The sequence below is a fragment of the Agelaius tricolor genome, unplaced genomic scaffold (assembly GCF_023055355.1).
Source record: "Agelaius tricolor isolate 1412-34295 unplaced genomic scaffold, bAgeTri1.0.p SCAF_6, whole genome shotgun sequence".
Classification (NCBI taxonomy): Eukaryota; Metazoa; Chordata; class Aves; order Passeriformes; family Icteridae; genus Agelaius; species Agelaius tricolor.
In genome coordinates, this window is record NW_027269266.1 from 34,953,490 (window position 1) to 35,223,288 (window position 269,799).

Here is a 269,799-nt window from a genome sequence, read left to right on the forward strand (position 1 = left end):
AGAAAGAATATTTGTTATTTTTATCCTGGGAAGTAACATTTCAGTTTAATAATGCACTAAGATTTCTTTTTAAAATATCTATGTAGATGTGATCAAAGTAGGGACTAAATATTTAGGTACATATATGCTGTGTGCTAAGGGTGGACAGGGATGAAAACAACCACTGAGAACTGCTCTACCACTGAGGTATGGAAAGAGATATCAGTGTTCTACTGAAGTAGCCAGAGGGATTAATTTCTCCCTTTTGCTTTACAGTGTGTTTTTCAAAGAGATTCCAGGTAGCAAGTTTTGGGTTGGATTTCTCTCATTTGAATCAAACACTAAGCTTGACAGGGTCAGGATGGAGGAAAAAAACCCACCACTTTGCTTGGCTGCTGAAGTTTAAAAAAAATCCGGTATTTTCAAAATAACAGTGAAGTTTACTTTTTTACCTTAGCAATAAAATTAGGAAACAGAATATTTATTTTCACACTGCACCTGTTTCTGAACACCTTCCAGTCATGAGCAATATGATTCCTATCAGACCACGTGCCACTACTGATATTTTATCTCCCTAGAATGACAAATGCACATAGACTTTTCCCACACATACGTATGGTATTTTAGGTGTGCCAAAGCTGTCCTGCATGTTTTTAGTAGTAAAGGGAAAGTTGAAGGCTGATAAGCCTTTAACACAAGTAAACAACAGCAGTTTTATGTTTGTTATTTGGATCTACAAAGCCCCATTTTACAGTTTTCAATGTGCTCCAGCACAAGTGTCATTTTTGTTCTTGCTTCTACCCCCGCTAATTCCTATTGAGCCTAATTAACCACTGCTGCCAGGGTAAGCACTTCTTCTGTACATATTTCATAAACTTTTCTTGGATTTAAATGCATTTTTAATACTTCACAACCTCTCGGTTCTATATTGTACACATTCCAGAAATCTGTCTTTGGTAGTTCCCCCCTTTTCAGGCACATGTTGAGCAACTCTGTTTTGGCAAACCATTTTGACCCTCTGCCAAAACACAGGCACAAGAATGGCAGAAGTGTGGTTTGTCCTGGGACCTGCAGCCACAGGTGGCCAGGTCTTGGTGGAGTGACATTTTGCAAAGACCTGCTGGCATGTACTTCTAGGGAGAAGACAGAGCAACTTTGTCTTTGCCACCTCAATGATGCATTGCTTCTGGGCCTGTTTCTCCTACCTCAACCATGTATGATGGACACTTTTGGAGCTGGCATGTGAGATGTGGAGTGAGAAGGTACCACTGTTCTTCAGAACACGGTACACTGCTCTTCAGAACATACAAATGAGTGCTTGGACCTGTGCTAATGGCTCCCATGGAAACGGGATTTGCTCCTCACCACAGTCTGGGCTCACGACCACATAACTTGTATCAGACAAGTATGGACTCAAGCATGAGGTTGGACTCATGCTTGAAATTATTCCTGAAGTAGCCATAATAACCACTCCACTGGTAGGGCTGAGTTTGCAACAGCTACTTTGTGCCCTGGAAATGTGAACACGGTTTGCAGTACGTTTCCTTAGTTGGTAGGATTTGTAAGTACACATCCTGAGGTAGCCTTTCCAAGAATAGAGTCTCTACACTGAAAGAATAATAATTAATTTTACAGGAGACAAAAGTTCACAATGAATGAAGTATCAGGGCTTAAAAAAAATTTACTAAATCTAACAGTCTGCCAAAATGCTCCTAGACTAATTATTAAGCTTGTATCATTCTTCATGGTACTCATTAATCTATATTGAAAACATGGGCCACAAATTTGAGCTCACCACAAGTCAGTAACCTGTTACCTTTTGTTTTCATTATCATCTGCTGTTTTTCTATGCACACAAAAAAATTCTAATCTGAATGTCCAAGTATTTCATAAGTACTTAGATGAGTAACACTCTTGTTCCAAGAAAAACATAGTCTAATATGGAACAAAGCACAAGTAATTAAGAGGAACAAAAAGGAGATTATAGATAACATAAATGGGATCCGACTGCTTTCCTATGATATTTTTGCTTCATTCTGGAGTTGTCAGATACTAAATGATAAATAAAATCTGTTATTTCCAACTGCTGCACAAACATGCCAATTGCAGTTTTCTGGGCTTTACTGTTGGACCTGCCTTTGTAATAATGATTAAAGGGGTCAGTTTTCAAGTAAGTAGTTTTGTTGTTAATTTGGAAAGTATTTTACAATAGTGAATAAATGCAGAATTAAAATTTGGAAATGCTGGAGAAGCTGGAATTGGAGGATTCAAGACCAACACCAATAGTGGAGTAGGAAATGTGTGCCAGTGTGCTTGCATAGTACAAGAAATATTGTGAGACAGGAAAAAAATGTGGGTTGCAGAGGAGAAAGACTTGTAAGGGAATATTTTAGGTAAAGACAAAATAGAAGTAACTAAAGGTTAATGTAGTGTATTAGGCTTCATTGGGCAGTAGGAAATGACAGAGAAATATGGCAGAGAACTCCCATACTGCCTGTGAGAGGCTGGCAGAGAGAGCTCAATTAATTGTGTGCTGTTTTGAGGGTGAAAGTTTAGGTATTCTAGGGACAGGGCTCCAATGGGACTTCACTGCTAATTCGAAGATTAGGCTTGTTCCTGAGAGTTCAAGGCTCCAGTTTCTGATACTTACACAGACAGACACACAGTTATCTGACACATTATCATTCACAGTTTAAACTGTTTTATTTTTCTATAAGCTTCTAATTTATCTCAAAAAAAAAAAAAAAAAGAGAAAAGATCTTATTATGCCTGTTTCTTTTCTCATTCTCAGCTTTCCAAAACATGCAACCGCAATTTTACATAGTATCCTGTAAAGATCAAAAGCGAGCCCTGTTGGATCCTACTTCACTTAAACACTTGTACTATGTACAGCTGTTGTGAACAGATTGATGCACAACAGACCTTTCTGAGCTATCAGACTTCACCAATTAATACATTTGTATAATTTGACCTGTCATTAGTAACTCGTGGGAGGTGTAACAGCAAAGCACAGGATCGGTTTTTGTTATTGCTCCCATTACTCCCACTTAAAGTCAAGCCATTTCTTTTTGTATGACTCCCTCATCCTTCATGTAGCAAAGAGGAGGAGGAAGACAGCTCCCTGTCTAAACTCCTGGCGCTGGATGAAGCTGGTAGGAAGGATGTTTAGAAGGCCCAGGTGACGCTGAACTGTCCCCTGCCTGCCTTGCCCTGTCACACTGAGCGCAGTGCGGGCAGGGGCCGCCAGGGGGCGGCCGTGCCACGCCAGTCACAGCGCGGGAGCGCTCCGTGCCCAATCCCGGCTGCAGCCGTCTTGGGGATGCTCGGAGGGAGCCGAGAGGGGGAAAAGCGCTGAAACAACACCCACAGAAGTGTTATAATAAGAATCCCCGTGTGGTTGTTTTTTTTCTGGACCCCGTCAACCCTGCTTAAACCAGAAGTGCTGTGACAAATTATCTGAGAAAATATTTTAGGTGTGTGCAATAGGAATTTATTAGTTGCGAGGTGCAATTTGTAACCCAGGATTTCTGAGTGAGATACTTGCATATCACAGAATCACAGAATAATGAGGAAGAGACCTCTAATATCATCGAGTCCAACCTATGCCCTAACACCTCAACCGTACTATAGCAACAAGTGCCGTGTCCATTTTTTTTTAAACACATCCAGAGACGGTGATTCTACCACCTCCCTGGGAAGAGCATTCCAGTACTTTATTATTCTTTTGGTGAAAATTTTTTTCTTAATATATCCAGCCTATACCTTCCCTGACATAGCTTGAGACTGTGTCCTCTGTATGTGTTAAGCTTGCTAACAGCCTGTTTCTGTTACTGGCTTGGTTTTGTGCTCACAGTGCGAAATAAAATTTGTCAGTTCCTGATTAATAAATAAGGCTTGTGCAAAGAATGGTACAGCAGAACTGTTTAAAACACCTTTTGCTCTGATTTAAAAATCAACACTGCTGTACCTTTGAAGAGAGTTAACCGTATGCCTGAAGTGGGTCAAAATATTTCTTAAAGTGCTGGAATGCTGTTTCTAGAGGTTGAGCCCAAATATGAATTTCTGGTTTGGGCTCATTCTTTTTGTTTGTAGGATATGTGAAAGGCCATGCTAAGTAAAACGTAAGGTAGGTGGATGTGAAAGAAAATAAAACAGTGAAGGAATTATTAAATTGCCATCTAAAAAATCCTCTGAGTTCTCCTTCAAACGAGGTTATGAATGAAGAATTCAAAGTATCAATATTAGAGAAATATTCTGTCTCTGAAGAGCAACAGTATTGAAAATCTTCTTTTAAGACCTAGAAAAAATTTTATGGAGTATTTCAGTGTTCAAAATACCTAATTCTGCCAGGAAAAACATCTAACACTAGATAAATCTAAAATTTTCACATTTGAAATGTAATTGGTTTTGAGATAATGAGGCAAAGCATTAAAGCTTTGAGTTTTTCCCACAGAAGATCAGATTCCAGAGGCTTTCCTGGAAATGGTTTGTAATGGCCATTGGAAGTAAACGCACCAATTAATTGTCATAATTGCTGTCAATTTCACTAATTAGGATTGTGAGATTAAGCTTCTTACTAGATTTCTTCTCTCAGTCTTCAATCTGACAGTCAATAGTCAGAATTCTTCCACTTGTAATCTCAAAAAATTCACTCCTTGGGTTAACATAATGATGTGGTTTGACACTGACCAAATGCCAGGCACCCAGGAAAGCCATTCACTCCCTCCCCTCTGCAGCTGGACAGAGGAGAGAAAACTTAGCAAAGGTTCATGAGTTGAGATAAGAGCCAGGAGTGATCATTCATCAAATACCATCACAGGCAAACCAGGTTCAACTTAGAGATAGGAAATTCATTTTCTTTTATTACTAACAAAATAAGAGCAAGATAATGAGAAGTGAAACAAGCCCTTAAAAATACCTTTGGCCCCCACCCCTGTAGCACCTCCTGCCCTTCCTTCTCCACTGACCTTGGTGTTTGCAGAGTTGTTCTCACTCCGCTCTTCTCTAGTCACAATTGAAACTGCACCACAACTTTTTTTTTATTTCTTCTCAAATCTTTTATCACAGAGGCATTACCACCATTTATAATTGGTGTGGCCTTGGCCAGCAGCCTGTCCATCTTTGGAGCCACCAGCAATTTCCTCTCCTGTACATGGAAGAAGCTTCTAGCAGCTTCTCACAGGAGCCACCCTGTAGCCTCCCCACTGCCAAAAACCAGGCCATGCAAAACCAGTACACAAAATTACCCACAAAAGTGAGTGAAGCACAGGAGGCCTGTGCTGAGTTTTTGAATGGTCACATTCACATTCATAGTGCCTTTTGGGCCAGCTCTTGCTGTCACACAGCAGAGTGGTGAAGTTGTTTCACTGAACATTTCTTTCATACAGTGTTTTCCTGTAGGTCCCTTCTGGTCCCTTTATGCATGTGCTGATAATGGCATTTTCTTGATAATATCATCAGAAGTCACATTTTTTAGTAGATTCTGAGGAAACATGTATGGCCAGCCTCACCCCACACCAAAATGAGCAGGCTATGTCTGAGGAAGAGAAGGAACTATGCAACTGTTCCCTCTTGATCTCTGAAGGCTAAAGTAATTCTGTAAAGATCTAGAAATATAAAGTTTAATTACTGCAATTACACACCCGAAACAAAAAGTTCTCTAAATGACCTAGGGGATTGGGGGTTTGGTGGGTAGATGATTAGATGCTAGACTAATCATGGTCATGTCTTGGCTCCTTAGAGAGCTAGTAATTTCAAAGTGAGTGACTCCCTGTTTGTTGTTGCATTTACAAATTGTGGTATGCTTAGGCATTGCAGTACAGCTTGATCCTTATACAATTGGCTGCATGCATTTGAAACTTGTGTGATTGCCTGGTGATTAATGTATGAAGATGTGATTAATAGATGGAAGATTATGACATATCTTTAATATGCTGCTTTTATATTATGTAGGAGATAAGACATGGTTTAGATTTCCTGAACCAAGCTGTTGGATGGCTAGGAAACACCTGGTATTACAGCCAGGCTGTAATTTGGTGCTTTCTTCCCCTAAAAGAGGCTTTGTCGTCTTCTTTTAAGGTCTTGATTAATCACACAGAACAAGCTGGTTATGTTAATATATGGTACATTAATAAAACTTCATCCTGTTGTATCTCATAAGTTAGTTTGTGCAGTGAGTGGTAGGACTTCTAGATGGATTAAAGCCATTCTTGCAAGACCCATTATTTGTTGGCTGTGGTATTTTAATTCAAATAAAAAAAGTTGTCTGATCTGTTACAGAGGTGGCACAAACCTAGTTCAAAATTAGTTGAGAGTAGTGGCAAAGTACTTTCCTGCTGGCCTTAAGGTGTGCAGGAAACCCAAAATGGTCTCAACACCCTAGGAAAATCTATTATTTCATTCTCTAGCCTCTAAATCAGTATGTTTTTGTGTTATAAACCATCATCTCTGGAAAATGCAAATGCTGCACTGAGGAGTTGCATGCAGAACTACAAATGGAAGTGGAGGGTGTCTGCACTATTTTTGTTCTCTTTCAATACTTCTCTCTTGTGTAAAAAATATAAAGCATTTGTCCAATTACTGTGGCTCTTTCCTGAATTGGTGACATGTAATTAAAGTGTGATTGAAATGTCTGTTTCATTTCAATTTGTGAGCAGAGGATAACTGTAAGAAACTGCACTGTGCACTGCCTCTGGCAGCAGAGGTGGCTTCAGGAGTCTGTGTCACCAGACCTTGTGCTGACACAGATTTTGGCAGGGCTACAATATAACCTGAATCAGAGGAAACATACAGGCTGGAAAAGGAACTTGATTCTTGAAGTTTACTCTGAATCTAGAAGAATTTGCTGATTTCATTCATTGAGCAGCTATTAAACAAATTCTACTGCCAAAAGTAAGGAGGCAGAAACTCTTCCAGAGAAGTTAGGAGCACCAAGGAGGGAACTTTTTAAGCTGGTTATGTTTGCTTTAGGCTGCTTTTCTGTTTGTTTTTTTGTTGGTTGTAGTAGTAATGAATTTTTGTCTTAGATTATATGAGAGAAGGCAAAGACTTACAGAACACTCTGCAGGTAGGAACATTGGAAACATTCATGTACATTTATAGATACGTTGCTAGCCAGGTTTGAAGCTTAAAATGGTATTCCTCAAATAAATTCTGCCTGTGCTGAGTAGATAGAATACTTTTATTTCTTACATACTTTTCCCTTTTTTCCCCCAAACTGTAACAACCTCTTAGATATCAAAGCAAGAATCAGCGACTTGCCCACTGAGCAAACAATCCAGAGCTTTTGAGCCAAAGACTTACTCTGCTATCTTCAGTGAACTGGAATAAGAGAACAAACTTGGCAGGCAAAAACTAAATTTATGTCACAAAGTAATGCTACTTTCCATAAGTATAATCTTACCTTTTGAGTGCATGTGCTCTTTCAATAAACTGTAAAGAACTCTCCTCCCCCAGCAGTAGAGCACCAATTTTTGCATGATAAGCAGGTTGTGAAGCTCTTTTCTGCAAACTGGACTTGTGCATCAGAATCATGAAACATTAGTCATTTTTGCTTCCAGGTTACCTTATGTCATTAGGAAACTGGTTTCTCTTCTTTTTAATTCAGGCTGTTTAGCAGTAGGTGGCATCCTACTTTAAGATTAGAGTGAACTGTAGACTTCCTAGCATGTGTTGTCACTCAGTCTAGAAAGTTCTTAGAATTTCTTTTCTATTTCTACTCCTGTGCAGTATTACCAAGGGAAGACTTTTTTTGACTTAAAGTAAACAGGAATGTGTATGAGTTCTGATGTGAGTACTATATACTGGAAGCTGGCTTGTACCATGCAGTGAAAGTCCTAGTTTAAATTGAATTTGGAATTTGTTTTGCAAGACTTGAAGCAGACCTTTTTAAATCAGGAGAGATGAGCAAAATCAAATTATTAAAGGCTTTTATGAGAAGCTGGATTGGTTTCAGCTTTCTCTGATGCTCATTGTGTTCTGTCTGCAGTACCAGTGGGAAGTGAAAATAATTAATCCTGAAAATTAGATTGAATGGCTGTTCAAAGCAATAAAAGGAAGGAAATTAATTGCTAGTATTGATACACTATCCTTAAGTCATCTCACTCAATATCACAAAGTGTCAGATTATGTGCTTAGGCAGAAACTAGGGAAAAATATAACTCAGATGTGTTTAATGGAAAAAATCTAAAACAAAGTTTTGAAAGGAAAAGAGTCAGTGATGGCTCTAAGTGATAATGCAGAAGGAAATTAGGGATGGTGAGAGTCTTGGGAGGTGGATGACAGGGAAATCAATCAGTAACTGAAGCTGGTTTCGCGAGATCTTAATATGCTTCACCAGAATCCCCGTGACTTGGATTAGCTATTCTCTTTTCAGACTCAAAAAAGGTTGTTAGAGCTGCTTTAGCAGCCTCCAAAAAGGGTTCTAAGTTCCTTTTCCTTCCTCTCAGTCCCTTTCCCCTGCCCTGAGGATTTTGTGTATAGAAATACACTTTCAGTACAATTTAAGTATAGATTGCTGAGGTATCCCTGAGAGCATTCTTTGAAATACCAGTGCTCACTCAAGTTTGCATGGGAACTGCCAGGAGTAGGTAACATTTGACACTCAGTGTCCCAAACTGGGTGAGGTACCTCTTTTATTTTAGTATGTATTTATTTATGTGGATTTTGGCCAGCACAGATTTACCTAACAGCTGCTCATTCTCTTTCTAATATGATAATTGTATCATGTTGAAAAGGAAGAATACTCAGTGGTTAAATGTTTTTGTGTATCTGGCCCTTGTGATGCAAATAAGCAGCTTTTGTAATATTCAAAATCACATGGGTGCTCAACAAAAAAATATTTCATTTATTGTCTAATCTTTTCTCTTTAAGCTGATCACTTAGATTTTGCATAAGAGAGCAGCTCTGTTTTAATAAGTGGTAAAAGATTTAAACCTTGTTAAATGTTCCATGAAAATGTACAAAGACATTAAAAGGTGTTTAAACGTTAGTTTGATATGAATTGTGGATTTAACTTCATTATAATAACTCATTTGCTTAACATCATTCATGTACTTATGTAACCACCTGAATGTGGGCTGTGGAGAGACAGGTTTATAAAAGAATTTTTATGGCATACACTTTCATCTCAGTATTTATATTTCTGAAAGAAAAATGTCACAGCAATATGATAGGTCTTGGGCCAATGCACCTTGGGTATTGCTGTCTGTAGAGTCTGCTTCATTACTGATGTATTTGTGAAATATACCACTTGCCCATTTAATAATAAACAATAACACTGAGTTACATGCAGTCCTGTATTGCAGATAAAGCCTTGCTAATGTTAAAAACAGTGTTTGGTAGATGAGAATGGTACTCCTCAAATAAAATAATATCTTCCTGTTTATGTTTAGCTCTTACTAATTTACCATCCATAATCTAATTACAAAATAGGCAAATAGTTAGAAATGGGATATAAGAATTTCAGCATGTGTAGGCTGTTTAAAAAGTGAGAATAGTAATGAAGAAAACATAGAATAAATTGCTGTGGGACAACACATGTGCAAAGCATATAAGGGAGAAGACCCCCTCCCCCAGTTTTAGTGACAATTTTTTTGTTTAGACCATAGCTGGAAATATTGTGTTTATCTTTTTCCAATTTCAAATGTTACATAACAGCTATTGAAACACTTTCTTAAGGTTTTTAAGGAAAGAGAATGGATTGTTGACTTAACAAAATCTAAGTGAAACTGCTAAAAAAGATCCTTCTTTGATAAAAGTAATTCTGTGTATATCTAAAACTTAGTTTTTAGAGCCACATCAAATACAGACAAGTGAATTAACCAATAATGTCTGGGTATTATTTCAATTTCTAGGGTTGTTTTTTTTTAAATGTTCATCTGATCTGGGTCCATGACACCTGCAGTGAGCAATAGATCCGGTGGGGACTCACAAAGTGTGTATGTTTATAGTGTTTAGAGCCAAGGACTGGAAGCTGTGCTGTATCTCCAGTGCCATCAGTATAATTACACCAGCAGAGACCTAGGCTTTCTGTCTATTCAGGAGCTTTAAAACATATAAATAATCAGGTCATGCTGTGGCTGGAGGCAAACATTGACCACAGTCCTGGAAAAATGCATGTTGAGAGTTTAATACTTGAGTATGCTTATCTTACAAAATACACTGCAGCAAGTGCTAAGGGTATTTCACTAAATAGAGCTTAATGTTAAGCATATTACCAGTCCTATATTAGTATATGTTTTAAGTGTTTTGCTGGATTAGCTCTGGAGAACATTAAGCTTGTGCTTACAGTACTAGAGCATTGATTCAAAGTTCTTTTTCAGAAAAGTAAGTACAGAAAAAAAGCATGTACTTGCTTGAGTACAAGTTGTATTCAAAATATTTGTAGCAGTTGTGTATATTGCTGAATTGAAGTGGGCAAAAAATGCTCAAACAAGCTCCTTTCCTGTAATTCAACCTGTGGTCAGTAAAAATATGAATTTGAACAAATTTCTGCTAGTTATAATATTCATAGTAGCATATTGCCCAACTAAACTATAGAAATGGAGGCACATATAGCTGTGAAAATAATATCCAACCTCTTCTACCACAATTTTATAACCCAAAGCCACATGAATGATGGAATTGGTTATCAATCAGCAGGTTGATAGCTTGTTTTTTCACGTGAGGAAGCACCTGGTCCAAATTAATATTTCAAAGCACATTTTTAAAGTTAATTCTTTCCAGAATATTTCACATGCTTCTTATATGCTCATTAAGATTACTTCATGTGGTAAGGCTGCTCTTTTGTAGTGATGTGACTACACTGGAGGATGAGGGCCCAGATCACACATGAGGCAAGGGCCAGACTTCCAAAGTGTTCGGGGTCTGACTGCATCCTCCTTCAGCAGCTGCTGCTGCATGGCTGAAGAGGTTCCTGCCCCTACTCACTCATCTCTGCTCTCTGCTGACGTGTCCAGCACTGCCTGGGAGGGTGGTCCTTGGAGCAGCCTGCCTCACTCAGATTTATCAAAATAGGCTGGATAAGCAAAGGTGAGGGAATGATTATAGGGAGATATTAAGACTGGGGAGAAGGAGAATGGGAGTCCTGATGGCTATAAATAATTTGCTTCGTGCACAGTGAAGGAGAAAGTGAAAACTTCTCATGCCTCCATTGGAACTTACAGAAAAAACCAAGTGATCCTCAGGAGGCAAAATTACACAAAACAAATAAACATTTTTGTAAATCCTCTACCTTCCCAACCTTCCTCTTTAATCACCTAAAAACCTTTAAAAATTTGATCTTGTTAGTACCTTGAACTCAATGTTTTACCTGACCTTAACTGAAGTTTGAACAGGCTGAAGCTGATCCATGCCCTTTACTTTAGTCAATATGATATTGCAATCTCAACTGAGATATAAGATTCTCTACTGTAATTCTTGTAATTCTCACCTATTAGTCACAAGATGCTGTAGTAAAGATACAAATATTCCAAAGATAAACAAAAAGTAAATTACAAAAGTTATTTCATGTCTTCTTCAGAGTAAGAAAATGTGGTAATACTTAATGTGAAATGCAATGGTTGTCCATGTTATGGTTTAAAGAATGTGAAAATCCAGATGCAGTCTTGCATTTTGTGCTATTTTAGGTAGGATAAGAGGCCCAAATATTAGAGGTGTTAGAATAAGCTTTTACTATGTGAAATTGGATGAGATGAATTTTTAAGAGAAGGATATCAATATTTAGCAGCTGTGACAAATGTAGAATATTCATTCCAAAGTCTGGAAGTGTACTCAAATATGCAAATATTCGAAATTTGGAAGACACATTCAGAGTTTTGAAATTAAATGTTTGTGAAGAACAACAGGATTAGTCAAAAGTTATTAAAATAAATCTGAGAACCACAGCATCAATTCATAACCTTTGCGTGTCTTGTCAAAGAGGAGAGAATCCATTCCAAAGGCAGGTTGGCAGTAATTAAGTGACAACTTAGACTTTGCATTGTTTTTCTCAGTTTTGTACAAGAAAAATACCAAATGAAAATGCTAGAATAAGGCAATAGGATTCTCCTTTTACTTATCTGATAACCTACTATGGCATTTTGATTGCCAAATGCTTTTTTTTCTTGTTTACCAAATATTATTTCAGTTATATCACTACAATCCTTGTATTTTTCAGCAGGCATTTTCATTGACTGTTTGCTTATTATTTATTATAATAATTCCTTTTGTCTTGTAACTGAAACCTCTTAAACCCTGGTTTCTGCAATGGTTATGATCACATTTCAGTTCTTTACAATTTGTTCAAGTGTTTATTCTGCACATAGTTTATAATAAAATATTTTTAAAAAGCTAGATGTTTTGACAATTAGGGAAAAAATAGAATAGCGCTTATCTCAACTGCTAAAAGAATATAACAAACTAAAACTACTGTGAGTGATGATTCTCTGCCCAGGGCAGTAAACTCTAGAATGTTCCAGCTGTAAATTTATCTTTCTAACCATTTACAGAGCATAGATAATGTCTGTTTCTTTACTGGTCTAGTAAATATCCGACCTACATTTCTAATGAAAAAAACAAGCTGTTTAGATTTCAGGAGCCTAGAAGTTTATTTGGCATGTATATTTTAGTAATGTTGAATTTAATTGGGAAAAATGTAAGCTAATACCAATGAGATAACACCAAAAACTGCACCTACATGTTTACCTGTGTATATATATCATCAAGAAAAATTGGATAGCAGTTCCCTTAATTATCCATGTTCATCTTCTGTCAGATGATCAGGTAGTGGAGATATACATGAAGTCCATAATGTTCATATATTTCTTACTTCACTTGACTAAGCTTGTGATGCTTATTTTTGTGAGGCTTTTGATTGTTGTTTCCTGTGAATAACCTGGTAGAACAACTTAAGTAGAAAAAATTAGACCAAAAGGTGGTAAAACTAATTCTGTCCAAATCTTGAATTCCCAACTGAATGTTTCAGCTCACCTTGAATTTGATTCCACATTATTTGATCCCACTAAATCACTAAATAGAATAATTCCCACCTCTGCTGTTTGACACTAGATCAAATACTTGAACATGATCACAAGTTTATGTTCCTTAATATGAAACAAATTAATTTAAGCCTTAATCTGAGGAGGTTTTTAGTAAAAGCAGCATAATAAGATGCTGTTTCTTGGAAAATAAATGTGCTTCAGAATAACACCTGGGAAACCTTTTCCATGGCAGTGAAATCTCAAAACAATACTTAGAATGTGCCCATGGATTTTATATTGTTCAGTTATTATGAGCTTGGAAGAAGCTGTGAGCTTTTTTCTGGACCATGGCTACATTATCTACTTTAGTGTTTTAATTTGAGCTCTTCATGGGACAAAAAGTGCTGACACAAATTCTGTACTGAGCTTTAAACTGCACTGTAACAGCAAATGCCATCCTAGATAAAAGATTAGTCTTGAAAATTGTACCAAGAATATACCAACTAGTCTATGCAAAAAGGATAAGGATATTAATTCAACCTGACTAGGGAGCAGATTATACTATAAATAGGACTCTGAGGCTGCAACTAATGCAAGGCTGGTAATTTCCTACAAAATCCATTGCATGTATATGTGCCCTAATCCTGTAATATGATCCTCAGTCTAATCCTTACACCTACCTATTATGTCACACTAATTTTCCTGTGCAGAGAGCTCTGCACACCTGAGGCTTTACTTGCTTGGATTCATTGTGGGATCAGAGAACTGCTTGTAGAAGGAACATATAAAAGTATAAGGAATATTTTATGTAGAAGGTAAGCTAACAGAGGATTGACACATCTGAAATCCCAAATTCTTTGAAATATTGAAAAAAATTGGGATAGATCAAAATCTAAATAAAAACAAGAACTCTTCAGGTTCAAAGTGTCGTGCAGACTATTTTCCAGTGCATTTTGGAGCTGACTGAAGTTCAAGATTCATTTCTTCAGACAAAGTCCAAAAATAACCTGTTTCTGCCCCGTTGGAGGTTTGCTGGAAGAAGAGCACACAAAAACTAGATGGATGCAGCATAAAACTCCCCTTAATCCTGATTTCCACATTCTCACAACTGTTTCAGTTATAGGCAAAAATGCTGTACTTTTTTTTCCTTTTCTTTCTTTTTTTTCCCCTGATCTTTGCATGATTAAGCATTGCTTGAATCTTCCTATTAATTCTTAGACCTGGTGTGCTGCCCACTCTTCTCTCCCTTGATTTCATCTCCTCCTACTTAAACCCTGTTTTGCCTGTTGTCACAAGTGTGGCACAACAGATTTAGTCCAAAGCTCAATCCTGTGCCAAACACAGTAAGTTTTACCTATTAGACATTTCCTTAACTGCCTACTTCCATAGGATTTCTTTTCCAATTCCTTGCCTTAGTCACTGAGGTTCTTTTTCTCTGAACAGTAAAACTTCTTTCCTGCAGTCTTCTTTCTCTCTCTCCGTCCTTTTGCAGTGCTCCTCTTTGCAAATATCTAACTCAAAGTACACTTTCAGGGAAGATGCATTCATGAAAATCTCTCCAAAATAAGGGAGTAAGATATATGTTTTTCTTATAAGGGTGAAAACAGGGTAGTTTTTATGATTTATCTATGAAGATTTGGAGTATCTTCTAGGTAGAGAAACATTACTTTTGGCTACTGAAGTATCTACTGGTTCTCCTGTTTAAATGGCCTCATGAGAAGGACAATTAATGAAACTCTTATTAAGATGGAAAAGAAGCTGATGAGTTGGAGAAGATTAAAAAGCAAATCAATCAGCATTAAGGCTGATCTGTTACAGCCTTGATGGATCAAGTTAGACTCCTGTTCCTTAATTACTTGCTGTTTAACTGTTGTCTTCTGAAGAACTTGTTATGTAGAAGTAAGATTTACTGAAAAACAAAGGGTTGTGGAGGATTTCTTGTGTTTCAGGGGTTTTCAATTTATTTTCAAACAGTGATGCAATTGACTTAAGGAGAAGAAAATTCAGTTATCACTGTTATAATCGAAAAGTCATGTAACCTGAACTGTAGCTAACAAGGGTTTTATCTAAAATCCGTGGGAAATGGTGCTTTTCTTCTATTTCTGAAAAGATGTATGTGTTGCAGTATCTTAACCAATTTTACCTAGTCTAGTTGATGCAAGGATTCTTGAAAAAGCTCTAACCCACTTCAAATATTTTTTTAATCAGTACTCTATAGTAATGTGCCCCCTATTGACGGAGTGACAAAATTATCCTTTGTCTCTTAAAAAAGAAAAAAGCCCAGAAGTTTCTCTCCTCAATTAGGTAAAATGACACCTCATAGCACCTTGGGAACTTCACCTAAAACTTAAGGATAGCCAATTGGACAGAAGCCAAAAAGTCCTGCCTAAACAATTTACTAGAAAAGGAAGAGAACAAGAGGAAATATTCACTTTTGTGAGGTGATTTATCAGGAGCAAGAACCTCTTGCCCTGGCTCGATTTTTCTCTGTAAAGAGCTTTGTTATTTTGCCTTCTATTAAAACTTTTCTGTTTCCAACACTGCCATAGAAGCCATCCTGCTGATTTTATGCCATCTGAGGTGGCTGAGCTATATTGGGTGTGATATAAATCTCCAAAAGCTTATAAGACCTGGCTCAAGGAGACCCTTATATCAGTACTCCTTTTTTTATCTTGTCCCTCTCACTCTTTCTCCAATTAGGATAAGGTATTATTACATTCAGTGGTCTGACAAATTTATTATGGCTTCAACTAACTCTTGGCAAAGCAATTGATCTTGTTGAGTCTGTACTTATACTAATAAATCATCTTGGGGTTTTTTAAGTGCATTTACATTTTATGGACAGGCATTTTGGAACTATGGGAATATATTTTAGTGTTAAACACATTTTTCTCTAACAATTTGGGAATTTTCTTAAGCTACTGCTCATGATATTTTAATGATACATTAAATACACTTTTTTGTCTCTGTGATCATTGTATTTACTATCTTCTATGGCAAAGATTGAACAACTCAAGATACCCTTAAAGTACATGTCAATTAAGGTCACTCTACTGTATATATTGAAGTAGAAAGTACATTTGAACTGCCATAAGTATTGGTCCTGAATTATTTCTCTGTAAAAGAGTGCTAAAAGAATTAAGTTCTCATCATCCAGTTATTGTTGAGATATTATGAAAGGTACTGAAAAGTATGCTGATTATACTTATGTAATGGGGAGAACTTCCATTTTCTCTGTTGGGAGCTTTCTGAAGAAAAATTTAACATCTGACTTCAAGTTATCGCTGTTGACTTCTGCAAAGCTTGCCAATTGCACCTTAGAGAAAATGTGCTGTTACTGTTAACACCCAAACAAGCCATATAATTGAGTGGTATTCATATTTACTATCAAAATCCCTAAGTATCAGAGCATTTTCACCTGTTTCTCTCTAGGAGGATGTTTTTGGTAGATAAATTAGATGTCAGGTCTAATTTATATATTAATATAAAGGTCTATTTAAAGTACATACATCATAGCACTAATTTCTGTGTCTTTATGATATGAAGTGATTAAAAATCCTTGTACATTATAAGCTTGGAATTTTTCAATGTTTTTAACTTGTTTTAGACATAAATCTTATATTTTAATATTCGATTTCCACTTTTTAAAATGCAGTAAAATCTAAGAGAAAAGAAGGAATAAGACCTACTAATGCCACCCAGGCTTTTTATTAATGAATCCTCTGTCAAGGCAATTGCACTGATAAATCTGAAGATGACATCTAGTGAAGTACTACTCTGCTTCCTTTTGAGTGTTCTGTATCTTGGTAGTCTTTCGTGACTTGCAGTGATTTATAACAAGCAATGTTGCTCTCACTTCCTGCTCTCTTGTCATTTCATGGATGGTCACAAAATCCTCATTCACATCAGCACCACAACAGTGCTGGGGACCAGCATAGCTGTACTGCTTAATTATTTTAGCATCATCTGTGGTGCTCTGCAGATCAGAAAAATTAATAAAGTCAAACCAGCTGGCGTGTCTCAGCCTCCTCTTTATTGCTCTGGTACAAGTCAGGAAAAATATGGCTGAGTCATGTGAGTTATTTTGGTGATGTTGAAGAAGCTTAAGAACAATATAAATTGTGCTCAAAAAATACTGGGGAAGGAACAGAAGAAATTATTTTAGACTGATCTGGTTTAAGGATTTTAAAATAGGTGTACTTATGAAGGGATTCATGTCTTTGGAGTTTCTTTTCAATAATGGTATTTAGAAGGTGATCATGAAATTAAGATAGCTATTTCCCAGTGTTCAGGGGATCTCTGTGTGGAAGCATGGTAGCACAATTTCTAATTAACTTGGAGGGATCTGTGGGAGGAATCACTTTTTACACCTGCATGTAGGAAGGTGATGTTTAAGGTTTAAGAGAAAATCCCATATCTAGAGCTGTGCTTGTGATTATTCTGTATTCAAAGCATCCTTCAGTGTCTCTTGTACAATCAGTATAACCTCTTAAACTTTTGGACTGAGTTCTCCTTTGTTTTCTCTGAGCACAATCTTGCCTTGCAAATAATTCTGGTTCTGTACTCTTTGAATCCAAGCAGATAAATGGTAATGGATTGCATTTTATAATGAAATTATTTTAAACTCCAGGTCATAAAAAAGTGAAGTTCTGATATAACTATAAAGAATATTGTCAACAGCTATTTTGCTATTCAGTAAGTGAATTAATTCCTTTTTAAAAGAGAGAATTTGGAAGAAAATTAATACTCCTTATTAACAGGTGAACTGAATTGGCCACATTTTTTGAGATGTGGAATAATCTATAACATCCTTTAACATCAGCATTGTTTCTAATGCCACAGTGAGAGTGAAAGGCTTATAATGTCTTTGATACCCAGGAAATACAAAATAAGCCATTACAATGCCTCAGTCTCTTCTGAATCTAACTTTCTTTTTATCTTTATTTTACTGCAACAATTTTAAGAAGAAAATTGTGTTCCTATTTAGTTAACTATAAGGTTCATCACCAGAATTGTAGTGTGGCTATTTTGTTTTATTTTTTATTTAATATTAGTAGTATTATTTTTGAGGGCTTTAGCTTTAGTTTGCTGGGGGATTTGGTTTGTTTTCTGGTGAAAACCAAACTCCACTGAAAACAGATATTGTTTATTCAGCTTTAGATGCTAATTTTGTGCATAGCTCCTTTATGCAGTACTTTTTTCCAATAAACAATGAGGTTTTTCCCACATGATGGTGCTCAATTAATGTTAGAGCAATTGAGTGTCTTCTTAATTCCTTGTTGTTTGAAATGTGGTTCAATAACTTCCTGAATGCTATCCAATCTCTTCAATAACAACTGCTAGTTTGTTTCTAGCTTTATCAGAGGTTTTTGTGAAATTTTGTTGTTTTGTGAACATTAACCATATTCACATGATCCTTGGAGATGAAAATTATGATTCTGCTTTTATAGACATGAAAGTGGAAAACAAATTTTATAGTCTTATTAATTTTGAGATCTGATTCACCATTTTTTTGGTTTAACAACAGAGCTACCTTTAGATCCTAATTTTCTGATTTGTAGAGAACAAGAGACATCATTTTGTCTCATTGTAAATCTAATGGACACACAAAACCTGGGTCTGTGAATGTATGAAGAGCTTTCCAACCGTACAAAACACAAATCAGTATTGTATAAATCATTCACCAACTTAGTTGAGCAATATGTATAATGGAATTAAACCTTATCCATGATTACCTATATATTTCAAAAGAAAACAAAAGCATAAATTGCAGCCTAATAGGATGGTGATATCAGTATAATCAGAACCTTGTGCATCTACCACAGTGCTTTTTCAGTACTTTAGTGAATGGCATGACTCTGAACATCAGGTTTGCATCCTTTAACACCAGTACTAAAAAGAAACAAGGCTTTTGCCAAAAGGTTTCATGGGTGTCTGCCAGGAGCAGAGGAAAAGGGAGCTTTAAATCTTTAACATCATTCAAAGCACCACAACGTATAGATTCTCCTGTTTGCTTGCAACTTCATCCAGTTTGTAGGAACTCAGTCTCCTCCTGAGCCAGAGGTGTTGACTTTGCATTTAAACTTCAACCCAAACTGTCCCTTTTTTGTCAGAGTTTTAATTATGCAGCTCTATTCTTGAAAAGTTCTCTTGTTGTTTTATGCACAACAAAAGGAAGGGGCCAGCATTTCTTGAAGTGCAACAATCATTTATCAGGATAATGTTCCTAACACGCACTACTTCAGACTAAATTAGCCTGTTCTTTGCAAATGAACAGCAGGTTGCCATTCTTTGACATTTTCTAGTATTTTCAGGACTTTTTATCATTTCTTTGTTTTCCACTGGATGCCAGGGTTAACAAACAAATAAGTGGGTGGCAGTTTCAAGCACAAAAGTAAGCTGCAGGCAGTCCTTGTTAATTTGATTTTCACTATCTGCTTTCATTTGCATAATTGTAGCAGGTAAGTTGAGGTCATATGGTTATGCCAGGGAAGCAACTCCTGACTTCTTGCTTCATGAGGTAATTCATGATAATCTGGAATATTAATAACAAGATTTGGCAAAAGTTCTGTTGGTCAAATCATAAATGAAGAAAAGTTATGAGCAAAAATGCTACAAAATGCTGCTCCTTACTTATATTTTGTGCAAAACTCTGCCCATGCCCACATTTCTGGGTAATAGGCAATAATATAAATTATACCATGCCTCACAATGTAATGTGTTATGTTGAGTGCCTAAGTAGCTGTGGATAAGTAGGGGGAAATGTAATGCTGAGATTTTCTTTTTATTCTGTTGAGTAATTTGAAGTGGCAAACCTTATTTTCTTAGACAGTCCTTCTAGTCCAAACTCTAAGCTCCTGAGTAAACTTCATTTGCAATCTCTGGATGCTAATGGCATCCTGAAGAGTAGCAGCAGTGCTATCAGTACTTAATTTCTCAGCTTTGGTACTGTTTATCTGTAACTCTTATTTTCATATATTTTTACACATTTATCCTTTTGAATTCAGCAAAATGCTCCGCAGTGAAAAAGAAAGGAATATGGGGAGGGGGCTAATTATGTAAATTGGATATAGACTTATACACAAAAAATCAAAGTTAGATTCCAACTCTTGCTTACCTGTCCTTGCCAGCAAAAATAAGTATTTTATTCCAGATATTCCAGATATTAGAAATTGATACAGCAAAATTGAAAGCTGGTTTCTCAAAACAAGATAAAAATCACCCAGGTTTTTATTTTAATTTTCCTTAAACATATATATATACACACACATATATATATAATATATATGTCTGTGACTATTCAGATTACCTTAGCTTTCCATTTAAAGTTTAAAAATAATTTTCCAAATAATTTTCCAAATAATTTTTGACTGCAAACTTTCAGCTCCTCCTTTTACCTCCCTTTTACATATGTTCAGCTCTTGTCTGCTTTTCTTAACTATTTCTTCTTTGCTTACCAAAATTTCAGCCTGTTAAATTTGTCTGCTCTGAGCAACTTTAAGAGTTTACCATGTTTTTTAGTAAGCTCTCTGAAATACCACTTTGTATTAAGGAGGATTACTCTTATAAGTAAAAGTCTCTAGAATTTGATAAATACAAGTGCAAAATAGGATACTGCACTTCAATGTCTCATCTTTTGTAGTAAATTATTTTTGTAATATATTTTATTAGCTCTACTTCAAAGGCATTTGGGTGGTTGCTTTGTGATACACAGAACACAAACACAAAATTTTTAGGAGCTTAATTGTTACTAGCTGTTTATAGTATGTAGCCATTTCCACAAGCAATTTATAACAGTATGGCATGATTGTGAGCACTTGTGAAGAACAGCAAACTTCCTCTTTCCTGAAGTTCTCAGAGATGAAGAGGTTTTCAGCAGTATTTGGTATCCTTCCCTCTTGTAGATCAGCAGAATTTCCCTGTTGGTAAAGCTTTCACTTCCATTGCTATCACATCCCTCTGGCTAGTGGTGAATTTCAATAGCTAATCTGTGTTCACCCCTATCAACATGGAATATGCCATGTAACTCCTCTGGCACCTAACCATCCTTTCTGAGCTGTGTGTTTGCATAACTGTTTGGCATTCTTTGTCCAAGTTAAGTCCTTTATTAAAGGACCTTTATAAGCCAAGTTAAGGCTTTATTAAACATTTTTTGTCTCATGATTAAGAGGTTTCCAGGAGCTCTCAATAAAGCTCTAAACTTACTGAAGCTGTTATGTCATACAGCCCTCAAAACGCTATGATTACAGCTCAGACTTGGTGTGGCCATTTATGGCCTTGCAGACTTATAAGGCAATAACTTGACTCCCCTTGTACCTTTTGCCATTTGTGATGACCAAAATTGAAAAATACATTTATATGTTTAAATGTATATGTGGGTTTGCTTCTCCTGACTGCCTGTACTAGGACTAAGAATGCATTCCTTTCTCTTTCATGGCATCCCTACTTAAATGGTGTTTGATCAGGCCATGGAAAAAAATGCAAACTGAAACACAATTGCAGCACCACAGGCTACAACATAGGCAAGCCTTTTGTCAGGTTTCAAAGCTTTGGATTTATCTTAACAACCTCTTTTGCTGAGCACTTTGGCAGAAGTGAAAATCTGATCATGCTTTTCAGAGTTTTCCAGGTATTGAAATAGGATTTTCTTTATTTCACTAGTGAGTACGTGTACCATCAAACCCAATTAGCCAGAGAGGCCAAATGGAAAATTATAAATAGAAATTAATTTTGTGACTCTGCTTATATTGAACTGGAAGATATGAGAATGATAATGAAAATTAAAAATTGCTGGTATTAAAAATTGTATACTTTAGGGCAAGGCTGCTGCTTATATACTTTAAGGACAAGGCTGATATGAATTTGAAGATTATCAGGTAGCAAGAAACTGATAGTACTTTGAGATCTTGAAGATTTCAAAGTACTGTACAGGCAGTCTCTCAGTTCATGTGCTACTTCTGAAAACTGATCTGGCAGCTCTATATCAACTAGTTTGTGAAAGGCTGCTAGTACAAGGGCAAATAGACAGATTCATGATATCAGCAAAATACTGCTGCATTCTCCAGAGCCAAGATGAGGTTACCATGGGTAGGCTTTATATTGTGCTAGACACCCTGTGTATCAGCATTTTCTGAGGTTCTGGGGGGGTTTTGTGTTTCTTATCTGTTGTAAACAAAGACCATTTTTTCTCTTTTGTAACCTCTCTGTGCTGCTTATACTAAAAAGTGGGAATGAAAGTCTTCTAACCATGTGGAGAAAGAGAGAATCCTAAATAAACAGGAATAGCAAAAAATACTAATAGCAGTATTGTAAAATAGCAAGAACCCAACAGGCTTCCTCTGCACAGTGACTTGGTAGATTAGGGAGTGTACTCCCACTTCTTTTCTCTAGGGTCTTTTAATCCTGAAAGAACATGGGGAAGTTTTTCCATTGCTGCTACAGTAAGTGAAATGACTGTACTATGGAGAGTTGACTGGCAGCATTTAAAGAGCCATGGTACCAGTCTGAGCAGGTTACTCATCTGAATGTGGAATGCCACTTCTTTCTTACTATTGTTCCATATTTATTTATTGGAATTTACACAATAGACCTTCTGGGCTAGGATATGTATTAATTCTCTCTTTGGCTAGCAGAAAAAAAATATTTCAGGAATTTTTCAGGGAAGAATGTTATACAATAACAATCGCAGAAAAATGCCTATTCCTTAAATGAAATAGCCTAACCATGCAAATAATGTCTGGGGCCACACAACTGGTGGAGAATTATCCATGTCCCAGTCTCACTCTCCAGTAAGCATCTCCAGAAGCATTTGCTATCTATCAAGGGTGTTTCTTGTAGCAAAGTAAGAGCCTGTGCTTTACCCTACGATATTGTTACTCATAAAACAGGCTCCCTGCGAGCTGAGATGCCGGCGATCCTTCTCAGGTGCTGGAGCCGAAACGTGTCTGAGGCTGCCGGGGGCGGAGGAGGCTCCGTAGTCCCCGGGGGCCGCCGGTCCCTGCGCTGCCCCGCCCCACCCGGCTCCGCTACAGGTGGATAAAGGTGGCTCTTCCCCGGCTCCCGGCTCTCCTCCAGCCCGTCCTTCCTCACGGCGGCTCTCCCCAGGCGCCCCCCTCCCCCTCGCCTTGGGAGGGGTGCGGGGAGGGGGCGCGGGCGCTGCCGGCCGGGGGCGCGGCCCCGCACCTGTGCGCGGTCCCGGGGCGGGAGCGCCGTGCGAGGCCGGGGCTGACGAGCGGGGGGCTCCCGGCGCCGGAGGCGGCGCGGCGGCATCCCCATCCTCCTTCTCCTCCCTATCCCTCCGCCTCCTCCCTCCCTACCTTCCCCCGGGCGCCCTCTGCACTTTCTTCTCGAGCCACCCTCGGAGACAAACTTTGATGGGGAACCTCGCACCGCGCTGGAAAAATGCCGGTTATGAAGGGATTATTGGCACCCCAGAACACCTTCCTCGACACCATCGCCACCCGGTTTGACGGCACACGTGAGTCCGGGCTGGGGCTCCGGACTGCCGGAGAAGGGGATGCACGGGGGGCATTGCGCGCACGGTGGGAGCTTCCTCTTCCCTCCGCCCCCCGGGGGTTCCCTGGTACCAGAAGCCGGCAATGAGGAAGGCGAGGCGAGGGAGCTCCCAACCTCTCTCTCCTGCCTGGCTTCTCCACAGCTTTGCAGGCGAGGAGGGCGCCAGGTCCCCTCCGCCTTCCATGCCCTGCGCGGGGGCTCGGAGGGGCTGAAGCCCGGCTCCCTGCGGGAAAGTTGCGCGCTGCACTGGGGCTTCCCCGGGCAGCCGAGAGACCGCCCGGGAAAGGCACGCTCAGAGCCTGGGCAGGGCTTTGCTAGGAGGGTTGAGGAATCTATTTTGTTAAGTACCCCCAGCCTTGAGGGGGTTCGAAATGTCCCCAAAAGCTGAATTTCTGCGAGTCGAGCTCAGCAGTGGCAGCAGCTGTTGCAGGGCGTTGTGGAGACAGGCGGGCGGGCGGGCGGGGACCGAGGGCCCCCAGGCGGCGGTGGCAGCGGTGGCGGCCCGGCTGCAGGACCACGGACAGGTCCCGGCCCGGGAGGGGCCCGGCCCGGCTCGGCTCCGCTCCTCCCGCGCCTGGCAGCTCCCCCGGCCGGGCGCTGCCTTCGCCGGCACGGCTGGCGTGCTCCCCCTCCGGCCCTGCGGGGGGACCCGCCCGTATCCTGACTTTTCTTTCTGCTTTAACGGGGCTCGCGCATAATAAAAGGAGCAGGGAGATAGCGGATTTGGGCGAAAATGGACTGCCTTCCCTTTAATTCCCTTTTAAGAAATCTAGACATCAACAGTGGAGAATAAACAAACTCGGATTTGAGTTGCTGTTAGCTGTTTCTTGACTGAAAACATTGCTATCTAATTGGTTTGGTATCTTCTTGATTATTGGCATTCCCTCTATGGTTCAATTACTGCGTGATTAAGACAGCTGAAGTGTGATTACTGAATCAGCAAGTTGTAAAACGTCAAGAAAATGATGCAGTTACAGAGATCAATTGCAGAGAAGCACAGAACTGCATTATAACTGCTCTGCTAGTCTGAGGATACACAGATAATTATGATCCAGGGTTGTGTGTAACTGATACTTCACTATAAAGCAATCTCTTGTAAGACTACTTAGATGTACCTTTAAATTCCTTTGACTACAGAGCTCAAAGACTTTTCCCCCCATCCTCCAACCCTTTATTTCTACAAAGTGTATGGGTATTATTTACTGCATATTGGAGCATGTGGCTCTTATTAGAGTTTTGTTGCTGATACTGCCATTTGCCAGAGAAGCAATCCTTCCCCTCTTTGTGCTCAGGACCCTCCCCCTTCACAATGGTTTCCTTTCAAAGGATGGAGCACACAGCCTGTGAGCTGTACACACAAACACTTCACATATTCTATACTGTTCTTCAAAGATTCAATTTAGCAAGCAACCTTAGTGACGACATCCAGGTCTCTATTTAATAAAAACACCAGAAAAATGTCTAATCCCCATCTTCTCAGTGACACCAACAGGCGAGTGTGGCAGAAAGCTCTTTTCTTAGCTGGATTCTACACCCATATTGAGCTCCTTTTTAAGACAATAATTTTGGTGACTTTCATAAAGTGAAGGACTGACCTTTTCTTAAACAAAAAACAGACCCCAGCATCTTACATTGAAATTTAATGCTAACAACTCATCTGCTTTTTTCCTGGGATATAATTGAAAAAGAATGTAATTAGGTGTTTAAGTTCACCAGAGAGTACAGCACATTATCTATTTATTAGAGTCATTGAAATATTTCTTTTTAGTTAGCTTTCCAGAATCTGGTTTAAATATTAAACAGGTGTGTTCTAGAAGTTGTCATTGTATGATTATTGGCATGTGAAATATTCCAGGGCGTCCATACAGAAAGATGTTCTATGTACTATGTGGTTTTACACCTCGAAAAACTTTGCAGGAAGATACTACTCTATGGAAAACTGCTGGCATGTCTCTTAAAATACAGAATAATGTAACATCTCCTTTAGAGCATTAAAATGATGAATCAGCTTCATGTCATCTGAAGCAAAGTTTCAGAAATAGAAATTATTTCAGTTCAGAAACAGCTCACCTGCTTTGTTGCTTTGGAAGTGCCAAATTAAAATATAAAATTAATTCATCTTTAACTGGCCAAAAAAAATTCAAATAAAAAAGCACAATTTTTCAAAACATGTGTACATATCTGAAAATCAAGTAGAAAAATTAAAACCAATTTATTTTTCATTTAAATTACCTGTGTGGCTGGTATTCCTGAGCTTGCTCAGGTGGCTAAAGCTAGAAGTAGTACCCATGGCTAATCCTTGTAGGAATCAGTCCCATGCCTTACTAGTTTTATGGGTGATACAGTCTGTGCAAAGAGTAGGATTGATACATGACACTGAACCTGAGGTTATGTTTCACAAACTTTGACCTCCCACATGCTGATATTTAAATGTTAAAATACTGTCTCATGTCCAATGTCTTTTTTTTCTTTTTTTTTTTTTTTTTTTTTTGCTGTTGGTCTAATACAGTCTGTAGTTAACAGACCTCTTTTCAGTTTAAGCCTCTGGGAAGGATATATTATGTTGTCATCAGTGATAGACTAATCCACCAATGCATCTTTAATCCAGAAGAGGGATAATTCTAATTCCGGGCAAAAGTGCAAGAAGGGATTCCAGATAATATTAGAAAATATGCTTTGGTTTGCACAGAATTTTCAAAATTTCATTGACAGATCTTTTTCAACTATACTACTGCAGTGTCTTATGTCTAAAAATTTCACTATGAAATACTGCATATCTCAAAAAAATGTATAAAACAAATTCTTGGCAGGTGCTTCAGCTGCTCAGAATCCTCCCAGTAGATTTTTTTTTCCAGTATGTTACACATCAGTTTTCTTTACATATAAAACCAATAATATGTGCTAAAGAAAGCAATTAGATAAATTTTGGGGTTACTATTAGCTGTGCAGGAGATTGCAGAAATCTCCTGCAAATTTCCCATTACCTGTGTTGCGCATGTGGAAGAGCAGCATTAAAGGTTTGCTTCTCTGGATTTCCATGGCAGAGCTCTTGGCTCTGCCTGTGTGCTGTTATACAGACACCTTCTTCCAACTCAAAAATATCTTTTGTGGTCCTGACACCTTAATTTAATGGTTTCTCACAATGTTTTCCTCTCTATCCAAAATATAAACACTAAGTCATCCAAAGACTTTTTACCCTCTCTGTTAACAATGTGTTTATTGCCTATGTGGAAAACAAACATAAGCATTTCAAATGAGTGGTGTGGGGTTTAGGGGGTTTTGTTGGTTTAGTTTTGTTTTGCTTTTGATATTTTCGAGATAAAATAACATTTTAAAGTGTGAAAATGTAAGCCTATAATTAATCCCACCACGAAATATTATGAAACTGAATGTCTGAAGTGAGTTATTACACTTCAAGCTTTTGAATGGAAAATTTGCATATTGTTGCTTCTTAACCCTATTTAGATTAGACAAAGCATTCAGAAATAGTTAGGAAATTATGTTCTATTGTTTCCATATATATATATATATACACACATACATAAATATTCTTCATGCACTATTTATTTATTTTAATAGATTAAATACACACCAAAGTGGTGGTTTCTGGAAATTTGTGAGACTTTCTCAGGGAGTAAAGTTAACAGAGATTCAGCAAATAGCCTTATTAATTTGTATTTAAAAAAGAACAACAATTTTGTGTACGGTTATACTATGAAATGACAGCTGAAGTTCTATAATTATCTCCTGTCTGTCATATGTGATCAGATTCCAAATTAAGTGTGTACTTCACATTCTTATTGACAATTTAACACTATCCAACCTGAAGATCAAGCTGAGTAAACTTCTTCTTGCTCGGTGTCAATGGTGATAATTTGTTAATTCTCTATTTGCTGAACAACTTCTACACTCAAATATATTTTCCAATTAAAGTCGTGCTTAAGTACTAACAAAAGGATCTTTGCACCTAAACAGCAATTTTCATAACTGTTTGGTTTTTTTTCCTTCCTGAAAAATGGAATCAGTTTTCTGATTGTTTTAGTTACCCTTGAGGTATGATTGAAAAGCATCTGACGAGAACCTACAGTTTTAAGCACACCAAAAGTGATGTCAGCACACTTCTGCTGGCACTGTGGGTAGAATCAGGTTGTCTCTTTTACATCATTGTCAGTTGGTAGAGAGTTGAAAGCCTTTGTATGCAGTGATCTTTCCAGATTGCAGGGTCAGATTCCTCCCCCACTCTTTCCCAGCTACCCCCAGCACTTGCCTTCCTGTCTCACAAACAAACTGGTGATGTCTGCTAAGTTGAACCAGTGAACTAACACTTTCTGCAACTTTGTTGTCAAATTCTCTCTCATTCAGGGTGAATCCTGTCCTCTCTACACCAGTCAATGTGCTGCTTAATAGTATCACAAAAACTTCAAAAGCAGAAAAGTGCTTAAAGTGCTTCTTGGCTGCCTGGGGGTTCTCCCTCAAAAACGGGCTCAAGGAATTGCAGCAGTGTCAGATGTAGGGAAGCAACAATTGAGTTTCCAGGGGGAGGAAGCTTTTCATCAGGCTCCAGGATCAGAATGTTCCACCTGACAAAGACAAAATATGCTCCAATTACACACTGGGAGCAGAGTGGCTGCAAAGCTGCCCAGCAGAAAAGTCCCTTGGGGTGCTGGATGACAGCTGGCTGAACATGAGCCAGCGTGTGCCCAGGTGGCCAAGAAGGCCACTGACATCCTGGCCTGTATTAGGAATTGTGGGGCCAGGAGGACCAGGGCAGTGATCATAGACCATACATGGCACTGGTGAGGCTGTACCTTAAACACAGTGTCCAGTTCTGGGCCCCTCAGTTCAGGAAGGACATTGGGGTGCTGGGGTGGGTATGGAGCAGGACAATGAAGCTGGTGAAGGGTCTGGAGAGAATGTCCTATGAGGAGCAGCTGAGGGAGCTGGGGTTGTTTAGCCAGGAGGAAAGGAGGCTCAGGGAGACCTTATCACTGTCTACAACTGCCTAAAAGGAGGCTGTAGCCAGATGGGGATGGGTCTCTTCTCCCAGGCAACCAGTGATGGGATGAGAGGACACAGTCTCAAGCTGTCCTAGGGGAAGCTTAGGTTGCACTTTAGAAAGAAATTTATCACTATCCCTGCATGTGTAAGGAAAGCCTGGATATGGCACTTGGTGTAAACGTGGTGGTGTTCAGTCCTAGGTTGGACTTGATGATCTCAGAGGTATTTTCCAACTGAGTTGATTCTGAGATTCTGTAAAATCCTGTGACCAAGGAAGGGTGACTCAAACTGTGATAAGCACTGATCAAATTCAAAGAGACTTCAAAGCAGTGACAGTGGAAAATCTGGTGGTCTGTCAAACTGTCCTTCTGAAGGAATAAGAGCAGGGAAGCTGGTCAAATTCTTTGTCATAGAGATGGGGTGAGCTGGCCAGAGGGAAATTTCCAAAGATACTTCTATTCTTGCTCCTATGTTAATGCAGAATTGTTTAGTGCTTTTACTCATATCCTTGAATAAGTAAATAATGTGGTGTTGTGAATTAATTGTTTGTCACTGGAAAAATATACAGTCAACACTGGAAAGAATATTGCCTGTTGTCAGCTCAGAGCCTCAAAAAAGCAGACCTTGCCTCTCTTGACTTTTCTCTGAAAGATGTGACCAGCACTTCACCTTCCTGTAGCTCCATTACTAAAAAAGGCAAATATGATTTTTAATATAAACCAGGGATTGGATGCTGGAACCTGTTTTGTATAGTTGCTCTTTGCTGGAAGTAACCAAGCGGCTAGATTAGGCAGCTAACTGGAAGATCTTTTCCTCTTCTTTTGGCACAAGTTTTGGGGGTGTAGAACTTCATAATTTGAGGTCAGTTTATCTGTTTTTCTTCACTTTCAGCAGTTAGAGTAACTTCTGATTCTAGCTTGAGCTAAAATTGGACCTGAAATATGGAAGGGTTTCAAGGCATCTTAAGACCATGTTTTGCTTAATTTTTCAGTTCTAGTCCCAAGGATCTGATTCAAGAAAACAAAAATGTATTCAGGCATTATTTTTAATGTGCAATCACTTTAAAACCATGAAAAATGGTCATTACTGTATATTTTATTCAGAGTCGATGTTATTGCTAGAAAAAATACTGATATATTCAAATTCCTGGGTGATGTTCTCTTATTTTTTGCTAGACAGAAATAGGGCAGGATAACAATTCTGTAGTTACTCCATTCAGAGGCTATATAATTCAGTAATCACACTGATCTTAGATTAGTATTATAAATATAAAGTTGGACTAATAGCACACATCATTACTTCAGAAATAAACCCTGTATTTGAATTCAAGGCAAGCATTTGAGATTTAAGAGTGAAAACATGCATTAAATAAGGGGTATTTTCTTCCTGAGTAACAAAAGAATATTATCTTCTATATTGTTTTTGGGTAGAAACCTGATTCACAGTGCAGTGATCAAATCAAATCTGTATATTTGAAGTTACATATATTTGAATGAACGTGTACTTTGTGTGAGTGGAAGAAATATTTTAGTGTTTCTAAACCATAGAAGATTATCTGGATTCCCACTGGAGAGTTTCTGTAAATGTCCCTTTATTCCCTTCCCCAGACATATATTACTTTTTTCTCGGTCTACGCATTTCAATGAATAAATAGATTTATCCTGGAAACAGATTTCTCTTATTGTTATCATTACATTTGTACATTCAACTTCTATTTTATCAATTTTTTATTTTGTTTGTGCAGGTAGCAATTCTATATGCATTCCCAGTTGTTTTTGGATGTAAAAGAAAGGTGCTCAGAGTATTTTTCAGGGCTCTAAAGAGTAGAAATGCAACAAAAACACTGCCTCAAGCACATGTAGGGGTGTAAACAAATAGATGTACATGAATATATTAAAATAAATCAGGCAAGATAGGGGTTTACAGAGCATTCACTGCTCCTAGTACTAGTCTGAGGAAATGAATTTTTGGAAGGAAAACAAGGTACATATATTACACGTGCTGTAGCCTGGAAAAGGTTAACAAAGACAGTTGCTACAGCAGTTTTGCATCATCACAAGCAAGCTCATCTTACCTTGTGTTAAAGTGACTAAAAGAAAAAGCAGGTAAGGAATAACCTGCTCACAGAATAATTTTGTTTCTTGCCCACTCAATCTAAAAATAAATAAATAAGAAATATGGAAAAAAGAAAGGATGGCAAGGGAAGAGAGTGGGGGTGGGGGTAGGGGACGCACAGCAAGATAAAGAAACAAACACAACATTCTCAAATCTCAGAGAGGAGAGAGATTTCCTTAACAGCAAAAAAAAAAAAAAAAAAAAGTCTTCTTTTGGGCTTTATCTTGCCAAGAGTTTCTGGCTCCTTCTGTTTTCTGGGACTGATAGTAGTATTCAAAGACTTTGGAACAGGTGCTGTTCTTAAAATACAAGCGCATTCAACGTTGAACTTGACATTAAATATCATCTGAGCATCCCTAAAGCTTAATGCTGGCTGTCAATCATTTCAGGGACAGCTGAAGACAATTGTGTTATGGAGAAATATGTTGTCTTCTCTGTTGATCTTTTGAAGAGAAAACAGCTTCCAGTATGCCAGCACTCAATTAGCTTCCTCCTCAGGCCTTACTTCTGATGACTAGGAGTCTAGGATTATTTTGTTTTTTTCTCTTTTTTAAACCTATGGAAATGAAGAAGAATTCATTCTGAGCTGAAAAGACCTGAAATTCATTGTTATAGCTTTTTTTGGTGGCCTTTTCTTTTTGCCTTCCATCTCACTCAATAGTTAGTTATGATATGTGACTAGGCATCTTATTGCAAAAAAATGAATGAGAGTTCTGAGCTGGTCCTTGTGTTATTTATTTGATGTTTAGAATGAGAAAATTTGCTTTGGAATCAATTAGCTTGATTTTTTTTTTCCCCCTCTAAATGTCAGATAACTCCTGGACAAGTGATGAGTGTGTTTTTGCATAAGTTCTGCCTTTTCTTACATTTTTAGTTAGGAATTTCTCACAATCTAGTTTAGGAATTTACACTGATAGGAAAAACAATAGAGAAACTATATTGTTTTAGAGGAAAATTTTTTTTCTGCAAAAGTAATCTTCTTTGTGGAAGATCAAAAGGACTCTTTGGAGAGTAAAAAACCTTCAAAATAATCATCACAGTGTATCATTGACCAGCTGTTTTCTCTACTTTTTTGTGTGTTTTTTAATGGTTGAAATCAAAATACATGGTATTTTAATCCACATCTTTCTTTTTACTGTATGAATTATGTTTGTGAGATGATAAGACATTGACTGCATTTATTAAACTGGATTGTCTCTTTACTGTGTTAAAAGATCTTGAGGTTTGGAATTTGGACTTAACATTTTATTTTTTTCACTTCCAGAACAGTGGGAAGAAGAATGCACCTCATAAAACATGTAGTTACAGAATTATATGTTAGTGATTTAAATAATTAAAAGTTCAATGTAGAAAAGAATAGGTAATAAATATTAATGAAAGGTCTTGAGCTACGCATTTGCCAAGATTAAGGAAAATTAACAGGATCACTGATTTACAGAGGAATATATATAGCTATAAGTTGTGTCTGCTTTAGTGCTGTAATAATTGGGTGACAGCATGGGAGGAAAAGGTGAGAGAATAGTGCAGTTATGCACTATATTTTGGGGGCCTTTCAAGGTCTTACTGTATATTAGTCTTTGTGATTTTTAAAGCATGGTTTTAATGGCCCTCTTTGAAGCAGAACTATGGCTATGTTATCTTCTTAGTCATGCTCAAGAGTTGCTTCTGCACTGGAAACAGAAACCAGGATGCATTAGAAATCCTGCCTGTCTTTGCTACCTCTTTGCATGTTTACAGGAATAATTGTATTGGTTGTTGGTTTGTTTGGGATTTTTTTTAGTTGATGTGTATGAGATGTTTAGATTCGCCAGGAGAGTGACTCTGCTGACATGCCTTGCAGAGAGCATGCACCTGAGAGTGGTTAGAGCAAGGCATGGTCCATGGATCTGCTGCCTGGTCTTCCTGCCTGGAATTAGGCAGGTGATGCTCTTCCATTGTACTGCACTGAGCACTTTCCCTAAGGAAAGGGGGTTGGGAGGCTTGGCCACCCACATCAGTCATGTGAATTCACTACAGTGCAGTGTGGGACCACAGACACGATTCCTCCTTTACACACTTACAGGTTAAAGCATACTTCCGGATTTTATTCTGATAGGGTGGATATTTGCATCCAACTATTTTCAATTCCCTGTAAAATCTTGCTATTTTCCTGTCTGAATCAGCGATTTTTGTTTTCTTCAAATTCATTAGCAATTACAGTTAATTATTAATTAACAAATTTTTGTACCTGTAGAGAGTAGCCATAAGTGATGTCTGAATTTTGAAAAAGCAGTCTCTTATCCTTTAAGAACCTTTACAAACCCAAGATTATAAGCAACCTTAAACACAAAATTGATTATTTTTTTAAAAAGTTTACTTACAGAATGAACTGCAGTGGTGATTGAATTTTAGAGGTAAGGGATAGTCCTGGGTGGTAAAGTGTACAAGTGATGTTTGACCAAGAAAGGAAAAAGGAGGGAGCAGCTGTGAAGAAACAGAGATGGATTGACTGATGGGTTTGCTGAGTGAGCAGCAGGCATTGCTCTGGATGAACCAAATGCTTCCCCACGCTGCTGATCGATCCCTGCAGCAGAGGCACTGATCAACAGTCAGGATGGACAGGGGAAATTGCTGCAGACACTTAAACACATCAGGCATGAGTCTTATATAAATAAGACAGGCAGGTGTGGAACTGTGTTTGTACTGCTGTGAGCAGGATCCAGATGGGGATTTGGGATTTTGGTTCCAATTACAACTCAGTGCTAATCATCAAATTAGATAGTGGGAGCAGTAACTCTTGGAGAAATGCAGAGGCTTTGCTGCCTGCATACAGTTGGAGCTATCTGAATTGCAGTTTTCCCCCCTGCTTTTGTTCTGATCAAATAAGACAGTTATGCATCAAAAATGTGCTTCCTTTTGATGCCAACAGTGTCTTCAGAAAAGCAATTATCTATCTGGACATTTCAACACTTAGTATTTCAAATAAGCTTATAAATAGAGAAACATATAGGATGATGACAAACTGCTTTAATTACAGAAGAAATCATTCTTCAGATAGGATAAACACTTCATTTATTAATGTTTCTGCTGGTATGTGTCTCCTGGGAATGATTGCTTGAACTGTCAGGGGAACTACAGATCTTCTGTTTGTGTCTTTTGTAGTGAATTTTTGTAATGTTGCTAATTTCTGCTGAGTTTTTTTGTGGGTATGCTTTTTAAACATAAACAATCACAACCTGATATTGTATCAATCTCATCTGGAACATATGAAATTACTGAAGCAATAACTTTATATAAATAGGTGTGATCACTCAAAGAAAAAGGTGGAAATTGAAACAGCCACTTCATGCATCAATAAGTCAGATGTGAAGTACAGGTAAATAGTTCAACTGGCACTCTCACAAGGGATAAACATGAGTGTCTCTTCCAGGGAAGCAGCAGACTAAGTTCAGGGAAATAGAAGTCATTTAATAAATAAATAATCTGGAATTATAGTAATTATTTTGCAGTTTCACTTTATTCTTCATTTAAAAACAGGTTTCCCTTTCATGAGTTCATTATAGGCAAGGTCCTCTCACTTCCTCTCACAAGGAAGACAAAGGCCAGGAAGCCCAACAGTAGAAATACTGTGTGACCCACACCATGATGGATGGATCTTAATAAGCTGAGTTTTAGGAGCTGAGTGAAATAATTACAAGTAAAGCTAAGAGGTTAGAATTAATTGGGAGAATATTATTAGGTTTTTCCCCAGCGTGATATGCTTGATATGTCAGTTTATATGAACTGCCATTGAAAATAATGCCTCTAGGTGCTCTATGAAAGGTTATGAGACATCTTCTGCCAACTTTACATATTCTCTGTTATGGTATGACTTTCTAAGAAAAGCAAGAATGAAGAAGAAAGTTTTTTACATTTATAGAATGAAGGCATTGACTTCTAATCTTTTGGATGCTCAAAAGTCTATAAAATTGATTGTATTTAATTAAGATGTACATAACTATTTATTCAATGAACTATTTTTCTAAAGCAAAGTTAATGAGAAAGAGTCCTTGTTTCTTAGTTTGATAGTAGCTGTTTTTCTAGCTATTAAATTTTGACATATTGCTGTGCTGAGAACAGTGATTTTATTTCATCTGTTTTAATGCTTAGAGTATTGTAGCAGTTTGCACAGCACTTGAATGTTTTGGTGTTCATTTATCATGGCTAATTCATGGCTTCCAGGGAGGCTCTGTGAATGGCACAATAAACTAAATGTAATAACAGAAGAGTTTTCTCCTGAAAGCAGGTGCTTCCTGATAGGTTTTTCAGGCTTGGCAAGCAAAGTTTGTGGCAGCAAAATAATGCAGTGATTGTTCTAATAGTTTGGCTGTCCAAAAAAATTGAATCCTTCCTTTTTGACAGACCAGTATATTCTTTGGCACATAATACAATGCCATCTTGGGCCACATGATGCAGAATATCTCTGGGGCTGGTGATGAAAATTTGGATATGTCTTTCAGCCAGGCTCAGTCTAGCTGCAGGGCTTGCTGTTCTACTGCAGGGAAGCACCAATACTTTTCTTGTTCTGGGAACCTATTTTCCAGATAAGTCCTTGAATAACAAATCAAGTATCAGAGCTGGCATCTACATAAACAGTGTGGACCCCTGACAGGAAAGGGTCCAAATTACAGCACTGTCTGATGTTCCACAGGCCTGTCTGCTGGGATTGTGAGGCAAGAGTCAAGAGCTGTTCTCTGTATTATCAAGAAAGTAAAATAGTCCCCAGAAATAAATCAAATTTTTGACAAAAATTTAATTTCTTTCTGGTAGCACTGCTGCTCCATACTGAGGGATATGTTTGTACACTTGTTAAATCCTCAATAGCTCCTACACGAATTTTATACTTGCACTTAAAATCAAACATGTGGTGTAATAACAGAAAACAAAACATATTTCTGAAGGCAAAAAAAAAAATCTTCAGTTTTCAGTTTTTAATTATCTGAAATTTTTGATCAGTCCTGAAATTTTATCAAGTTTTAAGCTTTAGAAGTAATTTTCAGTAACCTTTCACATTTTGTTGCTCAAGAAATGTCATGATGACCAAAATAATTTCAAGATCTCTTGTAGCATCTAGGTTTTTCTGTTGTTAAAATATGGTGCTAGAGAACATAATAGCTACAGCAGAAGAGAAATAGAGAAGTAAAAACGTGAAGTCTGTATCTTATTTTCAGAAGTGTAAATTACCATGAGAGTTGCAGATACCAGACTTTCACCACTAAAAACCACCCTTGCACCTTATCTATCCTATTCTTGCCATGAAAGGGACACGTTTCACACTCTTAATCCTTCCAGCATAGTTCCTTTATATGAATGCATTGTTGCACATGAGAAGCATATTTCCATTCCTGTGTTTCCAAAATTACTCTTATAAAATGACATCCTGACAAGACCAGACTAGCCGGAAATGTTAAACTTGGCTTAGACTGTACTGATGACAAACAGGAAGGAGCAAAGCATGGAACTAGATAGTCTAGGCCACAGAAACTCATCTTGCATTAGAAACAGAAAATATCTCGCTTTTTTCTAATCTTATAATGGTCTCAATCACAGACTTTGAAGAAATGAAGAGGATTTTTCATGACAGGAGATTTGTAACAACCTACACTATGATGAAACAGCACGTCTATAAAGAGCAATTCTATCTTTACTTGCAGTGCATATCTTTCAGAACATTAACGCGCAGTCAGCAAGACAAAAACTTTTCATTTAAATGTGGTTTTAAATGTCCAGGAGGAAAGAAATGTTCCTCTAAAAATGTACTCTACTTTCCAAAAAGTTGTTCTAATGACACAGCTTTCACGTTGCTTTCAGACCAAAATCAGAAAGCAAATTGCATAAATGTTTAAAAGGAAAAAAAAGCCTCAAACTAAAAGAGGAACTCAAACAAACTTACATCATTGAAAATGTGGCAATAATAAATTTATGTATTTTAGCACATTGATATATTTTTATTTCAGAACTTAAGGATTGCAATATTGTGTTCTACCACATTTTGTGAAGCATGGAAAACAGAGTGGCTTTTACTGGTATTAACTGCATTTTCTGAGGGACAGCTGAATTTGTTTTCAATTTACTGAAAGTAAAAATAGAACTACTATGAATATTCTAAGGTGTCACAGTATGTTTTCCTGCTTTCTAAATCATCAAGACCAGAATCTCCCAGCACTTCAACCAAGTGCACCTAGCTGCTTCTTCGATGTAGTATCTTTTCCAATTCCTTCCATTCCAGCTGGATACCAGTGACTCAACCTGACTTTCTCCCAAGACAGCTCTCGACCCGGCTCAGATCGGTTGGAAAATTTCTTTTGCAAAGTGTGAGAGAGTTGTCCTGGAAGTGTGGGGACATTTAGTTGCTTCCTCGTTCACCAGGCTAACTGTAAAAGGACTGGGAGGTTTTATTTCCATAAATAATACACAGGTTCCAAACAGTTTTGTGAGGACAGCACAAGCCTAAGTTTTTCTCCATAACTTAAATATATAATCAGTGATGAGAAATGAAAACCTTTAGACCCTAGCCCTGGACTGGTCACCTTTATTATGCAGTGAAAATGGTACCAATTCAAATGGATAGCTGGCAAATTACTTTGGATAATCCTTTTCTCTTTGTTTTTAATTAATAATTTTGTTTCCTAATTTCACAAAGTGCAGAAATTCTATCATTTAATATTTGCTAAAGTATCAGAGATAAAAATCTCTTCAGCTCTTGCAAATATATAAAAGGGGTAAAAAATGAATCTGTGTGCCAAAGAATCCTTGTTTACCCTTGCAGTTGAGCTGCTATATGAATATTCTGTAATCCAGTACAGTCAAGCTGACACTGAAATTTTGTGAAATTGGGGCACGAGTCATTTTTCTCATGGCTGCTTTATAAAACTTATTGTATCTCTTCTTCCCTGATAAATATTGCTGAAAATAGGCCAGGGATTTAGTGTTGAGAAGAGAGGAGATGGGGAGAAAAATCTGAGGTGTACGGGAAACACAGCCACTTAAGTCCTGTTTATTACAAAAAGCAGCAGTACATTAAAACTGCCTTGACAGATTCAGCAAGCATGGGCAATCCATTGCAGTTCAAATATCACCCTTTAGAACACTCTGAAATAGACACCTAACTGATTCTGTATTGAAGCTTTCCAATTTAAGGCTTTTTTGGCTTCAGTAACCTGAAATAAATATGATGCATTAATTCTGAGTCTATTGCTGTGAGGGAGAAAATAAATCAGTTGAAATGCTCAGAAGATAGTAATATATGCTATTTGTCCTTCTTGCTATTTTAGACAGGAGGTTTTTTTTAGCACTGAATACCTCTGAAAGGTATGGTGAATGTGGCACTATTTTTTTTTGCTGAACTGGTTCAAGTTATTTGCAGAATGGAGTACAGGAAGGTGCTTTTCTTTCTTTTGTCTGCAGAGGGAATCTTACATTCCTAATCTTTAGTGCTTCTTGGATGCACTCTAATTAGAGGTCTAAAATAGACTGTATAACTCCCCTTCATAACTGCATAAAACTTACAAGAATCTTGTAATAGCTCCTCTGAAATCTCTCATATCTGGAAATAGTGAAACCAATTATGTTTGAGAGTTGCCTTTTTCTGCTTTTATGGAAGGTTCTTGCATAACACCCTAAGAACACCTCTTAAGAGAACTGATGCAGAAAGTGAAAGAGTGGTCAAAAGCAGAGCCACCTAGTTTCTTGCCTTGCATTTTTTTCCATGCAGATGAACTAATTTCATCAATAGAAATTACTGCCTAAGTGGAATAATTTATTTGCTTGAAACAATTTAGAAATAAATGGCACTTAAATGAATTTTCTAACAACATTCATTTTTACACTGTTTCAGCTAAATCATATATTAGCACACAAAATGAAGCAGCTGGAGATAGTTCTGACACTTGAGAAAATACCCAAATTTGTAGCCATGAATTTAACCCATCTGTGTATGAAGAATATTTTTTTAGATATGCGTGATATTGGTAGCAGTCTTAATATGCACATCGTGTGTTTTCTGATAATTAAACCATTATTTGAACTTAGCTGGTTTTGTTAGTAGAATCAAAATCTGCTTGCTGTTTGTTTGGGTTTTTTTAAATACTGAAATAATCTCTAACGTAATTGCCAATGAATCACACACTGCATAATACTCCAAATCTTTCATGCAGTCTTTTTTGGTTTTCCACATGAAAACAATTTCTTCCTAAAATAACAGCATTATCTGGCATGCAGTGTCTGAACATCATGTACTTACTATGTCCTCTGTTGTTGCATGCAATGGTAAAGATTATATCAGAGCAGTTTCCATATAAACTGAACCATTGATTTATAACTTTTTATGCCATTAAGTACTTCAAAATAGTTTTATCCACTCTTAGGATGAGTTATGAAGTTATGCATTTATAACGCAAAAATCAGCAGAACAGAAATACTTTTAAATATTCCTTCAGATTCGATGATTGTAAAATGCCAGAGCTTTATCATTAACAATGAAAAATAACTCTCCAGTTTGGTTGCCTTGGCCTGCATTCATATTTCCATGTGTAGAAATGGGACAATAAGGAACAAGGTCCCCTGACAGATCTCAAAGTACAGATACAAAATAATTTTATACAAAATCATCCATATCTGATGAGTCAGCATGTTATATATAACTTGCAGTGCATTATTTTTATAAGTGACTTCATTCTTGGAAATATAATTTTCAGAAAAGTCCAAGGAATGAAGTCAATTTTAAACTATAATTTGAAACTTCTGGAGGACCAAATGTTTCAGTGTCTTTATTAGGAACACACTTACTAAATAGATTGCCAGACATAAGAAGGGGACAGGTGGGTCCAGATGGTGTTTTCACCATCTGAAAAGTGTCCTTCTCTCCATTGATTAGAGTACAGAAGTATAGAATAAATGCCTGAAATTTGACAAGACAAAAGGGAGCACCAGTGGTCTTTTTTCACTGTGTTTAAATGGCCACAGTTATGAAGTTCAATCATTGAAGAATACTGATTCTTTTAAATAAATTAATTTAAAATATATATGTTATATATATATTACAGGAAGTTCAAATTGCTGCAGCGATTGAATTCAAAACCAGTTCAGAGATAAAATTTCTTTCTGACAAACCAAGTTAGTATTGATATCTGAACTTAAGTCTACTGGCCATAATTATCATCAATAGTAGGTTACATCTGCAGAGAAATGTATTGAAAGCTGTGTGCCAATTAAAACTGGGAATGCTATTTCACAGAGTTGCTCTGATTTTACTCTAGGTCTGAACTTAATTCTGTTTTTAATGAAGCTAAATTGCAAATTAAAACCCCTGTATAACTCTTGGCTTCCAATGCAGAGGTAAATAGAGTAATGTTGAAGCAGATGAACATGAGAAGCTGCCTACTCTAGGTTAAAAGGAAACACAGGTGGGCCAGGAGTGACTGGGTTGTTGTTTGCCACTTACCTCATGTTAGCTCATAATCCCATAAGCCTTTGGGAGATTACTGTAAAACAGAGCAGTCCTGTAACAATGCTTCTCATAGTCATAATCAGGAAAAAACCTGTTTCCCAGTAAACAGAAGGAGCTCTGTGCACCCACCAAACCATAAGCCTTTTCAGGGTAAGCCCTCTCAGCCTGGAAATACTGGCTGCTTGCCACTGTATGCTCTCCTTCACTGCTCCTCAGGAACTTGCAAGCCCAGACTTCAAAAAGGAAAGAGGGCTGAAAATGTCACTCCACAGATCAGATCATTCCCAGATAGAATATTTTCCATGGGAATGTTATCCTCATCTCTCCTGATACTGCTTGCAGCTGTGCAAGGTGTTTCATTGCATAATGGGAAAATACACAGGCAGTAGGTTCATAGGAAATACTTGATGTCTGTGCTTTGTAACATTATTATTACTTTAACTCAAACTAATACATCATTGCCTGTTGCTTTTTTGTGAAGGCTACGGCGACTTGGTATCGGAGTCTAGCACTGCGATCTCTTCTTTGGGATCTTTCGTGACTAATAACGGACGCTAACACTAATGTGGTGGAAGGTTAAAGGCTTTTATTGAAGGGTCTTGAGGGTATTTATGGACTAAGGGGTTTCTCTACGTCAGACAGGGGTTTGGCTATACATTCTAGGGTTAGTATGGAGTGGAAAGTTACTGGCATCTATAGGTTAGGGGGGCTACCTGTTTGGCTACATTCTAAGGATGATCCTTATCTATGGAGAAGGGGGTAGAAGGATTCCTGTAATTTTCCATCACAGCCCAAAATCTTCCCAACGCCTGTCCCTTACTACCACAATTGCCTCTTGTTAAGGAGTTTGCATTAAAAATGAGGTGTGGTTTGAATAGCTCATAACAGTGGGGTTGGAACTTAAAGGTCCTTTTGAGGACCTTTTGAACCCTAATCATTCTATGATTCTTAGATTAGGTCTCCTATATGTCCTTTAATTTAGATAAAACCTGTATGTGTGACCCCTGTCTGGTATCTGCAGTGTGTTTCACATTTGCTGGATGCATTCCACCAAGCAGAGTGCCCTGCTAATTCCATGCAATCTGTGGGACAGGTAGAATGGCCATGGAGACCCGGTTCATTCCTGGTCTGGAATGGCAGGAAGCATTGCTGACATTGTGCATGATGTCCTATAACAACATGCCAGACCCAGTGAGACCACAGCAATGTGCACAGTAGACTGCATTTCTGCAGTTTCCTGACAGTGATGACCCACATGTTGCATTGGTACTCTGTCCCTCAGTAAAGGCTTTTCCCACTATTTCTGGATTTCCCATGGTCATACTTTCTATCTTGCCCCTTCAGAAGTAAGTTCATGGGAATGTACTGCACAAAAAATATAGGAAACTAAATTCTTTCTTAGTAGGAAGATTGAGCGTGGTATGAGGGCAAATCTGAGGGGAAATTAAGATATCTGATAGTTCTAGAGTCGAGTAGAAAGGTAGCATTTTGGATGATTTAAATTATACCTTCATTCTGGCTCTTGAGGCAGTTATAAGGCTGAGTAAATAACAAAATTCCCTAAATCAATTTTTTTTCTGTCCTTGAAATGAGACTTCATGTACACTTAACTTGCAGGGGAGCTCTGAAGAATATTTAATGCTTTTAAAACATCTTGAAGATGTACAATGATCTGCAAATATTGGCCTTAATTACTAAGAAATTATTCGTTTTCCAAATCCATTAACACTGTTATTATTTTATCTTTGGTTACTGCTCTAAATGAATATCTTTTTTTAAAAAAAAAAGATATCAAATAAACTTAAGAAAGAAAATTATTTTTACTCTGGTCCAACCTAAACCTTCTTTGGGGTGAGTGGCCAATTCCATGAAAGCCCCACCCTGTTTGGCAGAGCAGTAGGGCTGTGCTAAGGTCCAGCTGCTGCTGTGAATTGTCACCCACAGAGCAATACTGGCACTATAATTTTGTGTAACTCCAGCTTAACCAAAACTTTGGGTTTCTCAGTTATGATGCCAGATTTGTTTTAAGAAGATTTATGGTATCTGTGTAGTTTCATCTTCCCCAGATATCATTGCCAAATTAATTGAAACTGAAATACGTTGTAGAAAAGGGTTTCTTTCCATGTTTTTTTCAAAGTTTATATATATTGTGCTATTACTCCTTATCATTTTGTGCCTCAAATACTCTCTTTTTGTTTTCTTGTAATTTTTTTTCAATTGGAGTTACCCATTCTCTCTTAATGTAATGTAATTTTTTTTGAAAACATCACAATAAGAAACAAATTATGAAGGCTTCTCCATTTTTTTCTTTTCGTTTTTTTTCCCTTCAATTTCATTTTAAAGTTATAGTACTTACATTTTCTTCCATTCTATGTGTGAATGCTCCACACCCACTTTCTAGGAGTCAGAGTGATGCACAGATGGGACAGATCAGAGAACTTAATAGCTGGAAGACCAGAGATTCTATTTGTTAAAGACTGCTGAATCTTAAGCCAAAAATTCATATTTATTACTCTTTCAGGGACTTATTGTGGAGAAATTCTACTGTCATGAACCTATTAGAAAGCCTGCTCCTGGAATTTCCACTTTCTTCCTTTCCTTGACTTCCGAAAGTCTCTTCTTTTGGTTTTTTTTTTTTTTTTTTTTGCTTGGTTGTTTTTTTTAACATCTATTTGATACTATTCAGTATATTTTTACATTCTTATAATGCCTTTTTTGCTTTCCCATAGAGACTGGGTGTACATGGGCAGTGGAGAGCGTGATCACAAATCTCCATGGCCCTCATCCCTTCCAGCTCACAGCTGGCTGTCACTCCAGCTGCTGTTCAGTTATCACATCCACTACTTCTTTAGGAGGAACTTAATTGTTCACTGACTAATAAAGAAGTGCACTCAACCCTGCTGGCTCCCAACTTATCATGGGCCAGGATTTAGTCTCTTCTCTTTTTTTGTGCTATATGATTTTTTCCAGGTCCCCTCTTTAACTTTTTGTCTATAAATCACAGGAGTGGTGGCACTTTATCTTCACATATTCTTTAAGATTTCACCAAAAATAGTTTTTGAAACATATAAAAACAAGGTCTTATGTAATCTTAGCAAGAAAAATATCTTCTGAATTGTAAAGTAAATAATTATTTCATGGGGCTAAATTCCAGAAGTTCATACTTATTTAAATCTTAACCTTTAAACCCTAGGAGGAAGGAAAAGTATCTACAGGACACTACAGCTCAGCAATAGCTTACTGTTCAGACTGAAATATTTAAAAAACTCCTATGCCTATGTGCAGCCAAAAAATATATATAATAAATGATGAATGGTGAACCTTAAATCAGATTTTTATTTGAAAGATGATAGGAGAAAATATGTTTTTTTTTTTTAAAAACAACATTATAAGACTTGTTTGTCATCCATTTTTAGTAATAGGTCTTCATATTCTGCACTACAGTTCATGCTGTTTCTTGAACATTTTCATACAGACTTTCAGATCAGGATGTGCCATAAATATCATGGTATAAATAATCTATCATTATACAGACATTTAATAAATAATGTATGACTGTGACAAGAATGAGCAAGCATAACTTCTAAGGCAACCTTTTGCAACGCTGATAAATATATGCAAGAAAAAATTTGTAAAATTTATTCTCAAATTATAACAGCTACACACTGATGTAGTAAGGAGATGAAGTGAATGGTTAATACACAGAAAAAAAAGAGTATTTGCAGACACTGTTAGTTGTGAATACAGATTATAATTTTCTTTTAAGCTACTGCAGTGCTTGGTGAGTATATTACTACACTATTAGTAAATCAAGTAAGGAAAAAAGCTGATATATATCCCACTTCTGAAAATCATGATGTTAAGTAATGGTGCTCTGTGCAATAGTCTATGAAAACTTTTTTGGGTGTATTATCATCAGATAAACATATCAAAATGCAAAAGTATAACCAAAAAATTCTGCTCAACTATTGATTAAAAATGCAACATCATTTTTTCCCCACTGTTATTGATTTATCACAGAAAATAATTTTCTTCTTTGTGTGTGTGAATTTGAATCTGGAGTACTTCTTTGTAATTAACTACTTTGATTTCTTAAGCATATTTTATATGTAGAATTTCTTGATGAAAACCATTCCTTCCCCTGTTATCTCTTCCAGTGATGATATGTTCCATTCACTTCTGAAATTTTGTAGATTGTAGCACTTTTTCCCTGAAAACCCTTTGATAATAGTTTATCTTCATGTTTGCATTTTTGCTTTGAAAAAATACACAATTTAAAACTAGAGGCAGACAAAAAAATATGTGGGCAATTTATTAAAAATGGAGTTGTAAGTTAAGTTTTCCTAAATATAACATATCATCATGTCTTATGGTCTTCCAGCTCCATTAAATGACATGGAGATAACTGATTTTAGTAGAGAACAAGAAATGTTTAAATATGCTGCATTATGGATGCTGTTAAGCAGGCGTGTATTACACTTTTATTTAATCAATTGCAGTTACAAACAAATGATGTCATGTCTAACTTCTGGTATAATACTGAGTAAAACTGTGATCATGGAATACTTTAATGACATGCAGGGCTCCAAATGCTCCAATTGTTTATCACTACAGGATCATTCCTCTTCATTTTTCATGTGTGATTTAGAAGTGGTAGGTGAGATGGGCTTTTGATAAGTGAAGAAGCACTAGGCACCTTCTACTTTCCTGTACAGTCAGATTATCCATTTAGATTAATTATAGTGTAGAAAAAATGCTACAAAGATATTCTGTTTATTAATAGTTTTTAAATGCTGAAAGGAGTAACAAGAACCACCAAAAAGTGAAATTACCCTTCTTAGTGTTTCTAAAATTTGCAGCAAAAAAATACCCAGATGTACATGTGGCTCCTGAATAGAACAGTATTTCTCTACCAGCCAGTGCTGTGTGTGCAAAATCAGGGTGGGGGGGAACACTCATCTGGGATTGATTGCACTGAAAAGCACAGTGAAATCCTACATTTTTAGAAAAAAAAAAGTGGGGCTCTGATTATTTTCTCAGAGGACAAATCCTTTGCCTATGTTCTGTGTCCCAGTGGCTGGTTTTAAATTCTGCTCAGCAATTTGGTTCCTTTGATAAGTGGCCTTGTTATCACACTGACTTCTCTCACAAAGTTGTTTTTCTTTTTGTTCCTTATGCTTTATCATCACACAAAGTATCTACCAGTCCTCTCTGAAGGGAGATTAAGAATAGGTTTCTGTATATATCAGATCCCAAGGGGAAGGAGACATCTTTGGAACAATAAATCACATTCTTTTGCTTAAATTACTTGCCAAAACCCTGATTTAAGAAAGGACTGAAACAGAAACTTGAGAGGAAATGTATGTCCAAATCTAGAGTCTTTATTTTTTTTTTCCTTTTATTTTGTTTTCTTTAGCTTCTGCTTGAGTGGAAAAGGAAGGGTATTACATTAAGTGATAGGCTTTTTTCTTCTGATTGTGACTCAAGCTTATGGTTTACTAGATTATGTCTACTCAGCTTTTTTACATTTGTTTTTTTGAAATGTGGAGCTATATAATATAGGTAATACATCCCTTTATTTCATCAAGAAAATGATAGATATTACTTTTGTGGCCATTAGGTCTCTGTTTCTTATCCCACAAAATAGATGGTCCTCCTAATATACCTGTCTGATCTTTCTTTTTTTTAACTTTTCCATATTATTTAACTCAATAAAATTGGGTGCTTCTCAGTAAGTCAGGGTCAGTTAATCAGACAGATTCTTTGGTCACTATCACAGTTTGATGATTAGGTATTTATTGTGTATGTATATGTAAGTATACATGTACATTTCATAGCTTCATTTTGTATAAAGAAATTTATATGAAATACTAGAAATGAGCCTGTGTAAATAAAAGATTTTTTTTAATTTGGGGAGCCTAATAGAGTCTAAAAACTAAACAAAAAAGAATTTTTGAGCATTTGTGAAAAATCTTCCAGAACTGTAGTGATCTTAAATGCTTTCAAAATATTTTGAACAATTTTTCCCCTTTGAGTCACAGTCTCTGGGATGAAACCAACCACAGAATTCAACCAGTAAGTGATGTTAGCTCAAATTTGTGAAAACGTGGTTCAGGGAGCACTTGTTACTTAACTTACATCACTGTTTGTAATTTAGTTTCCGTTAGTCTTAGTTTCAGTTACAGAACATGTCAGAGCCAGTTTCCTGCTGCATCCTAGGTCTTCTTCTTCTCTGCAGTGTATCTCAGAAATGATGGAATAACATCCCCACAGCAATTACACAAAGTAGTGTTGCCACTTTCTTTAATACTCTCTTATCTATTTTAATACAGTGTAACAGGTGGAAATTGAAGGCAACCTGCCGTCAACACAGCAGCCCGGCATGGTGCTCTAGCATTTCTGTGAGAGCTACATAGATGGTAGACAGATGATAATAAATGCAAGTAATTATATAAAGTTTAAGAATCTCTGTCAAAGGGGAGATAAATCAATAACACAATGGTTGTTTTCTGCTTCAGATTTGTTAAATAGATACGAAACTAAAGAGTCCTAAATGACAAAAGACTCCTCAAACAGGAAAAGATATTATAATTGGTCCATGATGTATGATTATTTGTTTCATTTAGCTGTAAATACAAAGATTTCTTTAGAAAATGAACATGTGTACTTATTAATATATAACTTGGATTAGAATATATTATTGTAAATCTACTTAAAAACCCATATTTAATAGACAGTAATCTGTCACAAATATTCTGATTTGGTATATAAACTTTAGGAGGTGAAAAGCCTGTGAAAACTGACTTTAAAAAATATAATCATGAATAGTGGTCATAAATTTGTATTTTTAAGTAGATTCTAAATGTTGATAAGGATTAATATTATTTTCTTTTCTAGTCTGTCTAATTTTATTTTAATTTTCTTTTTCCTCTGAATATATGAAATTTTCTCTTTTTGGAACAAAGTCTGCTTTAAATTATTTAAATTTGGTTTTTCAGTTTTTTTTTCTTTCATTTCCTTTCCATACAGTTTTGATTTTTGAGTTGTACAATAGCCACTGCAAGTCATTTGCCTCAGCACTCAAACTAGCTCCTTAAAGCTTCTTTATAGAGCTTTCCCTGTCAATATGTGATGAAAGGAACTATCTCAGCACACTGCTGGTTGCAATTTCAGCTTCAACTTGAAGCATGCATGGCATTTCTATAGAAAAGGACAAAACCTTCTCTTCAGGTCAAGTCTGCATTTCATGTACAGTCCCAGCAAGCTAACTCTGCTGGGGAATGGTTTTAAATTAATTCCAGCTTAACTAATAATAACAACAGGGCCAGAGTCTGCAATCATTCCCTTCAGCCATGGTCTAATGATTATTTCACAAACAGCCATGTTGATTTACAATGTTTGTATTCTCTCGGGGGTGATTAGGATCTTCACAGTGCAGCCAGTATAATGGATATTATTAGTGTTCTTGATATGTTTTTGTTCAAAAATCAGCCAACATAGATTAATATAATTTCTGCCTACTTTGTAGAGAGGTGGTGAGGAATACTCAGGAGGAATACATGGCAACTGAAACAAGGGATTGTGGTTTCACCAGGTGAAGACAGAGTCAAAGAGGAAGGCAGAAACTCAGCACTGATCATATAATGACTCTGCTTAGTACCTTATGGCACTAAGAACTCCTTTAATTTCAGTTGGAGCCATTTTCAGGGCAGATATACCTCAAGACAGAAATGATGAGGATGGACAATTGTAGTAAATTGTCTATGTGGGGCCCAGTTTCTACCCATTTCCCAGTAGAATCCTGGACAAAGAAAAGCAGCTGTTTCTCTGTGCTGCTCTTCTTCAGCAGAGGCAGGCAGGTGGTTAGAGAAAAATAGTAAGGAGCAGCTGAAGCCTTGAGAGCTCCTTTCTCTGTCATACATCACCATCTGTAGCTGAGGGGAAAAAAAGAAAAGGGTCAAGTCCTCTTTCTTTCATATTCTCTATTTCCTTCCCTAAATCATAAAGACAAGAGGGGATGGAAACCAGGTTTTATACACTGGAAGGAGCATTTACTAAGTTCTCAGACCTATTGGGTGTAGAAGGAAAAATGCAGAATATGGCCCACTGATTTTTAAGTCTGAGGAAGTAATTAAAGTAAATTTGTTGTGGTTTTCACCCTGCTCTAATTACAACACAGAACACTTCAAATGTAGTTGTTGCCAGATCTTTTTGCATATTCAGTGTAAATTAAAATAATCATCCTGATTATCTGACAAGATCTATGTAAAGTGATCATAAAATAGATGGAATACAGTATTAATTTTCTTACTATAATATGTTGCCTGAAACTGAAATGTTGTGGTCCCAGGAGTGATGTATGGTAAATATTAATCTATGAACTTGATATTACTTTTCCATATCACGCTTGTAAGTCACAGAAAAGTACATAAAATATTTCATTCTGTCTTTTCCAGTTTTAAGCAGAAAGGTTATGAATCTGTGACCTGTCATTATGATCACTAATAACTGAAGACTGTAGTTAAGAAACTGTTTCTGAGGAAAGTAGTCCTAGCATATTGAGCTAAACTTGTAAGAACTTTCTTTAAAGAAAGCTGAAAATGTGAAATGAAAGACATATTGGTTACACATACATTTAAAAAGGATAAATAAGGGAATTACTCATTTTCCCACCAAGTGTTTGGATGTATCATTGCAGAGAAGAATCTGGCTGTAGAATGATATAGTCATCTGAACTCTTCCTATTTAGATTCCACCTGGTATTTAAAAAACTTAGCACTATTTTTTTGCTTGTTTTTTTAACTTGAAGACATGCTCAACATTAAAATAGTATTGCTGAAAATTATTCTATTGGGCAAAACAAAGCTAGTTGTGTCATTTTCAGCTGACTAAAATGCTATGTAAAAAGGGAAAATAATTATTTTACATAATGTAGACATTCTGATGCAGAAACTAACTAAGATTTTTTCCATTGTCTTTATTACCTCCTTTAGCTCCTTCTCCATTTCATCCCAGATTTTTTTTCAGAGAAGTACACAATCTAAATGTAAGGCATGGATTCTTCTATACCTGTCCTAAAATTACTGACTCAAAAAAGGTAGGAATAAGGACTGACATATCTATTATGCTGAACAGCAGACTGTCAGCAATGATGTAGATGCAAAAGATGAAGGAGGAACAATGGAAAAATACATTATGAATTACATGCTTTGGTGAAGCTTTCATGTCAGTTTTATTTTGGTATAACTTAATTATTTTTCAGTGGAACTTGTTTACACAGTATTAGAATAAAATTTATTTTAAAATTCTCTGTGAGTACTGAGTAAAGAGTTTAAATCTGCAAACTGGCTTGTAAGATGTTCATGCAAACGAGATTTTGTGTCTCTAAGTAAACATCTCTACACATATTCTTAGGTTTACAGCATATGCAGCTATGGTTACAAGTATAATGAATGCAAGTACTAGACAAAGCACAGATATTCACAGTTCCATTGAAGAAAATGGGAAATCTGTCTGCTGTTACCAGCAGGATTTAGCCTGTTCAGATTTCATTTAATTTCTTGTTGGCAGTGATATCAGTCTCTGCTTCTCTTCAAATGTTAAACCATGTGCTCCTGGCATAAGTAGGGGAAATGAGCAGCAACTGAAATGGTCATACACCTGCTGGCAAGGAGAGGAAAAAGCTACTGGAAACTGCCTCGGTAAAAGCACAAAACAGCATCACAAGGTGCCTAAAGTAATACCGGTGTGGTGCCTTGAGATTCTGAGATAGGGCACTGGATTTAAAGACTTTCTAAGGTGTTATTCTGATATTTTTTTTAAAACTGCAAGGTTTAAATTTTAGCTGAATTTTAGGAAGTGTTAATAGATAACTGGATTGTGTATAAACGATTTCTGTAGATTTTATTTGGCAGAAATTGCTAAGTTCACATATTTGTCATCTTCCTAAAGCATGCAAGATTAAAGATATAGATAGATAGATAGATAGATCTGTCCATCTCTTCCTTCAACCAACATCATCAGCCAATTCTTGCAGAGCTGCTTCTGAGGCACAAAAACATTACTTAGTTTAGTATGAAAAATATATTGTGCTGTACAAGGAACACTGAACAGATAGATTTGAGTAACTACATCTCCTACCGTGCTATTAGAACCAGTGGAGAGAAAGAATTAAAATTGATTAATGTTTGTTCTTGGGGATAATCTTTCCTAGCAGATGAGATATGAGAGACAGTGAATAGACATGCTAAACATTATTTTTGATGAAACTTGCATCATAGTGTCAGATAACGTGTGTTTGTGACCATGTCTGTCACTAGGAGATCTCATGTTCTGAACACAGCAATGGGCAAGGCTGACATGGGTTTTGTTTACGAGGTCCTTTCAGAAGTCCTGTAGACTCAAGCATTGCCTTTCCAGCTCTACAAGTTTTCATAATCACTCCATTGCAGCTCTTATGCCATGTCTTTTTTGCTTTTGTTTTTCCTTTGGCATTGACTAGTTAGTTTAAAATACAAAATGCTATGCAAACAAGAGACAAAACAATAACTGTACAAAGAATGAAGAGTCTTGCAGATGTAAGTTTTGCTACCAGTCTTTAAAAGGTGTATTTCCAAGATTTTATCCTTACTGTTCCCTCTTTACATATCCATTTTTTAAAATATCTTTGAATTCTAGTGAACCCTTTGAGAAATCTATAATTATAACCTTTCTTATTAACTAGTGTCTTGAAAGATTTAGTATATTGAAAAGGAGGAAAAATCCCTTGAAATATTTTCACATTATACAAAAATGTCTTGGGTTTGACTTGGAGAGTATGCTTTTCTTTGAAAAAAAATTGTGAGTGACTTTAACGGATTACATCATGCAGATGAAATAAAATATTACATGGATTAGAGATGATGGAAGGTTTTCCCCATTGTAAGGAGGAAAAATGTTTAGTAAACAACAGTTTCTGCCTCTCACCTACATGTAATTTAGTGACACATAATAAAGTACTGTCCAGTGAAATATTTGGAAGTGGGGGCTTTGGTCCAATGAAATTTTTAAAGAAAGTTGAAGTGTTGACAGACTGATCAATTTTAGCTGTTGATCAGGAAAATATGCATTTTACATAAAGGCTTGAAACTCCAAACTGCCATGGATGACTGTGATTAAGCAAATGCAAATGGTCTTGGAGAGGTTTGAATAGAAAGACACAAAGCCCAACAGCAACAGATCTACATCACATTTTAAGTGTCAATCCTTTCTCTAACGTCTTTCTGTTAGAATATTTGGAAAAGAAGTGCTGACTTCCTAACAGAAAAGTGAATAGCTTGACCATCCGAGATTACTCTACTTCTGAAAACTCCTGTAGCTGGTGATTCAGCCTGTAACAAATTGGTTATCACAGACAGGGTTAGGCTGTGAACCAAGGGCAATACTCTACCAGCCCAGCTGATTGAATATGCAACTTGCTATAAGCATTTTGTGTTTATTACTCCGTGTTTGTGAGGAAATATATATGGGAGATAAATGTGAGCACAATCCTGATGTATGTGTTTAATATACATGGAGAACAGGATTGAATCGTGCTAACTAAAAGTTCCAGTCCTGTCCCAGTCAGAAAAATGTTCCAGCTCATGAGGGAAGAAATCTGCAGGAAATTGCTGCCTAATTAGATCTTCCATTAATTTGTTCATTCCAGGCAAACCTTTCACTGTTCTTCACTTATTAGTAATGGAATTTTTGACCATATGCAATAGGATTTGGTCTGGGTTTAGGCGAAAGATTTGTAACAAAAATCTCAAGTCGTGTCTCTGAGGTCCTTTCCTTGAAGGTATAAAATGAGATTTCTTCTGAATCCACACCTCTTTCATAAGCAAAAATTCACTAAGGCAAACATTCCATTTAATCTGCTGGTGTCTGTCAAACTCCCACATTTCTTCCTCTGTTACTAGCTGCTTCTTTATAGAGTATGCAAGATTAAATAGACAAAGTTTAAGGTATCTTTTGTAACTGTTTTAAGTAAAACAACTTGGAAATTAAGTAAATACATTAATTAACTGCACAACTAAAGGACTTTTTTTTTCTTCTTTCCACTTTGACTTTTGATGATAGTGATCAGGTGAAAAATAGAATAAGGTAAGGGACTGCAGTATAACTGCTGAGTATTGACTTGTGACTGTACATACATGTGCAAAGATAAGCCTCTGTGTCATGTTGGATAATATCAATTTAGGAGCCGCAGGGAGAGAGAGAATCATTCCCTTTAAGAAAGAGGAATAAGGAGGTTTTATGCAAGTATAGGAATTGGTCTGTCCTTTTGTCAAGAGGGTGAAAATGAAAATATAAGTATGAAAGTCAATGTCAGATTTAACAACTACAAATATCAGAAGCAAAACTTTTGTTTAAAGTAGATGACAAAATCCCTTCTGTCTATACACATGAGATATTAATGTGTCTTACAGTGAACCAAAGAGTAGTTTTGGAAAAATATTGAGTTTGGAATCATTAAGTTAAAATACTCACTGTGACCCTTGTTATAAACTGTGATTTATACGTTTGCTAAATTGCTTTCTCTTTCTAGGTAGTCAACATTTATCAAATTCTTCTTTTCAAAAAAAATTGCATTTCATTTGGATACTTTGAATGAGAGTTTAGAATTTTCATCTTCCATCCTATATCAAACATGTCTTCAAACTATTTAATTTTTTTAAGTATCATAAATACAATGAACTTTTCTGCTCATGTGTCCTTTGTAGCAAGTAAGGATTTGTCATATGTTACATAACATTACATACATAACATTGACCTGTTTTAACATAAGTAGCTATGCAGGCAATTCAATTTATAAATATGAAATTATAATACATTTCAATGAAATATTTCTTTTATGTGCTTGTAAATAACTACACTTACTAGGAGATAATTTGTGACTAGAGAGGCATTTCCAAAGTATAATTATTGTTAGAGTTTTTTCCCCAACTCTTAAATAAAATTACATTGATATTCTGAAATAGGAGACTCAGGAAGCTATGACACAGCTACATCTTCAAATGAGTCTCCAGGACAGAAATACAAGCTGTACATTTCAGCAGTTCAGCAAAATAAAATGGGAAAGAGCTGTTGTGGTAAATACAATCCAAGCATACTCAGAGGGGACTGGCATGCCCTGTGAAATTTGTAGTTGAAGCAATTGGAAGGAAAAAGAAACAATATTATAAAAAGTTGAAATCACCTCTGTTTGTCATCACAAAAAATATTCAGTCATAATTACCAGAACGGAACAGTGGATGCTCTTCCTGTTTTGGTTTGCCAGTTTGGCTGCATTCATCAAAACTGTCTCTAAAAATAATTCAGGAACAGCATAAACAAACTTCAAAAAATAAATCCTCTTCAATGTTATTATGCATTCAGTATTTCATGTAAGTGGTATAACATTTGCTGTTAATAATTCTGTATTTACATGAAATGAGCATACTACGACCCCTCCTTTGTACCTCATGTGCCATAGAGTGGAAAATTCTGCAGGATGCTTCTGAGTTCTTAGCACCTGACAAGTTCCATGTTCAGGTTTTGGCATTAGATTTTAATGCTGCTGCTCTTTTTTCCAGACCATTTTCTGCCAAGGAAATGGAACACAGGTCTGTAGGTACTTGTTTACAGAATCTTATCTACATCTGCTTTCACATAAATTATATAATGACTTCACTGAGTTGAAGGAAATAGAATTATTTTGTTTTTGATTTGTCCCTTTATGTGCACTTACTGTTTTCCTGATTATCTTGTAGTGTTTTGCAGGAAAATACAATGCTGAATAAAATCCTTCACTCATTTAAATCTGAATTTTCTTGAAACATAAGGGTAAGAAGTAAAATGTCTGAGCATATTCATTTGAATGCATTAGAGTTTTTTCTAAGTTACTTTTTCATTATACTTTTTTGACATTTTCCTTTTCAAGATCAAGTCCCTGTGCCTTTAGGGGTTGCTCTGTGGTGCCACATGGGTGCTGCTACTTTTCTGAACATGGCTTGGATCTTGTGGCTACTATCAGAGTTCAGGGGCAAGGAGATTGTTTGGGGAAAGCTACATGCCCACTTCTTTCATAATCAAGCTCACAGTAAATGTCTTAATTTAAAAGGATAGCATATAGTATTGTCTCATTTAAGCTTATGGCCCAATTCCCAGTGGACACATTCAATACAGCATCATCTCAAATACACTTTGAGTTTACTTACCAGGCAAAGAACTGGGAAAAAAAATCAAGTGGTATTAAAAATACCACCTTAAACTTTCTTGTATTTTTCTAGTGATGTTTCATTTTTCATGTGAAATGCATGGTCTCCATATGCATATCACAACTGCCATAGACTGGAGAATTTTACAAGATGCTGCCGAATTTCCAAGATCGTTTACATTGCTACAATTAATTTTCAGTGTGTTATTTATAGTGGGTCTTCCTTATTTTGAAACAATACATGCTAAGAAAATTATGTGAGTCTGCAAATGCAGAGCTATCCCAGACCTGTAAGAGGAAAACAGCACCAGGCAGAGTCATTCTATTGCATCCAGACAGAGGGCAGGAGCTCAAGGCTGGTGTCACCCATAAATGAGTCAGAATGTTACAGCATGATGCTGAGGTACCTGCTCTGTTTTCCTCTCTTGCTGTGGTCCACTTCAGCTTCTGTTGGGTTACTCTTGATCAAGTTCATCAGGGGCAGGTAAGACCCTATATATTCTTGGATTGGGTCTTTTTCTGGTCGTTGAAGGTAGAATACATTTTATTGAGCATCTTAGACTATTTCCTAGAATGTCTCTATTTTTGATGTGCTTGTGGGGAAAAAGAGATAGCAATGCCTTTTTCTATAAGTAATGCATTGGCCTTTCAAGTCAGCAGAAATGATATGAAATTACTACAATGGTGTAAGAACATATTCAAAGTAAACATAAACCAGAAACAGAGCTGAAGATATCAGACATATTCAGAACCTTTTGCAGATAATTAAGGAAGATAACTGATCACATTTTTTGTCTGTTTCACTGGGAGTCGTTTAATTCTGAAGATGGAGCAATCACAATTTAAAAGCCATATGCAACCTTCTCATTTTGAAAGTGCTGTTGTTGTGGTCTTGATGTTAACTAAAGCAGTTTAAAGGATGCTTATGTGAACTTTTCAACACCTGCTGAAAATTAACATCACATAGCTGCAATCTTCCACTTTATGCTCCCTTCAAACACCATTTCTGTTTGGGGATGGAACCTGTAACTATTGGTACTGGCCCTGTTAATATTTGCTTGAGAGTCAAGAGAAAGAAAAGAAAAAGAAAGTCAAGAAAATTTGCCTGCCCAGCAGCAGCCAAAATCTGGCATCTTGCTGTAGACTGCATGTTAAGTAAACAGGAAGAGAATCTCATTCAAACACAAACAGGTGATGATATTCCATAAATGTTTTAGTTGAGAAATTAATTTTTGAAAGCTGTTTGCACTTAGGCTCAGTCATAAACCAGGAAATGCCTTCTCAGTGATTTTCTTTTAAAATTTAAGTTTTTTCTAATCCAGTTGATCTAAAAAATGACATTGTTAAACAACACAGGCTGTAACAAACCTGTGAAAAGGTGCAGCCCGCAATCAGAGGGCTGAGGTAGAAGCTTTCTGTTCAGGTTGTGTATGTGTATTCCTTAGGTTGATGATAAGCTTATGCTTTGTTATATATAACCAGGAAAATAGGAATGGAACATATATGCAGATATGCCTGTAAATCTTAATAATAAGCTTTACATGGATTTTATTTGCTTTAATTTCCTTTTCATTTTTGAACAGTAATATATCTTACGCTGGCATTTCATTTCATTTTAGAGGATCCTTTATAGTCTTTCACTGAAATCATTATTGTTATTGTACTCTTACATTGGAAAAAGAATGGTCAGCAAGTGTGGAATTAATTTCCTCCCTACAAATCTAGACTTATAATGACTTTAAAAGAAGAGTAACTTATAATAATAAGAAGTAAGATTTGAGCTTTTTATTTAATTGCAATCTTTCAGTGTAATATCGTAAGCTACCAGAATTGCTTTGAAATTTTCATGGATGTAAAGTATCATCACTAAGAAAATGTGTACATATCATTAATCCACTGTTTTTTCATTCTCAGTTTATTTCTTTTTGTTCTAGATTTAAAAAATCCAACAAAACCAAACCCAAAACAAATGAACAAAAAACACTTTAAAAAAACCCCTGCCAATATTTTAGTTAGACTGCAAGTTTTACTCTTCATTAGTATTTCAAGATGTAATTTATTTTACTAAAATTCCTGAAAGATGTAATGTTCAGTCATTAGTGAAAAGTGAAAGGTTTCAGAGGATGGTACATCATTTCCTGAGCTAACTGTTTCCAGAGTATGATTGGCCCAAGCTCTCCCTCCTCTTTGGCTTGTAGTTGCAGAGAGTTCCTGCCAGAGAAGACAGGTCTCAATTCAGGATGCTGGTGTATCTCACAAATAGCCATATATGTTAACAGTACTTGAGGACAGAAAAGGAAATGTGTTTCAAGTGTGTTCTCAAAAGCCAATATACTCTCTAGACTGTTGGGAAAGCCAAGATATTGTCAGTGGGCACAACCTGAAGTTTCTTGCATGCTGTAGGTGACAGTGGGAAGCCACAGCACAAACCTAAACTTGTGTTACTAGTGGAACTTGTGATGCTAAACAAACTTAAGGCATATTTTCTTTGTTCTCCTGTCTTCTTTTTGCCATATCTAGCTGTTTGATGTACAGAAGCCCTAAATTCTTTAAAGTCAATATTTGAAATTAGCTTCTTTTCAGAGAATTTGGTCCAGATATATCGCAATGCATAGCAAGCAAGGCCCTATATATATCTAAAATTGAATCCATTGCCTTGTCTGTCAGGCCTCATACTGCCTGTAAGAAAACACTTTATGTAGGACCCGTTCTGCAAACAGTTTTACACAAGGGCACATTCAGAATTTCTGCCCCTATTTATAAACAACATGAATCATACAGGATGACTCATGAGAATAACTGCATGTGGAAGTGTGGGACTGTACTGGGTAAGGTTGGGCTGCTGGTTCTTGGTCAAGAAAAAACCTGACTTGTAGATTATTTGTGTGCTCCCTTGGCAATGTGAGGCTGTGTGCTATGCCAGTGTGGAGTCTCCTGGACAAGAGGAATCAGGTATCCAGGCCAGAAAGGCATTTTCTGCCCAAACATATCAGGAAATTACTATGAACCAGCAAGCTTGACCATGCATATTAGCTGGTGTTTTTCTATAGACTGCATTGAAGGCTTGTTCCAGGACAAAATCACAGGTGACCTGAAGTTAGAGGATGTTTGAACCATTTTTGCATTTATAGTGGAGTAAAGGAATCCTGAAATGTTTGTGCAGGTGTCTTCTGTAAGCAAAAGCAGGCACAATATGGAGTTTAACCTTTCAAAGGATTGAATTTAAATTGTTTTTCAGTTTCAAAAGTTTTTAAACCATTTCACTCTTCTAAAATTTGTAATCCAGATTTTCATAGACCATGGTTTACCTTCTAAAGAGTAGTAGAATGTAATAATAGAAGGGATGTGACCTCTGCTTTTCCATGACTTTTTGGACTGTATTAAATATGCTGCTCCTCTTATCTAAATATCCACCTTAAGTCAAAGCCATCTTCTCCCTTTATAACTAGGGGATAAAAATATACAACTTCAGGGCATGATTCATTTGAAGTCTCTGTTACATCTACATTAAAACAGATGAATGGTGACCAGGAAACACCCATCATCCCTCTAGATGTCTTTACTAGACCAGATGTCTAGTTCAGATTTGAAGTATATCTAGTTAGTGGAGACTCCACCAAGGTTTAAGGAATGGACTTTTTTTTAAAGTACAGTGAATATACACCTTTTCTTTCCTGTGTGTGGCTGTTGTTTCTTTCCTGTATGTGTGTTGTCTAGGTATCTCTGGGGAAAAAAATAGCTTCAAAGACTCTGCTATACAAATGTGTCAGAACATACCGTTCTGTGGGTGGCAAGGGCATGGAATCCTGAAGTCTCTGTTTATAATCCTTATTTCATAATACAAGAATTGCAAAAAATTAATAACAAAACTAATAAATTCTTTAGTATTTGCTGTTTCTGTCTTAGATATTGCAATAGATTTTATGGTGTCAGACCTGTGAAGGAGAAATAGGAGTCTACAATGGCAGCCATGTCACAGGAGGTAATTTAAAAGAAAGATGGCTAAAATTTTCCTTTGTTCCAATTAATAGTACATTTGAAACTATGGTGGTGTCCCTCTTCTTAAAAAGAAGGCAGCTTTTTCTCAGGTACTTTATAAGAAAATCAGTCAGTCTATTAGCATTAGAAAAAAATTCTGGAGAAAGAAGAGTTAGGGTGGCTAAAACCCAAAATGTGTAATCTCCTGGGATATTGGTGACTGTGGTCAGCTCAGTCACTCTCTGACTCAGTGAATGTTATCTTTCATGTGAGGTAGAAAGGACTGAGAGACAGAAATTGAATACGTAATTCAATAATCCAGGTATTTTACAGATTCAACTCATTTGGGATCAAATCCTGCATGCTCAATAAGTCTTCTTAATTTCTGATTACTGGTAAAAAAGAAGGAAGGCAACAAGGAGACAAAGATGCATGCAAATCTCCTTTTCTACTAGGAAGAGGAGGCACCTCATGTTGAACAAAATCTGAATTTCCAGACTACAGCTGAAATTGGTTCTCTGTTCTCAGGGTACTCAGTTCCACAGGGCTGTGAGTTTAAAGTCTTAATCTTGTTGCAAGCTTGCTGAAGTTATAATTGACAAATACTGCTGTAACTCTTCTATGTATGCCTCATGTTGCCACTCAGGTTTATGCTCCTACAGTGTAATAAACTTGAATCACTGTATCTAGAGACCACTTTCAAAGCATGCTTAATAAATGCAGCCCCTCCATAAACATTGCTTTTAAATTGGAACTGGCAGGGTAGAATACATAATAAATGTCTGCTTAGTTGATGGAAATACCCTGATTTCACTCATAGAATGAAATCCAGAACAAATAAATGTTAATTTTAGAGTAGGGGAGTCCTGTTTGCCTGCTACAGCTCTTTATCCATAATGGGAAGTCTGCTCATTTAGAAATATGCTGCCATGTCAGATTCAGTTTATTGATATTTCTGCTTATATCTCTTGTTTCACTTCAGATTATTGTTATATTCCTACATTGCATTCCTACATATGTCTTTAGTGTGTCCAAGGAAGGCAAATAAAGCTAGGGTAGGGTCTGGAGCGCTAGTGAAGGATCTGGACTGAGAGAGCTGAAGTGGTTTAACCTGGAGAAAAGGAAGCTGTGGGGAGACCTTATCACTCTCTACAGCTGCCTGAAAAGAGGTTGTAGCCAGGTGGGGCTTGGCCTCTTCTCCCGGGCAAGAAGTGACAGAACAACGAGAAAGGGACTCCAGTTGCAACAAGGGGGGTTTAGATTGGTTATCAGGAAAAATGTCTTCACCAAAAGGATTGACAAGCATTTGAATGGGCTGCACAGGGAAGGGGTAGAGTTACTATCCCTGGAGGTATTTAAAAGACATGTAGAAGGGGCTCTCAGGAACTTGGTTTTGTGGTGGATTTGGCAGTAATGGGTTAATGGTCAAACTCAGTTTTAGAGCTCTTTTCCAACTGAAACAGTTCTATGATTCTAAGCTTTTATTAGCTGACTTGGAAAATATTGTTAAATAATTGGTAAGTAGTTGTTGCAAGTGACATAATGACTGCTTAATTAATACTTATTTCTGTCTATGCACTTGAAGAAATAGAGTGCACATTTTCAGCTTAAGCCAGCTTCATTTATTCTAGATATTGTGTTTTTAATCTTGAGGCTGAGCACAATGTCTCAGCTTAAAGTAAGTTATAAAGTTCAGTGAGCTTTTCCCAGTCTTGATGCACGTCTTCAAGGTGACAATCTTCTTGCAAGTCAGAGGAGAAGGTTAGTGTTGGCAAGGAAAGCTGCCACATGTCCTCTGTCTGCACCACAGATCTGTTGAGCTATATTAGTGGATTACACAGCTGGCTCTCAGGAAGGTTAACTACCCTTTGCTCTCTGAAATTGTTATATTGCACATTATAACTGGCTGCATGAATAGGTCACAAACAGGTAATTTCCAAGCTCAAAAATAATACACAAAAACTAACTCCCATCTTCAATTTTTCATCTCAGTTGCAGGCAGCACCTTTGCATCCTTTTTCAGTAATCTTCTGACTGGGAATGTGGGACTGGCTGTAGAAATGGCTTATACTGAGCTATAGACATTAGTCAGAAAAACATAAATGAGAAAAATTAGAGAGGCTAAAGGGGAGATACTAGAAATCAGAGAAGTAAAATAAACCTGAGAGGGAAACCAGAAATATAAGTTTATCTCATGTGAAAAAAAAACCAAACCAGAACTATCCCTATTCCCAGTATAATAATTCATATGGATCCAGTGGGATTTTTTGGGGAAGACTGAAACCCATTTTCATATAATTCAGTCTGGGCACTGATTCTCATGCACAAATCTACTATAATTGCTTCTGTGTTTTGATTGGTTTTGAATTTCATGTTTATTCAGTTTTGCTTTAATTCTGGTGAAAGATCAGTTGCTAAAATTGCAAAATAATAATCAGATTTGTAGAGTTAGTATTAAACAACAGATTTGCATAACTCTTTTAATCTCTTTGGAATATCTTTTCTATGAAAAATCTTTTGAACAGTCTATTAACATGCTTTTAGAGAGGTGCCATTGATGCTTTTCTTTTATAGTTTATAAATATTCTAAGTGTATTAACTTATGAAGCAATTAGTCCTTTTGATACTATTGTAATTTCTCTCTTTAAGAGATAAAGGTGAAAAACTTATTGATACATGTTTCAAGCTTGTCACATATTTTCAGATTGACAGCTGAATGCTGTTTGGCACCCTTGTTTTGCAGGGAGAAATAATTTAAAAAATGAACCAACATCAAGCTAAAAATAGCAGGAGAATAAATAATGTAACATCTGTTGTAAAGTGGAACAAAACAGTTTACAAAAGAGAGAATGTGGAAGTTTAGAAACAAATTCTACTTATTGACAGTAAAACATCAAGCTAAAATGATTATTGCCTTAGTTGCTGTTTCACTGGTTCTCTTTTATAAAAATATTGCAATTCAATAAAATTGGTTAATTGCTAGATTGTGATCCTAAAATCATTGTCTCTCCTTCAGTATGCAGAGAAAATATTTTGCACAAAATGCAAATGAATATTATTGAAATCAGAATCTAATTTGCCAGCTGCCAGGGTAAAAGTGCTGGATTCAAATGAAATATCTTTCAAAAGTACTAAAACTTAAGCCAAGTTTCCAGATTTCCATCTCTTCTAGAATAAGATAAATTTATTACTGTTAAATGAGTTGCCCTGGAGATGTACCAGAGTAACTGAGAGCATGGAGGATGTGATTTTAAATATATGTATCTCTGAAGATGAAGATTTGAATGTGAAAAAAACATATATAGATAAAAATGGCATTAATTCCTTCTCATTATGAATTGTTTTTTTTAGGGAAGCAAGGAGAGGAAATTATTCTGCTTATCAGGAAAGGGTTTTTGTTTGGTTCTCCCCTCCCATCTTGCTTCTTACCTTTATATTAAGTAGTAAAGTACATTTCAAGTAGTACACAGAACCATGGAATCATAGGATCATAGTATGGCTTGGGTTGGATGGGGATGTTAAAGTTCATTTAGTTTTAACCCCTTTGTCATGGGTAGGGTCACCTTTCATTAGATCAGGTTGTCAGAGTCCCATCTAACCTGGTCTTGAAGCATATCCAGGAATGAGGCATCTAAAACTTCTCTTAGCAACCTGTTCCAGTTTCTCACCCCCCCCCCATAGTAAAGAATTTCCTTCTAATGGAAACCTACATTCTTCCAGTTTGGAGCCAGTCCCACTTGTCCTGTCACTACATGCCCTTGTAAAAAGTCTCTCTCCATCTTTCTGTGGGCTCCCTACGGGTACTGGAAGGCCACGATTGGGTCACTTTGGATCCTTCTTTTTCTATGCTGAACAATCCAAATTCTTTCAGCCTTTACTTATAGGAGAGGTGTTCCATCTCTCTAATCATCTTGGTAGCCTTCCTCAACGGGTTGATGTCCTTCCTGTGCTGGGGACCCCAGAGCTGGATGCACTACTCCAGGTGGGGTCTCACCAGAGCAGAGGGGGAGAATCACCTGCCTAGCCCTGCTGGCCCAGGATAAAATTGGGTTTCTGGGCTGTAAGTGCACCCTCCTGGGTCATGTCCTCTCATCCAGCAGCACCCCAAGTCCTTCTGGACAGAGCTGCTCTCAATCTCTTCATGGCCCAGCCTGTGTTGGTACTAAGCATCGTCCTGACCCAGAGGCAGTGCCTTGCTCTTGGTCCTGTCAAACCTCCTGTGATTCCCAGGACCCTCTTCTTGAGCCAGTCCAGCTCTCTCTGGATGGCATCCCACTCTTCAGGTATGCCAACTGCAAAGCTTGGTGTCATCAGCAGATTTGCTTTATTCTGCACACTCATGACTCCAAAGAGACATCAAGGGAAACCAAAGAGATTGTACTTGAACAAGCTTTTATCAGGATCCATTCAGCTGAGTATTTTCAGACAGATTCAGAATCTATTAAACAGAGAATAACTATGGGAAGCAAAAGCATAGAATTGAACCTTGAGTTGCTAATATCACATTTACAAGAATAACCTTTCTTAATGTATTTTGTGACAGAAAAACAAGGTGATATGAGACAGCTTTTGCATACATTTGGAATCAAAGTAAAGAAAAAAAAATGAGAGAGAAATAATAATAATGGGGACTTCAGTGCTCTCACAGCTCCTGTAGGAATCTTATGAAGGATTGTAACTACAATTTACATATCCAGTCAATAGAAAGCTTGAGAGTTTCTACTCTAGCTACTACTTTTTAGTTATCGATATGGTGTCTTTGAATTATGATCAATGGTATTTAATTTTGAACAGATTAACAACCCAAAGGAAGAATTAGGTTTAAAACTTCTTAATTTAAAAAGAATTAAAACAAAACAAACAAACAAGAAAAACCACCCAAACCTCAAAACAAACCAACCAAACAAAAAACACAAAACCAAAACCCAGCAACTACAAAACACAGTGGGGTTGTTTTTGGCTAAAGAGTAACTGGATAAAAAGCCCAGTGACTGAAATAGGAGAGTCACATCTGATTTGGGCTCTTCTGCCCAGTAAAATTACCAAAGTATATACACTGGACCTTTGTATCGTGCAAAACATGGTACAGCAGTGACCTAAAGCTAACACCTTTGGATGAGGAAAGCCAGTGTATTATAACAATTCCAACCAAAAGTAAGCATACTCTCTATCAATGACTTTACTGAATCTGAATTTATCTAAATCTGCCACAAGAAAAAGATGTTGTTTAGAGATTTTCACTTTCATAATTTTCGTTATGCAATACCATTGCATGATCTTACAATTCTGTTAACACCATATGCAAACACTTCTCTTTGTCTTGATTCCAAAAAAACAAGCTGTGTGCTGTATTATTCTCTGTCAGCTCTCTTTCCCCAGAAAGTAATCTTGGGAACTTGCAGGATGAATTAAAAAATATTAAGTTTGTGCAACTGGCCTGCAGAAGAAACAATCAGAAGCCATAGAAAGTGTTCAGAGCCACTTGTTTGGCTCTCAGCACCTGAGAAGTTTGACTTGGCTTACTCACCTTGAAATAGGGATCTCAAGAAGAAAGGAAGGAATCATGAGGGGAGCATGTAAGGAAAACTGCAACAGAGAAAGAAGAGGATTTTAAGTACCATGGCATAGGGAAAGGAATTAGGAAGATGCTCTTTTCATAGCAGACTGCTGTTACAAAGTCAGGGGCTAGGAGCTGCATATCCATGTACCTGATGATCCTAGGGTCTTTTCCAATCTAAAAAATCCCATGATTCTTTTATGAATCCCATTAAAGAAACCCAAATTTTTGTTCCACAGCTAATGATTAAGGAATGTCTATAACTCTATTGTGAAAGAAGGCCTCCTTATGACTTTTTTCCCCTTGCAAATATTCCCAAAATTTGAAATCAACTCCAGAAACACAAGTTCAAAGCAGAAAGCTTGCATGCACTTCATTTGCCTTTCAAAACAAACATTGTTTGGGTGAAAGCATCACTGATGGTGCCAGTCAACCATCAGTAATTCTGTGTTCTGAGATGGGGTGCTGAACGCAGTGGAACATCAATGGGGCACATCTGTCTCACAGCTGAGAAACAGGTTTCTTGTGAATTATCATGTTCCTGAAAAGTTTTATAGATTGCATATTAATCTTGTTATGAATGTGGTCTCTGTTTGCTTGTGACTTTGCAGAGACAAAATCCTTTTCCTTTTGGAAATGAAACACCTCCGTTACAAAAATAGGATGTCATGATCAATACAAATCTTGCTTACGTGTCCATGCAACAGAAGTGCTTGGCCAGATATGGATTTTAATTTTTCTCTAAGTTTTTTCTGAAACAACTCATGCTGGGTTTGGAAGTGAAATAAAATAAATGGGCCATTTCTCTTCGAGTTTGGTTTGAGTTACAGAAAGTGAAAACTTACTCTTTAGTTTCAACAGCTGAAGAGGACTGGGTCAATCACCATCTGCTCTCACTTCTTTAGCATAATTCAGAGCAGTACCTGAAAATGTCTGCCATGTCAGTAAGAAATGGAGAAAGTAATAATCAGAAATTAAATGTGCAAATAATTGCATACAAATATATTGAAAAATGTGAATGTCACTGGATTTAATTGAAAATGTTGTAACATGGTATATACTAGTAAAATGAAATCCTTAATGTTGCCTCTTTTTACAAAGGAAGATGTTAAATGTAAATTTCACAGTTTCCTTCACTTCTTGTGGAAGCTGAAATATATACAAAAGATTGTTAGCTTACTCACTTTTCTACTGTGGGCATAAAGCTGATAGAATAATCTGGTTTAGTTGTATCTCTTGAGGGCTTGGATAAGATCAAGGGACTCAAACTCTGAATGAGGCTATTCATTCTTCTCTAGGAAAGCCAAAATGGAAGAGAAAGCTGTTCAGGAAGGACATTAGTTGTTAAATTCTGCAAAGGCAAAGGTCCACGTGACTAGCCTTGTGTTATAACCTTTTAGTACCATATATTGAGAATCCGTGATTCTTAGATTATTGCTTAATTCAAGTTTGAGGCAAATGCTATTTCTGTCCCACTCATTATTTCCTGTCTCCTAAACCTAGTCAGAGACAGATACCATAATAATCAACATAAAGCCCCTTTCCTAGGGATTCAGACCACCCAAAGAAATAGCGATAATTTTGGGAATTGAGGTGGCAGTAGAGGCCAGAACAGGTGGGTAAAGAGATGAGAAACAATTTGACCACTGTTTAAAGCGGAGGGCCTGGATGACCTGAAAGAAACTGCTGAGAGTGCCTTTGGAGAATGAAATTTAGTGTCTGTGTCATGAAATTTGGCCTTCTAAATGCCATTTATACATTACCAATTTGTTCATTCATTAAAATGTGGTGATAAAATGCCAAACTGAAAATCCTTTACTGAAATACCACCAGTGTACTACTTTCCAGAGCTCCAAGTGTGTTTACTTTTCTTGCATGCTGCAAAACTGTTGGTTAATGCATTATTGAGGCTATATCCTGAGAAGAACAAAAGCTTTGGGAAATGGTTTTCTTAATTTTTTTTCTTAATTGATTTTTCCCTGTGTGCTGTTTTATATTTTCATTATCATGGTGCATGAAATAGTAAAAAAATAGCTTATCCTTATTACCTTTGGTTTCTTCTTATTTTTTTTATAAAGCCATCTTTCATAATAAAAATTCATTTACTTGAAACTTTGATTAAATTTTTATTTCATTTTAGTCTTAGTTTAAAATACATGGATGCATTTGAATAATTTTTGAAGTCATGCTTTTACAATGTAGAGATTATATGGACAAGGTATTTTTAAAAGCAAATTTAAATGTTAAGTAAAAGCTAGTTAGTAGTACTTCCAGAGAAATACATAATACACTTCCTGCTTCTGAAGAACCCTTTGAAATATAGTCAATTAGTTGGTGGGCTAGAAACATGGGGAAACACTGCTCTGGAACAGGCCCAAAACTTCATCCTATGACACTATTCCAATTAATTTTGAAGGCTTCTAATCAATCACATATTTTTATATAGTGAAAAATAAACTTGAAGATATTATTGTAAGAAAATACCTCTTATGATGGCTTCAATAATAAGAATATCTTAATTATATCTAAAACTCACTGCTTATGCACTTTTCTCTTTGAAATACCTTTAATGAAATGGAATGAGGAAGTGAAGCCAAGAGGTTAACAATCTGACCCGTGTAGACATCTGTATCCCACAGTGTCCTCTGGAACTGGCAAGCCAATTATGTCACTAACAACTTTCTTCATTTCACCCTCATTTTTTATTCAATTTTTTCCTCTATTTCTAATTTTTCTCTCTCTGTTCCCTTCTTTAGCGTATCTTAATTTCAATTTTGGTTCATGATTAAAGCAGCTTAGAGGACTTTTTAAATTTTTGTGTGGATATGCTCATAAAGCACCCTAGAACATAAGCATCTAACAAAGTGCAAGTAGTTACTAACACTGACAAAGGATAGGGAATACAATGGGAAAAGGGGAAAAGGAAAACCATTCAGAAGCCACCTTGGAAAGCAGTGACAGTATTCATTGAAGAGCTCTGGGCAGTTCTCTAGTGCAGTGGTTGGCAGTGAGGTAGATGATTTTTCACCTGTTGTTTCTCTATTGCTATTCACTTTTATCAGAACCTTGCTTAACCCTCCCTCCCTCCCTCTCTTCACCACTGGTTGTTATCATTAAATGAGGCATTAGTGCCAATTGATGAATTAGCCAGCAGTGATGTGTATTTATTGCTTGTTAAATTTGTGTATACACATTTTACAGGTTAACATTTATTGATACACAGATTAGTATCAATTACTTGCATGTGCGTGGTGTTTCAGCTCTGTCTGATAAACTGATAGCTTGTGAAGTGAGATAAGGAGGCAGTGGGAATGGAGGGGTCATTCTTAAACCAGTGTTGGGTGCATACTGTGAGAGGCCATCACTATTCAGCCTTGCAGGTACAAGGCTGGGAGAAGTGTGGTATAAGAACTTGAGTATGTGGAGAATAAAGGTAAAATACTACTACAGAGGCTGAAAACTGACTCAATAATGCAGGGAGAGGTTACAAAGCATAGTACTGCCAAGGCTACAGTACCAAAGACACCACAAAACATTTGTTTTTCTTTCTGTGTCATGTTTTCTATGCATGTCTGAGGTTATTTGACTTTAAAGGTCATGCTTCATCCCTTTTGTTTGTTATTTTTGACCAAGAGTTGTAGATTTTGTGAAGTTTTACCTGGCGTTTCCATTATTGCTGTTGTAACTTAAGAAAGTTAATTTATGGTGCTTTGCACAGTCTGTATAATACCCTATTTACTTGCATTTACAGATATGGAGTGGTCTGAAATGGAATCATTTTCCTACATCACAATACAATCCACAAGTTCAGTTTCCTACTTCATGCACCTTATTCAATTAGTATTAAAAAAACACACCAAAACTAGCAACTGAAAAATGTACCTTTTTTCTCTTTCCTCAGAGTAATTTCAAATTAAGAAATTAGTTTTACAGTATCTCAGCTACAGATGTTCTTTGACCTTTATTTGCAAGAAGGAAAGACATGGGCACAGTCAGGTGCATTTGCTCAACATTTAGAGCCTGGCTGCATAAATATAGTACAGAAGTGCTCTGATTTCTATCCTGGTTTGATGTTGATGTTACCCACTTCCTGTGCTTTAAGATGAAGCTAAACCTGAAGGATTTTGGTCACCACACCCTCCACATATGATAAATATAAGTCCTTATTCTGAGTAATGCCTTGAAGATATCACTTCCTACCATTCCAATGGAGTTGAACCTCCTGACCCCAATACTGAGGTTGAGTAGGTTAAAGGAAAGGTTTTAAACTACTTTGGTGGTTTGGCCACCTGTTTTGCAAATATCATTTTTGCTGGTGTATATGATGCTGTTGGTTAAATTCTCCAACTGATTTTTAGTCTCTGAATTACTTTTTTTTCTTTCAAAACAGTATTTAGAGCAGCAATAAATTTCCACATTTATAGCATCAGATTGCATAGGAAATGTGGCAGTATAATCATGTTGTAATTTATAGCTTTCTTCTACTTTTGGTGTTTTCAGTAAGTGTAATTTATGGAACCTTATTTCTGTATTTTTAGTATTTTTCTCTGTTTGCTCAGTGCCACTTTTACTTGATGAGATAAAGATATAAATATCTGGCTTTCTACAAATTACTTCCAAACTCTCAGAATGAAAAAGATTATTCTCTCTAACATGAAAACTTTGCAAATAGATAGAAGCACCTGCTGCCATTTGTAAAGATACTTTTCATCACTTTCTTCAGATTGGGCTCCTGAAAAACTAAGCATGACTTTGAACTACCTCCCATAACAACACTGGATTTAGACTGCAGCATTCTTATACCTTTTTCCTGTGGAACACAAAAGTTGTGTTGCTTGTGTCTAGCAGGTATAGCACCAGCAACTGGGTTGTTTTTTTACTTTAATATATTTTGGACCAGTTAGAAGAATTTAATTAAAAACTCTAGTGGAATTTGTATGCTTTGACTGATAGAATTCTCAGAAACATTACCTGGTTCCCTAATGATAATGATTCACTGCAGTACAGTTAATAGGTAACATTTTCCTGGGATTTTGGAGGTTTGGAACTTGCATTAATTATTGAGCACTGGCCTATTGTTCTCCTGAGAGTCTCTTTCTGAAGTAAGGTTTGGGGTTTTTTATGTTTAGGTAGTACTTTGGGGAAAAGAGGTGGGAAGGGGTATTGGTTTTGTTTCATGTCAGAATAAAACTTTTACTTTAGAAATACCAAAGCTGGTTCTGTGATACTTAGTCTCTTTATTTCCTGTGAAAAAGAACTAGAAATAGAACAAAGCAAGCAGACAAAAAAGGTCTAGATTTGGGGAACTATCTTCAGTCCTGTCATTATTTTGGTGTATTTCTTCTCTTATCTGCACTGTTTAGGTGCTTAGGGGTTTAGTTCAGTGGATTTTTTTAATAGAAATCTGTTCCTGTACCTGATTTCTTTCATTGAGACGATACTTAGTCCAAAGTTATTGTTTTCTCCTTCAAAGGTAATCAAAACCCTGACAATTCCACTGTGCATTTGTATATGTACTCCTTTATTGCAAAGCACCAGATGTTTTGTATCTTCAGATCATATTCTTTCATATTAATATTAATACATATCATATTCGCATATATATTCACATATATCATATTCAGATCATATTTCTTCAGCCAAAATCTGGATTTTTTTCCAGAAGACCATCTTATGACAGTGTTCACATCAAGTCTTTCTGGTTCCCCAAGCAGCTTCTTCTTTAACTATTTGTGTATCTTGCATAGATCAGGAGGTTCAAGCTCAGGTAATCCTGATATAAACTATGCCAGTCCTTCAGGAGGTCCATAGAAACTTTATTATAAGAAATAATAGCCCATGTCTACTTCCCACATCTGCTTTTCCATTAAGGTTATTCTACTTGTTTATTCTACAACAAAACTCATCCTTCCACATATTTTTAGCATTTTTCCTCTGGATTTTTTATGAGATCTTAGTTGAGAAATCCTCTACAAGATGATTAGTTTTCCTTTGAATATGATAACTGAATTACATTCTCACCTGTAACCTCCCTCTCATCATTTTCCACCCTCAAAATATTGGTTTTTTACAGATCTTGCTCAAGACAATGTCAGCGATCCCCATATTGAAATTCTTAGGATATTTTTATTCAGAAAGGGTGAGTTTGGGATATACTGTGTAATTCTTTATTATGGCAGATAGTGCAGTATACAACTCTCCCCTCTGGAAATGACATTTCCTGGACACTGGTCATTATTTTACAAACCATTTTTAATATGATTTGTGTCAATTTTTCAGAAGAGCATTCTTGGAATAGGCTTTCTTTTCCAAGGCATTACTTCAGATTAGTGTTCCTACTCTAAGAAAACTGTGTGCACAAATCCTTGCTGTTTAAAGAGAACTCATTTCACTGGAATAGGCACAAGGGAGTCTGCTTTTTCTCCCCATTAAAATTAACTCAAGATTATCCTTTAATTTCAGGGATTGAGAGATTATCATATAAACTACAAAGGTTCAAAACAGTTACTCTTAAAGTTCTGACACCTTAATATTGAAGTACAATATTTATAAGGGAAAATCAATAAGTAAAACTCACCACTAGCTGTCATGAAATTGTCATGGGAGTCATAGGGGATTATAAAAGTGACAATGAAAAGCCCAGAATTTATGTATTAGGGCTAGTATACATGAAAATCAGCTTTGAGCCTCTTTGAGTAACAGCTTCAGGCTAGTGTAGCACTTGTATAAAATGGAAAAAAGTTTCTTATTCAGAGAATATAATAGCAACATGTGGTATCTGAACAGATAGTGGCTTTTGCATTGTCATTTGGGTATCTTGCCTGTGAAAATGAAAGTCATATGCAAAATTGAGGATCCTGCATCACCCTCTGTGGAGCCCAAGTGCTGCATTAGGCAGATGGTGCTGAGGAAGGATGACCACTGTCCCTTCTGCCTTCAATTTAAAACCTAGATGTGGGTCTGGTTTTATTCTGAGGATACATAATTTTGTTCAGATGAGGAACCTTGGTATAAAATGCCCCACTGTCACCAGAGGAGAATTAGTATGGTTATGATTCATGACTCACTGGAGTGTCTCCACAGTGGACAGCTTGGTCTTTTTCTTCCATGGTCAGTTCCAGGGCTGCAAGTGGAATTTTTCCTCCTTCATTCTTGGGAATGGTGGCTGAAAGTTCCCTTTGCTCAGCATGTGGACAGTAAACACCTTCTGGCCATGCATGGTGGAAGCAAATAGAAGGACCATAAAGATTTTCCACTCTCTTTGCACTAATATATCTTTATATTTCTGTTGAAAAAATTTGCTTTATGTCCTTACTGATGACATTCTTTTATATAGGATTTATAGAAGCCACACTTTTTTTAACATGGTCACTTTAAAGGGGAAACAAGTTTCCATGAAATCTCAAAAGTAATTTCAAAACCCTGGCAATTCCGCTGTGTGTTCATATATGTGGTCCTTTACTGCAAAAAGTTCCAGGTACTTTAAGTCTTCCAGACCATATCCACTTCAAGTGATAAGATGAAACTTTCCCAATGACAGGTAAATTGTCCTTGAACTTCACATCATCACATTATAAAGAAATTTAGTTTCTTGTTTCCAGTATAGATGGAATCAATATATTTTCCAAGTCCCTGAGATACCATTCCATAATTAACATAGTCTCATAAGAAGAAAGCATTAGATTTCAAAGAGCCAGGAACATGATCTTTCAAAGCCATTTCACACTGGCTTCAAAATGTTTACCTTATGTTCTTCCTCTCACTTGTTCAAGAATAATGCCTGGTAAATCTTATTCCCTGTATTCCTCCACTAGCTCTCTTAGCAGAATCTGTAACATATGGCTGCTCATGTCTTGCACTATGAGTAGCAGGGCATACATTGAGTGCAAATATTCAAAGGGTTATCCACTGCAATAGCATTATAAATAGGTACATCAGGTATGTGTGTAGTAAAGGCAAGTTTAGGATCCTGAACCCACAAAGTATTATGAAATGGTGAAAATTTAATACTCCTGTAAACCAAGCACCAATTGTGAATAGATGGCATAGTGCTTAATACTGTAAACAAAGCATAGTGCTTAAAGCTGTAAACAAAACAGCTTTCAACTCCTTATTTCACTTCTTCTTCAGACAAGTGACAAAGGAAGGTATGGACAGGATCACATTAATAAATATTTGTTGATAATGTGGCCCTTGTCTTTGAAAATATTTCTATTCAGGAAGAGTGTTGTCTGCAAATCTTCTCAGTTGAACACTTGAAAGCAAGTCATGGTCCCAGGCTCTTAAATCATTGGGCTATATGATTTGAGTTTATGAGAACCCTATGTGTTAGTTTGATTTGTAGCTAGTCTATTTCTAAATTCCAGGTGAATCTTAAATCAATGGAACAGTTGGGAAAACAAAACAAACAGCAAATCGACTATTGCTGGGCTAAACAAATGGTTCTTCTGCCTAGTGGATGAACTTAAAATTTCCATGTATTTTATTGGAGAAATTACAAAACATGATTCCCTTGGAAATGTGAACCTGTGCACCCTGCTGTGCAGTGGGCACTCACTGAAGATTTATCTGTACAGCAGCTGAACTCCCTCATGAGGGATATAGGGTTCAGTTCTGTCAGAAAAACAAGCACCCAGAAAGTAACTTCTGGATGACACTGAACATTGTCACAACATGCTGGTGACTCATGAGTTGCAGTGTCTCTTGATTGGTAATATCTTCGTTTTTCTGTTTTTTTTCCCCAGTCCCATGTGCTGTTTTACTTGTAACTTCAATGCCTATGAAACTGGCATGTAAATATTTGACAGCTGCAATATAGCTTTTTTTGTTACATCTGCACTGTGTACTGGCAGTCACTGCACAATCAATAACACAAATAAAGTTCATCAAATATAATGTAGTAGTTTTTTACTGAAAAATAATTTTATTTAATATCCAAAAAGAGTGGGAAAAGAAATATTTTGTTGCAGCCTTGACATACGTAAGTTTGTAATTCCAGGTAAATATAAAATCAAAAGCAAAGATTTATTTTAGACTAATTAATATTTCCTTCTGAGGAAAAGATGTAGCTATTTGCTTCTGCTAGTGGAGCCTAATTTTGAAGAATTTGAAAGTCATATCTACCGAAAGTTTTTCTCCTTTACTATAGTCCACCCTTTACAATTGCACTGCTTGTTTATTTGAAAGGTGCTCTGTGATGATAAATGAGCAGCCACAGCAGTACTACTATTTCAACCAAATCCTTCTCAGTCTTGTATTTTAGAGTTTAGGTAGATTCAAATGAGACTGAGATTGGAAAAGCAATAGGAACATGCACAAAGATTTCTAATGGAGGAACAAATGATTTTTTTCCTTACTAAGATGCCAGAAGCCCAGTTCACTATGAGGTTCACTACTGCTTTTGTTTCTCACTTTGTTTCTCTCTGATACAGTCTGGCTTTTTGGTCTGCCTTCCTACAGGAGTAGGTAATTTTACTGGTCATGCAGAAAGCTGCAGTCATTATTCCAGTATTGACCTGATGCACTAATGACAAAGAAAGCTGGGTTGGAGATTGTTAAACACCGAGTCTCTTAAGTGGCTTAAGATCTTGTGTTTATCAATAAAATGATTTAGCAACCAGATGTCCAAATTTTGCTTAGATATCTCCATGCTAAACTGCATTGCAGATTAACTCTTGTAGCTATAAATATCGCATACAGTAAAGCATTTTCACTGTCAGACTAAATATTATTTTGTAAATATAAAGTGAAAAGTTTATTTCTTAGCTGCTGAATTCAGAACTTTTCCACTTACTGTAAGTTATTCCTGTCAGTTCAGGTCAAGTGGGACCTATGGAAGCTCACCCCTTTAGCTGAGTCCATAGGTCTGTGTTCTTCAAATACTGATTCATAACTCTAAATTTGTAGCCGTTACCCAATTTTATGAATCCTTGTAATGAAATTAGTAGGCCAATTAAATCAATTATAAAGGTTACAGTGAGTTACAGTAGTAGGTATTTGTTCATAAGTCCATACTTGTACTTTATAATGCAATAGTTTTTCCTCTCACTGTACTACTATAAATTCATTGCAATATGAATTCATTTTCAGAGAAGAGTGGGAGAAAATATCATTATAATCAGATTTTTTTTTTTTTTTAGATCTAGATAAATCTTCACCTCACATTAGAGACCCAGTCAACTGTACTGAGATGTTTCAAAAGGAATTTTGATGTCTGGAAGTGTATGCATTATAAAAATCATCTTGGTCTTAATCAGATTCAAAGGACTCTAGCTGGCAAATGATTTTGAGCTCTAATTAAATTCACTTGCATCTAAATGTGCTGACATAAAGCCAAATGTTTTCATGCACTGTTTTAATCATTCAATTAATCAGTAATCTTAACTGTTAATGTGGTCGTGTTCTCCGTCACGGTAATTTGCATGAACCTGGAATGAGATTTCCCTTGTTAAGTTGCCTGTGTACAAACTGTGGAATCAAATTAAAGAGTAGTACATCCTTTCATCTAGAAGAATTATAGACTGCTCTACAATATGTAGAGTAACTATGTGAGTCACTTGCTTATTTAATGCAGCTTCTTCGATTGTTAAAGATTTTTTCTGTTGTAGGATTTTTTCTTCCTCTTGAATTTTTAAATAATTTAACTTTTAAAATTAGAACACTTGTTGGCTTTTCTCAGTTGCAAAAGAAGTCAGGTGTTCTCCTCATGAAAACTTACGGACTTTGAAAAGGACTGGGGAAGCACAATGGTGAGATTTACAGCAGACATAGCCACAGTATTAAAGCAAAAATCCTTTTTTCATTTTCTGCTGGATGTGACAGTAGGATTCATGAAGGGAGTGCAGAGTATAAATATAACACAGTGTCATTACAAACAGCCAGATAAATTGTGGGCATTAATTAGAAGGAAGAGTATTGCATAAAGCCTTTTTCTTTAATTATCTCAATTCTAAAACTCTGTCATGGGATGTTTGCTGAATAAGATTCTCTGTATAAGATAGCGTGAGATCTAAATTTCTGTTGCTCCAGTTATGATTTTTGGGTATCACATCATTGAAACAGGGCAACATTGTCTAAGCCTGTGATTGAAGGTACAGTTGTCATGGTCCTGGCTCATCTTATTTGATTGTCTCTGGCTTTATGCTGTGTTTCTGGCAGAGATTTCTGAAAACCACATGAGTCTTCCATTGATCAATGTCCTATCCTCTCCAGTATGTTCTACTTCTGAAATGAAGGCAGGCATGCAAGCTCCTAATAGTCTTCCTTCGAACTTTCATGTGAAAAAGTTACTTGATCTTCATGGAAAATGAGGTTAAAGTAAAAGAATCACAACTGAAAGAAATCTGCTTTTAAATTATGCTGGCAAGCCAGGGACCTCTCTCACATTCATCCATCTCTGCTGACTTGCTGCTAAAGGAAAGCCTCGTGAATGTTGGATATTTTGTGTTTAGGCTTCTTTTCCCATCTTAGCAGAAGCACTTTTAAATCATCCTTCAAACAGCTCTTGCAGGCTTGGACAAAAAATCAAGAATTTAATTTTTACCCAAAGCTAATATACAAATATCCAATTTAATTTTTTTTTAAATTTATTTTGCAGAGACTTACACCACTTAATTTCTGAGCTGAAACCTAGGGTCAAGTGGTTAAAAAAGCATCCAGTCTGCCCATTCTTTGGCAGTCTCACTCCCAGCTCAGAGACTTTCACTGCTGGCACTGAGGCCATTTCCCTCTGGGTGGCTCCAGTGACCCCACAAGTGTCAGCTTAACTTCCTTCCCACCCCACACTCACACAGTCAGACCAGGTTTCCTTCCCAGATCCACCCCAGCTCTCCCAGAGCAGAGCTCAGATGACTCTTTCCATAAAGACTTTTGTTCATCATGCAGCAACACAGAAACAGCCCCAGCTGATGCCTCCAAGGAGGACCCTCAGCAAAAGAAACCCAAGGATTTTATACCCTCCCAGTCTCTCCTCACACAAGTCTCTCTTTCTCCTGAGTCCTCTGCTCCTGCTGCGTCTCCCAGAGTACATCCACCCATCTTTCACCCTTTGCTACCCAAAGGGTTGGTGGCTCATGGTCTCTTATCTCTGGCTCCCACTCGAGGCTCAATCTGCATTGAACAGTTGGCAAACTGATCTACCTGCACCAGATTTATTCCTCAATACTCCAAATCTGTTCTTTCTTACACAGATTTTCAGCAGCTCTGCTCTGTTGCTCCAAAGGCTCAGGGTTGCATCTTTCGCAATAGATCAAGTATTTTGCTTGGATGTACTTTCTTATGAAATTTTACTTTCTAAAAATGAAATTAAAAGGAAACATCCACCAGTAATCTAATATTGTCTGCTGATCAACCAACCTGATCAATAAAATAACTTAATATTCAAGCCAATGTGCTGAAAGCATAATATGGAATTCAACAATCTCTATATTAGTATGGAAGCTTTGCAATCTACACACAAACATATACCAAAATATACAAACCAACACGTTAGTATCACTCATTGCAACTTTCCTACTGCAAGTTCAAAAATAAGAAAATATGTTGTCTTCCAGTCCATAAATTTCTAATAAATTATTCTGAAGAATATTTCACTTATCTTACTCTAGGTTTAAAAATCCAGCTAGTTATCATTGAAGATCATGAAATTAAATGCTGGATTTGTTATTTGTGTCGCAACAAAGACTGAATGATAGAAATTTCACCCTCAATACTTGTTTTTTTGAAATATTTTATAATGTTTTACATACACAAGTAATAGCAAGTGATATTAAAGATTTGAAGCTATAAAAATAAATTTAATAAATTAAATTAACTAAACAAACTTTTAACAAGAATATTTTAAGGTATGGGTTTGTTGGGCTTTTTTTTTTATTTTCTTTATCCAATAGGTAAATATTAATCACTTTATAAATGTTGCTGACGAATTGGATGATACATGTAATTACTGGGCATAATATTTCGTGGTCCTTTTTAGTATGACAAGAATTTTTTCAACAAATTATTTAGATATGTCCCTTAGTTTGAGATTATAGGTGCGTCTCTCTTTTTTTTTAATTCATGCTCAAGAAGAGCAGCAAATATTATTCTGATTGCATTTTCCTGATGCTTTGCTGATCTTCTTGAGCATGAATTAAAAAAAGAAAACTCCAAAAAGTTCAGTAAAATTAGGCTTACAAACCTGCTGATATTAAGAGAAAGATTGTTATTCTAGCTGGTACTGGATTGGCATTTATAAGTAAACTGGTTTATTCCATGAATGTTAAAGCAACCACAATTATTCCAGGTTCATTTTGGTGTAACTGACAATAGAGTTTGGCCACCTTATATTTTTCATAAAACCATGGTATGCTTGGTAAGCTCCAGTGTTCATAATGACATTCCTGCTCATAATGACATTCATTCACTACTGCACATCCTCTCCACCTTTTGTGTCCTCTTGGTGTTCCAGATTCTACTTCATACAACTCTCAACAATTAGAATTAAAAATAAAAAAAAACCCCACATCAGTCTTTGCATCACATAATTGTATTGTAAACAACAAGAATCAGAGCAGTAAATTAATTTGCCAGCTATAAATATATTTGGTATGAATGATCTGCTGGTCTTGCACTGTCACACTTTTATTATGCATTGCAAGCATATGATTTTAATTCTTTTGGCAGTGTGGGGATTTAGTTTTGTGTTGACAGGGGCAGCAGCATGTTAGTGCATGAATGGTAATGATACTTTTTCCCCAGTTAGGCAAATAAAAATGACAGGCTAAGTCAAGCACTGCACTGTACCAGAATGGATTTTAAAAACACATTATTTGGTAAATGGGAAAAGACTGTTTTAACATAACAATCATTTATTGAAAGGATTTAATTAAATCTGTACCAAATGTGGGTAACAGAAGGAAAGTCTTGAGAGAAAATTGGTCATTTAATAAACTTCCATTGTCTTTAAAATACTGAAAGCAGTATAAGTCATAGTGTTTTATCCCTTGGGTAATTAAAGAGTAACATAGCTGGGTTTTGGGATTTCACAAATGTAGAACTCTTGTGACAGTTCAGATTGAAAAACAGACTTATTTTTCCTCTATTTTAGTGTATGGATTCTGTTCCTCCCTTCCCGATCATAAATAATACATACCTGTATGGGAATTAGGTATATCAACCTGAGTTTTCCATTAAAATAATTCATTTCTTTCTCTTTCAATTTATGAATATTTATCAAGGGATTATGGATTAGTTAATAGTATTTCCCCTTAATACATACACAATAATTCACTTGCTCATAAGTCTGAAAAATAAGAGGTGTCTGTCTTGGGACTAGACTGCTCCTAAGCTCCTGCTAGCAAGCTGTAAGGTAAACATTCCTTAACAAGCAATGGCTAAAAAATAGTCTTTCCTCCCTCCATGTGACATGTAGACAGATTCTGCACATAAATTTTTTTTTTTTTTCACTTCAAGATAAGGACACACAGGCAAAACACCTGTATGAGATGTTCATATGTTATCTGGGTGTCCCTGATAACTGAAAAATGCTGTAAAGGGTCAGAGTTGATGACATGGCATGGAGATGAAGTTCTGAGGTACAAAGCCTGCAAAAACATTTCAGAGAGGGATGGGAACAAGCTATTAGGCTGCCAAGAGGTTCAACAGTTAGATTTACTGAAGATTTGAAATCAAATTAGGGCACCACATTTGGTTGATTGATGTCCATGTCAATATTCTACTCTTGAATGTATCATACATAATAGCTGCAGCTTAAACACACTGAAAAAAATATAAAGAGCATTAAGTATAACAGAATGGTGAATCTTTGATGTGCTTGTTTCATATGGGAGATGTATGGTGGGGCTCTAAAAGACAGGTGACTGATTTTGAATGAAATATTTTTTCCTCAAAAACAAAGAAAACAAAAACAAGCAAATGAAAAAACCAAAACAAACCGAACAAAAACCAAAACAAACAAACCAAACAAAAAAAAATCAACCCCACCTCCCATAAAAGACAAATAATTCCTTGTAGTTTAGAATCTCCCTAATTCCATGCAGCCTGGTGTGTCACTCAACTGTGTTTTTAAGGATTCTCTCACAAAATTGTATAGAATAAATTAATTTGCTTACATAGGTCACCATTATCTTGTTGAGATTTTTGGGTTTTTTATTTTGTAGCTGTGTCTGTTCATACTGCAGAGTAGTCTGAGTGGCAGCATAACATTTGAAATTTCTCCAAAATTTTGATATTTGTCACCAGTCTTTGGTCAAGTGGTCGTTTCAGTGTGTTGGCATCTATCTCAGAGGCAAATATCATAAAGTATTCCTTGAGGAGACAATGAGGCAAACTGTACAAAGCCATGAAGAACTATTGTATATGATCTGTGGACTAGATCTTTGACTTAATTTCAGAATACTAGTCTGAAACCAGAAGTTATATTCTTGTTTGCAGGCAGCTGGGATTTTGCTTTACAATATCTGTCCAGTTGTGCCTTATGATGTTATAGAAAGTATTGTCAAGCAGTGCAGAATGTAGACTTTAATTCATATTTTACTTTTGTGTTCTTCTGCAGATAGTAACTTTATCCTTGCAAATGCTCAGGTGGCTAAGGGATTCCCCATTGTTTACTGCTCTGATGGCTTCTGTGAGCTTGCTGGATTTGCACGGACTGAAGTCATGCAGAAGAGCTGCAGCTGTAAATTCTTACTTGGTGCTGAAACAAATGAGCAGATGATTCTTCAAATTGAGAAATCGTTGGAGGAAAAGATAGAATTTAAAGGAGAAATCATGTTCTATAAGAAGAATGGTAAGTCTTTCTTTCCTATTCTGTTAGTCATAAAGAAAGAAACTTAGCATAAATGCATATAATATATAATGTTCATTTCTAAGTAATAATTTAGTTGTCTATCATCAAGCCTATGAGAATAGATTTGAATAATGACAGTAAGGTACAGTTGAGACCATGTTTATATTGGTGTTATTGATTTTATATAAACATGTTACAAAGCTGCACAGATTAAATTCAGGGTTCTAAACTACATTGTGAGAGTTTTTGCAGTCACTATGACACTCTTTTTTCTGCTCTTTCTTATACTGAAGTTTTTACCTCTTAATGTTGGATTTGGAATGAAAATATTCATATTCACCACAAAATAAGATACGTAAATTTTTCAATGCCATCAGTAAATGCTCGAATGTCTCAATGAGCCATGTGATTTCTTCTCAACACCTATTACACATGAACAAAATAATAACAACTTTCAGAAAGTGAAAAATTTATATTCAAGTATGTATTGTCACATAAAGAAAATTTCCAGGCATTAAGCAACCCCATAGACTATTAGAAATTTCAGTTTGCACCAGCAATTTTGACTCTTATGGTGAGACATTCATAAGAAAAATTTCATAGTCAAGATGTGTGAGGCACAGAAGACAGCAGGCCATGATGCACACTTCCCAGCTCCTCTGATTTATATCAGTGCACTTATTCCATATATTTATATTGCCACATTCATTTGATCTTCAAACAGGTGACACTAAGTTTGAGATAATGGCAGGATTTCAACCATGATAACAGAAGCAGAGTGATCCATGGACTCAATGGATCCATGGGTGTTGAGTATCACCTTCTCTTTTATTATATGGCTAGAGTTTATAGGCATATGTCTAGACCACATTTCCTCATAGGTTTTCTCTTCTTCTGTCTTTATAAATGAAACATTTTCCTTTCAAATAATATTACTGCTATTATATGCTTTAAAAACTTATTTTCTAAAGTGATTACTGCATAATTACAGCAAAGTGATTTGGAGTGTTGAGAGAAGACAGCTTCAGTTTCACTTACAAAAAAAAGGAAGAATGTTGTTTAGTTGGCTTGTGTTCATGATTGCTGCTCCTCATACTATGAAAGTTTGAATTTAATCTGGAAGCTCCTGCTAAATGCTTCCTTGTCTTGACTTTTTGGGGAGGCTTGGGAGCGTGTGAGTGTGTTTGGTTTTGTTTTTTAGCATATAGAAGAGACTCACACAGTTTCTTGAAATGTTTTCAGGAAGGTTATTCAATTAAAGTAGTTCCAAGTTGTAAAACATGTCTGGATATAGGGGGAAAATTGTTTTAACCTAGAAGGATAAGAGCTGCTTTTTTCCAGTATTCTATAGTAATAACTGGGCATGATAAGAAGATATTTCAAGGTATTTAAATTAAATAAATAAAGCTGAGACATTCATTTCATCATCTTTGTCCTGAATGATAAATTGTGATTCCATTACATTTAAAGAGGTGCTTCAAATCTGCAATAGCTATGATTAACACAGGCAGAAAGAGATTGCAGGTCAATTATCAGAGAAGTAGCTGAATCACAGATGAATAAATAAAGAGAAATTGTTGAGGCTAAAAGAATTCCCACTATACATCCTACATGCATCCCTCTGCATAATTTGACTGGAAGCTTCCCCAATACATTTTCTGAATAAGAATAAATTTACCCAACTGCCCATTATAGTTTTCATTTCCATGTGTTTCTGTACCACTGGGTAACAGAAATTAATAGGTATTAAAATAACATGAGAGTTTCTTGTATAAAAGCTAAATTTATCTTAAAAAATAATCTTGTATTTTCAACAGAGCTGCAAAGCACAGGCTCCAAATTTGGCAAATCAGCCATTTTAGCTAAATGTTTTTGCTTTGGGGTTGGGTTTGGGGCTTTTCTCAGAGAAAAAAATTTAACTTCTGAAGCTGTTAATCTTATTCAACTGTGTTTTTGTCCAGAAAAAGGTTTTAAAAGTATTTTAAGACATAAGAACTTTAGGAATAATATCCTTGAAATGATTGTGTGGATACTTTCCAGCATATCCAATATGGAAAATCATTGATTTTTTGGGCTCGTATAATGTCAGGAATATAGATCAGTGGGAGACAAGTATCTAGCAGTGCCTAGTTATCACAGGGCCATGTTTCAGTGTCCTGTTTGGGCTTTAGGGCGGCAGAAGGGAACCCCCATCTGCCTTTAGTCTGCTATTTAGCACAGCTTTGCTTAGTTGGCCTAACTACAAGACCAAATGAGCACTTCTAAGCCTCAGGGGTAATTCTGAGCTCACAGAATTCTTCTTGAAATTTCAATAGTTAGTACAAAATTATGATAAAAAATTACTATGAGAGACATGGATGTATGAAAACAATAATTTATTCTTGGTTGGTTCTTCTGGATTGGTCTAAAATGTAGATCATATGTGTCCTGTTTTTTGGGGCAGACATTCAAGGTTACAAAACTGAACATGCATCTACCCCTTAATTGTCACATTTTTCAATATTTTAAATTTGATTTAAACTTATTTCAAAGCTGATTCAGTTTTTATCATTAAATTAGACTGTTCATTCTAAACAAGCAGCTTTGATCCAAATTTATTAAGCTTGAATATGGATCTTTCACAGTTATTTAACCATCATTAAAGAATTCACATAACACCTCTGCTCAGTAATTGTTAATTAAAGGAATGAATGCTATAACTAAAGCAACCCCATCAATCCACATGCAGTTTTATGGAAATTCCAGACTGCTCTGAGCTGATACTGCAGCAGGAGTGGTGTGCAAGAGGCTGGGCAGGAATCTGAATAAAGTGGGTTATTTCTCTGTGTTGGATGAACCACAGTATTTCATTGTCATTTGGGTTTGGATTTCAAGAGAAAAATGATCTTAAGCAGTTGTGCTCTGACCAATCCTCCTGAGACCACAAGAAGTGGATAAGAAATTTTTCTATGTGTGTTCTCATTTGGGAATTTTAATGAATTCTTAGAATAAGATAAACTGGTTGTAACTCCTCATCCTGAGCATTTTCTGCCATGCTAGCAACAGAGCCATATTAGAACCATGGCAGCAGATACAGCAGCTTCAGAGAGAGATGTCTTTTGAAAATTCAACTCAAAATATACTTTTCATCATAGTTTCAGTATTTATTTTGGTTCCTCAGAAAGTCTCTTGCTTTTTCTTTGACAGAGCTATATTAGTTTCTTGAAGACAATCAGAAAAGACGACTATTAAAAGACAAGGATTTTATGATTGTTGCCTTCTTCAGAAAGTTTTAAAATTATATTGCTTAGGAGCTGATTTTTTAACTTTTTTTTTCTGTTGCTATTTCTACATTTTCTTTAAAACATCTGCAATAAATTAAGTTGTCAATTATGATAATAGAAATGCAAATTAACCTTTTGGAATTCAAGTGAGTTGTGAGAAAAATGTTCACTCCCGGATCTCTTGTTTAGAACAATCTAAAAGCAGTTGGACACTATGCTGTGGAATTACATTTAAATAAACCCTTATTTTTCTCCCTGTCAGACCTCTTCTGAAATTTGCCAATAGCAAGTACAGGTAGTTAAATGAGGTCTTTACATTTCCTCAAACTGAAGTACAATTAAGTAGCTATGTGGGTGTTTTTCCTTTTCTATTACAGCCTGAGATAATGCTACAATAAGCCCTATAATCAGTGACTTAGTCCAGTCTAAGCTCTTCATCTTCAGTTGCTGAGAAGGTCACAGCTTGGGTCCCCTATGACCCCATCAGATTTACTTCCTTTGTATCAAAATTAGGTTTGTAATGTTTGAAAAGAGGTCTGTGCTTACATACAACCTTTCAAAACATGCAATAATTCCACAGCCTTCCTTCACTGAAAGGAAATTGGCCTCTTTCTGTGTATGTCTAAGTTGTGTGGAACACAATGTAATCAGCAGTGGCCTCCTGTGATTGATGGACATTTGTGAGACTCCACTGTGGTGACCATCATATCTGTGCACCCCAGTAAAAGGGCTGTTTGCACAAGCCTTTGTGCACAGTTAAAAACCCCCACTGTAAGAGGACTGGAGCAAGCAGGTTTTGCTGGGACTGTCTTTACAAGGTGCCTCAGGACTTGGTTGCAAGCAGAGTTTGCTTTGTCTGTGACACTTAACCAGGACTCAAGGGATATTTTGTCAGCTTCTATGTGTACACTGATTTAAACACTTTCTGGGTTATGTCTTAGGCATGTTCTTGGTCCCTAAAGGTTTGGTAAGTAAATTGTAAGGTCAGGAAGATACAATGTATTCAATTTCAGTATTTATTTCTTCATTTATTACAAGTCAGTAAGATTAAATGAAAGTATTTTATCTCTCCTCATCATTGCATGAGAATATCTGTTTTGGTAAGGCTGTATCCATATCTGGAAGGTTAGGATTAAGGTATTTCACATGGGCAGAGTATGATTAGAGAAAGGAGCTCCTGGATTAATTTGGCAAAAAGCTGTTTGAAGTCAGCAATGACAGCCACAGGTAAATGAAATAAGGCTCAGGCCATGAGACACCATCCATTTCCTCTGCCATGTTTGTGGTTGAATAACTTGGCTAGAGAATAGCAAAGGCTACACAACACCATATATATTTAATGCATTCATTGTGTTAAGAAAACAGAAAAGGGTTTTTTTTTAGAAAAAGAGTTCAATGTTATTTAAAATTGTAGAAGAATTATGAAGAAATTGAAGAGAAATTAATTTCTTTTGAAATGAAAGAAAATTGGTTTTCCTCAGGCTTCTCTACAGAAAGTATCTGCCTTCTTTAACTCTTAACTTAAACTCCTGAAATACACCATATCTTTTGGAAGGTAAGCCCAGCATTAAGAAAAGAGGCATTTATTAGAATTTTCTAACTCTAAAATAAAATTCTGTACGGAGACCCAAATTTTCTTGTGACTACTTTCTACTAGTTTTTAGTGAAAATTTTCCACTTACTAATGTAGAGAAAGCCCCTTGACAAGTTGCTTGACAGAGCAGTTTGTAGCAATGTGGCCTCACTGCTGCTCCACTGCTTCTCTGCCTTGAAAACCTCATCTAAAAATAAGAAAGCTAAAAAGCTTTTGTGGTTGTCTTGCTCACATTTGCTAAATTATAGTACAAAATACAGGAGGAGGGAAATAAAAAAAGCAAGCAACACTGAAAAATTAATCTGAAGGTAATATCTAATTGCAATTACCTGAGCCATAAAAAATAATTTGTAACTTTATAAAAGAATATTTTCTTTTTTTTAATTTTGTTTTCTCCTTTCTCTCTTCTTTTTTCTTTTTTTTTCTTTTTTTCTTCTGTTTTCTTGTTCTTTTTCATTTCTCCCTTTCATATAACTCATTAATCATTAGAAAATTTCACTGATTTTTGGGAAGTCTTCCTCTTTAAAAAGCAGTATATAATATAGACAGAGGACATGTCCTTAATTTCCTCTGTTTCACAGAATAGGGAACTTTTGTCTCCTTTTCTCTCCAAACCCTTCATTTGCTTGGCCCATGGCTTCTGATGAAAGGTGATGTGTACCTCTGAAATGTTTTGATGTTTTAGAGACAGTCCCAGCTTCTGCAGCAGAAGAGGAAGGCAGAGCAGGCTTGTGCTCCTCTGTAGTGCCCTGGCTGAAACTTTACAGAGGCCTGGGTGAAGTGGTCAGCAAAAGCCTTAAAGAAGACAAAGCAAGGGGATGAATTTCAGTTATAAGGCAAAAGAAAAAAAAGGCAGCAAAATCCCCTGTGTACAATGTGATCTAAACCATCTGAGGTCTTTTTCTAGAATTTAATGAGACATCAACAAGACTGCAGCTCACTGACAGTGCTGAGACGTCGTTCTGATGCATTCACAGTGATATTGGCTAATAGCTCCTTTCAGCAGCAGCATGATGTATTAAAAGCATAATTCACTGAGAAAAGACTTGTTCTTCTAGAACCACATTGATATGTAAATAAATCTGTGTGAAATTTTCCTGTTCCTTGTTATATTGCTACAACTTGATGCCCTCCACTGCTAACAGATGCAATTACTGTTTCCACACAGGCACCCTGGGCTTCCAGCTGCACCTGGCATGAATGGCTGTTGGTACTGCTGGATGCTATTATTTTTTTTAGTTTTTAAAAGACATTGTGCTACTTTTTATGCATCCATTTCTAGTAAGAGATATTGGTATTAAATTTGGAGTAGGATGTTCATAAGACATCAGACTAGTCACCATTCTATTCAAATTTTTTCTCACAATTTTATGGCCACACTGAGTCTGCTGCCTTTTTTTTTTTTTATGAGATTTAAATCAAGCTTTGGCTAAAAGCTGACTTGGGTGCCTGTGCTTCACCATGAGTTAGGCTGTTCTTTGGATAAAGAAAGTTCAAAGTGTCATTTCTCCCAATGACCATATGCCTCTCTTTGCCTGGCATTTCCTTATTTTGTCCCTGATCCCTAAATCCACGTTCTGGATTATGATGCAGACTATTTGCCACCCCCTGTGCTGACCACCGTGATGGTTTCTTGCTTTAGCTCCATAGGTTTTGGAAGGTGATAGGAGGCTCATGTTAGCACTGTCTACTGAACCCTCCCACTGATTTGGGTAGGAAATTGCAAAAGCAGTTTGATTTCATAGAGCAGTTAAATAACGAGAAGCTTAAAACCTGCTGCTTTCCAACTGGTGGGGTTACTATAATTTCATTGGACAGGCTCAGAGACTGTTTACAGCTTGTGCTCACATGGACTCAAGTGGTGAATTGGGAAGATTAATCCTCTCTACCACGTTACATAATTGCTCAGTGAGTGTTTCAAAACCCTTCTGTACAAAACCCTTGGACCTGACAGGGTGGGATTATCAGTTCAGATCCATGACTCAGCTCCATCTCAGGCCCCAGCTTTAGCCCCCTCCTTCCAGAAAGGTGCCCAAGGACTGCATGTGAAGTACAGGTTCAAGCTCTTGAATCACAGCCTCAACAGAAAACCTCTAAACTTGCTGAAAACTTCTGAATAATATGAACAGATAAAACAAGGATTATACACAAGGATTATAAAGCAAAATATTTTCTGACCAAACCGTGTGGGAAAAGAAGTGTAGAATAACTTGATCAGTTTCTAAAATGTAGCCTTTCAATGCAAGTGCATGAGTAACCAGTAGAATCCCCTTTTTCTCTATGTCATGCCTTTAGAAAACTTTATGAATAAGCACAAGGTTGCAGCCAGTACCTCTTCCAGTGCTGGGAGATCTCCCATTCTGCAGATTCCAGACTTCTGTTTCTAGGGGCTGCCACTGCTAAAGACACTAAAGTGAGAATCACAAAGTTTTTTTGCAGATATTTTAGTTTATATAATTATTGCTTGTTTTTTGAAACTGAAAATGTGGGGTTTTTTTCATAGGTGTAGTGGTCTGTTTGGAGATTGCTGGGTTTTTTGATTGCAGCAAATTTCACATTATCTTTGAAGTCTCTCTTTTCAGATAATAGAATAATGAGCTTAAAAGCAAAATAATGTAATTTGAAAACAAGTTTCTGTTAAGGTGAATGTGTGCTTTAACTCCTTCAGATGTGAAAATATAAGGTGAAATTTCTGAATAATAGATACATTTTATTCATATATAATGAATATATGAATATATATACGAATATATATCTAGACATACATATTGAATATATATACGAATATATATCTAGACACACATATTGTATATGATCATCTTGTTTTAAAAAAAAATTCTTGTGTTCTTTTCAGGAGTGCATCCCTCAGTAGGCTGAGAAATCATATTTACTGCTGTGTTTATATCTACCTCTTGACCCTGAAAGTCCAAAAGGAATAAGGATCATAGGTTATAAACACAGTTTTAACAATAGATTTCAAAACTACAATATTCAATGGAAAGAAAATTTGGCTTATTTGGAAATTGCTTGAGTGAAAGCAATGAAGTAAAGACTAAATTGATGAGGAAGGATTGAGCCTGACTATTTCTGAAGCAGCCTGTATAAAGATATTGAAGAAACTCTCTTTTGTTTATTCTGTTGCTTTTGTTTGGTTGGGTTATTTTTCATTTTAGCCATAGATGTTGTATATTTGTTTATATAAGTGTATTGTCTCAATTAGTATTTTCTCAGGAGTTAGTTGACAAATGCTGAATGCCCTGTACTAATATAACTGTGATAAAGTAATTATCATTGGAGGGGGAGGAAAAGTAAGTTGCAAACTGATAATGTTTATGAGTCTGCCCTGAAGCTCTTTGCATTTAAACAGAACGCATCTCACTGACTTAACTTAGTTTTTAGATAATCCTGTGTGTTTTGCTAATTGTCATAACTGCAACCCAGTAAATGTATTACATCAGGGAAGTACTTATCTCCCTAAATGTCATTTTCTTTTCTAATCTGGATGGAGATAGGAAAAGGAAATTAGGGCGGACGAAAAGAAAGTGGTACACTTAAGGATAATGTATCTCACATGGCATTAAAAGGCATTGCTTAGTTCTCTGCTTTTGTTCAAGGAAACTCAGGGTAACTAGAGGATTTTGAAATGGTTTTATTAACTAGGGAAGATAGTGGAGCTATACAAGGAAAGACCAGAAAGCTGAATGAACAAAGCTGAAATGTAGATGTGCTGGAGTTCATAAATCAGTTGTATAAAACATTCACTGGAGACCGAACTAGCTGTTGCATGCATTGTTCCACTAAGGCTCGAAAAGACATGCACTCAAACTAGGAGCTGCCATAACACTGACAGTCTGTGTCCAAAAAGTGACAAACAGAAACTTTGGGGTTGTGAATTAAGCTTCTCTCTGCCTATCATTGGCAGTTTGCAGGAGAGGCAAGGATAGGATATTGCTGTGTGGAAAAGGGTCTTCTCTTAGGGCATCTTTTCCCCCTTTTCATCTCTCCATCATGGCAGAGATGGCAGAGAAAGTTGGACATGCTGGACAGTATGAGACATATAAGACACTGGATTACCTAACAGCAGAAGGGACAGAGCACAGGTTGAAGCTGGGCACAGAAAAGGCTGGGAAGACATGAAGGGATGGATTTGTGTATCTCTGATGAGATATAATAGATTAGAATAATTGCCCATAGTACTCCATACGGAATATAGAAAATTGGGGAGATATTTTTAACAAGTTTTAAATCAACTCCACAGGATTATTAATTCCCTACTTATTCATGCTGAAATACAATTTTTGCTTTGTTATTACAGTATCTTACCATCATCTTTCATCTACCAAATTCTTGGGACACAACTGTATTCTGCTTTGAGATGTAAATAAATTTTGGAATGGATCCATTTTGGATGCATCAATGGATTACAAATCCATTTTGGTATAGATTTACATTGATTGTTAAAACTTGTAAGGAGACTTTCAGGATACAAGTGTGATCTGATGGTCACACAGAAGTAGGGGAAACAAGTTCTTGAGTCTTCTTTGCCACTTGTATGAAAATCTAACTCAACAACCTGTTCCCATGTAAGTCAGTTTCATCATAGCTCACATGAGCTCTTAATTTTGCAATTTTTTCTGATCAAAGAATGTCACTAGGTGTAGCAGATAAGCTGGAACCTTCAGTAGCAGAATTCAAGAAAAATAAATTATAGATTTTAGCTTATAAATTTGATTTTTGCAGGGATAATGGAGAAGAATGAGGTAATAATTTGCTTAAAGCAGCAGAACTTTTCATTAGCTGTTTTAATTGGTCATCTTCAAAGTTATGATATTTACAAAAGAGAAAGAATGTATAGCTATAGTTTTCTTGCTCATTTCCTTTCCTGTTCAGTCCAGTTGCAATTTTTTTAAGCATTGTTTTCTTTGCACTTTGCTCTCCTCAACAAAATGTTGACATCTTGTCAAAACCACTTAACTTTCAAAATGAAGCGTTATCAGTGAGGCTGGGAACTTTTGGGTAAGCTGATGAAAGAGAGAGTTTGGTTTCCTCAGACAAAGTCTTTGGCATCCCAGCCTGCCAGTCTTGAAGTGCACACTTTCTGTGGTGGAAAAGTGGAAATGATCAGGCTCAGATATCGCTGGTGTTATGATGCAGGTTTATTTTGCTAATAATTAGTAACCACCAATAAGACACTGAGGATTGTAATGCTGAGTATTTAGCATCAATCTTGTTGACAAGTTATTACAGTATCTACATGAAAACATTTTTATCTTTGTCTTCTACATGAATCCCCTGAAATAGGGTGATGTGTTTTAATAGTTTTCTTTAAAGCTTGATTTACATCTCCCTACAAGAGCATTTAGTTTACTAAGCCACCTACATAAACAAAAAGAAATATTCCAGATTTATGATGGCTTGTGAAGCCTAATTCTGCCCTCTTATGCATATATATAATTATTCCTTGAAAAGCTATTGTTTTGTGCCACAAGACTTTTATATTTAGTATGCAAACCATTTAAACTTGCTTTTTTTTCTTTAGATACTTGGGCTCTTATTCTAGGAACCATTGCATTTGATTAATTTGATGTGTTATGTGTAGATTCAGAGCTTCTCAAAGGAGCTTGTTCCCTTTTCTTTATGCCACAAGAAGTGGAGATAGATCACAAAAAAATTTGTGTTTCTTATTTCTGACCCATGAATGCTCCATGAAGGAACAGCATAAAGTGGCTCAGTGTCCCTCTGGAAAGCAGTGTGGCAAGAGAAGTCCTGAGAAATTGAGGGTCTGGAAATGGGTATAACCACACCAGTCAAAAAGTAAAAGGAAGCCTTAAGCTTTTCTTCCTGGACAAAACTACTCCCAGACTGTCAAGAGCAAAAGGAAGCCATAGCTTGGCATGAATAGCACTCATTCCAAGTATTTCTTGGAAAGCGATATTTGTATTGCTTAAAAAGTATGAAGTAAAATTTTAACACAGTGGGTGTAGAGTTTATTTATTTTGTTAAAGAATTACATAAACTTTGCAGACGAGCATCCCACATCATATCTTTATTATGAAACCTCTGCAATACCCAAATATCCACCAAAGATATTTCTGTTCTGAGTATTTCATTGGGCTCTGTCTGGGGTGGGCATGACTACATACCTTTTATCATACGGTGAGTGCACACAGCTCATCAACAGAGCTAATGGTCTCAGTCTGTCCCATGGTTCAAGCAAGCTTTATTTTCTAGTGAAAAGAGTGCTTGGTTTTGAAGGCTACTGGCATTCTAATGACAGAGTTTTGTATAAAATCTCCCTTTTAAATGCTGTGGTCTGCTGACCCTTATTTTGATTTCAGTCTGAGGACAGACTTCTAGCTGTCAAAACGAGGAAAGGTAGAAAGGGTGGTTGAGAGAGTGACCATAAAGCACTCTCTTTTTTTTGTATATATAAAAGGTGGACTATAGCCAAATTGCCTTGTGATAAGATTATGCTTCATTTGGTTTCTTTTCTCCTTCCCTGTGATGTGCTTATATAAGCCTTGAGGATATTAAAATATATTTTGACCCTTCATAATGCAAGAGAAAGATTAGACTCTTTCTCCAAGAGTGGTGGCTTGAAGCAATAAAAATAGTCTGTATATAAATAAACCTCCAAAAGAAATTTCTTTGATAGGCAACTCTTGACAATACAGAAAACCTTTGTATGCATCATCTGAAGCAGGGAAGGAATTTCTGTCTCACAGAGGAGTGCATTCAAAAGAACCATAACAAAATAGGGCACTACTTTTTTTGATGTGAAGTTCTGCTTTTGGTTTATAGAATTATGTGATGCTGGCTTTCAGTAAAAGCTCTGTAACAGATTGCATTGCAGTTTATTTTTCCAAGGATGCTCCTCAATAGTGAAAGAGAGAGAGCTCTTCTGTTCTTGACAGAATGCAACATTATATTGACCTAGTCCTGACCTAAAACAGATCATCTCACCTAGTCTGAAAACAACTCCATATTCATTTGCTCCTTTCAGAGAAAAGGCAGAAAAAACCAAATAAAATTAAAACACAGAAAAAACCCACCAAACCCACCAGCTCAGATTTAGAACTTCTAAAGATTCAGTGTGTAAATACAGCCAGAACTGACAGCCCACCACACCGGGTATTAGCCTGGAACTCTTCAGGAGAGAAGTAGCCTGTGCATGTATTGGATCTGTGTTTCCTTTAGAGGCACACACCATATTTTATACGTTTGCTTTGCTTAGTCAAAATATTTGCAGATATATCTACAGAGAAGGAGAATGAGAAAAAAAGAAATAAAATATGATTGAGAGAAACTAAATGATGACAGGATGTGGGACAATTTCAGTGACTAGTGAACACTGGTGACTAACAAACCTCTAAAGAATTAAACTGTATTTTGATTATACAAAAGAGACAATGAATTAAACCATTAGATATTAAATAGATTTGTCTCTAATGATTAACTATGTTGTAATAACTCCCTTAAACCTACAGATTACGATTTCAGACAATGTTACTGTAACTGAGTTAGGTTTGTTTGAAATGCTGATGCCTGCAACTTTCTTTCAGGTCTTAATTGCTAATGCATATGTATGTGTGCGTGTGTGTGTGTGTGTAGAAGAGACATGTAACAATTGAAAAGAGCAAGAAAAGACCATTAGCCCTCTTGGTGGTGTTTAGAAGAAGGAGTTGAGAAAGACTTCTTGCCCACTGAAACTACTGGCAGAATGCAACTGGGTAGAAAGTTATTTTGCCAGTAGGAGTTTGGCCAGTTTAGAAGTTATGATGGTATTTTGTAAAGACTTAGGTTTCTATTTTTAAGCAGTAAAGTTTCTTAATGCTTCTTCTCCTTGAATGGACCACTTCAGATTGGGACAGTGTGACTATCTAAAACATTTCTGACAGTAATGCTACTGAGCAGTTTTCCCCAGAATTTTTAATAGAGTCAAATCTGTAAAAAAAAAAGGAGAATGTAGAATCAAAGTCAGAGAAAGAACAATAGAAATGTCTTGCTTCTGATTCTAATATGTTTTACCATCTTTTAATAGCAAATCTTTCCTTGCTTTGTCTTCAAAATAAGAATATTTAAACCCAATACAAAGCAAGTCTGCTTCTTTCCACAGGTTTTTCTGTCCTCCAGCTTTCTTTTCTCTTGTTCTAATTTCTCCATGTCCCTTTTTTAAATACCTTAAGTGGAAGTGCTGCCAGATTGCTGAACTAGTAATGTTAGTCTCAAAGGTGCCTGTGTGACTCTTGGAAAGTTTGATCAGGGCACAGAAGGCCAGATGAATTTCCTTTGAAGCAAATTTTTTTACCTTTAACTGTTGTGGTGCTTCAAAAGAAAAGCTGCTCTTTCACCTATCATGCTCATCTACAGTGTTCAAAAGGCAACCAGGGAACTTCCACTTGAAAATCTAAATTATAAAACTTACCTGTGATCTTCCTGTGCCCAGTTCTTTTTCAAAACTGGAAACTTCAGAAGACAGCACAGCAGGAAGTGGCTGGTCTGCTTGCTGTGCCCAAGGAGCCCTCCAAAGCTGAGCCCTCAGCTGATCATTTAGCTGTAGTCAGCTGGGGCAGGGAACCAGTCCTGGTTTTTTTTTCTGAATTTAAGTAGACTTTTGTTTGTAAATGAACACTAAAAATAGGACGTTGTGAAGCAGCAGATTGTGGAAGCATAAAGATGTACAGAAATTTTAAACTCTCTAGTAACACTTATATCTCTTATAAATAATATTTGTGGGCTGATGGTGGGTGGAAGTAGTTAGCATTGCTATCTAAAACCTGAAAGAGACAAAAGTCTGGTCCTGGGCTGAGTTACCCCAGAATGGATGGGAGTGGGATCTAGGATGCTTGCATCCTGGCATTAAATATTTTCTTCTTCCAAGTGGTATTGATAGAAAACTTATGAATTGTTTCATTGGAATTGAACAACATATCTTTGCAAAGAGTAAGAATTTATTATAAACTGCATCATTATGTAGCAGGTGTGGACAGAGAAAAGTTGACAATAATTAAAAACATTGTCAAACTCAGTTTTGCCCAAATTCAGTCTTAAAAAAGTGAATATTATGACAGTAAAGCTGATATTAATTTTAGAGATGATGTGTGGTATATATTTCACTGTCTATGCAACGAGTTTGTGTCTATTCTAAGTCTGATATCTGATTAAATTAAATGTCTTTGTATTAGTGAAATGATGCTCTGACTAGCAGGTCTTCTGTCAAGAAGTTTTAATGAGTATCAAGTCAGATGATTAAGGTAGAATGATTCTATAGCAGACATGAATTCTTCAGATGCCAAGTTAACAAAGAAAAAGCTATTCCAGGAAATAAGCAACATCAGTGTAGAGTTCAAAGGAAAGCATGGTTTCAGAGGAGTAAGCAGCTTCATTAAACACTATTAATGATCCCTGTAGATAAATTTTGCATTTAAATTAATGTCTTGTGTCTGGAGAAAGCAGTATTACAGAGCTTCAACCAGTGATGCAAAGTGACTTACAGGAGCTGAACATCTGTGATTCCGTGACTACTGACCTCCTAAATAAGCAGTTCACTCTTTTTCCCCCCTCTCTCTGCTAAAAGACAGCTGTTTGAATTAAATTCATTCTTTATCCTTGCAGGGTCTTCATTCTGGTGCTTACTGGATATTGTTCCTATAAAGAATGAAAAAGGAGATGTCGTACTCTTTCTGGCCTCTTTCAAAGACATAACAGACACAAAAGCGAAGATTGCCGCAGAAGACAAAAAGGAAGGTTTGTGAGAATTGCAAAAAAAATGATAAGAACCAACATTTATATGTTTTTAAGAATTACACCTGCATGAGCATCCTCTCACATATACGCTATTCAATATAGACCTCCTAGTTTTTTCCAAAGAAGAAATTAATGTATGTCATGGAATGATAAATAATCTGTTTGGGTTTTTTATTATTTACATACTGCTGCAGGTTCTGTAAACATAGAATTTAGGAGACAGAGTATTTTTTCCTAAAAATTAAAATTACTTTTATGTACCATGATTTAATGCATTTACTTTCTGGATTTACAGAAGTATATTTTGGTATTTTGGAGAAGATTTGGACCTTTACAAAAGTTCCATCTATGAATCTGATTTCAGCATGGCTGAGAGTAAATGAATGTGTTTTTTCATTTTTTCCAATAAGCAGAATTTCAAAGAGCTTTAGAAATTATTTTGCCTATTGGTAAGCATATATTTTCTTGTGTCATCTCATTTTCATTACACTTTAAGTTGTAAGACTTATTATATCATCAGAATTATCCAATAGTATAAGAAATAATTTCTCTCTTTTGTTTGCTTCTGAAAGGAAGCACTGCAAAGATTCTGTTTCATGAATTTGGAAAATTGTCTTATGGTAATGGCTCACAACTGCCATAAAATAATTTTGACTGTATAGTGTAAATAAGGTTTGCTAAATTTTGGTAACACAAAACAAAATCAGTGTAGGGGAATGAAGGTTATGCTGTGAGCAGTGAGTTGTACATCAAAGGCAGTGAACTTATTCTAAACTTGTATTTTATAAAGGTATAGTGGACCAAGTCTTTAGTTTTGTAATTTTTCAGTCTCTAAGGAACTGCTTAGAAAGAGTTCATCTGTAGACACCAAGAGTGGGTCTCAGAATTCTTTAAAACACCATTGGTGTTGAATTTTCCAACCTGGTACTACTCTGGGACCTATTTAAGTTTTTCATCCCGTGATAGCCATTGATCTCTGCATAAGTCAAAAACTACATAGCTACGGCCCTTAGAACACATTTACTCCTCATGGATTTTTTAAAGTAGGGGAACAATTATTATTAAACATTTTTAGGTTTTAAATGTTCATTTATCACCAAAAAAGTTATATTTCAGTTACAGAGGTGTGTGATTCAGTATTCTATTATGAAATTTTAGTACTTTAAACTGTAAAATATTATGCTTTCTTGTGCTGATTAATACTTATGCTTACTATGTCTGCCACTTGTGTATGTTTGGACAAATAATTTCACCTTTTACGTTATTTTCAAGCTCTGAATATTAGAAGGTTTTCTGGGGGAGGAATTTTTCATCCTTCACTTTTTGCAATGAATATATTTGAAAGTTTCAAAGCTGGAAGACTGAAAAATGGTTTTGAAGTAGTAAACAAGTACATTTTACTGCTTTTCCTTACATTCAATTTCATCCAATTGCTATCCCTTGAAGTAAAAAAATAAAAGTATGAAAAGTATTTTATCTTGTTTCTCCTTAAGCCTCTGAAAAGCTTACTCTTATCAAAGTTTTAGGAAAGTAATTTCTTAAAACCTGATACATGGAACTATGTTGGAGAGAGATTGTCAGAACAGCACAGAACATGTGCTCTAAAGGTTAATGGTTTACTTACAAGTGATGCAAATTTTCAGGATAGACTCAGTGAGAAATCACATTTAGTCCAGGGATGACTTGAAATAGGTATGTTGCTGATTACTTGCAAAATGACAGCTATTGTTTATCTGATAAACATTTTGTAGCTGCGTGCTTATTTTAGGATGGATTAAGATGGTCTTTGATGTGGTTTCATATCAAATTATATATCTAAGCAGATTTTAACTCCTGTTTCCTGTAGCATGTTTACAAATTAATACAAATCTGCTGAGTGCTGACACGGGAATGCACTTGTGCAGGGCTACACCACACCAGCAAATGCCCATTCAATTGCCACAAGAATAAATATGGACACTTGGCTTTCTTCCATGATGTATTTATTCCTTGGAGTATCATCCTGAAACTTGGTTGTTCTGTTGCTTCATAATAATTTTAAACCATGACAATCATTTTCTGTTATCAGCATCATGGAAGCAGAAAATAACACTTAGTGTGGGGCCTTGGCAATTATTGCATTTTATTAACTAGAATGAGAAAACAAACAGGATTTAACCATTTATTCAAATTTTCTTTTTAAGTTCAGCATTTTAATGTTGTGTATATCCACTTGAATACATAAAAATAAATGTAGAGGTATACCAGGTCTTTTTTAATAACATTGAAATTCTTCCTCTGCAGAGTGATTTACTAATCATCCAGGGGTGAATATCATCTCATTATTTTCAAAAAAGAATTCCCAGTACAATCTGTGCAACTCATTCAGTACCTGAAATTTCAGAATGTTTAACTTCTAGAAGTAATTGGTGCTTCTTTACTTAGACCACAATTACTATCAGGAATGTACGATGCAACTTGTATTAAAAAAAGCTTGAGTTTTTTGGGGTTTTTTTGGATGTATGAAAAAACCTTTTTAATGCTTACAGATTGATTTACTTTTTCAAAGATTACTGAATCTGCCCTTTCAAAAATCAAATAATTTTTAAACTTGTAGTTGAATTGCTTCAAGGTAATTGCCATCATGCACAGTTTTCTATTGCCTTTTTAGCATATCACTTGAGGTTAGACTGTGTATGGAAGGAGAACCTAGACAAAAACATTCTCAGTGTGAAAGTATCCTGCCCATGCAAGGCCCCTTTGGCAATGTTTTTGTTTCAGTTGCTCTCTTCTGTTTTCTGCCCAGAACTGACTACTGACTTTTATAATTTTATGGGTCATTATTAGTTATATTCCATCTCATTTTAATGTCTAAACTCCTTAGAAAACTTATCTAATAAAATCCTTCCGTGTTCCTTTTCTCTTTAATCTGCCCCTTTGACATCCCACCAGCACTTTGTGGTAGCACACTTTCACTGGTTGTGCTTCCAAAAGCCTTCTCCAGACCCCTATTTCCTCAGGTCTTTCCTACTTTTGATTTCACCTGTTTCTTCTGTAAAATCTTGTTCTCCTTGTACTTTTACAATGACACCTTCCTGAACTTTATCTTCTGATTTTATGGCCTCTTTCTTCTTGTGCATTGTGTATTTACTTTTGCAAATCTCGGGAGCCAATGCTGTCTGATTTTCTGCAGACGTTTTCTTATCAATTTTATCTCATCTGTTCACACAACGTCAGTTGCTCCATTGTGCCAATGTGCCTTGCAAAAGTCCACCTTTTTACCTTATTTTCTTTTACCCAGCCCAAATGTCAGATGTCGTCTGTGACCTTTTCTTTTGAATGTGTCATTCTAAATACAAATTTAACAGGGTTTTCTCCTGCTTTTCTTCTCTCTATAAAAGTTTCCAGTGAAAAGAGTTGTATCAACCAATGGGAGAAGCAGACTTTGTTCTAAGACTTTCACATAAGAAAAATGGAAAAACACATGCCTGAGAAGTTTGACAGTCTTTAAGAGCTCCTGTGAAAGTCAGCAACTTTCACACTTTGGTTTGGTTTGGGTTTGGTTTTTAAGTCAATTTGACGATATCCTTAAAGGCTTCAGTTTTTCAGTTTTGCTAATTTGCCTTCAACAATACATGTTTGCCCTACCTGTAAGTTTACTGTAGAAATATGCTCTGCTTTCCAGCTGCTTAATAATATCTGTAATCATTTTGCTGTTGAAAAGCAACTTGCCACCTTTTTTTCCTAAAATTGTGCACTTTAAGCAAATTGATGGTCTTTTCAATATACAGGAAATGGTTTGTTTGCTTTTTTTTAATAAACTGTTTCTTAAGTGGATTTATGGAATTTTATTTTAACATCCTAACTTACAATGAGCTACTTTTTGGTTTGAAGTTCCATTGTCCTTTTGGAGGAAAAGTGATTAAACTGAAAATTCTATTCTCCAAATCTGGACTCTAGTGAAACATAACTGGGTCAGTGCTTCTTCATTTCTGCATATTGCACTAGAACATATGCAGGAATTTAGTGGAAATACAGGAATCCAAGTAGGAAAATAGGAAATTAAATTATTCTGTGACTATTTTTAGACCTCAAATCTGTGTGCTAACCTGGAATAATTTAGATTACATAGATGCAGGGTTCCACTGCTAGAGTCACTGCTAAAATTCCTCTGATTAATTTGACTCATTTCACAAAGATATTGGTAATCTATTTGCTTTTGTTTTGTTTTGTTTTGTTTTTTATTATGAAAAAATTAAACTCTTTGTTTGAAAGCAATTATTTTAGGAGAGATTTTCTCAACTTTATTCCAGAATTATTATATAAATGTGTGTAATATATAGTAACAACAGAACCCCACAATATTTGAGGTGGGAATGTCTGGAGATTATATAGTACAATGTCCCCTTCTCAAAGCAGGGTCAGATTGAATGGATTGCCCAGGAACACATGCAGATATGTGCTCAATAGCATGAAGGATAGAAACTCCACAACTTATCTGGGCAGTGTTTGACTCTCCACAAAGCAAAAAAAAAAAAAAAAAAAGCTTTTTCTTAAACAGAATTTCATGTTTTAGGTTGGTCTGCCTGTTGGTAAAGACGCCTTCACTCTTGAAATAATGTGAATTAAAAGTTGGACTACACCTTCTGCCACAACAGATTAAACTAAGCTGCATGTTATGGTTCAACTGTCTGGCTTTTTCTGGCTTCTTAGTAATCCTTACGTCCATATGAACTTCTGAGGAGACAGATTTATTTTGATTATGCATCATTTGTTGGAGGGAGGAGTTAGAGTTCTATTCAGCGTGCCAGAAGTGAAATACCATGTGCCAAACATTCTACATTCCAGATTTTTTATGTTGAAAATGTCTATTTGGAGCAGTGCTGGTCTCTTGTAAGAAATTCTGCAATGTGCACTTTGATTTATTCTGCTTAATTACTGTCTCAGCTACTTCATGATTGCTCAAGCTACTGCAGGGAATATTCAGGAGACAATTTTTCATTTTAAAGCTTCTTATGCCTGTCAGGAGGCAGTATGTTGGGATGGGGAACACAACCATACAGTCACCTAGACTTACAATAACCAAAGCAGTTAAAATTGTTTCGGGATGCACAAGCACCATGCAGTTCAATCAATGGAGGAGATGGGATAGAAGCAGAGTTTTGCCCCAATATTCCCACTGCCCAAAGGAAGAACATATTGAGGAAACCTTTATTCTGCAATGACTCAGTTACATCCCCCCTAGAATGATTTTGCTCCTGGCTCACCATCAAAGTAAGAATGGTCTGAAACTCTTCTGCCATCATTAAAGAGAAACTCCTTTCCTCCTGGTCTGTGGACTATAGTTTAAATAATTAGGGGACAAAAATAGAGCTGCCTTTCTCTCCCTGTTCCTTCTGGCATTTGAGAGCATGTAGTTGCTCTCCCTCTCACCTTTTCACCTTCTTATCCAAGCAAATAAGTTTTATTTGAGCCTTGAATCTTTGGAGACATATCAATCTTTGTAGCTCTTGCTTTAGCCTTGCACCGAGTGTTAAATGCAAGTGGCAGTTCCATTCCAGCAGCTCCCAGAGAGGCACAGGGCATGTTCTGGAGCTGAGGGAAAAGTGTCCTTTGTGATATATATAGAATGTAAATGAGAAAAATGACAAGCACAGTCTGATTCTTGAGCAAATGCAGAGCAGCAGAATATTATGGGATATTCTGGAAGGTTGAGAAAATATATACATTAGCAACTAAAAAGTTCATACTCACCATTTCCTAGATAAATTTATGCCATTGCTTCCAGATTTTCCCTAGAAAACAAAGTTATCAAGGTGGGGGAGAAGGGAGAAGTTGTTTGTTTGGGTTTCTGTTTTGTTTTGTTTTGTTTTTCACTTTGCTGGCAGATTGTTGAAAAGTATCTTCAGACATTCCTTTTAAAGTTTGAAAACTCAGCCATGTAAGATAGAAAAGAAAAGCATGGAAAAAATGGGGAATATCTTCAGTATATATGTTGCTGAAGCACTTTTCAAAGTTGTGTGTGTGTGGTAGGTGATTTTTTAACGAGTCAGACAGTTTACAACTTTCTTATATAATTTACAATCTTTCTTATTTCTGTGGGAAAAAAAAATCTGAAAAGGGAGAAATATCGTTAAAGATTTTTACTGGCCTAGACACAGCCTGTTATCTTACATTTTATTAAGGGACCATGATGATTAGAAAGCATATTTCATGTGTAGTTTATGTTTAGAAACACATTTAGAAGGCCTTGGGCCATTTGCAAAATTTAACCGTAATTACAGTTATAGGGCATGGAGTTCATGCTGCAGCTCCTCAGAGCAATTCTGAGGTCCTGTAAAGACACAGCAGGTAAGATCTCTTACAGATGGATTTACAACTATCCCTCCTAAATTTTGTACTTATAATTGTAAAACAGGCTGGGCTTAGGGCCAGTCACTCTGAGAGTCTGAGCATATAATTCCTTGAGGGATAATCAGAGATACTTTCTGGGTCTTCAAATGACCACATGGAACATATACACAGACATCATAGGATTTTGAACTTATATATTTCTTAAGTTAAAAACTATTATTTAAAAAATCTATTCGCCCTCCCCCTGCTGTTTTAACGCAGGGCAAGTTACATTGATCACTAAACATTTTTATGGGGGACTTATCTGATTCTATATTTTTCAAAAATCTATTAAGTCTTCGTTCTCAAAAGACATGCTTTCATTACAAGATAGAAAATTTTCAGGTACATGTTACTATTTTCACTTGAGTAAACAAGGTGTACTTTAAAATCATCATCATCTGTGCAAATTATTTTTAATTATTTTTGCAATTAATGACTTTGAAATTATTATAATCTTTTTCTGAATATAAAAAAGGAGGAAAAAATATCAATAGATTAAATACATGATTAAATTTTATGGAATTAAAGGAAAAGAGAAAACCCTCGGGTTCCATGATTGTGTCCTTAAATATTACACACCTGCAGAGGAAGAGATATTAACACTTGCTGAAGAGAATGAGAAGTTTCTTGGTGACTTAAATAGTTGGCATTATTTCAGTTCTAGGGGTTCTTGAAAAATATTTCAAATATTCTCTTTATTATTCCAGTTACATTTTTGTTCATAATGATATATGAGCATATCATTGTCCCATGAGCTTTGTGGGAATTTTCTGGGGGAAATGCAAACTATTCCTGGAAAAAAACAGTCACTAAAAACAGCTGGAAGTGAGTGGTGACCCAGCTGTAAATCCAACACTACATTTTATTCTGTAAGAACTGACCACTCACTTCAGTTGAATCAATAGACATGTCTCAAATTTGATGACATAATAAAAATGACAATTTTACAATTTGTGAGACAATTTTATAGTAGTAACAGTAGAAAGCTGGCAAATAAACTATTTTTACAGAATTATTAAATAGCTATTTTTGAGCTGGAATATTTTACTTCATTACAAAAGTTCTGTAACTCTTGGCAGTAGTATTAATAAATGAGAAAATAGTTTAAAGTAATTCACTTTCAGAGTTCTCTTCTTCTGAAACTCAGCCTATTGGAATCAGTTGAAAAAAGTTATGTCTTTTGCAATTTTTTTTCCCTAATTATTTTTATGATTTTTATAAGATAGACCCAAATACTGGCATCTAAAAAGGACAATTTGTTTACTTATTTAGTTGTATACTACCATCAACCACCAAAATGGAAGAGGAGAAATAATCTTTCTTTTGGCTTTGTGTGTCTCTTTCCTCACACCTCTTTTTTTTCTTCACAGTGGAAGAATCAGCAGACCAAAATGTGGTTAAGGATTTTTATCTCATAAGCTGTTTGAAGGTCTTTCTAATTCATAAAAACATTAATAGGAATGTATCAAATTGCTTCTTTTCTCTTTCTGTTCAAAGTGAATTTTCTCTGAAGGCATAATACTAAAATTATGATAATCATACCGTTGATTCTGTGTAAAATTTGCCCCTTTAAAAAATGTTCTGTAATAATGTTTACAGAGTATAGCTGGTATGTGTGTTAGGTACATCTTCTTATTGAATCAATTAATCAGTTAACAGAATTTAAAAAGCAGCTAGAAGCTAGCCTGGATCCACCATACAGTGAAGAGTTTTGTGAATTGTTGATTGTTGTTGACAGTGAGAATGTGTCATACAACCAACAGAACTCCTGCAGCCTCTTGCCCATGGTAGTGCTTTTATTCTGTCATTAACACCAAAGACTTTTATCAGTTTTCTATTTATTGGTAACTGCTGGTTTGCTGTCCCCTGAATAATAACTGAAAGTTTTTCCAGATTTTTTTAAAGCCTAGAAAAAAATTAAACCAGCTTTCCATATAATCTGGTTTTAGAGGGTTTTTTGTGTTCATTCAGAGTTGCTTTACACCAGTTGTGTCCTTCAGAATTTCCTTGGTGGTTTGCTTTTCTTGAGGACTGCCTATGAAATGTGTTTTGCGTCAAGCTGTATATGTATGTAAAACCATTGTGTTTCCTGTAGACATCATTGTATATATTTTATTGCACATGGGTTATTCGTGGTGGCCTATTTAAAGATCACACTTTCTGTTGTGGTATTCCTTACCTTATGATGCTAGTGGTGAGGGTTTCCCAAGACATGTGCTAAAAGGACAAAAAGAACTTTATTGCATTTCTTACAGGAAGCCTTTTATAAATAGAGTTGTAAGATGAATAAATGATGGACAAATTCTTTAGCAAATTCTTTCACTGAACCCAGGTTCAAAAGGGAACAATTCAGTTCTTGTAAGATATTCCAGGTAAAAACATCTCTGTGTGACTGGGCTGTGTGGTTGTGACAGCATAAAGATATACCCGGGAAAGGTAACGGGGGAGGTTTATTTCCCTGCCTGATTTCAGAATAGAGCAGCAGGAGAGATCACACAGGTGAAACAATATACCACTGTGTTTTGAGCAGAGAAGAGTCCAACCAGCATTAAAAATCACAGCATTAACCTGGTTACTATGCATGTTCACAGTGTTCCTTCCAGTGTGTGCATGGAGCAGCATCATGGATTTCTTCAAGTCTGTCTGTATCTGGATACCTTTTGGCAATGGAGTCCATTTGTCCTGTTCTACTCTGTTGTTGGTGTTACTGTTCAAATCTAGTTTACACACTCAAAATGATGCTATTTCTATGATAAATTTTCTTAATAGGATTTGGCATTACTTGCTGTTTCATCTCATGATTGACTTCAATTTTGTAAACAATGAAATAAATGAAAAGTTCTTATCTACTATGCCAACTTACCTAGTCCTTTGAGTAAAATGCTAGTAAAATAAAAATGTTATCTTTTTATTCCTCATACTGCTGGCTTAGCTCTCAAAATAGCTAAAATGAAGCAATCTCATTATTTTATGGAATATATTTATAAAGGTGTACACCACACTGCTAAAGAAACCTAAAATTTAGAATTTTCATGGAGAACACCCACTATAGAGTCCATGTAAATCTGGAACTCACTGTTTTTCTTCAGGACTCTTTGAGCAAAGTATTTAAAGAGAACTATGTCTATACTACTTTTCCTAGTTTTGTCAGTCAGGGTTACACATCATGACTTGAGATGGTCACATTTTCACTCTTTGAAGAGGATAGTCAATGTGCTTGAATCAATCTTACCCTAAGCCTAACAGCCCCACCTGCCAAGCAAACAGGGCAGCTGTAGCAATCAAATAGTTGGGGCTGGAATATAATTTGGGCATGGAGCTAAAATTCTTGTGAAAGTAGAAAAAAGCAGCAAAGAGTCATGGTGCTGTCCCTAGTGGTGAACTTGTCTTTCCTTGGCCACTGGACTGCAGAAATACTGCTTAGAGATGCAGGTCTGCAGCTTCACAGCCTTTAGGATAACTCTGTCACACTAGTTGTTGGTAGAAATACCATCTCTGAATAAAGTTACTGCATTGTGCATGTGCTTCCATAACTACACTCCCAGGCTACTTTACATCACCCCTCTATTTCATTCCCATACTACCAGGATATTGTGTTCTGGGATAAATTTGAGAGGTGTAGGTTGCTTTTATTCATTTTCCATGTTTTAGGTAAACACAGGCAAATCTCTTGGATTTTCCTGTGTCATATGAATGAAATGCAAGATCTTAATTTTCTATTTTATGTCCATGCACGCTTGTATTGAAAATTTTCAGTACAAAATCATGGGTTATGATCCATGATCAGATTGGGAGATGTTTCCATACAAGAGTACGTTTGGTATGTATCACACCAGAGGGAACTGTAGGTAGTGGTTTTAATTAATGCATGAATGAGAAAAAGGAAAGCAGTTCTTTCGAAGGGATGCAAGTGAATTCTATGAAGAATGAGGAAAAACTACCAAGGCTGAAACTTTTTTCTAAATAAAGTGCAAAATTTCTGGCCAAAGCAGGTTAGTTCATTTTGGTATTTGGAAAAAAATACATTTCATGGTCTCTCATGCCACAGGTTGTCTGCTATGGAGTGAGCATAGTGCTTCTGGGTCATATCAGGGTTATTCAGTCTTCACTAAGAGAGTGGGGAGGCACTGGAACAGCTGAGAACTGGAACAGAGAAGTGGTGAATGTACCATTCCTGCAAGTGTCCAAGGGCAGGTTTGATGGAGCTTTGAGCAACCAGGAGGTGTCCCTGCCCGTGGCAGGAAGGTGGGAACTAGGTGATCTTGAAGGTCTCTTCCAACCCAAACCATTCCATGATTCTATGATTCTATCAATGTGTCAGACTTTACTTGGAGAACGAGATCATTATAAATCATAAAGAATTCTGGACTCTATCTAATGCTATGCTCAGACTATTCTGATTTTAGGAAATAATTCTTCACCAAAAGTGTTATCAAGCTTGGAACAGGCTGCCTAGGGAAGTGGTTGAGTCACCACACCTGAAAGTATTTGAGAGATGCATCAGAGTGGCACTTGGGGTCATGGTTTAGTGGTGGAGTTCACAATTAGTGATTGTGAATTGATGATCCTAAGGATCTTTCCAACCTAAATTATTCTAGGATTCAATGAACTGCTTAGAAGGAGAGCAGACATACATTTAGTGTCAATTTAGTCAGTAAAACTGACTTTCCAGTTCTTCTGCACTGCTAGGGCAGCACATACCTATGAAAGCTTGTGAAAAGTTGTCAGGGTTTATATTTCTGATTTATACCTAAGAAGTGGATCTTTTGTTTTTTTCCAAAGGGACAAGAAAAGAGTTATGCCTCCTCTTTCTATTAACCTTAAATGGATGATTGAAGCCTCAAGTTCTTATAAAAATACAAGAAAAGACAAGCGTTACAAAGACATTTGTGTCTGGATGTGCTTTCTTTTGCTGCAATCTTCTCTCACAAGATTGTAAGAAGTCTCAAACTGTTAGGAGGCTAATGTTAAGCTTAGCAAAGAGGTGTTCTGTTATTTTCTTTTCTTAGAAAATATTCTGTTATTGTCGTGTCTGATGGTTGTAGCACTATATCTATGTTCATTTGAAAGAGCAACCAAAAGGACAGCATTAAGAGTTAAAAAATGTATTACTACTTTTCTGATAAAGGGCAGATAAGACTAAATTGCAAGCATCCTTTTTAAGAGCTATCTTGGTGGGGGGGGTTACCATTACACAGGAAGGGCTGTGTCAAAGCACCAGGAAATAGATCCCAAAATCTGGGATTTTTCTAGAACAAGATTTCTCACTGTTTTTGAGGAGATGAGAAATCCTTTTGATTTTAAGCACGGGGCAAAAATAAGCCAGTTTTATTAAAGTGACTTTTTGTTTATCCTTTATTTTATTCTTGGATCTTTTTTTCTAAGATCAGCCATGGAAAAAAATAAAAAATCAAGTCTGTCAGGCACCTAAATTTTCAAAGAATCATAGAGAAACAGATGGAAGTTTATAAAAAATGAGCGGTCTCTTCCAGAATAGCGAGCTGTAAACTGAGTATGACAAGAAAAGAGAGAAGTTACAGAAAATCATCACACACATGTAGATACACACCTGAGCAATGTAGTTTGCCAAGGCTCAGGATTGATTTCTTTCCTGAAGGCATTGGGAGACCAGAAAGCAAGAGAATTCACAAATGTCATTCACTTGTTTATAAGCTACTGACATGTGCTCTGATGGCGTCTTATGTTTACAATAAATTAATTCTTTTTAACTTCTAATAACAATTACAAAACCTTTTTTGCCACTTCTGGTTAGTAAGAAAATTGCTACTCCATAATTAATGCGATGCTTTCCTTATTGATGTATGCTTTTCTGTCTCTAGGAGTTGAGTGACCCCCAATATTAACAAAGAGTTAATTAATCCTTTGCTTATAGTGTAATCAGCATGTGATGGAAGTCACTTGCTGTGAAAATATGCAATTGGTATGATTTTAAGTGCCATATCAAGTCCCACAGCCTGAGCAGGTTAGTGAGTATGACATCCTTAGTGACTGAAACTCTGAACCTAGGTAGGAGAGAGGGAATCTTTGTAAAGCCAAAAATTACCAGGCTGCTGGCACATAAAATTTAAAACCTTACAAGGACCAAGTCCTCATTTAAGGAGTGGATAGAGAGTGGAACTCTGTCACTAAATATATGGGGGAAAAGGAAACAGTAACTGAATATGCGTGCATTGACTGTTTCCATAGTCTCATGGCATTCTGGAAAGAGATGGAATTGTGGACAGCTTTCAGATCAGTGCTCAGCATAGGACAGAAAGGCACATCTGCGGTTAGGAGTTACAGAGAAAAAACCTGAAGGCAATATTACACCATTGTACCAGGCAAACGTGTATCCATGGCTTGAAAGCTTCATGATGTTCTGCACATAGCTACTGAAAGGATACGTTAAAAGAATAATTAAAAATGTCATGGGTGATCTAGCCAAAGTAAAGAGAAGACTTCCAAGATTGACCAGAGGTAGGGAGATCCACTTCCACATTGGAAGGCCTCATATTGCTGGGGATATTGAAAGAATTCAAGGAAACTCCACCTGAAGGTACCAGGCTTACCTTCTGAACACAGCTCGGTGTGGGTCTCACAAAAGATCACATCACCAAGGCTGTTTTATCTGCCAGCATGGACTGCCTTAGGCTCTATAGGCCTAGGACAAGGACAGGTATTAGATAGGGTACAGCTTGAGGATGAAGCCTGTAGCTAAAGCATCTCAAAAACATTGCTGACCAGAAGCTCAAGAAGAGTGCTTTCACAGCCTGCCTCCTAGCAGATCTGAAGCCTGTTTTATAGACTTCTTTTGGATGCAGTAGATTGAACCGGGTGGCCTCATACAACATGGCAGTTTAGGTTGAGAAAAGGAAAAAGAGAGGCATATAAATAAATTTAAAGAGAATTTCAAAATCATATGACAAAACCAGGCTGCTATAGCTGAACAGTTCTACAGTGGAGACCCAATTCAATTGACTTAAATTCATTTTTCCTCAGAGAAAGAGATAAGCATTTTGTTCTTACTCAGAAGTTAAGAAGACTCAAAATTTAGTTGTGTAAGTGGTTTGATGATTGAGAGATTATTAAAAAAAAAAAAAAAAACCATTACTTTATTTGGGTCTTTTCCAAAATAATGATTTTTTTGTTCTAGGTTTCTTCATTGTAGCTGATACCAATGTGTGTTGGAGATGGAAAAGTTTGAGGCTTCTCCATCTCCCCCCTTCAACTTTTGAGTAGTGGCTCGGCTTCGCAGTACAGAGATTTTCCCTTCTTGTTTTTTTCTTTTCTTTTTCTCCCTTCTCTTTACTGACAAGTTAAAAAAAAATCCTCAACTAGAGAGTGCTTTTGCATGAATTACATGAAAACTTTTTACTGAGAAGTTTGGAAAATTTTCCTTCCTACACATTTTGTTATGTATGGTTTTGTGCTGTTAAGCCAAAAATACATCAGTCTCCTATAATACAAATCTTTCTTGCTTCTCTAGGCAGGTTTCAAGATGTAGCTATTTTGCTTGCTTCTAAATTCTGGCTCTGCTAATTAGTTTTGTGTTTTGTTAATTTTTTCCCCCTTAATTTGTATGCATTCAATTGACTTTAATTAAACCTCCTTGACAGACGGCTTCTTCCTTTAGTCCCATAATTTCTTTTTTCTTAATCCTGACACATCACAAAAAGTCTGCTTTCATTTACTCTGGCATCAATTCACTGTAATTCCATCAGAGTGACTGGAATTACTTTGAATTTACTGCTTTATAAGCAAGAACAAAATTTGTTCCCATGATTGACAATTACAGACATTTGAATGGAGGTAAAAACCACAAACCTTTCCAAAATAATGTTCAGTCTTTACTCTTAATGGGTTTCATGTCACCAAGGAATATGTCATGTGATTTTGCCAGTGGCCATGTGGTGGGAAAAGGAATCTAAACACATGAATGTAAGAATTGGTTATTACTAATGAGCAAGCTTACAAATTAGCATATTCTGACATAATGGAAGCCTAGTACAAGTCAGACTCTCTGTTTTTTAAAATTAAAAGGTATTTTTTTTCTTTCTGTGAAGTGAGAGAGAGAGTAGAATCACCTCAAGGATATTTTCAGTGGTTATATCTAGACATCCTTCCCTCTGGTCTGAAACAGTAGAAAGTACATTTATCTTATCTGTGAAATCAAATGTTGCAATTACTTGCTTCTGAGTTGTGTGAAGGCATTTGACAATTAAAACTTTACAGTGGTTTTTATTTGCCCTACAGGAGAGGGGAGGTTTGTTTCTTTGCTGCAAAAGATTAAGCAAAAGAAAAGGTGTGCATAATATTTACATTTCTACCAATGTCTGAAATGTCAGTAGTTCAGGTCCCAAAGGTTAAAGTGTTATTTCCTGATCTTTAATGCACTCTCACTTCTGTTCTGCAGAAAAATGGAAAGGAAGAGGAAGAGCAGGATCACATTTTGAGTCGGCACGCAGACGGAGTAGAGCTGTCCTTTATCACATCTCTGGACATCTACAAAGACGAGAGAAGAACAAATTAAAAATTAATAATGTAGGTGAAACTCTTTTCTTCCCCTACACCCCCCCAGAAAAAAAAAAAAAAGAAAAAGAATAACTTTTGCACTGACTTAAAAAAATCACTGAAGCATATTTCTGCCTACTGTGGTGTTTGCTACCATATAGCAAGATAGTGCATTTACTCATACTGTAAACAGACATTTAATGTCATGAAAACCACATTATAAAATTTCTCAGAACTTAGATTCCACAGGTTCTCAGAATTTTAGGTTCCAATTTACCTTGTCATCTCAATTATTACTATTTCCAAAAAAAAAAAAAAGAGAAAAAAAGAAAAAAAAGAGACTCAAGGTCCTCTAGCTGCAACTCTTAATGCTGTTAACCTCCAAAAGGTCACACATAATTTAGGCAAGTTTTCATGTGAATTTCTCCAACTTTATGCTGTGATATTTATCTTTTAATTTCCTAACCGAAGTAGTAATGTTTCTGTCTTCAAATTAATTCTGTATTCCCCCAGTAACTATAAATAATAAGTTCAATATAGCAGCAGAATGACTTCTAAAGAAATATTAATGAGAAAAAATAACTCTCCTGCTTTGTGCAGTACAAATTAAAAGTTAAAAAAGACTTGGTATAGATTAAGGGCATAAAAATACACAACTGCTATATATGTCATAGGGCATACAGCCACTTCCATTGAATTTAAATCTTAAGTGTTGAAAAAAGATGAAATATTGAAAAATTATTAAATTCTGTTAAAAGATACAAGTGTTTCATATTGAAGAAGCATAATAAAAGTCCGGCAAAATATGACCAGGTCTTCCAGGGATATTTTCATTGTATAGTAATATGATAATATTATTTAGGAACAGACTCTTAAATAGTGTTTGATGCCTTACCTGTACTGGCAAAATACCAGTGCAGATGTTATTTTACCATGTTAAAACATTTATTCTGAGACTAATTTACTAGCTTTAGTACATGGATTTTTGGAGCTATGAGTTGGAAATAATATGAGGAATGCTTTCTTTTCCATGATTAAAAAATGGGCTGACTCTAAGAACAGTGAGAATTCAACTGCTTAAATTCATTAATAAGAACGAAGATTAGAGAAGGCAATGACATCAGTATTTCAAAGGAAACACAAAGAGAAAGGCTGTGACGGACAAGGCAGGTGTAGTTAAGTCTACAGTCATGCAGGTTGTGTCTTTTTAATTTCATAGTGAATAACTTCAAGATCAGAAGTAATCTTAGCTTGCTGAATGCACAATATTGTTTTGGGAGGCTCTTTGTTACTGGAACAGCATTAACCAGGAGCACAGTAACAGTGAGCAAGAATTTTGTCAGAAATTAATGCAGGACAGGTCATGTCCTACATGCTGCTTTTTGGGTAGGGTAGGTGTTTTTTGTTAAAGCTATGAAAGGTGAAAACTAAGAATTTCTACAGTTAACACTGAAATATTGATTGCATAAAACAGTGGTAAAACACAGACTCAAGACAAAGCTAGTCTAATAAGAAAGGTAGTCAGTTCTGGAGCCATATTATGGTAGATTAATATTTTGATTTAGATCAGGAGTGCAATTTTAAAGAAAACCAAAAAGTTATTCCTACTAATTGTGCTTTCATTCACATGAACTGGATTTCTGCAGATGAAATTAAACCAGGAGAGGTGCTCCCAGTACTGGAGCTGTTCAGTTCCTAGGACCAGGCTAGAGATAGTCTGAAAGAACCTCCTCACAGCTCTGTGTAAGGGATGCTTTTTTCAATATCAGTTACTTCATTCCATATGTTCCTATTTAAAGTACTATGTCTTTGTGTATACAAAGATCTCATCTATCTATCCTGTAGAATAATATTGCTCTGCAGTGAGAATTAGTTCAACAGAAGAAGAAACAGTTTGCCAGATGCAGTCCCCTCTTACTCCATTTAATCTGTAATTTATTAGTCTTCTTTCTGCCTCAACATTCACAAAAGTTATTCCATGAACATCTGTATAAATGAATGTGAGGTCTAGGTTAGAAAAAAAGTAACATTTGTTCTTGCCTGCATATGTTATTATTATGTTTTTTTACAAAAACATCAACTACTTAAGGACTCCATTGCAAGAAATGCTTCTGTGTAATCAAATAATTGTTTTGTCTCATTTAACTTTTTTCTCTCTTTTTCAGAATGTTTTCGTAGATAAACCAGCATTTCCAGAATACAAAGTTTCAGATGCAAAAAAATCCAAATTCATATTGCTGCATTTTAGCACTTTTAAAGCTGGCTGGGACTGGCTTATTTTACTGGCAACGTTTTATGTTGCTGTGACTGTACCTTACAATGTTTCCTTTATTGGCCATGATGAGCTGTCTACAACTCGAAGCACAACTGTCAGTGACATTGCAGTGGAAATTCTCTTTATCATCGGTAAGATTTGTCTAGGGATTGTTGTTTGGGATCTCTTTTCTGACATTTAGGATTTTCACAGAATTAATAATATTTTAGAAAAGGAAATAATCGTCCCTTTCTTTTTTCTTTCTTAAAAAGAAAATCAATTTTAGCTGTATGTCTTGATATTTTATCTGAACTTTAGATCACACTTTTTTATTTTTTTTAACTTTAGATTGATTTGGGTAGTCCTGCTGTTACTCTAAAGGGACTTTTGATTTCAAGGAAGATTGAAACCCCTTGTTTCACCTTGGAGATGCCTCAAACCTTCCCAGTATAGGGATGTGCCCTAGAATTGCTACAGTTTTGTTCTCAATCTGTGGCTAATTTTTTTATTTCACACTTAGAAAAGTCATGGACTACAAGCTGAATAGATTTTTTTAAATATCAATGTAAAATTTAAACTCATACTACAATAACACACATGTATAATATCAAAATGCTATATTACTATATATACTATATTGCTGTATTATATGATAACTGGGATGGAATTTGAGAGGTTTGGTCATCTGATACATTCTCTAAACTTTTTATATCTGTGATCCATTTAATTCTTATATCTCTTAAGAATCAAAAAGGAGACAAGGTCATATCTAATAATGTCTTTGTACCAAAGAAATGTTTTGGGTTTTTTTTGGTGGTATATTTTTTCAATTTATTTCTGAAGATTGAAAAGAATCCCTGAATAGAGTCAAACAGATTTTTCCCCAAGATTTTACTGTTGTAATATCGCTCAGTGCTGTCACACTGACAAACTGGAGCTCAGATCTGTTGCTACTTGCAGGTGGAGAAGCTATCATTTCTAAGAAATAAACCAAGTTGGGGATGTCTTTCTTGAACATGAAAAGGGTTCAGATGGGTTCTGAGAGAGAAAGTGTCTTGTTTTGAAAGACAGGTGTCTGCTAATGAAGGCAGGAGCCTCTCTTGAAATGGGAAATGGAAACTCCCTCCCTCCGAATTATAATTTTGTAATTAAGGGGCTCTCAGGTAAAGATATGAGAGTAGGAAAAACTTTTATTTTTCCTATTTATTAGGAAAAATAAAAGGAAAAATAAAACTAAAAGTTAAAATGCAGTAATACAAAAAACAACATTGACAGAGTTAGAATATGAACTGACACCCTGTTGATCAGGGTGTTGGCAGCAGTCCCTTTAAACGGTGGCTTCAGTCCTCCTGGAGTGATAGGCATGGTTTTGTTGAAGCAGTGATCCTGTAGAAGGCTGTAATTTTCCTCTGATGGTCCATTGGTGGTGTAGATGGGCCTGGTCTTCCTCTGGAATCCAGTGGAAAAGGCTGACTGCGGTGTTCTAAATCTCAAATTATATCCAGGTAGGAATGCTTGGCTCCTCCCTCTGGGTGGAACTTCTCATAATGGGATGATGTAATTTCATCAGTCATGCAGTGAGACTCGATGGCCCGTTAACAGAAGACATCTGCCTGGAGGGAGGGTTGGTTGTGGAAGAGATTAAAAAAAAATCTCCCTCACTTGGTTCTGACAGATGGCAATAGAATACACACCCCTGGCCACATCTTGCATTTACAACCTAAGACAGAAAGAGAACAAAAAAACCAAGAAAATAATTTTCAGGTTTGAAGCTTCTTTCCATTTTAATCTTCCTTATTTTTTTGTGAAAAAATACAGCTTAGCTCAAACATTAAAAGCAACATTACAATCTTCTCCAGAACTAAAGAAAATTGAAACACCATAAACACTTAAAAATAACTGAGGATATTTTCTTATAAAATTTTTGAAAAGTTTATTCCTTTTCTCTGTCAGCTTTATTGTAGACAGTAAGACTGGTAGGCGATATGGCTGATGGAAGAATCAGATATTGTGATGAATAAATATTTGTTTCCTCCTTTGGTCATTGTTTTGTCATTAGACTTAAGGTCTAAATGTCTATTTTATGTTCACTATTAGATCTTGGTGGACTCTTTCACATTAATTCAAACAATTCACATTCAAAGATTCTCAAGCACTGCAGTAAGAAGCTTGCATTCTGCAATGCCGATCATCAAGGATCATCCTTGATGTCTTGTGTAAAAAGAGTGAGGTTGTGACTCTTATCAGTCACAGGTTAATGTAACTTTAAGAATACTAAATCAAATAGACCCACTGATGTACCTGGGTGACTATACAAAACGAGTAGACTCAGGATTATAATATTTTGATAATGATATAAATAACTGATTTGTGTTATAAATGTGTTTATTTGAATATAAGCACAAGAGAGTATAATCTTTATCTAACTGATTTATCTGATGTAGTATTCATTCAAAACATGAAAGATGGTGAAATGCTCAGTGTTACTTTTCTGGTTATATATTTTGCTGGAAATATGGAGTCTTTCTATCAGTAAGTCAAAAGCAAAGACCAATAGAATGGCTGAGTAAGAAAAAATAAAGCAAAGAAGATTTTCTGTAAATTTTACTTCATATTTTCTAGTTAGATTTTTAGGTCTGTATCTGTAGTCCGGGAAATCACATTATGGCTGTAACTAGATGCATTCAAAGAAATGTGCATAGAGCACTAGAAGAGACTTTGATTAATCATGTTACTGGTAACCAGAAACACTGTACTGTAGGATACCGATATTCCTCCCCCAGAGTTTGAATAACAGCTCAATTTTCCCCAGAATAATTTTCTTTTTCTAGAGTTATTATCTGATTTAAATCTCCAGCTCTGAGGAAAGGTTTATGGAGTATTTTCAGGACATTGTAATACTGCATTTAAATCCCTGCAGTGAATTTAAAGAAAATAGTATGTTTATGATCATCTCTCAAAGGTCCCTTGTCTGTTAAAATGTTGAATTAATGTGTCTCAGAACACGTATAACTCTATTGAAAGTAGTAAGATTGACAACATACTTAAATTTAAGCATAAGTTTCCAGGCATCTGTTACATCTTTGATGGATTATCTATGTGCTCTGAGAAATGTCAATGAGAAATGTTGAGAGAAATTCTTCTTATGATGCTGCTGCCACAGAAATGCAGTGGGGAGATCTGTCTGATATAGGATTTTCAGCTGTATTACAGCTTTGTAGTCATGGATTGAGGTATCACAAAATAGTCATGGATTGAAGAAATAGAGTCTATCTACTTTGATTTTATTCATATTTGTGAGAAGATGGAGCAATATCCCTTTTATGAGCATGGTTTGCATAAGCACTCATTTGGACTTGACAAGGTCTTGGTTTTTAGCTGTGTTACCCAAGACTGAGTATATTCTTGGGCATATGGTGTGACTCCCGGGGATGGTTCTGTGGATGGCCAGGAACTGGACCTGATGATCCTGGCGGGTCCTTCCAACTCAGCTTAATCTGTGTTTCTGTTATGTGTGTCAGCCTGTGCTTAAGCATGATAAAAATACATATGAAAGTGTTCTTCTGACTTGGGGTGATACAAGTAAGAGCATTGATATGAATTAAACTATTTATGAGAAAAGCATCTAACTAGAGGTGTAACTGCTTTAGCCTTTAAAGTTCTCTAAAACACAGACAGAGATAAACAATAATAACAGCCCATTTTGTGACATTGTCAGGGAAGAGGATGAAGGGAGAACATAATTAGGGCTTCTCATATGAAACTACATTTTTCACTTGATGTTTCCTGTGATAACTTGTGTGATGTTGTATTTGAGTGTACTTCCATTATCTGTTTCCCTTTGTTGTGTGCAAACCTTCTCTAACATTCTCCTGTAAATAAATCTTTTGCTTCCTCCAACCAATGATAAAGTAGAATTAGTTTAATTTCAGGATTTCTATGTTGTCTTATGTATTCAAAAAACATAAAGAGGTGCAGAAAAGAAATCTTGTTAGCTTTAGTGTATTTTAAAATCTCATTAAAAATAGCCTAAGAAGTATTTTATCTGGTGAGGGCTATTTCTTGCTTTATTGCACTATTTTCTTCAAAGTTTATGCTCCTGTATTTGCATAGACAGTAGCTGAGTTTTTCATTTCTAGATAGGTATGTCTGGGAGCCTGGAATAGCAATACTTCTAAGAAGCATAATGGATCTTGGTTACTTTTCAATAATATTTTTTAAGTTTTCTGTCTTCTGGGGAAAAAAAGGCAGGAGAACATCTCACCAAGTTCATTCAATTTAATTAATAATAACCTTCCAATTGTTTAATGTTTCTCTTCCATAAATATCCAGTGCAGTGTTTTTAATTTCTGCAACAGTTTCATTCCAGTTTTCAGATATTGCCTTTCTTTATCCATTTTGTTTGTTTTTAAATTTATTGAACATCTTGATTGAAGAAAGCAATAATATCTGAAAAATTATCAGTACTTTATTGTCTACTCACAGGACTATTTGAATAGGAGACCTTCAAAAGGAGTTGAGATCAGTGCAATGGTTCAGTGAAAATATGCATAGGCTTTCTGGGTAATGGTAATGCATTATTTGTTGAATAAGAATAAAATGGTTTGAGTATTTTGTATCTAAGGTGGAATAACTATAGAGAGAAGAATAACTATAGAGAGAAGAGCTCAATTTTCTATTTGTGGATCATTTAGTTTGTAGTGGAGACAAACACTGGATACTAATTATGGCTATAAAATTATACTTTTTATGAACAGTCTGGAGAGTTATTCTAAGTGATTTCCTGCAGTATATTACTTTGCCACCTGTGGGGGGAAAAAATCTATACCCATCCCTTCCTCCACTCTCCACACACAAACTGGCATCTCAAGACTTGATCTGTGGTTTACAATTTCAAGAGAAAAAATTGATTTACGCTAAGATTTCCTCTATTTGTATGTATATTTCTCTCTGTACCACTACATTTTATTTAACAAAGTGTTTTATCAGCAATTTATGTTTTCAAAGCACTATGTTTAACAGCGCTAAAGCTCTGATTTGCGTGGCATAACAATGTAGACTAAGGGGACTTGTGTGGCCATTACTATCTATCACAAATGTAAATGACTCAAAATCTTTCAAAAACTGTTTTAAACCATATGAAGTCCTTGAATCTCACATGTTTAATATGTAGAGACTTAAAACTATGGCATAAACCTTGTAGAAATTAATATAATCATTCATGACTTACACAGTAATTCAAGTATACATATTGTACTGAAAATAAGATGTTGAATGAAATTCATCGGAATAAGATAAGAAAGTATTAAATGCTATAAATTTTATTAGATCACTTTAAAATGGAAGGCTTGCTTTCTTTTTTCTCTCATCTTCTTATTCATTATTATAATGATTATAATTTCCTATCTTTGCAAGTGCACAGAAGGTCATTTCATCAACAATTTCTGTGTCTGGGGGACACATCTAAGAAAACTTCTGCATTTGAAAGGAAATAGCAGTGTCTTTAAATTTTGAAGGCGTGGTTTTAGTTTAAAATTCAGGAAAGGACCAAGGGAGTGGTTTGAAATTATCTCTGGGAATTTATTTCTAAGCAACAAATGGTCTCATCATGAATGCATATGAACAAAGCATGTAAACAGAGAGAGTCACATTGTTGATACACCTAATATTTGAAAGAGAAGGTCATAAGAAAATGTTCATGCTCTATGGATTGCCTAGTAATGTGAAAAAACAGTGCAAAATATTTATGCTGAAAAACAGTAGTAAGTTTCTTAAAACATCAAAGTCAGGTAGGCAAGACCACTATAATGTTAAAAATCTTTCCAATAACCTTCCTTGGATACTTGTAAGGACAAGAGATGCTTGTCTGCACACAAGATGCTGTTTCCAAGCACAAAAACATCAACCTCCACCTAAAGGAGAAAAGTGCAAGCCACAAGTGATTATTCCATGGAAGTATTTCTGTATCTTCAGGTAGATGCAGGTAAGTGTTATGGTAATGGAGGCACCCTGAAAATTCTACTTGTATTGCCTCTACTAACTCCTCTTTATTAGAGCTACAATCAGACAAAAGTTGTATTTTTCATTTACTATCCTGTACAACAGTGATAATACAATATTGTATTTTTCAATAAGATTAAAGTCTTTAAATCTTTTCTACGTAATCTAATCTAGGTAATTTCCATGGAAATTATTTGATGCTTAATAGTTTACCGCACTTTTTGTGAATTAGCATGTGGTCTTTTTTTCCCTATTTTTGGTATGATTTATGGCTATTATCTATGTAAATTGCTGTCAAACTGCATGGAGTAAGTCTGAGAAAAATATTTCAGGTTTTCCCTTGGAACTGGTCAAAAATTGGAAATGAATGAAGCAATTATGCCACTTCCCACTGAATATTTTACTTATTTGATCTCTGCTTTGTTTGCTGCAATATTTGTGTGAAGGAAAATCTGTTCATGAAATACCCAACACCCATGTTTTTACATAGGGTGAATTTAGTGAAAAGCTATATCATGTGATTGATGTTTCTCCACTCTTTGGAATTACTTTTTTCTGCTATATTTCTGCAGGTTCTATTTAGAAAATTGCCCATGAAGAAATTTTCACACTTCTGCAGTCACATCTACTAGCTTCTTTTCAAAGCAGAGCTAACAGTTCATTTTTCAGAAATATTTCAAGTCTTTTGCTTTTCTTTCAAGACTCCAAAGTCTTTCTTTGTAGAAAAGTCAATAAAAAATATTTTAGCTATTCAATATGTTCAGGGATTGAGTCTGTTTTCAAAAGATACAGCATAGTATATAAGAAAAAAAGTCTTTCCAGTTTAGTGTGCTATTATAATGGTCATGATATGTGATGATTTTCTGGTGTGTCAGCTACTATGGGACTGAGATTAGCTAATCACAGTTAGGCACCCTCATAGTCAAAGAAAGCCACTAAAAAGGACAAACCTCAAAGGCTAAAAATCAAAGAAGCAGGTAAAAGAAATGACCCCCCTCTCTTGACATTGGGCTGCTGATCATTCATGTCTACAGCAGCCAAAGTATGGAGTTTGATAGAACATATCATGTTAGTGCATTATATTACTGACCACGTCCTTCTGGAGGGAGTGACTTTTGTTATAAAAATACCCACTCAGAAGATGCCTTCAGATTTCTTTTTTTATATATACTAATGGGTAATTTACCCAAGAAAAACAGTATTTCCACTTGGATGTAACTTCAATATCACATTACTTTCCACTGTAAGAACAAATAGTAAGGAAGAGCAAATCAGACTGTCAGTTACAGATGAATTTTGGGAGTCAGTGCTACTGTGATCCATCACACCCAAAAATGAATTTTCTTCCATTAATATCACTGAAAATGTTGTTTACTTGACAAACTTGAATGATTCAAGGCTTAGAACATACATCATAGCACAGCCTTAGGACGGGGACTGTGCCACTCCTCATGTACTCCTCAGTGATAAGCAACTTGGTGTCAAATGGTAAATAAACTCTTCTCACTGGAGAAGTTTGCCTGGTAAAACAGCTCAGTGTATTCAATTGTGACTTTAACAGCAAAAACTCTGAATTATAGTTACTCCATGCTAGCAGAAATCTCTTATTCAGAAGTCCATCATGTTACATAATATCATGTGAATTGTGGTAAAGATTTTAAGAATTTGTAGTTTTTAACCATGTTCCTGCTGTTCATCTGAACTCTAGTCATCCAGCTAAAGCCACAAGACTTCTAAAAAAGAGCTGCTTTCAATGGAGGTGTAATGTGGCTCTTAAGTGTGTTTTTCAGATTCTGACTGCCCACACAAACTAAATGGGGTTGTTTGCACAATATTCTCAAGTGCTAGTGACCAGGAGAAAATTATATTTGGGGTTGCACCCAAAGGAAAATAGGAGGGAGAGGTATACTTGATAGCCATATTTTATGTTTTTAAATGTACAGTTGTTTAAGGATTAATTCTAATCTTTTTCCATAATTTTCTTGAATGATAGTGCTCCTCAATGAGATGATTTTTTTTTTCTGTTTAAGCAGTGGAAGAGAACAAATTTTCCTACTTAACAAAACACTATCCTTGTGATACAATGATGGGTCTTGATATTCCATTTTATATACTAAGTCCATTAGGATCTAGACATCGTTATCTTGGGATACTTAATTTCTTTAAGTTCCAGCGGTATATAATTTGGTCCAACTTCTTCTTTCTCACTTACTCATCATCACAATGTACCTGGGACTTCAGTTGTATGTAGTTTTGTATGATCTTCCAGTTCTAAAAGATTCTGGCAAGAACTAGAAATTTTTACCATCTAGTTGAGTCTTAAATAGAAGCTGTCATATTTAAGCCATGTATTAAAGAAACTGTATTCGGATAAAGCATGTTTTCCTGAAGGTCATCAACTCTTCTTCAAAGACCTTAAAGAATCCATAACTCTATTTACTTATGGCTTGTAAACCACATATTTCTATTTTTGGAGGTTTTTTTCATCAACCTGCAGAAGTGACATCTCCTTAAGTGTTTGGTTTTTAAACTATTGCTACCTCCTGACTCTTACTTTGGGCACACTGGATTGTAATTTATCATCTGATATGACACAACCTTGCTTTGCTGCTTCATTCCAAAATTAGATAAGAAGTATATAAGACGTATTGAACACATCTGGATTTTCTGTGAGATTATTATTAGCTTTTCTTGTAATGACATGAAACTATTTATCATTATCCTTACTATTTACAAAGGAACTCAAGTTTGCTATTAGTGTTTCTTTCCTAAAACTGTATTTTTCCTTCATTATGGGCACCAGTAATTTCTTTCTCTTGCTCAAACAGGTTTAGGTCTTCATTACAAATTTTCTATAGTTTATATTGGTTGTTACTTAATATCTGTTCACCATTTGATATAACTTCCTAAAAAAGAAGGAAAAAATACTGTTCCTCCACCAGCTTCAATAGGCTTTTAATAAGACATAATTTTGATTATATTATTTATATAATATGTATTTTATTATATTTTATATAACTATTACGTAAACTTTCTACATTTTAGTGCTTAGTTTATTGGCACTTAACCTTGGCTGTGCCCTTTTTTTCTTTTAAGCTTTATTTGATTTCATAGTGGCTCAAGCTCTTACACAATGGTATAAGATGACCATTGCTTTCTTTTCCTACATAAACCCAATTCCAACTCCCTCACCTGATCATGTCAGCCTATGAAAGAAAATCATCAAGCTAATTGTGGTTATAAATGTCTGCAAGGAAGATATTGAACTGAAAAATCACGCTTCCATTTGAATAAATTGTTCCTAGGCAATTTACTAGGAATGTTTATCTCAGCAGTAAAATAAAAAAAAATGAGAGTTTATATAGGGACAGATAAATTGTTCTTCAAACAATATGGCACAAACATTTCCTGGAAACTTTCTTAAAAGCTCTCTGGCCAGATTCTAATATCATTATCCTTGTATCCTTAAATAAAATTTGCTAAAACAATCAGATACATGAAAGAGCCTGGACTTTGGGGAAAGTATTACTAGCCAAGGACAACCAATGTAAAATCACCTAAAGGAAAGTGAAAAAAAATACAAGAAATTAGAGATGAGTCAGTCATACCATCTAGAAGAGGGAGATAATGTAGAAAACTGTCTTCTCTGAAAATCAGTGGGCTTAACATATCTAAATCGTCTAGTTTTCAATACAGGTTTGAATGGCTGCAGTCTAACGAAACATCACTGCTTATATGTATGCCACTTGCCCTAAAGGCACAGGGGTTTTAATCTCATTTAGCTCCCAGTGAAAGACAGTTAAACTGAGGTATATTACATTGCATTTTCTGAAATTTAAGACTATGTCATGGGCTGTTATTGAATCACCTGCCTAATCCTGAAATGTTATTCTGCTATAACTTGATCATATGTTTAATCCCAGCAGGATTTATTTTTAAACAATCAAGCCTAAAGGGAGAAAAAAATGTTTTCACAGGGAAATTAGCTGCTTCAGGTAAAATAATCCTGTTTATGGATAAAGTGGCTCAGCTGGCCTCCAGATAACTATTTTTTTAACAGGGATTAGAAATTGAGATTCCACAAAACACATATTGCACTTTTAAAATTTTACAAGGGAAAACATCTTAATGATTAATAGGTTAGCTTGATGACTATCAGTTTGTGGCTTTTGTTCCATTTATATCATTTAGGAAACTAATCTGCATTGCACCCTAAGTAGAACCTCCATTTTTTAACATAATTTTTTTAACGTAATGTTTTTTCCCTTTGTTGAACACCAGCTTCAATTGGTGTTTTCCTACTATTCACCGCATAAATGTGTCTGTGTGTGAATGTGTTGTGTAGTAGAAATCTAGAAAGAGGCAACTCGGTCAAGGATGTAGCATGTCATGCAGAGCTTTAATCCAAAAGAGGTCACCAGTTTCAAAACCTTATGAGCTTGCTTAGATTTCCCAGCTTTTTTATGCCTAGCTATGAAATAAGTTGCCCTTTCTTAGGAATCAAGCATTGATAGGGTGTGGATTTCACACTGGAAGCTTGTGAAAAAGAAAATAGTCACCAATAGGCATGTAAAAGCCATTAGAATGCTCAAATAAGGAAATAATTGTTAAGAGCTTTCCAGTTATATCATGTTATTGGAATGTTATTGGAATTTATCATGTATTTGGAATGAAAATATCAAAGACCCATGTAGACATGATAATTACAAACTTGGAAGATATTTGGGGGATAATGGTCCCTGTGTTCTGGTGTTTATTGGTGTGAATAATGTGTAAGAGCTTAATGGGAGTAAAATATATAAATAAATCAGGAACTACAACTGTATATAGATTACAATTTTAAATTCGTTTCATGGCTGAAAAAGCTGTTGGGTTTTTTTTTATATAAAAATGCATTGTCTATAATCTTGCATGAGTTTTAGAGATATCACATTTATTACAAGATTTTTTTTTAAGGGATGTGTGTCCACCAGTAGTGGAAATAAAAGACTGAGAGAATCCATGCAGATGGAGCTAATTTGCCATGGGATCCAACCAGGAGAAAAATCACAGTCATGGTTTCACAAATTCACTGTTTATTATCTCTGCATGCATCTTAAGGACTTAGTGCCTGAAGGAGCTTCAGGTCTGTGTTGTATTGGGTTGGTATGGAAAGGTGATCAATCTGCAGGGTAGAGAGAAAGGGGACTCAGAAGAACAGGACTCAAAAAGTGGAAAGTAATTGCATCAGCAGGGAACTGTGATCAGAAGGTGTGTGGAGCAGAAGCCCATTTTCCTAGACAATGTGCAAGGGTGATGTGATTCCTAGTTCCAAGCCTCTGAAATTGGAGATCTTGGCTCCTTCCTGTTGAGTGCTTTCAGGTCAAATTTACCTTTGTGTTCAGCAGACAAAAAATGCCCCTCACTGCTTGGAAGGCTGACCCTCTTTGATCAAGGTTCACACACAGCAGTGAGTGCAGAAATGAGTGGGGAAGGAGGAGATCGAGGCTGGCTTAGGACACATTGGTGTTTGTTAACACAATGTGCGTGTGTGTTGAACATAGTATAAGTCCTGTGGAAAAGGCCATGTGGTTAAACATTATTTAAGGACTTTTCTTAAAGTCAGTAGGGTAGTCTAGACTCTATACTGAGCTTTAATTTTCTTGAATCCTGACTTTTTTTCAGAATTGAACTGAAATTGAATTATGTAACAAAATAAGAACTCAAATTTTTTCAAAGGAAGGTGTTTCACTCTTTTTTCCCTCTCTACATCAAGAAAAATATGGTATTTTAGATATTTTAGATATCATGTGCTGTGCTTCAAGACAGGTGTAATGAGTTAAGCAGTTTGATATTTTCTGCTGTTCCTCCTGCTTTAGTTTTAGGCAACTTTGTAATGATGTCAGAGACATCATTACAAAGAGACATTTTTCATGGCAGAGACATTATTTAAATGCTCTGTTTTGCTTTCCTGAGCATATGATGTGTGGCTCACAAGACCAGTTAAAATCATCCTTTCCTATCTCAAATTTTAAAAAATTGAAATAAAATAAATTCAGATTTCTTTTTTCTTTAGTCGTAATCTTTGTTATTGATGTTTGGTGAGAGGTGCTAAAGCAGAAGAGATATTGCAGTCTTTGTCCCAGTTTGAAACAATCAAACACAGCTTTAAATATGAAGTTTGCACAGACTGAAGTTGTTGTTAGAGCATACTTAAAGATAGTGTGAAAAGATAGTGTGAATTTCTTTACCCTTGAACATCTTTGTGAATATCTTTAAGCATACTTAAAGATATTCAGATGTATCTCTTGTAGAAAAATTTTAACCCACTAATTATCCAAATATATTGGAGTCACTTCATATATGATTTAAGAATCAGCTCAGAGATTAAATCTCCCTCTTGCCTTGCTTACAGGTGCAAACTTAAAATTGTTGCCCTTCATGTTGTAGGAAATTATTAAAATTCACTTCATCTGAGAGCATTTGGAACAAACTCAACACTAGAGAAAACCATTAGTTTTGAAGCTCTTAAGTTATCTGGAATCTCCAAAGCTTTACATTATTGATGTTTATGTTGAATTTCAGATTGTTCTTTCAATTGTCATCAGTTTGTAGAAGCTGCTGCACAATAAGATTAACAAACAATTTCTAAAACATTAAATAATGCATTGCTATTTTCTATTTTTACATTAGTAAAGAAATTATTAGTGATAAGAAAACATTTATTTAAAAAAATCTTCACTTTCTTAACAGAAATCCCCCCCAAAATGTGGAATATATAATTCCTAGAATAATGCAATCCCTCAGAAGATATGGTCATTTCTAAATTTGTGTTAAAGATTTTCTTGTGCTCTTAGAAGTTTCTGGCCTCAGGAGTCCTTTTCTTGTGTTTTCCCTTACAGATATCTCAGTAAGTACTTTAGCACAGCAGTTAAGCTGTAAATAAGATTGCTCAGATGAAGAAACTGTTTATACCCAAGTATAGCTCAGAAAGTTGCTAAGTAATACAAGACGGGTCACTCTTACTTCCCACACTCTGGACTTTTATCTAATAAACTGGATGCAGAAAGAAGCACTTAAGATTTCCTATGTATTTTTTTTCTTTGGAATATAGCTATTATCTGAGGCTGTTGCCCTAAATTGCCTTGATAGGACGGCAGAAAAGTGTGCAGTGCAGAAAAACCTCTAATCTCCTCAATCTTGAACAGTGAATTGCATATGCACATTGATAAGCCTTTGGTGTACTGGATGTACTTATATTTAAAGCAAGAATTTATCTCCTTTTCTGTTAAAGTTTTAGTGGTTTCACAGACACTAATGGGCAATAAATAAGCAAATACTTTTTCTGACTTTGATAACTACAACTTGGAGTTTGTGACACAAATGAGAATGAGCAGTTTCAAAATACTAGTGGTGCAAATATCTTTATCTTTCTTCTCTCTATGAAACAAATCTTCATGAAGGTGTTCTGTATGTGACCGCTGTTGCCATACTGATCTTGAAATGGGGCTGGTAACCAACTGTCTCCAAAAAGCACCTGTGGAGTTAAACTCACTGCCTTGCTCATTATGAACCATGTGAAATTATGCAATATTCCCATCTTAGCTGTATTATTGAAAATTTCATAACATTTTTGTAGCTTTAAGAAAGCAGGAATGAGACTACCTCATGAGGTAATATAAATCATTATATCTCTGATTTCACTTATATGTTCTCTTCAGCCTGAGGACCTGGTTGAAGGAAAACATTCTTAAACCACAAACCAGTTATAACCTGCAAGACCTCAGTCCATGAACCAGATATCTGCCAATGTGTGTCTAGGTCACTTTGTGTTATGGTTTTGCACTAAATCCTAAAAAAAAAATGCAGAATTAATTGATTCTGTGCCCAAAAAACTGAGAAATTCATCAAAGATTTCATTAATTTAGGAATTTCATTAATTGACTCTACTAGGTCAAAGGGAGGTAGAAGCCAAGGTCAAAGTGTTGGAAATAGTATAGGTTTATTGCGAGCAAAGTACAGGTTAACCAGTACGACAAATAATCATAGCAGGCTGTCTAGCTTCCAGCTGCAGAAGACAGCATAAAAATTTTCTACTAGTGAAACCTGGCAAATTATTATTCTGCAGACCCAGAGAATTAGAACTTGGGATTTGATCAAAATTTATCCTAAATGAATCTTTTCTGATACCCCAAAGGAGTGATCCAGCATGATTTTCTCTGTGTGCTGAACCTCTCTCTTGTTCTCTTTTGGCCCCAGTGGGGAGGAAAAAGATTGTCTTAGTGTAGCCTACCTAAAGAACTTCTAGGGAGAAATGCAAATCAATCTCTTTTATTCCCCTAAAGCTATCTTGCTGTAAAACACCAGCCTTAATGGTTGGCTGCATTCTTTTCTGACTCTGTAAAAGTTACATGAGTAGTTCTCACTAATATTAGTAGAAACAGGGTGCATAGCTTGAGGAAAGATTATAGTCTTTGTCTTGTAGGACATGAAAATAATTGAGACTTTGTTGTCAAGACCTGAGGTTTTTTCGAGTGCTAATGTGTTTTGGCAAGACGCGTCAAAAGTACATCTCATACTGAAAGACACACATCCTGGAATGTTAGATGGGAGCATACAAAATACACAAGTCACCAAGCAATTCATATCACTTTTGTGATCTCCACCATAGCCCAAAAAACCTTTTATTCAAGTGTGTTCAGCATTTTTCAGTTGCTAAAAAAATGGTTATCCTTGAGGATGACATTCATCATCTGTGATAAGTAGCTATCACTAAAAGAGCTTAAATCACATTTTTAAATAAAATAATTAATAATTTTTTATTTTAAAAACTGTGAGTAAATTTTATGGACAAAAATAATGTCCTTTTTTTTTCATTTAGCAAAATAGCAATATTTGTACAGTTTAAAGATTAATGTGTGTGGATGTTGGTTTTTAATTCAAACGCCCTTTTAAATCAGGGAGTGATAAATGTTTTAGACATTTTGTTTATTCCTTGAAAAGAATAATACATTCATTGGTTTAACTCTGTGTATGTACATCTCTTACTACCATGTTTTTTTTTGCTTCTATGTTAGAATATTCATCTGGTATTTATGATGCAGAAGAAAACCAAACAGCATTATTCTGAATTCCTGGTGCTGTGCCCAGGAATTAAGAAATCACTGTCTCTGATTCTGTTCATTCTTTGTCAAGCAGATATTATTTTAAATTTCCGAACAACATATGTCAGCAAGTCTGGCCAAGTGATATTTGAAGCAAGATCTATTTGTATCCACTATGTGACTACGTGGTTTATCATTGACTTAATTGCTGCACTTCCTTTTGATCTTCTTTATGCTTTCAACGTCACTGTGGTAAGTACTAACTTGCCTTCTCAATTGTTCTCTTTTTTCAAGAGGGGTTCGTTGATGTGGGGCTTTTTTCCCCAGATCTGGAGACTGAAACTGAATTAACTAAAATACCTAGGTGTCTTTTACAGCTTTGTGGTATATTTTCACCCTGGATCTACCAATTTTTAATTCAATTATCTTTACTTGGTAAACAGTTGCATCTATGTTAGCTTCATGTCTAATTACTTTACTCAAATACAGTTTGCTATGACTTTTGCTCTCTTATGGTGCATAAATTCAGTCCTTAATCTTTCAAGACTCATACACTTTTACTGTGGTAAAGTAAATCATTATTATGATCAGCATGTTTATTTAGTCAGGAATCCTCTTTCTCTTTACCTGTGGGAATTTTCATGAAAAAAATTACAGCATGACTACCAATTTTTTGTATGTTCTAATATGTATTGTTTACAATTGTCACTTTGACTTTGGTTTAAACTCTTTTTTTTTTTAAGAATGTAATGACAAAAAGCTTAATCTGCTTTGAAAATGTTTGTTCTAAAATTAGGTGATGTCACAATCATGATGGATTATATTTGTGTAGGCTTACTTATGCTAAGACAAAGGTTTTTATTCTGCTAGCCCTATTGGATTTTGTAGAGTAGGGATCTACAAAGCAAAACTGCAATAAGCAAACAAGCAAATAATCCCCCCCCAGAAATGCACCCTCTTAGTTTTTGTAAACTTGTTTTTGTGGATTTTTATCATAAAAAACTAAGGTTATCAGCTATCCACTTTCTAATTCCCATAATTTTGATCTTTCATTAACAGATGCAGTCAATCTCAATTTCATTACAAGTGAGTTACAGACAAGCACTGAGATGATAGGATAAACACATACCAAAAAACACCCCAACAAACACAGAAAAGAACTAGCCAGGAAGAGTCCCATACAAGGTGTCATGCTTGATTTTATAATTTAGTATCATTTCCTTCAATGAACTCCCTTTTCATGTCATTCATTACATAAAGAACCATCAATCTAATGCTAGTGAAGATGCTTTTTAGAACCTGATAGTTAGTTTCACATTGTTCACTGTTTCATTTTAAGAAGTGGGTAATCTATTTCAATACATTACTATCTCAGTTTATCCCTTGCACTCCAACCAAACAGCCAGCATAATAATGTCGGCTTAATTTCTATTAATGACTTTCATCAAGTTAACCATGTTTACTTTTGCAGTCAAAGAAAAAATTAAAAAAACCTGAAAACGAATTTTTGTCCCCAGTGGAAGGACTGATAAGATTTCTGTACTTAATTCTGGAAAAGAAAGTACTATCCAATGATGATTTTTACAATTAAAATGTCACGTTTTTAAAAATGCTGCCGTAATATGATTAATACACATCTCCTGTCGTACTTTTAAGCTTTTTCCCTTAATGAGACCTCTGTATGATTCCTTGATGGGAACACAGTGCCTTACTGTATCATATCTCCTGTCGTGACAAGACTTGGCAACTGTTAATATAAACCTCAAGATAACAATGACTTATCAGCTGTCTCAAAACAGGGGGAGGTGTTAATCACACTACACTGTTTCCAGACTTCATGATTTAATAAGCCCTTTCCTCATGTCTGTTCTCAGATTTTCACTTCATTGACTTTCAGATGTTGCCTCAACAGAACGGTGAGAAGGGGCATCAGGGAGCATCTCACCCCTTTGCTGCTCAGGCCCTGGCACAAGGGCCAAGCCTTTAGGGACGCTCTAAATTCTGCAAGCCATAGGTATAGTGCCATACATACCTGTGTAAGTATGGCACAGATATGTCACACCCCAGCTGGAGATTGATGGAGCCAGAGTGCATGTAAATGCTGCGGAGTCGTTTGCTGGTTTTGTATATATTTTGAAAGAAACAAAAGTTAAACTGTATGAGTTGGCTCTACTGCCTTTACACCTTACCTGGATTCTGCCCTAACATTAAAATCAGGGACTCTTGGGAGATCTGAGACCACAGGCACATTCCTGCCTATCCTCAGTGCTTGCCAAGCTCCTTCCATCCCTTTGTTCATCTGACATAAAGGTTCTCTTAATATAGGGGAATGTGTTTTCAGATGTTGCCATAAAAACCAGGCCATTAAGCCCTAGTTATAATGATTGAATTGCTCCTTTTTGAGTAGCTATCAATGGTTTTAGGGCAATAGTATCATTATTTGAGGCAAAGCAAATAACCAGGTGGACAAAAAATTATTAAAATCTCTCCCACCAGTCATTTCTTAAAATGTATATCCCATTTCTTCATTAATTCATTTTTTGTGTAGGAGATGATTCTTCCAAGCAGAGAACTTCATCATTGGTTTGTAGCAACTTTATTTGTTGTCAGTAGTTCTCAGGACTATGCTGATTGAGTTTGTGTTAGTCTCAAATAAAATTCTGTCCCTGTCCTTTTGACAGAAAAAGGTTAACCCAGATAGTCTAAAACGATTAACAAAATGGAAAATTTTGATGATTTTATATCTGTGGGCAAAGAAAAATCTTTCATGGCACAAGTATGAGTGCTGACTCCTTATTTTGTCTTCCTAAATTTGTGACATAGAAAAAGAAGCTGCCTGCTGGCATTTTAGATCTTTCAATGACATATTGGGCACAATACCAGAGGAGCATTTGGCATGACTAATGAGAAAATTCAGTGCAATAATACATGATTAATTACATCTGTGTTCAATTTTATGAAGAAATGATTTTGAAATGGGGCAGTCCTTAGGCCTTAAAATGAAACCTGCTTCCACATTAAAAAGAATATTATGATATATGATTCATGTCTTTGTAGCTTAACAAAAATGGTCAGAATTTAGGGAAGACTGATAACTGGCAGGACACACAGAATTATAACAGTCCTTTTGCAATTTCTTGTTTGTAGGAATCTTAAAAAAAGAATGAAATAATTTCACCAAAGCTACCATTATTTAATTGTGATGTTTTACAACATAGGCTCCCATGGGAAGATGAAGGCTCCAATGTGTAGGCCATAGCACATATACAATCATTACATAAATAGACACTATACAAATGTTTGTATGTTACTGCTACACCTTGAAGAGACAGTCATGAATTTATGTTTAAGTGCATTTATGTTATAAGTGCAACAGAACCATGTTTGATTCAAACAAGCTGATGAGAGAGAAGAAAAGGAGACTTTGTGAAATTAATTACCACTGAAACAGAGGCGGTTGGTACAGTTTCATGGCAGTTAAAGAATATCTATAAATTAAAGCTATATGATTGTAATAATATAAACCCGGCAATTACTTCAAGTATTTTGCAGCCTTCTGCCCTAGATTTGCAGATATTCTTGGGCTTAAGGCCACAGACATAACTAATTCTCTGGCACTGTAGATGGAGAATGACATAGAAATGAAGTGCAAGAAATGACCTTGTAAATATTTGTGTGTTCAAATGTCAGACCTTATTTTAACAATGTTTTTTGAAAAATGCCATATTTTTTGTTGATTTTGGTTTTTTCCTTTCTATGTACATGAAAAAAAAGTAAAGGTTCTTGAGAAAAAAAAAAAACACATTAAATAATGGGCTGCAAATATTGGCCTTTGAAGAGGCTCATGGGAGAATTACTTATGCACTACCAAAACTGTAGTGGCAAAAAAAAAAATGCTTGTAGATTCATTATTTTCTTCTTTACAGGTTTCTCACGTACTTAATTCCTGAGAGTGGAATATAATCAATGAGTTGTTAAATCTTTGAAAAAATCAAAAATACCTCATGTTACAAAATATGTCAGTCACCTCAGATCTAGCTGTTGGTGAATGCACACCAATAAAATTTAGATTTCAGATTGTTATCTTTGGTAACAGAAAGGCTGAGCATCAGGATATTCTGGATTAGCAAAAGCAAAAGGATATTGATTGAGCTGTGTTTTTAGACTTGCTTTTGGGAGAGCTCTTTACTGTGCTCTGGGAATGCTGTGGCAAGACACATCAAGTCTGATGTTACTTTTCCAGCTGATGTGGGTATCCTGTATCAAGCAGGCCTTAATCCTACTGTCTCATTAATGGAGGAAGCAAAAAAAAAAAGTTTACTGTTAGTAAAAATTATGGCTATTTAATCTGAGACGAATACATTGAAACTGTTTGGATCCTAATCTGTATATAGTTTGCTAACCCTGTTTGCCCAACAGCTGAAGCACAAGCCAAGTACATTCACAGCAAAACTGTGGGCTGTGCACAATATGGTATAGATGCCAATTGCAGGATGCTCTGGAAGGGCTGGGGTCATCCAGAGACTGTTTGCTTTATGCTGGAACTCCTCTAAAGCCAGAGCCATAAACCTCATAAACTACTGTATACTTAGGGTGCTGAGCAGATTAGGTGCTGCTTTTGCCACATAAACTTGAAAGGCAAAAATATTTTAGTTAAGGAATTTAAGAAGCAGTATTAGAAGTTTTAATGAAAGCTTTTTTGGACTACTACTTAATGCAGAGCAGTAAAATATGCCCAGGTCCCTGTTAAACAGGGACCACAGAGTGTGTGATTTAACACAGGGTTAAATCTCAAGAAAAAAATCTGTGCCTTCTCTAGCTTCCCTGCTTTATTGTTCTGCAAAATATCTGATACTTGTTATTGCCTCTTCCGTGCAAAATTTTTGTCCATGCAAAATTATAGGCTGGTTTCATCTCATACACAGTTAAATTAGGTCTGCTGTTAGCTGAAGCTGAAAATCATTGTGTGCCTGGAGATACTTATTTTGTGGTTTCATATTGCAATCGAATGATCTTTGGTCAGTTTGACAATTGTTTTTCCTCTTCTAGAGCTGGGAAGAATCAATTTTTCACAAACACAAATTTTTAAGATAAATCTGGAGGAAAACTGCATGAAAAAAAGATAACATGAAAGATCTCCTAGTATTTCAAGTTTGCTTGGTTTATATCAGAAATAGTAATTGTGTATTTACACACCAAAATTTCACACTTTTTTTAAACATCTTCTTTGCTGTTCTCTGCTCTCTTAAGATTTAGTCCAGTCAGATGTGCAGCTGCGTGAAGAGCGGGCAACATTCCATAGACCTTTAGAATTTCCTTTCTTGAAACAAGAGAACTGTGTGATAGAAGTAAACTGCTGCCAAGCTGCTTGGGTGCTGACTAGTGCTTTTCTCTCCCCGTTCTCCCAGGTTTCCCTTGTCCACCTTCTGAAAACCGTGCGGCTCCTGCGGCTGCTGCGCCTCCTGCAGAAGCTGGATCGCTACTCCCAGCACAGCACAATCGTCCTCACGCTCCTCATGTCCATGTTTGCCTTGCTTGCTCACTGGATGGCCTGCATCTGGTATGTCATAGGGAAAAGGGAGATGGAGCAGAACAACCCCCTTACTTGGGACATAGGTAAGTTCTTCCTTCCTGCATGGACATATACATGCACAAGTATATATCCATAAATGTGTGTAAATATATAAAAATGCGTGTATAACTCACTCAAAATTTCAGGTTTTGCTCAATCTTCTACCATTATTTAGTGCTGTTTGTACAGACAAGGAAGAGACTGGCAGTCTCTGAATTTCTGATCAATCTGAAGAAGACGGTTAAAATAAAAATCAGTTGGAAAAAATACAAGATAATTTTAGATTTTTAAGAGTGATTCAAAGTTGGGAAAATTCAGGATCTGTATAGGAAACGACTAGACAGACCGCATAGAAGAATAGATTAGACAGCTCATCCTGGTTTTGCAAATTAGGAAAATTCATCAGCCAAAACATTCCCTCAAGTGTGCAGATTATTTCTTCCTATGCATTGAAACAGATAGCCCCTGAAATGTCTTCAAGTTAAAAACTTCCTTTGAAATTACTGTTTAGGAGATCTGCAGGCTTAGATTTTTCAGAGCAGATGTTTATCAATGTTTATCATATTCATCAACGGAATGCTCAGTTTTGGTCCAATCTTTAGTTTCTATCCCATCCTTCATTGTGATCTGCATGTTCTACATCAACTCTTCAGCTTTCAAGCTTTCATTTTTTGTAGTGAAACATCTTCCATAAACAAAGTTTACCTAAAGGTGAAACAGTTCCCCAAGAGAAAAAATATTTGGTGTGGGGAAAATACCTGTGACCAAAAGCTCAGTGATATGCATTCAAACTGCAGATTGCCCTATTTTTATCTCCTTTAGATTCTTCAGATGGTTTTTCTTACCCCCATTATCATCTGTCTAAATAGCACCTAATTATGATAAATATGAGGGAAAAATAACAATCATATAAAAGTGCTTAACCTCAGAGAAGTGAGGATGCTGGGTCAGGAAGAGAAAAAGAAGAAAGTTCAGGAAATATGTGTTTCTAGTTTTTCAATAGGTTACTTAAAGACTTGTGGAGTCTTCTTATTCTTCTAAGTAGATTGTTGATTTGTCTTTTCATTTGTAAACCAGGTCTGTGACCTGCTGCTGAACTCCTTATAGAGAGCAAACTTCTGACAGAAAAGACTGCAGCTCTAGGGGAGAATATACAAAGAAAGCCCACTGTGCAAAAATTGGTCAAATACTGCAAACAGAGAAACAAATCCAGATAATAATAATAATGATAATAATGTCTCTCTGGTGAGAAGCAGCTCTGAAGGCACTTTGTCAGCTTATGTAGGCCACAAACAATAGCTGCTTTCAAAGCATTCATTGCAGTCCAAGTGATGATGGTGGGCTGCATCCTTGCTCCCTGGGTAGGGCTGTTGGCCACACTCCCCATGCTCCCTTTTCCCTGAGGCAAGGCCACATTCAGAAAACGCTCCTCATGGGGCTCTTGGCATTTATTACTATGAAAACATTAACCTTCACCCATCAGTTTTGTCCTTTCTTGGGCAAGAGCAGTAATAACCAAATGTCCCAACAACCTCACTAGAACCAATCCCAGTTTAACTGGAACAGAGACATTTCCCAGAAATCCCATTTGTGTCTCAGTGTAGGGGGTTGTATCTGGGTTGTCACAATCTGATCATCTTCCAGTGGGCTTCCCAGGCTGGAAGTGCTCCTTAACAGCCCCTCACCACCAACTTACCTCAACCTGTGACCATCAGGGACGTTCCCTGCACAGCTGTAGGTAGTGCATTTCCACATTGGATGGGCCAAAGCACTTAGTGGTGTGTGCTCTCAGACTTTCACCTTCTACATGGAAAAAGGGCTTTTCTATTGGGCTTACAGATAGGTAGGCATTCTTCTAGGGTTTTTCTTTCCTAAAGGTATGAGTTTGCATTTTTGCCTGGAAGGCTGTTCCACCACCTTTGTGGATGGTCTCTAAAATATTTAGATGCTATAAATTTATAATAAAAATGATACTGCAATGACTCCTGTAATGTTTCTACAGATATTAGTTCTAGAGCTAAGTTAAATAATTTATAGCTTTGGGGATTTGTTTGGATTTTCTTGTTTGTTTGGTGGGGTTTTTTTTTTTAAATGAAATGGTTTTAAAATGTTAAAGGTTTAAAATGTTAAAATATTAGATACTGGTTGAAAGAAAAGAGCTGATAAAATTCCACATATCTGTCATGAAGGTGTTGTTTTGGAAGGACCACTCCAGCACTGACAAAATTTCTTGTTAAGCTTATGTGTCACATATATGAGCACAAAAATGTAGATGATGTAATTTTTTTCAATCAGTACATTTTCCTGCTCTCCACATGCAAACTACTTGCTGATGAAACACAATGAAATTAAGTCTTGGTCCTCTGTGTACCTTTTCCTATTCTGGTGATTATATGTAGCCAACCTTTCTTTGTCATTTAAGAAATCTTCAAATGACAAGTTCACTACACCTCATAGCATCCACACTGGGGATAATTTGAGGGGAGAATAGTAGTTGTAATTTAGAGTATGAGTGATTAAGCAAAGTAAAATGAGGTCTGGACATCATAATAAATCATAAGCAAATAATGCACACAGGAGAAATCTTGCTTGGAGTATAATTAAGGTAGTATTACTGTAAGGCACTGAGGATATTCTGCTCTCCTAAAGGAAGACCTCAACTGAAAAATTTGTTCTGTTTTGAAGAGCATGTAAAAGAGATTTCTTACTGCAGGCAAAGCAGTAGAATATGATCCCTACTCTTGAACTTCAAGGTTTTAATTTTTTAACTTTTACTTTCTATATACCAGAACTGGAGACTCAAATTTCCATCAATGCATCATACACAGAGTTCATTTCAGCCTTTGAGAAGCTTTCTAATGGCAAATGTTAAAAAATACCATAAAAAAATTATAATTCCTATACTTTTTTTTAATTAAAGGAAATGTGTCTCTGCCTTGGAAATTCTATTTTTTTATTCTTCATTGGAATATCTCAGGTGATGTCCACTTGAAAACAGTATGGCACCATGAGTATGGATGCTGCAATGTATGGAATAGCTGAAATATAGGGATGGGTTTGTTCTAAGAAAGGAAAATTATGTCTGGAATGAAAAGAAGATTAATTTGCTTTTTATGTTTGCTTCTATTTTTTGGGGGGTAGAGGCAGAGGGAGAAAAAAGCTATTAGCTTTTACTTACTCCATTTAGTGTTTCCTCAGACAACCTGTAGCACAGATTTCAAGACTGAGGTTTGCTAACACTTAAAGCAAACATTTTAAAGCTGCAGTACTGTTAACATAATACTTTGAACCTTGCTGTGCCATCAGATATGCACCATGGCCCAGATCTAGCAGCATTTGCTTCGTGTATCTATTTCTCTAGCTAATTTAAACAACTGTGGTGCTTAATTTGCATTTGAATTGGGGCAATGGGAGTGATAACATTGTTCCTATGAAAATACCCAGAACAGAAAATGGCATTTGCTTTGTTCTTCCTGGACCTAATTGTGAGCCTTTATTTCAATTTTGTCCTTATTCAGGCAACATTCCCATGGCAAACAATTTAAAAACGTGGTTACATTCACAAATTTAGCCACGTGGTTTTACAGTGAGAAAGGTGAAATGTCTGGGTCTATTACTGATGAACTGTCCTGACGTGGGGGCATTGGGACATAGTGTTAAAAACTGGATCTCTTCTTAGCTCTTGTACTGCTAGATTTAGCTGATTACATTATTTGGAAGATATACACCATGGGCATTGCTTTTAGATGCTGGAAACCTTTACCTCAGCAAGTTCTCCCATCTTAGGAAAGAGTTGTTCCATGTGCAGCATTTTGACTCTAATGTCTGATAAAACCACAATTCCTGGACACATCATTCCCACCCACTGGAGACAGTGACACAGTTCCTGCCCTGCTTTTCCCTTTTGGCATTTTCAGGTCCCTCTCTGTTACATTTCACCTCATTCCCCTCATTTGTTTTCATTGGTGAAACAGATGTCTCAGGGGACATGACATGATCCCCACCAACCTGTAAAAAGATAAATTTTCTGTTCGCTGACACAGTGTTTAGGTTCCTGGCTGATACTAACAATCCAGTTCCATTGGCTCCCATTTCCATAGTTTAATTGGCATCAGATTTAGGCATGGGCTTTTTATTTGCTGATTGCTTTTTTGTATTAATATATACTGACCTATATGCTATACACATCAAAGATCTTATTAAACATGAGAAAATTATTTTTCTACCTGACTCTAGAGGAAACAGATAATATTAAAAATATTTCCTGTTGCTGAAGGCATTCATTCTGTGAGAACCATGTGAGCTGTTGAAACCCAGCTGTCTTGAGTCTAGCAAGGAGATTAGGAGAGGGCCAAGAGTCAGGATGCTGGCTCCCTTACATAATCAAAACTGTCAAGTATAATTTGTGCCACTATCTCAAAAAAACATTCCTTCCTGTCCACCAGAAATTTAGCTGCAACTTTTTATTATTCCTACAGCAACACAACATTCTGGCTATGGATGGGGTTGTTATCAATGCAAAATACAGTAAAAAAATAACCTGTGTTTTTTATAGTTAATAAATGTTTTCTTTGGAATAAGCTTTAAAATCAGTCCTGTAAAGGGCATTGTTCTCCACCTGTTTAAGTCTTTATTTCAGTTGAATACCTCAATTTTCATCTCAGGTTTTTACTCATTTTCTATTAGTTTTTTATTGTACAGCACTTTTGAAAACAAGAGCTCAGTTGTGACTGGATCACACACTCTGCAATATAAAACTTCCCACACACACTTTGTTTATCACACTCTTGCAGTCAGAGCCTTTAAAAGGACTTGGATGCTGACTCCCAGTGAGCACTCACAATTAGCTGTCAGTGGCAAGGTACAGGAAAAGGTGCTCAGCACCTGAGTAGGAAAGGCTGAAAATAAAGACTGCGCCTTCAGTGTCTTTCACTCAGGTGTTATGTGTCCCATGTTGGACTGAACAGCCTTAATTCAAAATACTACCTTCCCCACTGAGTTCTTCAGTAAATTTGAATGGAGGGACAAGGTGACTGAAAGATCTCCACTTGGTGCAGATAGGAGAGAATCTCCAAGTATCTTAAACATCTAAAGATTGTGATGCTTCTGGCCCAATGCAGAAGTTGGCTGAAATGGGTTTTCCAAAATGCAGGTGTCCTACATCCTAGATGCAAACTTTAGGTTAAAACCACGAGTTCAGTTTCCTAAATTCTGCCCAAATCCTTTGTGGTCCCCAGGTAGCTTCACTCTTGTCAGAATTTTGTAATTCCAGCATCAAGCTGGAATATCCATTAAGAGAGACATTTACCTGTAATTCTCTTGAGTTTCAACAGCCTGGGAAGTTTTAGTGCCAGGAAGCTTTTTCCTAGTTTGTGCTAACAGGAGGCAGCTGGTTTTAGTTTTCACAAGATTCTGAGCAATTTTACCAGGAATTCTGAAGGTACAGATTTAAACTTATCCTTCACAATAGATACTTGTGGCATTGGTGTATTTGTTCCGCTTAAAACTCAGGCTATCCTCTTTTTAGAAGAAAGATTATTTTTAGGTATGTGTGCATCTGCTAGTTCTTCCACAAATATTGTATGTTAATGAACCAACAAGTTCCTGGCATTCTTAGACCCAGCATAACCATTAGGTAAATAACAGTAGAAATCATATTGGAAAAATCAGTGCCATTTTTTCCATTATCCATCAATACAACACGTAATTTTTCAAAGCAATAATTAACTTTTAACTCCTGGTGTTTTCATATTATAGTAAGTCTCAGAATGTACTGCAGAAGCAGGTAAATATGAAGGTATTTTTTGCAAAGCAAAATTACTTAAATAGATAGATGTGACAGAAGACTTGGTGTGAAAGTTGAGATAGAGGTGGCGTTTATTTTTTTTTTAATATATGAATTATCTTCACTATTAATGATCTTAGATCATGCCAGCTTTGTCCCTGTAGAATATTTCCTTCTGCTAAAGGATTAAAAAATTGGTTTTGAATGTGACATGAGCACTTTTTACTAAACTTAAGCATTCAAAAAACATTTTAAAAATAAGAAAAATGATGATATTTTTTAAAATGTGTGATTACCAGTCTGCTTTTGAACCCTCTCAGACTCATGTTTGCAACACATTCTTAGCAATGTTGGCAACCAGGAACTTAGTTCCAAAAAATACAAAGAAAACTGACATTTTGTGTAATCACAAATCTCCAGATAGGAGAAAATCAGCTCTCAGGAAAATCAGCTAACAGAAGCCACATGATAAAAGTGTTGTGCTAAGGAATGAAGAGGTTTTGGACCCAGATGATGGGAATGTTTGGGGCATGCAGGTACGTGTACCTACTTCTGTATTCCAGACCTACCTTCTGGAGCTTGAGCCTGGACCTACATCAAAACAGCTCCCAGTAATTCCAACAAATGTTCAGCTTGTGAAGAGCTGGTTCTAATGAGCTCCAACTGGAGCCTTGGGAAAGGCTGCAGCTGGCCCCTGCTCTTGAGCTGTCTGGCAGATGGCAAGGCTCAGCACAGGTGCCCAGCATGCCCTGCTCTGCTTTAGTGGGAACATCAGTTCCGTTTGTTTCGTGGCACTGCAGGAACTAAGTGAATTCTCCTCACTGCCAGAAAGAGTAGTTGTAAATTTCCAAGGATCTCAGCCAAGAGAACTGTGTTCTACTGTAAAATATTGGTCTGGTTTCACTGCTCCAAACACACATCCATCAGGTTAGAAGTGACATGTGTAGATTTATGAATCTTTGTGCAGAACAAGAAAGAACATCATGCTGACTACACTGCACAGCACTGCACAGATATTATAGTGTATAAATTATTATAGTGCTAGCTCGTTCCCTAGCAGTGATCAATTGTTCACTTCAGTCTGTCATCTCTCTACCTGAATGTTTGACTTTTAATTTCTTTTCCAATCTGCTTCAATTATGGGTTTTCTTCATTTTTAGTCATTAGTAATAACGCAATCTATTCCTCTAGAACTATGGTTCTTTCTGGTTTTGAAGTTGCATCTTTAAGAAAAAAAGTTTTAAAAAGATATTTATGTCATGCATGAGTGCTGGTATCTTTAATTTAGTAAAATCAATTTTAATGCTCTCTTGACCTGGGGTACTTGTCTTGAAGGTCCATTTTTGTGGGGAAAAGAAATATCTGTATACACACTTGTCTAGTTTTTTGGTCTTTTTTTTTGTAGGAAGCAAGGCTGAAAATTCACTGCTAATTATTATTTGAAGGAAATGGTTGATGGTTACCACTCTTGTGAAGTATTTGGGGTATCAATATCTGAGAGACTCAGCCAACTAGTTTGTGTGGTTTCTTATTTCAGCATTATAGAAATATATATATATTTAAAAATATATATATTATATATATATATTTAAATATATATTTATATAATATATATTTTATTATTTCAGCATTATAGAAAATAATTAGCCCCTGGAGTGTCATACAAAATAATAATAGGAATAAAGTAGACAACCAAAACAAGTTGATCACTTTGAAGCTATGAAACTTTTCAAAGTACTCATCTTACGAATGACCCCAAACAGTATTTATTACATGGCACATACTTTGAAAAATCAAGGATATACCAAAATTCTGAAGCATTACATAGTGATGAAACAATCTAAAGCAGTTCAAACAGAAAATTTTAATCCCAGGAGAATATCTAACATCGGAATGCTTTTAAATAATTTTATTGCTGGTTTTAATCCTTAAAAGTTTTAGTCCTCTGTGAAAGTAATGCTTTTACTGTACACGCAATGTGTAAATTCTCCATTAATTCTTTGAGGTTCACAATATCTAGCCTAGTTAGAACAAATATAAATAGAATCATGAAAATCATGAAGAAATTAGAATTAATGTACTATGTATTTCAAAACAACCCAAAAATCTTTATTTAAAGTCTGCTGGGTATCTTACCTGAATGGTGAAAATAACTTTTTATGTAAAATACTATGTATAAGGCCAAATTTGGAAAAGCTTGGGGTGTGAAATATTAATGAAAGAATTTTTTTTTTTCCTCTAATTGGGTTAGACTTTTGAATAAGGTAGAAATAAGAGAAAGTTCATCTGGCTTTTGAAGAAATCCTATTTGCAGATAAACATAGCTATTCATTATTTTTGCACAATTAAAGCAGAGGCACATAGTATTTTCTGTGTCTGTCAGTCGGTTAGATTGGGCAGAGAGAAATTTCACTGCTGCAAGGGAGTTTCATGTGCAAAACTGTAATCACCAAAGCATATCTGGAAAGTATGTGTGGAAACCTGTCTGCACATGGTAAAGACCTACACTTAGAAATTAAGGTTTTGGAAGGGCTTATAAATTTATATTTTAAAATATTCATAGAAATTAAGTTTGTGGAAATTATTCATTTTCTATTTCTAAACCCAAACCAGTGTTTTTTGAGGTGCATGTGTGTGAAACTAAAATATCATTTATTGAGCTGAACTGAAGCATTCCCTTTGCATTTAGATTAACATCAATTTGTATTTTAGCTGCTCTGGGCCTTAGTAAGTCTTCCCTGCTGTTCTTTCCTATAGGCTTAGTTCCTTGATTAAACTGTATTTTCCTTTACACACCATACTTTGCCTTCTGATTGAACCATTTTAGCAATCACCAAATAGCCCAGGACTGAGATACCCTATTGGATTTGTAGCCCAGAAAAAAGCAGGCATGAAAGTAGCTTATTAAATGGAGTGTGAATTTTTAACATCATTATTAATACATTTCCAAGATCTTGTAACTAATAAAAAACTTTTGGACAGTTTTAAAGTCAAAGGTAAAAATCTGGCGTGCAGACAAAGCCCCTGAGATTTGACAAAGTGTCCTGCTGCATTGAAGCACAGATTACCTGGGTATCATTTATTAATTCTAGAAAGCAGTTTTTATCTCAGTGGAAAAGCTGTATCTGGACCAATTTCTGCAACCATGACAGAAATTCTCAGTGCCACAATGTAGGGGAAAAATCTGCCTAGTAAACACCCCAGAAGACGGGGTGGTCCCAAGGGGTAAAATAATGCCAGGATTTTCCACATGGCTTCTGTAATGGGAACACCAGAGAGTATAATTAATTGCAAGTGGAAAATATTGTGCATAAAAGCTCTGTTCAATCAATTTGAAGTTACATCAGAGTCTTTAACCCTTAACTGTACTTGGAACTGTAGATCTCTTGGCTGCAGAGAACCTCTGGGGTTTATTTAAACCAGTTAGATGGTTGAACCAGGACCATCACAGGCAGTAAATTGGGTCAAACACAGCTTGCTCCATCCAAGTCCTGAAAACCTTGACTGGGTACCTTGTACTAGGGTTACACTACCCTCCTCTGAGAGCTCTGTACAATTTCCTAAAGCATTAGTGTCTCACACATCGGTGTTATAGGAAGTTCTGTTAGGACTCGGAAATTCCTGCTTCTGTTTTAAAGCTCATGGCTTGGCTGTTCAAACTGTAACTTTTCAATCTAGTTTAAACCCACAAAGCCTTTGCTATGTATTTAGAAATCTTTCCAGCAGCTGCTTCAATAGGTGATTGGACTGCCTCTCAGCCCCATCACATCTCTAAGTAGAGATCCTAGGGTGCTGGAAAGCCATGTTGCATTCCAAAGACATCCCATAAAGATGAAAATAGCTTTCCTTTTCTTTTGTAGCACATGCCTTAAATTTTTAATGTAGAGATGTCCTTTGCATATATTCCTATTTTCTATTTATTTATCCTTTTTTCTCTGCCCTTTACCAGAGCAGGTGCTTGATAAAAGAAGGGTTTTCTGCTGCCAGAATAGAAAATCATTTCTGTACAGAAATGAAGAAATTATTCAAGAGTCTTTCCAGTCTCTCTTCCATTTTCCTATACCCTGTAAAATATTTCTGTTCCTTTTGTCCTTTCAGGTGACAGTGCTTAAAGTTACCTAGTACTTACTTTCAGTCAAAGAAGCCAATGTGAAGCTGTGAGAGTATGTCAATGAATTCTGCAGCATGTAGAGTTTTTCACAAGACACATTCTGTAAAAGTAATTATACCTAATTATTTTAAATTGTTTTTCGTTGTCAGCTTTAAGAGAGCTGGAGATAAAAATGCTAATGCTTAGGATTCCCTTATGTCACACGCTTCAAAAAGACCTGTCATGTCTGCAGACATAGATGTATTATTTCAGAACTGCATCAGCTTTAAAAATCGAGTGTACTTTTCCATTAAGACACCACCTTTCTTCTTAACTTTTTACTCTTTCTTTACATCAAGCCCTTACTACACTGCAAATTCATGGGGGTTTTTTTTGTTATCTTTAGCTATAATCCAGAGTAAAAGATCCCCTGTTGTTGATCTCCCCCTCACAAAAGCCAGATATGTTTGGATCTAAACTTCCTTGATTCAAGTGGCACATAATGAAGAAAAAAGAATTGAAAAATGTTGCTTATGTTCTAGAATCAAGGAAGAAAAAACGCAAGACAAAGCAAGAGCAAATAAAGTGCTAATACCATTTATCATAGGGCTGCCTGTCAGAGGCAGGTCTCTGTACAACACAGTGGCTCCTTAGATAAGAACACAAAGGAGAATGTTTAGACAATGCAGTAAAATCTATGGAGCAAGCAAGGAGAGGATTGTAGCAAGGGTTAGCACACTTAGCTGTTATCTAACCAGGATGGATGTCAGCAATAAAGAAGACAAGGAGAAATGGATGTCAGGTAGGCTGCAGCAGTCTATGCTGACCCAAACTGAACTCCACACTGTCATTACCATCTCCTGTGTGATCATGTGCAGGCCATTCAGATGGAAATTAGCATGGTTTTATTGCAATTCAGCAATTAACCTTTCCTTTGCAGTTAGACCTACAGAAGGAAGCGGTTTCTGTTCTGAGGCTTCTGCCCCTGCTTTAAGGCTTCTGCCCCTGTTTTGCCAAATTGGGAGACTGCATTTGGACAGGTAGTAGGTGCTGAGAGTTGGCTTGATTTCTGGAGTGGGAAAGACGGCAGGGGAGGGGAACGTATCACCTGCCAGGGACCGCTTCTTGCATTACTCAGATTTAAAAAGCAGAGTCTGGAAGTAAACAGTTCTACTCTTGCAGACTGCTGACAGTTAGACAGAATGAAAATATAAAATATGTGTAGAAAATTACACTGATTTTCTAAAAAACTATAGTCCTCTTGATATCTTGCTCTTGCAAATAAACAATACTTTTTTTACAAAGATTTTAAGATGTTGATTACCACTGTCATTGCTTCCATGAGAATTTATTTGCAGATTCTGAGTAAGAACTTTAATATATTAACTCTTAGGACTGAGAAATAGTCATAAGAACTGAAAGACTTTATTTTGTATTTCTCTGATGGTGAGTCCTGAGCAGCAGGGTAGAGGCGAGATTAATTTACCAACTATGCCATGCCGCACACACTTAGATACAAAGGTTTGCTAGCAACTTTAAAACTTACATTCTACAAGTCTGTGTTGTGTGGGAGATTTTGGCATACTTTGATAATAAGTATTTCATTTTAAAGTCATCTCTATTGCTTGTGGAGGAGAGTTCTTATTCCTTTAAAAAGATACAAATAGCCTGCCTGCAGTAGCTCAAAACCTTTCTGGCATGATTTGGACTCCAAACACATAGACCTGCAAAACAGGGTTTCTAACTCTTTAGCTGACACCATAAAAAAACCCCTCATTACCATCAATATTATTGCAGGAACACCTGGGATGCTACTTATGGGTCAAGGCCCTCTTGTCTCCATTGCTGAATTAACACAGGATAAAAAGGCTGCTCTTGCCCAAGAGGATATTACAGTCTAAATATAAGATCAGAAAAGCTCTAACAGATGGGTACAGACTGATGGAGCACAGGGAAGCAGAGAGGGCATAAATGGACGTGCTCTTTGCACTGAATGGATGACCAGCACAAATGTGTCTAATTCCAAACTTAGCTGCAAGGCATTTAATAGCCTGGAAAAGGACAGTAACAGCCAGATTGCCTAAGGAGCAGTAATGTTAAATACTGAAACTCTTTCTGCAGTGAGACTGTGAGCATTTCCTTTAAGAAGATGATATTCACATATTTACATACTTCTGAATATGGCCTTACAATTTTATTTCTCAAATTATCTATATGTTTAGATTTGCATGATTTACCTGTAATCTAAAGATTAAATTAACATTATACTATTTTACCAAAAAAAGTAGTCAATTTACTTATGCTACTATTTTGTTTTTAGTGTAAGAACCCTAGGAAAACATATTGGGGAGAACAAAGCAAGATAATTTTCAAAAAATTAAAAAGTGTTTTTCTTCACTCCAAATATGTTAATAGCATTGGAGCTGTTTGTAAACTATTTATAGTAAAAAAATAAAACTTCTAATAAAAATAGTTACTATATTAAGTGCTTTGCATGTATTGCCTTCTACTATTGCAGAAAGTTGATACTGAAAATTTCTGCATCTTGTCCTTTCTTTGGACCCGATGGTCCAAAGATCTTTTCCAATCTAGTTGATTCTGTGATTCAATGGTGTGGGGAAGAGAGTAAACAGCTGACTTGCAAAAGCAAGAGGGATTTAAACTTCCCACATTTTCAAACACAGTCATCTAACAAATTACTGTTGAGAAGAGCTGTAGTAGCTTATCACAGACAAGAGTTTCAAGAACATTCCTTTTCTAAATGACTCTTTGACAAATGAGGCTGAAGGAAGTTATGACCTAGTTCTGCAGGAATGCAGGTGCACTGACCATGCACACTGGAGCTTCTTTGCCACAGTAAGTCTAAATGTTTAGAGAACTGTCATAAAATATCAAGAGGAATGTGTTCCTTTCAGGTCTGCTGAGTCAGCTCTTAAAATCCTTATACATAGCTCTTACATGTAATGTAGACAGGTCTCTACCTTGGAATAAATGTATCTCTACTGTAAGGGGAATCTTTATTACATTATACTGTGAGACTGGTACAGAGGTATATTGGAGTCTTCCTCATAAATGTGAGGAACAGCTCTGTCTGATTTGTTTAGCCACCCACAGAATACCAGCTGCATGTCCCAGAGATGCAATCTGCAGCCTTGTGAGGCAGCAATGCAGTGTAGGGGTGAGGGGGACAACTCACCCAGAGCCTTATGGAGGTGATAACCTCTGTGTTCCTGCAGAGCATTTGCTGGCTTTTTGGATACTGTCTTGAAGCTCTGCCCAAAGGGATATCTCCCCCCAGTACCATTCTTTTCTTTCTTCTCTCACCAGAATAAACTCTACTTGTAGGCATGAAGTAACTTCACTGGAAAGAAAATATTTTGCCACAAGGTGAAGAAGAAATGTAAACAGCTAATTCACATGAATTATCTACCAAAGAAGCATCTAGGGCTCTGACTGGGAAACTTTATCTGGGCTCTTCCTCAGGGATTTCTCGCAGTAGGAGAAAAAGTGCAAAACTTTATTTTGCAGACAAAAGAAGATAGGACATCATCTAGAAATTTTAAAGATTTAATGCATCAACTATAGTTAGATTCTGTCTAGAAATGTGCAGGGCTTGAAATGTGTGAAGCTGTTGGTAATTCATGCGGACTGTGTTTTGTGGAGTGTTTATGTAGCATTTTGCATTAGGTGGAAGATATGCCAAACTCCACACTGTTCTAACTTGTTGCTAACTAAATATTTTAAAATATAGCTTTCCAACATTGTTTTCTAATAAAATGGTACCATTGCAAATATTTAATATCAGGCCTTTTGTTCTACCATTTTTAAGCCATGAATATGCCCAAGACTGATCAACCAGAGGCTTTTTGCATTACAAATCTTATGGTGCCTTCACTGGGGTGGATTGCAAGCTCCCCATAGGAGGTACCTCTCCTTGCACTTATGGCTTCCCAAAATGGAAATGTAAATTGTTTAACAGACCACACCTTGGTAATGACAAGAAATTACTTCCTACAAGGAAGTTTTGTGCATATCTTGAAGTTGGCATCAATTTTACCATGAGAAAAGAGAAATGCTACTTTTTTGTTCTAAGTAGTGATACTTGCAATTCAGAGTTGAATTTTATCAGATAATTAAGGCCTAATTTTCAGGTTTTCAGCACTTCTTTGGGCTCAGCTGTGTTTTTCTTGTTATAAGAAACATTGCAATTAGATCTTAGATATTTTTTTCCTTTTTTAATTCCTTGATTGAGCTCCTCTTCCTACTGAAAATGACTAGTTCATTGAGTATTTATTTCACCATGAAAGTTTCATTTTCAGGGAAAGCAATGGATCAATATCTTGTTATGACTTTGTCAAGTTAGATGAGTTGAAGCTCAGCAAAATGTAATTTTTTTTTAATGCTACCTTCTAAGTGCACATTCAAGTAGAAATACAACAGCCAATTTATTTACAAAGAGTATTCGTTAGTCTTATAAAAGAATTCATCTTTCAACTCAAATTAACTTTTGGTAGACCTGACAGAGGTTAAGCTTGTATCTAAAAATGCTCTAACACAACAAGGAGTACACATTTAGCTTGGAAAGCACTATGGGTTTTGAAAGTATTTTTAAAAATCTGTCTCAATGTATGTCTCTAGATAGTCAAAACTTTCTCTAAGGACCTTGGGGATGATTTAGTCTCCTCCAGATTATTGCACCTGCAAAGGGTATGGCAGGCATTCAAAAGGAACCAGATATAAAGGTATTCATGTCACCCACCTGCCATTGATTGCAGAGGTTTGTGTATCATGAATGTCCAAGCCTCATGAGCAATACAGGAACCTTTAATATTTATCATTGTTTTTCTCTTCTCACTACATTATGTCCAAGTTCAAGCTTTCTCTGGATGATGTTACAGATACTCAAAAATCAGTGGTAGAATTCCCAAAGTCTGGCAGGAGATTACAATTTCATCTGATATATGCTCAAACCCTGATTTTTTAATTTCATCCATTAAAAAAAAAATTTAAGAAAGAAAAAGTAGATGCAAGGGTCTGAATTGTCAGCTTTACTAGGAGTGTGTTTGTGCCTTGCATTTTAGCTCATGACCATCTCTCTCTTCATGTGCTAATTTGGGAAGAGATATAATAAAAATCCTATCCAGTTCCTCTGCAATGGAAATCAAATGGCATATTTCTTGAATCTATCCATTCAGGTGTTCACCTGAATTCTAATATGACAAGGATCCTCCGAGTTGCTACTGGTGGATCTGTAATTCTGGAGAGATGTCTCATCATAGTTTGTTTCTGAGAATGATGTGGCTTTGAAATTCTCAGCTTTTTTACTCGTAACTTTAAAATATTCCATTTTTGTAGATTCCATTGTTTGCAATCTTCCCAAAAATATGCTGTCAATATTTTCACTGGGATGTTTAAGTGACATATATATATAGAACTTACATGAGAGATGACTCGAGTTTTGTTTATGGGTTAGACTTTAAAGAGGTGAATATCTGAGATCTGAAGCATGAAATCTTATAAAATGTCCTTCCCCCTCTGAAGATTTTATCTGCTGAATAGAAAGAGGCATGGAGCACTTGATGCAAAAGGGATTATTTTTCTCCTCTTTGATTACATATTAAAGGGGGTTTTGAGGTGTTTGCTTTTTTTTTTTCTTATTGTCTGTAACGTGCACATTCATCAAGTAAATGTATATAGACTTCCATATTTGTCTGTAGAAAATCTTGTGTAGTTTCCATCAAAGTAATATCCACGTCTCACACTCTGGCACTTGAAAATCTACTCAGCCACAGTTTAAGTATAATCTGCTTGTACAAATTTAATATAGCCCTTCATTACCCAGGTTAGCTGGTGCAACCAATGCACCAGTAATTTGCAAGGGATTATGACCTTAACATAGAAAAAGGGGGAAAATGCTAAAATAGACATAAACTAGATTTAAAAGTATACAGATAATGGGTTTCAAAGGTAAGAGAAAGACAATGCTATGATGTGTGGAGGGCAGATACCCCTGCCTTGCATTGATCCAAAGCACTAATCCCCATCCTTGCTGCACACATGGCAATTCCAAGTCAGCACAGCTGGTGTCTGTGCTCTGCTCCTGGGGTCACACAGGGCAGCCTTGAGAGCACCTCTACCACAAGGACTTCACAGGCAGTTGAGATAAAATTATGTTTCATATAGGCCCAGTTAAACCTGTTTGGTTTTTATGCCATGGCAAAAATTTCCCTCCACAATATTTGAATACTGCAGTAGGTGTTCCTTTACTTCTGTAAAACTTCCAGTTCTCATTCATAGCCATGCTATGTCTTTCTAGTTTAAGGAAAAAAAACAATAAATTCATCATAATAAAGAATATGCTCTGATAAGGACCATATTTTTCAAAGCTAAAATAAGAGGTATTTAGAATAAATTATTTTGACACTTACTTTAACATTTTTAAGCAGTCTTGGTACTTGAGAAATATGTTATTGTCTTTATCATATTTGTTTTCTTTCTCATTTTAGGTGTCCACTCTTTGCAGGAAAGTGTGTTAGCAGAATAAAGATCAAGGGAACTAGATTAATGCTAATTGTTCCTGATTGTCCCGCAGCCATTATGATTATGTCTGTTATAATAATATCAAAATCATTCTGGTTTAAATTTCACGCATTGCTAATTAACTTCTTACTTATCTTGAATACCAGCTAATTTTCTTAAAATATAATCCTCTTGGCCAGAGCTGTTCCTTTGTACCCTGTACTTGTTGACATATCATATAGACACACTTCTGGTTTCCTCTTACACAGACATGACTTATTTATTGTCTTCATTTTGAAAAGAGTATAAATTCATGTCGTGTATTTTACTAGTGTGCAATTCTGCACATTTAATACAGCTGGAGCTGTGTTTTCACACTCTCAGAGCCTGCAACTGTGTCACAAGTTCAGGACTGTGTCTTGTTTGGTAGGTTTTTTTCGGGGGGAGGGAAGGGGAAAGGTTTATGGGTGGCAGGGAGTATTTTTTTTCCTAATTTTTGTGAAAGAAAAGCCTGATTCCTGTTCTTCTTATTGACCCAGTCCAGTAAGATCTGGCACATTTACTGTCCTCCAGAAGCAGTGGTATGATTGCTCTTGTCACCTCAGGGTTCTTTAATTCTAAAACCATCTGCTCTGGTACCTGGGAGCCTCCCTTAACATGACAGGCAAAGCTCCAGTATAAATCAAACCTGTAAACAGATGATCAGGTTTTGTGACAATGAAAGAGTAACAGCAATATTCCACAGGGTGAAATAGTAGGAATGGTACTGTTTGGTCTATTAATAGTCTGGGAAAAACTACAAATGTTTTAGCAGGGAAAAGTTGCACATGTCAGAAAAAATTTGGCTAGACAGGGATAAAAAACTTTGAAGCTGTTGTGAAGAATCTGAGTAATCACCATGAGAACAGAGGCAATGATTATTCAATAATTTAGTCATACACACAAGAAGTAAAATGATTTCATCTTGTACACCTTTAGATTCTGAATGTATTATATCAGTCAGCAACATCTAGAGAGTAATTGTGCAAAATTCTTTGGAAGCAATCTTAAAAATGAAGCTACTGTTTTAATGTCTAATGAATGATAATTAGGGTTTGATATGGTAAAATATATTCATTATGCTGTTCTAAAAGATCTCATCTGAAATACAATATTACCTCTGGCCTCCCTCTTCAAATGACCTTTAGCTATGATTCATTCTGAAGAAGCCACACAGACAGTTGAGGGAAGTGATTTGGACATCTAAAATCACAGAAACTGTAATCCCAGGTGCTTTTACCTAAAAAGAAGGAAATTCACCTACTTGGTCTCTCTTCACAACTGTTCTGCCTTAAGGTCTATTATATATTTGTGTGGGGGTTAACACAAGGAAATATAGAGATGGATACAACCGGGAATCTTGGTTCATTGAGATCAACAGAAACTTGGACCATTTTTCCCCATTTAAAATGGAAATATGAGATGTTTATTTGCAGATGTTTATTTGCCGTTAAGTGATGAAAGGGTGGTGTGCTTTGCTGTGCAAACCTACAGCTCTAGATCTGAAATTAGGAGCTATCAGCAGTGATCAGGGACTACTGCAGTAGGAACCAGCACAGCTCTCAGGCTGCACGGTAATTTTCATTTAAAAATGCATTCCAGTGATGAAGGATCTAATTTCTCTTGTACAGTTTTTATCTTCTCTTTAATGGCACTAAACTCTTCACTGCAACACACATTAGTAGTCATAGGATAGTGACTTCTGTATTGAAACTTAAAATCTGTTCATATCAAAAGGCTGCATATGCTACAGTTCAGGACATTTTTCTATTAATATTTCTTTTCAGTTGAGTCAGAAAAACAAAACAGCCTCAGACATACTCCTTAAATATAATCCTCACTAAATACAATCCTCAGTGTCCTTTAGTTAATTCCAGCATTTCTCACTACCTTTTTCTCTTTTTCTACTATTGGAATTGCTTACCGTCTCCCCTCACTAACATGAAAGGGACAGGTATTGTCTGGCCCTGAATGAGGTTGAAATACTGTTTAGACATCAAAAAAGTGGCTATGTGAGAGCAGATAGGCTTTTCTACCTTCATATTTCCCATAGGAATACTTGAAATCCCTAAATTTGATGTGGAATCATAGCTGAGAGAAGCTAGGTCTTTGTCTCATACTTTTCTCTTTCAGCATCATCACTGCTATTGCTTTCAGACATTCAGGGATGCTCTCAGAGGCACTCCTTATCCATTTTTACTCTTCTTGACACTGTAGTGCAGAATAAACCAGAGACCTGGGGTAGTAGTGCTGTAGTTAATTAATGCATTAGAAAATGCAACTAATTTCTAAGTTTTTGAAGTACCAGACAGTATTTTGGTATGTTAAGTGTCTGGCATAAAAGGAAAATCTAAGTAGTAGTATAGGATGAAGCTCCAAATTATAGGGAGTATTGTACATAGCCAAGGCAGAGAAAGCACCAAGCCAGGAGAAGGACTGATTTTCTGGATGTCTAGTAAATGAAATAATGTGATTTACATCCAGTTAAAAAGTATGTCATCTATGGAGGTTTAAAAGCTTTTTTTAGTCTTCTGCTGATACTTGAGCACTTCCCAGATATAAGTAAATGAAACTCAATACAGATTCTTACAGCAATTTTCAAAGTAGCCTAATGGAGCTGGATATCCAATTCCTATTGACTTTTCCAATGGGACCTGATTACTTAAGTGCTCTTTTTCCCTTTGAAAAGCCTTCCTCTTAATTATGCTAATTGGTGCTTTAAAATGTTTTCAAAGTCAGAGAGCTGTGCCTAGACAATGCTAATTCTGAGCTAGACACGATTCATAATGCTAGATTCTAGGAAGCTCCCTCTGACTACAAGGTATATTTATTTTTCTCTTCTTCCCTGAGGGCAGAAATTAATTACTCAAGCTTGCCAGAGAATCTGCTGAGAGCTGTTACCTACAGGAACTGAAGAGGAAAATGCATTAGTCAGTGGTGCTACCTCATGACTATTTCCATTGGCTGATGAAAGTATTTACACCCAACTGTATCTTGCCTCTACCCTGAAACTGAAAAAAAAAATAAAATGCAGTGCTATCAACAAATATAGAAGTACAGTTGATCTGGAAGGTATTGCAGCATTTTATATACTTTGTCTGGAACAGCACTTTATCTAATTTTTTCAGAAGTTCCTGATTAGGATAATCTCTGCCAGCCAAAATAGAAATGAGGAGCTGTAAACATGGTCTTATCTACAAGTCAGAGAAATATATTTTTGCGGTTTTCCCTCTCAGAAATACATTTTCTATTCCAAGTCTAAATCTCTAAATACATTTACTTTATAGCTTTTCTTTACATTGTGGGCATTATTTTAGCAATCATTAAGAAATGCTAATCATTGCTAACTACTGCTGTTTTAGCTCAGTGATAACCATATAACCTACTAAGGGGATGATTTGTCTGACCTTCAGTTATACCACAGAACTAGACACTGGATACTAAGCTCATCTCAAATACTGGTACCTTGGCCAGAAGTGTTTGCTAGAAATTGTAAAATTATTATATTGGCATTTTGGTAGTAGAATTTTTGTAGAAATATTATAGACTTCTACTGATTGACACAATATAGATACATATCTTTGTACCTCACTTTTACTAGTAGTATGAATCCTTTAGGAGCAGTAATGTTTCAATAGGGTTGGATGAAAACCTTGAACATAAAGTGAGTCGTAAAGGAGAAACCAATTCACATATATCTCTCAGTTAAAGAATGCAGTCATCCACCTTTCCTGGATGGCCCTGGAAATGCATGAAAAGTGAGCAAAATGGAAATACACAGGCTGAGAATCAGTGGATTTTAGAACACTCTGAGGCAGGAGATTTTTTCCTAAGAGGCATATCAGTTACAGTTCTTTAAAATAACTTATTTGTTTCGGTTTTGCAACTGAAACAAACTTGAGCTGATCTTGGACTTTATGATTGTATTACTTTACGTTAGGCTTAGATAGACTTTTTTAACTTTGTCCTCTCTCTGCCAGAGATTTTCTTAGGTTTTTATTCTGTGCTCCTTAATGTTTGTGGTTACATTCCCTACTATAGAAATATAGGAATTCAATCTGCCATACAAAGGACCATGCTACTGTTGGGGAAATGTAGTGTAATTTCAGAAAAACAAAAGTGCACAGAGTACAGGTATTGACTCATCTAGGCTTCTTTTTTTCTTTTTCCCATTTTGCTCTATTTTCATTTTAAATATTTGGGAGCCATAAATATAAAATAGGCCCACTTGATCAATACTATCTATCCAGGCAAAATCAAGGAGATTTTCATATGTTTTCCTGTCTGTCGGCAAGGTTAAACATCCTACTCAGTACTGCCATTGTATGACAATGCAGATAGCTTTCATTGTCTTCTCTAGGTGCTAAATTCCTACAGACTTTTTTCCCAACTTAATTGGAAGTGCTGGGGACAGATACTCTAAATCTACCCCCTGCTTTTATAGACATTCTGTGCAAAGGGATTTCCCCCAGTTCATATTTGGATTCATTGAATGGATGAATCCGTGGATTCTGACTGAATTAACGGATGCTGACTGAAGTGGAGAGAGAATTATATTTAGGAGGTGATTCAGTCTGTCAGGTCCCATCTAACAAAGGGGGACCCCCAAAGAACTTTTCTAAAGATAAAACTCTGTCAGGATTATTTTGTTTTGGCAGTTCTTCCTGTATACCCAAGGAAGATTCCCAATCTCCCAAGCAAGCTGTTTAACAGGCAAAACTGGGCACACAAATAGATTTTTGTCCTTCTTTTTTACCCAGTCTTGATTTTTGCAAAGCATTGTGTTTATGCAATTCATTCAGGTTGTGTTTTCCAGATGGATATTTTTTCCTGCATTTTTGCTTTGGGGTTGTTTTGTTGTTTTTTTTTCAAATATCAGAGGCAGTAGCTAATTCTGCTTTCTCTGGCACACATAGACCCATTTATCAAAATGAAAGGAAAGATTTAATGAACAATTTAGAAAATACTTACTGAAGCATGTTTTGAAAATTAATTCTGGTTTGTAAGTTATGTTTAGTTCTTTGAATCTTTTCTACTGTAAAAAGAAACATGTGAAAAGCTCTGAATATGTAATTACTATTATAATGATTTAGTCTTAGAATGTCAAAAAGCTTTCCAAGCATTAATTAATGGAAAGAATCAAATGATGTTGCATCGTTGCTGCAGTGTTATTAGGTGAAGATGGTTTTTTTTTTAGTGACTTAATGGATTTTATAAATTATATAATTAGACCTGTAATATGCAATTCAAAACCACTTGATTTCAATGCAGAAATACAATTCTTATCAAAAAAATTGCACATAAAAATAAATATCCCAGAGACACAATACTTAATGTGCTGCATAAATTCCCACAGTTTAATGGTCTTTTTATTCTTGGAGTGAAGAATATAATGTTTTTTAAGTAGATTTGTGGGGGTTTCTAGAACTGTTTTTTTAGTAAAATGTAAAGTTTTCATGGTGGTGTCAGTATTACTAAAAAAGTAACTCTTTTTGTGCTTTGTTTTGCAGGTTGGCTTCATGAGCTAGGAAAACGAATTGAATCTCCCTATTATGAGAATAATACACTTGGAGGCCCATCAATCAGAAGTGCCTATATAGCTGCCCTGTATTTCACTCTCAGCAGCCTCACCAGTGTTGGCTTTGGAAATGTTTCAGCCAATACTGATGCTGAAAAGATCTTCTCCATTTGCACAATGCTGATTGGGGGTAGGTACAATTAAATGCCATTTAAAACCTTTTCAAGGAGTTGGAAAAAGTCAAATGACAGCTGAAATTTTGCTAAGTTCCTTTAAAGAAACTACGAACAAACACAGTGGAAAGCTTAATAAAATTAATTTAAAATGGCAAAAGAAGGAAACAACTTTGGTTTACACTAGATAAACTCTCTCAGTCAGATATATTTCAAACTTTTTGTTCACTTATGGTGATGAAAGATGATGTTGCCCACTGAAATGCAAGTTCACATTATTAACAGAGGAAGTTGCCCAGCCATGTGTTGAGGATTCCAGTCACTTGTGGCAGACACTTTTCCAGACAGCCAGGTATGATGTGCACACCAGCTGCAGCTCCATCCCCACAGCAGCCCTGGGAATGGTGATGAGGGGAGGTGTGCAGCCCACAGGACACTGTCTGTGAGCTGGTGTGTATCCTCATCTGAAGGACCAGACCAGGAGAGACAGGACAGAGCCAGAAGACTGTTTGGTGAGCCTTAGCATAAAAAATTTTAAAACTACTGTTCAATTATCATTGATAAACATTTGATTCAGAATTGAATCAGAATGCAATTTTTTTGTCGTATTTGGAGCTCTTTGTAACATTTTTATTTATGCTGATTACCTGGTTCTACATGTTGGAGTAAGCCACGTGCTCATTCATGGTCCCTTTCCTTCTGCTGAGGCACCTGGGTGCAATAAGCAGAGATTTGTAAGCCAAGTCCTTTAGAGAAAGTACCAGAAACTTTGTCTATACATTCATCTTCCTCCCACAAAAAATCTGATGTGCTATTTCATGATGTGTACATTATGCAACTCAAAGATGTCACACTGGTGATGAAGGGTAAAAACAAGTCACTGCTAGAGTACTCTGTCCTCCCTTTTTCTTTCTGCTGGCTTAGCTGTTCTGGAAATACTAGTAGGTGTTTCTCCAGGGCTAGTCAGTAAAGCCCTGGGTGTCAGCTTTGCACAATAAATTCTTCTGGCAACAAGAAATTGGAAATTTGACACTTGAAAGTCAGAGAACACAACAAATAACCTGTAAGCTATATATCTGCAGCATTAAGTGGTAAAAGAATTTTTCAATTAATTGTTTTCCTTTTCCTTAGTCCTGAAAATGAGAGGCAATAATATAATGAATCATCCAAGAATGAAATAATTTTGGTTTTCACAATGTCAAAAAACTACTAGCAGTTTATGAATTTCTTTTGGTGGTTGCATATAATTATAGTTTTAAAATACACTGTGGTCTCTGTTCTTTGGGGCTTTCACTACATAAAATGTGTTGTAATGAAGGAAGGAGTTTTCATTTCTATCAAGAAATCAAGAGATCTTCTGTATAAGGCAGTGATGAATATTTAATTCACTTTAATATGGCAGAGCTTTCATAAATACAATAGAGTAGAATATAGAAGTATCCTATACATTTATTTAGCCCAGTTATAACAAAATTTCACATTTATTTCTGGTAATATGCTTGTATATTTAATAAATTGGGAAGAACTAGTTAGGTGAGTGGAATAAGAGGGAACTGATGACTGAAAGGTGAAGTTACTTAAAGGCAAGCAGGTGGGAAAATGGATTTATATCTGCAAGGGTCCAGTGAACAAGATATTTCCAGGTAAAAAAAGCAGAGCAGGCTGATCTGCAGCTATTTTCTTGAGGAATTATGTTTTAGATACTTTTGAGGAAACTCAAGGAAAGATGAAATAGGTAGAATGATATTGTGAAGATTGGTGAGCATGCCTTAGAAAACTCTGTTAGGACTAAGGTGCTAATCTGTATGCTTAGGGACATTATGCTTTATCATTTCTTAAAACCTATTTTAGTGTATATTTTTGGCTGATATTTAATTTTAAAATTCCTTAATGGAAAGTGATGTTCTAAGAAAAATTTATGTCAGTTTTCAGACTTTTTGACCAAGCCATTAGTTAATGAAATTTCAGGTGTAATGGATAAGGTGAGTTAGTTTATCAGTAGTTTTTGCTGTATCTCTTTAATTCATGACACTAAAAACTGAAAAAAAATGAACTAAATTTACTTAAACCTTGAAAAAGTTGAAGACAGAAAAAAAAAGTGTAAACTTAACAAATAAATTGCATAAAGAATACCTTTTTCATATTTGCTGGCCTCTTCACATAAATTTTTATTTTGCATAAATTTGAAATTTAAATTTTTAACAAGTCATATTCTGAAGATAAAAGATCTTCTTCAATATAGTAAGTCTTCTTGAAGTTGGAAAGAAAATTTACTTATTAAAATGTAACCAGAATTCCTAGGACACCCAGCATCTAAATTATTGATCAGATCTGCCCTCCAGCAGGTGATCATACCATATTCTGTCTTATACTCTCCATGTTCTTTCAGCAAATAATGTGTATTTTTGTATTTAAGAGATTGGAGGCCCATTCTAGTAGCTCCAGTCCTCTATGGGATCAGAGGTGTTCCTCTGTTCCCTAAGCAAACTGTGATTTAAAGTACCTATTAAAATAAAGGCCACTGCTTGAAATATAGTTCCTAGAAGTTTTGAACTTGTCCTACTTGGGTTTAGACAGAGGTGTAATAGGTTTTATTACAGAAAGTAGGGTAAGTGTATGATTATTTGATAAAGAATTCTAATGCCTGTCACAGCCAAGAATAGCTTGTCATTATAAGAAGCAGTTGCCTTCCAATGTATATAGGCAAAGACAGATTCTACCACAATAATAAAATTCTAGATGATATTTGTGCCTACAATAACATCACTGAGATCTCTCCACTGTCCAGCTCCTAACCTGGGAGTCTTATGAGGGACTTACATCACATGTCAGTCTTAGATTTGCATTCATACACCACCTAACGCTTTATCCCACCCCCTTTTTAAATTGATTAATGCATCCTTAAAGAGGTTACACTATTTCTTTAACCTGTTTATCTGTGTCTGGCTGAATTGTTTCAGACCTAGCTGTCATATTTCTAATACAATATCCTGTATCTAATATTATACCAGTCCCTCACATTCTGTTGCTCTAGCTTCTGACATTAATGACTTAGCAAGTCACTGCACCATCATGAGCAACACCTGGTTGAAATAGATATTTTTAGAAATAAATTTCCAGTTAGGCTTACTATTCTTACTACATCCATAATCCTTTTTTTTCCCTGCTATTTCTACACTGCATTTCTTCATCTATTTTCTGCACTCCCTTCACAATAAGGACACAGATACTGCTACTAGCTCCTTTGCATTTTTCTCAGCCTGTAAAAGTTTTCTAACACTCCAAACTACAGAATTTTCTACTTCTACTATTTAAAAGTGCATCCTTTCCTCTTCCTGTTCTCCCTTGTCTCTTCTCACTCACATTGAACTTCTGTAAAGTGATATATAAGGTCAACAACTTGTTTGTCTCATTTATAAACAAATTCCTTAGTCATTCTGAGAAGTCTGCTTTCTTTCAAGCACCATAAAGACAGATGTCTCTTTAGAGAAATAATCAAGATTTTTAGTAACTTTTAAATCAACAATTTGTAGATGTGTATGTTCTATACATCAGATCAATATCACATGACAGACAATTTTGCCATGGTTTTTCCAACAAAAATAAGCAAACCCATTTCTGCACAGACAAACTCAGATGACCTATATTTGTAAATATTTCTTCAATTTTTTTTCTGGTCTTTTTATTCCTAAGCCAATCACTAATTGCAGACAAACTCCAGGATGTCAGTACGATTTTAACCACAACTGATCCTGTCAAACAGCATAAGAAAATCGGGTTGTCTCTTTGAATGTTTCTTTTAGCCTGAATTTCTGCTTTACAATGGTGTTGTTTTCTGACTTTTTAAAACATTGCACCAAGAAGACGATACATTCTTAAATGTTATTTACAACCTCATTCCTCTACACATGGTCTCCATTAGTGATTGCTTTGATTTACATGCGTTCTCTGAAATCGATTACATTCTGTGTAGTTTCCAACTGACCATTTGAGTCTAGTTTCCATACTGATTACTAGTATTTCATTATTTTCTGAGCATACCTACCTACTTGTGTTCCTTCTTGTGCTTTTTGCAAAGGCCTGTAGTGACAGCACAAGTGGGAACGGTTCAAACCGAGAGTAGGTTTAGATTAGATATTGGGAGAAATTCTTTACTATGAGGGTGGTGAGGCTCAGGAAGATGCTGCTCAGAGAAGTTGTGGATGCCCCATCCCTGGCTGTGTCCAAGGCTGGGTTGGATGAGGCTTTGAGTAACCTGGTCTTGTGAAAGGCATCCCTGCCCATGGCAGGATGATTGGAACTAAATGATCTTTAAAGTGCTTTCCAACGTAAACCATTTTATGATTCTATGATTCTGTGCTCTGTTTTCCTTTTCTCTTAGACTATGGACTTAATTTGATTTAATTCTTTTGTTAGGTACCCTGACTAGATAGAATAAGTTGTTCTACCCTGTCCCATGACAGTGACTTGTTGTGTCTCAAACACCAGAAATGAATAATCATATTAATATCACAGTATTAATATACCATTATTCAAGGAGTTTTATATTCAAAAGCTTTACTATATCTCTTAATCAGGAAATTTTCACTCTGTGAAGATGCTGTTTATGTTCTTTGTTAAGTTTTATTGATCAACAAATCACTCCACATTGCATGTCATTTCTATGCTTCCTAGCTCTGATGCATGCCTTGGTGTTTGGCAATGTGACTGCCATAATTCAGAGGATGTACTCCAGGTGGTCCCTTTATCACACAAGAACCAAGGATTTGAAGGACTTTATACGGGTCCATCACCTGCCACAGCAGCTAAAGCAAAGGATGCTTGAATATTTCCAAACCACGTGGTCTGTCAATAATGGAATTGATTCCAATGAGGTAACCAAACTAGGGGGTATTTGTATTTAATTGTTCTGACTATGAAGTATGACTATGAGGCAAGGAGAGGGGTATTTTTTCTTTTGTAATGGTGTGTTTTGTGTGAAGTTACATAGCAAAGAAAATCATGCCTAAAAATAAACCTCGATTATCCCAGGAAGAGGATACACAATTGAAAAAACAGGTTTAAAACATCAAATAATGTAGAAAAATTCAGTCCTCTGTGATTCTCAAATGCTGAAGAGGCATTCATCAGAAATCTTTTAGATGATGCCAGCAGAAATGCTATAATGAGCATTTCTCTCTTTCAGTAAACAAAATATCTACATGGGGATTTTAGGTCCTTTTTAAAGGAAGGACTTGGATGCCCTTTCCTTCCTCCTTCATCTTATTTATTCCAATACTGTAAACAAATTATTTAGGCTGAATTTTTATATTATTTATATCACTACCTTTTTAAATATTGCACAGTGTAACTTGAGAGTGAAATCAAAAGACAGATTTCTGGTGGTGTCTGTGCTTGCTTGTTTTAAATTACTTATCCAGGTTATGTGTTACTGTACTGCAGGAGAAATAATGGCTTCTCTCTGCTGGAGTGTTATTTGAATGGAGCACTCCCTTTAGGTTTCTTGTTATCTGTGTTATAAAACTCAGTGGTCTCTAAAGATAATGTGGAAATAAGCAGAAAGATTTGGGGTTTGGAACATTCTTTTCCTGATAAATTCTTTTTGTGCTGTGCACAGCACAAAGAATGGGATTTTCAACAGCATCTTAGCAACAGAAGGAGCTTAGTAAGATTTACAAAGGTACAAAAATTACTTAGATGTCAAAGCTTTCCGAGATGTGGTTAATGATCTTCAGCTTTTGTACTTTCTGTACCTTAGTCACACTGAAAGTGAGTGACTGCTGTACTACAGCCACAGCTCCTGGAGAGACCATCAGTCTTTTCATTATTTCCCTCCTATGGATAAAGCACCTTGTCTGAGCCCACCTGGTCAAGCATTGACTGATTGCACTGTTCAGATGCCACATCCCCTCAAACTACAAAAAACCTCTGTATTTGTGGATTTGCAGCTTGGAAGGAAAAAGTGAGACCTCATGGTCTTTTAGTTTCCATAGGTTCTTCCATTGAATGTGCAACTTCTCTCCATTCCTTTCCCACCCCTCCTTCAGTGTCCATTTACATTACTAAAAAATAAAAATAACAACAGGAAAAAAAACCACATTTAAGGCAGGGGTTTTTATTAGTTATTCCTGTTGCAGCAGTTTTACTATAGAAGAAGGAATATTGCATATTGATGAATTTTATAGAATTCTCTGTTTTCATTGCATATGTCACTGTGTACAATGGTGTACCTGAGCAGCCTACTGTGTTCTATCAGAGAGAAGAACTTGGATGAACTTAAATAGTGCATTAGAGAGAATTTGTACAAACAGTATTGCTGACCTTTTTTCCTGAGTTTTTTTGGGGGTTTTTTGGTGAGGCTTTTGGGGATTTTTTTTTTTAATCATGTTTTTCCTGGAATTTATCATATTAAAATTTCTTAAAATAGCACATCTCATCAAGGGGATAAGAAAAATTGGAGAGAAGTATTTGTGACAGTATGACAGTGCCACACCACTTAATCAGGCCACTTCTGCAAAACCGGAAACAAATAATTTTACAAATTTTCTCTTTTTCATCTTTGTTTTTTCTTCTTTTGGGCAGCTTTTAAAAGACTTCCCAGACGAGCTGCGTTCAGACATCACCATGCACTTGAACAAGGAGATTTTGCAGCTTTCCCTTTTCGAGTGTGCCAGTCGTGGTTGCCTCAGGTCTCTGTCTCTGCACATCAAAACCTCCTTCTGTGCTCCTGGGGAATACCTCCTACGGCAGGGAGATGCCCTGCAAGCGATCTACTTTGTGTGCTCAGGTTCCATGGAAGTCCTGAAGGACAGCACAGTGCTGGCAATCCTTGGTACGTTCACAATCATAGACTCAGAGTAAGAATTGTCCCCCAGTGCAGGAGAACCTTCACTACTAACTGGTGGCTAAGTGTGTCCTAATTGTCTGATGAGAAAGAATTTGTTTAGTTTTAATCTGCAATACCTATATTATGTACACTCCTATTTTTTCTTTTGTTTTTAGTTTGAACTTCCTTATATTTTGACCTAAAGAGCCTTCCATTGCCAGATTGTTAGCTGTGCAGTATTTCACTTCTGATTTCCTTATACTTATTCTCTCTTCTTTTCATGTAAACAGGCACTTGCAAGCTTTTGACACAGCTTGCTGCTTTCTGCTGTATTTGGTGGTGGTATTGACAGCTCAAAGAACATTGATTATCAGTGCCTAAATCTTTCATAAAAATTAGTGTCCAGGCAATGCTCCCACTAATACTCCCAAGTCAAAGAAAGCAATAAGAGCCTACTTTTTCATTCTCTGGCTCTTGCTTATGAACACCCCTTGCAGAAAAGCCATGTGGTGAAAAACAAGCATTGTTGGCTCTGCTCCCCCAAGCTACTTTATGCTAACTGATGCTGTATGCAGTTATCTGAGTATATTGGAACTGAGAAAGGCCAGAAATTCTACTCTAATTCTACTCTAATAAATTTTTAGTTGCTGTTTGCAAGATGACTGTTTTTACTCATTGAGGTTTAAGCATCTCTACCTATAATTTCTGTGATTTGCCTCAATCTAAGTCCTACTTAAGAAATTCTCTTTATCTTCAGCTAAAGAATGATTAGACCTGTCTCAGTTAATGTTTATGAAGTTCTTTGGCAAAATAAAGTATAAAATTTCACTCTAAAAGAATAAAATTATTTTATTATGATTTTAATATCTGTTTAGACTTAAATGTCTTCTTTCTAATAACTTTTAATATTCTTATAAAACAGAGTTAAAAAGAACGTTTCCATTTTTGCTTTCCTTCCTGTTTTGTGGGATTACGCTAGACCATTGATAATGGAAGCTTCTGGTCTTCTGTAATTGAATTTCCTTAATTTTACTAAAATGAATTTCATTGCTCTTTTTTAGAATATATAAATGTGATACAGGTCCTATTTGTTTCAGAACTCCTTGATTCCGTTAGATTGACAGACCACATCACTCCATCTCTTGTTTGTTTTTAGGAAGTTTAAGAATCTCTTGATTTCATTGGATCACATAGATCAGAGTTATAAAATATGACTTAAAATAAAAAAGCTAAAAGTCAGCAAGAGTTCAAGAGGTAGTTCCATTGGAACTCTGATATTTCTTTAATGATTCTATCTTCAGGCACTTCTGAAAGTGTTAATTAAAGCATCATTGTGTAATGGTGACAAACAAAACAACAAGAAAGAGATTAGAGGATTTCTGAGAGAAGTTAATGAAATCATAATGCAAAAAACATAAACATAACAGAAAAATAATTTTTTGTTACAGTGAATGGGAGCTTCACCATTTAAACCTAATTAACACCAGCAGAAGGTGAATGCATCAAACATGTAGGTCCCTATGGGTAATTGTGTTGCTGATGTCATGTAAATTCAAGACAGCAGTTTTTTTCCCTAACAATGCTGAATTACTTGCAGTCCCCAGAATATTTTAGAATTCTGTCCTGATTCTAATTCTAGTGGATTAGGTTTTGTTTACTGAACCATTCTCACTAACAAGCAGTGCAGCAACAACTCAGTGAAATGCTCTCATTAAATACATCTTTGCCTCCTCTAGAAACTATTATTTTATCTCTAATAATGATGGTTAGGATATATTTTATGGTAAAATATGTTTTAATATGAGTTTTGTACTGTTTGAGCATATATCTTTGATTTGAGGAAAATATTGGGCATAAGGTATTTGAAAAATATCCATAATGAGAACATTTATAACTTTGACTACATGTCCCTGATTTATTGAAAAACAGATGTGTCTGTGAGAAACATGTATATATAAGCTTATTATCCAATTAAAGAAAAAAGAAAAGAGCTACTAAGAATAGCTGAAATTATTCTGTTATGTAACAAATGTTGACATTCAAGGTAGAATCAGTTAATCACTTCATTAATTCTACATGAAACTTCAGGTTACTACCTACAGCCTTTGCTGCATGATTTTCTTTTGAAAAATAAACATATATTAGCACTAGCAGACCAATTTTAGTATCTTTAAGCCTGAAATTACTTCAAAATTTTAACTACAATCCAATAAAAATCTAACATTTTTTCAAAATGTTTAAGAAGTATGGATACTAATACTGTTCATATATCTAAAAAGTTTCTAATTAAGATGTTTAAGGATCAGTTTTGGTATATTTGAAAAATTCTTTCCCTTGTCCAGCAATACAAAATATCCAAACAACAAGCAATAAATTAACACTGACAGCCCTTTGCTTAATAGAATGGAAGAAATCTAAAGAATTGTTGATATTTACAGTAAAATGTAAAAGTGTATAACTGCTTTGCTTTCTGCTGTATTTTATTATGTAGCAATACATGTTGTGTTGAGCAAAGACAGATGGTATCGTTACCTATCAAATTTCTCTTTCCCAGACTGACCTAATCTCATTCTAGTTGTCATTTATACTAACTGAGATTTCTAAGAGACACCAAAGTACATTAATGTATGTATATTTCTATCATAAGAGAAAAGCCCTCAAGGTAGGGACCTTAAGTTTATGACATGTACCATTGAGAAAGTTGTTCAAGCTCCACATAAATAAGAAAAAAAAATATTTTAAGGTACTAAAAATGATATATTATAGTGTGAAACTATCCTATTTAAGAAAGTTCAAGGATGGTTAGCTGGTTAGTTTAACTTTGCAAGCTGACCATTTCCTGTGTAATACACAGTTGGAATCACATGGTGGGTGGATTTTCCAATGTGACAGTCTTAAATTATTATTTATTCATCACAGAATAATGTAAGATTGAAAAGATCTTCAGATATTCAGAAGCTACCCAGCTTAAACCTGCTTAAAGCGGGGCAAATTTATCTCAGTCGTATCGACTATGTCCAGGCAAGTTTTGAACATCTCCAAGGATGCTCACAATTCCACAGCCTCTTTGGGTTGGCTATTCCACCGTTTCCTGACTTTCATTTCCTGATCTATAATGAGAATTTAATTTATTATACCCTGCGCCCAGTACATCTTGTTGCCCTGTGCACTCTGAAGAGAAGTTTAACTGTTTTCTCTACAGTTTTCTGCTGGGCTCTTGAAGACAGCAATAATATCCTTCCTTTGCCTTTTCTTTGTAAGATGGAGCAATAGCCTGGTTTTTCAGCCTTTTCTCATAAATTATATTCCTTAGTCCCTGATTCTTCATAGCTTCTTTTTGACTCACTCTAATATGTCAATATTATGTCTTCTACTGGGAAGTCCAAAACTGGACACAGTGCTCCAGATGAGGCATGACAAATACAGAGGAAAATAGTCATTTCCTGGGACTTGCTGGCTCCACTCTTGCTAATGCTGCACAGGAGGTCCTTGAACTCCTTTGCTGCAAGGACGCATTGTTGGCTCATGTTCAGCTTGTCCACAAGGACCCCCAGGGCTTTCCTGCAGAGCTGCTGCCCAGCTGGTCAGTTCCCAGTCCATACTGCTCTAGGGAGGGTTTTCATCCCAGGTAGAGGACTTGGCATTTGGTTTTGTTGAACTTCATGATTCATTCCTAGCAGCCATTTATCTTTCATTGAGGTCCTCCTAAATGGCAACTTTGTCCTTCAGTATCATCAACCAATTCCCTCAGTCTGGTACCGTCCATGATTTGCTGAGAATGCACTCCATCACACTGTCCAAGTCTTTAACGAAGACCATCTGCTTTAACTTTTGGGGAAAACCTCTGGCTCAATGACTGCACTTTGGAATTTATACCTCAGATCAGATATTTATGGAAGCTTTTAACTATAAAATATTTGTGCTTCTCAACATCTGGTCAATTGAGGTTTTAAATACAGCCAGTGTTCTAAGGCAGTCTTGCCCATAAATGAAAAAGAAAAAAAAAAAAAAGGCGCAAGAATTCTTTATTAAGCAATTTTTTCTTCTTGACAGAAATGTTAAAATGCTACCTTAACACCTGCACATTTTAAGACACTCACAAAAACACCTGACAACATCTTTTTTGAAAAATAATTGCACCTGTTATTAGTCACTGGTGTAAATCTTCATTTTATATATATTTAATTTATTGCTCCCTTAAATCAGCCAGTTGCCTGTCTGGAAATTAGTTTTTGTACCTCCAATTAATTGTGTATAAGTTTGCACCTGCAAAAAGAGGAAAAAAAATTAATCTATGATCCTTTAACATAATATTAATTAAACAAGGCATTAATAATAATGGGATTTCAGGTTCAGGTATAGCAATTATATTAAACAGCTTTATGATTCAAAAAAGTAAAGAATTTATGCTTTGAAGATAATTATTTTTGTATTCTCTTTCAGGTAAAGGAGACTTAATTGGAGCAAACCTATCCATTAGGGATCAAGTTATTAAAACAAATGCAGATGTTAAAGCTCTGACATACTGTGACCTCCAATGTATTATACTCAAAGGTCTCTTTGAAGTGCTCGACCTGTACCCAGAGTATGCTCACAAGTTTGTTGAAGACATCCAGCATGATCTCACTTACAATCTAAGAGAAGGCCATGAAAGTGATGTAAGTATCTTTAAAGGTCTCTGCAGTTATTGTAATCTTTCAGGTGTTTCACATACCTCAGTAATTTCTTATAATTTTGCCACCGTATAGACATAATATGTAAATTGTGTTAAAGGAACCGCTGATTCCATTTGTTTGATAATTCAGATATTACCTACATTAATTTTTTATCAGTTGGTCAGATCATAAATATCTGACTACCTCACTGCTTCTCATTTTCCATAACATCATCCATGAGATAAAGTTCTTTGGTTTTTTAATATTTTTTGTTTATGTCTAAAAATAAGTCATAGTTATGTAAGCAATGTGTCCAAATAAAGGGTTTTAGCCATACCTTTTCTAGAAGCTCATGTGCCAGCCTAATGAACCCTCATTTCATACATCATTGGTTATCACTTTTAGTAAAGAATGTCATCACACATACTGAAAATGAAAAACAGTTGTTTCTCATACACTCCAATTAAAATGTGCTTTTTCCACTTAAACGAGTATTTTATTTTGGAAAAAAAAAAGGCAAAACAAACAAAAACCCCAAGCAAATACAAAACAAGAAGAAATTCCAGATAAAGCACTCCTGAAAGGCTTCAGTACAGACTCACCAAAGTACTTTCACTGATTATATGATTACTTTCAAGATTATAGAGAAAATATGTATATTCGGATTTTAATAGTGAAAAGCTTTTATGACATCTCTCTTTTTCTGACCTTATCACATGAATGCTCAAAGACAATTATAGCTAAACTTTCAATTTGGTGTTTAACAGTTCAGGTGTTTGCTCTGTTTTGTTCTTCTCCTAACACAGAGAGAAGTAACATTGGAAAAACATGAATTTTCACTAGGACACTCTCAAAAGAGGGGACAAATATATTGCTAAGGAAGAGTGCACCAAAGCACTTTTCAGTGCAAAACCCCAATGAGTTTGATATATGTTCTGATTTTTCTACATAGCTTCCTATTAGGTTCACTTTGGTGCCAGTGTTTCCACAGCAACACTCTATTAAACCACTGCAGCAGAAAGGAGCCCATATATAAGTGTGTACTTCTGGAGAGGAAAATAACCAGGGTATCTCATTTGTTTGTCTCTTGAAATGTCTCCAAACTTCCTGCTGCTGAAAACAGCAGCTGGGACTACACAGCTGTTCTGAGAGCCTGGCGATCAGTTTGTTTAATACTTTTCCCTCAGGGAGGAATGTTTGATCTGAAAAGGAGTAAAACTCCATGCAAAGATAGGGTTTGAAGATTATTTCATTCCCCTCTACAGTTTTGTCATGGAACTTGATGGATCCCCTCAATGTGTTGCTTCATGCTTTTCTGTATGGTGACAAATCTGGGGGTCACGCTCTCAGCTGCATTCAGGTTTTATAAATTCAGGGACAACTCTTCCCAATTAAAGTCAGCTGGGTGATGTAGAGACTCTCTGCTGAGAGCAAGCCTACCACAGCCTTGAAGGTGAGTCTTTCTCAGGGTCTATGAGGGATTTGAAGTAATGTGGGACACATCCAAGCAACTTTTCTACTTTAAAGTAGAAAATTTTTAGAGCATATTTGAATCTATGCCATATTTTCATGGTATGATCTGTTACCTTAAAATTAAAGGAAAAAATATCCTGACATGGAATAGCATCCAGTGTCACAAGCAGACAAACAGAATCCATGACAGATTATGATTGTCACTTTTGCCTACATCCTCTGCTTAACTATCCCCTCATCTACTATTTCTCTTGCAATGGAACATCTCATTTCTATTCCAACCATTTTACTTACCAATAAGGATAAACAGTATAAATAAGGCAGCCAAAAATTGTACTACCACAAAAACAGGGTTAAAAAAAATGAGGACAGATATCTATGTCAGTAGCATGAGTTCCTGGTCAACCACTCACTTTGCTTCAGCAGGAACATACCCTGTCTTTGCTTCAGCTGGAATATCCTTGCAAACAGAAAAAATTGGAATTATCTTATGGTTACTCTCAGAGAAAAGTAAGAAGTTTTCAGATGTAAGTTTGTGGGTGTGTTAATATGGCTTCTTGCTTCTTTTCGCTTTTTTGGTTTTTTTAATACAGGACTTAGGAATGGTGTTATGGGAGAGCTTGTCATCTAGGCCACTGTATCTGAATTCCCTCTCCCTAATATAGGGAGATTTTACTTTTGAGAGTATCTGTGATTTCTTTATGGGATTTTTGGGTTTGGAGAACTTTTCCATAGTTAAACAGTAGATCTACTCATTTGAATAAGTCTGTTTCTCAGTCTCTTTTTCTTGGATGCTTTAAATGACTGTAAATCTGTAGCTGAATGTGAATTTAATACTTAAAATGAATCACCAGCAGTATTTAGGGTCAGGTGAACTGCAGGGTGAAATAACATGAATTTCCCCTCTATGACTTGTGAGCTGTCATTAAGTCTTGACCTAAAATGTTATTGCATTTTCAGTCAAAGTCCACAATATCTACTGTAGGTTGAAGATTTATTGATACTTTAAGCCAGCATTAAAAACCTGAGAATGAATAAGAATTTTTTCCTGGTTGTTCACTATCCCCTTTCCACCTTCATTGCTCTGATTAAAATTGAATCAGAGATTTGAACTTAATTAGAAGAACATGGACAAAAAAAGGGGTCAGAAGTCATCTGCAGTGTCCTTCTCTTGAAGTATCAAAATTGGATATTTGGAAGGTTACATATCTTCTCTACCTACACAAACACAAAAAGAAAATATTTTGAATTTGTTTTCTTTGTTCATTTGCAAGTCTAAGAGGATATACAAAGATGTGGTTCACCTGCACTAAACTGTGAGTAAGGTACGACTGTGGAAAAGGCTCGAGGACTTCTACAGTTGTGTCTCTTTCCAGTAAAATGAGGAGATGCAACCAGCTCTCCCAGGAACAAGTAGAAGCTGTAGCTGTCCAGTTAGAGACCGATTGAAAGAGCTGTTTAGCAATCTTGGGAGAAAAGTCCAGATTTTGAGTATAGGAGCAGACAACTATTTCAAGCTCTAATGAGAAAAAGGTAGAGAAACAGATGTAAAATCAGAGAGATAGTAATTCCTGGTTTAAGAGTTATCATGAGGAACCATTCAAATGCTAAGTGATTTATCATTAAAACCATTAATGTGTGTTCCGCCACTCTGGCAGTGCTACTTTGCCATCTTTTTATACATTTTCATCACAGCAAGATATGAACTAAGAGAAGAGACTTTTTGTTGATTTTGTGTATTCTGTCCCTTGCTTTCCTTGCTCCCTTTTGATCAGTAAACCAATAACTGGTTTTAAATGTATTCAAATATTAGGGACAGTTAAAAAAGACTAATTTTTCTGGTAGCTGGAGTTGACATTAAAACAATTCAACCATTTCAACCAATTTATTTAGGTTTGTGACTATGTTGTCATAGTAAGGAAATAGTTAGCTGAGTGACACAGATTTTGACACATGCCTCACCCTATCTGTATAATTTTTCACTATGAATTACAGTTTTCGTATGTATTAGGCAGTGAGAGTGTCCCATATCTGATTTGATAAAACTGAGCACTCAGAAGAAGGTTCTTAAAAGGTATGTGGGTACATCTATACCCATACATTAATATGGCAGAAACTTGAAATTATTTTGTTATCCACCAGCCCTGGAAAATGTGTTATTTGAAGCATTTAGAGAGTAGCAGCAGCTGTTCATAATTCTGAATTATCCTATGAATATTCTATGAAGAACTCAGAATAAGTCAATGTTTGGACAATATCTTTGTAGGCTTCGGGAGAGTTTATTGTTTCTGATTATTTCTTATATACACGCAAAAGAATTTACAGTGTAGACAACATTTTTCATATTAAAAAAAAAAAGGCTCGTTAGAGTCACACTCATAAAAAGAACAAGAAGCCTCCTTGACACCTATACCATCAAGCTATAATTCAGTCCCTGAAGAAGACAAGGCACATGCAGGCACAATCTTTGTCTCACTAAGGTGTATTGTAACTTTTCAAAAAGTTACAGTCCTGAAGAGCTAAAAATCTCTATTTGTAGATAGGCCTTGCAACTAAAAAGAATCTACTTTTCCTTTTGTAGGCTTAAAAGTAGTGTGCTGGCTCCTAGAAAAGCTTTTCCTTCCCCTCTCCCCAAAGAGGAAGCTGTTCTCTAAAATGAAAACACTCCGTTTGTGAAACACAAGGAAGGGTTGATTGTGTCAGTGCATCGCAGTGTAAACGAAACATAAGGACAAGGTTTCATGAAAATGTGGTAGATTCCTTCTCCAGTAGGGAACGTGGAGTCTTAGTGCACTGTAGCCAGGTTCCTTGATAATAAAATAAATAAATAGACAAATACATTTTAAAAGGCAATCTAGCAACCAAGAAGCAATAAAGCAAAGAATCTGCACCCATCTTCCCTCTGGAATGCATTATCTTACAAATAGGGATTAATTCTTGTCCTTTGAATAGGCTGGTGTTTAGAATTTATTAAATTTTAATGACTGAGTTGTGAGGAATTTTTAATATAATAAAGCTCAGGTCATTATTAGCAATATCTAAGAAATTCCAAGAGATGCTCCTCATTTTCTATTGGAAAATCTGACAACTGACCAAATCAATTGTTTGTAAAGGTGAAAGCAGCTCTAAGCTCTGGAGCTCACAATAGAGGGCACAGCTTGGGAAGAAAAATGTCTACAAATTCTAATCTAAAATATGAGATTTCTGGTTCATTCCAGCTAAGCCTTAAGTATTTTAAAAGTATATGAGTAATTCTTCTCCATGTCATTTTAGCTGCTTATTTGAAGACTTTTATCTTTCTTTGTTCTAACTGTTGGCATTGAAGTCAGAAAATGAATAGCAAAAAATATTTTGAATGCAAGCACAAAATTGAGATTAAATCCTGCCTTGCCACTGTTTGGTTTTCAGCTAGTAGATTACATATTTGACAGGAATTCATTCTTGCCTTTTTAGTCATGCATTTTCTAGATCTAGATTTCTACTATAGGTAATCTGAATTTTTGAATGCTATTTTCCAATATAGCAATAACAATTTCTATTATATATTTCATTATCTATTATGAATCAGCATTGAAAGTAGTGAGAAATTTCAGATTTTTTTAATGCACTGTCTGCATAGAAAATAGTATTTCCCTTTAAAGAAGCAAACAACTTATCATATTTGCTACTCTATAAACATTAAGAAAAAAAAATTTTTAAAGTTTTTTTAACTTTGGCAAGTTTTATGAGACAAGAAAACCTGATAGAAACAGTCACATAACTACTTATTTATCGACAAGCAGGGTGCCCCCAACACAGGGAATGATTGGCATCTGACACCATTGATTCAGAAGGCTGAACAATTGCTTAATTAATCTATATTATATTACATTATACCATACTATGGCTATACTACAAAGAATACTAAAGAAAACTCGTGACTGTCTCCCAACAGTCAGGACACAGCTTTTTCCAATTGGCCAAGGAAAAAGATAATCCCGAGCAGAATCCAGCTGACAAATAACTTCAGGTAAACAATCTTCCTAACACATTCCATATGTGCAAAACAACAGGAGCAGCAAGTAGAGATAAGAATTGTTTTTCTCTTCTTGTCTCTGTGCTTCTCCAGGAAAAACCCCTGAGAGAGAATTATGTCTCTCTGTTCAAAGAATGTGAATTGAATGCCACACTTACTGATGCGTTTAACTTCCAAAGTAAAAAAAATAACAAAACAAAAAACAAACAAAAAACAAACCAACTTATTTCTTGGGCATTACCTGTGTGTTTATAATAAAAGTCATGCATTGAAAAAATAAATTTCCAAATCAGCTCTTACTGCACTGCAATACTTAATCACCATTCCTCTACTCCAGCCTAGATCCCAGGTCTTCCTGCACACATGTAGGACAATCGCAAGTTGCAAAATATTTTTAATAATAAGTAATTTTCACAGAACATTTCCCAAATAATTCCAAACAACTTTTTAATAGAGGAAATGGTTTTTTCGCACCACCCAGCAGCTATGTAAAATGAAGTGGTTTACCTTAAAAAAGTCAATCAGTCGTTTTTTAACAGTAGGGCTGGATAAATTTGAGGAAAACTTCTAATTTTTAAATATGATTAGAGCATATTAAGCACCCATCTTTGACAGTAGCTTGTCTGGTGGAGGATCATGTATTATTATTGCAGGTGTAACTTGCTGGTGTTTATTGTCAGTAAATATAAATCTTGCAGAATAAGAGACCAATCAATGCCAGGTTTTGTGTTTCTATGCAATTATTACAACAAATAGAATGTAGAATTGAATAAATCACCTAAAGTAATGGAAGTCTAGTATTTTATCTGTATGATTATTCAAAATGCAAAACCCAACAAATAACTAAAATAATTTTTAAGCTGTGAACCAACTGTTTATTGTCTTTCTCTTTCCTCCACATGCACACGGTTCCCTTTGCTCTAGTTGTTCTGGTAGAAGCCCTAAGTGACTGATGGCTGAACAGCCACTGCTTCTGCCCAAAAGACACCATATATTAATTTTTCCTTTACACCTCTTGATATGAAGTGGAGTCTATAAACTTCTCAACTTCTCAGTGATTATAGTGTAGGAATGAAGGTGCTCCTCATACTGTCAAAAACTAAATTTTAAAACTGGTAACATATAATTAAATTTGATTCCTGTTATGTTCATTGGAGTAGGTCTCTTACCTGCCTCTGTGAGCGGACTACTCTCCAATTAGGGTTGCTGTCAAATATAACTCAAGGCTCTCACATCTTACAAGCTACTCAGATTTTTCATTTATACTTCTGGGACAAACTGGATTTTTTTCCTTCTTCCCTCTCTCTCTCTTCCTCTTCACAAAAAAAAAAAAAGTTGTTACTCTATTGCTGAACAAGGCAGCACTCACACAATGAGCTCAGCTTCTTTATTCCTATGGAACAAGTCATGCAGGTGTACATGGGTGTGAGCACTAGCAAAAAACAAACAAAATCAAAGCAGTTCATTCACCTGTTTTACACTTCATTTTTATTATTAAATGGATGCAATATATTTTGGGAATGAGCTCTAGACCAATAGCTCTCTGTAAGATATTCCACAGGTCTCCTACTTGTATTCATGACAGTATGTTTTGGTGGATCTTTGGCTATTAAGGTGGATGCTAGTTTCAAACAAGGAAATCTGCCGTAATAGCCTCCTCCCTGTGCAGGGTTACAGTCAGTCCTTCCTCCAGACCCTCACCCTGACAATTAACTTCTTAATTTACTGTGGGAGCAAGGCTGACCTGAAGCTATAGTGTAGGCCAGTCTGATGCCTTTTTTTTCTAGTCTGGTAGCTCATAAAGCTTTTTTTCTAGCAGTTACTGGTGAGCCTGATGTGTGGTGCCGCTGAGCCATCTCTTCCCTCCAGTATCTCTCAAGACAATCACCTCACTGTTGTGTTTCTAATATATTCTTCAATACGGTACGCTGCTGAGAAATAAGGCAACAAGGAAACATGTAATTCAAAAAAGATAGACTTGGTTAGCCTTTTTATTTTCTTTCCTAATATCTTTACCCGAAGAATCTTTTTTCACTAATAATCTCCTCTTTTATTTCTGTAGCCTTCAGTTATTCTAATGTTTTTGAAAATAAGGACACAGACACCTACACTGTCTGGTTTTGTCTCTAGTAATTTATTTTGCTGATTTGTGGTCATTTTCCAGTTAGAAGATTCATCCCATCACAACTTATTTGAGCAGTTATGAAATCTTTTCCATTAATATTTTTTTCATTTGTTTCTGGATTTTTAGAAGTCTTTCCCATTTTACACCTAAAACAAGTGGCCAATTCACTGTAAGGTGAATCACAGAAGATATGGAAAAGGACAAAGAGGACAGGAGGAAATTAACCTATTTACATTAGTCTGGGACTATGTAAGGTATATGTGACTCATCCCCAAATTCCAACTCTTTTGCTTTTGTGAATGGATTAAGAGACAGGAATTATGAGCTTTATATTATTAATTAAAAGCTTTGCATTATTTATTAAAAGATTTTCACAAGTAGACCTTAACACTTTCTTGACAAATACAAAAGAATTTTATATTAACTAGAATTAACATGTTTAAATAAGTGATGAAATTTTACTTCTAATTTTAGCTTTTGATTCTTTTTGAGCACTCTCCAGTCCCATTCATTTCACTTCCTGGGATTATTACATTCTGCATCAGATTATAAAGCTTAACCCGAGGGTAACAGATTGAAAAAAATCCAGGCTAGCAAAGCAGCTTATTGATGTTTCTAGATTGTTGTATGAGGAGGGTATAAAACACTGTGTCAAACAGAATTTTAGACAGGAAAAGCTCCTGGCTTTCAGAGTATTGCCTTGAAATCTAACCATATTTCTATTTTAATTAGACAGGCATGCTAGGGGATAACTTTTTTCCAATATGTCTCAGAGTGCCTTAGGGAACATGATAATATTACTTTTACAATATTAATATTATCTTTGTCTCTACGCTGTGAAAAATGGAAAATAGAATTAATCCTAATATAGCTAAACTTTAAATTACATCAATTTGGAAAGTGGATTCATTTTAATGTTTTTTATGTTATTATTCCTTTTATTTTGTGTTGATAACTGATTCATTGGGGACCTTAAATTTAGAAGCTCTTTTACAATAACTTGTCCTTCTATTATTCTGGCTAATGTAGGACTAATTAATGAACAAAATGATAGTACCACAATGTCTTCTATAAAAACATTAGTTCTGAGGGCACAGACTACCCTCATATCTAATGTTCATGTCAGAGTGGCTTATGTTGTGACATTTCTATGAGACTTGCAGAGTCCTTATAAGCTCAGGATACACACTGAGATGTGTAAAACTAAATGTAGGGTGGTCTTTGAGAAAACTGTCTATAATCTGTGCAAGCTGTGTATCAAACTGGCATTTTACATTGATACAAGCGTGTGTTCTCAATTTTGAGCTGGTATTGTTTTTAATGCAACTTTTCTTTAAACATAACAGAGCAGTAGAAAGCATATAAAAACAAAAATTATTTATGTACAAATTCAGCCAAAGCTTTTACTTATATCAAAAATATCTGCATATTTTTCTTTTTAATCATCTATACCTCCACCCAGTAAAACCAGAGCTACAAAAACTGCCTACATAAGTGCAAATACAGTTATGCTGAAAATAGATTTGATACCCAAGACATAAATTACATTATATTATTATAATCATGTTACTGTTTACCACATCACTGAAAACATTCAATGATGCAGCAAATAATAACATGATTGTAATAATAAATATATACATACATTTTATACACATATACTGTATATACAGTCCAGCACTGCATAGATAGTAAGTGTTCAGAGCCAGAGTCCATTGCTAATCACACTATGCTCAGTGTTCATTCCATCATTGTCCAAAACTGATATTGGATTTCTATTACTGTGTTTCTTTTTATGTCATGCTAATTCAAAGAATTCAAGCAATTTTCTTAAAAATTCTCCATGGATATACTGCAATCCTCAGGAAAGCACTTGCTAGCACTCATCCACTCATTTGTGCTGTGAGTGCTAACAAAACCCATGGCCAACTTTGGGAATATGTACAAATAGGCAATTGGCAGTAATAAATTTAACTGGAGAATATTCTGAAATATCCACTTCATTGTCCCCCTCTACTCTTTTCAAGACACTCTCTGAAGTTAGATATACAAGCTTACAAAAATACTAGTATGAAGTTTCATTTAAAGATAAAGCTAACAGTAAAACACATAATAATAAAACACAACTCCTTCACTGTATCTACAGCCTTAAATTGAGGAGTCTAACAGAATATCAGTCCAGGGCCAATCATGCAAATATTGATGAGCCTGTTTAAACTTTAGAGCTGCTTGAAGTTAAGCATATAAGTTTTATTGCTTTGGAAGGTGTTAGCCTTTATTTTAGTTTCTATTATGTAAGTCTTTACTTGACTGTAATCAAACTGTAGGAGTATTAACAAGCTTTCTCAACCATATCTTTTTTCTGCAGTAATCTGAAGGCTTTTCCAAAAATACAACCTGCCAGACAGTACAGTCAGTGCCAGGTCTATTGTCTGTTTTAACAATTCCTTCTTTTGTTTTCTTTTCATCTTATTGATAGACTGTTCTTTTTTCTTTTTTTTCTTTTTTTTTTTTTTTAATTCTTACTGCTACAGAGCTACAGATTTACTGTGAAAGATGCATTTTCAGAGCAGCTGAGACCCTAATTTGTTCTCCTGCTTTGGGGTGCAGAAAAGGGATGTAAGCATATAGAGGTAAAAAATACTAATTATACCATCCACATTTCCCATTTATTTATTCCTAATGTGGCACAAGTGGCAGAAATACTAGTTTTTGCTTTCTGTATAATCTTTCTAACAAGAAATGCAATACATCCTGTATTGCTAATGAAATAATTAAAGTATAATTTAAAAAAATAATGAATGCAGTGACGTTAACATTCAGGTTTTAAAGAAATATAGGAAAAGTAAACTTTAACACCAAATATAAAAGCTCATGTGAGAATTTTGTAACCAAGAAACTATTCAATTGCAAAAAAAAAAACAAAAACCATCCCAACTATCCAGAGCCAGCCACAAGCAGTCAGTTACAGAACATTTGTACCAATTTCACAAGTTAATTACAAAGAAACAAAACACTCAGGACAGCAACTTAACAGGAGATTGCAGAGCTCATGGCAACTCACAATTACTGTCTCCCTAGGACAAAACACCTGTGACAGATCTGTGTTCAACTTTTGCTGCCAATTCAATGTAGTCTGCATTGTAAGAAGCATCAGAGAATGCTGAAAACACCTGCTTCCACAAAATACTCTTTCTTTATCTGTCCATTAAGTGAGGAAGAGAGATAAGAATAACCCTGAGAAAATACAGAAACAATTCAATGAATAATAGAAAGTCTTAAAAAGGAAAAAAAAAAAACCAAGAAAAAACACAAAGGGGGTGGGGATGGCAAATTGCTCAGTATAAAACAATTATATCTAACAAGCTCTTTGTGAGTGATTGAGTCTTTTGTGATTTAGAGGACTTGTGATATTTCATTAAAAATTTCCTAATTACAGAAAACTGAGGCCAGAGCACATGCGAGGCATTAAGATTTGCAGCAGTACAATAATCTCCTGTTATGTACTTGTATATTTTCCATTACCATACAGTAAATATTCAAAGAATAGAACATCTGGTGTGCATTCTTGGGGCTTTTGCCCACCCTGCCAGTGCTACTAAATGGGCTTTTCCCATTTCTAGATGCTGACTAAGAATATTAATACACCACTTTGATTTCAAATCCTTTCCTGAAAAGGTATTTTATCCTTTTGACTCCTCAATATAAAGAATTATTCATGTGTTTTAGTACCAAAGATTACAAGAAAATAAGTGAAATTATGTTTGTATTTTTATTCCTGCTTCTTGTGAAGGCAACAAGAATCAGACAAGCAAACACTGGTAACATTCTATTGAGCCCCAGCATGCAAACTTACTGACTGGGCATATAATGCATTAGCCTCCAATTTAGCTGTGTCTCTGTATTTTTCTCTGTCGGGTTTTATCATTGGAATTCATCTTGAATCATTGTACAGCTAATTACCTGAGCTGGTCCCGGTTCCTCGTAGTGATTCTTTATGAATGACTACTGCCTCTTGACACTGAAAAAATGTTCAGACCACTGTCTTCCAACAGCAAACCACCAGTGTTTTCAGATGGAGAAATATTCTTTTTGTGCTTCTAATAAAGCAAGTTAAGGATTACTGAATTTTTAAATTCTGTGTATTAAGATATTAAATAATTGGAAGATTCTAGATTTGTGATTCCATACATGGAAGAATTTTATATGATTCTGCTTTTGGTACATGATCTATTATTGTTTTGGCTTGTAAAATTAAATTTTGTAGCCGGTTTCACAGGACATAAAGAGAAACCACAGCTGAAATCATACTTTACTTAGGCTCTTTGACTGTATTTCACATTACTCATGCTAACATAAATCTTTCTGGTTTTCTCTCAATGCATAGTAAGTTAAATATCTGTGTTTTTTCTTTCAGCTGCCCTCTTCCTTTGAGAGTTGTACTTCTTTTAAAAGGCAGGCATATGAGGTATTTGGCACACTCTTGGCATAAGGAAAAAAATACAGCATTTTATAGAAGACTTTGCTAGTGTGTTGCCCTAAATAAAAGGTTTTAGTGTCCTAGAAACTAGGGCACCACCTCCTAATTATTTACTCTGATACTACATTTTTACAAAGATAAAGCTGTGTGCATAATGAGGACTTCTAATTTACTGCACTTTGACTGGCTTTGTCCAAGTTCTTTTTCATCTTTTCTCTTTGAGACTGGAGGGAGAGACAGAGAGGAGGTGCTGGAACAAGTTTAGAAGCAAAATCCTTGAGAATTCTCTCTGGGCACAGATTAGTTTCTTTTGCCAGCTTTCAGCTACTAAGCCATAAAGCCCAGGCCCCTCTTGTGTGCGCAGGACAGGGAATGAGTATGGTTGCTGTGTATTTATACAGAAGCAATTACAAGGCTCTTTACTGTGGATTTTGTGCTATAGGAAAGATAGCTTATAGGTCCATAGTTTATTGTTCCATAGTTTCAGTCTGAAAATATTGATATTTTAAAATAAATAGTCCCCAGTGGATTAAAGGAGGTTGTCTGGGGGAGCAGGAGAAGCCTGATAAGCAGCTTCTCACATCATGGGCTCCATGTTTGTACTTACTCCTCTTTTCTGCTACACGGCCTCCTGAGAACACTCCCTCCTCTTCTTGCAAAAAGCAACCTGCCTTCAAAAATTCCTTTACCCTTCTCTTGGGAAGGTCACAAGGCAACCAAGTGCTGCCACTAACCCCATTTGCTGTGCAGCCAGCTTCCCCCTGCTGCAGTGACCAAGGCAGGGTGACACAGAGCGGAGAGGGATCGATGGGTGGCTGTGGCTCCTGTGCTGAGCAGCAGCAGGGAGGTCCAGAAGCAAGGGCACAGTGCTAGCAACCGGTCATGCAGCTTAAAACCCACATAATGATTTCTTTGTCTGTGTTTTCAAGATGTACAGTCAGGATTAACAAGTATTCAAGAGGGAAAAACAGCAACATTAAAACAAAAAGGGAGAGAAATCTTCACCCACCTTACAAATTACAAGTGACAATTCACTTCTAAAACCTTCAGCAGGAAAATGCATACTTTCTGAGATGTTTTTTGTGAAGCTGCTAATATTTTGGATTTGCCTGGAATTTTAATTAAGGCTGCTATTTAACATTCCTGCTGTGCCTAGAAGCCAAGCAAACTGATGTCCCAAAATTCTGGGCACAACTTTAAACTAATATTTTAAACATATGTGCAAAGAAGGCCAGTAGTACTTCCTAATTCTGACATTAATATTCTAGCACATTTCTAGTTTCCTCTCATCCTGAATCTTGAAGATACTGATTTTTCAGTTGGCATAGATTAAAATGCCACTTATGAGATTTCAGTATCTGACATCTCATTCTCTGCTAATATCACCTAGTACTCTATCTAACTCAGTAAGAACACAGCAGTTATTTTGTTTACATAGCCTCATTATTGCAGTTGTTCTATTAGGCAGTTATTAGTATTTCTACATTTAATGATACACCTGCTACTTGCTTGGCTGTTGTGGAGTAGGATTTCTGCTTACAAAAACTTAGAATATTCTGTATTTGTATATTATACCACTACTAGTACCCTCAGTACAAAACAGTTTTTAGGTTAACCTGAAAGACTTGGAACAAAATAAAAAATTATAAAACTACACACAATTATTATTTTCAAATCTGTGCCTAAATTTGACGATTTAGGTGTTCTGAAGACACTTGTCAAACAAACTGAGACATTCAAATGACTTTCAGAAATGCCTAACTTCTACCTTTGTTTGGAGAAAAATAAATTGACTGATGGGTTACAGCACTTTTTGCCTTGATATGTGGGTTTAGGAAAGCTGAAAAAAATCTCTCAAAATTTTACCTGGCAGACTGAAATGTTCATATAAATACAGTATATAGGCTGCCAGAGACTTGCCCACAGTCAAGATGTGGCCATTCAAATAAACAGCAGAATTTTCACAACAGATATTACTCAGCAGTTCCAGTGGATTTTATTAGAAGTAGTTACTCTTGAAGTTGCATCATTTTTCCTTTTTCCTTTTGTTTTGTTTTACTTTCTGTGTAATTCAGGAAAAGAAAATACAGGGCCTTGAATAGGTTAGACACCTCTCCCTCAGGGCTACCTTACTCCTACTTGCTTCAGTCCCACCACTGCTTTTGAAAATTCCTCAAAGATGCTGGAGATACTTAGTTCATCTTCACATACAGACTAGGCTGGCACAGGAGCTAAAGTTAAGCATGGCCAAAGTAGAGCACTTGCTCCTGCACTTCCACCAAACCAGCACTGAAATCTACCAGCCATGCTTTCATACATCTACATTTAATTGCAGGTTTGGAGTCTTGATCTACTTTTTATTAAAGTAAAATAATTTATTTTTCATTAACTTGCTTTTTATTTAAGATGAAACAACTTTTTTTTACTCTCACAGCACCTGTTTGCAAGGATTATCCTTAGTTCAGTGTTATGTCACCATTTAATTTAATACACCATTTTATTTAATATCATGAGTGTCTTTTCTTGTATTGACATAAATGTTCTGGTTTAGATGTTTGTATCCCATTGGAATCCAAACTGTACAGATGTACATACTTCCTACCTTTTGGTTTGTTTTTTGCAGGTAATATCAAAATTATCCAACAAGCCTACACTATCCCAGGTATGTTGATCACATTTTAATTATGCCAAGCTTCACTTTGAACATGCACATAATTATAACCAGAACAAACTCCTTCCTTTCCTTCTTGAAAACAGACTTCAATTTTTTCAGAATGAGAATTTAAATAGCATCCTGCAGATAGTTCTGCCCATTTTATGAGTAACAGCTTATGATCTTTTCTCCCAGGTGCTAAATTTGAATATCCTCCTATAGCAACTACATTCTAGATACATGGCTACCCAAGCCAAAGTTTTGAATATGGGTAACACTCGTTCTCTGTAGAGTATAGGCAGTATCAGTGCCAGGTCCTGTACAATTTAATCATCATGACAGCCTTTGAATGACTACTACAGTTGACAACAAGGCTTTTCTATTTTATAAAGACATGCCTTCTGTCAAAACTTGGAATTCTTACCTCTTCATATATACCTCAAATTAAGACACTACTAAATCTGTAAACACACACCAAGAGAAAAGCATACATTCAACCAAAGTGTGTTGTAACAGAATTAAACCTATGCTGCAGAACATTTGGACAGATGCTAATAGGGGCTTAGAATATTTGGATAAATTCCCCAAATCTGTATTTTCACCCAGCCTGTATTCTCACTTGGCCTGAATGTGGGATTTCTGACTATGCAGGGTCATCTGAGGTTTTCTATCTAAAGCTAACAGTGCCTTAATCAAGCTTGATTAAGAGGACTAGCCTGTAAAAAAAAAAAAAAAAATTAAAAACAACAACTCCCTTTGAAACCATGAAGTTGCATTTGGTTTGTTAATTTGACCTAGAACCTGAGTCTGCCTTAGGCCATTCACCTACTACCAATACAGAAAGTTGTACCATGGGAATAAATGGAACAATTTCTGAGTTAAGGTCTGATCTTGTCTATGTTGGCACGTGTCGGCACTCTTGATCAGCATACTTTGTTACTCCAAAAAAACTGGTGATCTCCTACACTGTGCTGTAATCAGTACATAAATTATAGAGCACAGGTCTATGTTGGCTCTAAATTTCCATGATTCCAACATCAAGCATCTAAATTGCATTTTTTTTCAAGACCAGACATATCTCCGCTTTCTGATTACTCAGATCTGAAGCTGAAACCATCACACTACTGGTGCATTAACAGGAGTTGGAGTGAACTGAAAAGTCTGTCTACCATCCCAGCAATTACTTCAGTTACAAAAATTTAGAAGGACACAGAGACCATTGGGCTTGAGCTAACTGATGTAAATGCCATTTATACATTATAAAGGTTCCATGTGAAAAAGTGGTATTATTTGAATAACCAGCCTCATATCTCTTCTATGGACCACCAAGATTCTGGTAGCATAACATTCAAGAAATAATGCCTCAGCTAAACAAAACTAATCTTCTCAAGTGTACATATGGCAAATGGCTTGTAAGAACTAGTTGTGTACTCTTTCTTGGTAAGAAAACATATTGCAGTGGGTTTGCTGACCGCGTCAGGAGTGACCTTTTTTAATTTGTATTTTTCTTATATCTGCACATACAGCCATAGCTGAAGGTATGGATAAGTTCCAAAAGAGCTCTCTCTAATGAGAAAAGAAAGCTGTGTTAGGTCTGGGTTTGTTCCAGAATGAACAGCAGAAAAAATGGGTTCCTGCAATATCAGGCTCTGAATTTTATACTACTACGTATTATTTGTTATTTTAGACAGAGCTCAAGGGAAATGGAAATATAAAGAAGCGACTCCCTTCAATTGTGGAAGATGAAGATGAGGAAGAGGAGGGAGAAGAAGAAAGCAGCACCCTTTCACCAATTGATACACGAAGCACAAATAGCTCTCAGCAGAAGAAGAGTGTAAGCAGCAAAAGCCACCTAGGGAGAAACTTGAAGCAGCTGGCCTCAGGAACTGTACCCTTCCATTCCCCCATCCGTGCTTGCAGTTCAAACCCCTCACGAGCCAAACATGAAACAGAGATCCATTACTACTCCAAAAGGAAGGACAAAAATCTTAAATTGTACCTGTCAGCACTGACTGCCAGCGGCCCACCAGATCTGAGCCCAAGGTATGAATGATAATTTTCCTATCTATCATGTGACTCCTATTAAAAATACTTTGATTTTGTCACCATAAGAGTTATTCTTTAATAGTTTATACTTCTGTTCATCCCACATTATTGTAGGAACCATTGCACACTATGCAGAATGTTATGGCTTTAGAAGTTTATTGCAAACTAAAGTATTTTTACCCACAAAAAGGGCAGTAAAAAAAGCGAGCAACTGCAAAAATGGCTATTTAAATAGTCTGGCCTTATGTGGTATCATTTTATCTATAATATTCATTTCCCCAATAACACTATGAAACATTCCGAGTCCATCAGAGGTAGAAAAATTTAGAAAGCAAGTGAATGAAATTATAGCATAGCCAAGAAAATATAAAAAATTACTGGAGTACAGAACTATAATGGAAAACAATTGCTAAGCAATTTTTGAAAATATCTAGAGGGTTTTTTCATTGGAGACAGGAAATCTGATAATGGAAGTTATACAGACATTAAATACAGAGTTTAGCAAATCTGTTTTCCTGTGTCTTTTAACACAAAGAAGCCTTGTATGACAGTTTATTGAGGTATTACTAGTGTAAAATTTAAAACATTTCCATTTTTTAATTTGTACGTTACTTACAAGTGATTTATGTAACCTGCTGCTAAATTGCTGCAGTGCAATCTTAGTTTTAATACCAGTTCTTTAGGGAAATGACAAGCATACATACAAGGAGATGCAGTAGTTCATCTTCCAGTTCAAGCTTTGTCTCCTATAAATTGAAGTGGTTTACATGTTCAAGCACTTCCTGTATTCATTAGAGGCAGAGTGGAAGTTTCAGGAACTTGCCATTGCAAATGTGAAATACCCACAGCTTGAAAAATATTTGTTTCACTCTGTCAAAGCACAAGTCCCTAGACATGCAATTATAAAAATGACATGGAAGATTACATAGAACCCTTTCCCCCTCATCATATATTTTAATAGTACAGACAAGTTTCAACTAGTACCCAGATACAAAGCAATTAATTTTTTCATAAAATCATAGAAATCACAGAATCATTTAGGTTGGAAATTACCTCCAAGATCGGGTCCAACCTTTGACAAAACACCGCTATGCCAACAAAACCATAGCACTATGTGATATTTTCTCATTTGTTTTTCTAGATCTCATAGGAATTTGGTTCAGTCAGCTATAAGTAAAGGTCACTATCATTCACAAAATAAGTGGTAATTCAGGGAGAAACTACTTTTTATATTTTCTGCTGAAATATAGTCTTGCTCATTATTGCTCTGAACTTATGCAGCCAGACGTTGGCACCTAAGGCTGCAAAAGGAAATATGAAAGTGTACATTTGAATATATTATTTCCTGTTTCCATTCATAATTTTATAATTGTAGGCTAATCCTGTTAATAGGCTGGAAAACTGGACCAAGATGTATGTTTTTCTGCCTTTTTTTTTTTCAGACAAAACACTTTCATGTTATGTCCTAGAAGGAGTTTATATTATTAGAATATTTAAACTGACAAGTTAATACCACTTTAAAAAATAGTCTTAAGTGTTTCCTTGTAAGCATTAAGGAGAAAATAAGACCCTAATTAAAATTGATAACACCTTATTTAAAATTGTCATTTACATTTGGTAAATGTTGGCCAAGGAAGGCAAGGGAAAGACAAGACTCTGATTGAAATATCCAGTCAGTGCTGCTCTGAGGTGTATAACCACAGTTTCTTAAGAAACTTCTGCTGTGGATATTTCCTAAGGAAACTAATTAGAATTCTTTACAGGTGCTTCAGGTTCTGTCTTTGTACCCCACAGTGAAAGCAATAAAGCCCAGAGACTGGGTCAAGTTTTTAAAGAGCTCTTGGTGCAAGGAACAGAAGCTAGATTTGCAGTTTCTAGAATAGAGCCCTGGTCTTCCCAATTGCTTTTTGGGTTCTGCCTATGAAGTGGAAAAGCACCAAAAGGAAGAAAATGTAAGTGATAATAAAGGCAGCCCTAGGAGGAGGTTTTATGTAATTGAATCTCCTTAGACCCGCACAGAGGAGTGCACTCTAGCCCTAAGCAACTGGATAGAAGAGGTCACATGTTAATCTTTTCTGACTTTTTTTTGGCTTCTAAGAGTGGAGTTTTCTGTCTTCAGGAGAGAATTCAGGGCTGTACAATAGCTGATTCAGAGAGGGGTGAGGCTTACCAATTACCTTTGTCCCCTCATGTTTTCAATGTACTAGGTTATGCAGTTCCCCAGGCCAGATCTTTGTATATGAATAAGCATATTGCACATTATATATTTTCCACATAGAAGCCTGGCACTCCTAACAAGGTATTTGTGCTAATATAATTTCCTTTTAGTCTGAATCTTAAAACACTATAAAGAATGTAGCATCTATAAATTCCAGGTCACATTTGAGTAAGCTTTCTACTGTGAGCTTTAAAGGCAGTTAAAATGTTAGCATTTTATATAATTAGAAACCTCTACAAAAGTGATACTGGTGTTTAAAATTTGCCTTTTGAAGCAGTGAGGCCAAATGACATTGAAGAGGTTTTATAGGAAATTTCAAACAAAGTAATCATTCTGGTTTTCAGCTGCAGATAGCAGTATAGGCCAGGGCTGCTCAAGCACCACATTTGAGTCTCCTCTTCTACCAGAGGTTGATTAAGATTAAAGTCAAGTCTAGTAACATCCAACTGGCATCATGAACAGAGACATGACATGGAGATCTAAACCCACAGGAAGAGCCAAAAAAGATAAGCACACATGGTATTCATACAGAGGTCTGAGTTACATGGGTCTTTCAAGCCAAATACATCACAGATATCTCTGTGTTGTTTGCTCTTTTTCTCCAGGCATTTCCAGTCAAGAAGCTTTCCTGAAAATATCTTTATTAGATGAAAAGTATAAAAAATATCTTTATTAGATGAAAAGTGTCCATCATCACAAATTTATCCCAAATGACTGAGAGGCTAAGAGTTTTCTATATCAGCCCTTCCAGATTAGTATTGCATCATCTGTCTGCTGTAAGACAGAATATGAAGCTTGTTTCTGGACAAAACAAAAAATTGATGCTTCATATCAGTCAACTGGCAATTGTATGATTCTCTTTTATTGACTTTAATATAGTTCTCTTTATAGCACAATTTATTTTAGCTGACAGAAGAAAATAGTCATAATTATATATATTTTTAATACTGTGTATTAATTCCTCCAATACCTGTTTTCTATTCTTTGAATGCAGAAATCGATTATTGTATAAAATACTGCTCCTTTTTTCTTTTCCTTTGCCTTTCTTGACACTACAAATTAGAGATAACTGCTATGCATGGGTAGAAATAACTGGCAAAAATACCTTTTCTAACAATCAGATCCAATACCATTATTAATGTAACTGGTACACTGGAGGCTGGTCTGAGCATCTTCCTATATGAAATTTGCAAACAAGATTTCCCTGCCTGAACTAGCTCATTTTAAAGAAATTTAGAATAACTATTTGCATGGAAATGATACTTTTGACTGAAGTTTACAGAGATGTTTTCATAAATATATTACATTCAGGCTTAGGCTCTGCCTAAGTAAATCTAATATAAGAGCCTGACTATGAGCAAGGAGATTTTAGCTTCACAAGAGCATAGTGAAGCCTCTTTAGGTTGTGCAGAAGAAAGAATTGCAACAGATTACTGTAGATATGAAAAGAAAAATATTGTCCATGTAGTTTTGGATTGGACCCAGAATATACTGTGAAAGTAAATTCATTAAAATTTTGAAACCTCAGTTAATTACACTTGGCCTCACATTCCTTCCATTATCAGTAATTTTCATTTTTAGTGACTCACAAGAAGTTATGCCAATATAATAGGTTCTGCTTTTCTCTAAACTTTATGTTGTGAAAAAATTACCATTGTTTAAAAATGTGCCCTTTAGGAGTAATTTTTACAACCATATTATGGACATGATGTTTATGAAACTGCTCCATTACACCAATTTTTCTCAACAGAATTGTTGATGGGATTGAGGATGGAAACCATAATGAAGAAAGTCAAACCTTTGACTTCAGCTCTGATCAGCTCAGGCTGGTCAGAAATCAGGATCAGGAATCCAGGTTATCTCCTACAACTGGAGGTGAGCATTGCCTGGGAAAATCACTTTTTAGGAAAAACAATTTTCATAACTGCTTTTTGTTCCCCTTTATTTCTTTCATCCTCACTAGTGGCATAAATTGATTAAACACATATTTGTACTCTCAGTACCATTTCAGTGCCACCATTGTAAAAAAATACAATTTGTTGTTTTTCTGCTAACAGACAGTCATGATAAAACAGTTTGTGGAAGGAACTGGTTTTTCATGCATTATGCTTTACCAGAATTGTACAATCTGCCTCATGTTCCCAAACTTTGGTCATGGAAGGTGCTAAACACAAGGACAAAATTGAACATAAAAACATTCTAATACCAAACTGAAAAAAATACAAGCCATAAATAAGAAGAAAACAAAACAAAAAAACACCAAAACAACCAAACAAAAAACTTACCCAATTAATTAAGAGCCATATGTAAACCTGGCTCTTAACATTTTTTTAAAAACTTAGAGAAGTGGAAGGGTATGGAAGTAAATAGATTTTTAAAAGAGTGAAAACCTTTACTTACAAGGAGTTTCAGGCCTGCACCCTGAAAAGGTTGGTGAAATAGCACCACAAAGCAATGCAACTTGTCAAGATGGGGGGGAAAAAGATTTGAAAAAAGAGACAGAGGGACTGTTTCCAACACTCTTTTAGAAATAAACAGCTCCCATATAGCTAAGTACCTTTATCATGGGGGCAACTAGGACATATCTTGTTTCTCTTAAAGTCAAGCAGGAAAATAATAATTGAAGTTTAGTCATATTTATGATTTTTAAAAAGTGTCGAGCTGAGTGTCACATGGATGGACCAGGGTTGTCATCTTCATTTTTTCAGGTCCAGAGTGAAGATAGCACTATGGACTTTATTAATTGCACTTCTCTCAAGCATTATAAAATGAACATTAAACATATGGTTTAATTTTCATTCTGGCCAACTGCAAAACAGGTTTAAATTTAAAGGATTGGTGTAGTGCAAGAACAGTATGATCATTTCTAAGTGATTATACTCTTGTCATTTACATGAATTTGAATTCTTTTCAGAGGCTGAAATTGGTGCTGCTGTGCTCGTTATCAAAGCAGAAGAGACCAAACAGCAGATCAGCAGGCTTAATAATGAGGTAACAAGATTTTGTGGGGGTTGAAGGATATTAAAAATGATTCAAGGAATGCTGGAGAAAACTCAGGAATATGATAAATGTGTTATAAACGAGTTTAGAAAACTGGATGGGGTTCCTACATGTAGGGCAGTTTAGGGCTTTTAACTTAGAATAATTTTCTACATGAAACCTACATAAAAGTTTGTGTCACATGCTAGGGCTAAAAACCAGAATGAGGTTACTGTATCTGGTTTTCTTAGGATTTAGTCTCTTCTGGGTATGCCCCTATTTGTCTCATTCCTCTCATTATTTCCCCAAGTTCTTTCTCCCATATTTTCTTGTCATGACGTGTGTTGTGCTTTTACAGAATTTCTTTGAAAGACATGCGCAAATCCATTCACATTCAAATTTACATAAAATGATTCAAGTCACTTTACCTGTGTTGTTCTTAGGATGAAAGAGAATTCCATCTCTTCCTGCTCAAGCAATACAACCTGAGGAATGCAGGGCCAATAGTGTTCAGTGACACTTTCTATTCCTCCCTTTTAATAACTTCAAGCCTGTAATCAACTATCAATCCAACCCTAAGGAGATGTTCTGTAGCTAAATTGTTTCATTTACACAGCCCTGGCAGTACTTTAGCTAACAATATTAAAGCATCAGACTAACTTCACAGTGGTACTGCAAGACTAAAATCTGTTCCCATACTACTATGTCTGTCAATGTGAAAAGATTAGAGACAGTTCCTTACACTTCCACATGAGGAAACATTTCCCACCACACAGTTTCACTTCTTCCCTGCGCTCTTTAGTTACTAGAAATGTCCAGGTTTTTTTTTTTCCTTCTTTATTGTGTACATTTTATCTAGCTATTATTTCCCACTTACAAAGTATTGAGCTTATAAACTTCCTTCATCCTGAGTCAGCTTAAGTTGATTAGATAACTTAAATATCCTGAGCTAAGACTGCATGCATGGTTAGTTAGTTACTATGGATGCATCATCTCATTTGTATGTCAAACAGTGGAGTTCAGAAAAAAGTCTCATTCCCCATTGACTATGGGTTTTAAAAAACTAAGGGTTTTTATAGGATTTGGTCAAAGAACTAAAAAAAAAAAACCTTTGAGGTGTTCATTGGCACCACCATCATGATAGAAAATTATATTTCCTATGTAATGCTTTTGAAACACACAAGTCATATTGATTCATCCCTTTTGAGGACAGTCATTTTTAAAATAGGAGGATGTATTATATGGCTATCCACAAGAGGCAGTTGGAAAATATATCACGGTGACAGATGTTCCAAGGCAAGCATTTTGTGGATTAAACAAACATTTCAACTGGAACAGTTCTGGGCTTCTCATTGCTTTTCTGGTGAAAAGTGATAAATAAATAAATCTTGGAGCAGGGCAATATGTTAATCAAAAAAAAAGAAAAAAAGCCTCCACACGTTGAAGGTTTTTTCTCTCCACATGCAATTTTAATTTTACCCTAATAATACTATCTGAACAAAATGTTATGCAACTTGTTCATTCACATTAACATAACACAGGCGACAGGACCAGGTTTAGATTTCATAGGTAATATTCTGGGCTCAAATCCCAGAGATGGATGGGTATCCTCCAAGTTCTCCCATGGATCAAAATTTACATTGGAAAAAACGCATGACTGAATGGCTGCTTAATTGCATATTCTACATGTACTCAAACATACCCAGCTGGAGTTTCTGAAGTGATAGTACAGAGTTGGTGCTTACCCAAAGGAGCTTCTGAGTAGCCTTGCTGATCCACAGTAGCTGCTGCTTGAAGTTTTTTGTTGTTGTATAAAGTATAGAATTCTTTTAGACCCAGTGCTTTCATCATTCCATCATTTGATGATGACCAGTAATGGGTTAGCACTGATACTGCAGCAGACTACTAGCAGTAGTTAAAATACCAGCAGAGTCAGAAACAAAGCTCTCTATTAAAGACATGCAGTCTCCTCCTGGTAAAGAAAATATGAGAAAACAGGTCAGAAGTAGCCAGCAGCAGTAAACACTGTCATTAATACATTTCCAGTGGAGATCAGAAATCAATGAATGAATGCAAAAATAACTGCTTTCATGAAAGGCAATTGTATTACAACAGTTCACTAGTTAGCTTAGAAACATTTCAGCTATTCATGGGGGGTAAAAGACGTGTGTCTATCCATTCAGACTTTCAATACAGTCTCTTGTTAGCAAAGCAAAGCAAAATGTTACCCCAGAGAAAATTCTACAAAATTAGCTATACCTATTTTAGAAATACAACTGAGCTCTTGGCAGTATTTTAGGTATATGGCATTCACTACATAATCCAAAGGCCATTTCGTTTACCTAAGAGAGTAACAGAAGTCAGTGCCTTGGTTTCACTTCTCAGATTTGTTAACTTTAGTAGTAATGGATGCACAGACCTCCTCTAAGGAGAGTAATCTCCAGAGTCAGCACAGTGGATGTGAGACAAACTTGAACACACCCCTAATTGCTGTTGTACAGCTCCATGGTTTGGCTGCTCAGCCAGTTAACCACCTTCTTCACTTCCTCACCTAACTTCACTGCTCATTGAGCATTCAAGCTGATACAGGAATTTCCTCCCATTTCAGTATTGCAAGGTAGAGTGGAACAGGAGGACTTTATCTCCTACCATGTTTGTCCCTTCCTCTTAGAATAAATAATTACTGAATAAGGCAAGCATGATATTCACTATAGTTCAGTAACTTCAGTATATAGCAGGTGAGAGCTAGGGGTTCAGGTTCTTGTTCTGGTAAAAAAGCAGTTTTCTAAGCAATAGTTTCAAGATTAGGTTACTGAATATTTACCAGCATTGTACATTTTCTGAGCTGGGGAAAGCTTGATTCAAAGACCTGCTACAAACTAAGCAGAGAAAGAATTCAGGAAGAGTCTTCTGCCTTACAAGACTGTGTCCTTCCTTTGCAGAGATCTCTACACATGACCTGGTCTTTCCAACGCATTTGTCTGCAAAAGCTGATCAAATAAGTGTATCTGAACATTTATCATATTTTCAGAAGCACCACTTACCTGATGCAATCATAGATAACTACTAAGGAGCCCACAAAGTAAAAATAGGAAACCACTAAGCAGATTTTCTGAGGTATACAGACAGACAAGACATTTAGATTAAAGCACTTGCCTATCACTGTCCCATTGCCTGTATCCTTTAAGGCTTTTAACTCTCTATCATTTAAAAGCCACTGCATGAAAAGGGCAGAGAAATACCTTGATTCAGTTTGAAAAACCAAACCTGAATTATTTAAAACAGATCAGTTAAAATAAGAAAAATACCCAATATTTAGCCATATTTCCCCCCCTAATTACAAGTACATATTCTCCATTCAAAAACACAGGTACATGATTCTGAGCTCAGATAAAAAGGCCATCTCATACAGTGCATGAAGACAAACTCAAGTTGCTTTGTCGTGTCTCCTGGTTTCCTCATATGCAACCCAGCTTCAGTGCAGCCTCTCTCAGCTTCAGAAATCTGGGGACTGATTCCATGTCTTAATGTCTTACCACATTAGTAGATCCCACAATTACAGTACTAAAACAGTATAATGAACATAGTACTCACATTTCCCCCATTCAACTGAAAAACAAACAAACATGAGGAAATATGAATAGGGTCAGGTTTTGAGCTAGATAATTGCCTTCTATTTAGCTCCACATTGGAGCACTTAGTGGAAATTCAGCTATTTTTAATTTTAGGTTTTTTAAAAGCAAGTACTTAAAATAAGCATCTGGCATGTATGCAGAACAGAGAAAAAATAATCACGGGGCTATTTAACTTTCAACTAATGAAAGGAACAATCCTAAACAAATATGTTTATTTTCCAAATCATAAATTTTATGCATATATTATTTTAAAATGTATTTCAATTCCAGCTGACAAAAATCAATCCTATTCTCCTCTCAGTACAGAAAAAAAATGCATTTTTAATATTAAAAATATATGCAAATGATAATCAAGGCCACTAAAGAAAATTTGGTGAAGCCAGTCAGGCTTCTAGTTTTACATAGGGGATATATTGTTAAAGTTCAATTTGCGACTTGAGAGCTCATATAACGAACTCGCTTGACTTAGAGTAATTAAATACACGCTCTTCTTAACAAGTTCATAACTCTACCAGCACACAAGAGAAATTACTTTGCAGCAAGGCTATCCCAGTGATTTGGTTTGTAAAACATCCTTCAATCAAGAAAAATGTGGCAAAAAGTGAACTAATGACATTTATAGATGATAAAAACTATTAAATGTAATCTACCCATTTTGGATTTTAGCCATGTAAATTTCACATTAAAGCAAAACATAAAACCAAATATCATTTGTATGAAGAAATAAAAGCTTTCTAAACATTACATGCAGACTAAATTCACTTTGCCTACTGAGATTTTTAAAAATACATCTCTTTTAGCACTGGCATTCATGTTTCCAAAGAAGCTTGTTGTTTTGTCTCTCTACTCTCATACTTTGATAGCTGTAGAGAAGCCTTTCCAGCTAACCTTTTTCTTCTTTTAATGTTAGTTTAATAGGCATTGGCTGATGAAGGTAACAAAAATAGTTGATGCTCTGAAGCTTAGACTTTTATATTTTTTTAACCAGAACACACTGCACATACATGGTATAAGTCCCATATGCTGTGGTGTGCCCCTGGCACTTTTCCTTGGTGGAAAGGCACCTGAGACAAAGGAATTAACCAAGAGGCAGCCATGCAGTATACAAATCAACTGGACACCAAAAGCTGACTTCAAATTTGAATAAAAAATATTATTACCATGACAGATGATGACATTTGTCCAGTTAATATCTAACAGGCATTTCAAAATGTTTCAGTACTCATACCATTTATTTTCCCAACATCTAAATGTGAATGCCTGTAGGTATGCAAGTTCATAAGTTCACAGCTTTTTCTTTTTTGCCTAGAAGAGCATAAGAAAAAGTTGATTGGTGTTCTCCTTCTAAAGTCAATTTATTCTGGAAACATGCTATTCCAGCAGATCTCAGCAAACCAAATTTCTTTTGACTTTTTTTGTCCATTAAATTTGCTAAAAGCTTTTCACTTGCATAATTTTCTTTTGAATTGTCTTTGGTTTCATCTTGGAAGTCACTGACAAAGTACACAATGTCAAGCAGCCTTAGTAATTCCTTGTGGAAAAAAAACCCTTGTAGAGTTCAATTAAAGAAGATATGCTGTTTATGGATCCTGGGAGTATGATTAATGCCCACAAAGTGTCATTTAGCAGACCTCCATAGACTATTTTCTATAATACTCTGCATAGGCAGAACATCATAATTATGCCTCTGACATTTTCTTTTCAGATGTAATGTTTAAGATTTATCTTTCTTGAATTTCATATTACTGATATTTAAAAGTGAACATGAATTCCATTTAGGCATTTAAAATAAACATTAAATAAAAACAGATCTGGATAGGATGCTGAAAAGAATACCTTAAAATGTCCATGGATGACAGCTAGCTATTGGTCATAAATCATTCCAATCATGTAAGAATCCAGCTTATGGTGATTATGTCCCCTTCATATTTTCTTGTAGTTCTAGAAGAATGTCAGATGGACAGTAACATCTTAGAAGTCTTCTGACAAGATAAATATTACATCTAAAGTTTCTTCTTATATTTTAAAACAGCTCTTCAGTTAAAGAAGAGAATTATAGTTTTGCTATGGTTTATTCTTAAGAACCATAATGTTGCCTGTCCTCTTTTAACTATTCATTTAGATGCTTACAGAAATTGTATGCTTAATATTTTTGCCCAATATCTTATATATTACCTCAGGTTTCCTTTCATCAGTACATATTGCCAGCTTCTCCTCTCCCAGCCACCTGGGATTTCCACAATCCTCCATTTTTTCTCAATCAATAGCTAGTCAGTCAGTTTGTCTCTGGTACTTTTTAATTCCTTGAAGCAGTAATTTCCAAACATGATTTTCTTATTGCCGCCATTATGCTGACACCATCCTGATTCTTTGCCAATCTGAAGGCAGGAGTCCACATTCAACAATCATAGAATCATGAAATGGTTTGGGTTGGAAGGGTCCATAAAGATCATCCAGTTTCCATCCCTCTATCAGGGGCAGGGACACGTTCCACTAGACCAGGTTGCTCAGAGACTCATCCAGCCTAGCCTTGAACACTTTGAGGGATGGGGCACCCACGGCCTCCCTGTGCAATCTGTTTCAGTGCCTCACCATGATCACTGTAAAGAATTTCTTCCTAATATTTAAACTAAATCTACTGCCTTTCAGTTTGAAGCCATTACCCCTTGTCCTGTCACTGCATCCTCTTGTACATGATCCCTCTCCTTCTTTCTTGTAGCCTCCCTTTAGGTACTAGAAGGTTATTTCAAAGCCTTCTCTTTTCCAGGCTGAAAAATCCAAATTCTCTTAGCCTTTCCTTGTAGGACAGGTGCTCTATACTTCTAACCAAGTTTCCTCTCATACTGCTCTGCCTCCCCTCCCCTTCCCACCAGATTCACTCCCAGTGAATTATTATTAAAATAATTCACTCCCACAAATTATTATTTAAACTGCAGTTTGGGAACCCCTTTTCTAGATTGAATTTCATGGGACCTCTGTTAACTTGAATATATTTAAATACTCTAGTCCTTTATACTTCTCTCTTTTATCCTTGTGTGTTTAATAGCAATAATCTTGGTGTCCTAATTTACCCAGACAAACTGGTCACTGGAACTACCAAAGAGCTGGCTAGAGGGTCAGCAGACAACCAAATTTCCTACTCTTACATGGTAAAGCCAATTGCACAACCTTCCAGATTCCTGGATTTATGTCACTGAAACTGAGTCATCATATCATTGCACAAATCCTATAGATTTAATCTGAATTCAGATTAACTGCACTGGATTTTTTTTTCTGCAAGTAGCTTTGTTTCTAAAGCCATTAAATCAGAAACATCTGTCACCACAATACCAATGGCCACAGAGCTGCTGATAGATGATCAATGAAGAGGCTGTCCCAGCTCAATTCTTGTTTCATTCATTCATTCATTCAGAATACCAGCAGTTTGTTAATCTGAGCTTCAAAGACAACTCTTTCTAGCTGAAAATCTCCCTGACTTAATGAAAAACCAAGCAAGGGAATAGAGAAGCTGCCATATGAAGCCCAAGCCAGGCAGCTCCTCCACTCTGCCAAAATACAGCTTCCATTTCTCAAGAAGCCAATATTCATCTTCACTTTTTTGGGTGTTTGGAAAGAGTCAAAGCAGGAAGATATCTGGATCTGAAGTTTGAATTTCAAAAGGGAGTAAACACAGGGAGAGAAAAATATGTACAAATAGGAATCTAATCAGCATCTAATCAGAAAAGAAGTCTTATTTTATCCATTATTTAAATTTTAGGGTTCAGTATTAAAGTCACCCTAGGACATTCAGAATTATCCAGGAACAGTGATGAGAGCTAGGCATTCCAGTTTAAAATTTGTCTTTAAAACATAGATATTGGAATATATAATGGGAAGAAAAATAAATCTGTTTAGCCATTTAAACGATCAACAAGCATTACACCATTCCTACCTAACGACATGGAACAAAATACTCAAACTGCTGAACAGTTTAATACTGGTAGTAAAGAAAAATACTCTTTCTTCTGAAACTGCCAAAGTAATTTTAAAATACAAAATACATCTACTGAAATTTTTATTTTAACCTCTATTTTGAATATATTCTTTCCTGATAACATAGTCTACTAAAAAGGCACCAGCACATTGCTTTCAACCAGTTTGAGAAGCACCTCTTGCTACTTGAAGCTAAATCTGTATAAAACCCCGTTTCTACATCCGGAAACATTGCAGTATCTTTTTCAAGTCCTAGGAAGTGTTAAGGCAGGATTTCGAGTATATTTGGGATCTCAGAGATAATTTTAAAGCTGTCTGCCTAGCACAGCAGGAACCATTTGTACCAATAGCTGTTTTGCCTAGCAATAATCAGTGATCTCCTAAAAAGAGTGCAGTCTTACTGGCATGCCAGGAATTAACCCTTTTTCCTCAGGAAGAAACCATACTGCTTTCAATTTCTCTTTCATAGACTTAAAATTCCTTTGGCTTTTAATCCCTGTTCTTTTGCACTTTCTCAAACATTGTGAAATTTTTAATAGTACTGATAACATCTTTTCCCCCCTGTTACACCTTTTAATTTGCATCTGCTCAGGGATCTCTTTAGGGTATAAAAATAATAGCATAAACAGGGTAATGTTGGTAGGAACACTAATAGTATGCTATGCATGTATAGGACTACAATAATATAGAGACATAGGATAATTAATAGCAATATAGATACTGGAGGTTTAATCTTTTCATCCTGTCATTGTAAAATCCTGAAAGCTACATATTTTTTTGTGTATGTGACATCCAGAATAGGTCCAAACAGATCTTACTAACTGATAGTGGTGAATTAAGTTTGGCATAACTATTCTGACTATCATCCTACTGGAAATTATTAAAGCCTACTTTATAGGGGTTTATCAGTTAAATTCCTATATTGGTGCAAGAGCAAGTTTGTGAGAAGGAAACACTCTATGAGCTAGCTGATATACCAAAAGCAGAGTATCTGGGTACTAGAGCAAGTGGTAAAGAACAGAAATTCAAGGTTGCCACAAGTGCTGATGCTGGGATTTATTTTTGCTGTATTTTCTTAATAATTTGACAAAAAAAACATGCTAAATGATGATTCAACTTCTAAAAAGCTCATAAGTGATGAGAAATGGAAAACAAAAATGAGACTCAAACCAAACAAGACATTTTAAAATTGCGGATATTTTCACACAGCATTCATAGTTAGGTAAGGTACATATTCATAAGGTAGTGTCAACATTTTTATTTGCACACTTGCAGAAAGCCCTGAAAAATGACGCAAGTTTGGAGATTATGCACAGAAAATCATTGCTGTATCCATGAGGTGCAGGGGCCAGTGATGATCCTAAAAAGAACTGATGACCAGTGAATCTAGATAGACAACCAAACCCATGGCTATCTTCCCCCATCCTTCCCAAAAAAAGCTTTTGGAGGTTTTGCAATACCATCTCCTAGGGTCCAACAGAACATAGGAGTTCTTGTGAGGTTGATTTGTCCAGAAATCTCACCGTGTTTTCTCACAGTCTGATGGTACCAATAACCCTCACTGGCTCCTCTGACCCCATGGGAAGCCTGTTCACAGAGCATTTTGGCAGCATATTTTAATTTCTCACATTAACTGAAGTTACCAGGCATTCAAAGCTTAATCTCTGCTGACAGAAGAGGATCTCATGGTATTTTCTATCTACCATGACTCAATTAGACAAGGCAGAAAGAAAGAGAAGTGCAAAGACAGAGATCCTGTCACCTGCCACTCAAGAGTCTTCTCCCATTAAGGATTTTATCTCCAGAGGCAGTGTGATCATTACAAAATTATTAAACAATAATTTGGGTTTGACCTCTAAGCTCAGAGAAAAATAAATAGATTTATAGGAGCTGTATTGTAACTTCCTACTTTCTTCTCCAAATTTCTTTATAATAATTGTGCCTGTAATAACAGAATCGAACTCAGCCTAAAATGTATTTCCAGCAGATTTCTTCAGAACTATCCTGACAGAACAATGAAAATTAGTTTGTGAAGGTCATCTAATCAGTGGTGTCTCTAATTGATGTTAAAGAAAAGCTCCCTGAATTAGCTATTTTCTTTTTGACATGTAGCTTGAAGATTAATGTGCAGTCATGTCTTCTTTCAACAGAGTAGCATCAGTATGAGAAACTCTATATTCATTATAATGATGGTGCTTTGACCTAAAATAGATTGATAACCATCATGGACACAAATTTACTTTCTACCCTTTGAAATTATGAATGGGTTACTTTTATGTTTGAACTAGACTTTTCTTTGCCAAAACATCCTTATAAAAGCATAAAAAAAAGTGCCCATTAATGTTCAAATGCCAGTCAACTTTAAAACACAGATTCAGAACTTGCCAATCTGATCCTCACCCAAAACAGCAATGTTGAGGAAAGACTTCATGTATTTTATGGAACCAAATGAATGCTATCAGCAGTTTCAGCATTTAAGAGAAAAAGTCTAATTAAAAATCTGATTCTTCCTTTTGCACATGCACCAGATAAATCTATGCAATGGATTAATGTCTGTTATATGTAGTACCTTTCAAGCATACTCAAAAGTGCATGGAAACAAACTGTTCCACAGTCTTATATTTTTTAAATGATTATAGGTAGCAAGTGAGTTTTAGAGTTTTCAGGTTCCTCCCCCTTTTTTTTTTTTTTGTAGTAGTCCACAAGATTTTCATTTAACTACTATTTGCATCCAGCAACTTAGAGTATGGATTTCTTTTATTTTGCTGTAAAGACAGCAGAATACTTCATATGCATTTCTAAAAAAGATTTCTTAAGACCTCATTTTTATGTAATTCATCAGCATGAAATTGTTTAATAAGAAACTTTTGTGGTTTAAAAGATTTAAGAATTGATCAAGAAAATATTGATGTCATACTGCATCTGGAAATCGTCTCAGTTCTGACCTTATGACCGTTTTTTATATACAGAAAATAATTTGAAATCAGGTAAATTAAAGATCTGGAAGGAATATTTCCCACATATACACTAGCAAAATGCATTTCTTTAGTGTAGAAACACTGTGCCAAAGATGAAAGTTGCTATTGCTAGAAAGAAAAGAGGGATGGATGTATGTACATATTTTAAGCATGGTGCATGAATAAATACTGTGGTATTTTGCCCTTTCACAACAGATGACATCTTTAAGTCAAGAAGTCTCACAATTACGTAAGGATATGAAGAATGTGATGCACCTTCTGGAAAACCTACTCACGTCCCAGAAGCCTCCAGGATTCTGTGCTGTGCACAGCCTATCTCGAAGTCCCACACTGGACAGTCTGCAGCCTCGAGTGGCTTGGACTACACATCAGCCTTGCTCTCACATGCAAGCTGGCAACTTCACTTGCACCAAAGCACAACTTTGTCGTGGAAACACACTATGTGACATTTGGAATACAGATCTGTCTTCTGTAGGCAGCAGTCCCCAAAGGACTGAACCCAACCTGCAAAATTCTATGGATGGTGAACTTTATTATACAACAGGCCTTCAAAATTCCCCTTCCCAGTATCAGGTAATTCAGAAAGACAATCTGCAATTTTTAAGATGCACCTCTCCCCATTCAGACACTACCCTGACTCCTCTTCAGTCTATTTCAGCAACCCTTTCTCCTTCAGTATGCTCTTCATCAGAGACGTCACTGCACCTAGTGCTGCCCAGCAGATCAGAGGAAGGGAGCTTTAGCCAAGGAGCAATCAGCTCACTAAGCCTTGAGAACCTGCCAGGATCATGGGACCTGGAAGGAACAGCCGGAGTAACTTCTGCACAGACCCCAGATTTCCCAATAGACATTGTGACAAGCACAAGGGATGTTAAAGATAAAGACTGCCAAGCCATAGATGTATGAGAAACAGTGAAGTGGTACTCAGAGCATGTTCCACAGCTGCCAGTTTTAACTTTAGAGAGTACTGCATGACTGCTTTATTTGATCCCCGTTTTGGCTATCATGGAGACTTACAAACATGAAAATTCAGACTTATAGAAAGTAAGAAAAGGTAATGGTTCATACTATAGGAAAAACAAAAATTTCTAGATTCTAGAAGCATGTTGAAAAAACATTTTCAATACAGATATAACCTGTCTGTTTGACAGACTTTTGTGATAGTCCAAAGACCCTGAGGGTCAGAGCAGCTGGAAGTCTAGCACAAAGAACTGTGGGTGGCTTTTGTTCATCGAAGCAAAGGTTTTCCCTGAGTGTCTGACTGTTGTTCCCAAACAATATCTATGGCACTGTTTGCTTCAGGTGATCGTGGGTCCTGCTGGTCTTTTTGTCAGTTCTGTGAAGGCAAAGGACATTCGCTGCATGTCATCTAGACAATCAACCAAATAGAGCTGCTAGAGAGTGCTTAGATGTTGCACGTTATTTGTCATGTAAATGAAACCTCCTAATTTATCTAAAAATACTATTTTTATATACTTGGTATGAAACATGTACCTAAAAATTATTTAAAATATTTATAAAGAGAATAAGAGTTTGGTTTCATTTTGGTAAAAGCTTGCAGTTTTAACAAGAAATGCACTACCATCGTGTATTAGATCAAATACTATTTATTGTTAAGATATCATGTAGTTTACAAATGGCTTCCCTTTTATGTGCATGCAATTTGCAATGAATGTACTCATTCTGGTGGAATACAAATAAATTAAGGTATTATTTTATTTAAAAAAATAAAAGAGCTGGAATGTAGTATCGTATAATAAGGTATCACTACTTAAAAAGTGAGTTGTTATATTGCTAACATTAGGTACTCTTGGTTTGTGTTTTAGTATTGCATTGTCATTTGTAAGACCAAGTCAACATTTAAATACATTCCTGTTTAGGGGCTTTATATCTGGTTAAGAACATGAAAAGGGATGAAAACCAATGAGCAAACTGAGGAATACTGAAGGAGAAAATTACAATTTTAATAAGTCTGAATCAAAGAATTAAGATTAAAGTAGTTATTTATTAATTGGTCTTTTTGTCTCATCTCTGATAACTAGCTTTGATTTTTAGTCAGAATTTTTTTAAAGGAAATACTATAGGTTTGGTGAATTATTTAATCCCGAATCTGACTTAATGCACTCCCAACTTTTTTTTTCTGGTATTTAATGTACTAGAAACATATTGCTACAGTGCAACCAAGGCTACAGATTTGCATTGGAATTTTGATTTTTATATATAAAGATGTGCAGTGAGCATCAAATTTACATATCCTTTAACAAGCTTTCTAAAAAAAACCACACAAGCCAAAATAAATGTCCTAAAATGGATAAGTAAACTAAGTTATATTTAATAATTCATGCAAACCGGTGGTTATCAAATTAAAATTTTTACAGAGCACAGATTTAGGTTTAACTTCCTTAAGAGGTTGTTTTAGTGGGATTTTAATAGAAACTTCAAAGACGGAATATATTTTAACATTTGGCTCTGTGTGTGAATACAAACCCCGGCTGACACTCTGTGCCCAGCCTACATCCTTCCACAGCCATTTTCCTACTGGTACAAATTAGGGATGAAGTGTCATCTCCCATTTTGGGCTACCTGAATTTTGCCAGTGTGTCTACACCTCAATGTGAGTGTTTGTATACAGGGTTTCTTACTTTCCCTTTATTCCAGTTTTTACTTAGTTTAAGGTTAAATAGAGAAGTACAGATTAAATAAAGAATATCCCAGAAATTTTAAAAAAATAATAAAATAATAATAGTAGCAAATACAGTAGCAAGTACAGTTCTATGATATTTCTGCAAACAGTCCTGGTTCACCTTCAGCCATCCACTGTCACCCACCCCACTTCAGCACTGGGCAGGAGGCTGGGGGAGGCTGCCTGCTCCCCACACCCAGGGCAGTAGCCTCACCACACCTCAGCACCCTACAGCCACAGTCCTCTCCTGTCCTCACCACAAGGTGCAGTTCCTTGGGATGCACTGATACATGCTGCTCAGCTGTCCACAAATCCTGATTCCTCAGGCTACTGTATTCCAATTACTGACTGAGAATGCACAAACACACAAACATGCCTAGTTCCCAATATCATTTAACAATTTCCATTGCCCATATAAATTGGGAGAAGCATTTGCTTACTCATTTCATGACATATAAACCAGTATGTATATGCATTAAGATTTTGGCATTGGGTTTTTTTAATTTTCCAGTATAAACACTGGTGTCATGAGATTGGAACCTGTTTTGTCCTGGAGTTTTTGTGTCAGTTTTGTATGAAAGTTTAAAAAGGTCAGTGGAAACACAAAAAATCCTCTTTGTATACACAGCCTTAGCTTTAGTGTTGTACATTTTATTCTCAAATAAAATAAAAAAAGGCATGTACAGTAATTATGTAGAAATAGCACTAGGATATCTGTGCTAAGTTGTTCTTTGTTTCTGCAACTGTCAAGCACATCCCAAACAAAGCTGGCAAACACTGTACTGACCATAGTTTCAAGGAACACACAAGAATTGCAGAAATTCTGCAAGATGGGCATCACACCAGTGAGCCCACTGCCTTCCAAGGAAAAGCTGAAGGAACTTCAGACAAGGCAAAAACACCACCTTCGTTCCAAGTGTTGTGGTTTAACCCCAGCCAGCACCCAGCCCCATGCCACCACTCACTCTTTTCCTTCCTGTCAGAATAAGCAACAAAATTGGAAAAGTAAAAGCCAGAAAATTCATGGGTTGAGCTAAAGACAGTTTAACAGGGAAAGAAAAAGCTGTGCGTGCGAAAAAAGCAAAGCAAGGAATGAATTCACTGCTTCCCGTGGGCAGCAGGTGTTCATCCATCTCCAGGAGAGCAGGACTCAGTCGTGCGTAACTGTGACTTGGGGAGACAAATGCCATCACTCCAAATGTCCCTCCCTGCCCTCCTCTCCTCCAGCTTTATTATGCTCAGCATGGCACCATATGGTATGGAATGTCCCTTGGGTAAGCTGGGGTCAGCTGTCCTGGCTGTGTCCCCTCCACCTTCCTGAGCACCCCTCGCTGGTGGGTGAGGAGAGGAATAGAAAAGGCCTTGGCTCTCTGTAAGCCTTGCTCAGCAGTACCAAAACCCTTTCATCACCCTGTTTCAGCATAAATTCAATCCACAGCCCCACACCAGCTGCTGTGAAGAGCTGGTATGAAGAGCTGTGCGAAGGAAATTAAAAATCCCAGCCAAGACCAGCACACCTGGACAAAATCAAGGAAAGAAAGAGGAAGGTCTTGAAGGGTTTTACTATTTTAAACTCCCTGACACCATCATAGTATGAAAGTCCCAGGAAAAGCATTCCTCAAGCAGCTTTTGCAGAAAGTATCTGCAACCAGTGCAAAAAATTTCACTTTTGAAGGTGAAATGAAAATTCACAGGGACAAATGTGAAAGCTTATACTTTTGAAATGGAACAATATCCAAGCAAGATTACCATGGATGTAGTAATTCTAAACACCAAGTGGCCATTGAGGATATATGGGATTAAAGCAATAAGCATTGTCATATTTACATGCTACCTTCAAAAGACTTTCAGTATGAAAATCAATACAAGCATCCCATACCCTAACATCCAACCATCCCATTCAGACAATTGAATTTATTCCTTTTTACCCTAAGCTTTACAAAAATAAAAAAATAAAATCGTTTTTTGCTATGGATTGTTCTTCTCATCTAATTCTGCACCAGTTTACTTCCTAAGTTTTTACATTTCCTTCCTTTCTTGCATTTACCATCACCGTTCATTTCTTCTTTTGTAAAGTAACTGTATTTTTTTTCCCCTCTATATTTATTTCCCCATCTTTTTTTCTCTCATTTATTCAGTTTTATATTCTCTTTCTAACTTCATCAAATTCAACCATGTCTTTTATTTCCTGGTAGTTTTTCTATTAAGAATCATCCCAAGTCTGCCACTAATAAACTAAATGGTTACTGAACTCTGTCATGCAACAGGACACCATATTCAGTCTCTGGACTCAGGCAGTAAACCACTGGACTTTAACCAAAATCTCCTGCACTGTTATATTCTCACAATGAGAGAATAAACAGTTGCTTTCACTGGGAATGGGAAAAAGAATGGAAAACATGAAAAAGATGCACTGGAAAACAAACAAATCAGAATACCCAAAGTAGGAATGATGTATCTGTCTTCTGCTCCAGATACATCATTACAGATTTGTATTTGTCTTGTGCCCATGGTACCTACTAGATTCAATTTAAGAAACACAGCTTATCATGAATTCTGCAAATACTTATCATTTTTTCACAAATCATAACCAGCTCTTGTGATAACCTTGCTTTGACCATTGACTGGTTATCTACCACAAATAACTTACTCTAATTAGTCCATCTGCTGTCTGCACATAAGATTTCAATACATTTCCCTTTGTGAGGCAATTTTGTAACACACTGTGTCAATAACCTACCTGGTAGCTCGTAAAAAAATCCTGTGTTCCACAAATGAAGCCTTGGGTTGAAACAAACTGATCTCAACATTTTCTGCATCTTCTTTCCTTAACGTAAAAGCACATGGTTCTCACATGCCTCTCAGTGGGATACACTTTAGATATTTTCTGCTGCTGGGACTACCACAAAAAGTGCACAGTCACATTCCCATGTTCTAGAAAAACACTTCTAACAATTTACCTCAGTCTTAAAAGAATGAGGTTATAGCTGGTAATTTAGCAGTGGAGTAAGAAATTAGAAAAGTAAAGGGGCTAGTGCTTGATTTTCTGGATCACTCTCCTATCTCAGCAACAAGAATTTTTCCAGCTGTCATCAATTCCAGCAGCCTACATGGTACTGAGTCTTTGCTTCACTCAGAAAATCAAGTAGTTTATCTCAAGAAATCCAAGCTCATCTCATTCATTATCTGCAAATTGTCAAAATAGTTAGATACTAGTAAAAATTAATTCACGGCTGCAGGTTTGCTAGATAATGCCGCATGCAAAATCGGTTTCACCCCTTTCAAGATGAGCATAAAAATCACATCATCATTCCCAGACCAACCACTGATCTCCTCTGTATTTTATGACATTCTCTTCCCACGGTCTCTTCATTTCTCCTATCATACATTTTCAGTGGCTACAACAATGACAAGAAACAGAAGTTTCTGGTTTCAAAACCACAAAGAAATGCCACAGATCTGATCCTTTCATTTAGAGAAACTGAAATATGAAAAGAAAATTTTATCTATGTACCTTGATACCTAAAGTTCCATGTCTTTGGAAATCTCTCAAAGTTCCAAGTAAATAATGTTTAAGAATTGAAAGACTCATGTCAGTCACAACTTGGTACCACAAAGGTTGCGCAAGAGGAAAACCGTGCCTTCCTCTTTCAAATTGTTTTAAATTTTAAAATTTAGTATGGATCCTTACATTTATGCCTTGATGGTGTCTTTTAAGTCTGTGCATTTATTTCCAAGAGAATAACATTTGAATTTGTTCTCTCTTCACAGATCTTCTGGAACCCACTGATTTTTTTGCTGTGGTAAATCCAAAGGTCTTATACATGACCAAGAAATGGAAAGGTAGAAAAAAAATAGTGAACTTTATCTCCAATGACACTGAATTTTACAAATTATGCATTACAATTGTAAATGGCTAGTATGTATTTAACCATAGAATAAAATACCAACAGAATTAATATGACATGCAATAAATGCTTCTACCAACAGGCTTCTGAGAAGCATTTCATCAGTTTTCAAATTTTATTATCCTAGATGCTATGTTACCAACCTCACATATGCAAAGTTCTCTGACAGAGTCCCTAAAAGAGCTACAACTTCAGACAAAAATTTGAATTAATTCTCTTTTTCAAATGCCTTTGATCTATTACATTGATTTCTCTCAAAATGCAAAGTGATGCAAGAGTTAACAATCTCATAAATGACAGCTGTAGGAACAGCTGCATAAACTTGCAGTTTTGCCTGTTGCCAAACATTTTGTTTGTAACTCTTGTGATGTCTCAGGGTCCTTTGTGCAGAAGAACCCTAGGGTCTTAGAAAACAATGGTGGAGTTTTAAATAAATCAAAGTGCAATAGCAGACTTCTCAGGGAAATGTGCAGATTGAGGAATTTTTTTTTTTTTAATTAAAATTTCATAGGCCTTCACATTTAACATCCACAAATCATCAGGACTTTTAGGACAGTCAATGCAAATTTCCAAATATCTAAGCACACTTTATCTGCACTTAAATTTCACATCTCATATATACTGGGTAATGTTACATATATGTATTCACCCTGTCCTGGCCTACATAGTAACTATTCTTTATTTTTAGTGTAGTCTACCTCTGACTTCTTCATGGAATTAAATAGACCATGTTCTTCATCTTCTCACCCTAATACTATACAAAATAACTGTAGTGACTAAAAATCCACATATTTGGAGGAGTTTGCCTTCATGAGGCACTTTAAAGAATTTGCTTCCTGTTCAAAAAAAGCAAAGCCTCCTTCAAGAAGGAGATTAAAAAAATAACCCATGCAGTGTTAACTTCCCTATGCACAAACAATCAAATCCCACGTGCCAGTTCCTTCTTGACTCTGCAGTCAGACACAGGACAAAAACTGCAGCACCCTGAGACAAATTGGAAGCACAAGCCTCAATAGGCAGCAATATTACAGACTAATTATACCTTTTTAAAGGCAGTATTGTCAATCATTTACTTCCTGACCTGCCTTACATGATTTTTTTAGCCTAACACATATATCTAGTGCTGCTGGATTTCATTTCCCCACCCCTACACAGCACTGATCCACAGAAATACAGCTGGTATTCTTACTAGAAAAATGCCAACATTATTTCAGTAACCATGTAAATAGCTTCTAAGCAGAATTTTAAAGCCTGTAGTATGCAAATGAATGAACAGGTTTCTTGCATTATACTTGTTTATAGGAAAGGAAAATGATAACCACTTAATAGAAAATATTTTTCATCTCACCCACAGTAGTCTTAAATTTTCCTAAAGTAAATAGCAAAAGTCTCTTCTGTGCCTTTGCTTGCAATGAAATTGTGGCAAGGACGTGACCAGGATGGACAGGAACAACACCAGCTACACACACATTCTCAGAATGCTACACTATCTCATAACATCATTTTTAATTGTTACTGAGTCATGATTGTCAAGCAGCTTAAATGTGTTCAAAGACAAGCAATCACCTGCTTATTTTTTCCCATACAGAATTACCAGTTTGTGTTATAGACCATGCCAGAGAAAATCTCTGATGAATGTATACATAGAGCATAAAAATAGTTACTGGCACCTGTACCACAATCACAGAGAAGGCAAAAATTCTTTATTCCCCACCTCTCCAAGAACATTAAAAGCTTTTTTTAAAAAAGAAAATTACTGCTTGGTCTTTTGTAAAACATTATATGTGTATTAGGTTTGCATGGCCAGGTTTTAGTAGCAATGGCTGCAAGGGTGGCTTCTGTGAGAAGCTGCCAGAAGCTTCCTCCGTGTCCAGCTGAGCCAATGCCAGCCAGCTCCAGAATGGACCTGCCACTGGCCAAGGCTGGGCCAACCAGAAATGGTGGGAATTCCACTGATAACAGATTTAAAAAGCAGGAACAAAAAAATTCTACACAGAGGTAATTGTGGCCAAAGAAAAGCAGGGAAAGGATAAGTAAGAGGAACAACTCTGCCGACACCAAGGTCAGTGGAAGGCTCCAGGCACCCTAGCTGAGGTTCCCCTGAAGCCTGTGGTGAAGACCAGGGTGAAGCAGCTGGATCCCTGCAGCCCATGGAGGTCATCAGGGATGCAGAGATCCACCTGCAGCTATGGGGGAGACCCACATTGCAATAGGTGCTTGGCAGGGACCTGCAGACCCAAGGACAAAGGAGCACACTTTGGCACAGGTTTCCTGGTAGGACTTGGGACCCTGTGGGGGACCCAGGTTGTACCAGCTGTGCCTGAGGAACTGCACCCTGTGGAAAAATGACCCACATTACAGCAGTTCATGGAGATGGACTCACTTTGGAGGAGTTCAAGGAGAGCTGTTACCCATAGGGAACCCATACTGGAACAGGGGAAAGATTGCTTACCCCGAGCAGCAGCAGGAGCAATGTGTGGTGAACTGACCATAACCCTGCTTCACTGCACTGCTGAGGAGGAGGAGGTAGAGCTGGGAAGATGCTTTAAGATCTGTTTTTACTTCTCATTACACTGCTCTGATTTTCATAGTAAGAAATTCAAATGATATCCCGAAATTGAGTCTCTTTTACCTTGACAGTATTTGCTGAGTGATCTCAGACCTTATCTCAATCCATGAGCTCTTCATTATGTTTTCTCTCCCTTGTCCAGACGCAGAGGGGAGAAACACAGAAGCTTTGGAGGACATTTGGCATAGATGGTCACCCCACTAGACTTTTTGGGGGCTGAAACCCAGGAACATAAGGGTTTTGAGGAAAGGATGGTAACTGGGAGAGGCAAAAAGGAGCTCTGCCTCAGCCAGACCCAATGCAATCCTTAATACTCTCTTTCAGGACCGAATTCTCAGCAGTAACAAGTATAGGGCATCCAAGGTGATAGGCTGCCTGTTCCTGGTGCATACCAATATGTAAATGTGTTCTTTCAAATGTTGGTGAGAGCAGAGACTTCAAGCAACCAGCTGTTATCAAAAGCCATTGTCTATACTGCTACTTACTAGCAGAAAAATGAAGCAGGCAAATCGTAAAAACTCTCAGGGACATTTGACAATATCTTTACCAGAGCCATAGCACAGCACAGAGCCTTTTGAAGCATTGGTCTCCCTTTGCTTCAATAAGAAAATTGTATTTGAAAATAAATGGCATCATATGGAGCTTAGTTTAGCAATTATTCACATTGCAGTAGAAACTGGAGCACCTAAAAGAGTTCAGGGGTCTGTTGTATTCACCACAGTATCTGGAGATAATACAAAGTTCAGAGAGCTTTCAACCTAACAAAAAAAAAAAAAAAAAGGAGTTGCACAAAGAGAAAAAGGAGCATGAAAAATTTATCCAAGGCCCCACAATGGCTTGCAGGGAGGCAGGAGCAGAACAACTGGCTGCCTCCATGGGTCCCTCTGCCCAGCCTGGAGGCAGCAGGCAGGGGTGGACTCCCTACCTGGCCTGCTGCCCAGCAGTGGAGGAGCAGTGTGAGCTGCACCAGGAAACAGAGCCCTAGGAGAGCAGATTATACTTCCAAGCATAAATGCTAAAGGATTCTCAGGACCATGCTCTGTGAAAATAGAGTACCTACAAACAAGACATATGGGAGAGTTGTCTGCAGTGAGGGCTGTATAGCAACAGCAGTTTCTGAACTTATTAAGTTTCTGAGAGCAGGTGCTTGAATTATGCCAGCCAGTTTGATAATTAATTAGCCTCTTTGTGTGTGCAAGGTAGAATAAAAGGAAGTCTCTGAAGGCCTTGCATAAGGTTTATTTCACACCTGCAATCCCAGGTCAGCAAGAGCAGCACAGCAGCCCTTTTCCTTAACCTGCCATCAGACAAAAATCACATCTTAAAAATACCAACCCATGAGGATAAAGTTTGCCTCAGTCAAGTATTTTCAGGGGCAAGAAGGCAGACAGTGTGTTCCAGCAATATGCAACACATCTGCTGACTCTGCATGCACAGCTGTGCAAGCCACACTGCTGCTACAGTCAACCTTGCAACCACAGGCAGCCAAGTCCTTGAGAGGCATTTTACATCCTGTGCTTTCACTTCTTTTACACCTTCTCCCCCAATCATTGTGCCAGCAGTAGTCAGAAGACCTCAGGCCCAATCTGAAACCAGACATCAACAATAATTTGGGAAACATTATAATAAAAATTAAACAAATTTGGAAAAAAAGGAAATAACTATATTCAGTGTTGCCTCTCAGCATAGTCTTTATGTGACTTAATATCCACTGAGACACTCAACAAGGTAAGGAAAAATCTGGCAGCTTTGGGAATGGGAACAGATTCTCCCCACATCAGCAACAATTAGGTCCTTTACCATTATTTACGGCCAAACTTCAAGTTAAACATTTGAACAAATTCCATATTGTTAAGACAGTTGGATAATTCAATGTTTGACTGATTTGCCAGGTGATGCTGAATAGGCTGATGTAGACACAAATTCTTGTGTGGATGAAGATGTTAAAATTGGAACCTACCACTAAAAAAACCTGTTTTTTTTCTAGGAATAGGAAGTTTAGGTATTTTGTTGTATCTTTAATTTGAAGAAAAGCAAGGCCTCCTCAGCACTCATATCCTTAACCAATTAGGTTCAACTAACTTCAGATTGTCATATGCGCATTATTTCAGACTTTTATTTTCCATTTAATTTAAACTCTCTACATGTGGTCAGTTGGTCCAAGGTTACCTTCTGCAATGCCCCGGTTAGAAGTCCAAAATAGACCTAGGTACAGGACCTTCCTCTTGTTTTTTTTCAGTGACCATTTGGTGATTAAATCTGCAAGCTGTTGTCTCTCCAATGTGTGTTCTGCCTACCACTGTTAGTGGCATTTGTTCTCCAAACTATATTTAAGAAGTTAAAGTTTCCAACAGTGAAACAGTTCCCAGTTCTCTTTCTCTCACACAAATAACAGCACTGAACTTTCTAGACACATCCAAGTCTACCTAGAGAGTTTATGACAAGGTCCTAATGTTCCTAGGGTCCCTTGCCAGCTCTAAGCTAAGTTCTGCAGGGTGGAAGAACATTTAAGGTTTTTTTTCAGTCATAAATGCCAGTGGCAGAAATTAATCTTTTTTTTTTTTCTTAACTACAGCTTTATTGTATTTCCTTGGCCAGGGTATGACTCCCATACAGCCTGAGCTTTCCAGAGTGAACTCTTAATTCTTAATATTGATGTGAACCTGTTCTCACTTTCTGCTTTCCCACTATTGTTTGGTTTAAACTAGAATGTGGTGACTTAGAAATAACCTTTTTCCTCTCCACAGGGAGAGTTCCTGAGCCTGTTTTGTTTTGTTTCCTTAGCTTGTGTAAATGCTGTCATGTGAGCAACACTGGTATAAAATAAATGGCTTAATTGCAAGATAAAAGGAATTCATTGTCCTATTCAGATTCAGCCAAATATTAAAACTGCTGATCCACAGAGAGTCTAAATCTATTATTTTTAAATCAGTGCCAAATGAATGCTGGTTTTAAAATTCATTGTATGTGGGTTAAGTGGCTGTTACAGGCTTTATTTATGACAGAGGTGCAAGGTGGCCTGGAACAATGTACTTTGCAACTAATGACTATGAAAAGGACATGCATTTCAGTTTGCAATTGTTCTTATTAATAAATAAAGAAACCCTCAGAACAGTGGAAAGCAGATAAGGTAGCACATAATGATTCACTGCCAGCTGGAAAACATTTAATAAGAAAAAGCTGCAAAACAAGAAGGAAAGACAGACCAGCTGCAAGGGAGGGGAAAGAATCACCAACACACAGGAAGAGGATTACAAAAGCCTATAAATGTGAGGTTCATCAGAAATCTGGGGCATTATCCTGAAGCTGGGATGGATATAAGAGCTGTCTGAAATAAATGAGGAACCTCAGGACTTCAGTTTTTAGCACTGAAGTCTTCTCTTCTTACTGTCAATAAGAAATATCAGATCAAAATGTGATGCCTTCATTTTCAGCGAATAACCCAAGGAAGGCAATAACAGAAACCCAGAACCTGCCTAAAGTTGTCTGGTTGTTTAGAGTACATCAGACTGCAACTACTCAGAAAGAATTTTTCCCACTAGACACGGTTTTCTTAATCTTGGGTCCTTGTTTTGTTTTTCCACACAGGTTCTTAATTTACATTCCAGTTTGTTAGCCTATGTTTTCATAAAAGCATTTCTGTGGGTTTTCTATTTTTTCTCTATAAGTTTGCTTACTCCATTTTTGTACCTTCAGGACATATTTCCCTTTTAAGCTGGTCGTTGCTCATAAGAAATAAAAAAAATTACCATATATTCTCCAGCTAATCAAAGATGGAACATCTTTATCCACCATATTAAAGCTAACATAGCCTCTACTTCACATAATGAGAAAAATTGATATCTTTCTTCTGCTTTCTACTTATTCCTCTTTAGGGTGCAAGGCTGCATTGGCATTGATGTGACTCAACAGCAATCATATGCAACTCTCAAAATCACCAGAATTAGGTGCCCCCTCAAACTAGAGGGCCAAAAATAACTTAAATACACATACAGCAATGTGTTTTATGTGCTTATAAATGATGAAGGTCTGTCAAACATACTTGCTACACTGGGAATTTTCAGGTGAAACAAATTTAACTGGAAAATTTAGAATCACTGAGCCTGAAATGCTTTCTAAAAATATCTAAGTTGCCACTGATGTTTAACAAAACCAAGATAGGTCCCAAAAAATTAGCCTGATAGTCTTTGGGCTTTTCAGGTCTGCTTTTCCAGCCCCTGCTATATAGAACACCAGAGGTGTATCACCTGTGTGATAACAAAGTCTGGGTGCACTGGAAATTTAGATCATGTATACTAAGGAACCATAAACCCTAATTTCTAATCTCAAGGACTTTGAGAACTCAACTTTGAAGTGTCAGAAATGATGTTGTATACACACTAGTAAATAATTCCATTTCAAATAACTACATAAGAAAAGATTTTGAAAAACCTTAAAAAAACCTTGTTTGCTTCAGATATAACTAAAACACCAGGTGCTGATATTTCACATTGATCAGAAGTTCCAGCTTCGGAGCACCACCTCTCAGGTATCTTGCTAAGGTGTACTTTATTGATGCTGCCTCAACAAATAAGTATCCTTCTTTGCTATGCTCATTCTATCAGAAAAAATTCAGAAAATTAGTTTGAGCTGTTCTTTTTCCATTGGAAACTACTATAGAATGCTGAAAAGCCCCCTACCCCTTCTTCCTTGCTGATCTATTGTGAAGAGACCATTTTCTTTCTGCCAGTGCTTTCAGCTGGCTGGGTGTGTGGAGGTCAGGGACGGGTGGTTCTCTCTGCAGGCAGAGCCAGTCTGCAAACCACAGATACCACTTCCCTATTGTCTTCTGGTCCAAGCAGGAGCAGGCACTTCTAATCTATTACAGGATGAGAAGCAGCTCACTCTCTAAGCAACAATTTTTTGAGGACACCTGAAAAATTATATTAATCCATTGTCTAGGGAGGGACGTTTTCTACAGAACTTAGATTCAAAGAGAATACTTCACTCAGATGGCTGCCAATTAAGGCTTTATAATATGTAATCAATCTCTCTCTCCTCTACATATACAATCAGCAAGCTGCCAGAAAAAGCTTTTTCACATGATTCTCTAAAACTGTTTTTAGATAAATTTCTAATACTGTATGTGTTATTAACAATTTATTTTCTTTTGATAATTCCTTGCCTTTCACTTCTTTCACTTCTAAGGTGATGTGCTGTGGGGATAGGAGCACAAATTTCCAACCTGCAGGTAGTTTTCTGTTTGTCTATTTATACAATACTTTTGTCATCAGGTGCAGTTCCCTGAGAAGCCTGAACTGTCACAGCAGAGTATATAATCAGCTAAGGAAAGAACCAGATCCCACCCTGACCATACCCACACAACAACAATAAGAAACTTCACCTCTCTCACCTCTGTCCCTGAACTCTCTAAGGAATCACTAAGCATCACACGGAGAAAGCAGTTACTTGAATAGCAAGTGAATGTCATTATAACTGAAAACTAAAATTGTCTGAGGTAGGCTCCACTTCAGGTAAAATCACTAAGTAACAGTTTCCAGCAAGGGAAACAGGACTTCTAAGACTCCAGTGCTGTATCGAACATATAGCTGTGCTGTTAAGACAAGTTTCTCGCTGTTTCAACCTTTTCTTTCCATTCATTTTAAAACCAGGTGTAGAAAGCCTAAAAGCAGAACACTGAATATCTACTTAAAAGTCAACTATTTTCAAACTTCCAGTTTAGCAAAAATTTCAAAACTAATTTGTTCTTGTTCAAAGTGAGATAGTCCCCATCCCAGCATTTACATTTTCAGGGAACTAAAAGCATGTTTCTTTTTTTTCTTTTTTTTTTTGTCTTCTATGTACTTCTGGGGCCAATGATAGCTAAAATACATTTAAATTACAAATAATTCAGGATTAGACTAAAATCAGTGTCTGAAAAGTCAAGCCAGCCTAGGAAAAAAAGAAGACAAAATTCAAAGCAAAATCAAAACAGACGGCCCAGCTGGAGCTGAAATTTCATCCTACTTTCTTATTCTTCCTACCTATCTTCTGTCAGCTTCATTTCACTCTACACTCCATTTCACAAGAAGGAAACAAACAGCCCCCAAATTAGGCTTCCTTAAGGAAGCCCATTAGCAACTGGACCAGTTTCCACTAAGTTAACTCAGACACAATGGGTCCTTTGCCCACGGAGCAAGTCTTGTCATTCAAAGCTGAGTATTCCAATGTCCAGGATTAAAGGACTTTATAATCTTTATAACTTTTATAACCTGAGTGTTCTTTGGCCGCCATTTTAATTTGCTTCCTACCCAAAAGATTTTTAGTGAATTGTGATAATCCTTCAAAAGCAAAGTCACAGCAGTAGGTAAGAAGCAATGAACCTGCAGGGAGGGAGGCACTTCTGCTGCAAGGAGGAGAGGAACAAAGAAAACCCCATGAAAAGCAGTAAGTAAAATATTGGGAGGAGTGTGTGTGTGTGTGAGTTAAAAAACAATGGCAAACAATTTGCTGGGAATGGCAAGAAGCAGGCAAAAATCCCAAAACGGGAATGGAGAGAATGGCCACAGCAAAATATTCTGCTGGGGAAATTATAAAGGGTTTTGACAGTTGAAAATTCTCTGGGATTTTTGACAGCTCACAGCAGTGCCTTGTGACAGCAAGACACAAATGCATAGTGCATAGTCTGTGACAATGCATACCACCTTGTGACAGCAAGACACAAATGCATAGTGCATAGTCTGTGACAATGCATACCACCAAATCTTCCTTTTTAGTAAAGAAGATACATAAAGTGCCAAAGCAGCTATAGCACAGACAGGAAAAGCAACTTGCTGGGGAGAGATACCCAGCAGTCTGGCAAGGAAAGCAGAAGCAGGCAGGAGCTGTCTGGATTCACAGGACAGACCTTTTCCAAACAGCCCATACCATCTCCCAGACATTGCTAAACACTTCACATGCCAGATTACACCCAACCCACCTTGGTACCCGTGCACATCCTGCATTTGTTTAGCAATAGGCTGGCCACCAACACCAACAGACAGGTCTCCTGACAGCTTGCACAAGCCATTGAAATGCTCAAGAATTACATGTTCCATATGAATATTGTACCAGTCCTCATCCCCAGGTTCCTGGTGACACTCAAGGTGAAAACTGTGGCCTCGTTATCTTACTCAATTGCAGTAAAAAATGGATGCAACATCTTTCTACTGCTCTCCAGGCAATTTGCACATTTCCTGAATGTAATTTTGAATGCTAGTAACACCCAATCCCTGCCACACAGTAAGCAGCAGGTAAAATTAAAAAAGGCAAAAAAAGTCAAAATACGCAAGTATGTGCCTAGAAAGACAAAAATGTTATGAGTGTCTCTGTCAATATATGGATAACAGGAAGAAATGTTAGAGACCTACAGAGTGATAAGAAACCCTGAAATAAAATAAGAATATTTAACAGGGTCATATATATCTAGATATTCGGATTTTTTTAATACCAAATAATTCATAATATGACAGCACCCACAAGGTATATGGCTCTGATATACATAGACCAAAAGCATATGCAAAGATTTACGTAAGTGCATGCAGCGCAAAAACAGGTGATATCACGTTTGTAGTGTAACTTCAAACTTTTTGGGGGTTTGTAAACAAAAACCAAGTTAATTAAAGTTATAAAGCCATCACTGACAAATCTTTTTCAGCCTGACATGAACACTATGTTAAATTCAGGTAGCATTTTACAGCCTCTCTTTAACACTGCAGAAGAAAGCTTGCACACATATCATAGCTCTAGGATGAGCATTTACTCTTCCTAGCACAAGTGTCCAGCATCTGTTCCTCTCCTGGATGATGCTGTGAGCACTGTACCCTCTTCACAGCCTCCAGACTGCCAGTCCCTGATGTCCATGATGCGTTACTGGAGTTATTTGCAATATGAACAACACCCACATGACTTTTACTTACTGAACTTTCATTTTCACAAGAAACCTTTGCTTCTTTTGTACTAGAGGGATAATGCTGAGATTCAAAGAATTGCACATTTCTGTCATGTCCCTTGAGAGGCACATAAACTTCAACAAATGAACAAAAGTAATAACCACCTTCTCTATGACTTTTCCTCTCTTTAGTACCCTCCCTCTTGCCACACCCTTACTACACTTTTATTATATAATTATATTTCTATATTTCTTTTTTTCTTTTTACACATTTCCATTTTTTTCTCCAAATTTTTTATGCCCAAATGCTGTCTAATATTTATTTGAATAGTAGATGTTACCAAGAGGAATAAGTCATGTCCAAAGGCACTTTTAACTCGCTCATGAATCACTAGCAAATGACTTGTAACATTTTTTGTAATAATACTGTGTACAGAAGCGTTTTTGAGTGGTTTTCAAAAGGAACACATCTATTTATCATCTCTAACTTCCACAGAAAATCCTGAATAAGAAAATTTTCATTTGAGTGTCTACCACTTCTCTTAAGCTCTCTGAAGAACAAAGCATATTGCTCTGACAATTTTATTTATCTTTAATCTGCTCCTGAAAAATCTATTCCAATTATCAAGAAAAACACATAAAATCACTACATGAACCATAAAGGCACAGTAGAAGGAGGTTTCTTTTTTTCACAGAAAGTGTGGTTGGGCTTTGGAATGGGCTGCTCAGGGAAGTGGTAGAGTCACTGTGTTTGAAAGTGTTTAGGAAAAGACTGGATGTAGTACTTGGTGTCACATTATAATTGACAGATTGGTGTTTGGTCAGAGGCTGGACTTTATGATCTCAAAGGTCTTTTCCAATCTAGCTGATTCTGTAATAACAAGGAACATCCAGAAAATATATCAGGCTAGCATGTGATTAAAAAAAAAAAACCTAGAAACTGAGTTGTGATGTCCTCTTACCCTTTTGCTGCCTTATGAAATTATTCAGAGAAATTCATATACAGAGAAACCAGAACCAGGTGAATAACTTGGGCCTGCATACATAAAGAGATTTTTTTATGGTGACATACAAAAATGAGACATTGAAATCAGTTGGCTGAACCAGTATTTAGATACAGCAAACATGAAAATGCTTCCAAGAACCAGAGGCAGACTTGGTTTCAGGCCATGAAGCTGCTTGCATTGTTTGATACCTTTTGAAAAGACTGAGGTTTTCATTTGTTTGAAAAGTAAATGAATTCCACCTTCATATTAAGGTGAACTCTGCTATAGTGGAGCTTACTGCAGCAGGCTGGAATGCAGAATGGGATTGAGGGAGCACCCAACCAGACTGCTGGTGCACCTTGAACACAGGACCTCTAAATGTCTGGAAATTGCCCAAAAATCTTCTTCCCCATGCTGAGAAAAGCCATTATGACAACACTCATTCATAAATGTGCCATGTGCAATGCTGCCTTCAAAGTAAAGCTTAGGATGCTAGTCATTGAAGTCAATCAAAACATTTGTTGCCTTTTGAATTCTGTGCCAAACTTGCTACTGCTTTCCCTGACAACTCTCCCATCTTTATTAAGGAGTTAAGATATTAAAAAGTTTTGAAGTCAATTTCCTTAAAAATTTCATGGTCATTTTTCCTTCTATGGGAAATACAGATTTGTATCCATTCTCTTTTTTATAACTTCATACCTTACCCTCTGTATATGTTTTCTTTCCCCTTTACATCTTTCTCCTAGAAACCCATCCACCCATGTTCACCCCACATGCCAAATTATTTCTGTCATCACATTACTCAAATGTCTGTTACAAGAGGTAAGAAAAAAGCCAGAAAACCATGATGACACCCATCTCCTCCCAGCACCCTTATTATTGCCAATGTACTCTTTCATAGTGCAGGGACGTGATTTAAAACTTCCTCCCCACTGTGCAATGCCATGTACCACAGCACACAGAGATGACACATGCAGGTCATCTCTGTCATGAGCAAAATGACAAGCAGACAACAGGAGGACAAGACATAAAAGGTGAAAAGCACTGCCTAGGAGACTAGTAGAGGTCCAGCTCCTACCACCTCACTGCTGTGTCCACTCAACTATTTCTTTGTGTGCCAAGCCAAGTGTTGGATTACACTTTTTCAATCAATTTGTGCTGCATCTAAATATTTTTAAATAATTGCTAAAGGACCACTTATTGATGAGTAGTTTTTATAGTGCAAGACATTCAAAAGAGGCATATGTTTCAGCAGAGGCAAAGACAACTATAACTTAGAGAAGACTGACTTTTGCATGACAATTTTTTACTGGATGTAATTGTGTTTTGAAAACACCTACCTTCATAACACATAACTACCTTTTTCTTAATAATCTTTATAGTACAAATGTATCTCTTTGAGCTGTGTTAATGCAATCAGCTGAGTTACAGTACTTGAGCATGTTATGCTTTGTTAAAGCTTCTAATGATTGACTGTCAGAGTAGTTAGATAAGATTCTTCTGTGAACTTGCAGACTACACATAGCAGATACTCAGATCTGAATTATTCATGGACAACAAAAGCAGAATTACTTGCACTAACATTTTACATGGTGCATTTAAGGCTAACCTAAGAAAGTTGTCTTGAAAGGGATTAAATACTCTGAGTGGAATACCTTGTCTCTTTCTACGCTTGACATCATTTGCAGTAAAGCGACACATTAAAACAGATGTGTTTGTTTATTTACCTCCTGTATTCAAGAATGTCTAGTGACTTACTTTAGAAAACACGTTTTTAAAAGTGTAGCTTTTCTCCTTTCAATGAATGTAGTCAGATTAAGTGCAATGGAAAATTTGCTAACAGGATAGATTGAAAAAAACGCATTCTTGAAATCCACAGTAGTCTTATGGCATTCAGGTGTTATTTTTAACTACAGCAGTATTGTCAGGAGGTGCCATATGGCATTTGTATGTAATGCATCACCCCACTACGTTGTGACCTTCTGATAGGAGACAAAAAAATCTGCCAACTTTGGCAGTCCCCACAGTGATAGCCTGTCTTCCTCCTCTGTGACCAGCACCAGTGCTGTCCAAGAGGTTGCACAAGGGTACTTAGCTCTCATCTCCCTTCAAGTAACTCTTCTTTTCCAGCAGGTGAGCAATAAATCTAAGAATCGCCCCCTTCTTCCCTTCCTTATTATATCATGAACTTCAATATTTACTCACTGACCAGGACTTACTGAAAAAATTGTGCCAGGACCAGTGGAGTGTTTTACTTTGATTGAAGAAACTGAGCCTTCAGAGTTCTTGGTAAGGCAAAAGACTGATCTCCTGACACCCTTCAATTGCTGTTAGACAGATAAAAAGTCAGCCTCACACAATAATATTTCTGCTTTTCATGTAACCATTAAACCAGAAGTAAATGGGCATGTTTTATTCTGGCCTGGCACTCATGGCATTGTCCTCACCACTCAGACTAGCAGTAAACTCCAACTGCAGGGAACACATCAAGTTCAGAATCCACCCTAAGGAAGAGAAAACCAGCACACAATGCAGGTTGAGGCTGCTACCTTATGAAAGACCACATTCCACAAACATTAGGAATATTTGAAGGCCAAATGTGGAGAAAAATTGAAAAGAATAAAGAACTTAACTAGAAGACAAGCCAAAAATACCTGCACAATGTCAGTCCCACACAATGAGCTGCTGAATCAGTCTTCTGCCAAAGACTCCATACCATTATTTTGATCTGTGCATCATAATCCAAACTTTTAATTTGCAAGCAGATCATTTTACAGAGAATGTAAGTCATGCCTTAATTTAAATTTATTATAGACTGTCAGCAATTATTTTATCTGAAACTGAATTTGATGCATTTTTAGCTACATGTATTTTTTCTATATAAAGCATACTTCTAACTCCAGATCATATTTGTAAAAAAAAAATACACTTAGAACTGTCTTCAAGAATTTAAGAGCATTTGTAGTATCTCATTCAGCTGGTTTGAGGAAAACCAGATAAAAGGCATAACTCTAAATTACATGACTGCTCTTTCACTCACCTGCAGACAAATATCAGATTGCAGATATGGAATTTTTTTAATTGACAAAGGCATGGTGTCATAAGAAAAGACATTGCATGAGCCTACTGCAGTTCTAAAAAAAAGGCAAAACCCTGCTGAAACAACAAAACACCTGAACTCCACCTTGCTACTTAGTTCCACCATGTCAAGATACAAGACATACGAACCAGAAAACCAAAGGACCATTCCTGCACTACTTATTATTGTTCTAAGAGCTGCTAATACTCAATAATTAGGTGGATGGAGGCCTTTGAGGGCATGGGTGGTGCCTTTGTTGACTTTGCTAATGAATTACACTTCCCGACACAGCCCTTCCTTTTGCCTCCTTAATGTTTCTCTGTACTGCTGACATTAGTATCAGCTTCCTTGTGTCTTCCCTTCAGTCCTTCTGTCTGGCTGATCAGCAGCAGCCTCCCTTTGGCACCCACGGCCCTTCATTGTCAAGCACAACAGCTGTTTGTTTTGTCAGAGTCACAAGCTTAGTTGGTTTTCCACAAGCAATTTGCTTTCACATTTTAAATGCTTGAGCCAATTTAATAATTGTGAGTGATAACCTGACAAACTTTTTCCCACTGAAGAGAGAACACGTTAGACTTGCCAAAATAGAGCAATGTTTCTTCATCTTCAATACCAATTTGCTTTACTCCTCAGATGATGAAAGCAGCTCCAGTCACTAAGTACTGGACCGTGAAGAAAACCCACAAGAATGTGAAAGGCCCATGTATTATTCAAGTTTCTCTGAGACAGACTTGTGGTGAGCAGACCTTGGTCTCATTTAACACAAACCACAAGATAATGAACAGTTAGTAACCACCCAGCAGGTGATCTACAAGTATAGAGCCCTTAAAGTCATAAAAAAGTTCAACAGAAAGTTATTCTCCTATCAGCCATGTGGGTTTTTTAAAGAGGTAAGTACTTTACAAATACTATTTCTTTTTAAAACCTTACCATAAGTACTTTCTACAGATTTTATATGATATACAAATCAGAAGTTTCCTTTTGCACTGAGAAGTGATGCATGGCTGTGCAAGAGGAGCTGAAGCAGCATGTGCTTGGCTCTACAGCTTTGATTTATTACATTAAGTTGTGAGAAAACAAAGGTTACCTCAAAATACTGTAGCACATATGTTGATAGAGTTATTTTTAGACTTGCATAGATTTCACCTAAGAAAACAGGTTGGCTTATGCTGTGCTGTGTGTAAACAATACCCTGTGGGCCTGAATGTACCTGAAGAGTCTATAAGTGGTGTGATTTCATTAAAAAATTAAATGGTACAACAGGGAAAGATTCATACTTACTGCTGTATTGCCAGCATCTGCCTACAACTCTTCAATATTCTGACAATCATCAAGATGGTATTGATGCTGTTATTTTAATTAAACTTAAATTGATGTGTGCCATGTTTGGGGAAGATGTTTTTTACTTTTTAGCATCATCTCTTTGTGCTTTTGAAATCAAAATATTCCAATTTAATTTTAAGTTTTTTCTTCATTACAGACTGCAAATATCTAGTAAACATTCATTTGTCTTCTACTAAAGAATTTTATTGTGGAAGGGAATGACAGATTAAATAGCTTTTCTACTAGCAAATTTACTCAAGGGTTGAAATAGTGAGGATATCATTACTGAAAAAGTTCCATTCAATCATTTGGTAATAGGATCCACCCCCATTTTCCTTCACTGATCTAATAAAAATTTGTGTCAGTGCCAAAATTTTCAAAGCCTTGTTTGTGTTTCAAATAGAATGTATTTGTTAACTTAGGAAAATACCATAAAACAAGCACTGTGCTTTTCCAGAAAAAGATTGAGAAGCCATGTTTCTATGGCTTTCTCAGATTGGAAAGCTTTTCATCATAACTGAGTGAAACTTCTATTATTTAAAGCAGAGTCAATGCACATAATAGTTAAACAGATTCAAACATTTACAACTATTAGCATTCTAGAAAAATAACTTCACATATGATCAACAGAGGCTGTTGTGTATGTGTTCTCAATAAGTTCTCTTTATATTGGACTTGTTCTAGTGCAGACTTCTACAGTTTCCCCTGCATTTGTTCTGTGAAAGAAATTAAACCCAGAAGAACTCACTCTCTGCTGCTTGCTCAATGATTCAAGCTCAAAACCACTACAGACTATACTGGGAGTAATAGAGACTGAGAGAACTTATGGAGAGCAAATATTGTGCCATGATGCATACTCATGAGAGCTCCCACGCAACCTAAATCTTGGCCTTTTCCAATTTTCACTGCTTAATTTGTCAACTTAAATTGCATACCATTATATTATAGCAAAGTAAAGGATTTTTCTAAAACATAATCATAAAAACATTTTCTTTTTACTTACATATGTACTTTTCAATATTTGCCAGCTGTCTTTATCCTCTCAGGTTTTGCAGGTTTTTTTTCAGCACTGGCTGCTATAGTTCTAGCTAAGTTAAATGAGGAACAAAGTTTAAATCCCTAATTTTGTAAATTCAGTTGCCTAAGAACACAGCTGTGTACCCCTGTGAAGTGCCCCATTCAGAGACATGAACCTGATGTTTAGCCAACATCTAGCCATGTTCAGCCAGTTTAGGCTTGGAAAAGAGAAAGCAACTTTGCTGCAGGCTCCACAGGGAAGTGTAGGAGCTCTGGGCTGTGTGCTTCTTGCAGTGGATCTCAGCCTGCCCCCAGGCAGAGCAGGCAGTCACCCATGGAACACTGCAAAATGCTGCTAATGATTCCAGCTGCAATCCCAGCTCCACCAGCTGCTGCCAGGCTAAGCTACAAACTGGATGAGAGCAGTGGAGTGACTGTACCACTCTGTTTTGAGTTCTTCTAACATCAGCCTGGGGATACCTACTTATCATTTGCAGAACATTTTAATACTGCGAAACTTATTTAGGATAACATCTAATTGCATTAAAGTCTGAATACCCAATTTAAAGGCAATGTACCTCAAATGTAAACAAAAATGTCTTGAATAGAACACTTGAACATTTAAGATGATAACTATTATCTGTCTTCATTTCAAAATTTCACTTTTCTGCCATTTAATGATAGATATATATACATATACATATATATTTGATGTGTTTCTTGCTCACAGAATTTCTAACCAGTATTTTCAGAAGCCTTTCTCCACTCTGATTATGACTACATGATTGCTATCATTTGTGAGATGGAATATTTTAAAGCATAGAAGTATCATTGATGGTGGTATTCACTTGCTAGGAAAACAGCCAGCTTCCCATTATTTCTCCAGTGAAAACATTTGACTAATGAAACTGGTGATAGACCAATTTTAAAGTCTCCTCTGGGGCACATTTCATGGCAATACAGCGTGCTTCCTTTCAGCCCATTACTATCCTCTCTAGATTTCAGGATGAAAATAAACTCAAAAGGAGTTCCAAGTCTGATTCTCATTTAAAAAGTTTTTTGGATCTCCAAAAGACTAGCAGATGTGCTTGTCTGTTAACTTCTCTCATCCTCCTACCTCTGATGAAGAATTTTATCAGGTTATTAATTGCAATGAAATATCAATCATTAAATAAATATGAAAGCATATTAAAAGGCTTTAAAAATCTGTACATTCTGTTCCCCTCTGCCAAACAGTAACAGATGTTGAGCCAGCTTTCAAACAGATCAGTGACATAGAATCAATGTTTGTTTATACATATCAGTTCCTGAACACAAACGGTGTCAGATAGGTTTAGTCATGATCTTTTTGACAAAATATTCTAGGTCTTGGTTCCTTTTATTTTTGGTACAGATGAGGGTAAAATATTATTTTGCCAAAACCAAAATTGCTGGAAAGACATTACAAACTACTAATATCAACCCCCTAAAATAATTTAACGCACTTGCCTAAAATATGTGACCATCTTTTAGGTCACACATGCAAGTGAAATATTTGAACTATAATATTTGAACTAGACTGTTAGGGCTTAGACAACACAATAAAAATTAGCTGCAGTATGTCAGCCACATCAAATCAGTTATCCACGAACCTGTTCTTCCCCATGTATGCATCAGAGCAAAGAGGAAAAAAAATGTGACTTTAGACAACCTTGCATTTGCCAAAAGAGTTGTTCTGTATTCATAATTTTTTGTTGAACCACCAATATATATTTTGTTCAGGTATCAGTCTTTAGATTTCACTTGAGTTTTATTTACCACTTAAAGACCCCATTAGATCATTTAACTTCCTTTTGTATCAGCCACAAAAACTGTAAATCATTGGTCAAAAGGGTTGAGAGCTGCATGCTGTAGAGGTACTTCCATACCCCATGAGCTGCTTCACTTCAGTCAAATCTACTTCCTATCCTCATCCTTGCAACTACATCACATCTCTCCCTCAATTATCAGTCTGTTTGTCTCCCAGATCACAGTGCAGTGAAAATCCTGAAAATGACTAATTTTCAAATTACATGTACTTAGCTAGAATTTTTTTTTAATCTGAAAGTTTCCAGCAGTAATTTGTCAACTTAGGTTCCCACATTTTCCTTTGGTTTACCCAAAGACACAGTCAGTCTGTTCCTTTTTGAGAGAGTAACACCTAGTGGCAATACCTGAGAACTTCACAGCCCTTCTTGTACTCTCGATGGGAGGGCGTGGGACAATTTGCCATATCTCAGCATCCTTGCCTTCTTTCACTGAGCCAGAAAAAATTTCCATGCAAATGGGTCAATGCTGCTGATTTTACTCTCAGCATAACTTGCATCAGGACTTAAAATGAAAACTTACTTACTAAAGCATAGGACAAAAATTATTCCCTCAAAACCAAGAATTTGTCCAGGGTACTTGTGGCACACAGTTGCTCTCCTTCAACAGATCCTCTGCTGAAATATCAACAGTCTTTATTGCTGCTTAATACTCCAAGCACTCTTCCCTCTGTGATTCCCAGCATAAATGAGCTCATCCTTATGGTACAGCTCAATGAGAGCTCTGGTGGAAGACATGCCTGTGGTCAGTCTCATGGAAGTGGCCTATGAGCCTGCTGGCTTGGCTCAGAGTTACTGCCCTTCCCAGCACTTCTGCCAGTGGAGCCTCATGTCCAAAATCAGTTGCTGGGGATGACAATGCATCAGCAGTGGAAGCTGTCTGTTGTGACAACAAAAACTTAGATGAAGCTATATGATGATTTAGGTGAAAAGAACGTATTGTGATCAAGGTATCTGTTAGATCCTACCCTATAACTTGGTAGCAGGAATGTGGAATTCTGAATGAAATATTAGCAGTAGTATTATTATTGTTGTGATAAGTTGCTGTAAATAAATTTTTCTATTCTTTACAGAAAAACAAAGCACACTACAGCTGATTATTTTAAAATAAAATGCTGCTTTTACTTGTACTACCTTAGGAAAGCTCTCACAGGCTAAGTACTAGAGGGCATGCTATAATACAGACTGATTCATTTACACTCTGTTAATGGAAAATTGTGTTTCTTCTTAGTTGTCTGAGACTGAGATAGGTGTTATAGGGTGTCCCTGAAATAATCAGTCCCTTCAGATCTCTGCCATGGAGGTCAAGAAGGTTACTGAAAGGCAAGATCCCTGTTCCAGAGAATCACTAGACAGATTTTCTTTCTATTCTCCTCTCAGAAACTGTGATGTAAGCATTCCACAATTTAAACTCTTATGGAAAAGCATCTTTTACACTGTGCAGTAATTTTAAATTTTTCCTACTTGCACCATTCTAAAAATAATTTCCTCCAAAGCAATTTTAAGTTATATGATTTTCTTATATTGCTCTTTATATTTGTTATACAGCTTTTGAGATTTGCATTACAGATTAAAGAATTTCTCTCCTACAGAAGCCAAACTTGTACTATGTTTATAGCACCCTCCATCTCAGATTTGTATTGTACGTGAATGTATCTCGGGCAACCTAGCATGGAAATTTTATTTTGACCAGGTACAGGAACAGAGTTTCAGAAGCTGTCATAAACATGAGTCTCGCCCATGCTATTAAGTCTTTTTTTTTTCACATGCCAATATGACTGCTCATCTGAATAAAACAGGATATTAAAATTGCAGTTAGGTTCAATGTAAATCTTTAAAACTTTCTCATATCAAATTTTATTCTTCCTTTTCTAGGGTGTTGCACTAAAAAAATTTTCTTCCTCCTTCTTTAGATAACCCAGAACTGGATCTCTTCCCCCATTCTCCTTTGGATTGTGTAAGAAATGCTCTGTAAGCATGTGCATGGTTTTGCACTGCTGTAGACATATTTAGAGGTAATTTAAGAAACATAGTAGTCAGCAGTGATTAAAATTATTTCCATGCAAGGAAGTGTTTAAACACCCCTCTAAGAGATTCTGAAGTCAAACTGCCAGATACTATAAATTTCCATTCTTTTATATAAATATAGCATATCTCTTTCATTCTTCTAAAGAAAGAGAGCTTAACTTCAGCTATACTTGGTTTCGAGCCTTTCCATCACTGACAAAAGATAGCAAAGATGACTTAGGCAAGTGTCACTCAATGAAATTTATTTCTCTCCAACATGATAATTTTGAAGAACATATTTTGTGAATTTCTAGTTTCAGAAAACATCATAACATCAGATGGAAAGAATCCTTGTGATTCTATGACTATACAGACAACAGGAAATACCTAATTGCTATTTCACAATATCTGGAACAGTCCCACCTTCAGCAATGAGGAAAGTTTCACCAGAGGCAGTGCTGAGGAAAATACCTGACAGAACTTGGGCAGGGAATGACAATTAGGCATGTCCCCACAGGTAACGTGTTGTACACTCTTGCCTGAAATGTCTGGTGGGAAATTCTGGGTGAAAGGTATCTACATTTGAGGTTAACACAGACAAGGAGATGGAAGATGTATGTGACACACCATTTGAAAATGGAAAAATCTAGCAGTAGAAATAAGGTTTGCCCCTCATAAGCATTATAGCCTGTGCCAAACATCTTCACCTCCATTTGCCAGAGGCCTATATTTACAGTCCTTTCCTTGCACAGCCTTACCCTGCTGCCTCTTGTTTTATTTCATTCAACTGCATTCAATTAAAACAACCCCACTGCTGATCTTACAGCTTCTGTGTAGAAAATCACTACTGAAATTAATGGATGAGAAAGAAAATTACCTTTGGATGGAGCAAAGCAAAATAAGAATTGCTGTAGCAGGAACTCTCAGAGTAACAGAGCTTTTCTGAAGAGCTCTGGAAATCAGAAATACAGTCATCCAAACAGATGCTGTCACCCATGCCAACACTATTCTCCATGCCAGGAAATCTGTACTCAAACAGAAGTCATTTTTTAATGTATCCCAGGGATGAGACATAATATATAGCTATAGCTTGAACTGTGAACTTATTTTACCCCTGAAAGACCTCATTGCCTCTAGAATGACACTAAAGGATTACAGCCACTCTTTGCTGTTGCAGACTTTTCTGCTTCATGCATTTCCATTGACAGTCTCAGTAGAATAACCTCTGGCAAGATGGAGCCAAAGAAGAGAGATTCCATTCAACCGGCAATTTTTTACAGGAGAAAAAATTAAAAGGGTTAAAAATAAATTCATATTATAAAAGCAGTCAAAAAAAAAAAAAAGTCATGCAGAATACTTAAGTATGGGAAATTGAGTTCAACAGCAGCCTTTGAAGCCCATAAAGGAGAGCGCAAGAAGAGTGTCAAAAGCAGCTGTCAGGTACATGCAAAAAAGACAGAAACACCAGTCTGCCAATTGAACATGCCTTCAGAGGAAAAAAATTATTTTTTATATGGTAAAGAACGCATAATTTTTTAAAATAGCTGTGTGTAATTAAACATGAATAATTTTTCACAACAATTGTACACAAATTCCATATATACTGGCAACTGAGACATACATTAGAAAAACTTTAGAATGTGCCTTCTGCTACAGTAACAGAATCACAACAAATCCCAGAATTTGCTAAGCTGGAAGGGATCCATGAGGATCATTGAATCCAACTCTTCTCCCTGCACAGGACCACTCCCAAGAATCACACCATGTGCCAGAGAGTGTTGTCCAAAGCTTCTTGAACTCTGACAGGCTGATGTTGTGACCACTTCCCTGAGGAGCCCATTCCAGTGCTTTAGTTTTCTCAGAAAGGGTAGAAGTTAATTTTCCTGGATAGCTTTACTTCTCTAAAGTATGGCTGGAATTGGACATATTTGCAAAAGCCATTTGAGAAAAAGTGAAAACAAGTCCACATAAAAGAGGTGTATATGCACACTTACAGCCAAAGGAGTCAAATAAATGTCAGAGCAAATTAAACATAGCAGGTTTATTGGACAGGGAGGAGGTGAAGAAAATTATATGAATGAGCATTAGCTGATTCAAAAAAAACCCCAATCCTAACAATGATCAAAAGGGCAAGAAACAAAAATAGCAATACAGGAGGGGGAAATAAATTGCTGCTGCATGCTAGGTCAGCACAGGCATCCAATCAAGCAGCAGGAACCATGCTGGGGTTCACTGATAAAAAGCATAAAATTACTCAGAAAAAATCATAGTATCAGGAACACAATCTACTTTGCAGCAGCAGAAAGATGGAAATATGGAAGTGAAAGGAATTAATCTGGAGGATTGGGAGGGCAGAAAGGGCAATAGCAGCTCACTCACAGGGACTCTGCAGCAAAGGAGGACTTAGAATAAACACCAAGATTCACAGATTAAACGTCTGGAACAGACTGGGACAACAGCTTGTACCAGCAGGAGCAGGGATGCTGAGAGTAGTAGGCAGAATAACACTGAACAGAGAAAACAAAGTTGAATGATATAACCACAGATGGAAGAATAATTTTCTTTCCTCATCACCAAGAACAAAGGAAAAAATTAAGAAGCATTATTATAATTCGCAAATCCCAGAAGGCAGACCCATTGTAAGTTACAGACTGAACTTATACTTGGTCCACAAAAAACTGTGACAGCCTTAACAGCAACACAGCACATGATTTAACTAAATGGGATCCAGGTGCTGAAAAGTGGTTTAAACATACAGACACAATTCTTCAAAGACTCAAACAACCTGGGGAGTGTGTGTGAAAAGGGAACACATGAAATTGTGCTCAAATCCCATAACAACTCAGATTCATACCATAAAGTATCTTCAAGTAAAATATTTTACCTTTACCTATTTACCTTCTCTCTTAATTTGCTGAGGAAGACACAGAGGCAAGGAACTCATTTTTGATGCAGATGCATCTGACACCTTGAAAAACCCATCTTACAATTCGGACTTCGAGCCCTGACAGAATGTAAACACAATGACAGCATAGATTTCATTAATGTGAAGGAGATAATGCTCTTCCTTCATAATGACCTTCCAGCAATGAGAGCTGAAAGAACCAGCAAAGTCAAACGTGTTTGCAGACAGTATGAGAACAGGTGTCTCTCCCCAGTGGTCGCTGCTGCCTCAAAGGAGAGCAAGATTTTAGCTCACGTGTCACTGCTAACACAAGATTGCCTCTGCCTGGCACCTGGACAGGTGAGTGCAGCTTCCTGCATGTCTGACAGCTGGGGAGACAGGTTCTGCTGCTCTGGATGCCTAACAACTGAGGGCATTGATGGGCATTCATGTAAGATCAGCATAAGCAAGGCTGCCCAAGCTCCCTTCTTCGGGGGGTGGGATGAGAACTCAAGACTGTTCTTCACTTTTCATCATCTCCACTCTCAGAAGTATCAAAAGGTGCTGAGAGATTTCACATACTCCAAATTGCAAAGCAGCTTTAATTTATCTGCATCAAGCAAGAATCTCATGCAGTGCCACCTATACTTAAGGTGCCAAGCCAAAGCTTGGGCATAGAATCTCTGGTGAAAAAATTGAGTACATCTTGCTTATTTCTGAGTTTAATTTCTCCCAGTCCCTTGCTATCTCTTTTCCTTATTCTGCTTTACCAGAATTTTTTTCTTTGCCTCAACTGTTCTTCTTTGCTAGCTGCTGCTTTCCCTTAGTGCAGGTACAGTACACCCATGGTGTTTCCTCTGCAATTAAACTGTAAACTGTGGTACTGCACAGCCTGGCTAGCTTGGTGTTTACTAAACAAAAAAGCAAGCTGCTCAACAAAATTTTTTTTAATCATTCACATCTTTCTGAGCAGCAGTGAAATCCTGGCACATCCTCTCCTGTGGACCTGCTACCCACTGCAGGTTCAAGTGCTGCTGGCACTCGTTAAGAAAGAAGAATTTCATTGCTCTTTGGCAACAAATGAAAGTCATATTCCTGGTGAAAGTGATTCCCTGATCCAGCTGGTAGACTGCCCAGTCCTCCAGTTTCACATCAGAAGCAGCTCAGAGGGTTAGCCACGCTATTGGAATGATGAGGAACAGAGCATTGGGAAGTTTAACTTCATTTACTTCCCTCATCACGTGACAGACAGACCCATCTGCTGGGCTTCTGCTGACCCAAACACTGAATTCCCCAGTGGCTGTTACCACAAATAACTTTTATTATTTTTCACTGTTTTGGGTTATTTTGCCATGTCCCAAGTTCCCCTGTGTGCTAAATGCCTGATGTTTAAAGTCAGAGTTTTAAGGTAAGTCACTATTTTTTGGTGACACAGTTAAACATATGGGTGTTTTCATGGCAAGCAGTAGCCCTAAGGGAAGGAGGAACAGCAGGTAAAAGGGAAACTAAGTCCTTCAATGCTCATTACTTAACAAGGATTGGAATTAAAATCATTAGGATACTTTAAAACCTGCCTGTAAGGAACAGAGATAAATGTTGTGGAGTCACTTATGCCCTCTATCCTGAACATTCAGTTCAGTAAAACAGCAGAATCCAGAATTCTGGAGCTGCTGAAGCCTAAGTGGATATTAGATAGTGAACACTCTTGATTGTTTTAATTATTGTTCTATTTATTTTGAATTACTGTGTTATTTAGCCTAACTGTACTAATTTGTAGGCTGCTGTGATTTCAAGTAATTTTTCTTACTTTACAGCTGTGAAGAATGAGTGAAAAATGTCAGTTCTAGCCACCAGTGACCTCAGTTTTGTAAAAACAAGGATAAAAAATCAGTGCATTCCTAGGATTCCTGCCTTGGACTATCCCTATATTACATTGTACTGGATGAAACTCAGCACAGTAATTCTTAGTAGTAGTTCTCCACCATGATTCTCTTCTAAACCAAAACTTGCCACCACATTCCAATGTTCAGAATCTCACACTTTTCCCAACTCTTCCCTTTCATTTGCCTTTTTCCTTCTGATAGTTGTGTGACACTGTCAGCTTCTGTTCAGGTTCTGATCCACAATACCTCCCAGATTTTTAGTGAACTCTTAACTGCACAGTTGTTCTTCAGGTTAAAATCAAGGGAGCATCCTCCATTTTGTCATCATAGTAACTGATAAAAGCATTGAATTGTATTTCTGACAGGATGGATCCCTTAAGCATCCTACTTTGTATTTCAGGATGGATTCCTTTAGCATCCTACTTTGTTTACTCATCCAGTCTTTTTGTCCCATGACTACTGAAAGTCTTTTTTACTGGTTACAATCAAATGTATTAATCTAGTTTGCTTGTGGAAATATAGTGCATACCAACAAGAAAGCTTTACTAAAGATATTCAACATCTGTTTTTCTGTGCAAAGGCCAGTTACTTTGCCACTGGAAGAAGTTAGATTGGTTTGACATGACTGTTTTCAACAAATACAAATTGACTGTTACAAGCCAGAAGTTTCCCACACATGTCACACAGGCTAATAAGATGCCAGTGAAAAAATGACATCAAGACCTTTAGCTTTTATCTAACAGGCAATTAAAGACATTTCCTTGGTGTTATAGAGGTAGCACCTTACTCATGTTGCATTTTAAATAGTTTTTCAGATGGCCCCAAACAACCACATGAAAGAAATAAGTCTGTAGGAAGACAGAGATTAATAGAACTAAGCTGAAGGATCTTTAGAATTTTAAATAGTACCCATAAACAACAGTGATCTTTACAAAAATGTCCAGATTTTAGGGGATGCAACTCTTTCTTGAGCAGAGGAAAAATATATATGTTCTTCTCAAACAGAAAAAGCTATTTGAAATCTGAATGCTACCACTTCACCACAGTGGACCCTAGCTTTTATCCTGACAGCATCACCTCTGCTACTCAAAGGCACTAAACTAACCCAATTTTTAAACCAACAACAGGTTCCATTGACATCAGCGATCTCATGGAGATTTGTAATTTGTTTTTATAATGGGCTTGATTGTCCTCTGGATTGCTTAGTATTGATTTTTATATTAACTGTATCAGAAAGTTTTACTGAAGCCATTGTTGGCTGACATTAATATTAAAGAGTGAAAGACATTTATGTTTTCTTTTCTGAGATAGTCAGTTCTTTGTTTTTCACAAAATTCCAGAGTAATACTGAGCTAATACTATGTGCTCTCCTAAAGCACACCTATATCAATCAATAAAGCAATTAAAGACTTAATTCTTCTGGTGTAACTGAAATACTTGAATTTTCAAGAAAATTTACAGGTCCTGGATTTCCATTTCTAGAACGAAATATTTTTTTGAGGTTTTTTGGGTTTTTTTTCCAATCATACCAGCAAAAAGTCCTGCTAAAAAATCCCTCTTGATTTGAAGATCAACAGTGGCCTTGGTAGAGATTAAAAAGTGGGAATCAAAACAAAAATTAAGCACTTTCTTGAGTGCAAAGCATTCCTGATGATTCCTCTGGAAGCACATCTGAGCATTGCAGAGGAGCCTGCTATCAGAGATGTGCATAAGCATCTTTATCTCCAGATGCAACCATGGAGGAAAATCTGAATACTTTTCTGTGTGAGAATACTAAACCAGTCCAGGTGACAACTAAAAACCCAGACAGCTTTGATTGTAAGGCTCATGCTGTTGAGATAAGAGAATTGGCTCTCACTCCACCTTGCAGCTTACACACCAGTAGTGAAATGGCTTTCAAAGCTGTTTAATTCTAGTCCCTACTGCTCTCTCCATTGGCTTTACTGCTGCAACCAACACATGTGGCATTTTGCCTGTTCTCCATGACATTTCTCTCTTTTTTGGCTTTTAAATCACCACATGCTTTCTCATATTTTTTTTCCAGGTCTGGAAATTACTTTGCTTGAATACAAGATTCATCAGCATGGGTAGTGGGAGAGAAGGGGATATATTAATGTCTTTGCAACTAAATATAAGGGAAGATTGCCTCTCTTTCCACATCTCATCTCTCAGTCAATACAGGAAGATAAGCATCCCAGGAAAACAATTCAGAGCACCTCCTTCTCTGCAGGGATTATGTAGGTGTGTAAATTAAAAGCCAAGGCTCAGTCAGATACATCAAATCTCACAGTACAAACAACTCCCTTTCCTCTTCAGAGACAAAAGAGCATTTAGACCAGAATGAACAATAGGAAGGCTTACAGCCATTTTAGGAGAAGGCTGTCACACCTGTGGTGTAGATCTGTGTATGGGTACAGGTTTGTTATACCCATGCTGTGCTCCTGAACACAGCATCTGACTCTGCCTTCCTTGCACTGAAAAGCAAAATTGTGTAAAAGCCATGTCATCTATTTAGACAGCTCTGTATTATTAAACTAGAATATGTATTCCTCTGCAAGATCACATTATAAATCCAGCTGCTCAAGAACTGAGATTAATTCACCTAAATTCACTAGGCTGGTTTAGGAAACACACTCATGGGATGTTATAGGGTTGAGGGGGAGCAATCTACTTTCAGGCTGTTAATACATAAGGGACATCCAACCCATCTTTTTAAGTTCCCCTCTATGAGCATATTTTTTCCACTCCTCAGCCAGGTGAAAAATCAGTTGCACCTGGTGGGTTAATACAATGCTTATTCTTCAAAGTATTGTGTGGCCTATGGAGCCACACAATACTCATTCTGTAGGAAGAACTGGAAAACAACCAGCCCAAAAGTTATGCCAGCTTTTACCACTTCACCAGCCAATCAGGTATGACTTTGGGGTCACCAACCACCAGGGACCACCAAAGAGACCCCCAGGACAGAAGAACACATGCACAGAGAGCAGGGAACATATGTTAATGTGTTCAGAAAAACCTAAGAATATGCATGTAAAATATCCAAACAGGACCTTTTTCTGTACTTAGCAGGCATGATATTTCAGAGGAGATATTCCCTTGTGCATCCAGCCAAATAAAGAACATTGGAAAAGGGAGTGTATCCAGGCTGGGGGAAGGTCAGACAGGAAACCTAAGCCCAGCTCTTCAAGCAATCAAACCTATGACCTTTAATGAAGATGAAAAATCACCCTGAAGGGGTCCAGAGGAATCTTCCTCAGCTGACCCTCTGGTTACATTACTGCTGGAGAATGAAAAGGGTTTTTGTTTTTTTTTTTTTTTTTTTTTTTTTTATTTGTACAGAAACAACTTATTCAGTATTGAGCACCTGCAGAGGAGAACTTAACTCAGAATATATTAAAACCCACTAAGAATCAATAGGGATGGTGGACAGCCAACAGGTTAGAGTTCCACCTGCTGTAATGAGGAAAATAAGGGAAAAAGAACACAACAAAACCCATTGGGGCACTGAGTCCATGATGTCTAGGCTCCAAAATTCTGTACTTTGTGTGTGAATGACTGAAATAGCAAAATCAATAACAGTGAAATGTCCAATTTGTTTTAAAAGAAGATCCTATAAATCAGAAAAGGTCACCTCCTGCAACAGTAAACAGGGAAATTCACCTGGAGATTACTGGCAAATAGGTTTCTCTGAATTACCTAGACAAAAAGGGTACAGGTATCTTCTGGTATTGGTAGGTAAATTTTCTGGATAGGCAGAGGCCTTTCCCTGTCATACAAATAAAACTAGGGAGGTAGTAAAAATTGGGCTTAAATTATATCAACCTGGGGATTTTGTATAGGTAAAGAATAGGTAATGGAACCTTGAACCCTTGAAGGAAAAATGGAAAGGACCTTTCCAAGTCCTCCTGATAACCAATACTGCACTCAAAGTAGAAGGAACTGAACCCTGGGTTCGTCACACACAGCTAAAACACAGCAAAAACAAGACTGACACTGTAGAGAGGGTTTTTTCTTCTTTTAGTTCTTGTGGGGCATTTGCATTGCTGTGCAATGCACTGTTCAATGTGTTTGCATTCTGTTTAGAGACATAAATCCTATTTACTGCTTCAGGTATAGAATATATTTTTCTTGCTATCCCTAGCTCATGTTCCCCCCAGGGAAGGCACCATCAGGTAAAGAAACTTTCAGTAACACTGCAAGAATTCCAACAGATAGGCAGTGGCATTGACTCACACTGCTTACAAAGCAGAGACCAAATGTGAGTGATATACTTGGAAGGAACAAAAGTAAAGAGAAACCTGCATTGGATGTTGCTATTCTGCAGAATACCAAAGTTTCAGCAAGTGTACCTTTTCTAGGGGCTTGAATGTACTTATGAGTGACATAAAATTTCAGTTTCTGCAGGGGTCCAAAGCAATTATCCACTTTCGTTCTTCTCTCTCTGACTTTCCTCCATGTCAGGAGAATGGACAAATCCTCCTTTACTTCCATTACTATGCATGGAAAATATAAAATTTCTTTATCAGACAATATTGCAGCAGATAATAAAAGAAAAATGAAACACAAGGGTATTCTCAATCTGCTAGTAGTGTATGGCAAATCATTTTGAACTACAGGTGCAGCAAGACAAGCCTGGAGGCTGACAATAAATTAATGTAAACCTAGAAACTTAAATTTCTATTTTAATAAAGGAGAATGCCAAAGGAAATCCCTTTCTGAGATGGGCTATTGGAAACAGGAATGTATGAGAATGAGCAAAGAGGGAAAGCCAGTGAAAAAGGATGCATCAAGAAAGGATGGAGCCAAATGTTTAAGACTCCACTCTTTCGCTTAAATCAGGTGTGAACTTCCTGCTTTTAAATCCTATTCACAAGAGTGTTGCTTTTCCGAAAAATAATAGCCCAGTTTGGGAAGTTTTTCTATCCTTTTCCATCTCCCCACTCCTCACTGGTAAAAGCTACCACCTTTCCCTCACTCAAGGTTTCTTTGCTTTCACCAAAGCAATAACGGTGACCTTAATCTGCAGTTTTTACACTGTTACATAAAAAGGCAACCATGGCATAGCTCCACAAACTGTTCAGGTGCGTAAAAACCTTCCACAGATAGCAACAAGCCAGGATGCCAAATGCAGAAGTTGATTGACATATTTAATAAAATTTTGCAATTTTCATTCATTCTAACTGTTATTGTTCCGTTTTAATAGCTGTGGTAGAAAAATGTGCATGAAAATGACTATAAGGATACCAGAGAACTGCCTTTGCTGCTCTGCACTCTTGCATGCATTGAATTACAACATTAAAGTTGAAGCTGTTGTCCTTCTTAGTCACATTTGGAAATGTATTCTCAGAAATCTTTCCATCTTAAAATACCATCTGCAAGACTTTGAACACAACTGCACATTACAAAGAGTTTTATACACTGTAGCTGTTACATACACCTGGGCTTTATCTGTGCTTTTAAAAAAATGAAACAAAACAAAATCAAAATCCCTTGAAGTATCAAACATTAAATTTCAATCTTAGCTAATGAAAAATTGCAGGATCTAAGTTTTCAGACAAATGTACTTCAAAATACACCTGTACATATGTGCAGCATGCAGGAACCAACAAGCCACCACAGGATTCAAGCCAATGAATTTATTTTTTCAAAGTATTTATACAAATGGGTGAATACACAACAGTAAGCTTAAAGAAACATACTTGTGGTTAGCATCAAAGTCTGAAGGTAGTGATACACTGTAAATTTAAAATTCCAGCACAAACAGCAAAGGCTTCTCACACAAATAAAGAAAAAATTTAAGCAGGAATGTTTTGTTTTGAATGCTAAGTTGGAGAGATATCAACATGGTATTACTGCTCACTGTCCACTCCCCAAATAAAACAGAAACAATTTTGTCAGTGGAGATTATATTGCCTCTCTTCCCTTCACAGCATGAAAATAATACTTTTAAATAGTTTCTAAATTTGAGTCAGTTCAGTTTACATATGCCCCCCTGCACCCCTCCTGTTATTCTTGTATATCTTCAGAGAATTGGTGGGAAAGACAACACTTAGACCTTTTCTACAACCAAACCCAGAACTTCAGGTGTGAGCAGAAACAGCCTGAAAGAGCATTAAGGCTCAAAACCTTTTAGAAGCATCAGTAATTTTTCAGTATTTCCCACATGCCCCTCGCTTGCAGACTTTATCGGAAAGGTACACCTATCCCCGAGAGCACAAATACACCAGACACACCTTTCTCGTAAGTGAGAGCAACTCCAAATGTGGGAACAGGGCTAAAGCAAAAGGTTCTAGGTGATGCAGCCTGGGGGATTTGGTACACCAAACACACCTGCTGAGCAGAAATGTCTATTGCTTCCCTCCCTATTTAGCAGGCACACTGCCAATTTGTCCCACATCTCCTTCCTTTCCCCCACTCTGCGCCCACCTTCCCCTTCATTACCACCTTCCTGTGGCATCCACAGCAGCCATTACCCTACAGTGTGCTTAAAGCAGCAACACTATCCCTCAGGTAGACCTCAGGGGCCAATGTTAGTCACAAATACAAACAGGAGAAATACTCATGAAGTACACCTTAATGAGCAATATCCACTTTAGCCTCTCAGACATTAATTGCTTCATTCTTCTCAAAGCTTTAGGAACAGAAGTTCCCACAGGATGGAGAGTTGGCACAAGGTGTTTTCTCCACTGTAAGTCTTGTTTCTATTTTGTCCTTAGTGCAGTACAGCTGATGGATAATAGCTTGCTCCCAGGTCAAAGCTGAGATATTAAAACGACTATCAAGAGCCATTTACGGTGCTTCTGCGTCTTTACCGTCCTTCCTTGCTTCATTTCATAAGAGAAAAACACACAAGTGTTCCAGGGGGACACTCTCTGGCAGGAAGTGGGGAGCAGTAAGACTGTTCTCTCTTTCCTGCTCACAAAGGCAAAGGCAGCTGTTGGAATTAAGCTGGAAAATCAAAGCAAATGTGTCCATACAGTACTGAGTAACTTCTAGGAGCTCACATAGGATGAGAGGCCAGTGCCTTTCTGTATGGCCTGATCTGCTCACAGCAGGTCAGCAGCAAGCAATGAATTTCAATAAATATTTGCATTGCCATCAAGCTAAACATAAGAGTTTGAATAGATGCATAACACCCCTCCAAAGGTAATATTCATGCACAGGGCAAGGTTTTGTGAGTTGGGTTGTTTGGTAGGATGTTTTCCTATTCCTTATCTCAACCATATTCCATCCTGCTCAAAATGGGGAGGGGGGAAATTCCTCATTTGGTTTTGGAATCAGTATTTGAACAGAAGGTACAGGACTGCTGGGGGACAATATGTGAGAGAAATTGTCAGAAATTATCTGAGAATGTATCTGATGGTTAGTTATGGGGGCATTGTTAAACCATCCCACTGCTCAGGGGTAATAATCTTTCTGTTATGCCTGTGACTCTCCATAAACCCTACTTCCATAAGATGCACTTGGTCTCACACTGGAGCCCTGACATCTCAAAGTTACAGTAGCAAGTTTATTCACAAAGAGACTCTAAGAGCAGAGTTAATCTCATCTCTACGTTGCCAACCAAATTAGTTAATATCACTGGGGTGGTTTCATTTTTAAGAAAATCCATAAGGGAACAACCCACTTTGTCATGGAGGAATGTATGCAATTACATATTAACAGCGACAAGAACCCCTTCTTCCTTCCAACACTAGAATAGAATCAGGAGCTGGAAAAATTAATTTCAAATTTTGTGGAGGAAACAGACTCCTATTTATCAAGATAAATAAAGGAGTCCTGAAAAGACAATGAAGCCTCTGTTCTTTCAGTTAGGGAAAAAAACCCCAGTATATAACACCTCTTTTGAATTACATGCTTCCTTCTGAACAATTTGCATATTTTTCTATTGAATTTCAAAAGAGTTAAGAGCAAAATTAATGTGATTCACTTTGAATGCCAGGAAGACAATTACGGCCCATCAAACCTGCACAAAAGAAGGACAGAATTGATGTGCACAGTAATGCAAGACTTTTTTTTTTCCTTCTTTTAAGGCTTTCTTTAGATTCAGCTAAGCACAAATCTAGAGGTTAAGTCTTTTTTATTCATGCTCTAACCCAGCTGTCCAGCTGTCCTGGTGTTATCTTACAATGTGTTTACTAGCCTGACTTTCAGAGACCTTACATTAAAGAGCAGCAATCTCTTCTTTAGTCCATCCAGACTGAAACTATTTTCTTTACTTGACATTCCTTTAAAAAACATTAGTCTAAATATCCTTCCTTCTGTGGATTTTTAGGATTGCAATACTTTGAGTAGCATCATATAAGCTTGCTCAAGACAGCATGCAACTGGTTCAGGAAAGGGAGTCACAGAGGTTTGACAGCATGTTGTGAAGGTGTCTCAGTACAGAAGAGGGAACACCTGATAATCTCACTTTAGACACCCATTCTGCCCACTCACAGGATCCTTTGCATCACTGTCTGTGTGTGGTTTACAGCACATACGCACTAATAATATGCACCCTGCATATAAATATTTGTTCTCACGTGTAACAGTCACTAACCCACCCCAGAGGTAATAAAGACATTTTCCACACCTCTTTTTAACAGAGCCACCCAATCTAGTGCATACTGTACGGCAAGGGAGCTGTTCACTCTGAGATTTCAGAAGCGTGGGCAAAGGAGAAACACCAGGTTTCTTGTTCCAGTAGCCAAAGTTTTAGGATGAAGTAACTGTTTCCATTACTGAAAAGTTCATATAGACAGCATTAATAGACAGATTCCTACTATCTCAATGCTTTAAGTTCAACATGTGAATCACTGGTTTTGACCTTACCAATAACGTTGTTAGTGATTTGATAGATACTTCCCTAGCTACTCGTTGAACACACAAAGTATGACTCAAATGTCTCATTGAGGAAAAGGTGATATTCTGCTTGACAAAAGAAAACTTTCACACAAAACTGAAAGAGTTCAATGTCAGCCAGCCCTCCTTTAATTTAAAACATGGATTTCTTCTTAAATACTCAATCAAGTTTCCACTCTCAGACAGAGAAATTCATCAATTCAGCATATGAAAATTCTGCTGTTGTAATCTCTACACTTCTTGTTCCAACAGGATCCAGTTAGTTTTACTAGAACGTTGCTCTGACTGACCAATATCCCACATGACAGCTGACAGCCTTCATACAGAGGAAGCTCAATTATTCCCATAGGGGAGGATCAAAGTTGGCATAATATTTGTCTCCCATTTACAAAGCATCTGACATTTTACTTATCCTAGTGCCAATAAAGGTATAAAGCAAGTTAAAAACTTGCAAAAAAATCCCTCCTTAGTTACTGGTCTGAAGTTCTCCACTGTTTTTCCTTGTTCCAGTGTTGAAAAGGGAGACGTGATACAATACGTGTAGATCATGCCCAGGTCATTAAAGTGCAGCAAAGATTAAACCAAATTCTCTTCTTTGTCATTCAAGAGCATTAGTTAGATTTCTTTCCCTTTAACAAACTAGTGCCATTGAATTTGTAATTTTTCCAGGAGCTCCATAAGCAAATTTCACTGCTGGAAGATTTGTCTATGTTGATCTTTAAACCAGTAGCAGAGAGCAGAATGTCTTGTCTATAAGCAGTGTATTCCTCCATTCACTTACAGTTCCAAAAAGAATTTGGATTTTTCTTTGGTTATTTTTGTTAGCCTAAATGAAAAGTGAATCCACTTTTACTTACAGCATTTTTAAATGAGACAACTAGAAAACCTGAAGGAAATTTGGAAACAAAAATTGATTAAATGTGTCTTTCCATTAAATGTAATCTTTCCATTACTTACTACTAGTAAAAAATCTAAATTAGGTCCCCAAAGTTCATGTTTTATTTAGACTAAGCTTTTGAAAATTAATTTACTGCTCTCAGAAGAAATTCCTGTCCTGATTTGGCTATAAGATATTCTGTGGTGTATCTCCTTCTACAACATGTTTTTAATTGGTTCCTTTTTATGCAGTTCATAGTACTTAGAGACCTGTATTCACTATGTCCCTCATGGCCACAGGCATCTTATTTCTGTGGCTATTCAAAGAGCCATAGAAAGTTAAAACTTCAGACAAAAGTACATGATTTCAGTGAAGATCCTCTGTAATGTGCTTGCTGAAGGCAAAAAAGTTTGGCAGTAGTCTGATGCTTCCTAAGTTACAAACAAAGGAGATATTACATAAATCAGAGAATGTAGAAATCACTTTAATCAAATTTCCCTGGAAAAATTCTAGGGTCAGACTGCAAGCTGTAGTTTAAATAGCTAAGCAGTTTGAAGAGAGCATTCTGTATGTAGTTATTAAAAGAAAAAGGGCAAATGGTCCTAAGTCACAAAAGGATTTGGTGATTTTCACAGCCCTTCTAGGTTTTACCCCATTAAATAGGAAAGATTTCAGCCATCACAGCAAGATAAGATATTCATCATTGCAATAACAAGTAAATTTTTGTCATGTATTACATCAAAAAGTAATAGAGGATGGAAACTCTTCAAAATGGGAGAAAAACAAATCTTCCTTTGCTCTCAATAGGTGTTTAGCTGTGTTAGACAGACAGTTAAGGACCACTGCTACACACTACAATAGCCATTGTCCCAATTTTCCAAGCTGCTAAAGACTCGCTATTATCCTGATTTCTGATTGCTGCAGCATTAAATATCTGATTAAAGAAAAGCTTTCCAAAGCACTAACAATTGCTTTGTTAAAATGCTGGATAGCTTCACAATCCTAGCAATGAAAAATTCTATTCTTAATTCTTTATCTTCTGAAGCATTCAAAGAAATACATTAAAAATAAAATAAACTCTGAAGATTGAAAGGGTTTGAGGGGGGTGATTTTTATATTTTGAGAGTATGAAAATAATATTTTATGCTTCTTAGGGAAAAAAATGCAGAAGAAACTTTTTAAAAACAAGGCTGAAATATTAATAATAAGGATACAATGTCTACCTTAGAAGCAGCTTAAAAATATAAATCCTGTTGAGCCATTTGCATTAGTATTATTTGAACGCTTTAGCAATAAAACTGCAAATACTTGAAAGACATTGTATTATTTCAGAAAACATAAATATTTTAACTTCCTCCCAAAAATATACAGAACTAGATTTTTTTAGTGGCAAAAGCCTCATAAAGTACAGATCAGAACAGATTATTTACTCTATGTTGAAGTCTGATATGTACATTGAAATATAAGATTTGCCCCAAAAAGAATTTGATATATCCATCATAACAATTCACAAAATAAGAGACTAAAGGTTTATATTCTTGAGAAATACAAAATTACTTTTCTGAATACCAAATTCTGACAGCAGGTTTTTATTTCAGGAAAGGAAAAAAGAAACAAAAAATACACACTCACACAGAATCTGTCATGTCATAAGTCAAAAAACAACAAACTTTTCAAAGAGTAGTTTAATAATTCGCACAAACAGGAAGAAAAAAATAAAGTTGTATGTTTCAGATGGAAGAGCCCATAAAATAAAAAGCAAGACCTTTATCTAGTTCCATCTGTACCACTCCCACCCAGCACATATAGAGCTGAACAGACCACACAGAATATTGTGACATCCCAAAACTGCACACATTTAGGAAATTGTACATCACTGTCTCAGGGCTTTGGAAGAATACTTAGCTAATACCTCCTTAAATACTGAAGTACACAGACATGTGACTCTAAAACGAAACCATTTGCCTGGATGCCATTTAATCCCCTTCTATCCAAGTAAGATCAGAAGAATTTGAGCCATATTCAGGCTCAAGAATGGCTCTAATAAGAAAGAAAAGCAAAGCAGCCTTACTCTGGAGATCAAAGGTCTGGTGTGTCAGCAGCAGACCCAGGCATGCTGCGTGATAACACTGGAGTGATAACACTTTCCTGCCTGTGCCTATCCCATCCATCTCATTTTCCCTCGCTCACTGCAAAGCCTACAAGAGTCACAAAAAGGGAGATCTAGTACTGACTGGCTGGTGTAACACCCACAGGCCACCATCAGTGTCTCTACTATTTCCTCCAGAGGAACCTTTACAATTCTCTGCTGGAACCCAGCTCCTACTCTAGGAGCATCCCATCTCTTCTGACAGCAGCCATCTCATAAAAGCAACATATGTGTGGGAAAGTTGGGATCTTAACTCTATTCAGAATGCAATACTTTTTACCTGGTCTCTCTAAAATAACCTCAAAACCATAAAATCAAACAAATACCAACAAACTTTATCTGTTTTTTGTCACTGTCCACATCAGGGTTTGAAGGCCACAGTAGGTGCAGTTTCTAAAGGTACCAGGAAAGAGAATAGGGTGACTGAAGCACACTTTTAAATAACCAAAATTAACTCCCAAACTAATAAACCATTTAAGACATTCTTTTACCTTGCTATCACTACATGCTATTTAATATGATCCAAACAGAAAATCTACTGAAATTCACAACTAGAAATTTTTCTAACTCACAGTTAGGAAAAATCCCATTTGATTTTGCCAGTCAAAATGACCATGTTTTCTGTCTGTCTGATTGTATGATAGAAAGTCATAAATTAAAGAGAGATGTGAAACACATTAGCCTGGATCAGCAAATTCATAGTGGTTTGATTGTACACATCTTACATCAATAGTTTTTTAGGAGGCTAATTTGACTCATCTATACGCATACATCCACATTTCCTTGTGAATTGGCCAAAAGAAAAAAGAATCCTCACTGACCTGAGCACCTGAGATTTCATCATCCAACACCTAAAGCAGATTTCCCATATGAAACTAGCAATTTACTGGAAGAGAAAAAGCTGTTTAAGAGCAAAGGAGCAGATAGCTGCTCATGTCTCATACCACATCCTACAGCTCAGATTCCCAGGGAGTTTATCATGCTTTACATGAGACAGATAAATATTTTAGTGTAATCAATGTGTCTTATTCAGATGAAGATGGAAGTGTGAGATAGACATGCAGTCGTCTGTGCTTTTCTAATGCCAGCATCAAAAGTTGACAAATACCTATTACATTCTCTTCAAGGGAAAGGAATAAAAAAGTACCCGAAATTAAATTTAAAAAAATGTTAAGAAAAAAAAAAGGGATGGCAATAAAATGAGTTTTCCATATTGTGATAAAACACTCTGAAGCTGTAATCTGATTTTTTTCACCTATGAGCTGAACTGCTTTGATATGTATAAATTATAGTGCTTGTATGAGAACATGTGGACAGTATCAGGCCTGGAAGCTTGAATTAATTTTGATTTCCTCTTTATGGAAGTTTAAAAGTCAAGTTTGCTACAAAAACAAAATAGTTAAACAATCCAGCACCCATGGAAGCCAGAGAAGGCAAGGAACTTTATAGAAGTAAAATACCCTAGGTAAATCAGAAGATATTTTCTAGTCACTAAGCATTTCAGTTTTTTATAGGAGCTTAGATTTACTGTTCATGTCTATCTTTTATATTGGTTATTCAAGTAACTTTGCTCAAGAAAAGTTATTAGTTCAGCAAATAAAAAAGGAGATAACTTCAACATTATTTCATTTCAACCTCTTTATTTTTAATGTCATTTTCTGAGCTGCACATGTATCTCTTTCCCTCACTTCTGCTCCATTGGCCTGAAAGGAAGAACAAAGGATAGGACAAACAACAGCCAAAAACACACAGTAGAAAACATTTGTTAGCAGCAGGACACAAGGCTCCTACCCACCACTCTGTCTCACTTGTTCCCTATCCTGCCAATCCAGCATTTCCTCTAAATTCCCCAGTCAGAAAGAGGTCAGTTTATGAGAGAGATGCATTGCTCATACAAATGATACACAAGGAAAATTAACATGGGCAAGAAATTATTCATTCCAAGAGTCTCAGTTCATCGAGGCTATTGCCCAAGACCAACACTTAAATCTCCTGCCACATGGATACCAAAAAACCCCTTTGGTAATACAATTTAACATTTAGGATAACTGAGGGTTGGAAGAAGATAAAAATGCAAGCTTTTCCTTTTGTGACTTCAAATGCTCTGCTTGACATCTGACATGACATTGTGGATGGGAGAACAACATAAGCACTATATAAACACTATAGCAGTACTGATGCTTAACAATTTTTACAGTTTTGACTTGACAATTCAAATACAACCAATGGTACTCAAATAATATAATTTAGTATTGCTATAAGTTATATCAAATTATGGTCTTTGTGAAGGATTCTGCAGTAGTATTTCCCTGCTATTTGGACAGTGGTAAAAAGTACCTGATGATTAAATTGACCTGTTTTCCCCTTCATACCTTTTTCTGTGTTACTTCTGATCATGTCAGACAAGCTTTGTGCCTGCTTACTTAGTAATGATCCCTTTACCTGCACTCTCTGACTATCTGATAAATTTAACCTAAAGCTTGCTCCACCTACTTCTTTCCTTTGTTTCATCTTCATCAGCTTCTCAAAAACTCCTTTACATTTGTTTCCTATTTCCAGACAGTTTCGGTTTAATTCTTGCTCTTAGAAATTTTCTTTTCCTGTTCAGGTTTCCATTAACTACTTGGTTGACCCACATGACAACGAGATGCAAATTCCCTTCAAAACATGCTTCCACAATACCTGCACAAACTCAACTGTGTAAAACCAAGGAATCCTGGGAACCTGTGCATCCCTTATGACAATTGAACTGTAGCCTTTATCCTCATATAATGACCTCCCTCTGAAAGCAGAAGACTGAAGAGTGTCAATTCCAGAAAAATTAATTGAATTGCTTATGTTCAGAAGCAGTCTGAAGCTGAAAGGGAACTGGGGAAACACCAGAATGAAAGGAATCCTGAATTTCAGTGTCTGGCAAAACCACATTGTTCTCTTTTCTCCCTACAGCCCCCACACATTATTCTGTGAAACAGATGGACACCTGTTCATTGCAATATTTTGTTCTCTTGTTGTTTGGTTAATGTGAAGCCCTAGATTTCCTTTACTTCATATATTCAAGAGATTCAGTCCCAGGCCAGACTTACCGTTCCATTTCTACCAGATTTCTAGTTTACATTACATATTTATATCTACAGCATTCATAGAATATAAATATTATATTATCCAACTTTAAAGTACCCATCTCTACTGTCCTCTCAAATTCTACATGTTTGTAGTTTATAGAAAAGGAGCCAAGGAGACCAAGCCTTCCTTGCATTTGTGGAAAGTCAGTTTGAGTGGTTTGTTCTGGGCTCCACTGCCAGCACCCCAAGTCACCTAGACTCTTAACAGTCCCAAACTCTTGACTTAAAGCTCTTCAGCTACATTTTCTCCCTTTCAAACTGTATCTCAAAGGACTTGGGCACCAATAGGCTTGAAACTGAACTTTATTCAGCCACTTTCAATTATTTCTCTGGCTTAATGCTCCTACTTACTAATCTTTCCTGATTGTCTGAAAATGCTTGTGCAGGAACAACTTTCCTCAATGGAAATGTAAACATTCCAAATGAACTTGCTACAAAGAACCAGCCTTTTGATTCCTTCAGCTGCTGATGAATATCCTGAACATAAATTTTAAGAACATATTGAGTTCCAATATGTCGGAACCCCTACTTTGCTACATTCGTAGGGTAAAGACCAGTTTCATTAATAATTTGAACAAAGGCTGCTGTTTGGATCAAGAACTTCCCACACAGTGTGTCAGTTCATGCACTACAGACACTGAAACTTCATCTTTGAAGGGAAGGATGTGAAAAGCAGGAAATGAAATCTGGATCCAGGTGTTATCAGATGCCTTCACAGGTAAGTCTCATACTTCATTGGCAATTGCAGCTGTAAAACAACTCCAGTGCCATCTTCTAGATGTACTACTGCTGCTGAAACCCGCTCACTGCAAAACTGACTGCAGTGCAGAGCACTAATCTACAATGCTCTGTACTAGTTTATCACAATAGGCATAGTAAAAAATGTTAAGACTAATTCGTGCAACTGCAGTAATTAAAAGCAAATACAGAAAAAAGACAGACATAAGCACTAACCTGGCTGAAAGAGAGAAAAGGAAAACTAGGAATTATATTTTGTAACCAAACCAATATGCAAAGATGTAGTCCACATAAGAGGAAAGAATTGTGAAAGAAAAATGCTTTGTGGCTTCTTTTAAATGCAAAAGTTTTGTTTTTCATTGAAGCCAAACCCAATTGTTTTCATAGTACAATGTTTCAGAAATAATCCAGTTCCTAGCAGGTGACAGCCATCAGGTTAGGGACTGAAGAAGTTTGGCAAACCAGCAGAAATATTCAGACCATACACTACTCCTAGACCTCAATTTGATCACTCTTAGTCATTTTGTCAATGCACCAAAATATTCTGAGACTTAGTCTTTTGTAGCAACATTTCAGGATGGGATACCTCCAAGTTATTTTAGAGACAGGACATAGTGACTCTGTTTCTTTCTTTTATTAGGGCCTTTGAAGAAAGAGAAGAGACACTTATCAAATTTAGTTTTTTTTAAGCCTTGTAATACCTTCAAAAGCAAGAATACACCTGGTAAACTGGAGACACCACAATTCCCCTAACACCTTTTTTCTTGTTTAGATGCTTGCTTCACAGCACTATTATCATTACACACAAACTTCAAATTTAAAGTTCGCTTCAGTCACCAATATAAATGCTCTAAGATGTTCCTCCTCCAAAGCCATGGGCACTAGCCAAGAAAATAGAAGGGCATTGGGTCAAATGCATTCTCCATTGGCACCCTGAAATGCTAGAATTGTAAAATGATTGTGTAAAACTCACAAGGTTTCATCTGTTATACTGCACCTTTAAAAAAGGATTAACAAGTACTAACAAAGAAAGCTTGAACATGACATTTCTTCATACTTTCCCCTGTTTGCAGGTAGCCAAAGGAATTTTATTTCTAATGGTGTTATTATACCAACTTTCTCAAAAAATAAATTCACTTTTAAAAAGTCACAAAACCTCTGCAGAGCACAGAAGACTGCTATATATATATCTGCCACTGTGCACATTGCTAACTCAAAGATTTCTTTTTCTATTCAGTGCATTGTGCTCCTGACACATACTTGCTATAAATAGACTTTACTCTGATAGTCTCCCTTTATAGTTATTTTGATATCACCACTGAATGTGCAGTTCCCAGAGCCTTCATTTGGTATTTCCTATTTTTTTATTTTCTTTTTTTTTTTTAATCTTACGTGCCAAGCAGCTTTGCCGCATAGGAGTCTATCCATGTATAACATGATGTGTGAAGAGCTTTATAACACACAGTTTTAATCATTATTAAACCAGGGGAGATGAGAGAATATGCAAAACTGAGATAACAGTAAACTTGCTTAGGTGACTCTGACCACATAAAGGGATGTTGGCTTATGCTTGAGAGATTTTGTGCCACTACAGAAGACTGAAACTGTATTACAAGCTTGTCCTGGTTGCAGAGAGGGGGCAGAGAATGTGGCTCTTACTCCATTGCTGTTTTGCTTGCAGTAAATTATCTCAACCCGTAGTCTCTACCTTTGTCCTGCTATTACCAGAAGGAGCAGGGTAAAGAGACACAGCTTATTTGAAATTTAATTTCTGGCCTGTGTTAAACTACCACAAATCTGTTCATTTTCAGAGAGTAGAGCATTCTCTTTTCTCCAGTGGTGGATTTTTGGAAGTAATATGTAACTAGGAAGTATTAATATCTGATTCTGTGTGATTCTACAGTAGGATTATATTTCAGTAAATCTTAGACCTTATTAAAGAGTAGTAGTTTTCTGAAATTCAAACTAGTATCATAAAAAAGATCCAATTGTGGTTGCAAGTGTTTTTGACAGCTCGAAAAAATGAGAAAAGTTTATTAGTTTGAAAAAATAGTACAAACTTTACAAAAGCTTAAAAATTATAATATCACCAACTTGATCAATCACAATGTCATGGTGATGTCAGTACAAAAAGTCATGTTCAACTGTGATAAAACATTATACAATCATTAGTACTTAGCAAAGAACTGTTTAGATTGTAAATTAGGATGCGTAGGAATAGACATCCTGCTTTAGAAAACAGTTTATCCATTAAAAATGACAAATGGCTGATCCAGAGTTTTTGCAAGAATAATTGTCAAGTCCAGTTCAGGAATAATTTGGTTGAATAGAAATGCAGTGCTGTGAAGATGCCTTCTGATATCCTTTCATGCAACATTTACAAAATTCACAGAATTAAGCTGAGAAATTGACTAACCTCTCTCTAGCTCAGCACATGTTCCTGCCATGAAACACATGCTATTCCTGTGTTGAACTCCCTCTAGTTCATTTTTAATCAAATATTTGGCAAATTCAGGGAGAGAACACAGGGTTTTAGTCCCCATTTATCTGAGTAAACTGGCATTTTGGTCTGGGTTCTGACTTTGACAACAAAAATCTGTGAACCAAGCTGATCTGCTCTTAATCTTGAGTGTCCTCCAACACTGGCTAAAAGGGAGGGTACAACACCACTACTGCCACTGCAGTATGAGTGTATTCATTGCTTTTTGTTTAAAACTCACAGAACTAATTTTGTTTCATGAGAAAATTGAGCAATTTGACTTTTCAAGAGGGAGGAATTCCTCAACCTATTACATATGCACACAGCTGCTGAGTGCAGTCCCGAGGACAACCATGACTCAGAGACTTTATTCTATTAAAGGGTAGCTGAGCAATTCAGCTGAGAACAATCTGAATTTTGCAAGAGTTTTTATGAGTTGTTACTTTTGAGGAAATAAGGTAAGCTCTAAGAATCAATATCCTGCTACCCTTCTTCCAGATGTAATCCAGACAATATTTATGTGATGAAAAAGCTTACAAGTTTACTGGCACATGTAGCATCTAGCACAACAATAAGTTATCAATAATCATACAGTAGATGTTTCTAGTATTCTGGTACTGTAGTCCATCCACAATGTCAAAGGACTTTTACTTGTTTTAGTGTCATATTTTAATCCTCTCTTCCTCAAAAAGGTATGAATTTGCTTCCATTGAAAACTAGGTTTTTTATGGAGTTACTTAAACCTGAACATTTGTTTAAAAAGACTTAAGTAGCCCCTTTTTGTTGTGCAGTGCCAGAGCCTCATTAGCTAAACATTTGCTCAGGAAGGCTGCAGATAATGAGGTAAGACAAGACAGTCTCAAAAAAGAATAGCAGGTGGCTTAGCTGGAGAAGGAGAACCAAAGGTGTCCCTGGGACCTCCTCAAATAAGCGGATGTTAAAGGCAATGTTAAAAGGACTTGCACAACAAGGGCTTTTAAAGGTTAGGTAGACAGGAGGGAAGGTGGCCTTGCTAAACATTAGGATTTGTGATGCTCTGGAATGAAAACTTAACTTCTTATTGGCAATCAAATTTCAGGAGATGTCAGAAAATGCATCTTTCAGAAGCAGAGTCCCAGAAAAGGACAAGGGAAAAAGAAACTGTCTAAACCCATTCAAAATAATTTTTTAGACAAGCCATACAGCCTGCAAGCCTTAGATCAGAGTGGTTTTCTCAAACATGTACATATTGATTCTTTACCATAAGAATATTTGACTCATCTAAGTCGAGAAACTGAGCAGGATACAGAACATGTCTGTCTGTCTCCAAAGCAACAGGCTGTCAGGCATAAAGTCCCTTGTTCCATGAAATCCTGTAAGCACATTTTCTGAAGATTATATCCTGTTTTATCTAGATTTTAAGCTGTGAAGCTCATGGTCATACAAGAGAGATCATTACAAATTTTCAGAAAGATAAATGAAGCATACAGGAAGGAGAGATTTCCCAAACATCACAGAATTGGTGCATGGCAAGAAACCAAACTTTTCTGCATTGCAGCCAAGTGCCCTACTTTGAGACCATACTGCTTGACAAGAACAGGATCTGCTTTGTTTAAACAGTTCCAGCCTTTCATTAGGTCACTTACACCCCTCACAAGGCTCCCGCAGCTTTACAGGTTAGAATAAAAGCTGTGAATGTAAATCAAAATTTTCCTGAGTATATTATTGCTATGTGGGGAACCATTATTTGTTTCAAAGGTTAAACACAGAGGAGTTTTGCCATGGATTCACAGTCTCAGAAGACCACTTCCTCTACAGTGCACTTCTTGGTACAGAATGACTGCTCCAGGGTTATGTGCAGTCCCTTCACAGCTGCTGTAAGGTTTTCCTTGCCTATAAAATCCTTCCAGAAAAGAACTCACTTATTAACATGTGTATTCAGAAAACAAATGCAAAATGGAACCTAAGAATTCTGTAAAGTGTCACAAGGACCACAGATGTACTTTTCTCTCCATTATGCTGTCTAAGCTCACGCCTTTAACTCTTGAGTATCCTTGCCTCAAACAGCCTCAAGTAAATATATGGAAAACATGCCAAATCCATTCTTGGTATTGTTCCGCAGTCCATTGGAAGCTCCCTCTCGCCTTTAGTGCAATGTAGTGCTTAACCACATTCATCTTGATAAAATTCCAATTAAATTCTAATGAATGCTGTCAGAAAGTGTATTTGGTTGTGGGTGCTGTTTCTTTTGTTCTTTTTTTTAATAAAAGCACTCTAAATATTCATTAGCACTCACACTGCCACTCCATTCTTACAGAAAGAGGGAAAAAATTGCTTGGATATTTCCTGTAGGCAATTATCCACAAGGCTGAAATATCATTTAACATAAATTGAATTTGTACAGCTAACGATGCTGTTTTGAACAAGACATACTATGAAAAACAGCAAGCACATAGCAGTGGATTTGACTGGTATGCAGTTAAATCCAATTAAGTTATTGATGGCCAGTATCAATAAAATTACTGATGCTTATTCTGGGAGTTAGAGTCAGTGAAACCTTCCCCATGAGAGACAGCACCACTGATTTGCTTTGTCATTCCAATGTCTTGTATTCCTATTAGGAATCTCAACAATTTAGTCCTACAGCTTATTAGGAGATGTAAAAATCACAGGTAAAACAAGGATTGGAAAGCTGAAATGATGATTCATCTACTCCTTTATTTTTCAGACTGTGGAAACAGCTGGGGGTGGGGGAGGTGGAATTAAAAACAAAACCAAGGAAAAAAACAAACAAAACAAACAAACCTAACACAAAACCAAACAAATCAACATTAGCTCTCTGAAGCACACCAGAAAGCAAGACCTTTAATTGTAGGGAATCATCATTCTCAAAAGGAGGGGCAGGGGAGGGAAATCCTACTGCACATTTGCAAAGATCAGCTCCCTTTGTTGCAGAAAGCCTTTGGCTACAAATAGGCTCCCCAGGACCCTGATCTTAGGAGGCAAAGTCCTTTCAGGGCTCAACTCCTACTGAGACAGCTGAGGCAGCTTATGTTGCAGTGCCTGAAAAGAGATTGAAATGCGGTTTGCACTGAGATGGATTCAGATCACCAGCAACAGGATGCAGGAACAGTCCTGTACAGTTTGTGCCCACCATTTTCTTGAGTTTCACACATTGTCATTGCAGAGAAACTTTTTAACTTGAAAAATTTTCTGAACAGAGTTAAAATCTTTCAAATGGCAAGTAGGATGTTCTTTACATTGTCCACACACAGCATGAGCTGGGAGACGGCCAAAAAACAAACCAACAACAACAAACACTCCCACACTCCCAAAGCCTCACAGAAAAACAAAACATGAAGTAGGGCAAACTCAGCCCACCTGAGGGGTACAGGATGTCAGAACAGACAGCCAGATTTTTTTCCATTTTCCTCTGCATAAAATCAATCTGCTACTTCGAGTCGATTCCCTACCAAGCCAGTTGACAGGTTATAAAGATGCTCTCATGTCCCTCCAAGCCTTGTAGCATAATATCATGGATGCTGCATGTTTTCTGCCTGGCATGGATCTCAACAGAGGTTCAGTGATCTGAACCACAGCACAATGCAAGAGAAGCAGCATACTTTAGTAGAATTGAGTATCTCCAGTGGTGATTTCTTAACATCTATAGGGAAGAGTAGCCTGAGAACCTTAACCCCACACTGCTACCTTCAAATTACAAAGAGCAAAAGGCAGACAAAAATCATCCTGGCTATAATTATCATAAGAGCAATTACAAAAAGTTAATGATTCTTTCAATACCTAACTACCATTTGTTTAACACAGAATGTGTCACCTCAGGGAAGGTAGCAGCAGCATCTAATATGGTAGAAAATAGCCACAGTCCCAATGGAAAGAAAAATTGGAAAAGTCTATTATACCGCTAAATTTTTAGCTATACATCCACATCCCAGTTCAATGAGTTATTAAAATCAGCCAGGGCATTCTAAGCCACTGGAAAATCCTGGTTTAAGCTAGGAACATATGTAATTCCAATGCAGAAGGAATTAAGTCAGAGCATATGGAGTTTCAACAACCCTTTCATTTACAAGTTCCAGAGCCTTTACCCCTATGAGGACATTGCTGAGTTAATATTGTGCAAAAGTGATGGATTTAAAGGTTACCTCTCTTTTTACAGACATGTGAAGCACACACATAATGTCACACAAAATCCTGAGCAAATGGATGTTTAAAGCCATTCTAATGAAAGAAAATAAGAATAAATGTCAGCCAACAGAAAATATCTATTTTGCCTTTTAGGTGCACTTGATGCTCAGCTTCATCGTCTGCACAAATTCTAAACAAGCCATCAAAAGACAAGGATTATTTTCTTTAATCACCAGCTCTTGCCTGTTGGCAGCAGTTCCAGTCCACAGGATTTCAGAGAATTTCTTTTATGCAGACATGGATTTACTGAGGAATATAGATCTGGCCCTTTCCCTCACCCCTACTCATTGGTCCTGCTCGATGCTGTGCACGAACGCTTCCGTGCCGCAGTCAAACCACAGCTGTCCCCTCACCCGCCTCATTTCATCAAAAATCTAAAGCTATCCACTTTTCCCAGAATAACTAACACTCCCAGTGTGGGATAACAGGGGGTAACAGAGCCTTACCTTCATATACTTAGCAGTTAAATCCATCCTGGACACTACAAGTGATAACCATGTGATAACCAAGTGATTGCCATGGAGCTCTCACATTTATCCTTCCAACAAGTTTGACCTCTGCTATTTGTGTAAAACCTAAGCTGCAAGAACTCCTGCAGGTATTTAATCTGCCTCAGTGTCATTTAGATATGAATCACTTACTCAAAATCTCCCAGTCTTTATGCCACTTTTTGATTTTTTTATTAAAAAAAAAGCTAGAATAAAATCACAAAAGGAAACAAAACATTCATACTAAATGTTGAGGGTTTTCAGAGACTGCTTTTGGAAATGCAGTTGAATGCAGCTGATATTCTGGGGATTTTTCTCAATTAAACATCTAATACTTAGCTGTCTAGAGGAAGACATATGGTCCTGTTCACCAGTTTTTATGAAAGATTCTATTCAGATTAGTACCACATTTCTCAAGTAAAACATCATCTATGTTTACAGTTAAGTTCAGGAAAAAGGAGAACAGAAGCTTAAAGTTGGGCACTTTCTACAAGGAACAGTAGAAGAAAAATATAATCAATCAATCTTGTTACAGTAGTTGATAAAGGCAGACGTTTGCCTTTAAATGAGGGTTTGCTGTTTGGTTTGGGGTTTTTTGTTTTGTTTTAGAGATCAATTTTGGAAAAGTGACATAAGTCAATTTTTTAGGAAGTTTCATATTAGGGCAGCCCTGTCTTCTGCTGCACCCCGCCTGCCTCAGAGAGCCACTGCTCACAAAGTAGCAGCTCCCATTTGTCCCTGGTTGTGACTGCCAGCTGTCATTCTGTCACAGCAGTAGCTGGCACTGGGATGGGTTGTGTTCTCTCTTACTGCAGGAATAGGCCAGAAGGGGTGTGGAAACATCAGACAATGACTGATGCTGCAGCAGCTCTTGCTACCATCTGAAGGCCACAGTTCCTTTAGAGGTGACAGACCCAGGTAACAGAGCACAGACTTTCTCAAGGCAATGAAGGGCCCTGGGATCATTTTCTTCAACCACGACTTCTCCAGGCTGTAGTAACCTTTACAAGTGTTCAAGTGGTTTCACATTGCTCTGAAGACTGGTGTCTGCAATTTATTGTTATGAACCATATCATGTGCAAATACTTCTGGAGATGCTAATAATAACAGTAATCATAAATAACCAAAGATGCATCAAACCAACCACAATTAATACCAGAATTTTCCACATCAGCTTTACTGGAGAAAAATTATTTTCTGTAAAATCCAGTTTTTAACTTTAAAGTTTGCCATCTTCTTAAAGCTATAACAAAGCAAGGATTTTCAAGCTAGGTTAAATCATGCCTTGTGATGTTCACTTTTTTTTTGCAAGCTGTCTATATTTTAAGCTGACTCTTGTGGCTCACTTTTGTAGCATGGCTCCACATCTCAGAAATATATAATTAAATTTCCCTGATCCCTATGAAAGCTTAAAACATCAATGCTTAGTTGAAGATGTTTATGGACATTATATCATGAATAAATTCAGATCTGTAACACAATCTCATTCACCCTTTCTCCACAATTTTTGAAAAGCTCCGGCATATCTGATCCATTTAAGAGCCACACAAAAATTTATTTCTATTGTTTTCAGAAATAATTCCTAGCTCCCTCAAAGCACTCTCAAAAAGAAGAGATTTATGTAGTCATTTCCTACATTCACTGCATTCACTTAAAAAAAAAAAAGTACCCTAGTCCAAATTCTTCCACATTCAGAGAAAAGAGGCATACTATAATTTAGTTTTTCTTACTCCAAGGACCTTTCCAGGCAGCACTTACCGCAGTGACATTCTGAATTTTTTTCCCCAAGGGCCATTTCTACAGGTCTTGTTTTGACCATACATTTTGTTTTCTGTAGCTTCTCTGTGCTATTAGATATATATATATATATATATATATATATATATGTCTCCTTACAGGTCTCTTCTTTCTGGCCAGGGTTTCAGTGCCCTATGTCTGACAATATATTTAGAACAAAGTAACTCAAATTGCTAAAAAAGGCTTTAACCTCTTCATGAACAGTCATGACATCACCTTTGGGGTTGGTTTACTCAGTCCACAAAGATCTGAGGAAGCTGCTCCTACTTGAAGCAGCTACTGTAGAATCTGAAGAGATTTGTTTCAGGCAGTCCCATTTAGGGTACTACCAACCTTTTCCACATGGCTTTTGATGGATTATCATGATTTGGCAGTCTAAAACTAGTAACCACTCAAAACCCAATTTTGAGATGAAACTGAGAATCTGAAGCAAAATTTAAACATTAAAAAATCCCCAAACCAACAAACCACAGAATGGAAAGACTGACAGGTAACTTATAACAGAGATGTTTTCCCTTAAAGAACGAGTCAATAGTTTCAGTAAGCACACAGCTTTTCTTTCTCCAAAGTTATTTTTGTTCATTTCCTGAAATGGAAAAATTGCTGTACTATGGCTTCAATATATCTGAAAGCTTTTGTACCTCCTTGCACAAATGTAACTATATAAATTAGATCTCCAATTTGTCAGCACCATACATTATTTTTTGTTGTTGTTTAGCAAAAATCACAAGAAAACTGTTGTTTTATGTTTGGTTTTTTTTTTTTTCTGAAAAGCATCAGTTAAGCTTTGGGCAGCAGAGGTGTTTGGTTTTGAATCTTTCTAAAAACAATAGAAATTGTCATGAAAACAGTGTTATGTTTTCAAAAAGGGACAAAACACCTGGTGCAGCTGAAGGCGCTGAAAAACAAAAAACTCATGTTTCCATGGCTTCTGCAGGAAGATAGTGTGTGACCATCTCCCAAAGACTGAGAAGCTCCAGAGACTGATGGTCCCAATGAATCTAGAATGACTGGAGAAATCAGGCCACAAGGCTCAGCCCAACCTGTACAAGGCCACCAGCACGCACCAGCATCAGCAAGGAGCTGCGCAAAGCAGATAAAGCCACAGGGATATTTGTGTGCCTGCTAGAAACAAGATCTCTGGAATCTGTCAGCCTCTGGGCATCCAGCTTGGGTTAGCCCACAAAGGGTACTAGAGAGAAGGTGTGAGTGAGTTTAGAGTTACCTACTAATTACTGTCTAATGAACATAGGCATTCTTAATATTGCTGGTGTTCTGTGACTTGCATGCCCATACAAATGGGAAAATTAAAATCACATTGCATGCAGTAATAACACGTTGATGTCTTTATAAGGAGAAACTTTTATCAAATACTTGCCACTAGTGCTTTTATAAATGTGTTTATAGGTGTACCTGGACACTTCTATTTCAGTGTAGCACATTTATGTATTTAGTCTCCAATAATAGTCTCTTAAGTAATTATTATTGCTAAGACACTGCATCCCAAAACCTCACTGCTTTCAAGTCCATTTCACTGTCCATTTCAGAAGCACACAGGGCCAGATTTTGACATTTTCTCCCTGCCCCCTTTAAGCCAGTAATGACTTCATGCTTCCACAACAAAATACCCATTAAAACTAAAGGAACAAGTCCTACTTGAAAACTCTAATATGAAAAATATCCACATTACTGGATGCTTCCACATCTTATTTTTCTATACATTGACATAATTCTGTTTTATATCTGCTGTCAGCACATATGTTGCTTCAATAAATTCACATTGCATACAAGCTCCATTTCACACATGAATGTAAGCAAAGGCTGTCTCACTTAGCACCTCCATTCCAACTCAACAGAAAATACAACAGGCAACCTGCTTTCCATAGCACCATGCTGATTGGCATTAGCTGTGCTAACATTACTGTCTGATTGCCTCCTATATCAGTCTCAATCATCTTGTCTAGTGGCGGTGTCCAGGCAACCATCCCAGTTACCGAGGTTATTTTGTCTATTTTGTTTAAGTGCTGATGAGATCTTCCCATTCCCTGGAAATTCTCCAGACTTGCAAGACTTTTATATAAAAGAAAATCGCAACCAATATTAATTTTTGCAGCAGTTCTTAGTAAAACTTCTCTGTGAACATTCAGAAAAGTTTTAATAATAGTGAATGAAAAGTCCTCACAGCCCTGTGAATATCTCAGTTTGACATACGTTAATACGCATCTACCCTTACTCCTGAATAGTAGAAAGATGAATATTACAGATGCACCAAGCTGGTAAATATGGTTGTGGTAGTTTGTTGTGTTGCTCTCTGCAGCTCTTCATTCTGTATTTTGCTCCTTGCAGTTGCAGCCCTTGTAGCAGGAGTTAAAAAAACTCAAAAAACCAGAAGCAGCACGCAGAGCCCAGCTGTCACAGTCCACAGTATATTGTCTTAGACAGTTCACATCCATTTACACTGAGTGCAACACTGGAGTCACTACTACACAAGTTTCTCCTCTTACACTGGAGAGGGCATGGGAATTGCTGGAGGAACACAAGTGCTACAGATGCTTACTGTGAAACATTTGCAAGAGGTCTAATAGAGAAATGGTGCTTGGAAACCACTAGCTGCTACATGTGGCCAAAGAGCTTTTTGGTCCCCTTTTGCTCCCTGAAAGTTGTTCTATAAGTTGTCTCCTGTTTAGATTTGGATATTTTAATTTGGGTTTGCCTTATTGCAAATGTTTTCAATGAAACACTTTTTTTTTTCTATTATAAAATTTAAAGTCTGTGTTTTGACTTTAATGGAGCATCAAAGTATTAATAAAAAAAAGAGTCTGAGAATTTTACAAATTTTGTCTATATCCCATATTGGCCAGAGGAAATAAACAGGCAAGTTAAAATGCCAAACTCTTAAAGGAACTTAAATAATTTCATTAATACTACAGGTGAATCATGTGTTCAAGAACCCAAACATCCTCTGCCTTGAAAAAGAGCATCGCTAAGCAAATGCAAATTGCTTGCACATGCTTTAATCACAGGTGCTTTTTTTCCTTTTGTACAAAATTTGTGACAGGCTGCTGAAAACCCTGGCAAAAATTACATTTGTTTCTGTTTGTACAAGTTATTTCTCAGTGACAGATAACATTAGAAGAAAGAAAGAGAAAAAGTTAATATAAACTAGAGACAGACAATCCCAGTTTCACTAATACTTTGTGATTTCTAGCATCTTTATTCTCTTGGATAAGCAGTTAGTCTTCCAGCTAGATTTGCTGATCTTAAAGGTCTTTTCCAACTGTAATGGTCTGACACTGGCTGGATGCCAGATCCACCAAAGCCTCTCTATCACTCTTCTCCATGGCAGAATAGAAGAGAAAATAAAACAAAAGATTCATTACTTAAGGACCAAAAAAGATCACCCACCAAATGCCACCACAGGCAAAACAGACTTGAATTTGGAATATTAACTGAATTTAGTACTGACAACATCAGAGCAGGATAACGAGAAGTAAAATAAACCCTTAAAACCACATTCTCCCCCACCCCCTGCTCCTTCCCAGTTCTACCTCCTCCCCTCCAGCATAGTAGGGAGATGGGGAATGGGGGTTATGGTCAATCCATTCTATGTTGTTTTTCCCACTGCTCAGGGAATGGAGTCTTTCCCCTGCTTCAGCATGGAGTCCCTCCCAGGGGAGACAGTTCTCCATGAACTGCTCCAATGTGAGTTCATCTCATCAGCAACAGCTCCCCACAAGCTGCTCCAACATGGATCCCTTTTCCATGGGGTGCAGACCTTTCTTTGGGCACAGGCTGCTTCAGCATGGGGCCCCCATAGGGTCACCAGTCCCTCCAGAAAACCTGCTCAACTGTGGGCTCGTCTCTCCCCAGGTCTGCAGATCCCTGCCAGGACCCTAGTCCAGCACGGGCTTCCTTCCCATGGAATCACAGCCTCCTCTCAGGCATCCACCTGCTCTAGTATGGGCTCCTCATGGACTCCAGGTGGATCTCTGCACTCCCATTGACCACCATGAATTGCAGGGGCACGGCTGCACCACAGCCTGCAGAGGGATCTCAGCTCCAGTGCCTGAAGCATCCTCTGCACCTTGTCCTCCACTGACCTTAGTCTGCAGAGTTGTTCCATGAAGGAAGCCTCTGGCAGCTTTCCACAGAAGCTATCCCTGTAGCCCTTCCAGCTACAAAGCTTGGCCATGCACGCCCAACACACCAACCATTTCCACCTCTGAAATATCAGGTAGATTTTCTTTTCTGAGAAGGAATTTTAAAACATTGACCTTTAGTTTTAGGACTGTTTCAATACTTGTATTCTCAGTATTCCCCTCTTACTACAGAAAGATGAATAGTTCAGCAAGCTGGACTCTGACCAGAAGATCCCAGAATGAAATCCCCAAGTTATCACCCATTCTTCAGTGAGACCCCTTAGAAGTCACTAAGGGAATAAAGGTCTAGAGAGATGTAGGCAACCAATACCTGCACCTCTGACTCCAGGCTATAAGAAAGGTTAAATACCTCAAGAAATGTTAAAAGTTCAGTAAATATCAGTTCAGAAATATCCAAAACATATCTAGTGAAAAAAGAAAAAAAAAAAGGAGCACAGCTCACAATCCTATTTAAGCAGTGAATTAATTAACACTGCTTCCCATCCCCATACAGTCTCTGTTTTAGAAGAGCAGTGCCTTTTGTTCTTTTCATTGAGTAAACTTCAGTTAGTTTTCTCAGAGTTAATTTTCTAAGGGACTTAAGTATATGAAAGTAGTAGGGAAACCTTAAGTAGTCACAGTGTTCTCTTCACATTATCATTCATGCAGGAAATATTTTTGAAACATAAGGGTCAGCCCCTAAGCATTGAATTGGGTACAAAGACAGTCAGGAGGTTGAGGAGCCATTGTGCATAAGTAACCTCAGCAGAACCTGCAAGGAGGATACAGAGATGATTCCTGGATGGGCAAGGTGCAGCAGATTGCTTTGCAAGAAGCAATGGCTGCCTGCCTTTCCTGTGCACCTACCTGCAATGAAACGGGAATAAGCACTTGCATTCTGTTCTCTTCTGCCTCACAGGGCACAAGGGAAGAATTGTCAAATCACATGTTTTATCACAGCAGTGTGACATCACTTTGCCTCTGAAGCATCAAAAAACCCATAGTAATAGCAAAACCTTGAGAACAGAACTAAACAAAACAAAATTATATAAAAGGGCTCCTAATCTTTTTCTTCTGAGAGAGAATAACTATATACAAAACTTATAGCTACAATAGTTCATTTTAGGAAGCTTGTTGCAAGAACAGGTGCAGCATTTCAGACAGAGTATTTAGAATCAATTTCATCCTTTCCACCCCCTTTCTTTAGGGGAAGGAGGCACAAAAAATAACGCCTCTGTACTTTTCTTATCTAGAGAAGGCCAATATTCATACTTTTTTTTCCTTTAGATAGAAAGAGGGGAAAATATTACATAAATGTGGATTTAAAACCTAAGGCCATTAGTGACATTAACTAAAACATTTACCCTTGGTGAGAAATATCTGGTGTAACAGGAAAAAATTAAAATAAATAAGGAATATTTTGGGAGCATGTCAGCTGGATTTCTGCAACCTCATCTACAGGATGCTCTGCAATCACTTTATCCATGTGTTTACTGATTTCTCATCATTACCAGCTAAAAAAGTCTGAGCACCTTCTGTTCATTTTGCATTTATTCATAACAGATTCACTGCTTTCCTGATATGAATAAGCAGTTTATAAAAAGCCAGGGCAGCCATTCAGTTAAAGAATTATAGTCCCTTCTCTTAAACTGAATAACCAGTGCTCAAATCTCCTAAACATATGGGGACCAGACACTGAGCTCAGAGGCAGTAAATAATGAGTTGTTGGGCATCCTCTATCTCCCAGGATCACACTGAAAATCATAAAGTGTCCTCATTCTGTGCAGCTGAACTCCTCATCTAGGACACCACTGAGGACAGCAGCACTGTCTGGTTCTGCACCAATCAAGACATACTCAGCCTTTGCACCACTTTTATCATGCATTTGGTCTTAGCTAGACTTAAGGATTAGCCTTGCTCTCATATTTTTGACAACTTCCTTAAATTATTTAGCTTCGTATAGTTTATAACCAGTTTATAACCAGCATTGCTGGAGGCAGAACCAAGTTCTTGACCTGGACAGCACTGAAGTGGAGAAGATTTATAACTCAGCAGTTTTGAAGGCCCTCTGAAATCCAGATGGCAGCGTTTTGTAGTGCCACTTATGGTGCGAGGTTGCAGAGAATAGGCAGCTGAGAGTATCAGAAACATTGACAGTAAACAAACAAAACTGCTTAGGAGAAAGAACAGAAATAAATTTTGATGAAGTCTGTTTTGACATTTGTTAAGGCAACTTCTTGGGTCCCAGTGAGAAAGCAGAAACAAGGAAATATATATCCTTGAACCTGAAGTTCCAGGCCTATGTCCCAGTTTCAAGGGTTGTTTGCATAACTTTAAAACCCTTCCAACTCAGAATATTCTGTGATCCTGTGTGTGAATTTGATGCATTTCATAGCATATTTTATAACATCATTAATTAGTCGTAGGAAAATAGCTCTACAATACAGTATTCATATAGCATATTGCAGTAATCCTTTCAAGTTTTTCTTTACAGCTATAAGAATTTGAAATGCCTTTATTTAAATGAAAAAAAAACGTCAGATGTAAAACTTCTATTTACCTCTAGAACTGCAGCTTGAACAAAAGTAAATAAACCACATAGATACACAAGAATTAACAAAAAGACCATCACATACCTCTTTTCATTCCATGTGACATGAAAGCATTGCAGCATTAGCTGGAATCCCACCACAAAAAGACAAAATCATCAGACCAAGGGAAAGCAGAAGCCTAGTTCTGCCATACCACAAAGAGGGGGAATTCTCTACCTTTTCCCCCTCTATGAACAAGACTAGGAGATAAAAGCAACATCAGCTGAATAAGATCCCAACCACCTAATTGAGGAGAAACAAGGGGTTGTGGGGAGAGAAAACCTTTTTCTTGTTTTCATCTTCTCACCTGAATGTTATTTATATTTAATACTGTGACTCTCCCATGTGAAAGACATTACCATATTCTCTTTCTGGCTGAGGGCAGGCTGTTTAAACTAAAACCCCATCCCAGAGCAATTAAAGCACACATACCTGGCACAAAGAATAAAACAGATTGCAGGGGAATATGAGGGAACTGAGTCTCAGTGAAGACTCAGTAGGATTACAGTAAAACAGCAGAAGTGCACCATAATTTCTATTAACCAGGCTGAAAATTACTGATTTCTCTTTGTTGTTAATTTTTGTTCTAAAATTCCATATTTATGAAATCTGAGTAACTAGAACATGAACCCACAATACCTTTGTATATTTGAAGTACTAAAAGTTCTCTATTTACTTTAAAGATTTTTTCACCTCTTAGGCACACATCAAGCCTAGCCATATAGGTCAATAAACCTATTTTTCTTCAGTCTTTAAAGCAATGATGTAAGTACAGAAAATATAGCTTTGTTTCTCATTTAAAATTACAAAGGTATACAAGGATCACATTTGTCTTTAAGGATACAGAAATCATACTAACACAGACTTACTGACCATTTCAACTTATCTAGGGATTTAGTGGATGAGTAATTCAAGTGCAAAACCATGCTGTATTTGAATTAAAGCATGTTGTTCTGATGAGCAGTGAAAGTAAATAAGGTGCATAAATAAAAAAGGGGTGGCCGGACACAGCATGAAATATTGCACCTAGAGCATAAGTTTAGTCACCATGGATTTCTAAAATAAAATTAGAAAAAGTTGACAGGAAAATAACAAATAAAAAAGCATTGTAGAAGCCACATGTAAAACACAATGAGTATTAAAGAAATTAAAATAGAACTTTCTTCTTATTAGCCTCAACATTTACAGTATTTACACCTGTGAATTAATATTAATCTTAGTCCACTGCATCTGCTGATGCTGCTTCATGTGCCTGGGTAGTTAAAACCTAAATGAGAGATATCAATAGCAAATGTTGCTTTAAAGCATTTCAATGGAGAAGAAACAAACAACCAAAGAAATCCAGCAGTTTTCCCTGAGTTTCTTAGGTTTCTTTATGTTTTTGGCATTTTTTTTTCTTTGGGGAAACTAACCACAAATTATTTTGAAACATAATAATTTTCTCCCTCATTTTCTTGAGCACAGATGCCTGACTTATTCACTTTCTGTTTGTCAAAACACATACAAAATATACATTTAAGTATTAGACAAAGCAGACCCATTTTTCACAGAGGAAGATCAGTGAGGGTCTCACACGTCCTACAGTTCACACTCAAGACAGAGAGGCTTTGGTCACTCCAGCAACCTCTACAAAAGCATGAGCTCAACTACTTAATTACTCCATTATATGTAACCAGTTTAAGCCCAAAATTTTGACATGTTTTATTCATCTTCATGTTTTGTCCAAAAGCCACAGTAAGTAGGGGAGAGAGGCTTTAGAATGTTTTCTGAGGACCACATAAAGGACTCTGATGCAAGACAGGCTCAAGGAAGGAAAAAGAAAAGTCCTTAGTAAGTTGGTAAATTTGTGCTCTCAGGAGAGAAAGCAAAGTGAAAGTACAAGAGTAGTTTGAGAGGGAAGACTTGTAAAGACAAGTCTTCATCCTGAGACCATAGCTTTGGGATAGATGTCAGAAATCAAGAGTTTACAGAAAAGGGGAAGAACTAAAATTTAGCATCAGTTTGGGAGTCTAAGATTACAGTTAAAGATGACAGCCTTGGCAGCAAATAATTACCAGCAAAAATTAGTGAAAGGCATCATTTTACTGGTTCCAAGAGAATAGTTCCATTTAACTCAATCAGTTATACTTAGGAAGGCATCTGAATTTTCAACAACCCTAAGAAAACAGTGGGCAGGTCCATAACCCTTAATTAAATACCTTCACTTCCAGGTACAAGCCCACTCATGGAACAAAGGATGGGACGTGGCTGGAGTGACACCAGGGGACACTGGTGTGACCATGAACCATTTGCCCACAGACTAATGCACAGTGTCAGCCTGTCAGCAGCCTGTGTGTCACTGGCATCACTTTCTGCAGCACTGCCGGCGGCAAGAGCTCCTGCTAACACGGACACTTCTCTGCAAGGGCCACAATGTTTTGCTGGCAATCTTTTGCTTTGCTGGATGGCACTGGAGAGGATATGCTTTTGCAAGCAAAGCATGATTCCCATTCAACCCTAAGGGTAGATTCAAACTTAGTCCAAATACACTTACAGCTGTGTTTGCTCTTTCAGCAGAAATTTTAGAATTTTCACCAACTTTTAAGGAAAAAAAATTAAAATATCAGGCAACCTGACAACATCAGGACTAGGACTCGATTTTTTCCCTACATTAATCAAGAAATTATTAACATCATTTGTTAATATACAAGTAGAGATGTTGGTTCAATTCCTCTGTCATTAAACGAAACTGTCATAATTTTATTATTGCTTTGTATTCACTTCTTTAAAAGCAGAATTTAAATTCAGGATCCCTTTAACAAATTTAGAGTATGAATCACTGGAAGATTATGGATGAAGTAATATCAAGACATATTGCTTTGCTTGTAACATCTCCTGCCTATGAGTGACAGCATATCTTGTTGCTCTGTGAGGAATTTTAATGGCTTGTAGTTTTATAAAACACTGGTAACCTATAATTTCAAATACCAGACTTCTTAAGAGTAATTCAAGTAGTCCCAGAAAAAAAAAATTAAAAGCAGGTTAAATCTCCAGTACTTAAAAAACACTTTTGTAAAAGAACTCCTGTTAAACTCAGATGGGTTTTCTTTCTCCATCTATCTGTAACCTTATAGAAAGATATCTTTTGGCTGAGAGTCTGGGTGTTTGTTGGAAAAAGGAGTGTGAGATGAGGATTTAAGAGAAAAGAAATTGTATACTCTCAAGATTTGTTAAATACAGGAACAATTTCATTGATTTTCAGCTCAATTTGTTTTGGTTTCATTTTGCTTTCTACAGAGAAAGACTGATATGTTTTAATATAGTTCAATTTCAAGAGCTGAAGATGTGACAGTTCCTGGGGCCAGGTGCTTAGAGTGAACCTATTACTTTTCAAATTGGAGTATATTTTACCACAAAGTAAGCTTAGCATTGAGAAAATATGAGAATCAAAAAAAAAAACCACATTACCAATGTGTGTTCAAGCAACACAGTGAATGATTCACTACTGAAAACACCATGTTTAGTATTACACAGCCAAATGCTTAGTTCAAAATATGTTTGTTACCAGTCACATCACTAATAAAATAGAAATAGCATTTTTAAAGTACTTTTTCCATTATTTTACTCCAAGAGTATTTTAAATTATCAATGCTTAAAAAAATAATAACAACAAAACCAAAAAAAACCCACATTTTTTGTCTTTTGATTAATCAAACCCTGTATATTAAGACTGAAGACATAAGTATTTCCCTAATACATGCACTTACTAATGAATCTTTTTCCATGTTTATTAGGTTATGGTAAATTGTTATTGCAATACTACCATAAAACCTGCAGTTGCTTTTGAAGATTCTTTTCTGGAGTTTTCCTTTTTCCCATTCTAATTGTCACTCACTGTGGCTGCTATATACATCAAATAAAAATCTTACCATTAAAGGAAAAATAACTTTTCACATAACTTATATTTCATAGATATTAAAGTATATATTTATAGATTTTTATATCATTTGCATTGTTGCTTGCATCAATGACAAAATGTGATGTTTCTGGAGGATCTCTGAGTTATGAACAAAGTCTGCTGCAGAGAGTAGCTATGCTAACCCTAACAGACAAAAATATTCTGGACATTTGTGTGTTGGTTTAATACTTACTGAACTTTACAAAATATAAACCTGTTATGTTGAAATCCTGTCATATGTATACTACAAAAACCACCGTGATTACTTACACAGATGTATACCAGGGAAGAAAGCAAGATAAGGTATTTATTTACACATCACAATTCTTCAGTATTATTGAAGCACATTTCTCCCAGGGAAGGTTACACAGACCAGAGTGAACATGCAATATTAAATATCCCCAAATTACTGTCCCGTCCCCCTCCCCACCCCTTAGAATTCAATGCGGAGGAAGAGGCGACATTTACTCCGGCCTTCAACAGAGAGGGAAACCCAGTGTGACGGGGCTGGCTTTGGAGAACACGGCGTAGGCGATTCCTGCCGCCGGGCAGCACCCGCACATCCCCGCGGCTCCGGCGCTCCCCGGCCGCGGCTCTGGAAATCCTGGAGCGCCGCCTGCCGCTGGCACGGCCGCTGCCGCACGGCAAAGCTGAAACTGCTGAACAGCGGCTCGCAAGGACAAGGATTTCCTCCCGCTCCTTTCGCTGCCATCGAGAAATAAGTCAATAGATTTAAATCGCATCAGTCACTAAGAGCAGATGCTGGGGCAGCATCGTGCTACAAGAGAAGATTTTGGGTTTTGTTTTTTTTTTTAATAATGTCATAGGTCAAACTCACAAATAATTTTAAGGAAAAATACTCTCTTCCACATGATGGAAACATTACCATAATGTACATGGAAATGGAAGGCACAAATGCAGCCCGTGGACTGAGGAAGGTAAATCAAGTGCTGAGCCCAGAAACATCATAGAAACATAGTTTGGCTTGGAAGAGACCTTAAAGAGCATCCATCCAGTCCCAACCCTCCTGCCATGGGCAGGGATGTCATCCACTAGACCAGGTTGTTCAAAATCTCATCCAGCCTGGTCTCAAATCAATCTTCCAGTGATGGGGAATCCATAGCTTTGCTAGGCAATCTGTTCCAGTGCCTCAACACCCTCACAGTAATGAATTTCCTCCCAATACCTGATCCAAACCTACCCTCTTTCAGTTTGTAGCCACCACTCCTTGTCCTTTTATTCCATGCACTTGTAAAAAGTCCCTCTCCAGCTCTTATAGACCCCCATTAAGTACTGGGAGGCTGCTTTAAGGTACTCCTGGAGCCCTCTCTTCCTCACACTGAACAGCCCCAAACATTCTCCAAGCTCATGTGCTTAATTTAAAGAGATTCTAAATCTCCTCTTAGTCTTTGAATAGCGAGAAAAATATTTGAGAAACTCAACTGCCACAAAACTCATATCTTTCCTTCTGTTTAATGTGAAGGAACCTTTAGGAAAGTTGGTGCTTCAATAGATTGCCTGCAGTTAAGGAGAAAGACAGAGGGATGTGGTGCTTAATATCAACAATAACCCTATCTCACAAATACATACCTCAATTACCATAATATTTATGTTTAAAATGAAATAGATTATTAAATGCTGGGTAAAACCACTTTGTATGATTCACCATGCCAGAATATCATTACTAACCTGGAATCCTGGAATTAAATATGTGAATGACATCTAGAAATTCAAACAAACGGGTTGCTTGTCAGAAATGCAGTGGTTGCAGCTCACAATTCTGACAGGAAAATGGATTTGAAGTAATACAACATATCCTCCCACTTGTATGAAACACTACAAAATATTTAGGCAAGTATATTTTCTACATCACCCCAACAGCAGTCACTCAATAAAGTGATAATTATCAATATTCCTACAGTTTCCAAGGAAATTAAAGAGAATAATAAAGTACCGTACTTCTATTGCATGACTAACAACTTAGGGAAGAATGGTGATTTATTATTATATTTATAGAGTCATTCAAAATAAAGAATCAGGAACACACTGTACTGGCACACTTCTGTCATACAATCCAATACACAACATTCCTCTCAATGTTTCAAAACATCTTTTAATACTGCAGAACAACTATCACTCTACAGACAGCTACAGTATGTTTTTCTCTCAAACTCCTTGCTATATTTCAAGAAAGGCTCAATGTCCTTTCAGGAATTTCCCTTTAGGGAATTACAGCTTTCTTCCATGTAGGCTCTTTGGCAGAAATGGATGGAGTTGACCAAAAAGTATTTTCATACTTCTGTTCTTCTTACCAAAAAAAAAAAAAAAAAAAAAAAAAAAACAAAAAAAAAAAAAAAAAAAAAAACAAGCAAACTCCTTTTGATGCACATCTTTCTTGAAAAGAAAAATGGGCCTTTTCATACGTTACTCATTTCCAATTTCCCAATATTCTCCTATTTTTTTTTCTTATTGTGTTTTTTTCCACTTGTTCAGTGGAACAAAATGAAAAAGGAGACACACTTTTCCCTACATTCCTTTTTGATTGGTTGGTTTGGTTTTGCATTTAAGAAGGAAATAACCCACAAAAATGTGTAACAGCATACAATACATTAATTTCTTTTCCTTTCATTCCAAACAGAGTCAGTTTTCCCTACCAATTCTGTTAACTGTTAACTGGAGGGAGAATTGGACATGACACTTGACATCTTTCAAGCCCCAGGGCCAGAAAATCTTCAATTCATGCAAAGCTCTTTCCAGGATAGCAATCTGCTTCTCTAATTCTCTAGTGAAACAGCAGTGGAAAGGGAAGCACTCATCACTCATCTGAACCATGCCTAGTTTTACAAACAAATGTTTGTTATGCAGAATCTTACTGAGTAATCGCTCAGTTCTTTTTGTTCTCAAATAATAAGACCAGTAATCATGACACTGGAACATTGTTAGCACATCTCTGACCACCTGCAAACACTATTACGCTGTGTGCTCCAGCGATGTCAATCTCACAAGCCCGAAGTAAATTGTCTGAACAGAAAAACTGACAAACACAATAAATGGTGGGAAATGAAGCAATAAAATGAGTCAGTAAAAAAGTACCAGCACTTTCTGTGACAACATACTGAGGCTACTGATATTGTTTCCAGCAATACAAAATAACAAAACAACAACAAACCCAAGGCAAACAAACACAATTTTAAGAACAACAGCTATTGTTCAGAAGATAAATACTTGGCATGATATCTAAGCTTTTGGTCCCAATCTTATCTCTGCTACTGGCATTAGGTTTCACATCAAAGCAACTTAAGAAGTGAACGCTCTTAAGCAAGGATGTATTAATCATTGATGATGGTGGTTTAATAAGGGTTTACAGCGGTTTAACAAGGCTTGACTTAGCCACCTGTGTGATTAAATTAGAAAAGAAAACCAGGTCTGTGACAGACAATTATATGCCTGCATGTACACAGAGACAATTGCCTACTGTCTTCAGTAGACGGCTGCACAGATACAAATGAATCTAGCACTTATCAAAAGAATGGTAATGTGAGTCTTTGTTTCCCTACCTGTAGAATAAGCACAGGAGAAGACTTTAAAAAAAATAAAACCAAAACAAAACACCAAAAACCCCTCCAATCCTACATCCCTATTGTTCATGTTACTATTTTAACTGCAATTTAAGTACAGTTCAAATGAAGTAATTAATCACCAGTTTGTTTTTTCTCTCAGAAATTCTTTGTAATGCTTTCCCTTCTAAAGTTGGTGCAAATAAGGGCTTCAAAAGACATTCTTATTGAAACATCACTAGTCTGAAATCCATTTACATTTGGCTTTCAACTGGACTGTCCTTTAAGCGAAACGCTGTATGAGTGATATTTTGTTATTGATATAAATCCACTGGAATAAGACCAAGAAATAGAGATATAGCACTAGTATATATTCCCACTGCAACTGGACAACAACAGAGTAGCAAAGCCATTTAAGTTTAGGTTTCATCTTCCATCCTACACCTCCAAAGCATTTTATTAAAGAAATCATGTAGACTGTCCAGGTGTATAAAGGGAACCAAATTCTGTTCTCCAAGCAACATGCAACCTGGAATCAAGCCTACTTGACTCGGTACATAAGAGCAAAGCAGGTCATGGGGAACTATGTTTGCAGTAAGCATACACCAATATATTACATGGTTGCTGCCCTCAGCAATGACCTCTGACTCA

At 36.6% G+C, this 269,799-nt stretch overlaps 1 protein-coding gene across 1 annotated transcript; it reads left to right on the plus strand.

Annotated features, from left to right (window-relative positions):
• Nucleotides 1–22,984: 22,984 nt before the first annotated feature.
• Nucleotides 22,985–200,161, plus strand: KCNH8 (potassium voltage-gated channel subfamily H member 8). Its single transcript, XM_071429316.1, has 16 exons — nucleotides 22,985–23,415; nucleotides 79,339–79,572; nucleotides 94,045–94,176; nucleotides 108,965–109,092; nucleotides 111,228–111,468; nucleotides 126,494–126,651; nucleotides 131,808–132,015; nucleotides 153,915–154,112; nucleotides 158,770–158,969; nucleotides 160,678–160,927; nucleotides 165,365–165,579; nucleotides 180,293–180,331; nucleotides 182,010–182,365; nucleotides 186,337–186,461; nucleotides 187,501–187,577; nucleotides 198,346–200,161. Exons 1-16 carry the CDS (start codon nucleotides 23,340–23,342, stop codon nucleotides 199,054–199,056), a joined length of 3,348 nt encoding a protein of 1,115 aa, XP_071285417.1. The 5' UTR covers nucleotides 22,985–23,339; the 3' UTR covers nucleotides 199,057–200,161.
• Nucleotides 200,162–269,799: the final 69,638 nt, after the last annotated feature.

Coding starts and splice junctions, on each gene's coding strand:
- KCNH8 (XM_071429316.1), top strand. CDS start 23,340: ATGCCGGTTATGAAGGGATTATTGGCACCCCAGAACACCTTCCTCGAC. Junction 94,177..108,964: donor CGCAGAAGACAAAAAGGAAG/GTTTGTGAGAAT, acceptor TCTGTTCTGCAG/AAAAATGGAAAGGAAGAGGA. Junction 186,462..187,500: donor GTTATCTCCTACAACTGGAG/GTGAGCATTGCC, acceptor AATTCTTTTCAG/AGGCTGAAATTGGTGCTGCT.